General features: G+C 40.0%; 8 protein-coding genes and 1 pseudogene across 18 annotated transcripts in view; 5 read left to right on the top strand and 4 right to left on the bottom strand.

Annotated features, from left to right (window-relative positions):
- Window positions 1–7,810: 7,810 nt before the first annotated feature.
- Window positions 7,811–47,160, bottom strand: LOC127440394 (phospholipid phosphatase-related protein type 5-like). Its single transcript, XM_051696931.1, has 6 exons — window positions 46,805–47,160; window positions 33,994–34,126; window positions 31,563–31,813; window positions 19,402–19,578; window positions 11,676–11,810; window positions 7,811–8,080 (listed from the first exon to the last, which is right to left on the bottom strand). Exons 1-6 carry the CDS (start codon window positions 47,006–47,008, stop codon window positions 8,051–8,053), a joined length of 930 nt encoding a protein of 309 aa, XP_051552891.1. The 5' UTR covers window positions 47,009–47,160; the 3' UTR covers window positions 7,811–8,050.
- A 9,208-nt stretch (window positions 47,161–56,368) lies between these two features.
- On the top strand, window positions 56,369–114,464 carry LOC127440390 (phospholipid phosphatase-related protein type 4-like). The gene is made up of 9 exons (XM_051696919.1): window positions 56,369–56,483; window positions 70,019–70,204; window positions 76,332–76,461; window positions 79,224–79,419; window positions 86,503–86,560; window positions 86,720–86,893; window positions 88,700–88,756; window positions 88,844–90,355; window positions 114,338–114,464. The coding sequence occupies exons 1-8, from the start codon at window positions 56,406–56,408 to the stop codon at window positions 90,209–90,211; spliced, it is 2,247 nt and encodes a 748-aa protein (XP_051552879.1). The 5' UTR covers window positions 56,369–56,405; the 3' UTR covers window positions 90,212–90,355; window positions 114,338–114,464.
- Window positions 114,465–120,553: 6,089 nt separating this feature from the next.
- On the top strand, window positions 120,554–143,612 carry LOC127440393 (palmdelphin-like). 5 transcript variants are annotated; one of them, XM_051696927.1, is made up of 9 exons: window positions 120,618–120,654; window positions 120,782–120,859; window positions 124,130–125,572; window positions 126,396–126,447; window positions 128,240–128,358; window positions 131,650–131,764; window positions 137,370–137,394; window positions 139,349–140,233; window positions 142,260–143,612. In XM_051696927.1, exons 3-9 carry the CDS (start codon window positions 125,463–125,465, stop codon window positions 142,298–142,300), a joined length of 1,347 nt encoding a protein of 448 aa, XP_051552887.1. In that variant the 5' UTR covers window positions 120,618–120,654; window positions 120,782–120,859; window positions 124,130–125,462; the 3' UTR covers window positions 142,301–143,612. The 5 variants fall into 5 exon arrangements, with proteins under 5 accessions (XP_051552889.1, XP_051552888.1, XP_051552886.1 ...); XM_051696928.1 differs by lacking the exon at window positions 120,782–120,859 and having other exon boundaries at window positions 120,557–120,654; window positions 124,130–125,577; XM_051696926.1 differs by lacking the exon at window positions 120,782–120,859 and having other exon boundaries at window positions 120,557–120,654.
- A 149-nt stretch (window positions 143,613–143,761) lies between these two features.
- On the top strand, window positions 143,762–150,078 carry LOC127440391 (uncharacterized). Its single transcript, XM_051696920.1, has 4 exons — window positions 143,762–143,929; window positions 147,431–149,450; window positions 149,623–149,711; window positions 149,945–150,078. Exons 2-4 carry the CDS (start codon window positions 147,542–147,544, stop codon window positions 150,038–150,040), a joined length of 2,094 nt encoding a protein of 697 aa, XP_051552880.1. The 5' UTR covers window positions 143,762–143,929; window positions 147,431–147,541; the 3' UTR covers window positions 150,041–150,078.
- An 827-nt stretch (window positions 150,079–150,905) lies between these two features.
- Window positions 150,906–158,781, bottom strand: frrs1a (ferric-chelate reductase 1a). Its single transcript, XM_051698361.1, has 15 exons — window positions 158,586–158,781; window positions 158,316–158,455; window positions 157,942–158,036; window positions 157,680–157,827; window positions 156,949–157,131; window positions 155,321–155,419; window positions 154,920–155,067; window positions 153,774–153,887; window positions 152,975–153,090; window positions 152,690–152,776; window positions 152,348–152,445; window positions 152,119–152,177; window positions 151,834–151,977; window positions 151,461–151,522; window positions 150,906–151,045 (listed from the first exon to the last, which is right to left on the bottom strand). Exons 1-15 carry the CDS (start codon window positions 158,779–158,781, stop codon window positions 150,953–150,955), a joined length of 1,782 nt encoding a protein of 593 aa, XP_051554321.1. The 3' UTR covers window positions 150,906–150,952.
- A 1,565-nt stretch (window positions 158,782–160,346) lies between these two features.
- On the top strand, window positions 160,347–199,689 carry LOC127440386 (glycogen debranching enzyme-like). Of its 4 annotated transcripts, none has more exons than XM_051696913.1 (34): window positions 160,347–160,436; window positions 161,461–161,605; window positions 162,728–162,938; window positions 163,546–163,715; window positions 165,060–165,263; window positions 166,623–166,804; window positions 166,896–167,007; window positions 167,096–167,222; window positions 167,987–168,089; window positions 168,162–168,259; window positions 168,498–168,637; window positions 173,446–173,633; window positions 175,031–175,154; window positions 177,510–177,673; window positions 177,766–177,867; window positions 178,821–178,976; window positions 179,509–179,659; window positions 180,941–181,065; window positions 181,356–181,468; window positions 183,405–183,539; window positions 184,155–184,285; window positions 184,526–184,662; window positions 185,201–185,334; window positions 185,546–185,721; window positions 186,256–186,358; window positions 186,524–186,749; window positions 188,310–188,421; window positions 188,518–188,653; window positions 188,819–188,931; window positions 191,766–191,977; window positions 192,139–192,236; window positions 192,337–192,424; window positions 192,513–192,646; window positions 199,019–199,689. In XM_051696913.1, the coding sequence occupies exons 2-34, from the start codon at window positions 161,524–161,526 to the stop codon at window positions 199,134–199,136; spliced, it is 4,605 nt and encodes a 1,534-aa protein (XP_051552873.1). In that variant the 5' UTR covers window positions 160,347–160,436; window positions 161,461–161,523; the 3' UTR covers window positions 199,137–199,689. The 4 variants fall into 4 exon arrangements, with proteins under 4 accessions (XP_051552873.1, XP_051552874.1, XP_051552872.1 ...); XM_051696914.1 differs by lacking the exon at window positions 160,347–160,436 and adding an exon at window positions 160,444–160,891; XM_051696912.1 differs by lacking the exons at window positions 160,347–160,436; window positions 175,031–175,154 and adding an exon at window positions 174,584–174,707 and having other exon boundaries at window positions 161,004–161,605.
- A 107-nt stretch (window positions 199,690–199,796) lies between these two features.
- Window positions 199,797–225,049, bottom strand: LOC127440389 (ADAMTS-like protein 2). The gene is made up of 18 exons (XM_051696918.1): window positions 224,951–225,049; window positions 222,207–222,349; window positions 220,711–220,786; window positions 220,387–220,489; window positions 219,947–220,092; window positions 219,444–219,567; window positions 218,545–218,625; window positions 218,283–218,458; window positions 217,300–217,732; window positions 216,057–216,417; window positions 214,290–214,393; window positions 214,057–214,183; window positions 208,353–208,566; window positions 207,895–208,050; window positions 207,587–207,757; window positions 207,310–207,486; window positions 204,168–204,312; window positions 199,797–203,419 (listed from the first exon to the last, which is right to left on the bottom strand). Exons 1-18 carry the CDS (start codon window positions 225,047–225,049, stop codon window positions 203,298–203,300), a joined length of 2,958 nt encoding a protein of 985 aa, XP_051552878.1. The 3' UTR covers window positions 199,797–203,297.
- A 3,749-nt stretch (window positions 225,050–228,798) lies between these two features.
- Window positions 228,799–240,276, top strand: LOC127441151 (olfactomedin-like protein 2B; annotated as a pseudogene).
- Window positions 240,277–286,275: 45,999 nt separating this feature from the next.
- Window positions 286,276–288,358, bottom strand: part of LOC127441472 (dual specificity protein phosphatase 12-like) — a 4,382-nt gene continuing 2,299 nt past the window's right edge. For 2 of the 4 annotated variants that reach the window (XM_051698931.1, XM_051698932.1), the window contains exon 7: window positions 286,276–287,758. In XM_051698931.1, coding sequence (XP_051554891.1) covers window positions 287,609–287,758 — 150 coding nt within the window. In that variant the 3' untranslated portion in view covers window positions 286,276–287,608. Of the gene's footprint in view, window positions 288,227–288,358 lie in introns of all 4 variants that reach the window. The other 2 variants (XR_007897313.1, XM_051698933.1) reach the window with 2 other exon arrangements.

Raw genomic sequence — 288,358 nt, forward strand, 5'->3', positions numbered from 1 at the left:
CAGCTAGACTGTAAAGTGCGTGAGAAGTGTCTGACAAGACAGCCACATCTATGGCAAGTGCTACAGGAAGCGTGGGTGAAATGTCACCTGAGTATCTGGACAAAATGACAGCTAGAATGCCAGGGATCTGCAAAGCTGTCATTGCTGCACATGGAGGATTTGATGAGAACTCTTTGAAGTAGTTTAAGTTGTTCTGAAATTGTTTTTCAAATTGTAATAGTAATTTTTCACGTTATTAATGTCCTGACTACACATTGTGATCAGTTGAATGCCACTTTGGTGAATAAAGGTACCAATTTCTGTCCATAAGAGCAAAATCTGTGCATTATTCCAAACTTTTGGCCGCCAGTGTAAACTTTTCTTTCAATTTAGAAAACGCGGCTTCTGCCCGCGAGGACCAATAAAACTTGATACAGGTGGAGATGAGATCAGTCAGGGGCATGGCGAACTGACTGAAGTTTCAAATGAACGTCGGTAAAAATAAGTGATCCCCAGAATCCTCTGCAAAGATTTGCAGGAGTCTGGGGTTGGCCAATCAGAAACCACTTTGAATTTAACCGGGTCTTGGCGCACTCCCTCGGGCAAGATGATGAACCCCAAGAACGGAACCGATTGCATATGAATCCAAGTGGATTTGTTCCAAGTGGTTACCCACTCAGGGTGAGCGGCTCCATGGAATGGGTGTTGATGATCAGGGGTGTGCCGCTAATAGAATACGCTGTAATGGGTTAGGCCAACTTTACCACCAGAATCTGCCACCTGGAAGCCGTGGCAGCATCAAGGAAATTTCCCTCCACTCCGGAGTCCACCAGGGCAGAAACAGAATGACTGGTCATTCCGTGCTGCAACCGGGCTGGGAGAACAGCTCGTTTTGTGGGTTTTTTGCTCGGTGGAGTTACGCTCGCCAGTAACCTCTTGTCTACCGATGAGTGTGGGCTTTTACTGGGCAATTGGCGATGACGTGACCAGGACCAGCATAGCAGAGACAGAGCCCCTTGGACATGCAGCCCCGTCTCTCTCTTTTGGTGATAAGCATGTCCTCCCGATCTGCATGGGCTCCATTTCGGGTAGCTGCTCCGAAACCTTGGCCGTGGAAGTGGGAGGATGGTAACTGTCTGTCGGCTCGGGAGGTGAGGAACGACATCGGCTGCATCATTCCAGTCGCCAGATGCGGCAACTCAATAGCATAGTCTGCGACAGAGCGGTCAACTTGAGATAAACCGGACAGAATCCTAGTGGCTTCACGTCCATGTACAGATCCATTGAACACTTGAAGAATCTCCGCCAAAAACTCCTGGAACGACAAGCTGCAAGGGTGGCGATTCTCACATACTGTAGTTCCCCACTTGCTGGCCCTCCCGGTAAGGAGCGTGATGACCAAGGCGACCTTAACTGCCTCCGTGGAGTATGTTGAGGGCTTCAGCGAGAAACAGAGTGAACACTGTGTGATGAATGTGTGGCAGGACCCCACCTCACCAGAGTATGGAGGTGGAGGATTGACACGGGGCTCAGAATGTCTGGTGTTGGGGAGAATCGCCGGGGCTGGTGAAGAAACCTCAGCAGTGGAGTCGGAGTCAGGAGGCTGATGGAGTTGTGGGAGTCGTTGAACCAGTGATGGAGTTCCGCTAGCTGAGACGCAATCATTTTAATGGCGCGGTTGGAGGTGGATATCTGGTCCTGCTGAAGACCCAAAAACACTCCCTGTTGAGCGAGCATGGTCTGCAGGTTGGTCTCCTCCGCTGGATCCATTGTGGCTCGATTGTTCTGTCAGAAAAGGATGAGAGAAAAGACCCAAGTGTGGAGGCAATGATCAGTTTATTCAATAAACACAGCTAGGCTGGTAAAGCTTCAGGGGAACCCGGCACCGACTGCAGCGTGGAGATGGATAGTGTATTCGTAGGCTCGTTTGTGTAGTGGAAGTGTAGCGTAGATCATCAAGGAATCCTCTGTAGAGTAGTATGTTTGTAGGCTTGTGTGAGTAGTGGTCATGTGCAGAGCAGATCCAGTGCAGTGAGGTATCGCTGAAGGAAACTCAGGAGAAGTGTCAAGAGAGGCGAGGCAACAGGCTGGAAGGTAACCACAATGCCGGCACACACAGGGCAGACTGGCAACCAATACAGAGAACATGATACAGGATATACTAGGGCAGAGGGAGAAAGTGGTAACAGGACTCAAACAACAATCGAGTGACGAACACAAAACAGAGTGAGGTAGATATAGACTAAACTAATAGTGATCAGGTGCCGCTCGATCGCAACAAGTTGGAATGATCAGCGTTACCATGGAAACAATCAAGGATCCCATGGCAATGCTGATTACGTGAGCCAACGACACTTGAATCAATAGAGAGAACATGCAACCACAAACTGGAACAAACCAGCAGACTCACCGAGATCGTGACACCCACGGGAGTCCCGTACCTGGGGTGATATAATGGAGGTGGCCTCGTTGAGCTTTCCCCTCACTTTGATGTTCCTGTTGTGGGGATGGGAGATGAGGAAGACGAGGATGATGAGATGAGCGATCTTCTCTTGGAGGATGATTAAGAGGATGACGAGGAGGACGCCATTCTCCCACCTCAGCAGTCCAGACTCGCTAGTGCACAGAACGGGGGGACCCCCTCCCCAACACCTGTTAAATTAGATCTGTTGGAGATGTGCAGACAGGCAACGGCCGTCTCAGCAGATGGGGCAGGGGGCTTAGAGAGATCTTTATGATGATAAGAGAATGCTATTGCATCTCCCCTCTGTCAAACAACTCATCCCGACGGTCCCTGCATGTGTTGCGGAGATGAGGAGGTTTTGGGACAAACCATTCTTGCACAGAGTGCCCGTGTGGGGTTTTCCCATGCCTGGACGTGCATAACAAGGAGGAGTTAGGTATGTCGGATTGCCCGTGGAATCGTCGGTGGCAAACTACCTTTCTTCTCCTCGGAGCTTCTCTGCCAGGAAAGACTTTGCAGCATCCATATTTCAAAAGATATATTAATCATCTGCTCTTGCGGTGAGATTACTGGAGGAGATGGGCAATCAGATCAATGCTGGAACCCCAAATCCAGCTCTTTGAGAGGAAATCTGTGTGATCGCAGATTTAAATTTGTGCACTCCCAGAGAAGCGGTTCAGAGCTGCGGCCGTAGCATGGATCTCTCAGTGGTGGGAGAAAGGGTGCTGTGGCTTGGATTATCTGACCTCTAAGATAAAGAGAAGGTGGGATTTTTGGACAACCCGATGGAGTCAAAAGCTCTGTTCGGGGCCACGGTCACAGTGACGAGGGAACAATGTGACCTTTGAAAGAAGGGGAAGCTTTTGAAACCTGTCTTCCCCACAATACTGCCACGTGGCCCTTTCACCCAGCTACCGTAGGATTCATGCCCTCTCAGAGAGGGGGGCATGGAGGTGCACGGAACCTGAGACCTCTTCCTCCCCAGCAGTCAGTGATGGGAGAGGCACAGTCTAGACCAACCCAGAGCAAAAAGCCCTCATTTGCGACGACCACCGCTAAACATCACCTTGCCAGTCCCCAGGGGGGGGAGGAAAGAGGCGGGCAAACTAGTATTAGGGACTTTCATGGGCAAAAAGGAGAGCAATCAGCACTCAGGGGTCTTTGTTCGCATCCCTTCCTAATGAGGTGAGTGATCTCATACAGGGAATCCCCTGTATGGGGAGTGGAGGCTCCACCCACAGGTGGTGAGGCAGCTGTGGGAGTGATTCGGGCAGGCTGCTGTTGATCTCTTCACATCACACAAAAACACGTGAAGATGCAGCTATGGGTGTGGATGTGCTGGCACTGTTATACATGTTCACCCAATGAGCCTGATCGGCCCAACTTTGAAAAGAGTAAGGGAGCACGGTGACACAGTAATACTGATTGCCCCATACTGGCTGGGGAAACTTTGGTTAGCAGAGATAATTCAGCTCCTTTATGACCAGCCTTTGCCTCTTCCGCTGGGCAGGGATCTCCTATCTCAAGCGCACAAGGAGATTTTTCACCCACTCCCGGTCCGAGTAGCTCTTTGGGCCTGCTCCATGAGAGGATGAATTTAAATGCCACTGGGTTGCCTCCGAGGGTAATTGAAACAATTCAGAGCCTGAGAGTGGCCTCAATGTTTGAACACTGGTGTGCACACAGTCATATTGTACTGAGCTTTCTGCAAGACCTTTTGGATAAGGGTAGAACATTCTCTACTGTTAAGGTATATCTTGCAGCAATATCAGCATGCCATGTTGGAGTGGACTCCGGAACAATGAGTCAACACCCACAGGTGTGTATGTTTATGAAGGATGCGTGGAGATTACATCCGGTCTTAAAACCGCTGATTCCACTGTGGGATCTGTCCATGGTTCTGAGTGCACACTCTCAGCCCCCATTTGAACCCATAGAGAGTATTAGCATCAAGCATCTTTTGCTAAAGACGGCTTTATTGTTTGCTCTCGCTCCTGCAAAGCATGTAAGTGAACTTAATGCTTTGTCAGTTCATGAATCATGTATGTGCTTCGGGTATTCGAGAGTAATTCTCAAGACAAACCCAGCATTTGTACCAAAGGTGAGCGATTCACCGTTTAATAGTCAATCAGTGGACTAGTTGACTTTTCACCCGCTGCTATTTTCCTCGTCACAGCATGAAAAGCTTCACTGTTTGTGCCCAGTTTGCTCCCTGCGCGTGTACGTGGAAAGGACGCAGATGCTGAGAAAGAGTAATCAGCTCTTTATAGAGCTGGGCTGACTCTCATAAGGGCAAGCCTATATCACAACAGCATTTGTCTCACTGGGTGGTGGAGGCTATTATATTAAGTTATAATAGTGCCGGTATGCAGCCTCCGGAGGGCTTGAGAGCTCATTCCACAAGAGGCATTGCCACCTCATGGGTACTGTTTAAGGGCATTTCAGTCCAGGACATTTGTGCTGTGGCAAGCTGGGCATCACCTCACACATTTGTGAGATTTTACAGACTGGATATTACAGAGCCTTCACTGGTTCACACGGTCCTTATCGTGAATAGGTCTGATACTGATGTATAAGCACACTCATACAGGCTCAGTTTTAATATGTTAAATTATCTTATTCCATAACTATTCCTTTATGGCAATATAGTTTGGAGATGTTTCATATAATATTTGAGTCAGTCTGCATCGGACAGCATATCTGCAGTCCGGGAGTTCCCATAGTGAGATACCGAATTAATGTTTGAAAGAGAACGTAAGGTTACGTATGTAACCCCGGTTCTCTGATAACAGGAGTGAGGTATCACACTTCATTCTTTGCAGCAGCACGGGGAAGAGATATGCTGATAATGACGTAAAGGCAGGTGACAGCGGCTTATATCAGGAAGGTGGGGCTTCCTGGTCACTGCAGTGACTTGTCTGTCATTGGACAGACGTGGTGTTAAAAAATTGCTTCCATGGTTTTATTGGGCCTCATATATTCAGACAGAAGACAAAGGCAGGCCTAACAGTCATAAAACCTAACTCAGGCCCACATACAAAGTCATAAATCTTACTGATAAAAACCGTGCTAAAATCAAACAAAGGGAGTCCAAAACAGACCACAAATCCCATGAAGCCTTGCTCACTAAAGGATCGAACTCTCAACTCCTATTGGATGAGGCACACAACAGAATGCCCCTCAACCATGACGTCATCAGGAGTAGAAATACCTCTGAAATGCTTCCGGGATTTGCTTCCAGCAACTTTGTTCGCCGTGCGTAGACGCAGCTCATCGCTGCTCTAAGGTGTAGCCTCGTGGCACAAGGAAGTAACGTAAGACTTGAAACTGTGGCCATACAATCTCCATCTCGCTGGACGAGTTGAGATTACACTGTGTTCCACCGAACACTCTAACGGATCCGAAGGAGACCACTGAGCAATCCGCATCTTCATCCGTTTGCCTGCAGAAGTGAAGAGATAAAAGATTTCTCTTCCATCTTCAATCAAGTCGACGTCGCTAATTTCTCCGCCAGCCCGCCGAGAATCAGCAGCCGTACCGCCTGCCGACAGAGGGAGGAAACGGCCACCTGTCATCACCTGAGCCTTGAGTAACCGAGTCGGAGTTAAAAGGACGGATGAACACACATTCGTCTGTGTCCTCATGCGATTCAAGTAAGAAGTTTACGTCTGGGCAGAGATAGAATATTATAGTGTGTTATTCTTTTGTATCAAGGTTATTGCTTGTGCAGTTTACGGACCACCGAGTCCGCTCATTGCGGCTAATACTCAAGGTATTAATTATCACTAATGAGATCTGCTTTGTTGTAGTCCAACCACATTGGACAGTTGTGCATTTCCACCATCACGGGTGAGACCGGCACAGTTTATCCATTAAAGAATCAAAGACCATGGGATGGGTTACGAGCCATCCACCGCAACTCTGAGTGATAAACTAACAGCTGCTTTCTCTCCCACGATCGCGAAATCGGCTTTGGGGCCGTCACTTTATTCTCTCTCTCGTACTAATCACACACACACACGCGACCCCTCACAAACATACTCACACACATTTTTGACTAGTAGATAGCTTCGTGATAAAGCTCAGCTTTGTCCCTGAGCTATCGTACAAGCAGACGCCACTGACTGGTTTCTCTCTGCCCACATTCGCGGCCGGAATTCTCGTGACATACTTTCCACGAGAGTGACGTCCGCCATTTTGTGCGCGTCCCTCCTTACACACACACACACACACACACACACACTCTCTCTCACACACACACACCCTCATGTGTTATAGGATTATTTTGATTACCATATCTAATCATATCACTGTTTAGTTTGTAGTTGTAAGTCGGAAGTTTATTGACTGCATTGTATTAATTATTAATTGATATTACTGCATAAATAAACTTTGTTATAATTCAAAGAGAAGTGTTTTGGTTTGTTTTGCATACACCTGTGTCCAGTGCTGACGGGATGTCAGTGCTCGGATTCAAGCCTTCATTCATTGTTTTTTTTCGATGTTGATTTTCCTAAGAGAACAATCTAATATTGAGACTGTTATACTATCTGGTTATTAGTCCCTGATTCCAGGGTGGTGTCCCGGCGAAATTAATCCTAATTAATATTCTATTGATTTTTTTTGATAATTGACAATTATCTTTGATGATTGTTGAATTTGAGGGATCAATAAGCTAGTGTTAATTTTAATTAATGTTTCATCGATGTTAACAATTAACGATTACCTTTGATAATTGTTGATTCAAATTATTAAAAAATTGATTCACATTGATTCAAATCAATGTTCTAATGATTTTAATAATTAATAATTATCTTTGATAATTATTAATTATTGCTAATAACCAAACCCGCTCCTAAACGTAGCGCACTACATTTACTGGAGCCTCATATGAGGTTTTAATGAGTTAGATCCTATTATTTAATTGAAATATTAATTAATAACTAAAGAAATAATTACCAATTATTTCTGATAGTAACATTGATCTAAACAACCAGTAAAGCCCTACAGTTTCATGCATGAGGCATTTACACATAGTGAGCTACCTCAGTCCTGTTATCAGAGAACCAGGGTTACAAACATAACATTACGTTTTGTTGCTTTAAAAACTTGAGTGCATTAACATTAAAAACCTCACCTGTTCGGGAGAATATTTAATGTGATTTTAGCACCACACAGTGGACATTTAAACTCGGAACTGTTGTGATACATGTAATGAACCACGCACGGTAATATCATTTTGCAAAAATGTCACAATAGTCCGAATTTTCATGACATCAGGCTGGTTATAATTGTACATCAGGATATGTGAAACACATTTCAATGGACATCATATTTTTATTCCACATTCACTCTGTACCCTGCATATTCAACCACAAAAATGTTAAAAGTGAAATGTTTGTATAAAAATAGGGATGTGACCCAATCATAATAATTTTCAACAAAAAAAGTAACAAGGAGGACAAACAAGGAATCAACAATCTTTTCACACACTTGAAAATAGAAGTGTAAAAATAGCACATATCGACGTTGCTCTCGAAGTAAGATGTTGCATCAGATAGCAGCAACATTGTCCACAGCTTTTTTATGTTTGCCGTCTTTTCATTGTCATGTGATCTCAGCATAAGTGATGGGAGTCTGAAAATCAAACAAAATGCAGTTTAAAAATCTATCAAAAATACTTGCCATAGTCCAGCTGCACAGTCAAATATGTTATCCAAGGACCAAAAGAGTAATGGGGCTTTTCCACGGCACGGTATGGCTCGACTCGACTCTGCTCGCTTTTTGGGGGTTTTCCACTGTGGATAGTACCTGGTACCTGGTACTTTTTTTAGTACTACCTCAGTCGATGTTCCAAGCGAGCCGAGCCGATACTAAATATGACGTCAAAAACCTGCAGATCACTGATTGGTCAGAGAGAATCGTCACTACCAGCGTCACTGGATTTGCGACACGGGACATCAACCCGCTTGTTTTAAAGTTAGCAACAGCAATAGCAGTATCATTTGTTCATGCGACTTTTGAATTGTAAAAAGAAATGGCTGTGCGCACAACCACGATGTGGTCAATAAACGAGGTGCAGACGTTCCTCTCGTTAGCAACGATTGAAACAACGTGAAACGAAAAAGTCTTTCAGGAAGTGCCTCAGCTATTGACCGCACACGGCTACCACCGGATCTACCAACAGTGTAGGGAAAAGTTAAAAAAACGTAAAAGTGACTACAGAACCATCAAGGACCACAACAGCTGGAGTGGTTCAAACAGAAGAAAGTGGAAGTGGTTCGACCAAATGGACACTATCTATGGCAATAGATAGCAATGGGAGGGGGAGTGTCCTGGACTCGGCCACGGTGTTGTTGGAGTCCACGATGGAGGATGATACGTTTTGTTACGTTAACTCTATGTTCTGCTTGAAAGCTTCACTTTATTTAGTTGACCAGCTACTGGAAAGCTTGCTTCTAAAACAACCAGGCCAATTGAACTGTTACACTTGTGTAAAATTACCATGCAACACCTGCTTTATGCAGCACAATGAGCTAGTAGCTAACAGCTAGCGGTCGTGCTATTGTTTATGGTCAGTAATATTTGTGTCACGTTTAAGATGATGTCACAGCAGTAGAGGCGGCACAACTATGACGATCAGCCTATAATCCCACCCACGTTGAGGCTACACTAAACTGCAGTGGAAAAGCAAGCTCAGAAAAGTAAAGCGAGCAGAGTCAAGTCAAGTCGAACCGTAACGTGTAGTGGAAAAGTGCGATAAGACTTAGCTTGGGGTCTACTGGATTTTATTTTTTGTATTTATTTATTTATTTATTTTTTGCCGTATCTGTAGGAGAATTAACACAGGCAACTGAATATAAGTTGCTTTTATACCTCTCCATACCACTGCATCACAAGCTAAAGACCTGATGCACACTACTCTAAGCCTGTTGGAATAAGTAATAATTACCTTAAAGATAAATGGTGCAACCTTGAAATAGCCTAGTGTGGTGTGAGTGCTAGCCATGCATTGCAGGTGCATATGTCTTAGGCATATGGGTAATCTTGATGAACTGCTTCACAGAGCCCCTGGACTCACCCTTATATGAATTCAAAATGAATCCTGGAAAGTCATTTTAAACTATTAATCAAAGATGGGCAGAACTCCAGTTACTTGCTGATTGCAAGGCATAATAGAGTTTAAGGGTGACAATATCTGAAAGCAGACTATGGGGACACAACCTATAGGGAACTTGCTACCTGTTGAATATCGTATGGCAGTCCTGCTGAACAATGTTGCTGAACACTGAAATTATCTACCATGAATTGTTGATCTGTGGGTCACTAGGAGCAGTTTCCACACCTTTTGGCCAATGAATTTCCATGACTTTTTTAGATGTTTGTGATTACTGGATAAGGATTTTTATGTCATTTTATGGACATTGCACTCATGAAGAGCAATTTTTAGATGCCGAAATTTTCAGGGTTTACCATAGCTTTGGACCAATTATTTTGCTTGAATTTTTCCATGACTTTTTCAGTTGTTCATGATTACTGGGTAAGTTAGCTTAGCGTAACTAGAAAATATATATATTAACTGAAAAATAGGAACCTTGTAGGTAAAACAGCAGTTTCATAATTAGTTTTCTGAGGTGTCCAATCTTTGGCATTCAACTGTATGCTGATATTAAGGATGGCAAGTGAGAAGGACATACTTTTTTTTATAACACATTATGTCCAATACATTTAACAACAACAATGTTCTTGTTATTATTGCTCATGTCCAGTGATTTTGTTTGCTTTCAGCTCAATACTTACAGTATGGGAAACAACTATAATAGAATAATGATTATGACAAAATTTTCTGAAAACACCTAATCATAGTTTTAGATCAAAAGCAGGATTTAGATACACACTCCAGTGGCATCTATCTGCTTTCTCTGAAGACAAGCCCACTGACTAACTCTGATCTCTTGTGACACAGATACAAGAAATACTGGCCTGAGGCAGAAGCAGTCAAATGAACATACTGAAAAGAAATAATGGGATTTACAAGGGAAAGTCATATAACATTCTTCAGAACATAATATTCAGTGTCCAAAGGCTTTTCAATGTGATGTATGTCATCAAAAGTCTTTATTTTTTCTGGAAAGAACTGAAATGAAGGGGGAATTGAGTTTGTATTCAAAAGATAAACAAAAAGGAAAGCATTGTTTCCTAACAGCTGTTATTCATCATCAATTCTGACCTTCTGGATCTGGGCAATTATAATTTCTAAGCCCTGTTACCAACACACAGTTTCACATTCATGACCATATAAGTAAAAAATTTAATGCTTCAAAAACTGAAAACTGCCAAAGGCAATCTGAAAGTAAAATGCATACGATAACCCAAATAAGGCTGACAAATTGTTTTGCAAATCATTTAAGTGCAGATGAATGATCTTGTAGGAGACAAATGTAAGAAGCCCATCTAAATTATTCTAGTCTAGTACAGAATGTATTACTTTTTGTAGTGTGAAAACGTGTTAAGTAGGGCTAAATTCTCTAATCAAATTAATTATATAATATAATTTATTAATAAATTATAATTATATGATAATTATATGATAAAAAATTAAAAAATTACAATAATGTGGCAAAAGACTAAAGCATAGAATAGACATTACAAAAAGTACATTTAGAAGTCAATATATTGTTCAATTTAGTTTATAATAGTTTATCATTTTTTACAGTCCGTCTCCGCTATTCTTAATTGTTAGTCTAAGTGCACAGGCATTAGGCTCTGTCTTTGAGCATTGCATTTTAGGACTCTGTAAATGTGTCTCAAGCACCGTGCATTCTGTTACGTTCAGTTGCGCTCATGTGTGAACAGCCCCTTGCTCATTCTGTGCTCCCTACCATCTGTAAGTGTGGTTTGTGTGGTGCTTTGCCTGTAGTTGCAGCTGGAGTTAGACAGACTGTAGATCCGCAGAAACGTGCTTCATGCTTGAATTGCTCCAATGGTAGAACAATTAATTTTTATGAAATATACATATTATACGTACAATTATATTAAACATTTTTATCACATTATTTGTTTTATAACTAATTGCACTAAATTGACAGCCATAATTTCTTAATGCCAGTTGATTGTGAACTGGTAACTTACTAGAATAAGGCATTTTATTCTAAGGTTCTCACTGTGTCTATATGAAAAAAAAGCTCATAATGTAATAACTCTCATTTCCATGAAGGCTTGTGGTGAATACCTGGGAGGCTATGTACTTCTCCATAGTGTGTTCCATCCTCGGCTTAGTGATCATGGGACCACTGGACACACTCTCCTCTGGCGGTATCTCACCCAGTAAGGGCTTTCCTTTGAAATTTTTCACCACACACACCACCTAACACACCAGCACCCGCAGGACAAACAAAAGAGAAGAGGGAGGTTTTACACCTCTGAAAGGCTTTTTGTACAACACATTGAAATTTCAAGATTTTCTCAAGCTGTAAATGATGGTTTATATAAGTCTCAAAAGGGCAAAGATGCTCGCATGACTTGTTGCCCAAAATAAAAAGGCACTGTGCTCTTTCAGGAAAGAAGAAGCGTGTGAGGCCATGTCCTGGAGGAGATTCATCCATTATTGAAAAAAAAAACAAAACAAAAAACAACAGGATTTTCATTGAGACACTATGGGCAATACTCTGCACTATAGAGCAAAGGAGAATTGCAAAATATGGACATCTCAGGGCATATTCCAGCCCTGAAGTCCCCTGTTTAAATAACAGAAGTAGGAATTCATTTTTCTGTGCTGTGTATGCTGCCGTTACTATTTTTTCGATCATATAGCAGTGGTTATCAACTGGTGGCTTGCAATTCTGTTCTAACTGAATTGGAAAAATAAAATGAAACTAACCACATAATCAAGCATAATTAAGCAATATAAATAGGCACTTCTTTTTTCACAATATCAACTGTTAAAAGGGAGAAAACACTTCTGTGCATCCAATCCCACGACTCTACGGTATTTTGCAGCAAATACATCTGTCACTTTATAGAAACAAATTTGTTAATCTTGGTTAATATTAATTTATTAATATAATTTTGTTTAGGTTTTTAGACAGCATGGGTATGTTCAGTAACACCCCCTCAGGCTTTAAAACTGTGCAAGGTCAAATATTTTTTTGTTGTTGTTGTTGTTGACTTTTGCACGATAAACAACTTTGGTGCTACAGCAAATCCAGCAAAAGCACTGCTATATAGTTTATAGAACTATAGAAGGCCTAATGGACATTTGCAAGAGCACCACACCATGCATTCACCCAATCACACACTGCAATGTTCCTCTCTACTGTCCGTTTGCATTCAGCCTCCTTTCTGATAATGTGATGTTTCAGGAGACCGCATGATTTGATATGATCATGAGTTTAGTGTCTATATCAAACTTCCTCCCTACACCCCATCCCCCCTAACTGCAGAAATAGGTCAGTGCATACCGTATCTCTGCCTCATGAGTACAGCACCACAGAACATAAAACATCCAAGCTTCCACAAACCGATAGCTCTCACAAATGCTGTTCTCCTAATGTGAAGCAAACGAGCATGAACTCATCCTACCTGACCTTTTTCTATAACTCACAATGGGTTTCCTATCTTTGACTGTACACGTTCAACACAACAGCGTACACAGCACAGTAAAAACAATTGTGTTGCGTTACAGAGGAAGCCTCAGATATGTACTGTGCATGAAGGTTCCCCTTAGTTCAAATTAGTTTGCAAACCACCAATGCCCTGTGCTTCTGCTGTCAATGGTATGGATTGTTGTGATTCAGACTAACTCAGTGATAGGTGTTTAGTGGCAGGTCTGTCAGAGCAAAATGTAGGCTATAGACTGAGGGTTTTCAGTTGATTACCAGGGAGCTAATGCTAATCATTCAAGATTGCTTAGATAAACTGTTTGGAGTAACACATTAGAGTAATGTATGTTACATAATCTGATTACTTTCTGGAACTGACAGCATCTTTTAAAAGGAAGTTTAAAGGCATCTTTACACTTAAGGTGGCACCAAGGCAACAAAAAAAAAAAACTACTTGATTTTCACTAAGGCTAATGTAGTACTGCAGACGCTCCCAAAGATGCAATATTGTAATATGGTCATTCTTAGGGTGTGTTCACACTTGTAGCTCGGTTCTCTTGGTCCGGACCAAAAAAAGAAAATGATACATTTAGTCCTAGTTCACTTAGCGTTCACACTGGCATTTTTAACACCAAACCTAAACATACAAAACAAAAGGCACAAGGATAAGTTCACAACCTGATTGGACAGCTTTTATGATGTATATTTTGCGACGGAACTTGCCGAACATCCAAAACAATGCTGGCTGGATTTATGTATATATGGTGGTATTTTTACCAGCTGAGAACAAATGAAGAGCTAATATGTGTAAAGGAGTCAAAACAGCAACAGGAATTCCTCCGTTGCACACATAAACGAAGATATGCTGTAAGGAGACAGCGGTTCTGACGCCTGTACCGAACTGTAATGGGCAACATAGCTCCTTTGATGAGAAGAACCAGGTATGCTTGAGCATTCTGTCCTTTGAAAGTACAGTAAAGACATCACATCCTGTTATTGGTCCGTTCAGACGTCTTTGGTCCATGCTGCATTCATATATCAGTCGAACCACACCAGAGTTCGTTTGGAAGCGGACCGAGACCCACTATACAGGGGGTCTCGGTCCACTTGTTTGGTGTGCACCAAGGTTCGGATGGCAGCATTCACACTTGTTCAGATGAACAGAGCAATCACACCAGAGTTCATTTTAAGCGAACCAAACCTGCCAGGTGTGAACACACCCTTAAAGGAATATTCTGGGTTAAAGTCTTAAAGGAATATTTCACCCAAAAATGAAACTTTGCTGATAATTTACTCAACCTCAGGCCATCCAAGATGTATCTGAGTTTCTTTCTTCATCAAAACAGAATTTAAGATTTTTCCTCCTTCAAACAATGCAGGGGAATATACTCCATTTTTTTTGACGGTCCAAAATGCATATTTAGGGTGCATCAAAATAATCCACACATCTCCAGTTGACAAATACATTTCTTCTGAACCCAAAGGATTTATTATTTTTAGAAACAAAACAATATTTCCGTACATCTCTGTGACGTGCGCTCATGAGAGGGATGACTTCACACGTCACGTGGAGGAGGAGGCAGGAAGCGCGTCATTGTTTACAAGAGGAGCAGCGGTGTACAAAAGTTTAATTGTCTTTGCTGTAGATTTGTATTTGTGGAAAAATATGAACTTTTTATCGATTGCTTATACATGATCATGAGCGATTGAAGATTTGGCTTATCGTGCTGAACCTGGATATCAGTACACCCCTACATTCTCTCAAATATTGAGGGTGGGCAGTGAACATTTTACCCCTGAGGATTTCAGACCATCGAAAGAAACAAAGAGTCGATATCTGAATTAATCGGCTGTGCCCGTGCTGTTTTTCAAGCGAACTCAGGTATGTGTGAAAACGTTATCATTGTCACGCCTCCCTCGGGCTCTGCACCTCCCTCAGCGCTCCGCTCCTCATCACCCGATTTCTAATTCACCGCACCTGCACTCAATTCACTCGCTCATCACTGCCTGCATAAATATTCACTTTCACGCCACTTCACTGTCAAGTCTCACATAAAGGACTTGCAGTGTTTATTTACCTGTTTGTATTTGTACTTGATCTTCGTCGTTATCTGTTTAGTGTTTACCCTGTTGTTTTGCTTGTTACCTCTTCTTCAGTTTGTGAAGCTTCTCTTCTGTAATATCACCTGTACCTTTGATCTCACTGTGTAAACCCAGTAAATCCTTTGAATCTCAGTAAACGCTCTCGCACTTGGACCAATGTTAACTACAACTTGTGTGGCTTGAATTCCTGACAGTCATATAGCCTATATATTTCAGCTAAAGAAAAAGCACAAGTAGATGGTTATTTACTGCAATAATGTTTATTATTATTATTATTATTTGGAAGGGATTTTTTTTATTTTATTTTATATTGTTTTGAAATTGTTTTGGACTGTTTTGGTTTGTGAACGGGGCTTGGTCTGTGGTCTGTGCAAGTTTCTCTTGTAAACAATGATGCGCTTCCTGCCTCCTCCTCCCCGTGACGCATGACCTTACCAATGAGCTTACATAATCCCTCTCATGAGCGCGCGTCACAGAGATATACGGAAGCGAACATTTGTAGTTAAAAAAGTATACAAGTATTGTTTTGTTTCTAAAAATAATCAATCATTTGGGTTCAGAAGAACTTTATTTGTTGAAAATATGCATTTTGGACTGTCAGAAAATAGAGTACAGTCACTTGCATTGTTTAAATGAGGAGGCCTGAAATGAAATCCTAAAAATTTTTAATTCTGTTTTAATGAAGAATGAAACTCAGATTCATCTTGTATGGCCTGAGGGTGAGTAAATTATCAGCAAATTTTCATTTTTGGGTGAACTATTCCTTTAAGTGTGCTTTCACACTAGCACTTTTGGTGCGCACCCAGGGTCGAATGACATCAAAGTTTGGTCTTTTGGATAATGTGAATGCTGTTTTCCGAACTCAGATGTGCTCCCGAGAACCGCATCCGGGTCCACTTGAAAAGGTGGTCTGGGGTACGGTTAATTTGAACTCCAGTACAGTTCACTGCTGATATGAACGCAATCGTACTAAATCGCGGAAGTGAACCACTTGTGATGACATATAATTTGCGTAATTTTGCAGGCTCCCGATCGCAGTTATTATGGTATAATGCATTTCTCTTACCGGCTTGTGTCCAAATACACCGCCTTCAGAGAGCAGCTCACATTCTTCACATCTCTTCCAACAGACAAACGCTTATATTCATCACATCATTGCACATTCAATGCATCCGCGGGAGACAAACACAAGTGCTGTTCTGTGCATGGCAAGTTTTCATGGTAAATCCAAAGAGAAAAACTTTAATACTTCACTTAAAGGTGCAATATGTAACATTTTTCAAGTAATATTCTTGTCAATGTGTGAACGGCTTGTAACACAACTTAAAAAATGAGCCCTTCCCGGACTTCCTAGGTTGCCTATAAAGCCTGTAGACTGATTTTCATGCAAAGGGAGCAGGTCGCTTTTGCCGGGAAAATCCAAAGTATGTGACGTTTATGCGCACTCCTGAGAGCCTTGCCTCAGTGCTTCTCTTCCGCTATTCAACAGCGACAACAAACTGCAACACTAGGTAACATTATCTTAGAGATGGAATCCAGCAAACATCCAGCTCCCAGCACAACACCGACTCCTATACAAACTCAGAGTAAGCCAAAAAAAAAAAAAAACATTTATCTACTGAATCTCGTCTGGCTAAGTGGGAACATGATCGTGGTCGAGCAAAAACTAGAGTGAACATCGGCAGGACATTTGATTCCTGGAGGGACCTTCGTTCGGTTTTGGGGATCAAAACCGACCTTGAATTGGCATTCTTCTTATTGGACAGGTAAGCTTACATAACTGCAAAGCATGTGAAATATAGTGTCATAAGGATTGATCTGTGTAATTTTAGCTAACTTGATCTTGCCTGCTAACGATGACGAATTGCAAGCTACCTTGCTTCGTAACTTTCAAATAATTTCAACGATCTTCTCTTTATACTAAAAGTCAGGTTTGCTGATTCACAGTAACTGACATAATGTTCATCTGTAATTATTCAGCAACGTAAACTACAATAACACATGAAATGAATGTGTTCAAGATGATGCAAAAAGATCCATTCATTAGTGTAACGTAACTTGGTTATACAGAAAATATATTCAACCTATTATTATAAAAACAATAACTCATCGATATATCAAAATGACAGTTGTGGTGGAATCACATCAATACTGAATTGTGTCAGCATATTTATAATGTACAGTCTATTTTATAAACAGCTACTGTCATCATCCACCAAATTTAGATAACAGATAAAGCTGGCTAGTTAGCTAACGATGACATAGGCTATCGTATAAACGCAGTCAGTGTATCATGCAAAGAAAAGTGATTACTTCAAACTACAGTCTTGCATAGTCAGATCTATATCCACACTTTGTTTTAGCCCTGTTCCAGCGCTGGAGAGTCAAATATAATATACAGTCTCAAAGTTTGTAGTAAAACAATCATAACTGTGTAATTGTAATTATGCTACCTCATCTGTGATCATGATGCCGGTGAATCATGTTCAGTCTCGCTTCCCTATGGAGTCATGCTCGCTCGCGTCCCTATACAGTGTGTGCACGCAATCACGAGCAACAGGCAGCAGTTCATTTAATGTCCACAGGTGTCATTAATAACAAGGGTTTCTGAATCTTACATACTGCACCTTTAGCACAGTGATGTCTTCTCAAGTTGTTACATAGTTACAAGTGGCACGTTGATGATGTAATCAGACCATGGTTTGTACCCAAATAATATGATTGTGTGAACACAGACTAGCGTGGGTAGCGGGAGGGGGGAGGAAACAAACTCGGGTCCAATGGTACCAAGTGTGAAAGCACGCTCTGTTAACCTCCGCCACATAATGTATATTATTGATTATCCAGAAAAACTTTGTTCACCTTGGTGCAGAGTGATCCAGAAAATAGTTTTCAAAAACAAAGAAAAGACCAGATTAAGCAGGAGTTTTTATGAAATTCTTGATGTAATCTGTGTCAGTGTTACACATACAGTGTGGTACAAAAAGAGATGACTAGAGAAGATGCTTCTAGTTTTTTTTTTTTTTTTTTTTTCTGTGTATAAATTTGAGTGAAAAGTTTAATTGGAAAAACAAATATTAATTTTAAAATGTCTGGTTACACTTTACAATAAGGTTCCATTTGTTAACATAAGTTAATACAAATGAACTAAAAGTAGCAAAAAATAAATACAAATATTTTGATAAATTAACATTAACCAAGATGAATAAATGTTGTAAAAATACATTGTTAGTTCATGATACATAATGCATTAACTGTCAATGGAGAAAACATTATAATTAAGAATGACCAAAAATCTTTACACTAAGTAGGTAAAACTTTATTAATATATAGCACCAAACAAAGTGCTTTATAGAAAATTGACTATTTCTAAGTCACCAATCAAATGTAAGCAAATGTAAAGATAATTCCTTTGTACAAACAGATTTCCTTGCTTCGTTTGAATCAAATCTCAAATCATGTTGCGAGAACAAAGATCATCAGGAATTGCACATCTTGTGGAGTCCATGCCAGTTTGAGTTCATAATGTCATAAAATGGGGACATACCAAATATTAAGAAATCTGATAACATTTTACAATAATGTTCCATTCGTTAACATTAGAAAATGCATTAAGTATAATGAACAAATAATGGACAATATATTTTTTACAGCATTTATTAATCTTTGTAAATGTTAGTTAATAAAAATACAATTGTTCAATGTTAGTTCATGTTAGTTCATAGTGTGTTAACTAATTTAAGAAATACAACTTTAGATTTTAAAAATGTATTAGTATATGTTGAAATTAACATAAACTATGATTAATAAATGCTTAATAAGAATTGTTCATTGTTAGTTCGTGTTAACTAATGTTGTTAACTACTGTTGTTAACTTATGTTAGGATATATTAGCTTATGTAAAAATTAACATTAACCAAGATTAATAAATGCTGTAAAAGTATTGTTCATTGTTAGTTCATGTTAGCTATTGCTTTAACTAATGTTAATGAATACAAACTTACTGTAAATTGTTACCAGGTTTTTGTATTTCAATGTGTTATAGCTGACTTCACGGGGACTTAGGTTTGTGTATTTCATGTTTTAAAACCTTTAATTAACCTTGGGCCACATCTTTAATCAACCACAAAATAAAATGTGCACAAAACAGGCATAATCATATAAACTGATATCAACAAGTATATTAAATACATTTGCATTTGGAAATTGACTCTATTTGTGGGTTTAAGTCTGTGTTTTCAGATGTGACCTTACCATAAACACAGCAATGGCTCCTCCTATGATGAAGCCAGTGATGACATCAGACCAGTGGTTGCGGTACTCCACCACACGATTAATCCCTGTTAGGAAGGCCAGACACATGAGCCCCAGAGAAAGCACCGGCTTGGCCAGCCGTGTCCCTTTGGCCTTCACTGAGCATGTGATGTACATCTGAGGAAGCACAGACCACTTTGTAATACATCTTCATCCAAACCTCTGTGTAAACGCTTTTCATAACTCATTTATTCCCTGCTCACATGCGGGCATGTTTGACTGAGTACATGAGTTACATATATGTTGGCTGAAATGGGCTTATGTGTTTGTGTGTGTGTGTGTGTGTATGATTTAATTTGAAACATAAGAGGTTAATTATGCAAACATTGAATATGTCTAATACTGTTGATATACAGATGCATGTACAGTATATGCATGCATGACACATTAAATAAATCTGTAACACTTTACATTAAGTATATTCTGTATATTAACATTGATGCATTAGATATCATGAACTAAGAGTGAACAATAATTTTTTACATCATGCGTGTATCATGCTGGTTCATGTAATTTATAAATATTTAGTTCATATTGAAATTAACAGTAACCTTGATTTATTAATGCTGTAAAAGCATTGTTCATTGTTAGTTCATGCTAGCAACTATGACTAATATTAATGCATACAACATTATGTAAAGTGTTACCAGTACATTTATATGGTTCATCATCATCATTTCCTTTATCCAAGAGCTAAGTGACTGGAAGAGTGGCATTTAAGGACTATTCTGGTTTTGAAGAGAACCTCTGTTGTCATTGCTTCTGTCCTTTCTATTCCCCGCCACAGCTTGAGTCAAGCCTCAGGGTAAAGAGGGAAGGTGGAAGGGAAGATCAGCATCCCTTACAAAATCAGTCATTGCGCAAAGTGTTTTATAAACTTGGTTGCATGTGTCTTTAAAAGGAAATTACTGTCTGATCAAAAATCTGGAAGCATACACATACATACACTGACTTCAAATAATCTTAAATATACAGCATGCAGATTATTCACATTAGGACAAAAGTATCTGCTAAACGAATAAATGTAGATCATCACAGACAGCACAGACATCTTAAATTAACACAGTACAGCTGCTTGACTAAAATAAACGAGAATTCTGCTATGTGGAAACATTAAAATTCAAGTATTTCTCATGGCAACAGTGTGCTGACTTTTCTGTGTTTTTCTTTACTCTCTGTGCTTTATTAACATGCAGAGATGCAATGATGTCATATTGTATGCAGACCAGAATTAAAGATCCTAGGAGTGGTCACAGGAGACACATTTGAGATGCATATCAATTCCAGATGTACAGTAAATGCCACTTGTGATAGGATCACCCAAGATGGATGTTACAGTAATACCAATTACCAAGTGTAAAAAAAATAAAAAAATACTGTTCCATGTTATTGTTCCATTGTTTCATTTGACTGTTCCATAACATGAGGAAGTAATGCTGTAAACCCAAAAATGACAATAAAAACGCTGACTTAAACAACTTTACAGCTCAAATAAAACACAAATCTTAACAGAAGAATTAATGTAGATGCTTTTATAAAATTATAAGCTTCACATTTCTGCCTTTAAACCCCTCAAAAACTGCCACCATTCACTTCCATTGTAAGCGCCTCACTGTAACCTCGATTTTTGCTTCTTTTTTTTTTAAAGAAAAGGAGAGATAAGTCGAATTTATTTTTATGGTAATCAACATTATGTCACAAAAGTTGTCAGTTGAGCTTAACTTGTATTGAACATGGAATATTCCTTTAAGATTCAATCACAGGTGACAGAGTAGCCCTTTTTTGATCTATTGATTCTCCTCCAATTCTTATGAGTCTGTGGCATTTGGATAAGACAGATGAAAGTTATTCTGTCTATTGTGAAGTTATTAATTGGATTATTGTCAGAGGAACCATCAAATTTATCTCTTAGAAGGCTAATTTGTACCATCTACTTTCAATCTGTTGAAACGGGTCCTGTAGCTTTTTGGACTTCAAGAATAAATGGAAGAAGCTTTTTTATTTTTAGAGTGGTACCATTTAAAAAAAAAAAAAAAAAAAAATTATATATATATATTCATATGAAAGCAAGCCACCCCAGCGGCTCCCCACCTCGGTCCTTCTACCTATGGGTATGAGGCCAGTGCGGCTAGCACTGGGGATGATTTGGGAACCCCAATGGGAACACCTCCGCCGGGTATCCCCCCACGGACCTCCCATTCCCCAGCACGCTCGTCTGCCCCGATCGGGCTTCCGGATGAGTCCGCCGGCTCGTCTCACGGCGAGTTCGACCTCTTGTTCGTAGCCCGTGAAGCTGGCACGTCCAGTCGGATGCGGAAGCCTCAGCTGGGCTCCCCCCCCCTCGGGTACGGTCGCCCAGTCACAGGCTGACACGGAAATGACGCGTCAGCCTGTGTGACAACAGAAATGACAACAGATCAGCAAAAGAGTGGTTTCCTTGTTCCCCGGGTCACATATCCGGTGTGCACGGCCATCATCACGACCACCGTCCACCATTCCATTTTGGCAAGTTTCGTGCTGGCGGCGGTCTCCCCACCCCTGCACGCCCAGCTGTGGCACAAATCCGTCCCCGATGTGATATTCTCCACGGGTCACGAGGACAGGCCTCTTCCTCCCCCATCCCAGGCTGTTCTGTGGGTGGTCACAAGGAGCCAGGTAAGTGCTTTGATGTCCCTGAACTCAGCACGGCCACAACATGGCGTGGCACCTTGGGCTCCGCCCCGCCACGAGGCCCCACCCGCCAGTACGTCCAACGAGATTGTCCCCTTGGTCCTCCTCGCCTGGAACTTGGACATGTGGCTTGCACTTTCCAATCCGTTGTGATGGCTGATCCGGACCGTCCGACTCGGCTACGTGATTCAGTTCGCCAGGCATCCACCCAGGTTCAGCGGTATCCACTTCACCTCGGTGAAGGGCAAGAATGCTGCTACCTTGCGCGCAGAGATCGCTACCCTCCTACAGAAGGATGCGATAGAGCCTGTCTCTCCGGTCGAGATGAAGAAGGGGTTTTACAGCCCCTACTTCATTGTACTGAAAAAAGGCGGTGGGTTGTGGCCAATCTTGGACCTGCAAGTACTGAACCGGGCTTTACACAGATTCACTTTCAAGATGCTGATGCAAAAACACATTCTAGCGAGCGTCCGGCATCAAGATTGGTTCGCGGTGGTAGACCTGAAGGACACGTACTTTCACTTCTCGATTGTACCTCGACACAGACCCTTCCTGCGATTTGCGTTTGAGGGTCGGGCGGATCAGTACAAGGTCCTCCCTTTCGGCCTGTCCTTGTCCCCTCGCATATTCACGAAGGTCGCAGAGGCAGCCCTTGCCCCGCTAAGGGAAGTGGGCATTCGCATCCTCAACTATCTCGATGATTGGCTAATCCTAGCTCACTCTCGGGATGTGTTGTGTGCACACAGGGACCTGGTGCTCTCACAACTCAGCTGACTAGGGCTTCGGGTCAACTGGGAAAAGAGCAAGCTCCTCCCGGTTCAGAGCATCTCTTTTCTCGGCTTGGAGTTGGACTCAGTCTCATTGACGGTGCGCCTCACGAACGAGCATGCACAGTCGGTGCTGACCTGTTTGAAGGCGTTCAGACAGAAGACAGCAGTTCCACTGAAACTGTTTCAGAGGCTCCTGGGGCATATGGCATCCTCAGTGGTGCCCACTCCACTCGGGTTGATGCATATGAGACCGCTTCAGCACTGGCTTCAGACTCGAGTCCCGAGATGGGCATGGCGCCGCGGGACACATCGCATGGCCATCACGCCGATCTGTCACCGCCTCTTCAGCCCTTGGACCGACCTCATGTTTCTATGGGCAGGCGTTCCCCTATAGCAGGTCTCCAGGCGCGTCGTGGTTATGACAGATGCCTCCAAAACGGGCTGGGGCACTGTATGCAACGGGCACGCAGCTGCCAACTCATGGACAGGCTCGCGGCTGCATTGGCACATCAACTGCCTCGAGTTGCTGGCAGTTCTGCTCGCCCTGCGGAGGTTTCGGCCATTTATCCAGGGCAAGCATGTGTTAGTTCGGACAGACAACACGGCAACGGTAGCATATGTCAACCGTCAAGGCAGTCTGTGCTCCCGTTGTATGTCACAACTCGCCCGCCGTCTCCTCCTCTGGAGTCAGCAGCACCTCAAGTCGCTGCGAGTCACTCACATCCCGGGCGACCTCAACACTGCAGCGGACGCGTTGTCACGGCAGGTTACCCTCAGGGGAGAGTGGAGACTCCACCCTCAGGTGGTCCAGCTGATTTGGAGTCGATTCCGGCAGGCACAGGTAGACCTGTTCACCTCCCGAGAATCCTCCCACTGCCCGCTCTGGTACACCCTGACCGAGGCACCTCTCGGTATAGACACGCTGGCACACAGCTGACCCCCTGGATTTTGCAAATATGCGTTTCCCCCAGTGAGCTTACTTGCACAGACCCTGTGCAAGGTCAGGAAGGATGAGGAGCAGGTCATCCTGGTAGCACCCTACTGGCCCACCCAGACATGGTTCTCGGACCTCACGCTCCTTGCAACAGCCACCCCCTCCGGCAAATTCCCCTGAGGAAGGACTTTCTTTCTCAGGGATGGAGCACCATCTGGCACCTGCGACCAGACCTCTGGAATATCCATGTCTGGCCCCTGGATGGGACGCGGAAGACTTAAGTGGCCTACCACCCAGGGCGGTAGACACGATTACTCAGGCTAGGGCCCCCTCTACAAGGTGCCTGTATGCCTTTAAGTGGCGTCTGTTCGCTAAGTGCTGTTCTTCCCGACGCAAAGACCCCAGAGATGCAGAGTCAGATCAGTGCTTTCCTTCCTGCAGGAGAGGTTGGAAGGGCGGCTGTCCCCCTCCACCTTGAAGGTGTATGTAGCCGCTATAACAGCACACCACGACACAGTGGACCGTAAGTCCTTAGGGAAGCACAACCTGATCATCAGCTTCCTGAGAGGCACCAGGAGGTTGAATCCCTCCAGACCGTGCCTCGTTCCCTCATGGGACCTCTCTGTAGTTCTTCAGGGTCTACGGAGAGCCCCCTTTGAGCCCTTGCAGTCAGCTGAGCTTAAGGCACTCTCTTTGAAGACTGCCCTCCTGACTGCGCTCACTTCCATCAAGAGGGTAGGAGACCTGCAAGCGTTTTCTGTCAGCGAAACGTGCCTGGAGTTCAGTCCGGGCTACTCTCATGTGATCCTGAGACCCTGACCAGGCTATGTGCCCAAGGTTCCCACGACCCCTTTAAGGGACCAGGTGGTGAACCTGTAAGCGCTGCCCCAGGAGGAGGCAGACCCAGCCCTGACATTGCTGTGTCCGGTGCACGCTTTACGCATCTATTTGGATCGCACGCAGAGCTTTAGAGTCTCTGGGCAGTCTTTGTCTGCTTTGGTGGACAGCGGAAAGGAAGTGCTGTCTCCAAGCAGAGGATCGCCCACTGGCTCATTGACGCAATAACAATGGCATATCACGCCCAGGACGTGCTGCCCCTGGCAGGGCTATGAGCCCACTCTACCAGGGGTGTAGCGGCCTCCTGGGCCTTGACCGGTGGCACCTCTCTAACATACATTTGCAGAGCCACGGGCTGGGCAACACTCAACACCTTTGTGAGGCTCTACAATCTCCGGGTGGAACCGGTTTCATCCCATGTAGTGGCACGCACAAGCAGGTAAGTCCGGGACAGCTGGCTGGGTGTATCACTTGCACATAGCGCCTTTCACCTCTTCTGAGATGAAGATGTGCGCTGTTGACTCCCAGTAGTGTGCACAAACTGTGTTCCCTGGATGATTTCCTCCGAGCCCTGTGGCAGACAAGTTTGCGGAGAAACTCGCTGCTGGCTCAATACATGTGCTAACTAAGCCCTGTACTGGGGTAGGTGCTCTGCATGTGGTGGTTCCCCGTAGGTAACCCCATGCGAAGTATATCTTCCGCTAATTCGTTTCCCTGTTGGTAAACTGCATCTTCCTTGGGCAGAGGCCCCTCTGCCCCAGTCGCCATGCTTGCAGAAACTCCTCCCCCTTCTCCACATGACATACTTCCGACAAAGCTCGGCAAGACCATGTGATGTATTTCCACTCAAAATACCCCCCCCCCCTTTGGGTGGGATGTGGTCTCTGAGTGACACCCCCCCCCGACTAGACCTGGTGGCCGCTTAAAAAAAAAAGAGGATAAGAGGCCACGACTGGGCTAGCCTGTCTCTATCTTTTGGGCAGTCGACTTGTCCCCAAAGGGCCGTTCGACACTCATAACAGCGTTGGGGGAGGTTACGTGTCGGCCTGGTGCGCTGGCTACGAGGCACACAGTGGTCTGCCTGTCACACACCGCCAGTTCACGTAACACAGTTCAGCCAGTTGCGGCGTTTCGTATAGGGACCCTTAGTGTCACTACATCGACACAATGTCGAGTGAGTGACAGATAGGGAACGTCCTGGTTACTTGCGTAACCTCCGTTCCCTGATGGAGGGAACGAGACGTTGTGTCCCTCCTGCCACAACGCTGAACTACCCACTGAAATGGCCGGGACCTTGTCTCGGCTCCTCAGCACAAAACCTGAATGAGTGGTTGCATACCAGCTCCTTTTATAGCCGTATGTCCGGGGGAGTGGTATGCAAATACCACTCTCCAATTTTCATTGGCCTTTTATCAAAGACCAGAGGTGTCTCGAGCTCCCAAGAGTGACCCCTAGTGTCACTACATCGACACAATGTCTCATTCCCTCCATCAGGGAACAGAGGTTACGCAAGTAACCAGGACATTTTGGCAAGTCGTTTAGGACATCTACTTTGTGCATGACACAAGTAATTTTTCCAACAATTGTTTACAGACAGATTGTTTCACTTTTAATTGACTATATCACAGTTCCAGTGGGTCAGAATTTTGCATACACTAAGTTAACTGTGCCTTTAAGCAGCTTGGAAAATTACAGAAAATGATGTCAAGCCTTTAGACAATTAGCCAATTAGCTTCTGATAGGAGGTGTACTGAATTTTAAGGTGTACCTGTGGATGTATTTTAAGGCCTACCTTCAAACTCAGTGCCTCTTTGCTTGATATCATGGGAAAATCAAAAGAAATCAGCCAAGACCTCAGAAAAAAATTGTGGACCTCCATAAGTCTGGTTCATCCTTGGGAGCAATTTCCAAATACCTGAAGGTACCACATTCATCTGTACAAACAACAGTACGCGAGTATAACACCATGGGACTACGCAGCCATTATACCGCTCAAGAAGGAGACGCACTCTGTCTCCTAGAAATGAACATAGTTTGATGCGAAAAGTGCAAATCAATCCCAGAACAACAGCAAAGGACTTTGTGAAGATGCTGGAGGAAACAGGTAGACAAGTATCTATATCCACAGTAAAATGAGTCCTATATCAACATAACCTGATAAGGCTGCTCAGTATGGAAGAAGCCACTGCTCCAAAACCGCCATAAAAAGCCAGATTACAGTTTGCAAGTGCACATGGGGACAAAGATCTTTCTTTTTGGAGAAATGTTCTCTGGTCTAATGAAACAAAAATGTAACTGGTTGGCCATAATGACCATCATTATGTTTGGAGGAAAAAGGGTGAGGTTTGCAAGCCGAAGAACACCATCCCAACCATGAAGCATGGGGGTGGCAGCATCATGTTGATGGGGTGCTTTGCTGCAGGAGGGACTGGTGCACTTCACAAAATAGATGGCATCATGCAGAAGGAAAATTATGTGGATATATTGAAGCAACATCTCAAGACATCAGTCAGAAAGTTAAAGCTTGGTTGCAAATGGGTCTTCCAAATGGACAATTACCCCAAGCATACCTCCAAAGTTGTGGCACAATGGCTTAAGGACAACAAAGTCAAGGTATTGGAGTGGCCATCACAAAGCCCTGACCTCAATCTGATAGAAAATTTGTGGGCAGAACTGAAAAAGCGTGTGCGAGCAAGGAGGCCTACAAACCTGACTTATTGTGAGAAGCTTGTGGAAGGCTACCCAAAACGTTTGACCCAAGTTAAACAATTTAAAGCAATGCTGCCAAACACTAACAAAGTGTATGTAAACTTAATTCCCACTGGGAATGAAATGAAAGAAATAAAACCTGAAATAAATCATTCTCTCTACTATCATCCTGAGATTTCACATTCTTAAAATAAAGTAGTGATCCTAACTGACCTAAGACAGGAAATGTTTTCTATGATTAAATGTCAGGATTTATGAAAATCTGAGTTTAAATGTATCTGGCTAAGGTGTATGTAAACTTCTGACTTCAAATGTATATATACTGTATATATATATAATTACTATTATTATAATTATTATATTTGTATTTTTGTATTTTTTATGAACTTTTTTTTTACCTTAATTTGTAAGCATGTTATTCTGGTTTTGTTTGCTCTGTCTCCTGCGAAATGTCTTTTTTATTCCACCAGAAGGTCCCAGAGGTCGGAAGGGGGGCATACATTTTTTTCAAGGTTGAATTTTGGATTGACTTTAAATAGGTTTCAGTACTGAGTACCGAGCAAATATACATGAGCCTAATGTGAACTGTAAACATAATTAGAACATGTATCATCAATATGCTTCATCCCCTTTAGAAAATATGAATAAATGTCGTTCACAATTGCCTTCTGTCTCCATGATGTTAACCTTTGTATAAATGTAAAAAAAAAAATGCACTCTCTCTCTCTCTGCTTTTTCTTTTTGATAGGGAGAGGCAGAGTTTAGCCTGCCTTTTTAACTAGTGCAGCCACGGGTCAGATTGACAGTAACTACTAGCTGAAAGAACCCATGGTAAGTAGGCTATGGATAAGTTTATCACACGTGCCAACTCGTCAGCATCGATATCTACCCCTAAAAAGTGTAAAACACGAAAGTATGACGGTATCTTCAGTTTGGCTTTACGGTGGCTGGGACTCTACAGCTCTTGCTGTCTGCCCTCATTTTGGTTGACTGCGATGAGTGAATATTCTCAGTTGTCTGATACCGCCGTAAAATTACTCCTTCCATTCGCCTCAACTTATCTGTGCGAGGCTGGGTTTTCAAAATTGACATCCTTGAAAACAAAGTACCAAAGAAAACCCCTGCACTAATGTAAATGCCCTCTTCACATGTGAAATTAGTAAAAGCACTTTGCTGTTTACTCATGGGCTGCGGGTTTGCTGTCAGGTCCAATATAGTTTTCACTGCAAGTAAAATTTTTCATAATAAATGAAACTCTTTTAAACAAAATATGATTTCTCATGATACGATCCCTTTAATATTAAACTCTCATCAGTAAATGACTAGAAAGCATATAACCCTTACAACTACATTAATTCTACAAATTTAACCACAACTGATTTTGTATAAAGCTTCCACAAACACAGTGCAACTGGTGCTAAACAAAGCTCTACCTGTTTAGTCATAGAAAACGAGATCCATTTTGATCCATTTTGGACAACAGTTTTTGCTGACACCAGTTTAGCATTTATTAATTAAAATTCACATGTCTAGAACAACCTAAGAGAAGCTTGTTCATGTTTTCTGGTGAGAACTTGTGCTGTTTGTGAAGGTTAAGAGTGAGCATGACAGTTGCATTCTGAAAGTAAAAATCCCATTCATTTTTTACAAAGGAGAATTAATTTTGAACAATAACTTTTAAACCTTTAAAGACAGACATACCGTGAGCACAGAGCTTGTTAACCAAAAGTATATGCTTCTGTTGAAGTCATCGATCCATGTTACTTTATCTCAATTTAAAAGAAAATCCTATTTAATAGCGGAATTTCTGATGAAGAACTGTGCTACCCATGATCCTGAATGGAAACAACCCACTAATCAGAGAATCGCAGCAAACAAAGCATGCTAAAAACGTGCTGCAGCGTCTGCCCACTCGCATTAGGTAATGTTAATGATGCAATCCTGTCTGTCTCCCGACAATCTCAAACTAGTATGTTTGCAAATATCTAAATATATATAAAAGTATATTGATTCTATAAATACAATCAATACCTTTAAATCAGCAGTTTTATATTTTTCATGGGTTTTAATTTCATTCGCAATGCTTCGTGGGATTGAAGTTCATGCCCTCATGAAAGACAGTAAGTGCTTTCATGTGCCTTTGTCTTTCTTGTTATATATATATATATATATATTTAATTTTTTTTTTTATTCAAATCAAACTTTGTAATGCTGTGATTCACCTCGGAGCTGGCTGGTTTAGTCAGGTGGTGGCCCATGCATTTTAAGTCTAGGCCTTCAGTGCGATTCATGCCATTAAGAAAACACCATTTCACAATGAATAAGACACCCTATGCCTATAGACATCATGCATTATGTCGCAGCCAACTAATAATAACAATTGACATGTCCATGCACGAAAGCCAAAACTTGAAACGACACTGAATTCTAGTGAAGCCTAATTTTAACTGCAGCATGATTGTATTGTGAAATGAACGTCTCCCGAACTAACATTCAAAAATCTAATTTTTTCACATGAATCTACCAAGTATGAATCTATAATACCTGGAAAAAGCTGTCTAATTATATTTGTGAATGAAATGTTGTTTGCAATAAATTTGTTTATTCAGGATACACGATTACTTTTCAAAACTTGAAATGACACTGAATGCTCAAGCCAGCCTAATTTACACTTAGAAAACTCCTGATGTTGCTATAACAATGCAAAAAGCATTTACCAATTTACCTGAAGTGAAAAACATCCCTCCTTTCCTGTTTAATAAATTAAATAATCACATGGTCAAGCAGAACATCTCGGGTTTTTAAATCCATAAGGATCTCTTTCTCAATGGCGATAGCAGCAGTGACAGACGACTGGTCAGCTTAATCTCATGCTCTTCGATTTTGAATTACGTACATTACTTAAATTCGTGATTGCGGTGCCTGGGTAGCTCAGCAAGTAAAGGCGCTGACTACCACACCTGGAGTCACAAGTTCCAGTCCAGGGTCGTGCTGAGTGACTCCAGTCACACTTCCTAAACAACCAATTGGCCCGGATGCTGGGGTGGGTAGAGTCACGTGGAGGCAACTGAGATTCGTCCTCCACCACCTGGATTGAGGCGAGTCACTACGCCACCACGAGGACTTAGAGCGCATTGGGAATTGGGCATTCCAAATTGGGGAGAAAAGGGAAGAAAAAAAAACTTCTAGAAGGCCTTGACCGGGACATATCCCAAAGACCACACCCACCAAGAACAAATAAATCAATCTGATTGGCTGATGAATCTGACGATCTGACTTTAGATGCCTATTCACTGCATAGCTGCGGGATCTGTAGAAATTCTGAAGGCTTAACGTGGTGGAGCTCAGACTCACACGCTGCTTCGGCTAACGAGCTCGGCTTCGGGCAAGCGATTTGTGAAACAGCCATCAAGCTTTGCCTGTAAGCTTCAAGGAATAAATTCTGACTGGATAAACTTTTTTCCCTATTCGTTTGTAGATTATTTAGGAATGGAAAGCGATTGAAAATACATAGACAAAAAGATGAATTTTTTTTGTATTAGGCATGTTAGGCCAGCAGAGAAAGCTTTGTTGGCCCTGAGAATTCACCACTGGTTTAGCTTAGAACTCTTTAATGAAGGATTTTATGAAAAGCCTAAGGATAAAATTAATGAAAAAAATAATAATTTCCGGAACCCAGATGACTGAAAAAGTGGGCAGGCACTGTTACACTCTATTGTGCATGAGCTTCTCTCATGCTCTCATGAACGTACAAAGGAGAGCCATGATGGAAGTCAAGATTTCCACCGTAAAATAACTTCAATTTCAGGTTGTTACTCACCAAAATCGTAGAAGACTTGAAATATGAAGCATGTGTCACATAGACTACTTTTATGACACCTTTGGGTCCTTTTTTTAAGCTTTAAAGTGAGTCACTTTCAGCTGCCATTGTACTGAAATCAACAAATGGGACATCCAATAAAATTCTTCCTTTTGTGTTCAGCAAAAGAAATAAAGTCCTACAGGTTGGAATGACATGAGTGTGAGTAAAAGATGACAAAAAAATGTTTTGTGTGTGAACTATTCCTTTGATTGCAGAGATAGTCCTCATAAAGCAACCTGGTTCTAAGTGCATTACTCAATAGTAAAATGGTGACAGAGGAGCACAACAACTATCCATCCCTTATTAAGGGTTTACTTACAGCAACATACAGAGCAGCATAAACACTGATGGCTGCCTCTTTGGATGGGAAGGATTTGCGAGCACGCAGAATGTCATCCTCATTGCCTGTGCAGGCTTCCTGTTGGTTGATGAAGCGCACCACCTGTTGGCACCCCAGTGCAGTGTAGTTGGGCTTGCACACCGTCAGGAAGTATGGAGACAGATTTCCTGTTACCACCTGCCCAGCATTGACAAAGATGTCAGTGGCAAAGAGGCCAAAGGCGTACACACCTGGAGGAACACAAAGACATAAAGGAGGATTGCTGAGTAACGACAATGTTACAGGTTTAATCCAATCTCAAACTAGGTTTTATTTTATTTTTTTTATTTTTATTAGTAGGAACACATCTATATATGCTGTGTATCAAATAAACATTACATGGCCAAAAGTATGGGGACACCAGGACACCACACCCATATACAGTATGCTTGATTAACATTAACAGCTTCAAATCTTCTGAGAAGGCTTTCATCTAGATGCTAGAATATGGCTTTAGAAGATTGCTCCCATTCAAACAGAAGTGCAACAGTAAGGCCACTGATGTTGGCTCGCAGTCTGTGTTCCACTTCATCCCAAAGCTGTTTAACAGGGTTCAGGTCAGGGCTTTGTGCAGGCCAATCAAGTTTTTCCATACCAGACTCAGTAAATAATTTCTTTATGGACCTCACTTTGTGCACAGGGGCATTGTCATGCAGGAAAAGAAACGAGCCCTCCTCAAACTGTTACCACAATGTTGAAAGCACACATTTCTCTAGAATGTCATTGTGTGCCACTGCATTATGATTTGTCTTCACTGAAGTTACTGGCATAGCCAAACCAATTCATTAGAAGGGGATCTCCACATGCAGTACATTTGGCCATGTTGTGTATAAAATTCTCACAAAAGCAGTGATTTAAAATGTACTTTAGTGTTTTGTTTTGTTTTTTTGCTTCCAATGCCTATTCATTGAAACACTTAACAAATCCAGAAAACTTAAATCTCACTGATGCCAAAATGTAAACCCATAATACACCATTGCTCGAGGCAATTGGCAGCTCATCCAGTCTAGAGTATGTCTTTCTTAAAGCCACAGTATTGGGCAAGAAAGCACAGGAGCAGTACTGAAATCCTAATGTATGCATGGGAAGCTTTGTCACTTTGAATGTTCTCTATAAACAGAGTTAGGAGAAGCAGCAGACTGAAACTTGTTTACAATTAGTGCTAACGCTGTCCTTTTACTCACAACGCTCCTCCATCTGCCCCCATGTTAACATGCTTATTCATTCTGCTTCAGAGGAGTCCATTTTTCCCAGAAACGTAATGTGGCATAGCACTGAATCACTTTTGATATGTTTACCACTGGAAAAGAGTGTTCTCACGACAAACTTTGTAATATATGGCTCGTAAAACCACATGATTGCACACATAAATGAGCAGCGAGAGTAGCAACATCATAGTCAGCTAGTGAATTTACTGTGCTTGAATATTGTTTAATCTATGTAAAATTTCTTAACACCAACTGAATCAGTAAAATTACAGGGTTTCTTGAAGGGTACTGTTTCAGGCTGAATTCGTGAAGGATTCATGCTCAGGACATTGCAGCAAACAAGGCAGTACAGTAACTACATACATACAGCACTCAGTCTTGCCTTTATTTCAAACATTAAATGGAAAATGTATTTATTGTTTCCTGTTTTTTTAAAGATACTCTTTAGACTAATATATCACTTTTAAATTTCAATTACTTTTTTTATTAAGATATTCATCACAATATAAAAAAGTGCATGATGTGTGTAATTTTTTTTTTTGATGTTGCAGTAAAATACTTTCTCATCTTAATATGCAGAATCAACTATAAATAAGCCATTTATGGGTTGATTTCTCTGAAAAGTATAAACACTGTGGCTCTTTCGCTATCAAAACATTGCTTTGTTTGTTCAAGAATCCAGACAAGCCCTACAAAGTAACACTGGCTCAACCAATTGCAGTCAATTAGGGACGGGACTATCAGTTTGCCTGACCAATGGAAGACAGGGGGAGTGTTTGGGAAAACTGTTTAAAAGCAATCATTGCAATTCTGTTTGGTGACACTAGTGGTACAGAAATTTAGCTTTAAATTTTCGGCCATTAAAAAACCCATATTGCTCAACCTCTAATATGAATATTGGGCTGGGCATCCCTCTTGATGTTTTTGGGAGTTACAGCCCTGGGGGCTTATATCTAATCTCAGGGCAAGCCACAACATTAAAGATTCTCCTTCCACTGCACCATGAGTGTAATATCTGACCCACACAAAAATCTTGCAAGTATGCGTCTAAGACTGAGATGATGATCTGCCTTTCCTCTGCTCAGACATAAATGCACAAAGAAAAGAAAAGGTCTAAATCTACATCTGTCCCAATTAATGTGTTCCAGTCTGTAAAGACATACCAAGAAAGCGAAATGTCCTTCGGACCAGGGGGTTGAGGTAACAACAGTCCCCCATCACAATGATCTTCTCCCTGTTGTCTAGATCCTCAGAGACATACTGCAGCAAGAACAGCACTGACTCTGTCACTGTGATCTGAAGACAAAACAGCATCAAAAGTCAAACAAGAAACTTTTTGTGTTAATGAAATAGTTCACGAAAATTCTGACAGAGTTTATTCATCCTCAAATCTTTTGAAGTCAAAACACTGACTTTGTGTGAGGAACAGGCCAAAATTTAAATTGCTACTTCTCTCATGAACGCACCAAAGGGAGCTAAGGCAGATGTCAAGATTTTCAGTCTGTTCATAATACAACGCTACTGTATCGTATAGCTTCAGGAGGCTAATGCACAATATGGACCACTTTTATGGTGCTTTTTTGTCATTTTGGAGCTTGGCAGTCCACATTCACTTTCATTATATGTAAAAAAGTGGCCAGACTATTCCTAAAAATTTCACCTTTGTGTTCCATGGATCAAAGAAAATGAAACAGGATTTGAATGAGAGGGAGTTGATAATGAAAAAAAAAAATCTTTGTAATATGGGGGGTTGTAATATATTTGGGAAATTTTCCCTAGCGGCCACTAGAGGTCGCTAGGAGGTTTAAGACTTTAAGTTTGAAGTTTGGTTTTTGTTGTGCCTCTTTTCTCTGTGTTCACTTTGATTAATTCCAGCTGTGTCTTTTTACCCTTGTTAGTTTTTGTGTATATATAGCCCTTATGTTTTCTCTGTCGTTTGTCTTGCATTATTAGATGTCTTTGTAGTTTGGTGAGTTCTTGCTTGTTTTGCTTAGTTTTTATTTGCTTAGCTCAGCTCAGCTCAGCTCTTGTTCGTTTTGACTTTATGGCTTTTGGTTTTCATTTACTTAATAAACGTGCTGCATTTGGGTTCTAAACTCCTTCTTGCCAGACCCTCATCATTACAGAATGCAAGACCAAAAGATGAACCCAGCAGAACACATCATATTTTTAAATCAAGGATCAATGACGGTGGTGGATTAGTCTCACGCTATGGTGTGGGGGAGAGAACATAAAGGACTAGTTGTGGGTTGAATAGGACTGTTAAAGAACTGGTACTTTTTTTGTTACTAAAACCATTCTGGCAGATTATCATTCAAGGAGTGCTCTCTTGCCAGAGACGGTGGTCCCAACTTTGGTAATACAGGGGTCCATGCCTGCCACAGACCACGAGCCAGCATCCACGGTCAACAAGCCAGCGCCCACGGCTGCCACGGTCAACGAGCCAGCGCCATGCCTGCCAAGGTCAACGAGCCAGCGCCCACGCCTGCCACGGTCAACGAGCCCGCGCCCACGCCTGCCACGGTCAACGAGCCCGCGCCCACGTCTGCCACGGTCAACGAGCCAGTGCTTGAACCCTCGACCGTCCCAGAACCAGCACCTGAACCCTCGACCGTCCCAGAGCCAGCGCCTGAACCCTCGTCCAACCCAGAGCCAGCACCTGAACCCTCCACCATCCCAGAGCCAGCGCCTGAACCCTCTACCAACTCAGAGCCAGCACCTGAACCCTCGACCGTCCCAGAGCCAGCGCCTGAACCCTCGACCGTCCCAGAACCAGCGCCTGAACCCTCGACCGTCCCAGAACCAGCACCTGAACCCTCGACCGTCCCAGAACCAGCGCCTGAACCCTCGACCATCCCAGAGCCAGCGCCTGAACCCTCGACCGTCCCAGATCTAGCGCCTGAACCCTCGACCATCCCAGATCTAGCGCCTGAACCCTCGACCGTCCCAGAGCCAGCACCTGAACCCTCGACCGTCCCAGAGCCAGCACCTGAACCCTCGACCGTCCCAGAGCCAGTGTCCTTGGCCATAAAGGCTGCTCCCACAGTAGTGCTACCAGCCATCCGGAAGAGGAGGAGAAGGGCTCCTGCTCTCCAGTCGCTGCCTGCACTCACAACCACGGAGGTCATTCCCTTGCTGCTGCCTGCACTCACGGCCACGGAGGTCGTTCCCCTGCTGCTGCCTGCACTCATGGCAACAGAGGTCATTCACGTGCCACTGCTTGCACTCACGACCACAGAGGTCATTCCCCTGCCACGGAGGCCGTTCCCCAGTCGCAGATTGCGCTCCCAGCCATGGAGGCCGATCCCCAGTCACTACCAGCACTCCCGGCCACAGAGGCCGTCGACGAGCTTGTCCAGTTCCCGGAGGCCGACGACGAGCTTGTCCAGATCCCAGAGGCCGACGATGAGCTTGTCCAGATCCCGGAGGCCGTCGACGAGCCTGTCCAGTCCCCAGCAGCCGTAGACCAGTCTGTTGCTCAGTCCAGTGGCCAGCACCTGTCAGACACAAGCTACCAGTCTGTTCAGTGCCCAGCGGCTGCCAACTTCCAGTATGACACCTGTCGAGCGGTCGCCACCTAGTCTGCTGACCCCTGTACAGTGGCTCTGCCCCTCGAGTCTTCCATGGCTCTGCCCCTCGAATCTTCCATGGCTCTGCCCCTCGAGTCTTCCATGGCTCTGCCCCTCGAGTCTTCCATGGCTCTGCCCCTCGAGTCTTCCATGGCTCTGCCCCTCGAGTCTTCCATGGCTCTGCCCCTTGAATCCTCAGCTTCTCTGGCTTCTGAGCCCTCTGAGTCCCCCAGTGCCTTGCTCTCTGAGTCCCCAGCCACTCTGAACTTTGAAGCCTTTGAGTCCCATGTTGACTTGATCTCTGAGCCCTCTGAATCCCCAGATGCCATAACCTTTGAGCCCTTGCCTACCGTAGCTCTATCTCCTGAGCCCCCAGAGCTCTGCTTCCTGCGGCTCCTCCTCCTGGGCCTCCTGTGGCTCCGCCCCCTGGGACTCCATTCCCTGAGCCTCTGCCCCCTGGGCTTCTGCCTCCTGCACCTCCCATGAACTGTTTTTGTTTTTTGTGTTAAGGAGCTTCAGGAGCCGCTCCTGAGATGGGGGGCTCTGTAATATATTTGGGAAATTTTTTAGCGCCCACTAGAGGTCCCTAGGAGGTTTAAGACTTTTAGTTTGAAGTTTGTTTTTTGTTGTGCCTCCATTCTCTGTGTTCCCTTTGATTCATTCCAGCTGTCTTGTTACCCTTGTTAGTTCTTGTGTGTGTGTAGCCCTTATGTTTTCTCTGTTGTTTGTCTTGCATTATTTGATGTCTTTGTAGTTTGGTGAGTTCTTGCTTGTTTTGCTTAGTTTTTGTTTGCTTAGCTCAGCTCTCGTTCGTTTTGACCTTTATGGCTTTTGGTTTTCATTTCCTTAATAAACATGCTGCATTTGGGTTCTAAACTCCTACTCGCCAGACCCTCATCATTACAGGGTGAACTTTTCCTTTAATGTTAAGTTTAGGTTGAAGATTTTCTCTCTCCTCCCCCGTTTATCTTTGCTTTGATCTTTGCAAAGTATGACCTAGGATAAAGCTCAAATCTAATTGTATGGGCTTGGAGACTAAGGGGCCGTTTACACGACAACATTTTCAACTAAAAACGGAAAACTTTTTATGTGTTTTGGCTGTTCGTTTACACGACAACGCCGTTTTGGGGCCTGAAAACGCAAACTTTTGAAAACGGGTTTCAAAGTGCAAGTTTTTGAAAACGATGCCGTTACAATAAACATACAAAAACGTGAATTTGTGAAAATGATGACGTCATGCGCACGCGTATTACGTGTTCAGTCTATAGGCATGCGCGCAAGTACTTCAAAACAACGCGCGAGACATTCAAAACTACAATGGCGGACTACAGGACTGTGTTTGTGCTGCTGATTTTGTCCAGACAAAATTGCTCGATGCTTTCGCCATCTTCATTGTTTGTATTCACCACTCTGTGGAAGAATGCTTATGTGTGCAGGTGTGTAGTGTTTCTTTACAAAGTGACATCGCCAACTACTGGCCTGGCATGCATAATACAGTGCTTTTAGTCGTTTTCGTGGATCCGTGTTTACGGGGATCGTTTTGACAACGTTGTCGTCTGTATGCGAAACCTTTCAAAAACGCAAAGGAAAAACGTTTCCGTTTTTAGTACATCGTTGACGTGTAAACGTACCCTAAATCGAGAAATAGGCTGTTTTTCAGTTATTTGCAACATGGGAACAAGCATAAAGACTATTTCATGAACACAATGGAAATGATTAGAGGTCTGATTTTGTGCAGGTCAGATGCCAGCTCCCAGCAAGGTCCTGAAATTGATTTTGGAGTGCTATGCCAACTGGTAGGGGGCAGCAGGGTCAAAGGATGTATGAAAAAAAAAACCACACTCATAATTTGTGCTGGATGTGTTTCAAAGAATAAACTGTAGAAGGCTATGAAGGGGTTTGTGACAACTTGTATTGTGTTCATGTAGGCAAAAACAGAATATCTGTTATTTACAGCATTAATCTAAATCTCTGTGTCATATCTGGAGTTTAAAGGAATAGTTCACACACAAACAAATTCTCTCATAATTTACTCACCCTCATGCCATCCCAGATGTATGTGACTTTCATCTGCTGAACACAAATTAAGATTTTTAGAAGAATATCTCAGCTCTGTAGGTCCATACAATGCAAGTGAATGGGTGCCAAAATTTTGAAGCTTCAAAATCCACATAAGGGCAACATAAAAGTACTCCAGACAACTTCAGTGGTTAAATCAATGTCTTCTGAAGTGATATGATCAAAACAGGTCAATATTTAAAGAGCACCTATTATGGTTTTTAAACGTGCCTAATTTTGTTTTAAAGGTCTCATACAATAGATTTACATGCATCCAAGGTCAAAAAACACTTCAATTTTAAATTGCAGCATTACCTTTTTTTCCCAGCATCAAAAACGACTCGTTCAATGATCTGTTCTAAAGGATTCATTCTAAACTCCTCCTTTCAGAGAGCCTACTCTGCTCTGACTGGTCAGATGTCCCAGTCTGTTGTGATTGGTCTACCGCTTAGTGTAGTGTTTGAGGGCGGGTCAAAGCTGTTCGCGAGCAGCCAATGAAAACCAGAGGCAGGTTTTTTGTTACCAAATTACATAGGTTAGTACAGGAAGTAAGTCTGGAATTACTAACGACTCATTTCAGATGTTCAGAATCGGTTCTTTCTTTTGGGAGTCAATAACTCCATTTATCGTGCAGAATTTTTTACATTCACAAACAGCTATATAACACACTACATAATAGGTGCTCTTTAAGTCCTTTTTTTATAATCTATAAAATATCATCTTTAATCTATAAATTCTCCTCCCTGCTCAGTCAATCTCCACATCATTTTCACTTTCCATTCTTCTTCTGTTTTTTGTGATTCACAGTCTTAATGCATATCTCCTCCTACTGGGCAGAGAGGAGATTTTGTTAAAAATTACAGTACTTAAATATCACCCACACCTATCATATCATGTCTGAACACATGGATTTAACCACTGGAGTCTTATGGATTACTTTAATGATCCCTTTATGTGGATTTTGGAGCTTTAAAATTTTAGCACCTATTCACTTGCATTGGACCTACAGAGCTTAGATTTTCTTTTAAAAATCCCAAAGTGTGTTATGCAGAAGCAAGAAAGTCATACACATCTGGGATGCAGGAGGGTGAGTAAATCATGAGAGAATTTTCATTTTTGGGTGAACTATCCCTTTGATGCCTATTGTAGCAGATTTTGACACCCCTATCCAATACTTTTGCCAATATGAAGTAAACACAGGCAGTGACAGGTGAAATTGTGAACCCTTGCAATTCATTTAAAAGCTGCAACAAACTCATGGTTACAACAGTCTAATGATATATCACTTTGGCATCAATTGTAATATTACAGCATGAATCTCTACTCTGTACTGATTAAATCTGAAGTATATATATATATTATGGTTAAAAAGAAAAACTGCATTCATTAAATGTAGAAACATTTAAGAATTTGAAAGTTAGAAGCATCATTTAAATCATGTATGTTGCTTGATTCTTACTCTAAGATGTATAACACACACCGCCTAATGTCATTTTTGTTTACTTCACTTGCATGAAACATTCTTTTAGATCCTCATCAGAAAGCTTGCAAATTCTGAGATTTATGAATGTCAGTATTCGTAATTAACTATAAATCCTTTCATCCTTTCACGGTTGCTACAGAAGGAATTCATATTTCTTAACTGTGAACGTGGAACATTACGGAACTGTGAACGTGGATTGACAGCCGTCCTGGCCTATAAATGTCAAACAGCACAAGCGAGATGAGTGGAACAGTTTCACAAACTGTCATTTAAGCTGTATAATAATTCTTTAGTTTATATTGTATCTGTATTTATTTTCATATTTAATACGAATAATGCAAGATACAACCTAAAGCAAGCATTCTGTGAATCTGCCTTCTGCCTCCAACTCCAGATGGTACAGAGTCAAGAGGCCCCCTTTTAATCAGATGGTCAAACACACATCTACATATAAAATAAAATCATTGAGTTTTGATTTCTAAAACACACTTATGTTATGTTCACCATAACTGTACTTATTAACAAGTGTGACTCCCAAATTGTCTTGTTCATACAACAGTTTACTGAAGTCAAGCATCTTTTCTATTCTCGTGATTGCCATAAATAATGTCTGTAACCACAGAAACAGTGACTCAAGTAAATATTATAGATGGTGACTTCCATAACACCAGAAAATCTAACCACAATTGACACAACGTTATTTAATAGAAAAGACCAATCGAGGAGTAAGTTCAATCGTCAAATGTTAATTCACCGACAACAGCTTTGAACACTTTTTTACTTTATAAAATAAGTGTAGTGCATATTTTTTTTTTTTTTTATTTATTTATTTTGTGTGTGTGTGTGTGTAATATAGAGCACAGCGTTCGTGTTGCACCCAGACTACAACTGGATCTGAAAACACTGGATGACACAAAGCTTATTTCTCTGTCTCTGAGTTACTTCAGTTATAAATGCGGTTGTCACTCTTGATCAGAACCAAACTGTGAGTGAACATAACTACATTTAGCACTCTAACACTATGTCCTATAACCAGATGCGACATGACACCGCTACACACAACAAAAGTTTTTTTTATGTTTATCAGAGTTTTTGTCCTAACCAGAGTGACAGGACATTCTGTTGCTCACTTGGTTTCTGTTTCTGCTATGTCGGGCCGAGAGGCCTTATCCACTTCTAACACACACCTATTCAGAATGCAGGGTTGGGGAGTAACGGAATACATGTAACTGGATTACGTATTTAAAATACAAAATATAAGTAACTTTATTCCACTACAGTTACAATTTAAATCATTGGTAATAAGAATACAGTTACATTCAAAAAGTATTTTGATTACTGAAGAGATTACTTTGCATTTTATTGTCATTTGTTTCATTTAATATTTAGTCCTTTCAGAAAACATTTATCCATATAAATGATGCGGTCAAAAGTGCATTTGAACAGCAGTGAAACATTTTCTTATGATATGTTACATTCATACGAGCAGAAGTAAGTTTGAAGTAAGTTTGGAGCAGAAGAAATAGAATTAAACCTTGTGTAAATTGTCAGCTTTACACTAAGCTAAAATGCTATTTCTACCCATTTTACATGCACGTTACCAGGCACGATCATATTTTTTTATCAAGAAAATTCACGTTAGATCATAATTTCTTTTTTCTAGTGAGACCTTTGATATTAGGGCAAATATTGTATTCTTGATTATAATTTTTGTATTGTTTTTGTGTATCTAAAAATCCTTAAAACAAGATCAATTTGATCAATTTATCTTGTTTTAGAAATAACACTACATAAGATATTTAGGTTTTTCAGAGAATGTATTTTTAACGTGTATTTTGTCTTACTGTACTGGCAGAGTTTTTATAGTCAAAACAAGTGAAAAAATCTACCAGAGCTGAAGAAGTAATCCAAAGTATTTGGAATACGTTACTGACCTTGAGTAATCTAACAGAATATGTTAAAAATTACATTTTACAGCATATATTCTGTAATCTGTAGTGGAATACATTTAAAAAGTAACCCTCCCAACCCTGTCAGAATGGAGGAAAGACATACCAACTTCTCTCCAATTCCTACGTGGAGCTCACTGAAACCGCAACAGGAGTACAGCATGAACATGAACAGTTGTAATGAACAGAATTAGGATCCAGTTCATGGAGTAACTTTACCTGTGAATGAGAGTGATTGTGTATTTATCCCTTCAGGGTAAGGCTGTCAAGTTAAATTTGAAATTCAAATATTTTTGAATGCAAAACCTGTGCATTTTAATATTTTAATATGTGCCACTTTTTCACATAAGTTTTGAGAATATGAATTGGCTAAAAATCCTTTCAGCAGTTAGCAAAGGATAGTGTAAACGAGTTTGGCTCGCTGTCCCTGGAGGAGGGCTCGAGGCTCGAGACCTGATCCGAGCTTGAATACACCCCAAAAAAAGCCAAGACCAGGCAGCGAGTCACTAGTGTCGGAGCCTTGTGAAACACAGAAAGCAATGTGTTTGGGTAGGAATATTGAGATGCTGAATGACAGTCCCTACGATGCTTCCCCCCAGGGGCTGGCAGGTTGAAAATATAAATTGAATTCCCTTTTCTGGTTTGATCTGTTTTGCTCTGTTTAATATTGTATCTGATGGTATCTTTGTCATGGATGTGCCAATTGGAGAAAGTGGGATGAATACTGGAATCAAATTTTGCTGTGGTGGTGAATTCAGAGCAGTGGAGGAGACCAAAAAAAGGCACATGGCATTGAGGGTTTTGGTGGTGTTTTCTGAATTGGTTGAGATGTGAGATGAAGGATGAGACGAAAAGTAGAGACAAATCTGGGAATGGCAGTTTGTAGGTTTCATGGAAATATTTAAAATATTTCCAGGCTGTCCAGTATGTTTGGAGGGTTCGTGGAGAGATGGTTTGGAGAATGGAGTTCAGAGATGCTTTATGGAGGAGTTTGAGTGGGTGGTTTAGTGGAATTTCAGCTCTGAACAAGGAGGAACTTGGGTTGGAGTCGGGTTCACCTCTGGAGCCAAGGTTCTGAATCTCTGGAAGAGAAAGTGAGAGAGTCAGCTATCAGATTTGTTTAGCCTGGAATGTGCTCAGCCTTTATTATGAATTGGTTGTAAACGGAAATTCATATTAGGCATCTAAGAAAAGGTGCCAATTCTGGAGATCGGGATCTGCCTTTGTTAAAGCACTGGACGTGGTTTGGTTGTCGCAATGGGCTAAAATGCTTTTAGCTGTCCATTCAGGCCCCAGTAGGGAGGCCGCTACCACTATGGGGTAAAGTTCGAACAGGGTGGAGGAAGCAGAGTGAGGAGGTAAATTAATTAGATCGGGGGGCCAGCTAGATGCAAACCAGTGGCCCTGATAGAATTCTCCAAATCTGATGAACAGGGTTGCATACATGTACAAATGGATGTCGTCGGGGTAGGAAATGAAATCATCATAAAAGAAGGCAAGTACATTCCGGTGGTTGAGAAAATGTAGCCATAGTTGCAAGTCTGCACAGCATAATTTGCCTAGGGTTACGGGTCATTTAGTGAATTGACGGATGAGGCTAATGAAAGGAGATGAGAAATGAAAGGGCGGCCTTGTGGTATTACGCTCATGCCGAAATTTAGATGACCAAGGAGGGAGAGGAGATCGTGCTTGGTACAACTTGGATTAGACAGGAAGTTGGAGATTATTGAAATGATCCTATCAATCGTTCCTTTGGGAAGGGAAGCTTGAAATTCTGTCAAGCTGGATGCCTAGGAATTCGATAGACGTGGATGGACCAGCGTTTTTATCTTCTGAGATGGGAATCCCTAAATTGGAAAACACTTTCTGCACAGTGCTTAGGTGGAGAGCTGGAGGATAATTATGTGGCAAGACGGTGAGGAAATCATCGAGCAGGTGTATAAGCTGTGGTTGTTTGACACTATCCAGCAGACCGCTTCGGATAGCATGTCAAATATTTTGGGGCTGCTTTTGCATCCAAAATTAAGGCGAATGGCGAAATAGAACTTGTCATTCCAGCAGACGCTAAAGAGGTGCCAGACATCGGGGTGCATGGGCATGATTTTAAAAGCCGAAGTTATGTTGACCTTTGCAAGCCATACGCCTCTGCCTACTTTTTTGAACATTTGGATGGCTTGGTCAACATCATGGTAACGGAGAGAGCATTCGTTGATTGATATCAGACTGTTTATGCTCGGGTGTGGTCCGTTATGGTCTATAATGAGGCATTTTTTCCCTGAGAATTTTCTGGTGGCCACCCTGATAGGGCTGATGCAAAATTTCTCAAAGGGGCCTATCATGAAGCCGGATTTAACTTCCTTACTTAACAGATCGTCGACTAACTTGGGTTTAGCGAGTGCTGATTGCAAGTTATGACAGATGAGATTTGAGGTAGGAGGACTCTCTAACCCGGGGTTGAAGCCATGTTTTAGCCCAGTCAATAAAAACTGTGAGAAAGATGTATCAGGATAGTTGGACCGTTCTTTGGCTAGGACAGAAATAATGACAGGAGTACTGAGGTACTTTTTGAGATTTTTATTTTTTGAAGCTTTTTGAACAGGGCATATAGAGTGAGCATGAGCACCTCCACAGAAATTGCAGATATGCAGGAAACGGCACTGAGCTTTGGTGCAGCCATAGTCGGTCAAATTGTTACAAGTTTGTTTACCTGCAGAGTAGCTCACTGTTCTACCTTTGAAATCTTTGAAGGAGGAAGCCAAAGGACCGTTGCTGGGTTGAGGGACATAATTTGTTGGTTAGCTCCTAACCGGGATGTCGGAGCGAGGGGGCCGTAATTGTGGGGCTGGACTCAGTTTGGTGTTTGATAGACCTGCAGACTGCACACAAGATACTCCTGCATCCCAGGAACACCCTGTTGTGTAAATGTAGATCTCCCCAGTACTGACAGTGATTCCACTGCGCTACTTTCTCAGCACACTTTGCTGAAAAGAGCCTATGGTAAGTTTAAAAATGACTACCACCAAAAGAGAGTGAGAATTTGGTGATTATTGACAGGTAGTCATTGAGCTTGTGGCATCTATGTGGAAACACTGAGCAAATGATGTTGGTGTAGCTGAATGACGTCTGAATGCGATGAAGAATTCAGCGAGAGTGAGTGTGCGAGAAGAGCTGGGCGAGGGGTTTTTGGGTGTAACAGAAAACTCACCGCAGTCTATGGATCGGACTGCATTACTGTGAGGGACTGCTGAAAGGAGAGAAGAGAGATCTATGTCTGCACCTGCTTGGATTTGAGTGCAAAGGTGATTGGAGTCTGGCGGAGGCTCTGTAGCAGAAGCATTTGAGGGAATGGCGAAAGGTATGGCTGTTTGAAGTGTAAATGTGGGAGGACAGGCTGGAAGAGGAGTGTTAGTGGGGAAAGAATTCGGAAATGCAGTTGTTTGCGGAGGCAGCCTCACGCTAGTATTGGTTCCGAAGAGAGGAAAGTTGGCTTGGTAGTTAGAAGGGGGGGTATAGTGTAGAGGGGAATGGATCAGGAGTGGTAGTCTCCTGCGGAGGCAGCCCCATTGCGGGATTCTGCTCCAGAAGTCCATGAATAGGGAGGGATAGAAGGAACATTGGTAGAAAGAGCAGGTTGCACAGAATAAGCAGAGATATTTGGAGGAGCTGTCATAGCAGAGAGGGGAGGATGGCCGGTATGTGCAGTGGAAAATCTGATTGCGTATTGGGTGGTAAGTTTGCTGAAAGCTCTGCTGTTGAGCGAGGATTTGCGCTGGGAGGTTGAAGAGGGAGAGAGGAGGGAGGAGGGAGTTCGGTGGGGACAGGGATAGTGACACGTACTCCGCGACTGGAGAGTCTTTGCAGGTGCCGCACTTCCGTGTTTACATCGGGAGAAATATTATTTCCACTGGCGCTGGTTGGTTGAGACGGATGGATTGTGGGTGTTTTGGATATTTTTTGGCTGGAAGCAGCCGATTTGGAGCACTTGGATTGTTTAGGGGGGTTAGCGAATGAGTAGGTGTTGACGGGATGAGTTAATCACCACGTTTTGCTGAAATGTACAGATCATAGTGCTGTGTTTTGTTTGAATGGTGAAAGAACGGGATGTCTCAGCTGCTAAAGCATGTCGCAAGCCATTAACAGTCCATTTGGAAATGTTGGGAGTAGCTGGGTAATCGGATACGTTGGAGGCGGCAGTCATGGATGTTTTAGAAGATCTCGAGGGAGGAGGAGAATATGTGTTCCTGCGGCAGCGCTGGAGGGTGGATGATTCCAAGCTTGGTGACCCCGATTTACATCCCGTGGTTGAGAAATGGCGTTGGGGGAAAGAGCGATGATCCCGGACTCGTCAAGCTGTTGTGGAGAGTCAGGGACAGTTCCTCGTCGGAGGTGAAGAGTTTGAGTTCGAGAGACATCTTCGTGTTAGGGCGGGGCCGAATGCCGGAAGAATCGTCAGTGCCATGGAGGTAAGCAGCTGTTTATATATGCTTACTCTAGCAATGATATTGGTCGGATTAAATGAACATGCTGCTCCCGAACTTTATTATGAAACTCCATTTGATTTGTGTTTTGTTTTTGTATTATTTTTAGAAAATGTGTGCGTTAACGTGCCTTATATATATATATATATTATATATATGTATGTATAGAAAGTGTACCTATTTAACAATTGGGCCAAATTCTTTAATGTGTATATATTACTTTAATATGTTAACCTAAACTTTGCAGGCAACTGACTCATTAATTTGCAGACTCCTATCTAACCGCACGTTTTGAAAAGCATATCTGCAAAGCAAACTGATTAACAATACCTCAAGCTATTAAATAAATAAAGGAATCCCCTAGGACCACAAAACAATTACAGAAAATCTTAATGTTAATGTACCAAATACACTGCCCTTTCAAAACTCCTACTCACCACAAGTGCGGGGACCCCTGTGACCACCGCGTACAGGACAGCTGGTGAGATCGCACTGGACTCCTCTGGTCCAAGATAGGGCTTAGTGTAGGCATTATCATGACAGAAAAAGCCCTGGACGTGCACGTTGAACGTATCGGTGTACTCAAAGTAATATGCCAGCATGACAGTCCCTGCCATGATCACCAACTGAAAGTAAAGCATTGTCGTTCAGGGTAAAATTAGATAAAAGCATGAAAAAAATCCTGTGAAAAAGTAAAGGGTCCTCGGTCGGCTCCTACGACAACCCTTGCATGATTTCCTCTTATTCTACGTTCACCCCACATACAATCCGTTAAATGGAGTGCGTGAGCACATTGTGAGAGCGCGCGGATACTCTGTGGTCTATTTGAGAATGAATTGAGTTGGAGGTCATACAGCCACACGCGCTGTAGGCGTGCCTCACTTTTATAAGTGATGGAATGCCTGCAAATAACTATGCAGTTAAATAGTTTTATATTAAGCGTATTTAAATGCATTATAAAAGATATAATTATTTATGCTCCTTTAAAATACCAAATCCTTTGTGTACTTTTGTTTGACTTCGTGTCTCAACCTGCTGCAAATTCAGCATTTGTAGTAAACACTTTCAAACAAGTTTCTCTTCATTAAGTCCATTTAAAATGTCAAATTCTACAAGACCAACTTACAGTTATTCAGTTGAAGCTATTTTGTCCAGCTGGACTGAAATAATAAAATCATTCCAGGGAAAGGGGTAAAATCATTCTACTTTGGTTGGGAAATTAAAATGCACATTTTATTTGTCCTCGTCAGGCAATGTCATTTGCATCTAGAAAGACTAAAAATGTATGAAAGTAAATAGCTTCAATGTGTTTTGATAAAGGTTTATGAGGCAGGAACTGTGCGTTGCTGCTGCCATCTTGTGAGTGTAGGGCGCAGCAATTGAGTAGCCTGGACGAGCCTTGCAGCAATTTAGCAATTGTTTCAGGTGTTGAAAAAGATTGTGTAGTGTTACTTTTTGAAAAGTAAAGTACATTTTGAATAGAAATATAAATCTACATATTAAATAAAATACTACATATTAAACATAAATCTAAATGTTAAATGTAGCCAACTCTTAAAGGAATAGTTCACCCAAAAATGTATTTGGGTTCTCTCATCATTTACTCACATTCATGCCATCCAGGTGTATGACTTGTTTCTTCTGCTGAACACAAACAAAGATCTTTAGAAGAATATCTCAGTCCTTACAATGCAAGTGAATTGGTAACAACATTTTGAAGCTCCAAAAACACATAAAGCCAGCATAAAAGTAATCCACACAACTCCAGTGGTTAAATCCATGTCTTCAGAAGCGATATGACAAGTGTGGGTTAGAAAAAGGTCAATATGGAAGTCCTTTTATACTGTCAATCTTCAATGTCACTTTCACTTTAACATTCTTCTTTTGTTTTTGGCAATTTGTATTTTTGGTTCATATAACCACCTACTGGGCAGGGAGGAGAATTTTCAGACAGAGGGCTCATTTTCAGGTCAGGAGTGGGTACAGTCACAAAAATTCATAATTTTAATCATAAAATATATGATAAATTGATGTTGAGTGGGTTTACTTTGGTTAGAATTGAAATAGCCTAAACATTTTAATATTTTTATGTTTGTTGCTTCTCTCAAAAAACAATAGTCTTAACACTTTGAAAACAAACTCCAAAACTACATAGTCACAACAACTTTAGTCATAACAAAAAGGAAATATGTGACTGTGACCTAAGAACTTAAGCTTTCATTTGATTTTACATGTTTCTTCCACCAGAGATATTTAACAAAGAATGACATTTTTTACAACCAACCCCAGACTCCCTGACATTTTAAATCATTATAATGCATTACAACTTAAGGAATGGATGTGAGAATGAAAAATCATTCTAACTTTGAAATCAGATGCGTGTCTAACAGTAGCTAAATTATTACCTGTGCAAAAGCTACTATTCAGACCAACTGGTATTACACTATACCAAAGTCCCTTTCAAGGCAAGTCATTCCACTTGGCAGCCATCTTTGGAACGTTCCCGGGCAGCTATTTTCTTTGTAAACAAGCGGCATTACATTCATTTACATTTATTCATTTAGTAGACATTTTTATCCAAAGCCACATACAAATGAGGACTATAACAGAAGTGATTCATCATAAGGAGGCAGTAATAAGAGCAGTGTTATAATACTAAGTTGCAAATTGCTTAGAGAAGCACAAGCAGAGAGGAAGGTGTGAGACATTGGTGAAAGAATTATATTTTTGAAGAAAGACAGTTATTGTTTTTGTGGAATTTGGACAAGTACTCGTGAAGGAGATGTGTCTAGATGTTTCTTGAAGGTGGCTAGAGAATCAGCTGCTAGGGTAGGGGTTTGGCAGGTCATTCCAAAAGAAAGAAACAGTTGAAGTGAAGTTGATTTTATGCCTCTGTTGCACCACGAGGCTGTGCTCACTCACTATTCATAAGCTTCTGGAGGGCACTTAAACGAAGTATAGAGTGTAGATGGGGGGTGCAAAGCCAGTGGTTGTTCTGTAAGCAAGCATCAATTATTTGAACTTGATGTGAGCAACCATTGGCAACCAGTGCAGTTTGATGAAGAGAGGCATGATGTGCACTCTCTTGGACTCGTTGTGGAAAAATCATGCTGCTGCATTCTGGATCAATTGCAGAGGTTTGAATGTACATGCAGGTCCTTCAAGAAGAGCATTGCAGTAGTCCAATCTAGATATAACAAGAGCCTGGACAAGGAGTTGTGTAACATGCTCAGATAGGAAGGGTCTGATCTTCCTAATGTTATACAGAGCAAATATACATGAATGGGCTGTTATTGCGATGTGGTTTGTGAAGTTCAACTAATTGTCAAACATAACCCCAAGATTTCTGGCTGTCCTGGATGTTGTAATTGTTGACAAGTCTAGTTGAATGGTAAATTTATAATGAACTGCTGGGTTCGCTGGAACAATGAGAAGCTTAGTCTTTACTGGGTTGAGTGGGAGTTCTTCTTCCATCCAACACAAAATGTCTGCCATGCAGGCTGAGATCTGTGCAGCTACCATAGGATCGTCAGGCTGGAAAGAGAGGTAGAGTTGTGTCATCGGCATAGCAATGATAGGAAAAGCCATGTGCCTACAGATCCCAGTGATAAAAGTATAAATGTACAGCTCCTATCTATTTGAATAGGGAAAGATTAAAATCTCCAAAATGGTCAGTAAAGATTACGATCAAAGAACATATTTTAAATCAGCAATAAAATCGGACAATGGTATATAAATTGTGCTTCTTTAGCTCAGATCATGCTTAAAAAAAAAATAAAAAATAAAAAAAAAGCTATTTATCAGGCTGGCTCAGCTAATGCACATGTTTACAGTCAGCAAACAAATCCAAAACACACGGCAGAGATGTAATCGTTGAAGCAGGCAAAGTAGTTGTTAACAGGTAATCAGTCCAACCAAGCAAACAGAGCAAAACAGTAATCCAAAATCGGTAATCCAGTAAAGCAGGCACAATGGTCATAACAAGTAGGCAATGAAACAGACAATGAGAATAATGCTTGGTAAAGCAGTGAAACTGGCAAAACTTCGCAAAGTCACAATGGAAAAGCATGGCTATTTATATGGTTCAAACAGGAAGTCACTATTGAAGAAAACGTTTCAGTGTCAGTATTCAGGAGAGGGCTCCCTCTGGCAGTCAGCTGAAGAGATACCAGCCTCATTCGTTACAGAACCCCCCCCCACAAACAACTCCTGGTGTTCTTCTTGGTCATCCCCTTGGTCGAGGTGCAGGACGATTCGGGTGCACTTGGTGGAAGTCTCGGATCAGGGATGGGTCCAGTATGTCCTTGGGGGCTACCTATGATCCCTCCACTGGTTCATAACCTTCCTAGTCCACCAGGTACTGCATCTGGCCCCCTCGACGACATGAGTCTATGATCTCTCTGACCATGTAAGCAGGTGATCCGTCGATCTCCAATGGAGGAGGCGGCTCAGGATCCGTGGCCAGATGCTGGGTGGACAGGTTTCAACAATGACACATGAAAGGAAGGAGAGATGCAGTAGTTAGCAGGTCGCTCCAGTCGGTAAGTTACAGGATTGATTTGTCTGACAATTCTGAACGGACCAATTCTGGGGCTGAGTTTCCTGCAGGGTAGCCACAACTTGAGGTCCCGTGTTGATAGCCAGACTCTTTGGCCAGGTTGATAGTCGGGGTGGGGACACCTCTGTTGATCTGCTTGGATCTGTTGGGCCCAGACTGCCCGCTGCAATCTGACATGCGCACAGTCCCACACCTGCTCGCTCCGCCTGATTCAATCATCCACCGCTGGCACCGTAGAGGGTTCACCCGACCAAGGGAACATAGGAGGTTGGTAGCCCAGCACACATTGGAAGGGGGTGAGTCCCGTAGATGAGTGTGTGAGGGAGTTCTGGGAGTAATCAGCCCATGGGAGAAAGTCGCTCCACCTCTGTTGTTCTCCTCTGCAGTAAGACCTGAGATATCTGCCGATTTCCTGGTTTAGCCTCTCCACCTGTCTGTTTGCCTGAGGATGATAACCAGATGTGAGGCTGACGTTGATGTCTAGCTGTTTAAAGAAAGCCTGCCATACTCTGGAAGTGAACTGTGGTCCCCGGTCAGAAACTATGTCTTCTGGCAGACCATAGATCCTGAAAACTTGGTGGAAAAGAGCGTTAGCAGTTTCCATGGCAGTGGGTAGACCTTTCATGGGGATTAGTCTGCATGACTTAGAGAAACGATCAATGATAACAAAGATGGTGGTATACCCATTGGAGTTTAGCTGATCTGTGATGAAGTCAATGGACAGGTGGGACCAGGGTCTCTGAGGGATAGGCAGTGGCTGTAGCAGGCCAGCTGGCAGTTCTATGGGAGTTTTAGACTGTGCACACACTTGACATGCCTTAACATATGCAGTGATGTCGTTAATGATTGAGGGCCACCAAAATGAGTTATGTACCAGGCTTATAGTCCTCTGGATGCCAAGCTGTCCAGTGCTGAGGGAGGTATGATTCCATTGGATTGTTCTTTGGCGTAGAGTGTGCGGTACGTTCTGTTTTGTAGGAGGGCATTCTGGTGGTGCAGGGTCTGTTTGTTGGGCTCTTTGGATTTCTTCCATGATGTCCCAGCTTATGGGTGCAATGATAACAGAAGGTGGTAGTATGGATTCATTTTGAGGGGTGTTGTGAAGAGGATCATGATGACGGGAAAGAGCATCAGCTTTGCAGTTCTTATTGCCAGGGTGGTAGGTGACTGTGAAATAAAACCTTGTGAAGAAGAGTGACCATAGGGCTTGTCGTGGATTCAGACATTTTGCTCCCTTGATGTATTCGAGGTTCTTATGGTCAGTAATTACTTGGAATGGATGGACAGATCCTTCAAGCAAGTGGCGCCACACTTCTAGCGCAGCCTTCACGGAGAGTAGCTCCTTATTTCCAACATCATAGTTCCTTTCAGCTGTGTTCAGTTTACGGGAAAAGAAAGCACAAGGATAAAGTTTACCAGGGTTACCGTGGTGTTAAGAGTGAACTGCCCCTATGCCGCAGTCTGAGGCATCCACTTCCACAATGAACGGTTGGTTAGGATCTGGGTGCTTGAGAATGGGGGCGGTCATGAAACTTGTCTTGAGGGTGTCGAAGGCTTTTTGAGCAGAGTCATTCCATGGTAGCCTGGATGGATTTCCCTTGAGCAATGACGTTAAAGGGGCAGAGATGAGACTGTAGTTGAGGATAAACCTCCTGTAGAAGTTCGCAAAACCCAGGAAACGTTGTAGCTCCTTAATAGTGTTGGGTCTTGGCCACTCCGTGACTGCCTGGATCTTGGAGTCATCCATCTCAACACCTTTATGACTGATGATATACCCTAGGAATGTTGTATGGGTAGCGTGGAACTCACACTTTTCTGCTTTCACGTAGAATTGGTGTTTCAGAAGGTGGGAAAGGACCATTTTAACGTCTTTGTGTTGTGCTTTATCTTGGGAGTATATGAGGATGTCATCAATGTAGGCGATAACACATCTGTTGAGGAGGTCTATGAAGATCTCATTGATGAACGACTGGACGACAGCTGGTGCGTTGGCCAGGCCATAAGTCATCACCTGGTTTTCATAGTGCCTCCTAGTGGTGATAAATGTGGTTTTCCACTCGTCTCCCTCTCTAAAACGAATCAGGTTGTAAGCACTTCTCAAATCCAGTTTTGTGTAGATGCGTGCTTCACGTAGTTGTTCTAGGGCAGACGGCACAAGAGGGAGTGGGTACCTGTACTTGATTGTCACCGTGTTCAATCCTCGGTAGTCAATGCATGGATGGAGCCCTCCATCTTTCTTCTCAACGAAGAAGCCTGCTGCAGCTGGTGAGGAGGAAGGACGAATTAACCCTGAACCTAAAGCCTCCTTGACGTAAGTCTCCATAGCCATGGATTCAGGTCTTGACAGTGGATAGGCTTTGCTCCTAGGGGGTGCCATATTGGGAAGCAACACCTCAGCGCAGTCCCATGGACGATGAGGGGGTAGTTGGGTTGCCTTGATTTTGCTGAATACCTCGGCAAAATCAGAATATTCCCTGGGGACCTGGATTTGAGCTTGGTTCTCAGGACTTTCAATGCTAGTAGTTAAACATGGCATGGTGACAGTGACATGAAGACAGTTTGACTGATAATAATCTGACCATTGTTTTAACTCACCCTGGTTCCAGGAGATTATGGGATCATGGATAGCCAGCCATGGATGACCCAGGATGAGAAGATGACTTGATGACATAAAGAGATATGATCTCTGTGTGAAATAATCCAATCTGTAATATAACTGGAACAGTTTGGTGAGTGATGCCTGTGCCTATAGGTGCATCATTCACAGCAGCGATGTTAATGGTGGGTATACAAGGTACTGTAGGGATATGGAGTTCTTGTACTAGTTCTTGGTGAATCAAATTCACAGCAGCCCCTGAGTTAATGAGTTTTGAAACACATTTCAGCTTATCAAAGGAGAGTTCAATGAGAAGGGAGAATCTGTGGTGTGTGGGAGATGAAATGTTCTTGGTACTCACATTAGTTCTAATGTCTGGATATCTCTTGCCTTTGTGAGGGCATGCAGATTTTCGATGATTCCTCACCACAATAGTAACACAGTCGCTCCTTACGATGACGATTGCGTTCTTCATCAGAAACTCTGGCATAGGCGATCTGCATAGTTTCAGGGGCATTGGAGCATGCCTGGACTTGACTATGGACCAATGTTTGTGACTTGAAACTCATCTTTGAGTGTGGTGAGTTGCGTAGTAAATTATCAATCCTTACAGCCAATGAAATGAATTCAGTGAGTGTTGAATCCTCACCCTTGCATGTGAGTTCGGCCTGCAGATTGTAGTTCAGTCCTTCTCTGAACACAGTCTTGAGTGCGATCTCATTCCATCCACTTTGGGCCGCTAATGTCCTGAAGTGTATGGCAAAGTCAGCTGCAGAATGTAAACCCTGGCATACATGAAGCAGCTGAACAGAGACATCTTTATCTCCCTCTGGGTATTCAAACACTTCATGGATCTGGGAAACAAAGTAATCAAATGATGTTTGAAGCTGACTATCACTCTCCCAAACAGCTGAGGCCCAGTCTAGTGCTTTTCCGGTAAGTAACATCATCATAAATGCACATTTCTTGGATTCCTGACTGAATGACTCTTGTTGAGTGGAGAAATATATTTTGCATTGATGTAAAAACCCTTTACATTTCTCTGGTGAGCCATTAAATTTATCAGGAAGAGCGAATCTTAGGGGTGTAGCTTGTGGTGATGGAAGAGAACGGATATAGTGGGTGAGGTTCTCATTTGCAGCTCTTAGGTTGTTCAGTTGTTCCTGGTAACTCTTGAGAAGTTTGCTCTGGTAAGCGAATGCAGCCTGGAGCTGAGAAACTTGTGCTGGATTCATGGGTGGCTAAGTATTCTATGTGGGACTCGACATGGAGGCGAAGGTAGAATCCAAATGCAGGAAGAATATTTACAATCAGCATACAAATCCAAAACACAAGGCAATGGAACAGGCAATGGAACAGGCAATGGAACAGGCAATGGAACAGGCAATGGAACAGGCAATGGAACAGGCAATGAGAATAACACTGGTAAGTCAGTGAAACTAGCAATACTTCTCAAATTCACAATGGAAAAGCAAGGCTATTTATATGGTTCAAACAGGAAGTCATCATAGAAGAAAACGGTTCAGTGTCAGTATTCGGGAGAGGGCTCCCTCTGGCGGTCAGCTGAAGGGATACCAGCCTCATTTGTTACAATTATAAGCATGCGGACAATTAATAATACTATTTCTACTGCTTTAAAGCTTACTGATAAAACTGAAAATTGGAGGTACCTATGTGATAACTTATTAAATCCACTCAAAATATAAACTTGTTATAATCCACCACTTAAATCCATAAAACAAATTGTGATAACTGCTACATCACTGAGTGCTTCCAACCTCTCAACCATCAACACCAAGTCATATGGCATTGTCATGAAATATCCACTAGATGGTGTATGAGCCCACTGAAACAAAATAGTTTCAAGAAACTGGATTCATGTTGGATTGTAATTATTTCTGTTCATTGATTGTCACTCTGAATGAGTATAGGGAAAACATTTAACAAACTATAACCTCCTAGTTGCCATATGCTGAAAAATGATCAGTAAAGATCAGTCTTGAGTCTAAATAGTGATCTACTGTATAAACATAAACATAAAAATGAGAAAGTCAGAATTAATGTTGAACTTTTGTTATTCTTAATACATTATGTATTCATGAAACTATAGTTGATAGAACAAAAATATTTGTATCAAAATCTTAACATTTTTGGTCACTCTAGCAATAATTTGAGACTCCAACAATAGGCTACAAACTTTTTAATTTTTAATGTTCACTTAAAGCCTGTTTTAAAATAGCGGTGGATATGATCCATTTTACAATGCCTCTTCTTTTTAGTGGATTTGGCAAGTGGTTTAGCGACCTTATATATATATATATATATATATATATATATATATATATATATATATATATATATATATATATTAGTTATTATGAAGAGTTGTGTAAGCTATTTGACCTCTCTAAAAATATATTATCGACATATTTGAAATCATTTGATATTAATGATAGTGTGAAAAAGCGTGAGCCATCACCACCACCACCCATACATCCACACGTGTTCGTGCGCTTGGGGTGAAAATGGGGTTTTAGATCACCTCTGACGTCATTTGGTCAGCATATTGCCTTTAATCGGAAGGTTGAAGATTGATTTGAAACATTAATCAGTGTTGGAAAGACATTGTTAATATCTCCATCAGCAGCACATCCTCAGGGTATGGTGGCTGTGTTGTCATGGTTTCGGAATCTTGCTGGATTTGGCGATAAAAGAAGTCGCCAGGTTTGATACAGCATCGTTCCGTGTGCCTGTATCCGCAGTAAAAGCGCACTTGGGGATGGAGAGAGTAGTAGCCTGAAGGAGCGCAATTACTTTACACGGGAATAAATCACACCAGTCGGGCTTCAGCCGTTCACCGTTATAAAGGGACATACTGTTAATCATGTCTGCAAAGGAAAGACTCAAAGGCAAGATGACCAAAGACAGCGTTACGTTGCTGCCCTGCTTTTATTTTGTGGAGGTAAGTGCATAATGATTAAGAGCGTCAGTGTGGTCGTAGTCGACCTGGTTAAGTCAATTTCTGATGTCTTTTGTCTTATGACTCCTTAAATTAGACAGTAGATTAAATGGTCTTGGTTCACGCGATTGTCACGTTCAAAATCAAAGCAATAAAGCGGATGAGCACAGTATCCTCAGTCATTTGTTATTCTGCATTAGACTCCACATCCTTATGCATGACTGCACGTTAACTTTACATGCGGTGTTGGTAGTGAGATGGGTATAAAACATTGTATTTTTAGGGGGACATTTATTGTGGGAAACAATAATTACGCACAAAAATGTTTGCTGGCATAATCGTGTCTGCAATTTAAAAACACTCTTATTCTATCAATATAAGGTGAATAGACAAAAAGGCATAGACAACGTGGCCTTTCTAGACCTTACGCAAATATATGACTAGAAAAATAAGGAAATTATGAAAAACAATGATAATGACAAATAATGGAAAGATGATTCGGCAAAATAAAACCTAAAAAGAGCCATATAATGTTCTATATAAGTTCTTATTAGGTTGTCACACAAAAGCCTCCCTGCATTGTTGTGGAAAGGTTAGTTTATGGTAATAAAACATATAGCCTAACCTTATTAGAACGTTCGTAGAACGTTAGGAATTGGTTAACAAATAAATAACCAAATGGGGAATGTTCTGTGTTTGCTTGGATAAATATACTTTTATGTCAAGATGAAGGGAATCATGCACATACTTATGAAGTGGGACAGGTAATCTTCTGAAAATGGGGTTTGATGACAGTATCAAGGGCAAATGCTCTCTGTCACAGAATTAACAGGGCACCATCCAGTTTAATGGGGTTAAAATATAAAGAGAATCTGACGTGGCCTATATAAATTATATCACAAGGAATTGAACGCTGATCACTGGTGTAATGGAGATGATGGTGGCAGTCCTTAATCTGCCATGTGACTTGTTTACTCATAAAGCTACAAAGCTGAATTCCTTACTTTTTAAGTATTAAAGTGTATTAAATATGATATTTTATGTATTAAATATCATGTTCATGAACTAAAGATACCATCTTTCTTCTCTGTGTAAACAGTTAGTGCTCTCTAAAAAATGAGGGCATAAAGAGCTTATGGTAGATGTAAGTTATACATTAAAACTGCATTCCTTAGCACTTTTTTGACATGTGAGTCTGTTACCTGAGTGTGATTGTTGGACTGTAAAAATGTAATAATGACTGACACAAAGCTTTAATCAAATATGTTGTTGATAGAGCTATGAAATGTTTTCTTTGAGATTTACATATTACCTTTATGTCATTTGGGGACGGAAGAAGAGTACATGAGACATAATTGTCATATTTATACGTCGTGTTGAACAAGTCAGTTTATGTCAACAGCTGATCTATTTCAGTCCCTTTTTGTTCAGATCAGACACAGAATAAAATCTTACTGGCTGCACTCAAATAACAGTATGTGTCATGTTCCCAGGTGTGACCTGGTTGCCTTCTATAGAGTTGCCTTGCCACAGAGACCTTTATTCAGTCCGAAGCTGAGAATGAATTAAAATAAAGGAATGTTCTGGGTTCAACACAAGTTAAGCTCAATCGATTTGTGGCATAATGTTGATTACCACAAAAATAAATTTCGACTCATCCCTCCTTTTCTTTTAAAAAGGAAAAATTGAGGTTACAGTGAGATGCTTACAATAGAAGTGAATGGGGACAGTTTTTAACACAGAAATGTGAAGCTTATAATTTTATAAAAGCACTTTCCTTAATTCTTCTGTTAAAACTTGTGTATTATTTGAGCTTTAAAGTTGTTTAAATTGTCACTTTTACAGTCAATTTAGGGTTTTAGTGTTTGTTGACATCGTCATGGTAACGAAATTGTAAAATTGGCTATAACTTTACACAGAAAAGGTTAGTAAGTGATTTTATCACACTAAAATCATGTTTACACGCATTTCCTTTTTGTCTTGTGGCTATACTTTTGAAACTGTGAGTATTTTAACGTAAAAAAAAATTGGCCCCCATTCACTTCCATTGCAAGTGCCTCACTGGAACCAAGATTTTTGCTTTTTTTAAAGAAAAGGAGGGATGAGTCAGAATTAATTAGGCAATCAATATAATGGCACAAACGCTGTCAGTTGAGCTTAACTTGTATTGAACCCGGAATTTTCCTTTAACTTCACTGCTTCACTCATTTGTTTTTCTTGAAATGAGCTAACAAAATGGCCAAGTAATAATATGTTGTCCCACCAAAAAAATGCCATGTATGCTTTTGACAATTTTGGTTAAGCTGAAACAGGGTGTATTGTATGGGACAAAACTTGTTTTTCTTTGGGATCAGGTGTAATGTGCACTTTACTCTTTTTAGTTTTGTTGAAACAGTTTTTCTTAAAGATGTGGACCATTGCTGCATTATTGTCTGAAAACATGATTCTCAGGTTTTAATGACTTGCAATTTTGAAAAGGCTTAGGCTACTCATTGTTTTGTTCTGATTTTTTTAAATGAAGAATGTATTGCACATAAGTTGCATTTTAGTATCTTGTATGTTACAAATATGACAAATGTTTGAAGCTTAAGATACAACAATTTCAAATTACTGCTAAATAGAAAGTGATTGCTGAACTCTACAGAAAGTGATTGACTCCGAAAGTTATGGCTGGTCTGGGAAAATAACTAATATTCTATGTGACCTGTAAAATTATAGTAAATTTATTCTTAGAAGTGATCCAGTAAAATGCTTTAGATGTTATGAGTATATGTGCAGATACAGCATCAATGGAAGCAGTTCAGAGTGCAAATGTTTTTTGTTTTTGTTTTTTTTGGTGCAAATGCTCTCCCCATTTTAGAAGCAGGCTGATTACACACACACACACACACACACACACACACATGATCTTCATGCTGTCCATCCAAGTCTTGTAATAATTCACTACAATGGCCCTTTTTCACTTTGCATAGTACAACACATCACATTTCCTCCTGGGAGCTGCAGCACAGTGTAGACATCTCCAGCTTATCCTTGGTCATTGAGGGTACTATGAGGTGTTATGGGGTGAACCGTGTAAATCACAACAGCAGTTCTCTAAAGCACTTCCCTGCATATTCACCTGAGAATAACCTTCATTCTCATGTAAACACACATCTTCAGTGTAACCTTAGCATGAACCCAGCACAGTTGGAGAGTGTGAAAAGCCCCAGGGCTGTAACTCCAGCAAAGTTTCATGCAAACCCTCGTTATTTGTACCATTGATAGAGCTCATTCACCAAGATAACGATAATGCCATAATGTAGCAGTGTGCTCGACAAACTCCAATAACCAGCCATTGTAGATGGCTTGCTTAGTCAGGTTTTAGAAGCAAGGATGTCCCAGCTTCAGCTGTGGTTTTGACTGTGCACCATTGCATGTTTTAAATTTAAATGTTCCTGTAGCTCAGCTGGAAGAACATTGCACTAGTGATGCCAAGGTCATGGATTCAATTCTCAGGGAACATACATAGTATTTACTGAAAACATGCATACCTTGAATCAGGGCCGTAACCACAATATACTTTGAGGGGACAAGTCCCGCCCAATAATCAGATATGGCCCCAATAATTGATAACCTTGTTGCTGTTCTGCTGCAGTCCATTATGCACCGCTGTTTAATTGCCATTAAGCTGTTGCAGGAATAACATAATGGTTTAAAAAAGTTTCATGTTTACCACGCTCAGTAGTCTAACACCGCTCGTCAATGTCATATGAGATGTGAAAACATTAACAGAGCAGTTTCCAGCATGTCAGACAAAGAGCGAATGTGTGTATATTGTAAAGGAATTGAATGAATGTGGTAATCTGGCAGGCTTTTGAAGTAGCTTTTTAGAAAATTCTCTTGACATTGTCTAAGAAAATTATCTATAAAAAAACCAAAGTAGAGCGTTATCACCCAGATCAGAACTAGAACATGGGAAGACCTGTGACTTATGTGACCTATTGTGCTTTTAGGTTTTGGCAAGTACAGTGTCATATATTCTTAATGCAAATATTATTAGGTAATCATTTAAAATCAATTTAAGGTTTTGTAAATAATTTCTTTGTCTTTAATTAATTCTGAATTTTGTACAGTATCTCCTAAGAGTCCACTTTATTTTGAGTATGTCTCGTCAGGTTTGTGCTCAAAAAATGAGCCACCAGTTAAAGTAGTTCACCTAAAAATGGAAAATGTACTTTTACTTACTCATTTACTCACCCTTATGTTGTTCAAAACCCATATGCTGGGTTTTGTCTTGGAACATAAAAATAGATATGTTAAGAAGCTCTATTCCATAGAATAACAGTTTATAGTGAGCAGGAGCTATCAAGCTTCATGAAGAACAAATACTATAAAGCACTATTAAAGGTTCAGCATAAAGGCATCATAACAATAGTCCATATGACAAGTGCACTATGTTCCAAACCTTCTGGGGCCATACAACAGCTATGTGTTGTATGGACTACTTGTATGGTATTTTTATCATGTAGTTTTATTAACAAGGTTCGGGAGGAGCAAGTTAATTTAATCCGACCAATCACACAGCCAGAGTAAGAGTATATAAACAGCTGCTTACCTCTATGTAGTATTGAGAGTTTCCGGCATTCGGCCCTGCCCACGAACAGACCCGTGCAAATGACTCGGATCATTGGATGAAATTTCGCTGCAAAGCATTCGCCTTAATCAGAACAGCTCTTCTGTCTAAATCATCCCATTTTCAACAGAAGCTGCCGCAACAACTCATTCGTTTTACAGCATTGACGGCTACCCCTGTTAAGTGTTAATTCTACTCTCTCTATTCCCCAAAGCAGATTATTGCGTGAAGCTGCTTATGCAAACTGGCTGCTTCGGCGATGTATACATGTGAAACAGCTCCCTACGACTGCTCATATGTTCTTTTATCTAAACTTTGCTCCCGGAGCAGTTCATCACATGAGCTGCCTCCACAAACAGGCGCCGTTCCAGCCTCATGCCATTCGAGTTCCATTACAGCTTTATTTAAAAGCGAGAGAAACACCATTTTCAACTCCTGCTCCAGGCCCAAGTGGAAGACCAGCAGGCGTTTCGGAGCCTAATCACACACGAGGGGGCTGCGGCTGTGACCCTAGAGCCCACACCGAACATCTCACCGGTTACTCTTGTTAAAATGAGCCCTGCTGACGATCCGGAGGCCTACCTCGATCTGTTTGAGAAGACAGCCGAGGTGTGGAGATGGCCTCCGAAACAATGGGTGGCCCACTTACTGCCATTACTCTCGGGAAAGCACAACTATCGGCTCAACAACTCCCCACCGCTAACCTCCTTGTGTATGCCGATCTAAAGAGAACCATCATGCAATGGGTCGGTCGTAGTCCAGAACAGCGTCGCCAACACATCTGTTCCCTGAGGCTAGGAAGGCACTGCCACCCATTCGCCTTCGCGCAGAAGCTCCGAGACGCCTGTCGGAAATGGTTGCTTGCTGAGGGGACCCGCGGTGCCCAGTACATTTTAGATCTGGTGACACTGGAGCAGTTCATCTCCCAGCTTTCTCGTGGCATGTCCGAGTGGGTCCAGTGTCACCATCCTGCGTCGCTGAAGGATGCAGTCCAGTTGGCAGATGACTACATGATGGCGTTTCCTGGAACCACCGAAGCAGATTCTCTTTCTCTCTCTCCTCTCTCTCTCTCTCTCTCTCTCTCTCTCTCTCTCTCTCTCTTTCCCCCAAACCCCGCCCCCACCCGTCCTTTTTCTGTCCCATTCCTGCCCCCAGAAGACAGGGCAGTAACATGCCCAAATCTTTTCCCCCTGCTAACGCTCTCTCTCTCACCTATCCCTCCCCGGTTGGTGAGCCCAGTCCCATGGGTATGGTAGGGAAAACTAGGCTGGTCTGTTGGAGCTGCGGGGAGCCAGGGCACTTCCAGGACCGGTGTCCAGTAATGGAGGTGGGCACTCTGGTCCGGGTCCCCAATGCTCCACAGGCTGCCCCCGAATGAGCTGGGGCATATCAGATACCGGTGAGTACCCAGGGGGATACATATCAAGCTTTGGTGGATTCAGGCTGTTCCCAAACCTCCATCCACCAACAACTGGTACAAGACAGGGCATTGGGCACAAATAATCGGGTGAAGGTGCGGTGTGTGCATGGGGATATTCACACGTATCTGGTTACCATTGAGATACTATTCAGGGGGAGAAAACATGGAGTAGAAGCCACGGTTAATTCCCACCTCACCCATCTGCTGATTTTGGGGACAAATTTTGGGGTCTGATTTTATTGAGGGAAATTTGTGCGGATGGGTCCTGTGAAATAATGTCTCGGTGTGTAACGTGTGATGCTATGGCTGGAGAGTCTGTGCCAGGGCCATCTACGTCTGCTCTGCGTCAAGAGGATGCAAGGGAGGAGGTCCCCGCCCTCAGGGAATTCCCTGAAGGGGATTTCCCTCTAGAGCAGTCACGTGACAAGTCCCTCAAACACGCATTTGACCAAGTGAGAGTAATCGATGGTCAACAGCTCCAGCCTAACGTTGTGCTCGCATACCCATATTTTTCAATTATTAAAGATCAGTTGTATCAAGTGACGCAGGACACTCAAACAAAAGAGAATACAGCCAGTTATAAGTACCGAAGAGCTGTCGGGAAGCTCTCTTCTAGGTGGCTCATCGTAATCTGAGTGGTGGTGGTGTAGTGGACTAAAGCACTGAACTGGTAAGCGGAAGGTTGTTGGTTCAATCCCCACAGCCACCTCCATTGTGTCCTTGAGCAAGGCACTTAACTCCAGGTTGCTCCAGGGGGATTGTCCCTGTAATCAGGGCACTGTAATTTGCTTTGGATAAAAGCATCAGCTTGGATTACATGTAAATGTAATCCAATGGCTGGCCATTTAGGACACTTAAACACTTAACCAAATAATGGCCTGTTTTTTTTTTTTTTTTTTTTTGGCCAGGCATTCACGGGGACATTTGCAGGTTGTGTGTGGTGTGCCGTGAATGTCAGTTGGTGAATCCAACGTGTGCTTGATGTCATACGGGAAACCTGGGAGGAGGGACCTTCAAACAGTAAAAACAAAATTCAGTACATTCTTGATCTTAAAACAAAACTCCACACTTTGGGTCAATTAACACAGGGAAATTTGCTCCAAGCTCAGGAACGTCATAGCCGGCTGTATGACAGGGTCACTTGACTACAGGAATTCACACCGGGAGATAAAGAGCTTGTATTGCTGCCCACCTCAAGCTCTAAATTACTCGCCAAGTGGCAAGGGCCCTTTGAGGTCACACGGCAATTTGGTGATCTCGATTATGAGGTTAAGTGGATGGATAGGGGTGGGGCACGTCAAGTTTACCACCTCAATCTCTTAAAAGCTTGGAGGGAGGCAGTCCCTATGGCCTTGGCGACGGTAGTTACAAGTGGAATTCACAGACATGTTCTCGCCTCTCCCCCGTCACACAAACCTCATAGAGCACCACATCGAGACCACCACGGGGGTGGTGGTTCGTAGCAGCTCCTATCACCTTCCTGAACACAAAAAAGGTAGTTCAGGAAGAATTAGAGGCAATGCTCAAGATGGGCATAATAGAAGAGCGATTGGGACAGCCCGGTGGTTCTGGTACCTAAGAGTGACAGGATGGTCCGATTATGTGTGGACTATCGAAAAGTGAAAACGGTGTCTAAACTTGTTGAGTGCCCAATGCCGATTGACGAATTGCTCGATCGGTTGGGCGTGGCTCAATTTTATTCGACACTGGATTTAACAAAGGTTATTGGCAGATCCTCTTAACTCCAATCTCCCCATTCCATTTGGTTTGATCGGGGCCCCTGCCACGTTCCAGGGTCTCATGGACATGTGACATTTGCTGCCGCTTATCTAGAGAGAAATCATCATTTATAGTAATGATTGGCAGCAACAAATGCAACATCTAAGAGCCGTCCTGAGATCGCTGTGGTGGGCGGGGCTCTCGGCCTACCCGAAAAAAATGCAAAATTGGGCGTGGGCAGGTGCATCCCCAAATTAACAAAACCGCAGCGATCACGGTCTGCCCAGCGTCCAAGACCAAAAAGGAGGTGAGACAGTTTCAGGGGCTGGCTGGCTACTACCAAAGGTTTGTGCCTAGTTTCTTCTAGTCACCAGCCCGCTGACTGATCTCACAAGAAAGGGGGCTCCCAATCTGGTCCAGTGGACGGAGTCTTGCCAGCAGGCTTTTCTAAAAGTGAAATCTGCACTTTGTGGGGACCACTCTTACATGCTCCAAACTACACTCTCCCCTTTATTGTGCAGACAGATGCATCTGACAGAGGGCTGGGGGCAGTGCTCTCACAGGAGGTGGAGGAGCGACCAGTGCTGTACATTAGTCATAAACTCTCGCTGAGGGAAACTAAGTACAGCACCATTGAAAAGGAGTGTTTGCCAATCAAGTGGGTGATCCTCACCCTCCGCTACTACCTGCTGGGGCAGGCCTTCACCCTCTGTTCAAATCATGCCCCACTCCAGTGGCTCCACCGCATGATGGATACCAATGCGCAGATCACCCATTGATACCTGGCACTTCAGCCGTTCAAATTTGAAGTGATCCACAGACCGGGGGCACAGATGGCTGTGGCTGACTTTCTCTCCAGAAATGGGGGGAGTTCGCAGGCTAGATGTTGCCTCGGCCTGAATCGGGCGGTGGGGTTATGTGGTGATGGGGGCGTGGTCGTGTGTCTGTTTGTGGGAGAGGGGGAGTGGTGTGGCTCGTCAAGCTGGTTGACGTGATTTCTAACAGTTGTTTCTTGTTACAGTGATAGCGGGGAGAGACCTCAAAAGCAGCCAAAGCACGCCAGAGAGAGAGAGAGAGAACGACACCAGAGTGCAGTGACCGGCGTGCCTTATTGTGTTTAATTATTGTTGTGAAGCTGAAGTGTTCGAGAAGTTTGTAAACAGTGTTGTTACATTGAACTGACTGAAATAAGAAAACCCTGAGAAGGCTGCACTCAAATAGACTGAAGGCAGAAAATAAAAGCTTACCTGAAGCGCATCACTGCTCCCCATCACCTCCTTCCAAGCCCGAACCTTAAAACTGTGTTACAGCCTCGCCACGCAGCCTGATAACCATGAAGCAAGCGATTCGACAAACTTCTACTCATCTTTAGACTATAACACGACTTTCCTCCCGCCCTGGATAAACGCTTCACTCATATGACATTTATTTATAAACATCAGACTAAGGTATTTATTCAGATACGTTTTTTCAGGTTCCTTCTAATTTCAAGATAAACCAACCTTAAATGACATTGTATGTACGCACACGCAAGCATGTTTCCTGACATTGCTTCACATATGTTCCCGAAATTTAAACTAGCAACCAGTTGTGTTCAGGCATCTGCAGACGCTACGTTTACCACGTTACCATGTTTACCATTGGCACAATAAATCCCTAAGCAGCACAAATGTGCCATCCAAGTGCCGCAACTGCAGTGTCTTTCGGGCCGTGTGACTAAACCTCCCACTACATTGTAAACAGCACCGGAATACATTTTGGATTATTGTCTGTATCGCGGTTGAACTTTCGCGGCACATTTCTCTCCATGCTGTGAATTAAAACTGCCACCGCATGGCAAGAAATGTGCACCTCATTCTGTTCACGTAACACGTACCTGGTACACATTCTGTCGGAGAAGTGGAGGAGGAAGGCAGAGCGGCTTCAAGTGAGTCTGACAGAATTGAACAAACAGGATTTTTCAGGTACTGACTATTTTTTGCAGCCGTCCAAGCTAAATTTCGGCCCGGTGAAGCAAATTCAATGCAGTTAATCTTGCATTCCGAATATGCTTCTCTTCAGTCACATGCAGCTGTGTTTCATGTGATTTTCGCACCGCTATCTCTGAAGCATGAAGGTGCGCGTGAGTCTAGCAGGCTTCGGTTGGGCTCCACAGTAGTGATGGGTCGAATCTTTTATGTGACTCAGAAGAACAAGTAGTCTCAGAGAGTGATTCATTCATTTTGTGTTGGCCGCGCATGTGCATTGCGCAACCTTCGTTCGTTTGTTACGTGAAAACCGCATAGGTGCTGTACAGGAAACAGAAATGATTAGTTCACCTTTCAAATCTTTTGGTCCGAGTCGTTCGTTCTTTTGTTACGTGACAGCCTTATACGCTATGCATTGCTCACACAGGAAACAGAAATTATTAGTTCACCTCTCAAGTCTTCTGGTCCGAGTCGTTCGTTCTTTTGTCACATGACAGCCGTATACGCTATGCACATATAGCTGTCACATGACAAAATACGAACGACTCGGACAAGAAGATTTCAGAGGTGAACTAATCATTTCTGTTTCTGATAATTTGTCCTTGGCTGCATTATAAATTTTTCCTCATTGGGACTATAATCAAAGTTTGCGTAAGTAGACGTGTTGGGGGTATTTGGCTATTGAAAATGTAACATTTTAATTTAATTCTGCTCAAATTAACGAATTGAACGAAATGACTTGAATAAAGATTCAAGTCAGTAAAATGATCCGATCTTCCCATCACTACTCCACAGACACTTTCGCTACTCAACCCGGTTTCTCTCTATCGCGGCACAAACTTCAAAACTTACATGGCCCATTTAAATTCTTATGAGTTTTTTATCTTAAAGTGCTATGAAGTAATACATCTCAAACAGTGAGAGAGCCTGACATTCTAACCAAAACTGGCGAGGAAAACAGCTATGCGTCAACAATTATGTGTCATCTGTCATGGAGATTTCTTTAAACTACACATCATAACCCTTAATAAAATTCAGTTCAAATGATGTTCGATATTGGAAACAAAACCAGCTTTGCTTTCAGGTATTCAAATATTGTCTACAGAGATGACTTAAACCATTAAGATCCTAATGAAGTGTTTGTATAATAATGTATAGAATAATACTAGTCAACATCATCAGACTGAAATATGAAATTTAGCATTGTGGAAAGGCTGATTACCACTTTTTGAATACCAGCAATTGTTTTGTTTTTTTACTCTGACTATGTTTGTCAAGTTCCAAATAAAGAGAAAATTATATAAGAGGAAGTAGTTTTAATTTAGAAGTATTTAATTCAATGACTGGATTTTCAAAAATAGGCATTACAATATGGTTATTTAATATATAAAAATTGTCTTTCTTTTTTTTTTTTTTTTTTACTATATCGTGATATGTATCGTTATCGTGATATAAAACTAGTGATATTGTAATATAAGATTTTGGTCATATCGCCCACCCCTAGTGGTGCCCTTTTTATGCCGTATGAAGTGCTGTGTGTTCTTCCCAAACAATTCAACCTTAGTTGTCAGCCCACAAAACATTTTCCCAGCACCATTGTGGAGCGTCAGCTTGATCTTTGGTAAACTTCAGTCACACAGTTGGTAAGCAACGGTTTCCTTTGTGGTGTCCTGCCATAGACACCATGCCTGTTTAATGTTTTCCATATAGTTAACTCGTGAACAGAGATGTAAACCAGTTCCAATGATTCCTTCAAGTCTTTAGCTGTCACTCTAGGGTTCTTTTCTTTTCTTTTTTTTTTTTTTTTTACCTTTGGAGCATTCTGCAGTGTGCCCTTTGAGTCATCTTGGCTGGATGGCCACTTCTAGGGAGAGCAGCCACAGTACTAAATTATCTCCATTTATAGACAATTGTCTAACTGTGGACAGATGAATATCTAAGCTCTTCGAGATAACTTTGTAACCAGCTTTATTCAAAGCAACAATTCTTGATTGTAGGTCTTCTGAGATCTCTTTTTTTTTTTTTTTTTTTGCCAGGCATGGTCCATGTCAGCAGATGCTTCTTGTGAATAGCAAAACACTGTTTAGTGCTTTTTATATGTCAAAGTAGCTCTAACCCTCACCTCCAATCTTGTTTAATTAATTGGATGCCAGGTTTGCCAACTCCTGACTCTTTTGTTATTCCTTGACTCTTTTTATTTTTTTTAGCTTTTGTTGACTAGGGGTTCACAAACTTTTTCCAACCTACACTGTGAGTGTTTAAATTATGTATTCAATATGTACAAGGACAATGCAATAATTTGTGTGTTATAAGTTAAAACAGATTGTGTTTGTTAATTATTGTAACTTAGATGGATATCAAACCAGATTTTAAGACAAATTTATATATAAATGCGGGTAATTCCAAAGGGTTCACATATTTTTCTTACCACTGTAGCTAGTCAGATGCACTATCATATAGGTAGATAGATACATAGATACATGCACATATGTGTTGTTGCATTGTACTTACATTTAAAGGACCTGCTATTAATTATATTTGTAGTTACTGTGTTAACCTTACCCCAACCCAACACTCCTTAACCTATGCGAATGTCAATCTCAGTAGCATCGAATGTTGGTCTTGTATGACTTTTGCAGAACAACATGTAGTTACACAATAAGAACATTGTATTGTAGGTATTTTAATGTTAGTACCCAGTAGTTAAAGGGATAGTTCACCCAAAATTGAAAATTCTCTCATCATTTACTCCATTTCAGATGTGTATGTCTTTCTTTCTTCTGCAGAACTCAAACTAAGCAAGTGAATGGTGGCCAGACCTTTGAAGCTCTAAAAAGCAGATTAAGGCAACATTAAAATAATCCATTTAACTCCAGTAGTTTAATCAATGTCTTCTGAAGTTATCCAGTTGGTTTTGGGTGAGAAAAGACCAAAATATAACTCCTTTTTCACTGTATCATGCCATTGCAATCTCTTGGCACAATCATGATTTCAAACTCGATTACACTTCCTAGTGCTTGACGCATACGCAGAGCACTAGATGTCGCTATAGGACATGTGTAATCGAGCTTGAAATCATATTCGCAAAGGAGGCCGCTGTCAAGATTTATAGTGAAAAAGGAGTTACATTTTGATCTGTTCTCACCTAAAACTGATTCGATCGCTTCATATGACATTGATTAACCCACTTGTGTCGTATGGATTACTTTTATGCTATCTTTATATGCCTTTTTGAGTTGCAAAGGCCTGGCCACCATTCACTTGCATTGATGGGACCAACAGAGCAAAGATATTCTTTTAAAAGTCTTTGTTTGTGTTCTGAAGAAGAAAGAAAGTTATACACATCTGAGATGGCATGTGGGTGAGTCCAAAACTGTTCTCAACTGATAAGAGAATTTTCATTTTTGGGTGAACTAACCCTTTAAAGACACCTAATCTAAAGTGGGACAGATTAAAGTTTTTGACAGTTTTGGAGTTTGATTAGTCTTGACAGATTAGTTAGTTAGTTAGATTTTTTTGATCGTTCACTGTACCCAAACCGTCATTACGATCAGTTAGAAACATGCAACATGTCAAAACAGTCTGTAGAGAATTTTTGGGATGTAGCTGTAGTAATGTTAAAATTGACCTTTAAGAGTTATATTTTATTATTTGGATTTAGCATTGTTTTTTCCCCTGCTGTCTGTGTCCTATCTGAACACACTTGCTACCCATTTTGGGATGTGAGCCACTAACATTATTTCCTTTTTTTCCATAATCTTGCAGCTTTAGAAAACATGACCTAATATGTCATATCCCTACTGTTTTCTTTCTACAGCTCCCGATTCTGGTGTCCTCGGTGGTCAGCTTGTATTTCTTGGAGTTGACAGACATTTTTAAACCAGTGCGTTCAGGCTACAGCTGCAATGACCGCAGTCTCAGCATGCCTTACATTGAGCCCACAAAAGAGGTTATCCCCTTCCTCATGCTCTTTAGTCTGGCTTTCGCAGGGCCGGCGGCAATGGTAAGCACCAGAGTTGCACTCACACTTTATTTAGTCTAGAGGACACTCTTACTGAATCATTTAGGCATTGTGTTTGATCTCTGTTAGAGGGACAAGAATGAATATTGAAATGATTATATAATATTGTTAATTTTTTATGTTGTGCCTCCAATTTCTGTGTACTTACCTAAATTTGAAGGGGATGAATAAATCTTTGCTGTATTTTACTGTAAATTGCTGCTTGTTTAGTGCATATTCATTTTAAAATGCGGAGTGTGAAATTTCTGCGTCACTAAAATAATATAAAAATGTAAAATGTATGTGAAAATGTAAAAATTACCATTTTCAAAGAAGTTTTCATGAACACTTCTGTCTGCCATTGGTTGGCTCATGACATTGGTCAATGTTGCTGTGTTGTCAGGCTGGTCAGGATGCTCAAAGAAACAAAGCAATGTTTTTATAGCACCGCAGTGTTTAAACGTTTCAGAGAATCTATCTACCAATGTAAATTAGTGTATTTTATAGTGAAATATGTCTAACCAAAATTCTTCACTTTCACACGTTACTTTAAGTCTCTCAGATTAAACCCACAAGCCCTTATTTCACATGAAGAAAGACCTTATAAGATTCTGTTTTTCTTCCTTCTATCATCTCAGGCGTGACACAGGGCCCCTCTGTGACACACCATGTCATTAACATTGAGTGTAGGAACCCACACAACAAATAACATTTGCCGTTACACGATTGTTAAATGAAAGTGAAACCGGAGCACTTTGCATTCACTAAAATCCTTGTGTAAATTTTCACGAGAGTTTGGCATGAACCTGTGCAGACGGCGTGTGCATCATAGCGCTTGGAGTCTGGTTTAGAAGTGGTTAATCTTCACACACTCTTTAGGAGCTGCACTCAGTGCTCAGTGAGATGGAGTTCAACTTAATGAGACACTCATTCCCTTATTTGGACAGTAAATTGTGATTTGAAATTAAAGTGCACAATAATCACGGTTATCTCAAGTAAGATAAAATAACTGCGATTAGATGATTATTTAATCATCACGAAAGGTCAAGGCCTCTCACCTTATCTAAATTGTTAGCATTTATATATGTATTCTCTCTCTTTTTTCTCTTTCTTGCTCTTTGGCTGTCATGTTCTTTCTCTTTTGCATGTTTTCTTCTCCCCTCACTGCCAGGGCAGTTTTGACTGCCGCCGACCCAGCATGCATTTAAAGCATGAGCTGGGCGACAAGGCGCCAAGCCTCTCAGTTCATGTTGTGAGTGCATCGTCAAAACCCTGGGTGATAAACGCATGAGTCTAATAGATTGGCCTCAAATAGCCTTTTACCATCTGTATACATGTCTATATGTGAGGTTTACACAATCACTGCAAAGGCAGCTCAGATAATTGCCAATGGAAATTTCTCCAAGGCCTAGCTGTCACACCCCTTCTGAATTTCTAATATGCAAATTTTTGGATCTTTAAAATTTTTTGGATATTATAGCTTATATCGTGTATTAGCTGGATTTTAGAAAGTAGGTCACTGGTTCACAGCTGCTGTTATCTTATGTTCAAAATGGCTTCAAATAAATGCATTATTCCAGTGTCGATCTCATATCGTTATTGTGAATAAGTACCTGTATTCATAAGAGAGCAGATTCATTCAATGTTTAATGACAAATTTGTTTCAACTTCTCAGTACCTCACTTGGATACCAAGTACCTCATCATATTATGTGCTCCACCATACTGGCATAATTAGATTTGCAAGACAGTTATTCTCATTTAACTTACTCAAAAAAACACATCTTAAAACAGCCTAAGATGGGTTCCTAGTCTAAGCTGGTTTAAGCCAGTCTGGCTGGTCTCCCAGTCTGTCCAAGCTGGTCTTCATTTGGTCTAGCTGGTCTGGCCAAGCTGCTTGGTCTAGCTGGTCTGGCCAAGCTGCTGCTTGGCTGTTTTATCTGGTTGGCCTGCTGGTCTTCAAGTATGATTAGCTAAAAAGTGCCCAAAGCATGTATACTGAAATCAACCCCATTCAGCCAATTACTAACAAAAGCCATCCACCATCAGACAATTTTGCATCAATTTAAGCATAAACGCATTTCCATCTAGTGCAATTGATAGCATGTTGGGTGAGTAAACTCCAAGACATGGGTTCTGATCCTGTGAAAACCAGGGAGTAATTGTGTTAAATTGTGAGTGCGATTTCGGGGGTTGAATTTTCACTTTAAAATGATATTTTGACTGCACTGAGGGTAAAGTTTAGGTTTGAGGATTGGGTTAGGAGTAGGGCTGGGCGGTATATCTACTTTTTAAGGTACATCGATATATTTTCAAATGAGATATAGGATGAGACAATACTGTTTTTTCAGAGTTTTTGCTTTAATGTTATATTTTGGCCACTAGCGGTCCCTATGGTACTCATGTCTATCTTGTGCCTCTTGTAATCAGTGCCATTGTTTTCACATGTGCCTCGTTCTGGGCTGTGTATTTAAGCTGATCACTTCCTTTTGTTTCTTTGCTTGGTTATTGATGTTCCTAGCCAGTTGCTGCCGTAAGTCTGCTCTAGTTCTAAGTACTAAACTTTGAAAGCCTTTTGGATTGTTTTTTTTCCCTGTGTTTATTTTTGCTGTTTTTTGGTGTCTTTTTCCTGAGTTCTTTGGAGATTGTTTTTTTCCTCCTTTTGGATCCTTTTTGGACTAAAGATTTTTCTGTTTTGTGGTGGTCAGTAAGAAATTGCTTTTTGTACCCTTTTTGCTATTTTTGTTAATAAACTCTTCTGAGTTCATTTAAGAACGCGTCTGACTATTGGGTTCAACTCCCTTCTGTGGCTCAGTGGTGGAAATTAAGACTCTCGCGCCAGAGACCCAAGTTCGAATCACAGATATAGTTTGATGTTGCATTACATAACCTGTTTCTTCCGTAAAGCCGTGCCTGTGTTTGCATCTTTCCTCTCTCATAACTCTCTGCTTACTGCCAAAGAAGACCTGGTTAGTAAAAAGAAAAACAATGGTTCAATAATTTGGAGATGGTTCAGATTTAAAAGATCAGATGAGCAGCAAAACCATGTCATCTGTAGAGAATGCCATAAACAGGTTGCATCCAAAAATGGAAGCACTTCAAGTCTCTTCCACCATTTACAATTGCGCCATAAACTGCAGTACGAAGAGTGTGTTAAACTTTGTGGTGCTGCTGCAACCCTGGCCGCGAAGCCTTCGCAACCCAAAAAGTCTTCTGCCCCGAAACAAAGCACGTCGCAAGCTTCATTTACCATCTCAAATGTGGCTTTGTCTTACAACTAAACATTTAGCCCACTTCGTAGAAAATACCAAGATGGTATCGCCATTCAGCCTAAAAATACCGGGATATAATTTTTGTTTCATATCGCCCAGCCCTAGTTAGGAGGTAGAGTTAAATAAATATGCATTCCTGTTTACTGTATTACATCATTTACAACTAAAAATACAACTCGCTTGTGGCGCTACCCTGGGGACATTTCACCTGGAAACTTCCAGCTTTGGCCACCGGGGGAAAGTGTTCGAAATTTCAGTAAGCACAGACCCAGTTCAGCAGCAGAACTTTCGAACTACTTTTTGCCGAATTCACAGTGTAATCATTCTTGACCAACTGAAAAGTGCCCAAAGCCCCTCTAAAACCAGCAAACAGACCAGGCTTGTCTAAGACCAGCAAACAATCATCGGCAATGTAAGCTCTATCGCAAATGCTTTTCCATAACTTTATCCTGGGCATTATGAATTTGTTAGCTTTGCCACTGTTAATGCATGGAGACTTCTATTTTGATCTGCAGTGAAGCATGGGGAGAAATGGCCACCTCAGCCCAAATATTTGAGTCATAATTTTGTCTTTGGACTCGCATCTAATGACTCAACACACCTGCTTCAAATACCTTGGGATTTAATGTCCACCATTGTGCCTGTACCAAAGCAATCCAAAATCACTTGCTCAAATGACTGGTGTCCTGTTGCTCTGACCCCCATCATCAGCAAATGCTTTGAGAGACTAATCAGAGATTACATCTGCTCTGTGCTGCCTCCATCATTGGACCCATTGCAGTTTGCTTACTGCAACAACCGCTCCACTGATGATGCCATTGCATCTAAAATACACACTGCTCTCTCCCACCTGGAAAAAAGGAACACTTATGTGAGAATGCTGTTTGTAGACTACAGCTCAGCATTCAATACCATAGTGCCTTCCAAGCTTGATGTGAAACTCTGGGCTTAAACAGCTCGCTGTGCAGCTGGATCCTGGACTTCCTGTCAAGCAGATGCCAGGTGGTTAGAATGGGCAGCAACATCTCATCACTGACCCTCAACACTGGAGCCCCGCAGGGCTGTGTTCTCAGCCCACTCCTGTATTCCCTGTACACACATGACTGTGTGGCAACACATAGCTCCAATGCCATCATTAAGTTTGCTGATGATACTACGGTGGTAGGTCTGATCACTGACAGTGATGAGACGGCCTACAGAGAGGAGGTGCACACTCTGACATGCTGGTGTCAGGAGCACAACCTCTCCCTCAACGTCAGCAAGACAAAGGAGCTTGTGGTGGACTTCAGGAGAAAAGACAGAGAACACAGTCCCATCACCATCAATGGAGCACTGGTGGAGAGAGTCAGCAGCTTCAAGTTCCTTGGTGTCCACATCACTGAGGAACTCACATGGTCCGTCCACATTGAGGCCATTGTGAAGAAGGCTCATCAGCGCCTCTTCTTCCTGAGACGGCTGAGGACGTTTGGAATGAACCGCCACATCCTCACACGGTTCTACACCAGCACTGTAGAGAGCATCCTGACTGGCTGCATCACTGCCTCGTACGGCAATAGCACCGCCTACAACCGCAAAGCCCTGCAAAGGGTGGTGTGAACTGCCAGACACATCATCGGAGGTGAGCTTCCCTCCCTCCAGGACATATATACCAGGCGGTGTGTGAAAAAAGCTCGGAGGATCAGAGACTCCAGCCACCCAAGTCATGGGCTGCTCTCACTGCTACCATTAGGCAGGCGGTATCGCAGCAGCATTAGGACCCACACCAGCCAACTTCATGACAACTTCTTCCCCCAAGCAATCAGACTTCGGAACTCTTGATCTCTCATGATCAATATACATCAGCACCGCACTTTATTAATCTTATTATCTCACACTGGACTGTCTTAAATTATATTCTCTCTTAACAACACACTGGCAACTGACTATCAACCAACAGCCCGAATGTCAATACAGTACAATACAACCTACTGTATATTTTATATATACTATATATACTATTTTTATTGTATAATGTTTATTCTATATTGTATGTGTATTCTATATTGTGTGTATTGTATACTGTACAATATTCTATATTGTGTGTATTGTATAATGTATATTTTATATTATTATTTGTATATTGTGATGTGTGTAATTATGTGTATATTAGATATGTTAATTGTGATGTGTAAATCTGTTTATTGTAAACTGGTATATGTCTCATCTATGTCTCATCACTGTCATGACTGCTATGTTGCTCGGAACTGCACCCAAGACTTTCACCCCCTATTGCACTTGTGTATATGGTTGTGTGACAATAAAAGTGAAGTGAAGTGAACCTAAATCACTCATGTGTTTTGGGCTTAAGTATGGTCATTATGGCTGAGTCTGTGCTAGAGGGCGACGTGTGAATGTGTGTCCTGCTGGTAGCTCCAGCTGTTGTGGTAGCGCCTGCTTCAATAGAGTACTGCACTTGACTGAGGGTGGATGGCAAGTGTGATCTCAGGGGGGGTATGATCGCATGATGCTCTCTTTCACTCTCCATTTCTCTTGCTCTCATCATTCGCAGTAGATGCACCCTTGCAGAAGGATTTACATATACATCTGTGGGGATCTGCTTCCATTTGCATGGCATTAACTGTTTATTCATTGCCATAATGGAGGCCTGGATTACTTTCAACCCCCAATCCCCCAAATTTAAAATATTGGATGAATTCCCTCTCATATGGCTATGAATGAATGTCTGGATGGGACAGATTACTTTAATTACAGTAATGGATTTAACGTGTCTGTGATTGTATTAGAAGTGACCCCTGGAGGCTATTAGAAATAACAGGGTGCTGTATGTTTGGGTAAACACAGATGACCATCTTCCCACAGATTATGATTGGGGAAGGGATCCTGTACTGCTGTCTGGCCAGAAGAAATCTCGCCATCAAAACAGAGGCTAACATAAATGCTGCTGGCTGCAATTTCAACTCTTACATCCGACGTGCTGTGAGGTTTGTGGGTATGTGTATATTTTTCTGCCATCTGTAACTCTATAAAAAAAATTGTTGATTCACCTATTATTGGCATTACAACTAATATGGCAATGTATTGATATTCCTCAAACATTATGCTTAGGGGTTTTCTCTGCTAAAACCATGACCCTACATGTAAACTTCTGCAATTTATTCAGTCTGAAAAGCTTGTCAGACTGATTTTATTAAAATTTTGTCATGTAGATAATTTCATTCTTGGATGTGCTTTCTATATATGGTTTTTGTAAGCATAATTTTAAGAAATTTTTGGTATTTTGAGATTATTTACTGTGAGATTAAATGTTGAAAATATCCCACTGATGTACATTGACAGATTATACAGCATTCAAAATGTAAACACAATGTTGACAGAGGTCAACTGATATTGGACTTTGCAGATACCGATAACTCATGTGTTGGAAAAGGCAGGAAAACCTGTTTCAAATCAGATTTGTTGCATTACGTGGGACTGTTAACCCTAAACAAGGCCAAAACACACCAGGGACTTTATTTTGAAATGAAGACTGGGCTCCATTGCTCTATATTTAAGTGTTATCCAAATTAAGCTTTTTATAGCCTATATATACACTAGATCAGGGGTTTTCAGTGTTAAACAGTAAGCCCCCCCCCGACAAAATGTACAAGACCCGCCCCCCCTTTAGCTATAATTTTCATTTTTCTTCACAATACATTTTTTAGGTGTTTATTTATCTATTGATTTTGCTTGGTGAATTTTTCATCATTCTCCGCGCCTCACCTGACAACATCTGGCGCCTCCCAGTTTGAAAACCATGGCACTAGATGAAGGGTTATATATATATATATATATATATATATATACACTGTATATAACAGTAAAACAAAAATGTTGATTTTACTCAAACACATACCTATAAATAGTCAATCCAGAGTATCTGATAAATTTGCAGTGGTCTCTTTATTTTTTCCAGAGCTGTAAATGTGTGTATTTGTGTGGGTAAGTATGTGACATATATATTATATAAACTCAGCAAAAAAAAAAAAGAAATGTCCTCTCACTTTCAACTGCTTTTATTTTCAGCAAACTTAATGTGAAAATATTTTTATGAACATAAAAAGATTCAACAACTAAGGCATAAACTGAACAAGTTTCAGAGGCATGTGGCTAACAGAAATGGAATAATGTGTCCCTGAACAAAGGGGGGGTCAAAATCAAAAGTAACAGTATCTGGTGTGGCCACCAGCTGCATTAAGTACTGCAGTGCATCTCCTCCTCATGGACTGCACCAGATTTGCCAGTTCTTGCTGTGAGATGTTACCCCACTCTTCCACCAAGACACTTGCAAGTTCCTGGACATTTCTGGGGGTAATGGCCCTAGCCCTCACCCTTCATTCCAACAGGTCCCAGACGTGCTCAATGGGATTGAGATCCAGGCTCTTTGCTGGCCATGGCAGAACACTGACATTCCTGTCTTGCAGGAAATCACACACAGAACGAGCAGTATGGCTGGTGGCATTGTCATGCTGGAGGGTCATGTCAGGATGAGCCTGCAGGAAGGGTATCACATGAGGGAGGAGGATGTCTTCCCTGTAAAGCACAGTGTTGAGATTGCCTGCAATGACAACAAGCTCAGTCCGATGATGCTGTGACACACTGCCCCAGACCACGACGGACCATCCACCTCCAAATCAATCCCGCTCCAGAGTACAGGCCTCAGTAACGCTCATTCCTTCGATGATAAACGTGAGTCCGACCATCACCCCTGGTGAGACAAAACCGCGACTCATCAGTGAAGAGTACTTTTTGCCAGTCCTGTCTGGTCCAGAGAAGGTGGGTTTGTGCCCATAGGTGACATTGTTGCTGGTGATTTCTGGTAAGGACCTGCCTTACTACAGGCCTACAAGCCCTCAGTCCAGCCTCCCTCAGCCTATTGCGAACAGTCTGAGCACTGATGGAGGGACTGTGCATTCTTGGTGTAACTCGGGCAGTTGTTGTTGCCATCCTGTACCTGTGATATTCGGATGTACCGATCCTGTGCAGGTGTTGTTACATGTGGTCTGCCACTGCGAGGATGATCAGCTGTCCTTCTTGTCTCCCTGTAGCACTGTCTTAGGCGTCTCACAGTACGGATGTTGCAATTTATTGCCCTGGCCACATCTGCAGTCCTCATGCCTCCATGCAGCATGCCTAATGCATGTTCACGCAGATGAGCAGGGACCCTAGGCATCTTTTGGTGTTTTTCAGAGTCAGTAGAAAGGTCTCTTTAGTGTGCTAAGTTTTTATAACTGTGACCTTAATTGCCAACCGTCTGTAAGCTGTTAGTGTCTTAACGACCGTTCCACAGGTGCATGTTCATTAATTAATTATGGTTCATTGAACAAGCATGGAAAACATTGTTTAAACCCTTTAAAATAAAGATCTGTAAAGTTATTTGGATTTTTACAAAATTATCTTTAATATACAGTGTCCTGAAAAAGGGACGTTTCTTTTTTGCTGAGTTTATACACATATACATATATACTTTAACATTGTTCTTTTTCTGCAGTTCAAGCTATTTCTGTCAGGAAATGCAAATCTAGTTTTGTCCGTTTCATCTCTTTTCAGTAGTTTAAACTTCCGTCTTGTATATGATATCTGATATTAATAATGAAAACTCCATCTATTTTGTCACACACTTATGAAACCTACTTACTACTTATGAAATCTACTGAGTGCAATTGCTTTGAATTACTCTGTGTGTGTGTGTGTGTGTGTGTGTGTGGTTATCAGGGGTTCATGTTTTTGGCCTGTGCATCACAGCACTCATCACGGATATAATCCAGCTGTCCACAGGATACTATGCCCCCTACTTCCTCACTGTTTGCAAGCCCAACTACACCAGCCTAAACATGTCCTGTGATGAGAACTCTTTCATTGTGGATGACATCTGCTCTGGGCCTGATAAAGCGGCCATCGACGCTGGCAGGTGAAAGAACATTATCTGTATCATACTGTAGTTCTTGAACCCTAATGCATAGTTACATATAATAATGGTCTAAATTTGGACCTGTGTGGGTATGTGATTAGTCATGATGATTGCAAATATTTTACAAAATTTAATCAAAAAGTTTTTCTGACATATCAAATTACAGTTCACTTGCTCAGAGTTCAAAATGGCAACCCTGCTGAAAAAAAAATTAACATGCATGTAGATGGTCAACATCATATTTTGTGTTTTGGATGCTGGTGTTCCTACCAGGCTTCTTCACTAACTTAACCAGCAAGACTTCCTTTGTCAGTCAGCTTTACTAGAAAGGCCATGCTGGTCCAGATTGATCTCACAGTGAAATCAGAAACAGTAGGTTAACTTTTCTTTAGCTAAAATCAGTCTGAGCTTACAGAAATCGGAAACACTGTCCCGAGTGGCCAAAGAGGTTAGTGTTTTGGGCGAATGGGCACGTGTGAGCAAAATATTTTGTGAGTATTTTTTTGTGAGTTGTTTTTAGCCGTGCAGGCTGTACTGTGAAGGGGAATGCATATTTTATAAACTGATAAACTGTATCCCCAGCCCAAACCTAAACATCAGTGGAGTTAAAATGTAACGCTAGAAGGAACAATGCAACCTCTGAATAGCGCTCATCACTGACTATGCGAACGCAATTACCTCCTGGTTTCAATGTGGGATCTGAACCCGGGTCTCCCAACACTGATGCCGCAATACGCTTCAAGTCATGACACAAGGGAAGGTAAACACACTCAGGGCCGGTCAAATAATAGGCGACACAGACGAGCACTTAGGGCGGCATCGCTTTGGGGCGCCGATCTACCGAGCCAATTTTAGCATGTATCCAGTCTGTGTCTAACAAAATGCGCCCTGTTCATTCCGATAACGTGTTGTGGCGTCCCCCACGGAATATATAGACTGTGTACTAAATGCCTTACTACCATTACATCTTACTGTTTCTGTTATATCCGTGTTTGGCAAAATAGTGAGAGAAGTATGGATAGGATGCATTGTGAACACGGCCATAGACTCACGAGCGTGGGGCTCGTGCATCGGAGCAATACATGAAATAATCATGCTCAATCTTTTCTTCTTAATAAATTTGCCTAACTTGCAGGCTGAATCATTTGAAGTAAAACATATGCAGTAAAACAGTAACGGTATGCTTTAGAGGACAGAAGACAAAAACAACGCTGAATGAAGTGGATATTTACTTACATTTCACTGAAACAAAACCTGCAGCTGCATTCAGTCATTTGCCAGTGATGAAGAAGAGGTCATGTGCGAGTGCTGTGAGCAATTGTCTATTGCAGGTGAAGACATTTTCTAAATAAAAGTGTATCAAAATATTAACATTACATGAAAGTTTAAATCAAAAATTACAAAGCCAATACCATGTTTATTGGACATGTTCCTTGGAGTAGCCTACCATAAATACCATCAAATATTATAAAAAATACCAAGGTATTACCATATTGTACCATCACTGTACCATGATACTGCCACAGCAGGCTTTTGAGAAAAGTAACTTTGATAAACTTCATCTTGTGCTGTGTAATGTGAAAAGGTGTCAGTATGTTTTTAGTCCATAGTTTCATTAATGCTTCACAATATATGTAGGCTACTAAAGAAAATATTCATATGATGCTCCTAAAATTACCAGAAATTAATGCTTTGGTGCTGTTTTTGCAGACTGGAGGGTCTCACCTAGGGAGCCAAATGGGGTAGAACCGGCACTGAACACACTTGTGCCAATGCAAAAATATCTGATAGGAGATATCGCTTTCTGACCATATTATGGCCAATCATAGTGTACTGGAACTCACAAAAACAGCATGCTGACTTCCTGTTTGATTATGTTGGCTAGTTGACTAGAATTTTGGCTGGTAAATATCATGGCTATGCTGTTCCACCAGCTAGTTTAGCACTAAACCAGCATAAACCGGCCTGGACCAGCATGGAAATTTAAGCTGGTCTTTTCAGCAGGGTTGGTTTTAATTTTGTAGCTTTTCAAGATTTCTCCTCATTTTAAAGCTCACCCTAAAACTTAAACATCAGTGATGCACTAAAAGATCTAATTAGATCACTAGATTAGAATATAATCTGTTGTCTGCTGTAAACAGTTTGTAGAAATGTGAAGGCAGCAGAATGAATGTGGCACTGTCCTTTGGCACATGGCATTCCTGTAAAACTCACACAGAGTTCAGTCTGGGTGCTGTGCTCACAATCCTGGTCCCCATTCCAGCATACCCACACCATTTGCGCAGCTCAGCTTTTCAATCTTCCATTCATTTCATAAATTCTCATAAGCCCCAATTATAGCTATTTTAGCTATACATTTATTTTTTATAATGTAAAAATTATATGTAAAGAGGATCATTGTGGTGCATACCCGAAGGTACCTGAAGGCTTGCAATACCATTATACAGCTCTTTGATGTACATTGAAATGTGTGCTAGGAATATTGGTTTGAACAACCATCAACATTTATAGCAGACATTTCTAATGGTCAGGATGTCAACTGGCCAATTTATAAGGTCAACTAGTTTATCTAGATGGTTTTGTTTTATAATTTATTAGGGGTCCAAGCACAGAAGGTGCAGGAACCCTATTGTATTTGTTCCGATTCTCTTATTATATTTTTCTTATTATTATTTTTTTCTGCCATAAAAGTGTCTGGGCGTCAGAGACCGTAAGTTGTAGAGATTCCAAACTTGGCAGGATGGTTCCAAATCACCCCCACTACTCAGGCATACAGACACACATACTTTAGAGACTAGGTGGTGCTATTGCGAACAAAACAAACAAAAATCAAATTTGGGGCCATAAATCTTAAATCGTAAGGGCTAGAAACGAAATTTTCCTCTGATTGCTTGCGTCATGCTGAAGAATTTTAACTCCTGACAGAATTTTGCTCCATCCCTTCATTTTCCCGCTATTTTGGATTGTTTGAAAAAAAATTCAAAACAAATCCGTCCTAGGCCATTTGCCTGATCGGAACCAAACCTGTGCAGAATGATTCAGCAGAGTCCCAATATGAAAATGTATCAAAGGAATTTTGAAATTCTGATTTCTCGTCAAACGGTACGCAAAACGTCAAAGCGTTTTACTAAAACGGATATAACTTTTGAATGGATTGAGCTATTATCAACAAATTTGGTAAATATATGTATGGGCTCATGCTGAGGTCACACAAAATGCACACCTTTGCCTCTTGGTGGTGCTATAATAATTAAACTAAAAATGGCTCTAACTATGGAACTGTTGGTCCGATCGACTTGAAATTTTGCATGCACTGTCTTTGTCCAAGGTGCCATCAAGATCTATGAGCACAGTCGCATATCTTTAAAAACATGGCCACCAGCAGCCAGTCAAATTTCAGCAGCTAATAACATCAAATCTGAATGACCTGCCATTACGAAATTTGAGATATTCATACACAGTGTCAAAATGAGGCTGTGTACCAAGTTTTGTGAGAACCGGCCACAATGTGGCGCTATAACAAAAACATTTACGTTTTTTTTATTCGCATCTGAGCACATTAAAATCAAAATGCTTTTTACCTCTAAATCCTTGTGTCAAGTCATACAAAATGTATATCTCAGTTTTATTTCATTTTATAAAATGTTTCTGCCATTCCTATTTACTGAAAACCATATTTTTTCGAACTCCTCCTTGGGTGTTAATCAGATCTTCACCAAACTTGGCCCAGGTCAGCGCTAGACCATGCAGGCAAAAGGTTATCAAAAGAATTTTGATCTATTAAATCATCTAGAAGGTACAATCGATATATTTGACTAGTGTGGCCCATTATGACTAATATTCCTGTATCTTGTGTGCACAAATGCCAAACTTCACAAAACTGTGTAAATATGGAAAACGGGACATTCTGAGGAATCATGGATCAAATTTCATGGATTTATGATGAACAGGGGGCTAACAGCGAATTTTAAATAATCAGACATTTATCTGACCAATGAAAGCTGTAATATTATTTTTTGTCCAACAGAGGGAGCCACAGGATAAGAAATCATTAAGTCTAAGGCTTTCATAAGTGTATGAATGCATATAAATTTATTTGAAGAAACGTGGTACACTGACAATGTCTTCTGACTTTTATAATATTAGTTTGCAAATAAAGATGTGATTTCCAAAATGATTATAATCAAAATGTCACCTTAATTTTTACATATCCTAAAAATATTGAAAACATATTTGTCAAGTTGCCAGACATGATTAACTGTCACATTGTTTTAGGGATATGTTTGCATATGTCTGGAATTATATTAAGTGTTTATTTTTCCATTATCCAGTTTCTGTCACGCGTCATTTCTATATGGATGCGTCCGAAAACTGTAAATTGCTGCCTTAAAACCAGCCCAAAATTGCCCCATAGGCATACTATGGCAAGGCACTTGCCCATGAAAACAATTGTTTCCCACTATGACAAGACAATGAATTTTGTGGGATCATATCGCCCAATCAGAATGTCGTAGAGACATAGGGGCTGGCTCATTTCACTCGGGCTACCAATCAGTCTTTAAGTATCATCTTGGAAATGGCCCTAGCAACCACCCCTATAGACTTCCATTAAAAATGGCTCAGAAGGATATCTTAAGAACAGAATTTTGTAGACACTTGGCGATTGGATCTTTTGAGTCAGGTTAGTAATCAGCCAATAAGACTCCCTCTGGTCACTGGCTAGCCACACCCTAGCAATCATTTAGAGCACCCTAGCAACCAGCCCTATTGACTTCCTTTAAAAATGGCTGAGAGTGACATCTTTGGATCAGAATGTCCTAGAGCAGGGGTTTTCAAATTGGGTGAAAGTGAGCCTCCCCCTAGAGAACTTGAAGACAGCCGCCCCCCCCCCCCAACACCTCCACAACCACTAATTAGGCTATTATTATTGGTACTACTAGGCTACTGCTATTAGTAGTAGTAATACTATTATTAGTATTGCTTTTAGGCTATGTTCATCAATATACATTTTTTTTTAAGATAAACTTTTTTTATTAAGCTATCAAAACTACATTTTAAATTCAGATTCATTTTGAAATAGGTTATATTTTAAAACATGTGAAAATTTTTACCACATTCATGCAAATGGGAAACTGTTAAAATTAGCCTTCTGAACAGAATCATCCACAGTCAAAAAACTAAACGAAGTATTCTCAACAGCCCTATAACCAAAGAGCCAACAAAATCAGACATAGAACGAAATCAGCAAGATGGACAGCTCTATTTTCTGATCACTGAACAGATAACTCTCGACGGTCAAATAACTAAACTGGAAACATGTTCATAAACAGTCACAGGCTACTAATGTTATCTCAATTGAATAAGAGCTATTTTGGAGATTTTAGGCTAATTAAGGCAATTCAACTTTGAAAACATCAACATCATACATCAGACATCAGCAAGATGGACAGCGCTGTTTCGTCACCGTATCAAATGCGTAAAAATCACTTCCATATTAGGTCTACATTAAGCAAAAAAAATCTGATTGCGATTTTGCCTCTTCAATTTCATCGCCCCTACATCAGTGGGAACAATGAGTCTGACTTTTGATGTGCACAGGTGATCGATGTGGGGCTGCACGGTAGAAAGGAATAAATGTAAATCGTCCTCCACCTGCAGCCTTGATCAGTATTTGCTTTTAAGCAGGGTCAAAGCAGAAAACCCGCACTCACATAAGTGGAGATGAAGGGAATCTGCCTCCTCTCCTGTAGACTTTTGTATTGTAGACACTACAAAGCGATCCATTTTGCAACACGCATATGCATAACACGCACTTAAACACACAAGCTAGTAGGACAGATGTGTACAGACGTGAACCTTTATGTTTTTTTTTCCTCGTGCTGCGCCTCCCCTGGGGCTCTCTGGCACCCCCCAGGTGAGGCGCACCTCACCAATTAAAAACCTCTGTCCTAGAGAAATGACAGTTGGCTTGTTTTACTTGGGTGAGCAATCAGACTTCAGGTATCATCATAGAAACTATGTAGCCATGCCCTAGCAACCATTTAGAGCACCCTAGTAACCAAACCCCATTGACTTCCATTCAAAATGCTTAGATGGACATCTCAGGATCAGAATGTCCTAGAGACTTCTGGTTTCATTCATTGGACTCAGGGTAGCAAGGAGCCTTTTGAGTATCACCTTGGTAACTGCCAAGCAACCAGATGGGGTTACCCTGGCAACAAAGTAACAAATCACATATCTCTGCACCAGAACATCATAGCGACATCCGGTTTCATTAATTTGTCTCAGGGTAGCAAGGAGGCTTTTGAGTATCACCTTGGTAGCTTCCTAGCAACCAGATGCAGTTACCCCAGCAACCAAGTAACAAATCACATATCTCTTCACCAGAATATCAAAGATTTATGGTTTCTTTCATTTGACTCAGGGTAGCAAGGAGCCTTTGGAGTATCACCATGGTAACTGCCTAGCAACCAGATGGGGTTACCCTAGCAACCATGTAACAAATCACATTTTTAGTTTACAAATTTAGTTTAGGCAAGATCTATTCTGTCAATTTGTATTATTTGTCATCTACTGGATCATTTCTGTCAATTCTGATTATTTTGGTTATTTCTTCACATGTGCTTGGACCCCGATGATTGCCACTTGTGGCTATATTTTTGATATTGATATGACGGTGCTTCAATTAGCATTCTGAAAGCATGCTGTATTGGCTGTTAGACAGTTTACATGGCCAAACCCTTTAAGGAAATGTTGCGTCCTTAAATTCATCTCTTTAAAGCACTGCTAAAGCATACATGTGCAGATGGATGTTTTTGCCCAGGAGTGCTGCATTTTTATTTTACTTATATATTTATTAATTATACAGGACTGCCTAGTCGATTGTGAAAATATGTAGTTTTGAACCTTGCCCTGATCCAGTTTGGCACACTATAACAAATGTCACCAGTATCATAACACTATAGCTGCAGTCATCTGTGGCTTTCCTTCCCCGCCTGTCTTCTGACATGGTACTTAACCTCAAATATGTTCAGTGTAAAAAAGATCTAATGATCTGACAGGGCTGCCTGTCTCTCATTGCAGGAAGTCCTTCCCATCTCAGCATGCCACTCTGGCAGCCTTTGCGGCTGTGTACATCTCCGTAAGTAATCCACTGAACCCATGGCACGGTTGACTCATACAATATGTACGTGCATGCCAAAAAAACCTACTTTCTTTTCCTCTACTAAGCATTCACTGAAACTTTAGTCAAAAAGTTGGTCTCCTGTGTCATGAGCATCAAAGTGCTTCTCTTCCACAGATGTACTTCAATGCCACCCTGACTGACTCCTCCAAACTCCTGAAGCCGCTTCTGGTTTTCACATTCATCATCTGTGGCATTATCTGTGGCTTGACTCGCATTATTCAGTTCAAGAACCATGCCGTGGATGTTTACTGTGGCTTTCTCATCGGAGGGAGCATAGCCATCTACCTGGTGAGTCTTGCTGTCATAGAAGCTTTCAAAGCCACTGCAAGGCTGATAAATCCTTTCATTATACCATGACTGTGTTAACGCTAACTCTAGAGAAGAATAATGGAAAATTAGTAAGGAGCAATAATTCAATGCTCTTTTAATGGAGTTATAAATAGCTTACACATGCAAATCCCTTGAGGCTCCAGTTCTGCTCTGCACCCACACACATATTCCTCCCACTGTTTCTTTAGTTTTCTCTCACTCTCTCTCCTTCCTCTCTGCTTAATCTGCTCTGAGGGCTATGTACACCATGTGATTTCTAACTCTGACAATAATGCCAAAACTCTTTGGGAGAAATTAACATAGTTAAGGTAAATCAGTACATCAAGTCCTTGTTTTATTGTTTGCATAATGTATGTTAATCCGACCAAGGAATTAGCTATGTAATGCTATTTTACTTGCCGAGTGTGAAGTGCCACACTTGGTTTACAGCATCTCAACATGCTATTTGTGCACTAATATGAGGAAAGTTCTCAATACGTTGATTCATACTGGAATAGAATAGAATAGAATAGAATAGAGGGTTCCCATGGGCATGGATAACCTGAAAATATATATTTTTAAATAGGGATTTCCAGGGCTGGAAAAATCATGGAAATTGGGTAAATCTTAAATCATGGAAATTTGGTGAATAAAATGGGTATACATTTTTACAGATTAAAACATTTTATTGGCAGTAGTCCAAGTTACTTAATTTGTCAATAAGTGTGGGAAAACAGAATAGATTAGAATAGTTTGGGAAGGTGGAAATTGTTGTAGGTACAGTTTTCCATGTGACATAAGACATGACATGAGGCAGTGTGTGAATGTACAAATGTGCAGTATGTATTACTGTGTGCAGTGTACAATACAATAAAATATACATAAACAATATCCACTACACAAAACAAAATATGCTTTATATAAAATAATGTGCAATAGAGCACAACAGTCTGGTTCCGGAAGTCAAAATCCTATTAAGTGTTAACAATAATTTATAAACTTATAAAGACAGACCCATCTTGAGCTCCAAGGTTGTTAATCAATGGTATATGCGTCTGTTGAAGCCATTAGTTGCCGTTATTTCAACTTAATTTTATACAAATCGTGTTTAATAGTGGAATTCTGGTGACAAATCCATAATCCTAACACCATGTCTACACTGAAAAAAGCAATAGAACCCATTATAATAAAAGATACTGTCTACACCGGAAGTGTCTGTTGCGGCGCACTGTGTCGTGCTGACAGTAAACGGTCTTCCCGTTCCATTTTGCGCTGCACGCACCCACGCTACTACTGCCAACAACACTCTGAAACTTCATATATATTTTTATACATCTGAATATTTTGCAATATTTTTATTTATAATAATTCCATTATAATCAATAACTTTACATCAAGAGTTTTAGACTTTTTAAAATAATTTTAAACTGAATTACATCATTCGCAATACCATTCGTCACTGCTTCCTGGGATTGTAGTTCATTCCCTCATTAAAGACGGTAAGGACATAGTCTTGTACCTTTGTCTTTTTGTCTGATTTTCAAATATTTTTTTGCTTTAAATCAAAGTTTGTAATGTTATGATTCTCCTCTGAGCTTTTTAATGAAGTACTTTATGAAATGCCTACGGAAAAAATTCATGGGAAAAATATTTCCAGAACCTTCCAGGCTCAAAAAGTGGGTGGCCACTGTTGCGCTCTATACGCAATACAATACGGTACATAAACTTAAACTTATAGATTAAGGAGATTTCAGTACAGTAGTAAAATTCTGCCTTATTCTTCAGGGTCTGTATGCAGTCAGGAACTTTAAACCTAGTGAAGACAAATCTTTGAAGACACATCAACTCCAACTTCAACATCAGTATCAGCATCACCGGCAACCACAACCTCCACCACAGCCCCAGCCAGTGGTGCCTCCACCTACCATGCGGGAGCCGCTAAGACCTCTACCCAACCTGAACACAGATCCACCACGCTTACTACCACTTAAGAGCCTGAGCATGCGGGAACGTCCCACCTCGGCACGCTCGGAGAGTATCCTGCTACGTGGGCCCTCCCGAGAGAGCAGTTCCATGTCGAGCTTAAAGAGGTCAAGCACAGAGGTGGAGTGCATTACACCACCCAGCCCACTCTGCCAAGAGAGCTTTGTGACGTTCAGCAACACCCTGCCTCGTGTACACTCAACTGGAGTTGAAGAACCTGTGCCTCGCCGCCACGCTGCCATTCATGCCTCCATGGACTCCACACGTTCCAAGCAGCTGCTCTCACAATGGAAGACCAAGAACGAGAACCGTAAGATGTCACTGCAAATGATGGAGGCTGAGGCTCGCCAGTCTCCCCAATGCAACATGGAGCTCCGCTGCAGCTCTGAACCTTCTGCCATGGGCTTGGATGGTGAGCTCCGTGGTGGACCCCCTGGGCAGTACATGAAGCTTGCCGCTAGCGCTGTCCCACTAGCCAATCATAATAACACTGGTGGCCTGGCAGGTGGAGCCAGGGTATCCATTCAATCACGGCCAGGCTCCTCCCAACTGGTGCATATCCCTGAGGAGACACAAGAGAATATGAGCTCCTTACCACAGGAGGAAGGTGGGGAGGTGAATGATGGTGGGGGAGGGGGCGGGACTGCGCACTCTAAATGGCTGAAGGTGGCTGAGAAAAGCACAGTCTGCAGGACTAACAGCCAGCCACGGATCATGCAGGTCATTGCTATGTCCAAGCAGCAGGGTATGCTGCACGGTAGTCCTAAAAGTGAGGGCAGTACTGTGAGCTGTACTGGCTCCATCCGCTACAAAGCCCTAATGGATCAGGAACTCAGTACAGGCATTGTAAGAGTGGAGGCCCACCCTGAGAACAAGCCTATTGTGAAACCACCATCCACAGATGGCAGTGGATCCTGGAGGTGGAAACCACAGGAGCGTGACAGCATCCGGCAGTCCCTCGAGCTTAACGACCTAAACCGGGACTCTGAGAGCTGCGAGTCATTAAAAGATGGCTATGGCTCCATAGATGGCAACCGGAGCCTACCTGACATGAGCAACCCCCATCATCCCCATTTTCACCATCACCACCACCAACCGAGTATCACCACCATCCGAGTCACACCAGTAGAAGGGGGCAGTGAAGCCACCTCTGAAACTCTCTCTACCACCTCCAGTCGAGACTCCACCCTACGCAGGAAAGGCAATATCATCCTGCTGCCCGACAGAGGGCCTAGTCCAGAGAACACCAGGAACCTGCCTCACTTTTTCAAACCTTCCCCAACACCTCCCCCCATTTTGACTTACAAAAAGTAAAAAAAAAAAAACTTCTTGCCAACCATTCCCAAGTGTTGCCTTGTTCTCTGAACTCTGAGGCTTCATTGGGAGACTGAGTAGAGCCAGTCATTCTGGATATCTCCATTCCCTGACCACTAGACAAACCTGCTCTCTCCAGAACATGTAAGGCAACATTGTGCATTTTAAATCTACTTTGCGTAGGTCTCTTTTTACTAAAACATTTAATAAGCACAAAATATGAAATCTGAGGCTGTTTGGAAAAGGTAATTTTGTGATTTACCTATTTTGTTTTAAACAGCATTTGGATAAGCTTTTTTATTATCAGATCCCTGTTATCTGTTGTCTCATGGCAACATACCACAAATTTGTAAACATTATACACTGGCAGCCAAAAGTTTGGAAGAATGTACAGATTTTGCTCTTATGGAAATAAATTGGTACATTTATTCACCAAAGTGGCATTCAACTGATCACAATGTATAGTCAGGACATAAATTACGTGAAAAATTACTATTACAATTTGAAAAAAAATAAATTCAGAACTTCTTAAACTACTTCAGAGTTCTCATCAAAAAATCCTCCACATGCAGCAATGACAGCTTTGCAGATCCTTGGCATTCTAGCTGTCAGTTTGTCCAGATACTCAGGTGACATTTCATCCCACACTTCCTGTCGCACTTGCCATAGATGTAGCTGTCTTGTCGGGCACTTCTCACGCACCTTATAGTCTAGCTGATCCCACAAAAGCTCAATGGGGTTAAGATCCATAACACTCATTTCCAATTATCTGTTGTCCAAAGTCTGTGTTTCTTTGCCCACTCTAACTTTTCCTTTTTGTTTTTCTGTTTCAAAAGTGGCTTTTTCTTTGCAATTCTTCCCATAAGGCCTGCACCCTGAGACTTCTCTTTACTGTTGTACATGTAATTTATGTTGAGCTGGTAGAATTCAATGAAGCTGTCAGCTGAGGGCATGTGAGGCATCTATTTCTCAAACTAGAGACTCTGATGTACTTACCGTCTTGTTTAGTTGTACATCTGGCCTTCCACATCTCTTTCTGTCCTTGTTAGAGCCAGTTGTCCTTTGTCTTTGAAGACTGTAGTGTACACCTTTGTATGAAATCTTCAGTTTTTTCAAGCATTGCATAGCCTTCATTCCTCAAAACAGTGATTGACTGATGAGTTTATAGAGAAAGCTGTTTCTTTTTTGCCATTTTTGACCTAATATTGACCTTAAGTCATGACAGTCTATTGCATACTGTGGCAACTAAAAAACAAACACAAAGACAATGTTAAGCTTCATTTAACGAACCAAATAGCTTTCAGCTGTTTTTGATATAATGGCAAGTGATTTTCTATTACCAAATTAGCAATTAAGCTTGATTCCTCAAGGATAAGGTGTTGGAGTGATGTCTGCTGGAAATGGGGCCTGTCTACATTTGATCAAAAACTTTTTTCAAATAGCGATGGTGCTGTTTTTTACATCAGTAATGTCCTGACTACACTTTGTGATCAGATGAATGCCACTTTGGTGAATTAAAGTACCAATTTCCTTCCAAAACAGCAAAATCTGTACATTATTCCAAACTTTTGGCTGCCAGTGTATATATTTTCTCAACATAAATATTTGTGTGGACCATTCAGTGCATTTCATGGTGATTTCATTGCTTATGGCTGTTAATTGTTTTCACTATGTCGCTATGAAATAATTTAGCCAGGTGCTGAATCGCACTCATAGATTTTAGATGAAAAGGAGAATGTTATTGTGATGGATATTTACTGAGAGTTTTATCAATGGTGTATTAAACAAATGGATGTTTTGTGTAGAGGGGCTTGTTTAACCATATGCACTGTGTTTTGGTGACCATAAATGAGCTATTTTCAATCAAACAGCTGAAAGTGCTCTTTGCTGGCATAGAGACAATGAATTTAAAGAGACTTGCAGAGAACGTCTCCGGTTACACATGTAAGCTTGGTTCCCTGAGATGAAGGGAACAAGACATTGCTGTAAGCACTATGGGGAGTGTCCTTCACAAGACCTTGTTGAAACACTTATACAATCACGGCAATCTTCTGACTGGCAATGGTGTTTGAGCCCCGCCCCTTTAGGCAGGGGCTCAGTCACCATTTCTTAAGAATTTTCTGACTGAGGGATAAGAGTGAGTCACTCGCAATATAAAACTCTGAAGTAGTAGTGCGGCCAGCTTTTGCAATGTCTTGTTCCCTTCATCTCAGGGAACCTAGGTTACATGTGTATCCGGAGACATTCCTTTTCGATTCAGTTCATTCGACATTGCTGTAAGCACTATGGGGAACGATATCCCATCACTACATGACATTACATTCCCAGAGTTATAAAACTAAATAGATATTTTCATAAGGAGTCACAGGCTGATGACTTATAAGTCATATTAAAGTGTATATGAATATTTCCACGTGGCAGATGCCAGATGGAAACTAATGTTGTCTGGGATCTATATGAACCATATAGATATACACAGTATGGATTATTAACCCTCTCACAACAAGGTTGGGAAAGTAGGTTTTATTTCTTATGGGAGTGCTTATGACTTAAAAAGAAGCAGTTCAACAGCATATATCTAGGTGGCTGTGTTAATTATAGTCAGTAGCCTACCCATAATAAGGGCTTGAGCTCACCCGCTTAAAAGAAGCGCTATTATGCAGAGAGGACTTGTGAGGAGATGGATGCCACGTCCAGGTTATAAAACCTTGCGAACGTGTTTTGTGAGGACGATTCTGCTGCCAAACATATGTCCTGTAAGGACACACTGTTTGTCGACACCCATGAAGAGGCCATGTTTCTGGTTGAATGCGGTTTGTCACCAATAGGGCAATTTGCGCCCTGTGATTCGTAAGCAAGGGCAATCGCATCAACAATCCAGCAAGATAGCCTTTGTTTGGAGAAGAACATTCCTTTTGTGTGTCCTCCATAACAAATAAAGCGCTGATCCGACAGCCTAAACTGACGGGTGCACTCAACATATGTATGCAGTGCCCTCACCGGGCATAACTTATGCATAGATTGTTCTTCATCTGAATTAAATGACGAGGGAAAGAATTCTTGCAAACGTACCATCTGAGCACTGAAGTGCATTGATAAAACCTTAAGCACGTAGCCTTTTCTAGGTTTAATGGTGGCTTTTGACAGATCTGGACCAAACTCCAGGCATGAGCTGTCATTGTATTTAAATGACGCCAAAGCCAGTAGGAGAGTGGTCTTTAAGGAAAGTCCCCGCAACTCAACAGATTCCAGTGGCTCAAACAGGGAGTTTGTGAGTGCCTTCAGCACCAGATTCAAGTCCCAAGTCAGCACCATAGCAGGGCAAAAGGGGTTCAAACACCTCGCTCCCTTAAGGAACTTATGACTGAATTATGTTTGCCTATTGAAGAGCCAGTCTCCAGGGCGTGGTATGCTGAGATAGTCACTACATAAACCTTGAGCGTTGACGGGGTAAGACCAGCGTCCAGCCGCTCTTACCCCGTCAGCCATGAAATTCACCAGGTCTTTACCACACAAAAAGCACCAATTTGCAAACATGTGGCATTTTAGTGCATAGAGGCTTCACGTGGACAGGGCTCTTGACTGTAAAATGGTATTCATCACCGACTGAGCCAGTGCTGGCTCGTCCCATGTGTTCCATTCAGGGCCCGCACATGTAGGTTCCACAGCTCTGGCTGGGGATGCCATGTCATGCCTTATGCTTGAGAGAGAAGGTCTCTCCTCAGCGGTATTTCCCATGGAGGGCCATCTAGTATTTCTATCATCTCCAGAAACCAGGACTGATTGGGCCATTTCGGCGCAATTAACAGAATTGTTTCCATGTCCTCTCGGACTTTGCTGATGACAGAATGCAGGAGGCACACCGGGGGATATGCATACTTGCATTTCGCCAGCCATTTGCAAACCAGCGTGTCCACACCCAGAGTACACAGCCTGCGTAGTGCATCAACCCCAGTCGCAGAACACTTGCTGTGTCTGAAACTGCCCCCTATCCACTATATAGTGCACTATTTCAGGTGTCCGCCATTTTGTAGGAGTGTCTGAATTCTGAGTGAGCCACTTGTTCCCTACTTTTGTTCACTCATTCTTACCCACAATGCACTCTTATTTCGAGTGTACATTTGATGTACACTCGACAATGGTTAATTGCCCATAATCCAACATGGGGAGGACGTACGAGCTGGGAGTTTACTGCATCCTTCACTCCTGCACTGTTTTATTTCATGCTGAATGTATTAAATTACTTTTTGACAAATCATTACTTGATTAAAATAACATTTTATCCTCTTTGGCAGAAAATGTTTAATTGCTTGAGACTGCTTTTGCACCGCGATGAAGCACTCTAAAAAGCCTTACACGGCGTTGCCAAAGAGACTGTCAGACGACACCGGGGTGTCAAGGAGGGCGGCGTTCTCTGCGTCACACATCTCCGTGAGAGTTAACCAAATATGCCGGTCCAGAACCAGCAAGCTGCTCATCACTTTGCCGATGGCCTGAGTGGTAGCTTTCGTGGCTAAATCTGTAGCGGTGTGGAGCTCTTTGAACAGCTCTGGATCGGGGTCTTGCTCATCCATTTGTTTGAGGAGCTTAACTTGAAAAACCTGGAGCACCAACATGCTGTGGAGTACTGGACCAGCTTGGCATGCTGCTGTATAAGCTCTTCCAGCTAGTGCGGACGTCATTTGACACGGCTTGGAGGGATGGGCAGGGTGGGATTTCCATCCCATGGCAGTATTTTGGCATAGGTGAGTATTTGGACATCTTTAAATACACGTGTATCACGCAAGTAGCTCTTTAGTTAATAGTTTAATTGTATATATAAGCAGGTAGGAGTTTCGCCGAAGCTCCCCGTTGATCAACGATGAGTATCTGAAGTGAAGAACCCGTTCACCGAGAGCGCCTTCAACGACGATGTGGAGAACTCTTTACCAGAACATACATGGGAGCGGAAATATTCTCAGTGAAGTCGCTGAGCACAGACAACGAGTAGTCCTGTTCGCGTCTTGATGAGAAGTTCCATCGGCTGTAATATATAACGACGGCACAGTAGAAGGGTTCCAAGATAAAGACGAAGTTCGCAGTCTTGAATGAAGAAAATTCTGAAGAAATGGTGACACAGCGCCCGCTTATATAGGCTTACTGCATAACTAAAGGGGAGGGGCTCAGACACCATTGCCAATCAGAAGATTGGCATGATTCTATAAGGGTTTCAACAAGGTTGTGTCGTGTGAAGGACACTCCCCATAATGCTTACAGCAATGTCGAGTGAACTGAATCGAAAGGGAATGATACATTCTTAAGACATTAATGTAATATATCCTTTTGTAATGTAGAAATTGTCCTTGTTTTTACTCACAAGTAAGTACTGCTTTAGTCATAACTATTGATTTGCAAGTCCCTATAAGTTGTATTAAGTGTCCATTGAGCACAGTTATAATTGTGTGTAACAAGTTTACAGTTAGGGGAAAGGAGGAAGCGGGAGACGGCGAATCCAACTCAAACTGTATGTTTATTTTAAACTCAAATTCACGCATTTTAGTGGCAACAACTCAAAATCATGCTTTTCAGCGGAAACAATTCAGCACAGTCTCTGGGTGAGTGTGGTAACTATCTCTCTCCTCTCACTGGCATCTGGCTTGCTCCTAAATCTGTCTCCAACTCTCACTGCAATGGCAAACAGCTGTTAGAGAAAAATTATTGCCAGGTGATGATCCCTACCATTCTCATCTCCTGATCACGCTCTCCATTCACAAGCTGGCGCTCAACCATGCTCCTACCACAACATTGTGTTTTTTGGCTCATTGCTGTATGTTTACAGTGATGTATTGTGAATCGTATTCACTGTTTTTACCCCATTTTGTCTGACTGGTTAGGGTTATATAGCTACTGAGTTGCGCCCTCCTCCTCATTTTTAAGCATGTGGGCATAAACAAATGACTCACACTTCAAACCACTGCACATTGCAGAGAAGCACCTCTCAATATATGAGCAATAGGAGGCCCTTAAATGTATTAGTGGGAACTCATTGCTTATTTTTTTTTTAAACATTTTAAAAATACTTAGAATCACATTCTTAGAGTGCCTCAAAAATAGTTATTTGCTGAAAAGTTAATGATTACTTGTAGGTGGTGGTGGTGTAGTGGACTAAAGCACTGAACTGGTAAGTGGAAGGTTGTTGGTTCAATCCCTACCGCCACCACCATTGTGTCCTTGAGCAAGGCACTTAACTCCAGGTTGCTCCAGGGGGATTGTCCCTGTAATCAGGGCACGGTAAGTTGCTTTGGATAAAAGTGTCAGCCAAATGTAAATCTTGCAGTGACTGTAAAAAATATTACAGTTACTGTTGTAATGGTACTTAGTTAATTATTATGGCACACAATGAGCAGAAGTCTTAAATGGACAGATGTTTTTTTTGCTTTAAAAAAACACTATTTGTGCCATCAAATGGCACAGAACAATTGACAGTCATTGTGTGCTCATAAAATAAGAGGTTTTAATGAAATACACACAAAAATTGACAAACGATGTTAGGATTCGTCCTGTGTGAAGTGTCTTCTAAACTGTGTATTTGTATTTTTAGCACGTTGTTTACATCCTTCTTAGGACCATCTTGTAATATATACATAAATATTGCCAAATAAGAATGTCAAATTAACACGGTGATGGATAAATTTAGCTAATTTATGTACATGATCATTTAAATGATGTTGGTTATTTTTGTTTTGTTTTTATTAAACATAGATTCAGTTGAAATGCAGGAATACATATTTTGAAGTGTCTGTTCTACAAGAGTGAATCAGAACCAATACAATTAAAGATTTTATATATGCTTGTACAGTATAACTGTACCCCACATAATGGCTTTAACTTGTCGTTACAAATGCATGGTGATTTAATAATGTATTTACTGTAACTAAAGAATTTGTTTTGTTTTGCTTTTATTTTGTTTATAATGCCTTTAATAGTGATGGCTGATACCTTGATTTATACTCTAATCCATTCTGCGGAATCAACTGAATAATCATGAAATCTTTGTACACTTGTAAATAGGTATTTGTAACTTTGCCAGCATACCTGTGTGATAGTGTAAATTAGAGGAAAAGTAATCTGTTAAGATCCGAGAGAGATAGCTAGGTTATTATTTGGGTGAAAGACACTTGATTTATTAGTGCTCAAAACTAGATATGGTACAAAGACAAAAATGTCTTTTCTATGGAACATTTAGGACATGTTGACAGATATTTGGAAGTTTTGCCTTGTGGGATTTTGCTTAGCAATGTATTTTGACTGAAGCTCATATATCTTGATATATATTGAAATAAATGTTTGGTATCCAAAGCAAGCCAAAACACAATTTTTTTTTTCCACACTATGTTCTTGCCTGTCACCTATATCAAACTGTACCTAAATATATGTCTAGGTGAAATGTCTTTAGACACTCTCTGAAAACTTGAAGATAATGTGTGTTATTTCTGAAGCACCAAATACAATAATTATTGTTTCCATGCAGGTTTCCCAAACACTTCCCCTTTCTGCTATTGGTCGAGCCCCAAACTCACTCCATTGGTTGAGCCAGAAGTCGACATATCAGACTGCTCAAGCAGACATTAACAATTTTTTGGAATCACCATAGTTTTTACACTCTTCAGGGAAGTCATCCTACGAATGGCTGACTTATAGTTGCCTCTTTGCATTAAACTGGAATAGGAGAAATTATTCACTGAAAAATTATATCAACTTGGTCTTGTGTTTAAAAGTGTGCTGCTGTTGGGTCCAACAAAATAATGGCTCTGGTTCAGCCATCTGTTTTCAAAAGTTGCCTTTGTATATGTCCTCAGATTACATCAGCCTGTGTGTGCCAGAGCCAGAATTAAGTGTAATACCCATCTCGCGGTCCTGTATCCAAGAATTGTCTGTCCACCTTAGGGCATATCTCTAGTTTTAGCTTTAACAAATGACCCCACAGTATGTTCATAGAATCAAAGGTCTTCCCTTCACTCTCACTTTGTTTATATCCCATGTCAAGCTCAATGTTTGACAATAGCATCATGACATTTTGGATAAAACACTCCAGAAAGTGTCAAAAGCATGGAAAATGGGTCTGGTTAGCAATGCTGAATCCAACCAGTCAGAAAGCTGATCTAAATTGAGAAAGAGATTCTTAGTCTCCATCTTATGCAGCATCCTCTGAAGACCAAATGCATTGTGTTGAAAGTAGAGACTGAGAGGGTACTAGAGAGTGAACAGACCTGTAATGTATCAGAGACCAAAGCTACAAGGAAACAGCTAAGAACAAAACTGATTAACAATACTGAAGAAAGACACAAATCTACAGACCCCAAATCCATTACTTTCAAGCTTGTCATTGGGCCTCTCCACACCATGATATTGTCTTTACCGTGAAGCCAAGGGTCATTGCTCAGTAAAAATAGTGCAACATGAAAATGTATCTCATATCACCTGACTCATACAAACAACAGAATATTGTAGCATGTTAAAAGGATGGTGAGCAATGTTTTAGTCCTTTATCATTCCCACATACAGTCTATCATAGGGTTTCTTAGTTTTATTTCAACTCCCTTTATTTTTTCCATAAATCAGTCAAAGTAACCCACACATTGTGTTTATTATCCTTGTAATGTGTTATCTGCACGTCATTTGGCAGAGAACAGCATAGCATACATCCAAACCATCTGTCCCCTAGATTACTTGAAAAAGTGGGCAAGGAACCTGGATTTCAATTTAGCCCAGTATTACTTTGCTCTTCTGTTTACTTGGAACTGTAAGGCAAGTTTAGTTACACCCCTGCAAACACCCACAAAACCCTAGTGATCATATAGCAACACCCTAGCAACCATGCAGAACACCATATCTCTGCACCATAATATAACAGAGACATGGGGGTGGGCTCTTTGGACTTGGGGTATGTGGCAGCGGGGGCGTGGTCAAGCATCTCTCCGGAGAGAGAAAGCGGTAAGGGCGCTTACACCTGAGCTAAATTATGTTTTCGGCACCAGTGTAAAAGATGAAGCGAGGAGCAGTTTTTCCTTCTTAAGGTGAGGCTTTATTTTCCCCTCTTGGTGACACCACTTTACAGTTTACCTTTACACACTAAACTGACACTAACACACACTGCTGTCATAAGTAAACTTTCACTACTAGAAAATCCTTGCTCTGGCTCAGCTCTGTCGTATCCAGTCTCTCTCTCGACTGAGTCTTGTGTCGCTCTATTTATGCCGCTCTCCCCGTGCTCACTGAAATTAGAGACAGGTGTTAGACATAATTTAGCTCAGGTGTAAGCGTCCTTACCACTTTCTCTCTCCGGAGATATGCTTGACCACGCCCCCGCTGCCACAGGGTAGTAAGGCAAGTTAAGTGAAACCTTAACAACCACCCACAACACACTAGCTACCAAATAGCAATGCCCTAGCAACCATGCAGAATACCATATCTGACGGATATCTGATGCCATTGGGGGGCCCCTACAAAATCCCAGCTCTTGAATATTGTAGAGACATAGGGGTAGTCTCGTTTGACTTGTGGCAGTGTACTGAGGCCCTTGGTTGGCCCTGTGAGGCCCTTGAGTGCCCCAGCCATATCTCTGAACCAACATGTTGTAGAGGCATGGGGTGGGCTCTTCTGACTTGGGTCAGTGTACTGAGGCCCTTGGTAGGACATTGAGGCACCACAGCAAGCACCCCTCACATGTTCTTCAGAAAATGTAGCTATTTTTTTAAGACTTTCAAGGAACAGGTTGTTCTCTCTAAAAAAGAAGCCATTCATTTGAATAATTGTCAATGGCATCTAAAGGGTTGATTTATTCTGTACCTCAAGACCAGATTTGCAAATTGTTTTGAATTAGAATCTCTGCAGTGATGATACAATGAATTATCAATGGTAAACATTAATGTACAAGACAGGACTGAGAGCTACATATGACTGTGTTTCAAACTTGCATATTGTGAAGCAAACGGCAGAACTTGCTTGTCTTTCAGCAATTAATTTGATCAAAAGTGATTTGCAGTAAATAAATGGTGGGCCATTCCTAGTCTGTACCAATCTGTATATTTCTGTACCAATACTGTATATTTCTTCTGGTTCATTGTTACCTCTTATTAGTGGTGTCATAGCCTGAAAACATCTTTACAGATGGTACAAGCAATGCTTGTTTATTATAGAGGCCTTATGACTTGAGCCTGGTTTGATCAGAGGAATCTTCATGTTGGTTCATTTAAAGGAATAGTTAACCTAAAAATGAAAATTTGCTGATAATTTACTCACCCTCAGGCCATCCAAGATGTATCTGAGTTTCTTTCTTCTTCAAAACAGAATTTAAGGTTTTTAGGATTTCATTTCAGGCCTCCTCCTTCAAATAATGCAAGTGAATGAGATGTACGGAAGCAAACATTTGTAGTTAAAAATATATAAGTATTGTTTTGTTTCTAAAAATAATCAATCTGAATGACTGGAGTCATGTGGATTATTTTGATGCACCCTAAATGTGCATTTTGGACCGTCAAAAAATGGAGTACATTCACTTGCATTGTTTGAAGGAGGAGGCCTGAAATGAAATCCTAAAGATCTTAAATTCTGTTTTGATGAAGAAAGTAACTCAGATACATCTTGGATGGCCTGAGGGTGAGTAAATTATCAGCAAAGTTTCATTTTTGGGTGAACTATTCCTTTAAGGACAGACTGAAGACAGTCTTCTAAAGGAGACAGATGGTCTGGCAAAAACAATGCATCCACAAATCAGCAGCAGGGGAGAGAGACAATGTCAAGTTCATTTCATGGCTGTCAGGCATGACCTGTCAAGGTGATGTCAAGGTGGAAAACAATGGTTCCTCTTCTCTAACAGAGATGGACAGACATGACTATCAAAAAGTATCAACACACCAGGCCTCTCCAAAGCTGTACTAAATACAGAGATAGTGAGGGGGAGGAGACGGACTCCTCAAAGGAAAATGAACTGACAAAATTGTAGTGCTTTTTATGGGAACTGTAGGAATATAAGTCCCATCTTTCAGCTGAAAGAGCCAATATGCTTTTTGATAAAGGCATATGTTTACTCTCGAATGCAAATGTTCATTAGCTGGACCAGCCTTACAAATACTTTTTTTAATTGTGATTTGAGCTAAATAAGAAAAATGTATGATACTATTGTTAGATTTTATTGCAGATTTGAAATATACCATTGCATTGGTATATTTAGTGTATTTAATGGCATTAGTCTTGACAAACAGTTTTAGAGATTTCAGTCTTTCCCCATGCAAGTAGAAGCTGTAATTGTATGCCCATTTCCTACATAAAAAATAGCTGCCCGTATATGTGGCCAAAATGGTCACAGAGCGAACTGACTAAATATACTCAAATTTTTCTTGAAAATATGGCTCATGTTGCATTTACTGTAAATTAAATGTATTCTCAGGTAAAAATGTCAGTATGTAAAAATTCCTTGTTTGACTTTAATACTGATCACTAAGCCATGGCACTGACTAACTACTAACCCACTAACAGTATTTCACTGCATGCCATAAAACATAGAATATACCATGTAATCACATAGGCCTATGGATCTTTCATGAATAACAGACAGAGACAGTTAGCACATGCACCTAACACCATTACCTACGTCCATCACACACATGCTAACAGGAAATGATTGTACATGTGAACATTTACTGAAAACAATGCATGCTCTGTCCTATTTAACGATCACCAGACACTGAATCTGCAAGGCAAAGAACTGCAAGTTTGTCATCTCTGTGAGGTTGCCATGGCAACTCTGCAGCAGACTCTGGACAGAATGAGAGTGTTTCCAATCAAAGCTTTTTTTCCCTCTAAGGTTAATGTGAGTACATTGTGTAGCCGGTGGCCTTGGTGGTGCTGCTTATGAATCTAAAAATAACATGTACTGTAGTTTAGGCACTATTCATGCCTTCATGCTTGATGGGACAGAGGTGCAAAAAGCTTGTTCAGACATCTTGAGGTTACCAGAAGGACAGAACATGTACGCTATTCTCGGACAAAGGATCTTTTTTACACATTGTAGCTCAAGCCACTGAAAATTTACATGTCTCTAGTACTTCTGTTACAACACCACATTATGGTACAAGTTAACAACTGAGGCAGGCAAATAAAACTGAACTTTTAATGGAAGTCAGCCCATTATCGCGAGCCTGGGGTTTAACTGCAAAATGAAAACTCCCTCACTAACTCAATGAGGAAATTGTATTTCTGTTTCCTGCAGAGTTTTTCCTAATTTAATCGTATCGCCTTGGGAGGTGCAAAGAGCTACTTGGGAATAATGATGCGTAAATAAGTTGTAAAACTCAACTCATGCGAATTTGAAGAGAAGCACAACCTGACATGTAAATGAAGTTGTTCGGCTATTATGATATCATTCATTCCTGTGAGAATCTAGTCTTTGCACTATAATGTTTAATGTAGAAAAATGAGCAGTTAGTCTGGATTTGTTCCCTGGGATGCTGCACTAATTTATCCCTACCATTTATTTTCAATCTTTATGTCCCTCACAGAAAATTACAGTACTTTTTTTAGGTGAATTACTTTGCTAATGATAACAATATTCTTTGTGCACAGAATACTTTGTAAGGCAATGGGCTCTTGTCCAGAGATAATCAGCTGTGCACAGAATTCTGTAATTATTGATTATATTGTATGCATTCACCTTCATGTTGTTCCAAACACGTTTGACTTTCTTTCCTCTGAGGAACACAAAAGGAGATGTTTGGGAGAATGTCAGCCTGAGTCATCATTTACTTTCATTGCATTTTAATGTACAATGAAAGAAAACTGTAAAATGTATCAGTAATGAAGCAGTTGTCATCATCATTCAAGCTCATTCATTCAGCAGCTGTTTTTTTCCTCCCCTCCCTCAGTGAGTAGATCACTTGCTGTTTTTATATGCTTCTCACCTTAGTGTGCAGCGTGCAGTGTGCACCATGTCCTCAGACAGTGCAGACAAGTGTTATTTCATGTCTCTCAGTTTTTGTCTGGCTTTTACCTTTGTGTAGGATAAAACATTTATTTATGCTTTTCATTCCAGTCATCTGTTTTATGTTTGTTGTTGTCACATCAGTTTCCTAATTTTCAGTTATTCATATTTAACTTTGTCCTTTTAGACTGATCTCACAAAAAAATCTGTGGCAGGAGGTTGAATGTTTTGTCTGCTAAATTCGGGGTATGTATTCCATATATCCAAACTTCCCCTCCCAGTGGCCAAAGCTGGAACTACGGTCACAACATACTCAGACCAAAACAAAATCCTTTCACTTTCTTCTTTGTAAATCTGGGATGTACTGTCAAAGGCACAGGATGGGTGTTTTTGGGGCACGAATATTCACCGCATGGTGGCTCTTGTCCAGAATTCGGAACACTGAATACAAATATGGGTGGCAAAACATTCATAACTAACATGTTGATTTCACGTGTGATCCTGTTGCTCCTTTAGCTGCAACATCTGAAAATGGCGAGTTTGGAAAATGTAGGTCAAAACAAGTGAGACCCCAAAATCCTGTTTCTGTAAAAGGATGCACAGACAGTCTTTGGGAATGCAAGATATTGTTGATGTAACAGCAACTGCAAATCTTTGGTGTTTACTAAAATACATTGAATTTACGCCAATGAAATCTGGGTTATCAGTTCACAGCAACATCTTTTTCTTTTTTTTTTCTCTCTTTTCAATATTATATATTATATAATAAATAATAATTAATCACTATAATAAAAAATAGAGATACCAAAATTGTGCTATGTTTGCAATGTGAACATTCAGATTCGTCCTTGCAAACTTACTGCAATGGTGTCCCTCATGTATAATGGACAGGAAGTGAATGAGGTGGCACTGATACGCTGAGACTGTGTTGGACTGATTAGAAAGGACATGTCCTGCTGAGACCCTCAATCATCTTTAGCTCATCCATGAATGACACTCATTAAGAATAGCCTTGACAGGCACAAACTCTTAACAGAACTCAGGATGTGTGTAATGGCTGTGTATAGTCAGCATATCTGCATGCCAACATGGCTGTGAGTTTGAAATCACTGTAAACATTTATCTCTCAACACTTGTATGTATATCATTGTGTGTCATCCAGTATAGCAGACTCTCGAATGGATTTCTGTTGCTGCAGGGCTTAATTACAGTAATAAAAAAATATAATCAGATTACCAAAGGAAATCTAAAACTGACATTGACTCAAGAAAGATGCTAGTAAGTGTGCAATAACTGTTACTATACAGATGTGACATTTCACAGGTGACTGCTCACCTGTCTTCAAACAATATTTCTCAGCAGTTAGTGACATACTGCATATGCTGTAACATCCATATACTGCAATTTCCCTTCTTTCATTAACATATATCAATTAAATTCCCTTTTGCAATGACATTTCTCCTATTTTGATTATGAATAGTTAATACAACCTAAGAAATGCTTGTGATTACAGCAAAACTATAATCACTTTTCTTTTCAGCCCTTTTTTTCAAAGTTAGCAGCATGACATTCTATGTAGGGCACTCGAGAACATGCAATCCACCATTGCCCATGTGAAAATTCGCCATAGCAACCATGCCACTGAAGCAAGTGGAGCATCATTCACTGCAATAGACAACTCAGCTTGACACAGCACAGCCCAAATACACTCAAATCCCTGCATATTGCCGATCAAGCTTTCTACGAGTACAGTATTCACCTCTGCATTATTAATTAAGCAATCAATTATGCATTCAGAATCAGCTTTATTGCCAGGTATGCTTACACATACAAGGAATTTGTTTTGGTGACAGGAGCTTCCAGTGCACAACAATACAATACAGCAACAAGACATAGATAATAGTAAAATATAATAAAAAAAAAAAAAAAATGAATAGAAAATAAAGGTATATATATATATATATATATACACACAGTGCATCCGGAACGTATTCACAGCGCTTCACTTTTTCCACATATTGTTATGTTACAGCCTTATTCCAAAATGGATTAAATTCATTATTTTCCTCAATTCTACAAACAATACCCCATAATGACAAAGTGAAAGTTTGTTTGAAATATTTGCAAATGTATTAAAAAAAAAAAACGGGGGGGGGGGGGCGGGGGGAACAAGTACATAAGTATTCACAGCCTTTGCTCAATACTTTGTTGAAGCACCTTTGGCACCAATTACAGCCTCAAGTCTTTTTGAGTATGATGCTACAAGCTTGGCACACCTATTTTTGGGCAGTTTCTCCCATTCTTCTTTGCAGGACCTCTCAAGCTCCATCAGGTTGGATGGGGAGCGTCAGTGCACAGCCATTTTCAGATCTCTCCAGAGATGTTCAATCGGGTTCAAGTCTGGGCTCTGGCTAGGCCACTCAAGGACATTAACAGAGTTGTCCCGTAGCCACTCCTTTGTTATCTTGGCTGTGTGCTTAGGGTCGTTGTCCTGTTGGAAGATGAACCATCGCCCCAGTCTGAGGTCCAGAGCGCTCTGGAGCAGGTTTTCATCAAAGATGTCTCTGAACATTGCTGCATTCATCTTTCCCTCGATCCTGACTAGTCTCCCAGTTCCTACCGCTGAAAAACATCCCCACAGCATGATGCTGCCACCACCATGCTTCACTGTGGGGATGGTATTGGCTAGGTGATGAGCGGTGCCTGGTTTCCTCCAGACATAACATTTGCCATTGAGGCCAAAGAGTTCAATCTTTGCTTCTCATGGTCTGAGAGTCCTTCAGGTGCCTTTTGGCAAACTCCAGGGGGGCTGTCATGTGCCTTTTACTGAGGAGTGGCTTCCGTCTGGCCACTCTACCATACAGGCCTGATTGGTGGAGTGCTGCAGAGATGGTTGTTCTTCTGGAAGGTTCTCCTCTCTCCACAGAGAAACGCTGGAGCTCTGTCAGAGTGACCATCAGGTTCCTGGTCACCTCCCTGACTAAGGCCCTTCTCCCCCGATCGCTCAGTTTGGCCGGGCGGCCAGCTCTAGGAAGAGTCCTGGTGGTTCCAAACTTCTTCCATTTACAGATGATGGAGGCCACTGTGCTCATTGGGACCTTCAATGCTGCAGAAATTTCTCTGTACCCTTCCCCAGATCTGTGCCTCGATACAATCCTGTCTTGGAGGTCTACAGGCAATTCCTTGGACTTCATGGCTTGGTTTGTGCTCTGACATGCACTGTTAACTGTGGGACCTTATATAGACAGGTGTGTGCCTTTCCAAATCATGTCCAATCAACTGAATTTAGCACAGGTGGACTCCAATCAAGTTGTAGAAACATCTCAAGGATGATCAGTGGAAACAGGATGCACCTGAGCTCAATTTTGAGTGTCATGGCAAAGGCTGTGAATACTTATGTACATGTGATTTTTTTCTTTTTTTTATATAAATTTGCAAAGATTTCAAACAAACTTCTTTCACGTTGTCATTATGGGGTATTGTTTGTAGAATTTTAGGAAAATCATGAATTTAATCCATTTTGGAATAAGGCTGTAACATAACTAAATGTGGAAAAAGTGAAGCGCTGTGAATACTTTCCGGATGCACTGTATATATATATATATATATATATATATATATATATATATATATATATATATATATATATATATACTATAAATATATATACTATAAATGAACATGTTCATTTCTGCATATTGTTTCTGTTTCCTAATGTGCTGATGTTACATTGTTTTGTTTGTGTCTGGGTGTGCTGGGATGTCAAGTGCATATGTAAAGGTAGGCATAGGTGTGTCACAACCTCTGTCAAAGAACATCGAAGTGTTATTTGACGCTGCCACAAAACCTTTGTTAAAGCAAATTGAAGTGTGTGATTAAGGCTACATTAAAGGCATTAGCATAATAAAACAGCCTGTTCCGATGGTGCAGCGAATCCATTGTTATTTTTAAGCCCAAATGAGTCTGGACAGAATCAGAGACAAGATCTGCTTTTGAAGGTTCCACAATAATTCACATTGTTGTATTGTAGACCTGCCAATAGACTTTTCTCAATCCATCACATGTACGTGTTTCAGAGAGTAGTTCTTGATACATCATTGGAGTGCAGCAGCAACTTAAAAAAACAAGCTCTCATTTCAAGTTTTTCATGGTCAACCCACTTACATTATGAGGGCATAAGAGGGATCATATTTTGCACAGTTGAGTTATAGTGTTTTCAAGAATAACACTGTCAGAGTTAAGTAACTGTATATTAGATATTTTTTTCATGAGGAGTTTGCAACCACCTGGTGTGAAAATCCTTTCATGAGGAGCAATGCCATCTGCTGGTATATTGAATATAGCACAATTTCTAAATTATACATTTTTGAATATCATGTTTTTTAAACAGTTATTTGGAAGAATGTGTATGGAAATGTGTAAAGAATAGTTACATTAGAAATGTTTCTTCAAAAATATCATGAACCTGTCAAAACAAACTAAATAATAAATATTTGAAAGACCACAAATAAATATATTTAAATATATTAGAATCATCCGCAACTTCATTTGAGACTGGTAGACAGAACAAAACTGCTATAAACAGGAATCTATTCATGTGCAAGCTTTAGATTTACATTTACTTTCCACTTAAGGTAGTACTAAAGCTAATTTGCCTGAATCAATCTGTCAATGACCAGGCCCCTTAGAACAACTAGTTAATGACAGGCTGCTAGAATGTGTTGTCCATGGCAATAGCACCAACACTGAACAACATAAGTTGAGGTTTCGGGAGTTTTGCCTACTCTTTTGCAGTTGAACAGGGGCTATATACCTCAGAGTAATCTTAGATTATTATTTTTGTCATACAAAGACCTTATTTGAAATATACAATATTTTTGATGTGGCTCATCAAGAAATCAACCAGGGGTGTAAAATACATGTGTAATTGTACTAAAGCATTTTTGGGGGGGAATTTGTACTCAGGCACTTTTGAAATCTAATACATTTAAACTCAATTGCATTTCTAAGAGACATTTTACTCCTTACAATTTCATTTAGACCTTCAAATTACATGTTCCGGAGAGCCACATGATGCCATGCAAAAGGCAGACGTGTAAGAGACAGCTCTGTGCACTTTGCTAATTTTTTTAATTATTTTCATGATATAATCCGGTGAAACTCAATACACCCAGTTACACATTTACTGTTTGAGGTAAACATGGCAAGGAAGTCAAAATCCTCAGGCTCTGGAGACATTAAAAGTCACTTATGGGTTCAAGATGAAAGCCCAGACAGGCCTGTGGGCCTGGGACTCAATTTGGATGGCGCAGCGGGAGAAGAAATCCAGCGTCAACTGTCCAACATGTCGGTGATGTTGACGAAGGTACTTGAGGACTTGGAGGATCTCGCTGTAATACGTCGATCGATTACGGCGATGGGAAAAAAATTCTCTGAACTAGTCACAAGAGTGACAGCTGTTGAAAAACAACTTGATTATTTGGAGTCATCAGAGAGGGAATTAGCCGCTAATCTGCCCGCGACCAAAGTTGATTTGGAACGTCTTCTTGAAAAGCTTGAATATCTTGAGAATAGAAGCCGCAGGAATAACATTCAAATTGTTGGAATTCCTGAGCATGAGGAGGGCAAAGATATGGTGAAATTCCTAGAGGAGCTTTTCCCGAGTCTGCTCGACATAACAGGCCACAAGCTGGAAATCGAGCGAGCTCACAGAGTCCCGGCTCGCAGATCTGCTGAGGGAGACAGGCCCGATCGATTCTGGCCACATTTTTGAAATCATCCGATGAAGATCTCGTGTTGCGCCAGGCGAGGAGCAAAGGAAAACTTTCTTGGAAGAATTACAATATTTTCTTGTTCCCGGACTTTGCAAACTCGACAAGAAAGAAACGTGATCGGTTTAAAGAATGCAAGAAACTCTTACATCAGCGGAAGATCACTTTTGCTCTGATGTTTCCGGCCAGACTGAGAATAAACACCAAGGACAGCAGCAAAGTATTTACATGTCCCAATCAGGCAATGTCTTTTATTGAAAAAATGGGTGAGTAACCATTGGGTGTTTTTCTTGTGAGTTGATTGACTCACTGTATACAGTGCATCTGGAAAGTATTCACAGCGCTTCACTTTTTCCACATTTTGTTATGTTACAGCCTTATTCCAAAATAAATTAAATTCATTATTTTCCTCAAAATTCTACAAACAATACCCCATAATGACAATGTGAAAGAAGTTTGTTTGAAATCTTAGCAAATTTATTAAAAATAAAAAACGAAAAAAAATCACATGTACATAAGTATTCACAGCCTTTGCCATGACATTCAAAATTGAGCTCAGGTGCATCTTGTTTCCACTGATCATCCTTGAGATGTTTCTACAACTTGATTGGAGTCCACCTGTGGTAAATTCAGTTGATTGGACATGATTTGGAAAGGCACACACCTGTCTATATAAGGTCCCACAGTTAACAGTGCATGTCAGAGCACAAACCAAGCCATGGAATTGCCTTTAGACCTCCGAGACAGGATTGTATCGAGGCACAGATCTGGGGAAGGGTACAGAAACATTTCTGCAGCATTGAAGGTCCCAGTGAGCACAGTGGCCTCCATCATCCATAAATGGAAGAAGTTTGGAACCACCAGGACTCTTCCTAGAGCTGGCCGCCTGGCCAAACTGAGCGATCGGGGGAGAAGGGCCTTAGTCAGGGAGGTGACCAAGAACCCGATGGTCACTCTGACAGTGCTCCAGCATTTCTCTGTGGAGAGAGGAGAACCTTCCAGAAGAACAACCATCTCTGCAGCACTCCACCAATCAGGCCTGTATGGTAGAGTGGCCAGACGGAAGCCACTCCTCAGTAAAAGGCACATGACAGCCCGCCTGGAGTTTGCGAAAAGGCACCTGAAGGACTCTCAGACCATGAGAAACAAAATTCTCTGGTCTGATGAAACAAAGATTGAACTCTTTGGCCTGAATGGCAAGCGTCATGTCTGGGGGAAACCAGGTACCGCTCATCACCTGGCCAATACCATCCCTACAGTGAAGCATGGTGGTGGCAGCATCATGCTGTGGGGATGTTTTTCAGTGGCAGGAACTGGGAAACTAGTCAGGATCGAGGGAAAGATGAATGCAGCAATGTACAGAGACATCCTTGATGAAAACCTGCTCTAGAGCGCTCTGGACCTCAGACTGGGGCGATGGTTCATCTTCCAACAGGACAATGACCCTAAGCACACAGCCAAGATAACAAAGGAGTAGCTACGGGACAACTCTGTGAATGTCCTTGAGTGGCCCAGCCAGAGCCCAGACTTGAACCCGATTGAACATCTCTGGAGAGATCTGAAAATGGCTGTTCACCGACGCTCCCCATCCAACCTGATGGAGCTTGAGAGGTCCTGCAAAGAAGAATGGGAGAAACTGCCCAAAAATAGGTGTGCCAAGCTTGTAGCATCATACTCAACTTGCAAGACAAGACTTGAGGCTGTAATTGGTGCCAAAGGTGCTTCAACAAAGTATTGAGCAAAGGCTGTGAATACTTATGTACATGTGATTTTTTTTTCTTTTCGTTTTTTATTTTTAATAAATTTGCAAAGATTTCAAACAAACTTCTTTCACGTTGTCATTATGGGTATTGTTTGTAGAATTTTGAGGAAAATAATGAATTTAATCCATTTTGGAATAAGGCTGTAACATAGCAAAATGTGGAAAAAGTGAAGCACTGTGAATGCTTTCTGGATGCACTGTATACTCTGGCTTTCGGAGGAAGCTGGGCGCCATTTTTGTTTCTTTTTGTGTTGGCTCCGCCGAGTGGTTGGAGTTTGTTTTGTTTTGTGGATTAACACTTTTCCTTAAAGAAACTTTTGCATTGACTGAAGATCACATTTACAATGAAGTTCCCGGGTAGATTGAGAATAGACACTATGGATGACCGCAAAATATCTACATGCCCACACAAAGGATGTCTTTTGTAAAGTTGGCGGACTGTGTAAATCATGGGATATACTTTTATGTGGCCTCCAAGTGAATTGACTCTTGACCATCCGAGGAACCGTGATGCGTGTTTCGTTTCCTTTTGTGCTGGTCCCACCTAGCGGTTGGAGCTTGTTTTGTTAAATAACACTACTTCGGGACAGTTATGGATGAATCTGTCAGTTCCTTGTGATTATGCCTCCTGTTGGCTGGAGTATGATTTGTGGAGTATTTTCGTGGGACATTGGAATGATTATGTCATCTGCTGCACTCATCAGCTGGCTCACTGAACACTTGAATCACTTGTTTGTTTGACCGAGGAAACTGAGCAGCTTTATATTGGCTGGAATTTGTTTTGTGAAGGGACAGACCTTCGAGACAGTCCTGTGAATGAGTCTACATGTTCTTTGTGTTTATTCTGCCTATTGGCTGGGGTTTGTTTTACAAAATATTTGATGTTATTTCATTTTGCCTTACATATTTGTGAGGCAAAATTGAGCAATCCGATGACAAAGTTGTCGCGGGGGCTCTCGTAGGCATACATGGACTCTTTGAGTTTAAAGGGATTGGCGCCGGTTGGCACTTTCGTGCATGGGGTTAATGCGCACGTTTTTCTTTTTCTGTTTGTTTTGTTCGGGGGGAAGTTCGGGGTTTTATTGTTGCATTAATGTTGAAATGTGGTCTTCATAATTTTGTCTTTGGCACACAATTTATTTTTTCTATTATATCAAAATGTCAAATGTTAATATGAGTGTACTATCTCTCTCCACATGGAATGTGAATGGGTTGGGGCACCCCATAAAAAGAAGAAAGGTTATTTCTTTTCTTAAACTGATATAGTGTTTCTTCAAGAAATACATCTTTCCCCGCAGGAAGCTGAAAAATTTGGGAAGATATGGGGTGGACATGTTTTTTTTAGTGTTTGCTCAAGTAAGAGCAAGGGAGTCATTATATTGGTAAATAAACATTTACAATTCAAATGTCTCAAACAGATTAATGATACATTAGGAAGAGTCATTGTTTTAGCAGAAATTCAGGGGCAAAGTCTGATTTTGGCTAATATTTATGCACCTAACGCTGATGATCAGAGCTTTTTTATAGATCTTGAAGGGAGGTTGCAAGCCACTGGCACCCCTCATGATATAATTTTGGGAGGAGACTTTAAACTTTTGATGGACTCAGTCCTTGATCATAGTGAAGCAAAAGTGTGTAAGCCCCCTAGAGCAACATTGACACTTCACAGGATGTGTAAAAATCTTGGTCTTACAGATATTTGGAGACTTTTGAACCCATCTGGTAGAGACTATAAATTTTTTTCATCAGTCCATAAGATTTATTCTAGAATAGATTTTTTTAAAATATCCAAATCCCTCATTTCATCTGTTGTTGATTGCTCAATTGGAAATATCTTAGTCTAAGATCATGCCCTGGTGAGTTTAGAGGTGCTGCCACATATAGAGAAAAATAAATCATATAGTTGGCGCCTTAATGTATCCCTTTAGCAAAATCCTGATTTCCAACAAATGTTAAAGACTGAAATCAATATTTATATGGAGACCAACTGGTCCTTAGTATCCTCTGTGGGCGTGGCTTGGGAGGCACTTAAGGCGGTTCTTAGGGGCCGGATCATACAGTATGCCTCATTCATCAAAAAATCCAAAGCACGAGAACTCGTGGAGCTGGAAGGAAATATTAAAAGTGCAGAGGCAGAGTTGAAGCGCCGTATGTCATCTGATGGCCTCAGAGAATTGACCCAATTGAAATATAGATATAATACTGTTTTGTCTCAGAAAGTGGAGTTTTGGTTATTCAGGGCAAGACAGTCATACCTTGAGTTGGGTGACAAAGCAGAGAAGCTTTTGGCTAGATATATAAAGCAGAGAGAGTCTCTTTCTATCATTCCCTCAGTGAAATCTGCTGGTGGTGAAATTTTTACCTCAGCCATTGATATTAATAATGCCTTCAAAGAGTTCTATAATGATCTTTATAGTTCCTCGTTTTCGTCTACTGATGAAGAAATTAGAAACTTTGTGGAACCATTAGATCTTCCTAAACTGAAGACTGAGCAAAAAAAACTCTCTTGATTCTATCTAGATAAACTTGGAGGAGCTTGACGAGGTAATTAAGTCCCTACCTACTGGCAAGGCTCTGGGGCCTGATGGCTCCACTTTTGTTAGAAGTTTATACTGAATCATTAAAGAATGGAAAGCTTCCTCCAACCATGACACAAGCCCGGATAAGTCTGATTCTTAAAAAGGACAAAGATCCATGTGAGTGTAAAAGTTACCATCCAATCTCCCTGATCCAACTAGATGTAAAAATGTTGTCAAAAATTTTGACTAACCGATTAAGTAAGGTTATGACATCTCTTATACATATAGATCAGGTGGGGTTTATTCGGGACCGCAGATCTTCTGATAACATCAGGCGTCTCATAAATATCATGTGGTCAGTAGCGAATGATCAGTCTCTGGTCGCTGCCATCTCACTTGACGGCAAAAATACGTTTGGTCACACTATCTTAGTTCTCTTTGTGCAGCTGAAGTGCATATATGCATTTCTGTGAAGAATTATTTAATAACTGACCTAGAATCAGTTATCATCTTTATTTGAGCTGTGCTGTTGTTTGATCTAAAATTTAATCAATTCAATTTAAATGTACAACAGTAGAAACAACAATATTTAAATTCAAATCTGAGTTAAGTCTACTTGCATGTAGTTAACTCAACTTAAATATTTAAGTTCATTCTACATTCTTTTGGGAGACCCCATTACTCAGTGGAATTGAGGCAATGAGTTTACTCAATCAAATGAGTGCAATGAACTATAGGGTTTTCAGTGTACAATATCACTGCTCAAATAAAGACAATCACAAACGATTCTAGATCAATCATAAAATAAATTTAATTCTTCGCTAAAATGCATATAAACCTATTTCATTTGCACATGCACAATGTGATCTGAAATAGAGTTAACAGGGTCCAACTTGACCAAAGGGGACACAAATTACCTTGTGTGGTGAGTATCCCGTGTGCGTCAGAATTGCCCTGGAATTGGAGCATATTATCCAATCAGCCCTGGAACGCAGATGCTGATTGGCCTCACCTGTGATCAATCAGCTGGATTTAAATGCCGGAGGAAGAGGAAGACGGTGAGCAACAACTCCTGAGAATGACACTAATCTTCTTTTCTGTCTCTTTTAATTCCAGGCTCCAGCGACGAGTGAGCGCCGATCACAGCACAGACTTTGTGAAAGCTTCACTGCACACAAGACTCACGAGCACGCTCACCCCGCCCCTGCACTGAAGACACCATGCACTATTAAGTCTCTTCCTCTCACTATTGCTACTGACACAATAAAACACCCCATTGTGGGACCGTGCACTTGAGAATTGTTTGTCTGTGCCTCATTTATCTTGCCACAGTGGTGGAGAATGCTGGCTAAAATGAAGAGTATGAGGTCATACGATGAAACTCATCCCAATTGTCCATCTGGTTTTTCCACAGGTCTCTCTCCAAAGACAATGGAAGATCTGATGTGCCAGCTCATGAACATATCCCTCCGCCAGCAACAGTTCACAGAACAACTGACAGCATGTCAAGAGCGGGCAGAACAGGAAATCATGCAGCTGCGATTGGAAGCCGCTGCCCACATACCGATCCCCGAACCCCGTGCCCGAGCCAATCAGCTGATCACCAAGCTAACAGTGCATGATCACGTGGAAGCGTACCTGCACACGTTCGAGGTGATAGCTGAAAGGGAGGGGTGGGATGAGAGTGAGTGGGTGAGAACATTTGCACCCTTCCTGACGGGGGAAGCACAGCGCGCCTATTACACACTCAGCCCAGCCTCCGTTGACATTTATAAGGAGCTAAAAAATGAGATCTTGGCACGGGTGGGGCTTTCAGTGATATGTGCGGCGCAGCACTCCATGAATGGGTGTATGATGTTCAGGTTCCCACCCGCGTACAGGCTTCGCAATTGTCCCGTCTGGCCCATCTCTGGCTGTTAACTGGGCAACCGACACCAGTGCAGGTAGCGGAATGAGTGGTGGTGGATAAGTTTCTCTGGGCCCTCCCCCGCATGCAATGGCGGGCCGTAGGAATGCGGAACCCCGAGACCCTCGCCGCCCTGGTGGAGGCCGTAGAACTGGCAGAGGCGACGCAAGCCTGTGACGGCGGAGAGAGAGCTGGCACCTATCCTCGGAGGACACACCAGGAAAAGCAACCACTGGAGGGCACCTTGTGGCCGATAAGTGGACCAGCGACACCGTCCATTAGGGACGAACCCATGCCCACGGACCCAAACCCCCGAACGCCCGGGCCTGACTGGCAGGATGCATTGTACACTGAGCATTGCCACGGAAAGTCGAAGTGAAGGTCGAGGGCCGCTGTGTGAAAGTCCCCCCCGCCCCCCGACCACACAGCAAAGCCTCAATTCCAATCACCTTCCAATCAAGTTCCATTGGCCCGGGTTGGATGCAGAAGTAAGGTGCTATTGCCAGATCTGTGTGGTCTGCCAAAGAACGACTCCACGACGACCTCCCTCCAGCCCCCTCATTCTCCTGCCCATCATTGAGGTGCCCTTTGAGCACGTCGTGATGGACTTGGTGGGACTACTGCCGAAGTCTGCCCAGGGACATGAGCACATCCTAGTCATAGTGGATTATGCAACTCAGTACCCTGAAGCAATGCCACTGAGGAAAGCCACCTCCAAGAACATCGCTCGAGAGCTATTCCTGCTGTTCAGCCGAGTCGGCATCCCAAAGGAGATCCTCACCGACCAGGGCACTCCGTTTATGTCCCGGCTCATGGCAGACGTATGCAAGGTGCTGCAAGTAAAATAACTCCGCACCTTGGTTTACCACCCCCAGATGGACGGATTAGTGGATTGTTTCAACCAGACTCTAAAATGAATGCTGAAGCGGGTGGTAACCGATGATGGGCGCGATTGGGACCTCATGATACCCCATGTGCTGTTCGGCATCAGGGAGGTGCCCCAGGCATCCACTGGGTTCACGCCCTTCGAGTTACTGTTTGGACGCCAACCCCGGGGCCTGCAAGACATCGCCCGGGAGGCCTGGGACCGACAGCCCTCGCCACACCAAATAGTGATTGAGCATGTGCATGAAATGAGAGAGAGGATCAACAAAGTGATGCCCATGGTGCGCGAACATCTGGTGGAGGACCAACAGGCCCAGAAGCGCACGTACAACCGCCCTGCCCAAGCCTGTGAATTTCACCCCGGAGACCAGTCCTAGTGCTGATCCTCTGTGCCACGTTCAAGTTCCTAGCCACCTGGCAGGGACCCTACACCATGGTGGAAAGGGCAGGGCCGGTAACGTATTGAATTCGGCAACCAGGCCAAAGACTAGTGGAGCAGATCTACCATATTAACCTCCTCAAATTCTGGACAGACCCCGAGAGACAGGTCCCCTGGTGGTAGATCTGGGGAACCAACTCTCCGCGAATCAGAAGAAGGAATTGGAAGCCCTGGTTGGACAGTTCAGCAACATGTTTTCAAGTTGCCCCGGGCGGACCAACATGATCCATCATGAAATTGCACCTCCTGGCACCATTGTATGGCAGCATCCCTACCGGGTCCCGGAGGCTCACCGACAGGCTATAGAGGAGGAAGTACAATGGATGCTACAACTTGGGGTCATCGAAGAATCCAGAAGCCCGTGGTCCAGCCCGATCATGATGGTGAAGGGTGACGGCACCCTCCGCTTCTGTAACGACTTCCGGAAATTGAATGATATCTCCAGCTTTGACGGATACCCCATGCCCCAAGTGGATGAGCTCATCGAACGGCTGGGCCAAGCACGATATATATCCACCCTGGATCTTACCAAAGGATACTGGCAAGTGCCCCTAGCCCCATCGTCCAGGGAAAAGACGGCATTCAGCACACCTAGTGGCCACTGGCAGTACCAGGTGCTACCCTTCGGACTACATGGGGCACCTGCCACCTTCCAGTGGATGATGGATATCCTCCTGAGGCCCCACCAGGCATACGCAGTGGCTTACCTGGACAATGTAGTGATTCACTCGGAACAGTGGGAGGACCACCTAGACCGTTTGCGGAGGGTGTTGACCGAACTGAGGAAAGCTGGACTCACCGCCAACCCAAAGAAGTACCACCTAGGAGTATCGGTGGCACGCTACCTGGGCTATCAGATCGGAAGGGGCCTGATCATGACCCAGGAATAGAAAGTGGAGGCAGTACGCTCCTTCGGCCGACCAACCACTAAAACCCAGGTACGTGCATTCCTTGGTTTGGCAGGGTATTACCGATGCTTCATACCTAACTTCTCCACCATAGCCTGTCCCCTAACAGACCTGACCAAGAAGGGGCAGCCTGAGAAGGTGCACTGGAGCCGCACTGCAGAGGAAGCCTTCCAGAAGCTGAAGAACACCCTGGCCTCAGCTCCGGTCATGCCCCAGACTTCAGCAGTGGAGAAGGAAGCATTGGCCATAAAGTGGGCCGTTCTGGAGCTACGGTACTACCTACTGGGCTGGAGCTTCACTCTGGTGACTGACCATGCCCCGTTGCAATGGATGGCACGAGCAAAGGACTCAAACACCATGGTGACCCGCTGGTTCCTCGTTCTCCAGGATATCCATTTCAACAGATGGCCTGTCCAGGATGTTCAAAGGATGGTCAGGTCTTTGTAAAAGTTCACTCCCCCCTCCCATACCCTCTGTATGCCTCCAGGTCCAGGACGTCACTTGTGGGGGGGGGGGGGGTATGTGGCGAGTATCCCGTGCGCGTCAGCGTTGCCTGGAATTGGAGCACATTATACAATCAACCCTGGAATGCAGACGCTGATCGGCCTCACCTGCAATCAGTCAGCTGGAGAGGATTTAGATGCCGAGGAAGAGGAAGACAGTGAGTGACAACTCCAGAGAATGGCACTAATCCTCTTCTCTGTATCTTTTAATTCCAGGCTCCAGCGACGAGTGAGCACCGATCACAGCACAGTCTTTGTGAAACACTCACCCCGCCCCTGCACCGAAGACACCATGCACTATTAAGTCTCTTCCTCTCACTATTGCTACTGACACAATAAAACACCCCATTGTGGGACCGTCCACTTGAGAATTGTTTGTCTGTGCTCATTCATCCTGCCACACTTGATGTTGTTGAAACAACTATTTGCAACAAAACAACACAAATAATACTACAAAAGAGCTAAAACCTCTATCATTTATTTATAAAAACGATTGAAATGTCCCCATAAGTTCCCTTTGACCAAGGAAACATAATTAAATAACTCAAGAACAAACGAATATGGATGTTGCTCATTTCCTCAATTTTGTACTCAGACATTTGAGTTATTAACACTTAAAATAGTATGAACATAGATATTTAAGCCCTAAACTTAACATTTCAAGTGATGTTTAATTAGGACAACTTGATTTTCTCAGTAATGACAACATTAGGTTAAGGGTTTACAGTGTAAAAACAACTTTTTACTTTTTAAGAGACTGATATGATCGTCTTGACTTTTAAATCCTTGAAAACTTTTATACTTTCACTCAAGTCTGTTTTTGTCGAAATACTTTGACTTTTAATTGAGTAAATCTTGAAACCATACCCATGCATTAAGTAATAGTATAATTTCTCAGTACTATTCACACCAATTAATTCAATCCCACAATATCCACTACATTCTAAAAGACAAATAAAATGATTGCCATTCAAAGACAACATCTTTTTGTCGCTGCAGGTTTTCCTCACTTCTCATTATTACATTCCCATAATTGTTTTGTCTTCTAAGTGCTACAGCAGTAAAGGTTATTTAGGAGGAAGTGACATCATAGAAGTCACTTTATATGACTTGACAACAGAGCTAAAAAAAAAAAATTCTCAGATTTCTCATTTTTATGGGGATGACCAGACACTGTGGTTGTCTCACAAGAACCCCACAAATGCCTTTCTCCTATGCAACATGTGGCAACCAAAGATTAGTTAAGAGTTAAGAATGACAGGTTGTGAGAAAATAAGATAATTCTGTCATGAAAAAAGAATAAGAAACACTATTTTCTGATTTGACAAGGGGCACAGAAACTAAATTATAGTTAAGACGAGCAATAAAGGACTCTCTGCAACTAAAAATACAAATTGTGTCATCATTTACTCACCCTTATGTTGTACCAAACCTGTATGACTTTCTTTCTTCAGTGGAGTAGAAAAGGAGATATTAGGCAGTATGGTAGTCACTTTTCACTTTAATAGCATTTTTTATTTTTTTTTAACTTTTTTTTACATACAATGAAATATATATATATATATATATATATATATATATATATATATATATATATATATATATATCATTGTATGTAAAAAGTATGTATATATATATATATATATATATATATATATATATATATATATATATATATATATATATATATATATATACTGTTGTTGAGTAATGGAATACATGTAACGGGATTACGTATTTAAAATACAAAATATAAGTAACTGTATTCCACTACAGTTACTGTTTAATAATTGGTAATTACAATACAGTTACATTCAAAAAGTGTTTTGATTACTGAAGAGATTATTTTGCATTTTATTGTCATTTGTTTCATTTAATATTTAGTCCTTTCAGATGGAAAACATTTATACATATAAATGATGCGATCCAAAGTGCATTTGAACACCGGTGAAACACTTTCTTATGATGTGTTACACTCATACGAGCAGACAGAGAAGTAAGTTTGAAGTAAGTTTGGAGCAGAAGAAATAGAAATAAACCTTGTGTAAATTGTCAGCTTTGTGCTAAGCTAAAATGCTATCTCTAGCGATTTTACATGCACGTTACCAAGCACGATCATATTTTTTAACAAGAAAATTAACGATTGGATCATAATTTCTTTTTTCTAGTAAGACCTTTGATATTAGGGCAAAAATCATATTCTTGATAATAATTTTTGTATCGTTTTCCTGTAAAAATATAAAAAATCTTTAAAACAAGATCAATTAGATTAATCTTGTTTTAGAAATGACACTGCATAAGATATTTAGGTTTTTCAGAGAATGTATTTTTAATGTGTATTTTGTCTTACTGTACTGGCAGAGTTTTTATAGTCAGAACAAGTAAAAAAATCTACCAGTGCTGAAGAAGTAATCCAAAGTATGTATTCTGTAATCTGTAGTGGAATACATTTCAAAGGTAACCATCCTTCCATAAATATATATATATGTATAAATATATATATGTGTATATATATATATATATATATATATATATATATGTATATATATATATACATATATACACACACACACACACACACACACACACACACACAGGGTTGGGAGGGTTATATAATAGATATTGCATAAGAAGCTCGTGCAAGCTTACTGGCATCTCATTGGTTCAGTGGAGGACTGTCAATCATGCCTGCAGCACCTGCGCGCGCCGTAACTATTAAAGTAGCGCGTGAAGGCTGCGGGAGTGAACTTACTGTAAACACTCCAGAATATCAGTTCCTCTTCAGCAACAAGGTAAGTGTTTTACTTTTCTTATTGATTATGCACAATGTAGTGTGAACGTCAATTAAATGCCCACATAACCTGCTGAAGCGTTAAGTTCTGTAGAGTTTTATCATTAAGTTGAATCACTCATCTTCAGAAGTCTCGTGGTGGGAATTCTCATCTGCAGCTCCACAAACCTGGCGTCCTGTAGACTGTGACATTTAGTTTAGCAAAAGTGAGTTTAAACTCTAATACATTATTTTAACCAATCAGATATTTACTATTTTACAGATGTATTTTTATTGTAAACGCAAGAATAACTGATAAGTCATTAAAATATTCTATCGCATATTTTTGAAAAATAATTTAATTGCAACCCAGGCCAAATTGTCTATATTGTTTAAACTATTGTACTAACACACACACACACAAAAATATCTATTTATCTTTAATTTATTGATGAGTTTTGGAATTTATTTGAGGTATTTAAATAGTTTTTAAAGTTGGAATTATTTGAATGTGATACATATAAAGCACAATTACAGCATGTTTGTCCAGTCAGGATATTGTTATGGGAGAAGACGCCACAAGAGATTTACATTTTAACACACTGGTGATCAGATTAGTGGAGATTAGAGAAAAACTTCCTCTCAGATAGAACTGACAGAGAAACTGACTATGTGTTTTAGCGGCCGTCAAAGAAAATCCAGATTTACTGTATTATACAGTGGCATGCAAATGTTTGGGCACCCCTGGCAAAAATGATTGTTGCTGTGAATAGTTAAGTGAGTAGAAGATTAATTGATATCCAAAAGGCATGAAGTTAAAGATGAAACAATCTTTTCAACATTTTAAGCAAGATTAGTGTATTATTTTTGTTTTGCTCAATTTTAGAGTGAAAAAAAGGAAAGGAGCACCATGCAAAAGTTTGGGCACCCCAAGAGATTTGAGCTCTCAGATAACTTTTACCAAGATCTCAGACCTTAATTAGCTTGTTAGGGCTATGGCTTATTCACAATCATCGTTTGGAAAGGCCAGGTGATGCAAATTTCAAAGCTTTACAAATACTCTGACTCCTCATACCTTGTCCCAACAATCAGCAGCCATGGGCTCCTCTAAGCAGCTGCCTAGCACTCTGAAAATTAAAATAACTGATGCCCACAAAGCAGGAGAAGGCTATAAGAAGATAGCAAAGTGTTTTCAGGTAGCCATTTCCTCAGTTCGTAATGTAATTAAGAAATGGTAGTTAACAGGAATGGTGGAGGTCAAGTTGAGGTCTGGAAGACCAAGAAAACTTTCAGAGAGAACTCCTCATAGGATTGCTAGAAAGGCAAATCAAAATCCCTGTTTGACTGCAACAGACCTTAAGGAAGATTTAGCAGACTCTGGAGTAGTGGTGCACTGTTCTACTGTGCAGCGACACCTGCACAAATATGACCTTCATGGAAGAGTCATTAGAAGAAAACCTTTCCTGTGTCCTCACCACAAATTTCAGTGTCAGAAGTTTGCAAATGAACATCTAAACAAGCCTGATGCATTTTGGAAAAAGTCCTGCAGACTGATGAAGTTAAAATATAACTTTTTTCCGCAATGAGCAAAGGTATGCTTGGAGAAAAAAGGGTGCAGAATTTCATGAAAAGAACACCTTTCCAACTGTTAAGCACGGGGGTGGATCGATCAGGCTTTGGGCTTGTGTTGATGCCAGTGGCACATGGGAACATTTCACTGGTAGAGGAAAGAATGGATTAAATTAAATACCAGCAAATTCTGGAAGCAAACATCACACCATCTGTAAAAAATCTGAAGATGAAAAGAGGATGGCTTCTACAACAGGATAATGATCCGAAACACACCTCAAAATCCACAATGGACGACCTCAAGAGGCGCAAGCTGAAGGTTTTGCCATGGCCCTCACAGTCCTCCGACCTAAACATCATCGAAAATCTGTGGATAGACCTCAAAAGAGCAGTGCATGCAAGACGGCCCAAGAATCTCACAGAACTAGAAGCCTTTTGCAAGGAAGAATGGGTGAAATTCCCCCAAACAAGAATTGAAAGACACTTAGCTGGCCACGAAAAGCATTTACAAGCTGTGATACTTGCCAAAGGGGGTGTTAATAAATACTGACCATGCAGGATGCCCAAATTTTGCTTCAGGTCCTTTTCCTTTTTTTTTTTTTTTCTTTTTTTTTGAAACTGTAAAAGATGGAAATAAAAAAAAGTAAAATATTAAAGAAATGTGTCATCTTTAACTTTATGCCTTTTGGAAATCAGGCCATCTTTTGCTCGCTTAGCTATTCAAAACAACACAAACTTTTGCATGCCACTGTATTCGTAAGACTGTATGTGCCTACAAGCTTACTCTGTTCAATTTGGATCTGAGCTATTACAATGTACCATTGGGTGGTCTTGCTATTATTAGCCCGTGCCTGAGTCAAGTGGAATTCTGGGGTTACCTAACTCATCTTCTGGTCTGTAGGGCTACATTAGCTTCACTAAAACAATACATTTGCAAAAATTGGAAATTGGAGTTATATGCAGACAGTTACAGTTTGAATTGGTCAAAACTTGTGGAACATTTGCAGTACACTGAAAAAAGTACAGCTTTATGCTTCATGTCAATATCTAAATTAACTTGTTTGATTTAAGCCAAAACTATTATTTAACATGTCTGAATCAGCTTGATTATATTAGGTTACACCAACAAAACACATTTGTCAAGTTGTCGAGTTATGTCAAGTACTATAGAAATACCTCCCATGACCCTTTAAAGGAATATTCCAGGTTCAGTACAAGTTAAGCTCAGTCGACAGCATTTGTTGCATAATGTTAATAACCACAAAAAATTATTTTCTTAAAAAAAAAAAAGCAAAAATCGAGGTTACAGTGAAGCACTTACAATGGAAGTGAATGGGGCCAATTTATGGAGGATTTAAAGGCGGAAATGTGAAGCTTATAATTTTATTAACGCACTTACATTAATTCTTCTGTTTAAACTCATGTATTATTTGAGCTGTTACGTTTTTTTAAATTGTCATTTTTACAGATGTTTAAGGGTTTTTTGACATTATATCATCATGGCAATGAAGTTGTAAAATTGGCAATAACTTTACACAGAAAAGGTGAGTAAGTGATTTTATCACACTTAAATCATGTTAACACGCATATTGCATATGTCTTGTGGCTATACTTTTGAAAAAGTTCTTTCCAAAAATTCACTTCTATTGTAAGTGCCTCACTGTCACCAGATTTTTGCTTTTATTAAGAAAATGAGAGGCAAGTCAAAATGAATTTTTGCGGTTATCAATATTATGCCTTAGGTTTAAGTTTCATGACGATATGAAAATAAAAGTTTTTTTATGGGTCTATACTGTTTGAGGCATGTTGTTTTACAGGGTGTTTATTCATAGTATTTTGAAAATATGTTTTCTCTTTTGATCCATAGACAGCTGCTTTTAAAATAGATGTTACGACTGTTACTGAAATGAACATTTCACTTTTGGTAGAACTGTGCAGATCGAGATCAGGACAGTGAACAGTGTTAAATCTGGAGCAGAAGAGCAGGGTTGGACTGAGTCAGCAGCATACTATCTATGTATGAAACATGGGCAGAGACAGGAAGTCTGGAGTCGGTGTCACATTTCCTGGAAGAAGAAAAAGCAGCCTGGGCACCCACAAGACTCAGGCCTTGCTGACACTAACATAAAAATGCTAAATTTTAAAGATTAAATGACTGTACTTGGATTTGTCAGAAAAAAAAATTATGAGAGAGTATTTTGAGATATGATTTAAATATGATGTTAAGTAGTAACTGTTGAGGTGTAATGTGTAATTTTTGCACTGCTAGTGTCATGGAATTGCAAAAATAACAGCTGTTTAAATAGTGTTCCCTAAAGGGGCGGTCACACTAGGCTTTGAGCATGCAATTTTTTTCGTACAGTGCAATGAACCTGGATATGATGTCTCATGGGAGGGCTTCTGGTGTAAATAAATAATACATCACAAATAACAAATAATATTATATTCAAAATATTAAAATATATTGTCTCACTTTCCTGCAACAATAAATATCACAGCTTTGAAATATGTATCCTTTGAATTGAGCCAAGTGGTCAGCGTGTGACGTTTTGGTCTCCTACTGGTCAAGCGTCCTTTTGTCATACGAATTCACGGTTCAGAGTTCACCAAGCTTGAAATTTGGTCGCAATGGAAGAAAGGTGCCATGTGTCGTTCCTGGCAGGCTACTCTCTGTTTAGGATTAGTGTAGGTTGGGGGGCGGGGCTAGGCTATCTTCTGCCTGCCAGGAACAAACCGTGGCCCCTATGTACAATGGGCATCTCTGGTATGCAGCTTAGAACAAAATTGGTTTGCATGAGCTTGCATTTCCGCTCTGCTGCATTTGGATGTGTTTGAATGGGAGTGAAAGGAGCGCAAAGTGTAGTGTGACCACCCCTTAACACTCCCTGTTATTCATTGGTCAACAAACAGATAGTCCTGCCGAAAACTCATTCCATTTAGCCAGAAGTTTACATGTCAGGCTGGTCTGGATACTCAAACAAACAGAGAAAATTTGAAAGCCCCACAGATTCACAGTGTTTACCCTTTTCGGGGAAATCAGTCTACAAATGTCTTATTTCTAATTGTCTCTGCATATAAAGTTGGGATAGGAGAAATTATTTTAACACTGAAAAAATGATATACATCACCTTTTTACTTTGTAATTCCAGACATTGTGATACTACTATTGCTTGCCCATGTGTTACATTGATTTGACAGTCTCATGAGGTCACAGCTGGCATTTTGTAACAGATCTTTGACTGGAAATTGGGTGAATGAAGGATGATGCCACTTCAAGGGGCAAGTTTTTGCCTCAGGCCTTACTTGGATGTCTATGAAAGCCGGCAGTGTCTTCAAGAGGCCCGCCACCCAGACACTGGCAACGAAATCCTGTCAGGCAGATTATTTATGATGCATCACAGTTTTACCATTGCTGCAATTCATGGGACTTCTGTGATCTTTAGAAAGCAAGCATTGTGATGATGAATGGACATTAACTCATTAGCTACTGTAAATATTAGTGTCACTGTACATAGTTTGACCTACATATCGGCCAACACATTTTTGAGAAGTCCTAAATAAAGACATTAAAGGGACTATTCACCCAGAAATGAAAATTCTGTCATGATTTACTCATTCTCCTGGCATCCCAGATGTGTATGACATTCTTTCTTCTGCAGAACACAAATTAAGATTTTTAGAAGAATATCTCACCTCTGTAGGTCCTTACGGGTGCCAAAATTTTGAAGCTCCAAAATCCAAATAAAGGGAGCATAAAAGTACTCCATATGACTCTAGTGGTTACATCCATGTATTCAGAGGTGTGGTTGAGAAACAAGTCAATATTTAAGTCATTTTTTATCATAAATTCTCCTCCTTGCCCAGTAGGGGGCGATATGCACGAAGAATGTGAATCACCAAAAACAGAAATATTGATCAGTTTCTCACACACCTATCAGAGATATTCTTCTAAAAATCTTTGTTTGTGTTCAGCAGATGAAAGAAAGTCATACACATCTTAGATGGCATGAGGGTGAGTGAATGATAAGAGAATTTTCATTTTTGGGTGAACTATACCTTATATAAGGACTTATATCTAACAGGGGTAAAAATTCAGCTGATTATTTCCTCACCAGTGTGGGAGGTAGAAGCTAGTTTTAATTGCAATGATTTTATAGTGTCATATTAAGGTAAATGTTTCTTTTTATTCTCTAGAGGCAGTATGGAGGAAGCAGAACTGTTAAAGGAGCGCCTTCAAGCCATTACGGTAATAATCTATCTATTACAAAACTCTCTTAAAAACTTAAAGGGATAATTCACCGAAAATGAAAAGGAATAGGCTATTTGCACTAAGTGTAAACACTGTAGCTATAGCCTAGATGCTAGTGATAGATAGTATTATTTAATTTGGGGTGCAAATTATATCTGCCACTATTTGCACTAAATGTAAATAGCAACAAAAATCATCTTCTTTGCAGTATGTGCAAATAGTGGCTGATATAATTTGCACTCCAAATTAAATACTTACATACTGTATAGGGGCATCACTGCAGTGTGTTTATTGTGTTTATTTAAAGTCCCACAGACATCCCACACATAACACCTACCCCTAAACCTAATTCTAACCTTCCCTTTCAAAAATTAACCATTGTTTTACTACAGTACCATAGTATCACCATGGTATTTTATAATAAAATCACAGTAACCACAAAATTAGACATAGTTACTATATTAACACCATATTACTGTAGTAACACCATGGTTAATTGCATTTAAACTATGGCTTCTGCCAAAAACCATAGTTGCTACAATATTGCTATTGTAAAACCATGGTTAATTTTACCCGCATGCATCTATCTTTCTCTCAACTCACCGACCATCCCTGTGACCTAATCACTGCAAGAAAATCAACCTTTATATGAATATATATTATTATAAGTAGTATTAAAGGAAAGATTAAGAGTGTTGACAGAAAACAGGATGGGAAAAGTGGTATAAAAGAAGGATTTGGACCCTGGTCGCTGCCACTAAAAAAACACATCCACACCACTGCAGCGACACTGGGGGTGCAGTTTGTCTTGGGAGTGCAAATAGTCACTCAAAAATGAAAATTATGTTGTTATTTACTCACCCTCATGTGATTTCAAAACCATTATACAGCCTTTCCTCAAAGGAGCACAAATGGAAGGCAGAATGTTATGCACTTGACAGCCTCTGTCATCATTCACTTTCAATGCATTTGCTTTCCATACAATGAAAGTGAATGGTGATACTATATTCACTATACCTTTCCTGTCTGGAAAAAAAACAACTTTTTAGGTGAGCAGATCAGTGAAAGATTTAGTTCTTTGTGAACTAAAAAACAAGGGGTGTTTCAAGTAAATTGTAACTGATCAAAAACTGTAAAGTCAAACATTGTACTATTTGTCCTATTTCTCCAACGAATAAGCGAAAAATCCAAGAGGAAATTGCCCAGAAACAGCTTGAGATTGACAGGGAGAAACTAAAGCTTCAACACGTCAAGGTACATTTATTATGATTGCAGTACAGTATGTCATACTTACTGTATCTAATGGACACTTTTAAACTTAAAAGGGTAAACTTCTAAAGAGGTACATGGGAGATCATTGCAAATATTATTTTTGTGTTCCCATTTGCACCAACAGCAAAAGATAAATAAAAAAATCATTATTATTTTTTACATGACTTACCAAAAGATATAAATAGAGAGAGAGATGGATTACTGCAGTCAGAAGAGTGAAAAATTATACAGTTAACTCTTGATTAACAGTTCTGAATTAATTCCAAGTTATATAACTCATAATGATATAATTGCACTTTAAATTATTTATAATTTGAAAATAAAAAGTTTGCTCAATTTTTGCTACTTCATTAAGGAAAAGCGTGATCACAGTATGTGAAAAGGGTCCATTTGCTGTTCATAAAGTACAAATATTTCCGAATGGTCTGGTTTTATCTGAAAGTCAGCAATATTGTTGAATAGTTTGTTTGATATGTAAGTGTCTGGCATATTAAGTATGTCTTTGTGTCTTATAAAGAAAAGGTCCATGAGAGATATGTGGCTCATGGATGGGATGAACAACAATAATGCACAGGAAACACAAAAAACTCTTGAAGATGCACAGCAAACCAAACTCCTCAAGAGCACCATACACCGGTAAGATGTCTTCTGTGAAGATTAATTATATCTAATTCATTACTGCATTTTTTTCATTTTAATGGCTTGATTAGTAAAGTATTATTTTTAAAGTTACTGACTGTTTGTCCAAATGCTTTTGTTAAATCTTGTTATTTAAGTTTTTTGGTATATAATGTCAGTTTGTTTATTGCAATTATCATGGCAAACAAAATAAGGCATATTGATTTTACAGTTTCAATCTGAAGTTTGTGTTAAGCATGCAATTTCTTTAAGCATTTAGATGCATATTTGCTGCACTTCAGGGGTTGGGTAACGTTACTTTTAAAGGTAACTCATTAGAATATTGTGTTATTCCTTAAAAAAGTAACTTAATTAATTAAAAAGTTAATTTTTATGGAAAGTAAAGCATTATGTTACTTTTGCGTTATTTTTGCATTACTTTTTTCTCACAGACACTTCCTCTTCTGCTATGCTATTCATTCCATACAAATAAGCCATGCATTGCATACAAGAGACATTACAGGTCATGCTAGCTACTGTACAACACTCATGTCAAAACAACATAGTTAACAAACAGATATTTAGAAAGTAGGTCTTCACATCATATTTATAATAAAGAATCAATAACATGAATATGCATGATTTGTTTTACCATCAACATGGTATATACCATGTATAACCACTGTCTACCTAAAGCAACAAAGTCCAACATTTGAACCTGCATCATATATGTCAACATATGCGGTGCCCATCGACAATGCCAGAGTCAACTTAAGATGTTTTTCAAAAGTCAGGATAAAATTCATTGGGGATGCCAGCCTAACATGTTCAAGGAATAAGTCTGATGAATAAATGAAAATGTTTCACTTAAGTCATCTCAGTGCACACTTGTTTTGAGTTGATCCACGGTGAGTAGACGCCACAACTTCAAAGGCGCATGTTAATACAACTTGAATGGAATCGTTTTTAATGCTACTAAAATGTCATAAAAACGGGTTGTTTCATGAATCAAACAACTTGTTTATTATAAAACAAAAATGTAGAATCTTTTTAGAAACTAAGACATTTTCTCTGGTACACAATTGATGTAGAACGTTGCTCGGAGCCACAGATCCAGAGTCTTTTCTCAGCCCATTCTCCCAGTTACAGGAGAGCTGTGACATGGAGCAGTTAGGCTGCATAAGTTAGTGAACTGTGATGAGGAGGAGGGCGGGGCCAGGCCGTAAGGACACACAGCCAGTCCTGAATCGGGCTAATTAGCCGGGAGGGGGATAAAGACGAGCCAGAGGCGCCAGTTCGAGAGAGAGAGACGCACCTGGCCGCGCTGCATGTGTGTCTGTTCGTTTATGTTTTATGTTGTTTTAAGTTAATTTATATCATAATATTTTACATTGACTGTTCAGCCGGCTCCTGCCTCCTCCTTTGCCCGTCCTTATACTGTTACAGTGGTGCCAAAACCCGGGAGGGAGGAGGGATGTGCTTTCGCAGAGTCCTTGCAGCTGCGTCTGCCAAAGGAGCAGCCGCTCGGCAGCCGGCAGCGACCCCTCCATCCCCAGGCAGAAGGCCGCCGAGAGCCAGAGGAACCACTGCCGTCCGCCAAAGAAGGGGAGGACCGGTTCCGTCCGCCAGGGGCCAGAGGACTCACTGCCGCCTGCCAGGGGAGGAGCGAGCTGTCTTCTGCCAGAGGGCGGAGGAGCGGTTTAAGACCAGGCGACAGCGTGTCCAGGAACCGGCGGGCAAGTTTTTCTCTCTCCTCACTTTTTCTCTCTGTCACTCCACCTCACTCTTTCCCTCTCCCCTTTCCCTCCCCTCGTCACTCCCAGGGCTCCAGAAAGGCGGGGAAGACCTGCCGGCAAGCACGGCCAGAAGGGCAATGCCCCCCTCCAGGAAGGGACGGAAGGGGAGTGCATCATGCCGGGGATTTCCCCGGCCTGAGTCAGGCGATGGAGGAGTGTGACGAGGAGGAGGGCCGGGCTGCATGTGTGTTTGAAAGAGAGAGAGACGCATGCGGCCGTGCTGCATGTGTGTCTGTTCATTTATGTTTTATGTTGTTTTAAGTTCATTTATATCATTAAATATTATGTTGACTGTTCCGCTGGTTCCCGCCTACTCCTTGCCCTTCCTTATACTGTTACATGAATTGAGCGAGTATTTCACCCTGTGTATCATGTTGTGGCCAGTGGAAGACTGGTCTTATAATCCCTCTGCCTAAACACGTTTACCAATTTTTTGATGCAGAGTGTATTAACACATGAATCAATCGCGTTTATTTCAACCGAATGTTGACCTCATATTACGCTAAAACACAAAATGTGCATGCGCGTTAGTTGATTGACAGGCGATGTCTGTATCTAAAAGGTGATTGGTTCTTTACCTGCAAGGCGGGACTTCCTTTCTACATCTATTGACTGTTGGGTGCTAGAGCTTCTTGGCTGGGCGTTCCAATTTCTCCCATTCATTTAAATAGAGGTGACTCGTCTCTGCTAAATAGTCTCTGGCCTCACACTATATAGAACTACAATGCCCATCATGCACTACATCTCATCCCCGCAGTTTGCACACTTTTACTCCTAATTTCTCGTAATACAGGGACAGTAGAGGTGTACAAAAGCAACAAGTTACTTTATTTAAAAAGTAACTCTGATATTTGGTCTAAAATAAAAAATATTGTGTTACTTGTTACTCGAAAAAAGTAATCTGATTACATAACACGTTACTTTTATCGTGTTACCCCCAACACTGGTAGGATGTTTATCAGCTAATATCATTCACGCTGTGGTGCTTTCATTAACCAATAAGAGGAAAGTACGAGGCAAGAAGGGTGCAATGCTTTGTAACTGCATAGCATTGTAGTAACAATGAAGTCAGAGAAGGCTTCTAAATAAAGCAATTCCCTTGTCCTTGAAAGGCTGCTCCATGATTGCTGACTGTTTCATTAATCACAAATGTTAAATACTTCAAACTGATGATATAATTCAAGTCTTCTTTGTAGGACAACGATCAGTCATATGAGAGTCAAATCTTTTCAAAGGCCTATTATCAAATATTTATTTATATTTCTTGATAACCTCATTGCGACTGTTGGCAATTAGGTGTAGATAGTCTGTTGGGAGTGGCAGGTCTATTGGCACTGTCTGAGGTTGTGTCATTCAAAAGCTTTGTCAGGGATGGCACTCTTGTGTGACTTGTGTGTGTGTGCCTAGGAAACTCTGGAGGAATTAGTGGATGCATTACATGCAACAAAAGATTTAGAGAGTCAGTATTTAAACTTTTTTTTTATTTGTATCTCATATTCTCTGTGTTCTCTAGGATAGAGAAAGAGATTGAAGCGTTGGAGAGAGAAGAAATGAATATATCAACAAATGAGGGCTTGATTCTAAAGAGGCTCAAAGCCATTGAAAAGTATCCAGAGGAAATTATAAAGGTACAGTGCTTTTGTTATTCCTAAGAAAGAATGTAATAAGAAACTGTTATTCTTTTATAAATGTGAATAAGTAAGTATTATAGATATTTTATTTTATTTTATATATATATATATATATATACAGTATACACTCACCGGCCACTTTATGAGGTACACCTGTACCTCTACTTATTTATGTGATTATCTAATCAGCCAATCATGTGGCAGCAGTGTAATCTCAGTAAAAATTTGATCTCAGTAATTTAGACCGTGGCATGATTGTTGGTGCCAGATGGGCTGATTTGAGTATTTCTGTAACTGCTGATCTCCTGGGATTTTCACACACAATGGTCTCTAGAGTGTATAGAGAATGGTGCGAAAAACAAAAAACAACCAATGAGCGGCAGTTCTGTGGACGTAAATGAGCAATACTGTAGTGAGCAGATCATGTCAAATCTTGAGGTGGTTGGGCTACAACAGCAGAAGACCACATTGGGTTCCACTACTGTCAGCCAAGAACAAGAAACTGAGGCTGCGGTGGGCTTACCATTTGTGCATCTCAGCAGAAATCCAGATTTGTCAGACCAGGCTATGTTTTTCCAATCGTCTACTGTCCAGTTTTGGTGAGCCTGTGCCCACTGCAGCCTCAGTTTCCTGTTCGAAGCTGACAGTAGTGATACCCAGAGGGGTCTTCTGCTGTTGTAGCCCATTCGCCTCAATGTTCAATGTGTTGTATGCTTTTCTGCATAGCACTGTTGTAACATGGTTATTTGGTTACTGTAACCTTCCTGTCAGCTTGGACCAGTCTGGCCATTCTCCTCTGACCTCTGTCATTAACAAGCCGTTTTCGCCCACAGAACTGCCGCTCGGTGTATGTTTTTCGCACCATTCTCTTTACACTCTAGAGACTGTTGCGCGTGAAAATCCTAGGAGATCAGCAGTTACAGAAATACTCAAACCAGCCCGTCTGGCACCTACAATCATGCCACGGTCTAAATCACTGAAATTTTTCCCCATTCTGATGGTTGATGTGAACATTAACTGAAGCTCCTGAACCATATATGCATGATTTTAAATATTACATTGCTGCCACGCTGTAACGCAGCAGGCGAGGATGGAGGATCTAAGTACAGCTTTTAATGGAAACAAAAGATGAACCAAGTAACTCAGAATAAAAATGAAAACAAAACACAGGGAACCCAGTACAGAACATGACAATACATGTGAAGATTGACAAAGGAAACAGAGAAAACAAGGGCTTAATACACAGGGGCAAAACAAGGGAACTAGGAAGACATGTGGAAACAATCAGGGGAAAACCAATCATAAAATGAAACTACAAAGGACTACAAACTAACAGGAAACAGGAACATTGGAACTAAACAAGAATTTCAACATAAGTCAATGCAAAAAACAGGTAATATGTGACAGAGCCCCCCCCCTTTTTAAGGAGCGGACTCCAGACACTCAAAAAAAAAATTTGTCCATGGGGTGTGGGGGAAACAGGTAGTTCAAGGGGGGGCAAAAGGGTTAAACAGGCAGTTCAAGGGAGCACAAGGGGCAAGGGGAGCAGAGGAACAAGGCAAAGTTAGGGAGGCTTGAGACCAAAGCGGAGCTGGAGGGATGGAGAGCCAGAGCGACACTGCAGGCTCGGAGGACCAAGCTGGAACCAGAGGTTCAGAGGGCTGAGGTGGAGCTGGGGGCTCGGAAGACCAAGGCAGAGCCGGTGGGAGTGAGGACCAAGGAGACCAGAGCAGATCAGGCGGATGGCCAGGAGACCAAGGAGACCAGAGCAGATCAGGCGGATGGCCAGGAGACCAAGGAGACCAGGGCAGATCAGGCGGATGGCCAGGAGACCAAGGAGACCAGAGCAGATCAGGCGGACAGCAAGGAAACCAAGGAGACCAGAGCAGATCAGGCGAGCGGCTAGGAGACCAGAGCAGATCAGGTGGACGGCCTGGAGACCAAATCAAATCAAATCAAAATCAAATCACTTTTATTGTCGCACAACCATATACACAAGTGCAATAGTGTGTGAAATTCTTGGGTGCAGTTCCGAGCAACATATTAGTCGTGACAGTGATGAGACTTACACCAATTTACAATAAACATCAGATTTACAACACAATTTAAAATCTAATATACACATAATTACACACAACACAATATACAAATAATAACATACAATGTACAGTATACAATACACACAATATAGAATACACATTATACAATAAAAAAGTATATATAGTATATATAGAATGTACAGTAGGTTGTATTGTACTGTATTAACATTAAGGCTGTCGGTTGATAGTAAGTTGCCAGTGTGTTGTTAAGAGAGAATATAATATAATAATAACATAATTTATGACAGTCCGGTGTGAGATATAAGAGTAAGAGTAATAAAGTGCAGTGCTGATGTATTTTGATCGTGGGAGATCAAGAGTTCAAAAGTCTGATTGCTTGGGGGAAGAAGCAATCATGAAGTCAGCTGGTGCGGGTCCTGATGCTGTGATACCGCCTGCCTGATGGTAGCAGTGAAAACAGCCCATGGCTCGGGTGGCTGGAGTCTCTGATTATCCTCCGAGCTTTTTTCACACACCGCCTGGTATATATGTCCTGGAGGGAGGGAAGCTCACCTCAGATGATGTGTCTGGCAGTTCGCACCACCCTTTGCAGTGCTTTGCGGTTGTGGGCGGTGCTATTGCCGTACCAGGCGGAGATGCAGCCAGTCAGGATGCTCTCTACAGTGCAGTGTAGAACCGTGTGAGGATGTGGCGGTTCATTCCAAACTTCCTCAGCCATCTCAGGAAGAAGAGGCGCTGATGAGCCTTCTTCACAACGGTGTGGATGGACCATGTTAGTTCCTCAGTGATGTGGACACCCAGGAACTTGAAGCTGCTGACTCTCTCCACTGGTGCTCCATTAATGGTGATTAATGGTTCTCTATCTCTTCTCCTGAAGTCCACCACAAGCTCCTTTGTCTTACTGATGTTGAGGGAGAGGTTGTGCTCCTGCCACCAGTGTGTCAGAGTGTGCACCTCCTCTCTGTAGGCTGTTTCATCATTGTCAGTGATCAGACCTACCACCGTCATATCATCAGCAAACTTAATGATGGCATTGGAGCTGTGTGTTCCCACACAGTCATGTGTGTACAGGGAATACAGGAGTGGGCTGAGAACACAGCCCTGCGGGGCTCCAGTGTTGAGGGTCAGTGATGAGGAGATGTTGCTACCCATTCTAACCACCTGGCATCTGCTTGACAGGAAGTCCAGGATCCAGCTGCACAGCGAGCTGTTTAAGCCCAGAGCCCGGAGTTTCTCATCAAGCTTGGAGGGCACTATGGTGTTGAATGCTGAGCTGTAGTGTACAAACAACATTCTCACATAAGTGTTCTTTTTTCCAGGTGGGAGAGAGCAGTGTGTATTGTAGATGCAATGGCATCATCAGTGGAGCGGTTGTTGCGGTAAGCAAACTGCAATGGGTCTAGTGAGGGAGGCAGCACAGAGCAGATGTAATCTCTGATTAGTCTCTCAAAGCATTTGCTGATGATGGGGGTCAGAGCAAAATGACGCCAGTCATTTAAGCAAGTTGTTTTTGATTGCTTTGGAACAGGCATAATGGTGGATGTTTTAAAGCATGTGGGGACTACAGACAAAGAGAGGGAAAGGTTGAAAATGTCCGTAAAAACACCAGCCAGTTGGTTCGCGCACGCTCTGATGACGCGGTCCGGAATGCCGTCTGGACCCGTGGCTTTGCGGATATTCACCCGTCGGAAGGATCAGCATGGGAACTGGCTCGTTGACCATGGCAGGCGTGGGCGCGGACAATTGAAGTAGGGTCTTCATGGACCTACGCACCGACATCATTGGCAGATCATACAAGGAGACCAGAGCAGATCAGGTGGACAGCCAGGAGACCAAGGAGATGACCTCAAGGTGGGGACTGGGTCAGGAGTCCTGGGAGGCAGCCGCAGGGCCGAGACAGGGTCAGGAGGCCTGGGAGGCGGCTGCAGGGAGCCGCTGTAGGAGGAATAGTCTCTGGGGGAGTGGGCGGAGCCGCTGGAGGAATAGTCTGGAGGAGCGGGCAGAGCCGCTGGAGGAATAGTCTCTGGGGGAGCGGGAAGAGCCAGGAGAGGCTCGAGGGGCGAAGCCATGGAAAGCGGAGCCGTGGGAGGCTCGAGGGGCGAAGCCATGGAAGGCGGAGCCGTGGCAGGCTCGAGACAAAGAGTCTTGGATGAATGGGAAATGACCTCCATGGTCTCGAACATGGGAAGAGACTCGGGAACGACCTCTGTGGTCGCGGGCATGGGAGGAGACTCGGGAATGACCTCTGTGGTCGCGGGCATGGGAGGAGACTCGGGAATGACCTCCGTGGTTGTGTACATGGGAAGGGACTTGGGAACCGAAACCTTTTTTCTCTTCCTCCTCCTCCTCTGGATGGCCAAAGTCGGCAACGCTGGCTCTGGGAGGGGCGAGGCTGGCAACGCTGGCTCTGGGACGGACGAGGCTGGCAACTCGTTGACCATGGCAGGCAACTCATTGACCGTGGCAGGTGTGGGTGCTGGCTCGTTGACCGTGGCAGGCGTGGGCGCTGGCTCTAGCTCGTTGACCGTGGCAGGCGTGGGTGCTGGCTCGTTGACCGTGGCAGGCGTGGGCGCTGGCTCGTTGACCGTGGCAGGCGTGGGCGTGGACAATTGAAGTAGGGTCTTCATGGACCTATGCACCGACAACAGTGGCAGATCATACAACTTGGAGACACGGGCCGTGGAAGGCTTCGACGCAGGTTTTGGCCCGGGGTTCCCGCCATAATCCACTGTATAAAGGGAACCGCAAAGTTCCAGAGCCTTCTCCACATATTCGCCGAACGTCCAGTGAGGATCAGCCGGAGGCATCAGTTCCCTTAGTGCACTATTCAGACCGGCCCGGTAGAAAACCACCAGAGAGCAGTCTGGACAGTGCACTACATTTGCCAGCTCTAAAAACTCACAGACGTGATCCTCAACTGGATGGTCCCCTTGTTGAAGGAGCAGAATTCTGACGGCCGCTAGATACATTTTTTGGGTCAGTCTTTCTGTAACGCAGCAAGCGAGGATGGAGGATTTAAGTCCAGCTTTTAATGGAAACAAAAGATGAACAAAGTAACTCAGAATAAAAATGAAAACAAAACACGGAACCTGGTACAGAACATGACAATACATGTGAAGACTGACAAAGGAAACAGGGAAAACAAGGGCATAAATACACAGGGACAAACAAGGGAACGAGGAACACCTGTGGAAACAATCAGGGGAAAACCAATCATAAAATGAAACTACAAAGGACTACAAACTAACAGGAAACAGGAACATGGGAACTAAACAAGAATTTCAACATAAAAGTCAATGTAAAAAACAGGGAATATGTGACACACACGATTAGCTGATTAGATAATCGCATGAATAAGTAGATGTACAGGTGTACCTAATACAGAGGCCAGTGAGTGTGTATATATATATATATATATATATATATATATATATATATATATATATATATATATATATATATATATATATATACTGTATATTATGTTACAGAATTGAAGACAAACTTTACTTTAGGACTTGATTATCTTTGTATGTTTACAGGCAGCAAATGCAGATTTCATATCAGGTAACAAAACAGCATCACCACAAAACAATCAAGCAAATTGACATTTTTTTGTGAAATTGTGAAATGCTGCATTATTTATGGGAAATATTCATTCAACAACTCCAAATATGCCTAAGCCCAACACACCTTTATTGAATCAGAGGAAGAAACAAGACCTGAAAACAGAAGCCAAAAATTACCAAGCCACACCTGGTAAATTGAAAGCAATCAGTTTCCATATTTTTCAGTAAGGGATGTGCAATTCTACCAATTTTCATAATCAACAAGTCTGTCTGTTGTTTGAACAATTAGTGGACTTGTCAGTGTTAAGGATAATAATGGATAATTAGGCTATGTTATGTTCACGTGACCCCGATCAAATGGGTACAGTATATGGACACTAAGCGCAGCACTTCAACATGGTAACTAACACATATTCAACAAATAAATAGGCTAAATATATAATACATATTGTTGCACAAAACTATCAAAGTAAGAAAAGTAAGAAATAGGCAAGGCTGTAATACAGAATGGCACATAACCGCTTGTGCGCATCCTGAATGCAGAATGACGTGCTTCAATGTAACCGCATTGCTTCCGGGCCATCCTCGCTGAACATTCAAAAGCGCATAACTGCAAGATAATATAGCGGGTACACTACTAGTTCACAACATCAAGTAGTTAAAACCTTTTTTACTGCAACTATTCGTTTAAACCAGGGGTTTAAAAATGCTGACTACCACCCCTGGAGTCGCGAGTTCGAATCCAGGGCATGCTGAGTGACTCCAGCCAGGTCTCCTAAGCAACCAAATTGGCCCGGTTGCTAGGGAGGGTAGAGTCACATGGGGTAACCTCCTCATGGTCACTATAATGTGGTTCTTGCTCTCGGTGGGGTGCGTGGTGGGTTGTGCGTGGATGCTTTGGAGAATAACGTGAAGCCTCCGCACCCGCTAAATCTCCGCGGTAATGCACTCAACAAGCCATGTGATAAGATGTGTGGATTGACTGTTTCAGATGCGGAGGCAACTGAGATTTATCCTCTGCCACCCGGATTGAGGTCACTATGCCACCACGAGGACTTAGAGCGCATTGGGAATTGGGCATTCCAATTTGGGGAGAAAAGGGGAGCCAGCCTTTTTCTCATTAAGGACCATTGGAGTATTTACGAAATTATCCACGTGCCATACAATTGCTTGCTATTTCTGATTGTGGGTTAACGCGAAATTATCGTACGCTTTCCGTTACATGCTCACGCACCAAGAAAATAACACTAAAATTTGTCTATTGTACAATATTTTGCGTTATTATTGTTTAAAATAATTTTTAATCATTATTTTCATTGTATTTATTTATTTTTTATTTTTTTATTTTTTTACATTTAATTGAATCAAGGCCATTCTTTTGCTTTTCAAATTATTTCTCAAATGGCCTTGCGGACCGGGTAAAATAGTCTCGCGGGCCTTAAACAGGCCTGACGTTCCCCACCCCTGATTATACAGTGTCAGACAGAATCAAAAGACTTTAATCTCTCCACAACACATCACAAATAAGGGAACATTACTCACAGCAGAGGATTTAATGTCCGACAGCGATTGTCTTGAAATGTATTGTTGAACCAATGCTTTGCTTTTAAACAGCACATTAAAAGACTAAAGTATTAAAGAGATTAAACTTCTTGCAGAGGGTTTTATCATGATAACTGACTTACACTGCTTAGAACAGAAAGCAATCATCACGCGAAAACGCTCTCCATGAAGTTGTATCTCTTATTTAATTTGAGAATCGCGTCTCCCATTAAAACCACCTCTACTAAAAATAAACATATTGGTAGTCGACCCCACTAATCAACTAGTCGGTTGTTGGGCAACTAGTCAATTAGTCGAACACCCTGGCACATCCCTAATTTCAATATTTGTAAAAGAGCAAAGTAAAGTCTCTTTTCTTAAATTGCAAATATTTATTTTGTCCCTCACAGCATTGTTTGCCATGGAGATTAATGTTCAGAAGGACTTGCGCACGGGTGAGAGCCAAGTCATCTCCACCTCTACCATTTCTCAACAAGAGCTTCAACAGAGAGGCATCAAAGTCTACGATGATGGCCGGAAGTCTGTCTACGACCTGCGCACAGTTAGGCACCAGCCTGGTGCTAATGGAGTGGATGAACTAAGTCCCGTAGAGGTCGAGGAGCTTCTACGACAGGCTTCTGAGAAAAAGAAGAGGTCCAGTCTGGTGCAGACAGACACATTATATCCCTACAGCCCTTCTCATGGCATACAATCAGCTCCCAGCAAGCCCCATAGAGACAATGGATACCAGGATCCCTACAGTGTAGACTTGTCTGCATGGCCTGAACTAGTGTACAGTGATTGCGCTCATTATCAAGAGGATGCGGGTCATAGACTTCCTCTCCTGCCCATACCCAATTACAATGACAGACAAGACGACTACTATCTCAACAGCAAAGGGAACAGCTACGGCCATGAGTTAATTAGAGGAGATTATGACAATCCAAGTGAGAAGCTCAGAGGAACTCTGCACATAGATTCTGACATCAACAACCACAGACCACTCTCACCCTACTCAGAGGACTCCAAACTCAGCGTCCTGAACACCATGCCATCGGACGAGCCCGTCACCATGATCTTCATGGGCTATCAGAATGCAGAGGAGGACAACCAAAGCACTGAGGGCTCTGTTCGGGCAGAATTGGTGATCATTGGAGATGGTGGGGATGACACCAGGAGAAGCTTCCACCCTCATCTGAACTCCAATGCCAACAATGCCGCACATTACCGGGCCATAGGCCAGGGGGCCAGATGGAAGGGCAAGGGAGATGGCATGGAGAACCCGTCAGCTACAGGTACACGAAAGATCAGAAAGATCAAAGGGAGGCACAAGCACTGCTGTGTACTAATGTAGCATGTGGCACATCGTTTGTTTCACTAACACTCTTCTATCAGCTCTTCAGTGATGCAGCTTCTCACCAGACTGGCTTGCATCACTCTGCATGCTGGACATTGCTGTCTTACACCACAGCTTTCAGTTCCTCTGTGTCTTAAACTGCTTATACTGTCCTTCCATATTTTCGTCTCATTCTGATTAATACTGTGTCATAGAAATACATCAGTGTTAGCAGTTCTCATTAGAAATAAAACAAGCTGGTCTGACAATATATGCCCAAAGTAAGCCTAAGGGGATGGAGGGGAGGTTGATTTCATATTTTAATTGATTTAACTTATCTAAATCAATCTCCCTCCCTCCATTTATCTAAATGGCTGAGAAAGACTAAAACACTGGAGGAAATGGGAAACAAACTACAGCAGTTAATAATGAAATTATAAATTATGTTATGTCTTTGACATTACATTTAAAACTGCTATTAATGGTCTGTGATACTTTATTTTGCACTGGGGGCCAAGCACTAGGAAGCCCAAATATGTGTCTGTATTCTGGAAATGAGCTCACAAATTATAATTCTAAGCGACTTTATGAAAAGTCCAAAATCGCTTATAGTGAACATGGCAACACTGAAAAACACTTTGCTTTACAGCTTTACCTCCCTCTAGTGGTGAAAGGGCAGAAATTCACAGCTCTTGCAAGAAAATGTATGCAGTCGTTCTCCTTTATATTATCACCTGCCAAAACATGATAATTTCTATGCATATTTTTTCACATTTTGCCTGTTTTTTTTCATATAATTCTTTTGCTACTTCTTTTGCAGTAATTAGCATGACAGCATGCCATCTGCTGTGACATAATGAACCGTAATCCTTGCTGTCATGTATTGAGCTTTTCTTTTCCTACTTTTCTGTCATGCACCTCTTTCTAATGTGACTTTGTGCTTTGACACACTCACTATTTATGTGAGTGTGTTTTGGCAGTAAAGTGGATGAGAGATGACCCTTTGTAATAAACCTGACTGAATGAGTCTTGATTTCTTTCCTGTATTCTCTATTGAAACAGGAAATATCGGAGTCGTCCTCATTTCATATCCTAAAATGCTTTAGTTGCGTCACAGCCTATGATTTGTTACTTAATTGATTTCAAGTGTTATTAAGGGAAGGAACAGTCTAATTCTAGAGTGAATTTGATTGGACAAAACCACCATATTGCAGGATGAGTCATCAGTTTTCACAGAAGAGAGAATGCATATATTTGCTAAATGTGAATTTTGTAAGCATTTAGGGGAAGACTAGATGGATGGATGGATGGATGGATGGGTAGATAGATAGTGTTCACTGCATTTTTACGACATCACCATCCCCAAAAAGTGTTGCATAAAAAGATAATGGCTGAATGACAACTTCTGAGACCACCTTAACTTAAAGTTATTAAGACACAACATGTTACTGCTAGAGTGAATATGAATGTTGTAGTTTAACAGTGTAATTTATCTAGAGAATAGGGAACACACTTTTACACATGACCCCCCTATTTTGATTCTGTCATCTCTGTCGCAGAATACGCAATTCAGCCCTATCAATCTCCCTCAGCCTTAGAAAACACACACACACACCAACACACTAGGAGAGAGAGACGTCCTGATAGTGGGTAGATAATTTGCCACGCATGTCTTCCAACATTAAGAGGCTTTTAAGAAGGCACAGTGGTGTGCTTGAAGCACTCTTATATCATCAATGTTGAGGATTATATAAAAGGGGATAGCTTGTTTCTGAGGACAAATGACTTTACCTTATGATTACCCTTTTTTTTAACCTGCTCAGGCATAAACAGATTATCAGTGAGGAGGTAGAGCAGTACAGAGATGTATCGGGCAAAAGGGTACTGGCCATCAGCATGTCTGTTGTATTGCTCATTAACTTCTGTTATTCAGAGAATAGAAGTGAGCAGCTAAATCGATTGCTTTTCTCTCATGCTCCCTACAGCATTACAGATACAGATGGAGAAATTGGGACAAACCGCATAGTGCCCAAAGCATGCAACATTCTGGGACAATCTCGCACCATCGTCCAAGCGGGCTGTGAAACGGAGAACTTAAATCAGCATGTTGGTCTTCTGAAAGTGAAATGAGGATGCACAAACACACACAAACACACTTGCACATGTAAATGTAAACGTAAATGTAGAATGAAAGATACGTGTTAGCAGTTTTATGGTGACTCAATTCAGTATTAGAAGAAATGAATTAACTATTTTTAATAAATAAGATATTCAATAAAAAGGTTTTGTCATGTGTAAATTTAGTGTAATCCAGATGCCCGTGAAATATACAGTAGTCGCTTTATATATTATTTGGACACTCTTGACACACTTAAAAATGTATGAATGTAATTTCATTAGATAACAAAATATCAAACCAAGTGGCATTTGTTACAATGAAAGTTAGCACATGCACTCTTTTCAAGCACATTTCACAAAAAGAGGTTTAAGTTTTAAATGATTAAAACATAAAATATAACATTAGAAATACTGTTCAAATTAACACTTTCTGGTTGTCAAACTTTCATACATCCACTAAAAATCAATTCATAGTAATTAAAAGTAATTGCAGAAATGGCTAAGAAAATAGAAGATCTTGCATCAGTTGTGTGCACATCATTCATTTGGCTTGATTTTTTCTCATCTAACATGCAGTTAATTCATAACTATGTATTCAAATACTTTTGAGGTCCTGTAACATTTCATGGTGCTGTCAGTTTCCTTTATACACATCATTTGAGGACAATTTCAATAGTGCTTGAAAAAAATTACACACACACACACACCTTCTGTTTATGTTATAAGACTCATGTTTTAAATGGCATTAAAAGCAGAGATTAATGAAGACAAAAAAGGAAGATATTAATGTGTCACAATCACAAATAGCCAAAGATACCAGCTGAAGTTTACTGTGGTCTTCTAGCAAGTCTAACCACATGACACTTGTGTGTATATGGCTTTGACAGCTGTTTTAGACACAGCTATTATCTATACTAATGGAGAATGTATCTGTCTTTCTTGTGTGTGTTGTGTTCTTTCCATGTCCTTTTTTTTTTATATCAGATTTCCATATCAGTGTCCTCTTTCACAGCCCTTATTCTCCATATATATGTATGCCTTTCTCTATTCTCTGTTTATTTAGGGAATAGTTGTTTCCTTTATTAAAACAATTAACAAAATGTCAGACAAAGAAATATTTGTTGTTTTTGGTCTCTCTACAGGTTTGGGAAAGTGATGGAAGAGCGATGTGGACAGTACATATCAAAATACTAAATCAGATTAAATCAAATCTATTAATACCCTGTGCCTCTGTATTTTCTGTGCACCAGTGACTTACAGCAACCTCTCTCAAAACAGACCTCTAGCGTGGGATTTTATGTGCATATGTATTTTTAGGTGTATTCCATATTTCCTATGTGCTTGTGTGAGTGAGAGAATAAGCATGTCATGTCTGTCAGTGGAGTTACTGTGCAGCCATTGGTGGATTCCCACGCATTCAATCAGAGATTTGGCTTCTGTCACACATTCACACACACTAACACACACACATGCACTCAGAAAAAGAAAAGAGACCTCCATCGCTGAGCCAGCCAAACTCAAAGCTTCATCGGTGAAAGTAAGTATTCCCATTCAAAACTTCTCTGTTGATGCTCTTGTTTTGTGACACATCTGGCAGTTTCCGTATTAGTCCTTGTGCACCTCTGAGAGCAGTTTAACATTTCTAGACATTTTTAATAGAGTTTAAAAAGGGCTAGATGTCCATTTTTACATGTATTATTGTTGGGAAGGTCTTAAGAAGAAAAGAAGAGAAACTTGACTTGTTTTTGTTGATGTTCAATGTTCAGTTTCTTGGTGTGTGTGTGGGATGGGAGCTTGAAGAGGGAAAATAGAGCTGCAGAGCTTGAGCTAGTAACAGGCAACAGAAAGACAGAATACCCTCCAAACAAACTTACTGTCATTATATTAACCATGTTTTGTTGCGAGCTTTGTAGTGCATATGTGGGTTATAATGCAAAAAAAATAAAAAAATTACACAAATAAAAAATACATAAATTTTAGAACAAAATGACATTTGAATGTGTTTCGTGCAGTTACAAAACAAACAGAGATTGCATCACTGTAATGGAACAGATGTGGCAGGGGAGTGTTACCGAATGACCTCAGAGGTCCCATCTGGGTTATTCCTGGAAAACATATCAGTTAAAAGGTCACAGCATGATTCATGAGGAATTATTTTGACTGAGAAGGGAGGATGAGTTATGTCCACAGAAACCGGTATTTTAAAAGTAAATAATAATACTATTATAATATTTATTATATTGGCATCTGCAACATCCCTACAATCTCCCCCCTTCAATGCCAGTGGTTTGTCTGTGCCAGCACTAAGGATTCAGAGTTGGAAAAAAAAACCCTCACAGGATTTATAAGCGGATTTTCTCAGGGGGGTTGTCCTTATATTTTGCCTGAAAAGAGCACCAAAAAACATTAGGGGTCACTGAATGATACCCAACAAACTATGGGGTTTTGCTGCCATTCAGTGCTAAAAAAAAATACATTTAAAAAAATTCCATCAAACCCCTTGTCAAATGGTCCATATCATAAAAGGCATGTGAGAATAACGTCCCACAGTGAGACTGACCTTGCTCAGAATATGGGCTGCATGTTTAAAATTGCGTGGGCAAAGCCAAATGTTCAATAGTTGGTTCAGAAAGTGTGGGCGCCCAGAGGGAAAGAGAGGCTCTGCAGCTCAGTGCAACAACTAGCCTGCTGGCGGGGCTGAAACACGAATCGCTGTCGTTTATGCCAATATCTGTTCTTTCTGCTCTATTTCACCATCGACAATTGCAGACGGATCGATTGGTCTGCGCAGGGATTTGTCGCGATTTTCCTCCTTCGCGTTCAACCATATGAATTACTCGCGACGCGTCGCCTCTTGGTTACTCGCGTTATCTGTAAAAAATATTCAGGCATGTGCGTTTTGCGGTAGATTGGAGATGATATCCGTTTGGCTGCTGTTTTTGAGGTTGCTGGTAGGTATACCGAAGCTTTATGCATCTGTTGCATCCTTTTCTGCTTTGGCGAGCAACTGCATGCGCAAGCACGAAGACGGAATGATGCAGATTCACTGTGCGGCATTTGGGAAGAAGTCGTGTTTGGCTAATTGTCCAGTGTACAGTATTTACAAGCGTTATGCTGCATTGTCTGCATCCGACATTTGTTACGTTTGCATCCTTAACACTGCAATGATCACTCAGACAAGATTAAAATTATGAACTAGCATCAGACACTGTCTGTAGGCTAGATCACAATTTTTCCACATGAAATTAACTTAAGAATTTTTCGAGTTCAAAAGTTATGCTCAATCGACATAATCTGTGACATTATGTTGATTACTACTACTACTACTACTACTACAAAAAAAAGGTTCATCTCTATAGCCACAAGTTGTAGCCTAAACATTATGTTAACATGATGTTAGTGTGATAAAACGGCTTACTATTTTTATCTGTGTATAGTTATATCAAATATTAGGCTGACAACTTCGTTGTCATTACTACGTAATGCCAGTAAACATAATGAAGTAAATGCCATAATGCTGGCAAATCTGTAATAACACAAATAGTCACAAATAGCTCCACTTTCTTCCATTGTACAGTACAGTAAGTGCCTGTAACCACAATTCTTGTTTTTGAATTCAAATAAAAAATGTTTGCTGCTTTGTCCAATTTAGAATCCAGAGTGAAAAGATAAGCAATTTTGCATTTCAAGGAAGATGCCATGACCATTAAAAGTATTAAATATTTCCAGTTTCCAGAGGGAAGTTTGGCTTAATGCAACGGTCTCTTTCATTGGATAATGGCTCATGACATCAATTTAGTCTCTGCAGAATTCCACCTCTGGCTAAGTGGATGTGCTGTTCAGACATCAGGAACATATATTCCAAAACAGGGTGGATTTAGGGTGACTGGTGGCAACGGCAACAGCACCAGCAGGCATGCATTAAAGGACGTCACTCAATATGAACAATAGATTTGTTTCTCTCTCTTACTTAACAAACTCACTGGGCTCATGGCCCTAATAAACCTACTACACAACACTTTGGTGAAGGTTTCTCTGCAAAGCAAAAAAAATATTTACGAGCATACTAACTACACAGCTCTTACTGTACCAAAAGCAAGACATTCTCTTCAGGCAGAGCATGTTGCCAGGCAACCAGTACTTTTCAAAAAACATAAAATACAAAGCCTCTGAAATCATATCTTGCCAATAAATTATGACTGCTATGACAGTGTCATAGAGCTTGTAATTGGGTCAGCATAACAAAAGCTATAAAATAAATCAATAAGGCTGTGAGGAGCTGTGCAAAGTTGTGATGTAAAACCACTTAAGTTAAGATTTGCCTCATGCAGTTTTCCAAAAGTACTTTCAAAAGCAAATTGAATGACTGAAGAACCAACTGCATAATTTTATCCTCCTTTAAATTTTCCTTTGTATGCGCTTTAATATCTAGGCTGATTAAATTCCTGTCTCCTCATTTATCACTTAGTAGTTTGTCATTCCCTTCTCTCTGTGCTCTTTCAGTGCAAAGACTGTCTAGCTCCCACCTCTGAAAAATAATAAACTCAGAGGAGCTTATACTGTATGTGGGTAAGCATTATGTCAGTTAGGGGTAAAAATTATTGCCTAAATTGGCATTATGCTCATTCACATATAAGCTTCTCTAAAGTTTATTATATTTTAGAGTGGGAGCAAGAAAGTCTTAGCGTTGAAAAAGGAATTCTGTGTTCTCTTGAAGTCACATATTTTGCAGCATCCTATAATGTAGATTTTCAACCCACTTTGAGAGATGCTCCACATCTCATGGTGATTTGTTACCAAAGACATCCACCCACCTTCTATGTCTCACAGCCTGAATACTAGAATAGCTTGATGAAACTAAAGTGACAGCAAAGCAGCATAAAGCGGCTTCTTTTAGTTCAGTGTTTTCTTTTTGAATTGTGAGCCATGAAAAAGAACCAGGCTAGGTTGACTCGTTGGTGTTTGTGATGTTTTCAGTGTTTCTCAAATTGGTGCTCCTTTAATTCTAAACAAGTCTTTTTCAATCTAACTTTCATAGAGAGCTACAGCTGGTGTGAGAAGGTCAAATGGCAGTGAACTAAATGAAGGCAAAAGCACCTCAGTAAATCAGCAACAAAAAGAGCAGGAATACCACTCTGAGGCAGTCACCATGGAGACCAGCCTGCTTTCAGAAATGGCTGATCTAACAGACTGTAAAATGGATCCTGGGTATACAGAGGACCAGAAATGCCAGTTCAGGGAGGAGGAGAAAGAATCTTTTGCCACATATTTCTCAGAGTGCCTAGATACCACAAAGAGCAACCCACAGGAAGACAAGGATGGGCAAGATAGCAAAGATGCAATCAATAAATGTGAGAGCTCAGGTGAATCTGATGGCAGCACAGACTCTCAAGAGGGCATTTTTGGCAAGGTCAAAGAACAAGAGGAGTCAAATCCTAGAGAACATTTTACCTCTGAGCTTCAAAAAGACTCTCACATGAATGACCAACTACAAGAGGAAGAGGAAATCAACATTTCTAATGATGCCAAGGTGGAAGAACACATTGAGCCCCAGGTGGATGAACAAGAGAAATCTGAGCTAGAGCAGCAAATCCTGGAGTTAGCAATTTCTGAATTCCCAACTGAATCAAAGGATATGGATAAAGATGACTTAAGTGATTGTCTACATGTGGAGATGGCCATTATTTCATCAGACAGCGATGCTGAGGAGCAATGGAGGTCCATAGTTTCATCAACTGTTGAAGAAAATGTTGATCTCTTGGGTATGGATGAACCAGAGGACAACTCTGAAGACCAAGCAAGGCATGAAGACCATACAGTGACTGACAGCAATGCTGAAAATGAAGATGGAACCCTGGCAATGAACATAAGTGAAAGTGATATTCTAGAACAACCAGAATGTCCCACAGAGTGTGAGCTGCAGGACATTGCTTCAGATTCCTCTGTCCATTATTGTAACAAGATTCCAGAGGATGAGGATGAGAAAGAGCTTGTGCAAAGCTCAAAGCACAACATGCAGCGCCTGTCCTGCTCAACTTCGGAGCTCGACAAGAAGGTGCCCCAAGACTTCTGTGTGGTTCAGGACATAAAGAGCGAGAATGTCAGTACAGAGCACTTGGATTTCAGCGTGACACGCAAGCAATGGCAGAAGATGGAAGAGCAAACCAAGGGTCAGGTGCACCGGCCCGTGGTGAGGCTGGGGTCTTGCCAGGTTGGTCACAGCTTCATGTATACACCTGTGCGCAACATTGATCGCCCCAGGAAAGACCCTGACATAGACAGTCTTGGTCTGGGAGATTACCAGTACACACAGTTCAGTCCCTGTTCAGAGGACTCTGGTCTAGAGGACACAAGCTACAGGTCCCCTTATGATGAGCCAGAGACTCCTGTGGAGAGGGAGATACGTGAAGCTCTGGAGCGAGAGGAGAATTTCAGGCGAGAGAGGGCAATGGCGAAGGCCTTTGCTGGTGAGGCTACGCAAGTTAAGCCCAAGCCTGGTACTCTTCAACAGAGCAGATCGGAGCCTGGTGAGCGAGGAAGGATGTTTGACACACCAGAGGACAGATGCAGGTCTCAAAGATCTATTAGTGCAAGAACTCCAACTTTCTCCATCACTGCTTCATCTGGAAGAGGTCCCACATACCACGAAATGACAGCCAATAATGTCATCATACTCAAGCCGGATTTGTACCCCACCAGCCCACGGAATCTAGGGAAAGGAGGCCTGCTCCCTCCAGGGACAAGCAATTGCCAAGAATGGCCATCAGACATGAACAATGTCATTATCCTAGAGACTTCCAATCTCATCATCCGAAGTGCATCGGAATTCTGCCTAAGCACCGCATGCCAAGACACCCAAGAGAGCACGTTTCCCAACAATCCCTTCTTCAAACTGCGCTCCCATAGCACCCAGTCTCTGGTGGACCTGGAGATCAAGATGGTGAGGCAAAGAGAAGAGGAGCTCAGGAGGCAGAGAGCACAACTATATGTAAAGGAGAGATATGACACGGTGCTAGTGTCCCCCAGCCAACTGCAGAATTTCACTTATGAGAGACCAGGTAGCATTTATTTAAATAATGATATAGATATTGATTAATTAAGTCATTCAATGTTGTTTATTTTTTTTTTTTTTGGAAGTAGTTACTTCCAAAACTGTTATGACATAATGATGTTGTTAAAGGGATAGACCTATTCCTATAAGCAGATGACATTTCTTTTATTTGGATACAGGAGAAATACCAACAAAATCAAAGTCATCCCCCTCGTCTCCTTCGAAGACACGCAAAATGGATCGCTTCACTTTGTCCTGTGATCACAAGGTACTCTAAATTTAGGGATGTATGTTATGTTCAAAAGTTGTGTTTTTAAACTGCATATTTTTCTGTTTGTTTGTGCTTTCATTCTGTACATCATATTTAACTGTCTGGAATTCCATTTCAATGCATTCTTCTCTTTTTCATTTACATGTCTTTGACATCTCATTGTTCTGTGCTCATTTCACCTTGAAACTGGAAACTGCATGCAGTTTTACAGGTGAAACTTTCTCCTTTAGTTCCCCGTGGCACCTTACCCTCGAGTCAGACGGAAAAGTGCCCTGGCCCAGAGGTGGGAGGCAGGTATATTTGCCAATCATCAGCAACAAGACTGAATTATTTGACTAAATTAAGTAAATAAGCACAAATCAAGACTATTACAGTGTAAGCATGTAAAACTAGTTTTAGAGAGTAATACATTCAGTACAATGACAAACCTGGAACTTATAAGATAAGTATTAAATATATACTTGCAGCACAGTAAACTGACCTTTTTACAAATTTTGAAGTGAATAGTATTTTCATTCTGAATTTTATCCTGGATAAACTTTTATATAATTGCAGATGAAGCACAGTTTATAATGTATTCCTATATTGCACTATGTACAAAATGTCAAACACTGAGATCTTTATTATTTTAATTTCACAATACATGCATGATTTTAAAAAAGTGACACTAATTTTGAGTCTTAGATTAAAAATACATTTTGTTACAAAGACATTTTGTCACTTTAAGCATAAAACCGTGATACAGTGGAGAAAATAGATTGACAGAAATACTTATCTTTGATTTAATGTGATCAAAAGTTCAATTTTAGACAGAGAATACCATTGCTTGGACTGTCTACAGAATGGTGTCTGATGATCGATAGTTACAGTATTTTAATATGTTTTGGATGTATCTCCGAGAGGTTTTTACAAGATAAGTAGTTGAATTCTGCACCATAATTAGATTGTGATTGTGATTATTTTAATAATTTTCAGCTTTGATCGCCTGCTAATAATGCAAACATTTATTCTTGTGTGTAAATATTTGTGTGTAATAAATATTTAAAACAATGTACTCCATAATTCATGTTGCATCTTAATAGATATGTTTCTTCCTTGCAGTTTTCAGTGCAAATATGTTTAAACCTAGAAATAAAATGGAAATTAACTTTGATAATGGTTTCTCATGTGATATAAATAATTCTAGGCATTCCTCCCACTTTCTGTCCTGAAAAGTTTCTGCATGATTCATATGCTGGTTATATGTCACCTATGGAGACGAGAAGTGAGATACAGAATGCTGAGTTTCCAAGCACAAAAAGAGCAAGGACAGCCACTCTAAACTTTGTATCCTGTGGAAGCAAGAAGAAAAGAACTTGATATGCACAGTACATTAGATTAACTCAGATAAATATTGTTTCATATATCTTTTGGGGATTTTTAATTTGACAAAATGAGATATGAGGCAGAATGTAAGCCTCAGTCACCATTCACTTTCATGGCATCTGTTTTTCATACAATTTCATACAATGAAAGTAAATTGGTGACTGATGCTAACATTCTGGCTAACATCTCCTTTAGTCATATGCATTTGGAACAACATTAGAGTAAGTGATAGCAGAATTTTCAATTGAACTATCAATTTAAGAATTTCATTGAGCATATTGTGATACACGCTGCTTTCTTTTATAATTAATATGGCAGAGTGTTTGCTTTCATCCCCACCTTTATGGATGGAAAATTAGTTTGAGTAAAGTTTGGCCTTACCCAGTTTTCATTCCCAGAAAAGTTTGGAAGAACTGGAAGCTCATCTTCATTGTCACTCCCTGCTGAGACACAAAAAATTACTAAAAACAGACTGATACATCATTTTGGAAAACATATTTTGCCTCATTTCAGTTTCAGCTGGAATTATCTTACAATTTCTGTCTGAACCACAGGCAGAATGATTGAATTGACACTGTGTACTCCCAAAAGAATTAGTTGTGTACTTGTCATTTATGGAACAATATCTTTGGCATTTTAAATGAGCAGAAGTCCATTTAGATGTTTAAAACAAGACTTCACTTTGGTCATGAGGTTAAATATTTTCACAGCATTTTCCAAAGGCCTTTCATGTCTGAAAATTAGCTATACAAACCTTTTCTAATAAGACCTTGCTTGTGAAGTCGTAAAACTAGCTTTATAACAATGGTCCAAACCACAAACCCAGAGAGCACCCCTGTGGTCCATGGGAAAGGGAGCAAAAGAGACTGTTGCTGTATTCCAACAAACATGGAAGCCACTGGAATAAAAAATAAAAATAAATAATAAAAAGTCATTTGGCATTTGTTGATGTTTTCCCAGTTATATTGTATTACTAAAAGGAAGATATTTATTTGAGATAAACTTTCAAATCACTACAATTCCAAAGAGCAAAATTCACCAGCAATAATTTCAGCAGCATTTCCTACACCCCAGTGCAACCAATTGAATATCCACCTCCTGAGAAAATGAAATGATTATACAGGGAGCTATTCTTTAACTGACATTTTGCTACAGGCTACAGAGTTAATAAAAGCCAAAAATGATTTATATCTTAATATAAAGTTTAGTACTCCCAAGCTGTAAAATCAAGCTAATTTGTTTGAAACTAAAAATGTGTTAAAGAATACCTTGCGGAGTCCGGGGCTGGTCTGAAAGCAGCGATTATAGGCTGACAGAGAGCGAGAATCATAACAGTGCAGCCTAGGTATGGATGAGCACCTGCTTTCTACAGAGAATCAATACACACATTATAAAGACTATAACCTATTACAACATACCACACAACATAAAAAAAAAAAAAACTCTGATTCTGATATGGTTCTGAAATGAAATGGTGTCTCCTACTGGCAAGGAGTGAAACTGTGGCATTGAATAAATAGAATAGATTCAATTTTGTCACTTTAATTAAGATTTAAGCATTTTTATTGCAAATCAATGTGTTACCGACAGAGAGCACAGACTCTACTCACTGTGCTCCATTTTTGTCTGTAGATGAAGGGAAAGATGAAGCCAACAGCTGTGAGCAACAATGTAAATGACATCAATCCACGATGCACCTACAACCAGAAAGGAATTTATGCGATTGTGGAGAATTAATTACAAGTGAAATGTGCAGAAATGTATGAATACTTGTAAAAACCATGCAGATGCAGAACATGCAGCAACCACAAGAAAAAGGCATGGTATGAGAGATTTTATGGCAATAGAAGCATTGGTGTATAGTATAAAAACATGTTGGAGTTAAATCCTCATACCTGAAACCATATCTTTTGTCCAAACAGTGTTTGTTCCGGCCAATCAGGTTTAAAATAACTGGCCATTAATGTTCCAGTGCTTTCTGCTAGCATCCAGGCAATCAGCATGAGCACTCCTACATTTACAGAAGCAGTTGTTGATGAGGTTCATTATATTTGGAAATCTGAAGTCCTTTGCATGTTACACCCCTAATAGCACACATACATCACCCAGACGTCTATTTGATGCATGTGTTTACAACTGGAAGATGTATTTTTTTAGGTTGTTTGCTCATCTGCAATAACATCTAAAAGACATTTCTTCTCAGATGTCAATAAGACATTCAGCAGATGTCTTTGAGATGTTTATGATTTAGAATGTTTGTTAATCTGATCTTTTTATGATGTTTAGCAGATGTTAATTAGAATGTGATGCTTTCCAGATGAAACGCTCTTAAAAAGGCATCTCAGAGATTTACGTGTGCTGTTTGGGATCTCTACTAATGGTTATAGTTTATTCATAATGGATGACTTAAAATGTCAATTAATCTAATCTAATTGCCAATTTAACAAATGATGCTTTCATCCAAAGTGAATCACAGTACACTTATAACATCTGGATTATCCCTCTGGAGTAACCAGGGGTTACGTGTATTGCTAAATGGCAAAATGGTGATATTTTGTAAACCCCTTGCAATGATGGTACCTACAATCTTTTAGTAACCCGTCTTGATCTTTAATCACTACGCTACATCACAATGCTAATTACAGTGGCATTGTAAGTAGTCTGCAGTAAGGTTTATTACAAGAAAACACCTACCATGCCATTTCATGAGCTGTGGGGAACGAGAGCCTGTCAGTTTTTCAGGAGGGCCGGTAATGACCTGACAATGGGTTGATATCAGTGGCTGCCGATTATGTCTATGGATCATACCTACAGCACAACACAACAATAAAACTGATGAGATAACAAGAATAAATCATAATCTACCCATAATCTTTACGATTATACCATAAAGATAGGATATGAAAAACTCTAGCCCTAGTATTCCTATCAAGTGCATGACAATTGCTGTAAACCTGTACTATCTTGCAGTACATCACCAGTTGTTACTGGTCAAAGTTTTTTAGGAAATGAACTTGTCCTTGTTTCCTTGTAAAAATTTACTTCAGACTTCAGCTGAACCAAGCTAGTGGTTGCTATTTCACCACCTGTGCACCCATTGACCCTTCACTGCTATCGTAAAATAAACGACAGGAAACGAATACAGATTGTCAAAGCCATCACAGACACTAAATTAATCAGTAAGGTCAGAATTCCGGATCTGTGGAGTAACACAAGCTGCAAGACAATCTGCTGCACAGAGGTCATAGAACAAAGCTACATGTGGCACTGTACCACATGAACACCATAATCATTTGTCAATCAAAAACAGTTTCCAAGAATAAGAGAGACAGTCCTTGTGGAAAACACAGAAGGACATGATATGCTTACAACCGGAAAGACAATTGCTAATTCATCACGCTGTAAATTTTGCAGTTAAAAAAAGAGCTGGACCTCATTTCACACAAATGAGACTAATCAGAGCACTTGAAGTGAAGTGTATATTTTTTTAATGTTAAAATACTGTACTTTCTCCAGTCCCAGCATTATATGCAGAGAATATGCTACAATAAGCCATTCAAAGGTTGAATCCTCTGAAAAGTGTCAACACTGCTCTGTCTATTTGAGCATTCTGACCAACCAGACAACTTTTGTTCAACCAAGAGTGTGAGTTTGTGGCTGTACTATCTGTGTGTCAACCAATGGAAGACGGGGGTAGAGTTCTGGAAACCATTTTGAAAATAGTCTATATTTTCCCAATTTCATTTGGTGGCGCAGAAATTACACACTTCACCTATAATCTATGCTTGAATCTATATGATCAATACTGTCAGATGTCATTGAAGCAGTTGAAAAGCTCACCATATTCAGCAGTGCCATGTGCGATGAACAAATAATAACTGTGATTGAGGATGAACCGGACTGGGTCCTGAGGGGTGTGAATGGCCCTAGAGAACCTGCACTGAATCACCCCATCTGAAACTCTCCAGCCTACATCAGTCAGCACAGACTGAGGGGAAGTTCAAAACCAATTTGATTACAACATTATGACTGACACTGCATAAAATTTAGAGGTTTTCTGAGAACACATGCTATAATCTATATTAAAAAAACTGACAAACCAAACGCCACACTTTTTGGATGTTTTTATGGTTTTAAATTGATGTTGTTACATATTGACATTTATGATGTTAGTTGATTTTGTGACCAAATACTGAAAACTGACACAAAATCAGCATTACATCCCTAAAGTGGTCTCTTACCTTGGATGCCACTTGTGGATACCTTCTCCCTGTTGTGTATGCTGCATCCACACTAACACGACCACCGTCATTTACGCACAAGTATGTATCGTCATCTCCCTAGTACACATCATTACAGGTTCATTAGGTTGACATGAATCTGACACATATAATGTCAATTTATTATAATGCACACTAAACAAATGTAAGCCTTAAAGGTGCTGTAGGTGCCAACATTTTGACTTCGGTATGATACCAGCCCTGGTACCTCGGTATCGATACTAACTCAATACTTAGGCAACAAATAAAATAAATAAAAAAACTCAAGTTTTGATGAAACTACACAGAAAATTATTGACAAAAAAAACTGCATAAAGTCTTATAAATAAAATTATGCCTTTTTTGTTTTAATTGTTCTGGATTCCATGTTATATGTTTTAATTAAATGTTATAATCAAATTGTTTTTATTCAAATACATACTGTACAGCTTTGATCAAATGAAAATATAATCATTTTTAAATAATTATAAAAATATATATTTAATTATATATAATATAACCATTTAATATTATATTATTGTTACTATGAGTATTATTGCTACAAATTTGAATATTACACTTTTATACAGTAAGAATATTTTTCTGTCATGATGTCTTCAATTTCACATATCCAGTTAAATAAAGCTCTCATTTCAGCTGACTTTTATTTTGAAAGACCTTTGAAGTTCTTCCTGTTTCTGAAGGGTTTGTTTTATCAAACTTCCTGCGACTCGTTAGCTGAAATCTCCTGTGAAAAAGTCATTTGAGAGTTCACAGCCATTTGTACACTAAACACACTACTCTGCTGCTCTGCAGATGGATACTATTGGACACACTGCATGAAAATCAAGCATTAGTAGTGTGTGTTGCGTGTGCGTGTGTGCGTACCACACCTGCGTGTCTGTGTGTGTAAAGGAGATGACAGAGCAGAGTGGAGCCTCTCATTCATTCTGTGGCACGCAGCGCATGTGACTGTATATTATTTAATTAAATGACATCCTTCTGCTGTTTAAGGATCACACTTGGCCATATCGAGACTTTGTTTTTATTATTTTCAAATAGTATTTGATTTCACCTTAAAACTCTCACATTACATTACATTTTGGTAATGGCAGCTTACTTTAATATGATACCAAAAATTAACAACAAGATGATATCGTACTGTTTTACATTTTTTGGTATCTCAATATTTTGTTAGTACCAGTATACCGCGCAACCCTAAGGTGCTGTAAATGGTATTAGCCATTATGGAAACTTTTGCTAGTTGTAGCCACTGAATAAGTCCACCCCCATCCCTGCAACCCCAGGCTCTCTCTTCAAAAACCCCACCATCCAAACACCTGTCAGCCAACCCGAGTGCAGTAAACCAGAATATGTAAAAGTAAGAAAGGTAGAGAGCATTTTCTAATTAGCTCAAAAGGTGTGGGCTCTTCATCCTGTCATAGAGACACAAGGTAGTATGACTTCTTAGGACTATTTCACCTACCTGTTTTCAACTAACTATATCTTTTAAGTACAAGGGATATGCATGGTATTCGTAAAATCCCTTACAGCACTTTAAACGTGAAATAGCTTCATCATCAGCACAGTCAACCTTTCGTCATGCTTACCATCCATTTATCCTTGGACAGAGCAAAGGATATGTATCCCTGTGCCGGGCCGCTGAGCTCAAACTGAACTGACTGGCCTACAGTGGAATAGGAAAGGAAGAAGCAGTTTGTGTCCACAGTAGGGTTGCAGCCAACAGGATCAATGAGACAAGATTTCCACCTGCCACAATCCTCTGAGGTGAACTGTAAGAGAGACATGGGCACCATTACAAAAATGTGTCAGACATAGGCAAGCATAGCCTAGGACTCCCAGACTTGGCTTAAAGGGATAGTTGCCCCAGAATAATAATTCTGTCTGAATTTAGTCACGTTCATGTTGTTCAAAACCTATATACAGTGAAAGTAGATGGGAACCAGGGGCTGTCAAGCTCCAAAAAGGACTAAAATGGTCCATATAACTCCTGCCCTATATTTCAAGTCTTCTAAAACCCTATGATAGCTTTGTGTGAGGCACTGACTGAAATTTAAGCTGTTATTTATTGAAAACCTTGCTTGAGAGCCGTATACCATTTACGTTCATGAATGGAGAAAAACAGCTTGGACACTGCTACAAATGATTCCTTTTGTGCTTGACGGAAGAAGGAAAGTCATACAGGTTTCCGAAGACATGATGACGAGTGATTACAGAATTTTCCTTTTTTGTGTGAACTATTCTTGTAAGCTATGTCCAGAAATCACGATCCTTTATGATTATGAGCAAGTAAGATTATCTCCAGTGTTTTGGCACCTACGGGCTGAGGCAGTATACAGGTGGTTCCAGAGATTGTAGACATGTCAGTGGTGGTAGATTGAGATGGAGCCAAAGTCACACCGCTTTGAGATATGATTGGACCAGGAAGTTTGACCCAGAAATTCTTGTAGTGGGCAACCACTGTGGCACTTGATTTGAAAAAGAACAAATATTAACATCACGAACAATGGGTAATAAGAACCAATATGTCTCCAATGATGCTGTTCGTGAGTATTTCTAATATTAAAAGAGAACACACTTACAGAAACTGTACAGTGGGAGGAGCGTTGGATGGGGCAATCCAGATCACCTGAATTTCTGTCTGTTTGGCATTACTGGTGTGACTAACAGCAGAGCCCTTCCAAACACATATAATATTGCATCATATTATTTAAAGGGATAGTTCAACCAAAAATGAAAATTCTGTCATAATTTACTCACTCTCACATTGATGACAGAATTTTCGTTTGTAGGTGAACTATCCCTTTAACATCAAAAGCAGATTTTGAGACAAACTAATATCTGCAAATGTTTTCCATGCAAGATACTTTGTAATGCAGAGCAATCCACTGGTAATTCTGTTTTAAACATTACAAAACAAACAAAAAGTATCCCCCTCAAGTGTCCTCCACTGTACCTCTATGCTGTTGCACATTAAAAGCTGAGAAATCTTGGGGTTGACCAATGTGAAGGAGCCAACAGCAGATCCACTAGAGTTTGTGGCATCTCGGGCCTGAAGCAGAAAGCCCTCAAAGTGCTTTTCTCCAGAGAGAGTGACTACAGCCAATAAAAAAACCAGCAAAAGAAAGCAACATCATTGACTGTTATTCAAGCAGAATTCAAGACAGCTAAATTGTCAAAAATGACAATCATTTGCTGAGTCATATGGGTTTTGCATCCAATGTACCTTTGATGTGATCCCCTAAATTGAATTTACTGACATTCACAGTCAGTGTGTATGGACTGACAGTAGTGTTGGGATGGCCATGATGCTCCGGGATCATGCTCTCACAAGCTTTCTCCACTTTTCCATTTTTGTATCCACTGACGGCAGCCAAGCACAACGTTCCAAGGATTGCCAGAGCAGTTTGTAGTTTGCTCATTTCCAGTGGAGATGAGGTGATCCTCTGTGAATGTAACCTGAGAGGAATAAAGCATATGGTGTAAAATTATGAGCACTGGACCTGATGTTACAGATTACAGAGTACTGGAAAAGGATTTATTCATCTAGGTTGCTTTGGTGGATTTTAAATTGTATGTCAGGTACCAAACCTTGGAATTAATGGATTTAAATGATTTTAGTGCACAAATGTATCCAATATGACAAAAAATGTCCAGAGATTAGAATGTGGGCCAATCAGCTTTCTGGGCACCCACAGTCCCTTTGTTTCCTAAAAGAAAAAGATGTAAGATAGCAACATATTCTGCCCAAAACTAGAAAATGAATTAGCCTATTCTCTATAGTGGTTCTCAGCCAGGGGGACTGGGTCTGATAGGGGTCCCCAGCAAACTTCTAAGAGGGCCACAAGACTTAAAATTATTTAATAATTTATAGAGAAAAATAATCTAACTTATCTAAAATGGAAACAAACAAAAAAATCAAAAAGGCCTATAACAAATAACCTGACATTTCCTGAAACGTTTGGAATCACAAAATTAACGATAAATTATTTTAATCTGTTAACACTCTAGTTTCTGGGGCAAGGGGGGCTTGGAGTCAAAAAAGTTGAGAACCAAAACTCTGTAGAATTTTCTATCTTTATATTTAATAATTTCCATTACTTTTCCAGGAATGGAGAAAAACATTCCCTGGTATTCCAGGTTTTCCGAGTTCCAAAGCTGTGGCTATCCACAATAAATTCAAATTATAAAGAAGCATTTCTTTGCTTATGTATTTCTTTTAGCCAGCATTTTTTAAATAAATAATCATACATTTCTTAGTCCAACAAAACTGTAATTTCATAATAGCACTATAATTATTCAAATATTTGTTAATACATGAAAGATTTTCATAAATTGTTGTACTATGATAATACACTTCAAATGATGATAACAGAAAATGTTTATGTCAAAGTCTTTTGTAAAAGAGCGTCAACAGTAAATGCTGCACTTACCTTGTCAGCAGCCTGTCTGCTCAGGTAATGTTAGCAGGTAATAGTTTTATGGTTTTATCATGAATATTGAGAAACAAATGTGCAGGTCATGTTTCATTTCGAGATTCTTTCCCGCCACAAGATGGAGACAAAATCTGAAGGCAGGTTGTTTATTTGTTTATTGATTTATACATTAATTTATTCGTGAATGTGATGCAAATACATAACTATTACAGTAGTAAATTGTTTATTTTCCTATCTTAGATATAATAATTTTTCATTTTTAAACATACAGTGTGTCTAAAACATTTTCAGCTCAGTTCAGTGGTTTCTTATATTAGTAGTGATACGGTAGTAGTTCGGATGCGTCAATGTTGTTTGTTTGTTTACATATTTTTTATTCATTCATTCTATTATGCAACAAGTGAATTTGATGCGAATAAATGACTAGTGAAATAGTGCACTGTTAATTTTACTCTTCTCCATCTAATTATTTTTCATTTTTAAACAGTCAATGTGTGCTCAAAACGTTAAATTGAACGGTCAGAGCATTTTATATTTGTGTCGTTACGGTAGCGGGAAGCAGAGGATAACTGCCTACTGTACACGCCTCCCTCTACTACAGCAACTGCAACGTCCTTAAACCAATCCAGGAAAACACACTGGTGTGTCTTTTAATCCTTCTTGTCATTAACACTGCATCAGTGTCGTGAAAATATTATCGCAACTTTTGTGTCAGTTTTGATGATGCCAGGCTGTCGTCATGCATTATGTGATTTGAACTGTTGACCGTGTCATCATCAGAAGGACAGTAAATAATCGTGTGTGTGTACTGTCTTGGCAAATGTCACTGTTGCTCTAACACATTTAAAATAGACTTGCTTGGCCTTTGTCAGCTAGATTCTTAACCTCGACCATGATACATTTTGGCAGTGACTTTAAATACCGGTGATGTTAAGCTACCAGAAGTGATGATGATGATGATGGTGCATTGAACGTGCAGTAGATTGTCCTACATGCGGATATGAAACATGACATTTCGAGCTATATATGCATGCATTTCTTGCGGAGTTATTTGGAAATTTTGGGTTGTGATAGTGATCACCTTGTGTCATGTTAGGTAACTCTTACATTAAGTCACATGGTTTTTAAAATGATGCAATAAGTTGTCTTTATAAAGGAAACAGTTGCAATTTTGTGGCAGACGCTGTGTGAGTACATGGAAATAATCTACCTGTTTTGTTAGAAAATAAGTGTACTGTATTTTCTAAGCAAATTTTACATTAATAAATGTAATACAACTTTTTTTGCAATGTGGATAATAACATAAATTAAACACTATTTTAATATTATGTCACTCTGTTAATAGAAAAGCACTATGAACAATTACAATTTGCCCTGCTTTTAAACTCTTTACCCAAGTTGATGATTAAACTACTATATTTGTTCTGTATTTCAAGTTTTCTTTTTTACTTTTAATGATATTCAGTGTTACTCATCTGGTATCTGTTGTTTCTTTAATTATTCTTTCTACCATATGCAGTGTGACCATTTCATTGTTTTATGCTGATTGTTATTGTACTGTTTTTCTATGTTAACATATACAGTTACCGGACTTCTCTTAAGTCCAATTAAATGTCAACTATTGGAACATCTCACGATTTGCATATCTTATGATTCCCTTTTCAGTGAAGTGGGTCCTGTTGCATCATCTCCTGTATATTAAGGACACTGTAAATAAGGAGTGCAAACATGACTCACAGTAAACAGATAAGAGTGATGGTCCTCAATGACATGGAGAAACTCCACAGGACTGTCTTCCGTCTGGACCAAGGCAAGTTTTAACGAATGATTATTAATGCTTTGCATCGTCCTCCTGATGCATGACTGTATTGTAGTGTGATAATGATAATAAGATACGTGCAGAACGCTTGACGTTGTTTATAGATGGTCTACTGTTCAAAGGAGCCAACTTTATGGGCAATACCTCCTCATTAAATAACTAAACTGTGGATGCAGCAAAAGAGTTTTGGCACCGACCTGTAATGAGGTTAGCTTTGCTTGCTTCCACTGGTGGGGGGGGTCTTGTTATCTTGGTCAAATGCTGGCAAGACAGTGGGACAGCTGATAAACATTTTAGTTTTTTTATTTATTTTCTCCCCAATTTGGCATGCCCAATTCCCACTACTTATAGGTCCTCGTGGTGGCGCGGTTACTCACCTCAATCCGGGTGGTGGAGGACAAGTCTCAGTTGCCTCCGCTTCTGAGACCGTCAATCCGCGCATCTTATCACGTGGCTCGCTGTGCATGACACCGCGGAGACTCACAGCATGTAGAGGCTCATGCTATTCTCCGCGATCCACGCTCAACTTACCACATGTCCCATTGAGAGCGAGAACCACTGATCATGACCACGAGGAGGTTACCCCATGTGACTCTACCCTCCCTAGCAACTGGGCCAATTTGGTTGCTTAGGAGACCTGGCTGGAGTCACTCAGTACGAACTCGCGACTCCAGGGTTGGTAGTCAGCGTCAATACTCGCTGAGCTACCCATGCGGGGCAAATAAAAGCAAGGCTACAAAAGACAGAATATTGTACAATTTATTAGAAAATACACTTAGAAACCCAAGACAATAAAAACATGACATATATCAACAAAGTTCAGCAGTTGCAAATATCATTAAATGCATCCTCATTATCAGATAATGTTAATGAATACCATCAAAATTGATGAAGATAATTTTTTAACTTAAGATTCCAAATCATCCCAGAGAGGGTTTTCATTATATGAAAGCTTAATGTGAAGCAATAGTAACGCCTCAGTCTATGTAGAAACACTTATATTATCATCTTTACAGAACAGTAAAGATAAACCTTGTTTATTGTGACTTGTGAACAGCAAAATGTAACTGAATGAAGTTTTGTGGCATGTGCCTGTGTTCTGTATCTTCTCAGGGTTTGAGCTCCAGTTTCGTCTGGGTCCCACTCTTCAAGGGAAACACGTGCGTGTTCACACTAACTACCCTGCGGATGGGGAACGCTTCGAGCGCCACAAATTCCACGCCTTAGAGTGGATAAACCCCACTGCAAGAGAAGATGATTCTGACAAGTTCTGCACCCTTGACCTCCAGGTTTCAGGCTCATACCAGTATTATTTTGGCCATGGGTGAGTTAGGCTGCAAAGAAGATTTTAAAGGATTGCATACTACCAGTTAGGGCTGCAATATTATGAAAAAAATCGAAATGGTTGATTATTTCCTCTTGATATTGTAATTGCAATTATTAATTTTGATTAATAGAATTTACAGTGGTGCGACATCTAGAAAATCCAAAATAATTAGCTTTGGTTCAAAAGCTTATTGTCAGGTGATGTCTAAACTGTAAACAGAAGTGAAACATGAAATATGCATCTGTGGATCAGACTACTTAAAAAGCACTTATTAGGACCAGTTGTCATTACTGATAGACCTATAGACTAGTTTAAACACTTCTGATTTGCCTCTGCTTTCATGCATACAACAAACATGTCTGTGATTGTTTTCAATGCTCAAGCGCTACAAAAAAACATGTTGTCAATAGAAAACTTTAGTAGATATAAATTAAATGCTGTTGACACTATTTACATTAAGTTAATTACTGCAGCTGTAATTGAAATTTCAAATGATTTTTTTTATTAATTGTGTATTGTCAGTCTCTGATTGGTGAGTTTGTTTATTATAAAAAAATTAATGTTATTGCCCAAATGTTCTTCTTCAATTATTGTTGCCCATCAGAGATGAGGAACAGTCTGGTGGTGGATATGTTGTGGTGGACCCAGTGCTCCGGGTAGGAGCAGATAACCATGTATTGCCCCTAGACTGCATTAGCATCCAGACATACCTGTCCAAATGCCTTGGACCCCTGGATGAGTGGCTGGACAGGCTTAGAGTTGCCAGAGAAGCAGGCAAGAATACAGCTGATGCTTTTTTATGTCGAGGAACCCATAAATGAATATTCTCTCAATATTTCCCTCATGATATCCCAGGTGCATATGACTTTCTTTCTTTGGCAGATTTGAAGAAAAATTAAAAAATATTTTAGCTCAGTAGGTCCTTAAAATGCAACTGAATGGCGATTTCTCATTTGAAGCTCCAAAAATCACAGACAGTCAGCATAAACATCATCCATACAACACCAGCAGTTAAATTAATGTCTTCTAAGGTGACACGATCACTTTTGGTGTGAAAAATATAAATATTTATGTCCTTTTTGTAACTCTAAATCATGCTTCCAGTCAACAGCGGTACGCGCGGCGTAATCGCATTAGCACTTGAAACACGCGAGAACTGAGGCACGTGCATCACAGCCAAAAGAGCAGTGCTGTTTACAGGTGTGAAGGAGGAACGCTGTACAATAGCTTGGTTGGTTCTGGATTATATCTGTATTGATCTGTTTCTTTACTCACAATGGTGCGTTTGTGTGCTCATCCTGGATGTCTCAACCAAGAGGAGAACGTGAGATTACGACAGTATCATGGCAACGCAAATGCGTCACACGAGAGACCGCTTGGACTCCACCCTCTTGTGAAGCCTAACGGTAGCGCTGTATTATAGTTAAAAAGTACTTGAATATTGATCTTTTTTTACACCAAAGTGATCATATCGCTTTACAAGATATTAATTTAACCGCTGGAGTTGTATCGATAATGTTTAATTTGACTGTCTGTGATTTATGGAGCTTCAAAATTGAAATCACTATTCACTTGCATTTTAAAGACCTACCTACAATTGAAGTACCTTCTTCAAATGTGTTCTGGTGAAGAAAGAAAGTCATACACACCTGGGAAATCATTTATGGGTGAACTATCCCTTTAAACTAAAGATAACACTACTGCAATTGAATGTTTGTTTAAATTGTTATAAATGATTGCACCTAAATGAACATTACTTACACTTACATTTTACCCGTTTTCAGCTTCAACTTCATTTGGACTTCTCTTATCTCCTTCTCTCCACTCTGTTTGATTACATGCCATAATCAATAACTACCCCAAAGACATGAGTAAATCCACCAAATAGATTTAACAAGGTTAACCCATTTCACAGCCGTCAAAATGTCCATCATTTCAAATAGAACCATTTCCATCTACAGTATTTTACTAGTTCAGAATAATGCCAGTTTGAATAAAACAAAATGTACGTTTGCAACAATGAGGCCTACGTTTGAAATGTATACACTCATAATTCTCATATGGCTGTAACATTGGCTAGTAACTAATTGTAGTCCAATTTTACATGCATCTTTTTAGGATACAATATGATTCACTTCACGCCGTTGCAGACGCTGGGTGAGTCTCGCTCCTGTTACTCTCTGGCCGATCAGCTGGAGCTCAACACAGACTTCTCCCCTCCTGGACAAATTTACACCTGGACGGACATCGGTAACCTGGTGGAGAAGATGAAGAACGAGTGGAATATGTTGTGCATCACTGATGTGGTTTACAATCATACGGGTGTGTGTTTTTCTATGTGTACAACTCAGTGTTGTTGCTGTATTTGCCACATTGCAGCTGTTGTTTTGTGCATTCACTCTTAAAATGTGGTGCTTATTATTTGGTGTTATTTTGTGGGTTACTGTGGTTGCATCATTGCTTAAAAGGAACCACAATAGTAGTTTTTTTTCACAGAAACACAGCCATTAACAACATCTATTTCCATTGGTTTGCTAAGTTGCATTCATTTTTAGGTGTAAAAAACATATTACATATATAATTTTGCACTACCAGTCAACAGTTTGTAATATAAGATTTTCTATACATTTTAACTATATACTTTATACTGTTTCATGCATTTATGAATCCAGCAGAAGTGCTCTCTTATTCCAGTGGAGAAGGCTGCAGTGCCAGTATGATTGACTGTAATCTTCCATAAGCCCCCTTTTAAAGCCTTTGCATTGACTTCATCTCTAAAAATAGTTTATTTACAGAGGACAGGAGCTGTTGGTGAAACATTTACCCTCTCTGATATAGTCCTCTGCTGCAGTTCAGCTGTTGTATGCTGGTACTAGTGTGATTCCCCTATGTGAGCAGAATATTAAAGAGAAACATTTAAAGCTTTCATTCAGAAACACTTACTGACTGTGGGGTTTAGATAACTGCTTGCATGGATGTGGTAGAGTAGTCAGGTTTCATAGTAAGCAAAGTTCATAGTTCATCATTCCTGCCAGAGCTCAGCACAGCTAAATGTCAGGGAGTGTATGATACTTTATCTAGAGCTGTGTGTAAATGCCACACTTAAACAGGTGAAAATCCAGTGTGGTGGTTTTTTATTTGCATTTATGTAGGTTAGGTACAGTGGGGTCCAAAAGTCTGAGACCTCATTGAAAATCTGGGATTTAAGATCTCAAGTAAACCTGCAAATAAGTTTTAGGATTTTAGAAAATTCAAAACAGAGAAATGTTATGATGTAAAAAGAATGAGATTTTGCACTATTTTTAGGTCTCTAATGAAATATAAGTAAGTTTGTGACATTGACCATATTAACTCCTTCGTACAAAAGGTCATATTTCCCTTCTGGGATAACCAGAAAACTCGAAATCAGATGTGTTTTCACTAGTGGTCTCAGACTTTTGGACCCCATTTTATACGGTTTATATAATATACACTCTTTATCCATTTTGTCCCTTGCAGGTGCAGCCATTCACTGTAAAAATGAATCAAGCCTTTATCATAGTACAAATCCAAAAAGTCCCAAGAAAGATCTGTCACTAATTTATCCACATTCCTGATGTTCATTTCACTTTACACATCCAAAATATTGTAAATGTGCAGCAGTTCTATAATTGCCACTGTGTGTTTTCCTGCTTTGCTCAGCTGCTAACAGCAAGTGGATTAAGAAACATCCAGAATGTGGTTATAACCTGGTGAACTCCCCTCATCTGAAGCCTGCCTGGGTGCTGGACAGAGCCCTGTGGCACGTCACGTGTGATTTAGCTGATGGCAAGTATGCAGACAAAGGCCTGCCAGCTCTCATCCAGAATGACAAGCACCTCAATGTGAGTGAACATGTATCTGTTGATGCATTAGAATTGAATTGAATTAGTGTATGACATGTCCTTATTTCCTTTCCTGTGTTGTTTCTATAAGGCCATTCGTGGGATTCTCTGGCAAGATGTGTATCCCAAGATTAAACTGTGGGAGTTCTTCCAAGTCAAAGTGGAATCGGTGGTGGAGCAATTTAGAACTTTACTCCAAAACGGTGAATTCCTTGAAGGTTCTCAGAGACTTGCATTAAGAGAAATTAAAATGTTAGTTTGTCTTGATTTTGTTTTAAATTGTCTATACAGGAGCCAAACCTGATAGGAGTAAGACTGATGGTAAACAGCAACTGAAGATCATTCAGGACCCTCAGTACAGACGCTTCGGGAATACAGTGGACATGAACTCTGCACTGGAGATCTTTGTGCCCCAGGGGTTAGTATGTTGTTGCACGTTATAAGTACATGTTCTGTAGGGCTGGGAAATATAGCTAAAAAAAAATTGTGGGTTCTATTCTCGTGATTGCGCTACAGTCTTATCCAATTTTCTTGAGAGTGGCAATTCTAAGTGCAGTTTTTGTGTCAGCGCAATGTTGTATGTTAATTAAGTGGTGCAAATCGCAATTTGCTATTTTCCTGAGAAATGGATCATCCCGCCAGGACGTCCAACCACTTCTATTCTCGGCGCAAAGTCTAAATTCAGTTCTTGCGTTTGCAGTTTGGGGATTCAATCAGCACATAATATCAAATGGTTATCGATCACTTTTAATACTAGCCATGATTTGTCAGTAGATCAATGTGATTAATTATACTTAAATTCTTTATAACTTAATGCAGCCTACATCCAGTTAGTCCTGATGAGCACCACATTTTCTATGTATATAAGGAGCATGTTACTGTCATAGAAGAATGCCTGACATTCAGCAAGGACATGCGCAAAAGAACATAAGACACAAATGGCCATTTACCTATTATTCAAATGTGCTGTAATGATTTTACAGCACATTTGAAGTACCAAATTCTTATGAATAGACTACTACTTCTTTTTCTTTTATGTGTATTTTAGACCTGCAGTATGAATGCCACTTATTCATGAACTGTATGCCAAGACACTTAATATCTGCCAACCCAGAACTGCATTTAACTGTTTAAGTTAACGCCCTTCACATTAAAAACATCATGTGAATTGTGTTATTTTAGGAACAGTCCTGGTGCCATTGAAGAATGCTGTAACTGGCTGAAGAAGAGACTGGAGGAACTGAATGGTGAACAGTACAGAGAAATTCAGCACCATCAGGAGCAGGTGAGTCTATCTGCACCTTTACCTCTTATATCATTGTAGACCAGTGCAGTAATGTAAGTTCTATATCATCAGGCTGCTAACTGCATTAATGGAACTGTGACATATGAGCGACTGGCTGACCATGGACCCAAGCAGGGCCCCGTCACCAGGAAACATCCTCTAGTCACAAGGTAGCACAGTTCATACAGTCAGCCTCTATCTGTCTGTCTGTCTAGTATATATATAAAATGTAATATAATATATATATATATATATATATATAAAATATAATATAATATATATATATATATATATATATATATATATTTCTTTTTTTTTTTTGCTGGCTACTGTTTATAATATATTACAGTAATTTTAAACACCTTTATAGAATAATACTTATGTTTCTAAAATCATTTGTCTGTGCAGATATTTCACTTTCCCATTTGAGGAATCGACTTTGGAGCAGGATCTGGAGCTACTGAATAAGCCAGAAAAGGCCTGTCACTTCCTGGCCCACAATGGCTGGGTCATGGGGGACGATCCCCTGAGGAACTTTGCAGAGCCAGGTCCACCATTCTGTCTTTTTGTTATATTTTTTACACCCACACACACCCACACACACACACACACACACACACATTCACACATTAATGTAGTTTATGCAAGTATTCATGCATTTTTTAAGCTAGGAATACATTTAGGGATGCATCATTGAAGACATTTTGGCTAATCCCAAAGAGGTCTATAACACCTGGAGAAAGCTACCCTTTAGCATTCCCATTCATCTTAATGGCAGTTGCTTGGCTAGTGCAAAATGCCCCAAAAAGATGTGATTTAAAATCTGCCAAAAAACTTGGTCACTGGCAAAACACCTGCTATAATATCTACAGTGTGTATATATATATATATATATATATATATATATATATATATATATACTTAATTTTAAGAATGTGAAATGTCAGAATAATAGTATTGTGAGAAGCTTGTGGAAGGCTACCCAAAACCTTTGACCCAAGTTAAACAATTTAAAGGCAATGCTACCAAATACTAACAAAGTGTGTGTAAACTTCTGACTCGCTGGGAATGTGATGAAAGAAATAAAAGCTGAAATAAATAATTCTCTCTACTATTATTCTGACATTTCACATTCTTAAAATAAAGTAGTGATCCTAACTGACATAAGACAGGGAATGTTTTCTATGATTAAATGTCAGGAATTGTGAAAAACTGAGTTTAAATGTATTTGGCTAAGGTGTATGTAAACTTCTAACTTCAACTGATATAACTGATATATATATATATATATATATATATATATATACTGTAGATATTATAGCAGATGTTTTGCCAGTGACCAAGTTTTTTGGCAGATTTTAAATCACATCTTTTTGGGGCATTTTGCCCTAGCCAAGCAACTGCGTTTAAATGTATTTGGCTAAGGTATATGTAAACTTCTGACTTCAACTGTAAGTGATAAATATATATATATACACAGGTGCATCTCAATAAATTAGAATGTCGTGGAAAAGTTAATTTATTTCAGTAATTCAACTCAAATTGTGAAACTCGTGTATTAAATAAATTCAATGCACACAGACTGAAGTAGTTTAAGTCTTTGGTTCTTTTAATTGTGATGATTTTGGCTCACATTTAACAAAAACCCACCAATTCACTATCTCAAAAAATTAGAATACATCATAAGACCAATAAAAAAAACATTTTTAGTGAATTGTTGGCCTTCTGGAAAGTATGTTCATTTACTGTATATGTACTCAATACTTGGTAGGGGCTCCTTTTGCTTTAATTACTGCCTCAATTCGGTGTGGCATGGAGGTGATCAGTTTGTGGCACTGCTGAGGTGGTATGGAAGCCCAGGTTTTTTGACAGTGGCCTTCAGCTCATCTGCATTTTTTGGTCTCTTGTTTCTCATTTTCCTCTTGACAATACCCCATAGATTCTCTATGGGGTTCAGGTCTGGTGAGTTTATTGGCCAGTCAAGCACACCAACACCATGGTCATTTAACCAACTTTTGGTGCTTTTGGCAGTGTGAGCAGGTGCCAAATCCTGCTGGAAAATGAAATCAGCATCTTTAAAAAGCTGGTCAGCAGAAGGAAGCATGAAGTGCTCCAAAATTTCTTGGTAAACGGGTGCAGTGACTTTGGTTTTCAAAAAACACAATGGACCTACACCAGCAGATGACATTGCACCCCAAATCATCACAGACTGTGGAAACTTAACACTGGACTTCAAGCAACTTGGGCTATGAGCTTCTCCACCCTCCCTCCAGACTCTAGGACCTTGGTTTCCAAATGAAATACAAAACTTGCTCTCATCTGAAAAGAGGACTTTGGACCACTGGGCAACAGTCCAGTTCTTCTTCTCCTTAGCCCAGGTAAGACGCCTTTGACGTTGTCTGTGGTTCAGGAGTGGCTTAACAAGAGGAATACGACAACTGTAACCAAATTCCTTGACATGTCTGTGTGTGGTGGCTCTTGATGCCTTGACCCCAGCCTCAGTCCATTCCTTGTGAAGTTCATCCAAATTCTTGAATCGATTTTGCTTGACAATCATAAGGCTGCGGTTTTCTCGGTTGGTTGTGCATCTTTTTCTTCCACACTTTTTCCTTCCACTCAACTTTCTGTTAACATGCTTGGATACAGCACTCTGTGCACAGCCAGCTTCTTTGGCAATTAATGTTTGTGGCTTACCCTCCTTGTGAAGGGCGTCAATGATTGTCTTCTGGACAACTGTCAGATCAGCAGTCTTCCCCATGATTGTGTAGCCTAGTGAACCAAACTGAGAGACCATTTTGAAGGCTCAGGAAACCTTTGCAGGTGTTTTGAGTTGATTAGCTGATTGGCATGTCACCATATTCTAATTTTTTGAGATAGTGAATTGGTGGGTTTTTGTTAAATGTGAGCCAAAATCATCACAATTAAAAGAACCAAAGACTTAAACTACTTCAGTCTGTGTGCATTGAATTTATTTAATACACGAGTTTCACAATTTGAGTTTAATTACTGAAATAAATGAACTTTTCCACGACATTCTAATTTATTGAGATGCACCTGTGTATATATATATATATATATATATATATATATATATATATATATATATATATATATATTTGAAATAGTAGAATACACTTTAACGTCTTAAGTCTTAATGGCTGTCAATGGAGAACAATGTTTTTTGGCCCCAGATGTAACCGGCCAATGCTAAATAGCCTGCCCTGACCTCTTGACCAATAATGATGACCAATAATTATACAAATTTTTCTAAATATAATATCTGATTTTATATATATATATATATATATATATATATATATATATATATATATATATATATATATATATATATATTATACACACACACACACACTGGCGGCCAAAAGTTTGGAATAATGTACAGATAATGTACAGATATTGCTCTTATGGAAAGAAATTGGTACTTTTATTCACCAAAGTGTCATTCAACTGATCACAATGTATTGTCAGGACATTAATAACGTGAAAAATTACTATTAAAATGTTCAGAACTTCTTAAACTACTTCAAAGAGTTCTCATCAAAAAATCCTCCACGTGCAGCAATGACAGCTTTGCAGATCACTTGTCATTATATCAAACACAGTTGAAAGCTGCTTTGTTCGTTAAATGAAGCTTAACATTGTCTTTGTGTTTGTTTTTGAGTTGCCACAGTATGCAATAGACTGGCATGTCTTAAGGTCAATATTAGGCCAAAAACGGCAAAAAAGAAACAGCTTTCTCTAGAAACTCATCAGTCAATCATTGTTTTGAGGAATTAAGGCTATACAATGCTTGAAATTGCCAAAAAACTGAAGAATTCATACAAAGGTGTACACTATAGTCTTCAAAGACAAAGGAGAACTGGTTCCAACAAGGACAGAAAGAGATGTGGAAGGCCAGATGTACAACTAAAGAAGAGGATAAGTACATCAGAGTCTCTAGTTTGAGAAATGTCCTCAGCTGAGAGCTTCATTGAATTCTACCTGCTCAACACCAGATTCATGTACAACAGTAAAGAAAAGACTCAGGGGTTCAGGCCTTATGGGAAGAATTGCAAAGAAAAAGCCACTTTTGAAACAGAAAAACAAAAAGAAAAGGTTAGAGTGGGCAAAGAAACACAGACATTGGACAACAGATAATTGGAAATGAGTGTTATGGATCTTAACCCCATTGAGCTTTTGTGGGATCAGCTAGACTGTAAGGTGCATGAGAAGTGCCCGACAAGACAGCCACACATATGGCAAGTGCTGCAGGAAGCGTGGGGTGAAATGTCATCTGAGTATCTGGACAAACTGATCTACAAAGCTGTCAGTGCTGCATGTGGAGGATTTTTATTAATTTTTTTCTCCCCTTTTCTCCCCAATTTGGAATGCCCAATTCCCACTACTTAGTAGGTCCTCGTGGTGGCGCGGTTACTCACCTCAATCCGGGTGGTGGAGGACAAGTCTCAGTTGCCTCCACTTCTGAAACAGTCATTCAGCGCATCTTATCACGTGGCTCGTTGTGCATGACACTGCGGAGACTCCCAGCATGTAGAGGCTCATGCTGCTGTCCGCGATCCACGCACAACTTACCACGTGCCCCATTGAGAGCAAGAACCACTAATCGCGACCATGAGGAGGTTACCCCATGTGACTCTACCCTCCTTAGTAACCGGGCCAATTTGCTTCTTTAGGAGACCTGGCTGGAGTCACTCAGCACACCCTGGATTCGAACTCACTACTCCAGGGGTGGTAGTCAGCGTCAATACTCGCTGAGCTACCCAGGCCCCCCACATGGAAGATTTTTTGATGGGAACTCTTTGAAGTAGTAATAGTAATTGTTTATGTTATTAATGTCCTAACTATACATTGTGATCAGATGAATGCCACTTTGGTGAATAAAAGTACCAATTTCTTTCCATAAGAACAAAATCTGTATATTATTCCAAACTTTTGGCCACCAGTGTATATTTTATCTATTTTCTTTGCCTGTTTTTAAAATCTGCTATAGAAAAAGAATATGTTGTTTGAATTGCGAAAAAAATCTTAATTGATATGTATTATTTGCTTCCAGTCATCCTAATCACACTAATATTTAAATACATTAATATTCACAGAGACTGATATGGCCACTGATATATTGTGCATCTCTAGATAATAATATTAATAATGTTCAGTAGTGTGTATGTAAATGAAGTCATGTCACTTAGTGCAGATAACTGATGTCATCCTTGTTTGAACCAAAAGGTGGCGATATCAACACAGTTTCAAAAACCTAAGCATTGGCTGCACTTGCCAAGCCTTTTTGGCAGCAAGGTGAACCAAAGTTGCTTTTTCTTATTATTATTTTGGTCAGGCTCCAATGTTTACATCAGGAGGGAGCTGATCTGCTGGGGCGACAGCGTTAAACTGCGGTATGGCAACGGTCCCGAGGACTGCCCCTACCTGTGGGCCCACATGCAGAAATATACCGAGATCACAGCCAAGCACTTTGTGGGAGTGCGTCTGGACAACTGCCACTCAACTCCACTGCATGTGGCTGAGGTACCGCACTAATGTCAAAAGAAAGATTATTACTGTTGGCTAGATCAAGGATAAATAACGTGTTTAAGATTAACTATGTGTAAAAGATGAATATTAGACATGGGGGGCAGGATTGATACTTCTCCCTACACATTTTATATGATGAGCTCATTAGTTACTCTCATGGTTAGTACATTTTGGCTGGTGGTTTTTCCCCCAGCCACCGATTGCTCCATCATTTATTGCAGTTCAAGTTAATAAATATTACGTGTGGCTTATTATCTGTCTCATGCTTATTGACAACAAGGTGTTGGAATATGAAAGTCAACATAAAATCAAACTTGACCCTGTTTACTTTCTAAATACAAGTTCCTGGTCTTATTCTGAATTATTCAGAATATGTATTCCAAGTATTATTATTTTTTTTATCTTTAATCAAAATTTAATAACCTGTTCTTCCTCTGAAATTACTTTCCTTTTTTGTTGACATCAGTTATTTTCCAAATAGCTATTTAAGCACTGGTTTGGCTCTTTTCCTTTTATTAGTGAATTAGAGGGGGGTTTTTTTATTCATCCCATTGAATAAAACTCTTTTTGAATCTGTTCGGCAAAAAGATTTGTTCAGATTCATTCACTGATTTGTTGATTGACCTTTTTTGTTTTTTTGAATTATTGACTCTGTTGATTCAGCAATGAGCTGTTAACAGCTAAAACAGTGGAAGTGAATGAGAGCGATGAATCTTTCACTTAAAAGATTAAAAAAATGTAAAACACCACTTTCTGGTATGGAAAGCCCACCTTTCATGATCCAATCAGCTTCCAGTGGATAAAATCAAGTCCTTCATTTCTCACACTGAATATCCTGTTTCACTCAGAAATATGTCACATTAATAGAAATTCACATCTAGCATTAACAGACAGTTTTCTATTCAGCAAACCCTTTCGCTGTTAACACCTGTTGTGCCCTGCAGGCCATGCTGGCAGCAGCCAGAGCAGTCAGACCCAATCTCTATGTGATAGCCGAGCTCTTTACAGGCAGCGAGCTCATTGACAATGTGTTTGTAAACCGGCTGGGAATAACCAGTCTCATCAGAGGTACAGGAGACACATTATTTAAGCATGACACTAATTAAGTCTTATCTGTGTGTCTCTCTCCTCCTGCTTTCCATCCTTATCTGTTTCTGTCAATCCCCATTCATTACCCCTCTATCTCTTCTGAATCTCCCATTCATATAATACCATCCCAAAACTCTCTATTGGCCTTTGAAAATCTTGTTTTCTACTTTTTGGCTCATATTGGTTTGATGTGAGGCATGACTCTTCCCTCTCTGAACCCATTTCTCGCACCCCTCAAACACACTAATGTTTGGTGGTTTCACTCTTGGGTGTGTGTCTCGCTCTAACCCTGCTTGCTGCAGTTCATGCTGGATGCTGCCCGCACTCTCAGGCCTGACCTGTATGTGGTGGCCGAGCTCTTCACAGGCAGCGAGGAGCTGGATAATATCTTTGTGACTAGATTAGGAATCTCGTCGCTTATCAGAGGTATGACGTTCATTAACACAAAAATATGAAATGACACTAATGTTGAATTGTATGGTAACACTTTACAATAAGGTTGTATTTGTTAACAATAGGGGATAGTTCACCCAAAAATGAAAATTATTTCATCATTACTCACCCTCATGCCATCACATATGTGTATGACTTTGTTTCTTCTGCTGAAAACAAATTATGATATTTAGAAGAATATTTCAGCTCTGTAGGTCCATACAAAGCAAGTGAATGGGTGCCAAAATATTGATGCTCCAAAAAGCACATGAAGGCATCATAAAAGTAATCCATACAACTCCAGTGTTTTAATCCATATCTTCAGAAGTCATACGATAGGTGTGTGTGAGTAACAGATCAATATTTAAAAAAATTTTTGCTAGAAATTCTTCTCCCTGCCCAGTAGGGGGTGATATGCATGAAGAATGTAAACACCAAAAACACAAGAGGAAGAATGTGAAAGTGATCTGTTTCTCACCCACACCTATCATATCGCTTCTGAAGACATTGATTTAACCACTGGAGTCTTATGGATTAATTTTATGCTGATTTATGGGATTTTTTTTGAGCCTCAAAATTGTTGTATGGACCGCAAGAGCTGAGAAATTCTTCTAAAAATCTTCATTTGAGTTCAGCAGATGAAAGAAAGTCATACACATCTGGGATGGCATAAGGGGGAGTAAATGTTGAGAGAATTTGTCAGAAGAGCGAGACAGAGGGACCCAAAAGCAGAGGAACAGTTCAAAGGATTTATTTACAATAAATTATAATGTTAACTGTGCTGGCGAAGACTGGAGATCCCGGCACCAGCTACAGTAGAGGGAAGGAGTCTTGTGAATGAGTGTGCACCATAATCACACTATGGGCAGATCTGTGAAGAGTGTGTTCCTAGACAACTGTGTGCATTGTGGAAGTCAGGAGCAGATCTGTAGGAATCCTCCACAGAAGCATAGTGAGGTGCAGAGAATAACGCCCAGCAGATTTGAAGGTAATCACATTCCTGACACATGGGCAGAGACGAAGAATCCTCTGTTGAAGATTCGTGAGCACAGAGAACAAGCATACAGCAAGCTGGAATGTAACTACACTCCTGACACACGGGCAGAGACGGGCAACCAAACAGGTACACAAGACAGGACCAACTTGGCAGAGAGAGTGAAGTAAGTTACTTCACATCAAACACAATTCAACACTAAACTCATTCAACAATCCAGCAAAGGACATGACACACGAGGGGATTAAAATAAGCAGGAGCAAACAAGGGACAGGTGCTGCTCGGCAGCTGAAAGTTGGCATGATCAGCATTCCCATGGAAACAATAAGGGTTCCCATGGAAATGCTGATTCCGCGTGCCAGCGGCACCTGAAACACATGAGGGAAATCGTTAACACAATTAGACCAAATCAAACAGAACATGGAGCATGAGTGTCCGGATCCCAACACAGACCGAAACCGAACCAGACAGGAAGTCGGGATCAAGGCACCATGCTTCGGACACAAACAAGACCAACTGAAGAGTGCACGGCGGTAACTCACACCCGGACCTGTGCGCTAAACACAAAGACAGGACATGAAACACAAGACAGAACATGGGGCGATGATGCCATGGTCCCGTCAGACAAAAACCCAACCTGACAAATTGACAGGACTGTGACAGAATTTACATTTTTGGGTGATCTATTCCTTTAAGTACATTGGTTAACATAAACTAACAATGAAAAACACTTGTTAATTTCAACCTACTGTATACATTTTTTCAATTAAAAGTTATATATATGAACACTAATGCATTATGAACTAACAATAAACAATTGTATCTTTATAAATGAACATTAACCAAGATTAAAAAATGCTGTAAAAGTATATTGTTCACAGTTCGTAATACCTTATGCATTTACTAATGTTAACAAATAGAACCTTTACCGTTATCGTTGAATTTGATCTGGCTTGCATTGTGGTTGTGATTGAAAGAGTGATGCAGATCTTAAATAATAATAATAAGGTAAATAGAAGAATAATTTCCACTGTCACAGTTGGATTCAAAAATCCTGCAAAATATATGGTACACAGATATAAATGAGGACTACAGAGTTTAGGGTACATAGTACACAGTACTTTTGAAATCTGCAGTTGGATTGAATTTAATTTGAATTGACACACATTTGTGCATGTAAATATAGTCATTGTTATTAAACACCTCAAATTGTTAACTTGGCAAATATATCACTGATTATACACATCATGACATATTAACAGCAAAGTGATATCAATGATTAGATTAGTTTGTGATGTTAATAGTAAGTCACTAAAATGCAGCATTCATAATTTGCATTTGGTATGTTGTTGTAGAGGCGATGAGTGCAGGGGATAGTCACGAGGAGGGTAGGCTGGTGTACCGGTATGGAGGGGAGCCGGTGGGGGCTTTTCTGCAGCCCAGTCTCAGGCCTCTGGTGCCCAGCATCGCTCATGCCATGTTCCTGGATGTCACACATGATAATGAGTGCCCTATTCAAGTATGCCATTTCAAACACTGCATGATAAATAACCTTGATTATAATGGTGGGCTCTTTTGAATGAGCTTTTATTTGGATGTTCTGTGTTGTAGGTCCGCTCTGTGTATGATTCATTGCCCAGCTCTGCAATTGTGTCTATGGCCTGCTGTGCCACTGGAAGCACTCGAGGCTACGATGAGTTAGTACCCCACCAGGCAAGAAATCATCTTCATAGACACTCACAAAACATTCTGTTGCTTAAAGGTAGGATTAACAAAAAAAAAAAAAGAAAATTCTGTCATCATTTAGCCACTCTCATGTTATTCTAAAGTCATTTAACTTTATCTCTAAAGGAGATGTTATATAGAATGTTGGTCTCAGTCACCATTCACTTTCATTGCATCTTTTTTAGATGCACCAGACACTTTCATTGCATCTTTTTGTGTTCCACAGAAGAAAGAAAGTCATACGGGGATAACAGAATTTTAATTTTGGGGGGAATGATCCATTTAATATATGAGGCACTTAAAGGGATATTCCGGATTCAATAAAGTTAATCTCAATTGACAGCATTTGTGGCATAATGTTGACTACCACAAATATTTACTTTGACTCATCCCTCCTTTTTTTTAAAAAAAGCAAAAATCTTGTTTTTCTAGTGAAGCACTTACAATGGAAGTGAATGGGGGCCAATTTCTGAACGTTAAAATACTCACTTTTTCAAAAGTTTAGCCACAAGACGTAAACAGTATGCATGTAAACATGGTTTTAGTGTGATAAAATCCCTTACTAACCTTTTCTGTGTAAAGTTATAGCAAATTTGACAACTTTGTTACCATGATGATGTAATATCAACAAACCCAAAAAACATGTTTAACAGAAGAATTAATGTAAGTGCTTTTATAAAATTCTAAGCTTCACATTTCTGTTTAAACCCTCCAAAAATTGGCCACATTCACTTTTGTTGTCCCCATTCACTTCCATTGTAAGTGCATCACTGTAACCTCGATTTTTGCTTTTTTAAAGAAAAGGTGGGACGAGTCAAAATTTATTTTTGTGGTAATCAACATTATGCCACAAATGCTGTCGATTGAGCTAAACTTGTATTGAACCTGGAACGTTCCTTTAAGTTCATTTTTGGGTCCATTATTTTCTTTACTGCTGTCAGATCTCAGTTGTGTCAGAAGAGCGATTCTATACCAAATGGAATCCTAAGGCTGAACCCTCTTCTCCTGATGAGGTCAACCTACAGTCAGGAATCATCGCTGGAAAGCTGGCCCTCAATCGGCTACACCAGGAACTGGCATCAAAAGGCTTCAGCCAGGTTAACCCAGTTTATTGAACTAAAGCCCTGTCCCAAATGATGCCCTCAGCCCTTGCGGTCCTCTTCCGGGTCCACAGTGACCGTAATACACTGTAATACACATACACTGTTGGCTAGTATTCCACTATGAAATCTGCACCAGTGCAGGCTTCGCAAAAGGGCACATCATGGCAGCATTGTGTCCGCAAAGGGCACACTCGTGAGTAGTGGTAGACTGAAATGGGTTGTTCAGTGGCCGATGGTTAATATAATGCAAATCTCAAAATGTCCAAATAGCAGCCAATTAATTGACCTGGCTGAAATAATGATCTGTCACTAGTCATGAGACCCTTTCTGAATGAAATGACAAATGGGACAACCTACGGTCTTGTGGATTTTACAGACCCATGAAATTGAAGGCCACAAGACCAAAAGTCCACATTAAATGATCCATTTGGGACAGGGCACTATATGTATTAGTGTTTACATGCTTTTGTGTGAATCTACATCTGTTCATCAAGTCTAATCAATCTGTGTTTGGATGTTTTCTCAGGTGTTTGTGGACCAAGTGGATGAGGACATTGTAGCGGTCACCCGTCATAGTCCCAGCACGCATCAGTCTGTGGTTGCTGTGTGTCGCACTGCTTTCAAGAACCCCAAACACCATCGCTACACAGATGAGGTTCCACCAATGTGCATCCCAGGTGCATCATTGGTTCTCTACTCCTCAACAGAGATACTGAAGCTTCTTTTAGTGGATCAGATATTCTCTCTAGCTCTCTCTAATTTAGATTATGTTAGAGTCAACATGAATCTCCTTTTACAACCTGTAATGTGAGGTTTTTCAGAATGAAACAGAATATTCAACGAGAAAATTTAGGGTGGAACCTGGAATCTATTGAATCTTGAAAAGTAGGTGTTTTATTCCAGAATGGAGCCACACCTGAATGCAGGTTTGCTAAAACAATGCCTAAATAGCTATTTGGCTATTGGTCAAAGGGATAGTGTTCCCAAAATTAAGTCTTTCATCGTTTACTCACCCTCATGCCATCCCAGATATGTATGACTTTCTTTCTTCTGCTGATCACAAACTAAGGTTTTTAAAGAATATCTCAGCTCTGTAGGTCCATTCAATGCAAGTGAATGATGGCCAGAACTTTGAAGGTCCAAAAAGCATATAAAGGCAGCATAGAAGTAATCCATACAACTCCAGTGGTTTAATCCATGTCTTCAGAAGCGATATGATAGGCATGGGTGGAAAACAGATCAATATTTAATCCTGTTTTTACTGTCAGTCTCCACTTTTACTTTCACATTCTTTTTTTTGTTTTTGGCCATTCGCATTATTCGTGCAGATCACCACCTACTGGGCAGGGAGGAGAATTTATAGTAAAATAAATTCTTAAATATTAATCTATTTCTCACCCACACCTATCTTATCAGATCTGAAGATATGGATTAAACCACTAGAGTCATATGGATTACTTTTATGCTGCCTTTATATCCTTTTTGGAGCTTCAAAGTTCTGGCCACCATTCACTTGCATTGAATAGACCAACAGAGCTAAGATATTTTTTTTTTTTTTTTTTTTTTTATCGTAATTTGTGTTCTGCAGAAGAAAGAAACCAATCATGCCATCATACACGTGGGATGGCATGAGGGTGAGTAAATGATGAGAATTTTTATTTTTGGGTGAACTATCCTTTTAACCTTATTCAGTGAACTTGTGCAGATAAGGAAAGTTGTTCTTTTTATCATTTTGGTTAAAGATTAGAAAGACTTTTCTTTTTTCTTTTTTATTCTTTTTTTTTATTTTTTATAATGTGCACCAATAAATCATTCGCAATAAGAACCATGAGAAAAAAGTAAATAGGGTCAATTTTGAATTCCTGTTTACATAGTTTTGCATATATGGTTTAATATTCTGTCTCTATTATAAGTTGAACCCAAACCCAGAACAAATCCTCTTTTTCCTTTTCTCACAGGTAAGATTGAAGAGGTAGTGCTGGAGGCACGCACAATAGAGAGGCAGGCGGGGTCCTACAGAAAAGATGAGAGGAGCATTAATGGAATGCCTGAGTACACAGTGGAGATTAAAGAGCACATCCAGGTAACCCAAGTGATGTGAGACTGCTCTAATTATAGTCTTCAGCTGACACAATGGCCTCAATTGAGTACACATTCACACTACAGCAAAAAGCTCAAACCCTATTCTGCAGTTTAAGCACCAACACTCAGAAAGCTCTGGTTTCATCTCCTCCACTCAACCACCTCCCTTTTCCTGCCTGGTTGTAAAATTTCACCGCCTGGACTTGCTTAGCCTTTTGATTGACTGTACTGTCAACACTCCATGAGTCAGTCTTATCTCTTAGTCTCAGAGGTTTCTTTGTCTCTGCTCAGCTGAAGGACAGTACAGTGGTGAGGCAGGCTGGGGTGACGTCTCGAGGGCGCAGTGAATATGTGCAGGAGATCGTGTTCGAGCAGCTCACACCTGGAAGCGTCATTGTTTTCAGGTTAGACTTCAAAAGCATTACTGTCCCCAAATTGACGCAGAATTATTGTCCTTTAGGTAAAGATGGCATTGTTGTCCCCTATGGCAGTGATTCTCAACTTGTTTTGCCTCAGGACCCAGATTTAAGGTAGCGACCCAACACAGTACCAAAATTGTTTATTATACAAAAGTAACAAATATATCCTTATATTCAAACATGAATTGTATTAATATTACAATGAACTGCATAGGCCTCACAACATGCAAAATTATGACTGTGACATAGGCTGAATAGGAACATTTTGTGAATGCTTAACAGCAGAATGTGATTTACTATCTTAAAATTTGGAACAAACACTGGACTATTGGAAGTGTTGTACTATGATTAGCAATACTACCAAGTGACAGATTAACTTTGTCAATGCTAATTAACAAAAAATGCAAATTCTCTCATCATTTACTCACCCTTATGCTGTCTCAAACTCCTATGACTTGCTTTTTTCTGCGGAGCTCAAACAAAGATATTTTCAGGGATATATAATGTGTTGCGTCAAGCACAAGGAAGTATAATTAAGTTTCTCTCATGAATGCACCAAGAAGACTGCTGATGTTAAAGGGGTCATGACATGCCTTTTTGTTATTTCATTATGTTCCTGGAAGTGCACTTTTAATATCAGTACATTTTAAAAAAACAGTCATATATTTGTAAAACATGATCATTTTTCACCCTCATTCTGACTCTCTGTCAGAAACGCACGGTTTTGTTGCTACTTCTTTAAGACTTGACGGTAAACATCCACTGTTATGATTGGCTCTCTGCTCTTGATTGACCTGCTCTCTGCATGCCATCTCACTTCTCACTGCTACAGGATGGGCTACGAAAGTGATCAGTTAAATTAGGCTTTGATGTATTGTTGTGGATTCTGTCAGATGCAAATGTCTGAGCAAGTGGAGTGAGTTGTTTTGGCAGCTTGGTTTCAACAAATGCTCTTTTTGCAGTGAGGAGGACGTTTTGAGTTCTGAAACTTACAGTATGTATTTAATGTACAGTGACCTCTTATGTGTCAAAAGATCAAGGAACTTTTGATTCCTGGGGGCCTGGGTAGCTCAGCGAGTATTAACGCTGACTATCACCCCTGAAGGCACGAGTTAGAATCCAGGGTGTGCTGAGTGACTCCAGCCAGGTCTCATAAGCAACCAAATTGGCCCGGTTGCTAGGGAGGGTAGAGTCACATGGGGTAACCTCCTTGTGGTCATGATTAAGTGGTTCTCGCTCTCAATGGAGCACGTGGTAAGTTATGCGTGGATTGCGGAGAGTAGCATGAGCCTCCACACGCTGTGAGTCTCCGCGGTGTCATGCACAGCAAGCCACACGATAAGATGCGCGGATTGACTATCTCAGAAGCGGAGGCAATTGAGACTTGTCCTCCGCCACCCGGATTGAGGTGAGTAACCGTGCCACCATGAGGACCTAGTAAGTAGTGGGAATTGGGCATTCCAAATTGGGGAGAAAATGGGATTAAAAAAAAAAAAGTTTGATTCTTTATGTCATGACACTTTAAGATTTATAGTGAATAAGGAGTTACATTTTGGTTTATTTTTCACCCAGAACTGATCGTATTGCTTCAGAAGACATGGATCAAGTTATATGAATTATCATTATATCCTTTTTGGAGCTTGAAAGTTTTGGACCCCATTGACTTGCATTGTATGGAAATAAACATATCATATATCCTTGAAAATATCTTCGTTTGTGTTGCATAGAAGAAATAAACTTGTATGAGTTAATTTTGGGATAACTATTCCTTCAAGTTTGATTGAACTTTTTTTTTTTTTTGGCGACCCATCAGTTGAGAACCACTGCCCTATGGTAACCTTTTGACTTTTCATAAAGTTACATTATTATAAGACATGACCTGTTTAAGATTAGAGTGGGGTTTTTTTTTTCTTTTTTTCAGGGTGAGTCTTGACCCCAAATCCCAGGAGCTGGTGGGTGTGTTGAGGAATCATCTCATTCAATTCAACCCCCTCTATAAAGCAGGCAGTCTGCCTGATCAAAACATACCTACCATACTGAAGAACCCACTTACACAGTGAGTTGACATTAGCATTTTGTAACTTTTGAGGAGTCTTTATTGTGCCATATAACTACATTTAAATACATTAAAAAAGAACGTCATAATTTCCCCCTTTTCCATGGACATGGAACTTGTCCTTGTGCTGAAGACCAATATAGAACTGTTCCGCTCATTTACAACAAAGGCCAGAAATATGGGTGCCACACCGGCCCACAAATAAATGTGTGAACTGATTACTAATAATTTCATTATCCATTTAAATTGTTATGCCTAAGCCAGCTCGTGATGGCATAGAGATGCTCAGTTAAATTACTTTTGATATTAAAATAAGTTCTCAACTAGGAGTAAGTCTTGTAAACAAAGACTGCAACGTGATATGTTTATTTGTGGCCAGGTTATGTAATAACATAGTTGACTTGATTTCAGTCATAGTCATCGAGTCTCAGCTTTCCCGGCTGAGCACCAGCACCATTTGGGTGGACAAAGGGTAAATGAGTAGCCCTGATATGATACTCACAGATTGCAAAACCATATAGGAGAGCAAAGCTCATAGTGCTTTCCCATATGGTATTGCTGTCTGTGTACTCATTGTTGAGCAGTTCTGAAGAAGCTTTTTCTTTTCAACAATAGGATCATGTCTAAGCTGACTCTGGCTGATATGAATATCCTGCTGTTTCGCTGTGATGCTGAGGAGAAGGAGGACGGAGGAGGCTGTTACAACATCCCTGGCTGGATGTCACTCAAATATGGTGGTCTGCAAGGTACGGTTTTGTAATTTAGAGTAAATGTAACATATAATTATCTTTGTTTGATTGATTTATTTGTATTTTTTTTAGTTTTATTCACTAGATGACTTAAATGACTTCTAAAACCCTTCAGCAGGAAAAAAAATCTTTTGAAATGACTTTTATTTTAGGTTAATCCAAGTAATGCTGCTGCGTTTTATAAAAGCTCCACTCATTTGTACTTTTCTTAGTCCTGTTGTCATGTCACCCACACAGGTCTGTTGTCAGTGATGGCAGATATTCGACCCAAAAATGATCTGGGCCACCCATTTTGTGACAACCTGAGGCAAGGGGATTGGATGATTGACTACGTGAGCAATAGGCTGATGTCACGCGGGGGCACACTGGCAGAGGTGAAAAAGAGATCAGAACTCCAAATATACACTGTGTAGCAGCTAATCTCATGGGTTTATTTGAGTTTAAGAGCTTTGGGAATATATCAAGTTAACAACATGAGTACCTTCTACATAAAGTCAAAACAAACCATGTCATTTCTGCAGAGACTGCTACCCTTATCCATTACTAACTCTTTAATCCATTAGATAAGTGTGTAGCTATGCAAAGGTTTAGGGTTAGTTCACTCAAAAATGAGGAGTCTGTCATCATGCATTTCAAACACATATGACTTTTTGTCTTCTGTGAAACACAAAAGGAGATGTTTGGCAGAATGTTAAGGACTGACAGTCTCAGTCACCATTTACTTTCATTGCATTTTCCAGTGAATGGTGACTGCGACTGTTTTATGTGGTTTTGTTCTCATTTTGGGTTCCATGGAAGAAAGAGTGTCATGAGTTTGAAACAACATGAGGGTGAGTAAATGATGCCAGAATTTTCAGTTTTGGGTGAATTACCCCTTTGAGGTTAAAGGTTTTGGGTTTCTGTTGTCCTTAGGTGGGTCAGTGGTTCCAGGCTATGTTTGCTTACTTGAAACACATCCCTCGCTACCTCATCCCTTGTTACTTTGATGCCATCCTGGTTGGGGCTTACACAACTGCCCTTGACGTGACCTTCAAACAGATGTCAAGGTCAGTGTCTAAAGAACAACAGACAAATTATCCTTCATCCTCTAGATTATGTCTGTCCTACCATATATTTACTTTTACATTGTGAAAGTTTTATTGATTAAACAAACAAATCAAGAAAATTCAAGCTCAGGTTTTTCATAATTCAAAAGGTGTTTCACTCTTAGGGCTCTTACAAGATTAGCCTTATTGTGTGCATTTGTCTGTGTGTTAGTTTTGTGCAGAATGGCTCATCTTTCGTGAAGCTGCTGGCTCTGGGATCGGTTCAGATGTGTGGTGTTGGACGATTACCAGCTCTTCCGCCTCTCTCACCAACCCTGCCCGATGTGCCTTACCGTATCAATGAGATCACTAAGCAGAAGGAGCAGTGCTGTGTCTCCATGGCTGCCGGTGATCCCACAAAAACCCTTCAGTTTATGTTATCACAATGAAGTTGCTCTTGTCACCTGAGTACATTATTTAACTAGTGCTGGCAGCCCAGTGGTTACAGGGATATTTCAAATATGAAAATTCTGTCTTTATTTACCTACCCTCATATTGTTCCAAACCTGGATAAGTTTCTTCCATGAAATACAAAAGGAGTTGTTCGGCAGAATGACTCAGTCACCATTCCCTTTCATTGAATCTTTTTTCCATACAATGAAAGTGAACGGTGACTGGTGCTGTCATTCTGCCGAACATCTCCTTTTGTGTTCCAAAGAATAAAGAAAGTCATACAGCTTTGGAACAACATGAGGGTGAGTAAATGATGACAGAATTTAAATTTTTGGGTGAACTATTCCTTTAAGGATCCAGGATACTAACATATGGATGTAGGTTCAAAACTTAATTGTGAGCCAGCATGTTAGTGTCACAGGTTCTTGCTCTTCAATCTTGTTTAAATTGTAAGATGGTATTTTTCTTGATGATTTCTTCATTCTGTAGGCTTACCTCATTTCTCTGCTGGAATCTTCCGCTGCTGGGGCAGAGACACGTTCATCGCCCTGCGTGGACTCATGCTGGTCACCGGCCGTCACCTGGAGGCCAGGTATTAATCCAACAAGCATCCTATGAGTGAACTCCATTCATTATTCCAAAAATCTACAGAGAAGCATATGGATGACCTCAGACTGATTTGAAAACTTACTCTTGTGGATGTCAGTCAGTAGAGATGAGTTTTCTCCATCTCAGTTGTTCCTGCTTCCTCACACAGGAACATTATCCTGGCCTTTGCTGGCACTCTGAGACACGGCCTGATCCCAAACCTGCTGGGAGAGGGTGTGGGAGCGCGCTTTAACTGTCGTGATGCGGTGTGGTGGTGGCTGCAGTGCATTCAGGACTACTGCACTATGGTGCCCAATGGCACTGACATCCTCCAATGCCCCGTGTCCAGGATGTACCCCACAGATGACTCTAAGCCCCTGGCACCTGGCACTGTGGTAAGCCACTGACATACATATTTCAATAGAACTCATAATAGACCATTGTTTCTTACATTTTGTCTGTGCAGCAGGGTATACTGACCCCCCCATCCCCATATATGTTTATGTTGGGAAATATGTTTTTATATAAGGACTGTCAATTGAATATAATTTGTAATCAAATCAATTACAAGGTGTAAGGGGGTTCAGTGGAAAGGAGGAGGCGAGAACCGGCTTGACAACTTAATAATTTAATGAACAATTTAAACAAAACACACAACCAAAAAATATACAGCACAGCTGTCTGTAATTCTCTCTCTCCCGAACTGTCGTCCCCGGCCGCCTTTATCCCTCGCGCGCCCCATCAGGCTGATTGGGGACCGGGTGTGTCTCATTCCAGCCCGGCCCCGCCCTCCTCGGCTCTACACATGGCATATAGATTAATTAATAACGATTAAACTCAATATAATTTGTTTATATAATTGCTGAGAAAGCCTCCCCCCAATAACGGACACTTTTGGAGCATCTCACTTTGGTTGCGTCATGATAAAAAAAGTTAAACTAAGTTTAAAATTTAGAAAAACACATTTAGAGATCCCTGCATCTGGAATTGCGCTCCTTCCCACTGTTTTTGAATGCAAGAACACATTCTCATTGTGATGTTGCTTTTGTCAGGCAAACCTGAGTGTAGTTTGTTGTCTGTACAGCTGTGCGTTGCTTAAACAGCTGGAGTTTAGCTTACTGCCCCCTGCTGAAAACAGGTACTTCAAGCTTAAATTGCTCCGATTGGTCCAGGGACATGATTGATTGCATTCATTTTTTTATAATTAATCACACTGAATTCCACACATTAAATTAAAACCCAGAGTTTTTATGTTTTTTTATTTATTTATTAATTATTTTTTTATGAAAATGCCATTTATAACAAAACTTTGAAACCAATTTGGGGATAATTAAGTGTCACTGAAACTCATTTAAGGATAATTATGTGACACTGATTTAAGTGTCACTCCATTCAATTTTTATCATTGGTTTGAAAAGGTATGCATAACACTATAACAGTTCTCGGTTCATTTTGAGTCGGTCGTGGTAATTTGCTGTTCAGTGAGTGAGTGAGTCATCCGAGCTGATTCAGTTGTGGTTGATTCAGTCCATGATGTTTTCAATTGAGACAAATTTGCTATTTATTCAATCAGTCAGTTGATTCATTAAAAAGAACAACACTAATCAAGTGATTCTTATCAAATTGGACAGCAGGTTACAGGCTCATTTTGAGTCAGATGTGGTAATTTGCTGTTGAGTTAGCGAGTGAGTCTTCTGAGCTGATTAATTTGTGTCTGATATACAGTATCTATATACTGTGTGTTTGTGTGAGTGTGTGTGTGTATGTATGTATGTGTGTATATATATATATATATATATATATATATATATATATATATATATATATATAATATAATATATAATATTTTTTTTTTCTTGATTTTTGATTCAATAGAATGCATTTTTATAAAGATCAGTTGCTTCACTTTTACTCAGATGTAATCCATTAAATGTGCTGTTTTGGTTTTGTCACAGGAGCAGCTGTTGTATGAGGTAATACATGAGGCCATGGAGCGCCACATGCAGGGTATGGAGTTCAGAGAGAGGAACGCTGGACCACAGATTGACCGCAACATGAGAGATGAAGGTAATGCCATTGACACAAGTATTTTTTTCCTTTCTTTTGGAATGCACACTCTAATGTTCCTTTGAGAATAACCTGTTGTGTTCTAAACTCTCTCAGGCTTTAATATTGTGGCCAAGGTGAACCCCGACACCGGCTTTGTTTATGGTGGAAATCGGTTCAACTGTGGAACCTGGATGGACAAAATGGGAGAGAGTGAGAGAGCCCGCAACAAAGGCATGCCGGCTACACCCAGGTATGCCCTGAAACCTCTTAAAGCCAAATATATTCTATTTATGAGACTATATATAAGTGAATAATTTCTCTCTCTTGCACGCTTACACTCTCTCTCTCTCTCTCTCTCTCTCTCTCTCTCTCTCTGTTGTGATCATTCCATATGATTCTTTTGTTGCTAATGCAGAGATGGCTCAGCAGTGGAAATAGTGGGTCTTTGCAAGTCTACATTACGCTGGCTGGTGGAGTTAAACAAACAAGGGCTCTTTCCTTACAATACCATAACCATTCAGAGAGACGGTGAGCTCAGATTGCCCTCATATCCGTACAAACACCCAAAGCTCTGTTCCAATACCTACTGAGCTGCCTTCCTTGACTGCATAGTAAGGCCAGATACATACTTCACGCTAGTACGCTCCCGCTGATGCGAGCGCTTGACCAATGTATTACCAACACAAGGTCCTTGCATTACTGTGGTGGTATCAAACCTCAGTACTCCAGGGGGCAACAGAGTTGCCTTCAAAACTCTGGGCCATTAAAGTGGATGTGTTATAATTCAGGTAAACTGCTATTAATATTTTTCTTTTTACTGTAATTCACTTCAAACGGTCGTTTCGCCATTACAGTAGTTGACTAAAAGAGAAAATTCACAGTATAAGTGGACAGTTTACACTAATGTCAACTATAGCGCCCCTTGTGGCAACTTGAGAATGTGTTGTATTATGAATTGTGGTCTGACACATTTTGGAACGCAACAATGCATGATTTTGAGCTTGATTAGCTGGAAGCCTCTGAGTTCACATACTTGCATTGAGTTTGGTCGGGCTTAAGAAAATGAAGCGCTTTTCCACCCATAGCCATGGGAAGTGGGGGTGCTGTTAAGTGCTGTCAAACCGTCATATTCTGTGTTAATCTTGTTAACCAAAGTAATGATGGAAAAGTTAAGGGGTATTTTTGTTATTTCCGCAGCAGCGGCCAGCACCAACCCTTTTGCTGAGGAGACTTTCAATTAAAAATTCTTTCAAGATGGCAGACAGTTTGAGAGAATTGCCAACTGCAATTATGTACAGTATGTTTCATTCAATACTGAAAAGTATCAATAAAAATAGTTCCATTTTATTAAAAAATTAACATTTCACCCAAACATTTTTGTGTGCCATGTATTGTTTGTGCTTATCGGCAGGTTTGGGGAGTAACGGAATACATGTAACGGCGTTACATAATCAGAATACAAAAATGTGTAACTGTAATCCGTTACAGTTACATGAAAACTCAACGTATTCAGATTACAGATACATTTGGTAAAAATTGGGATTACTAGCAGGATTACAATTTTCAATATATAAAAAAATAATCAAAAGATTGCTTTATAGTGGTACAGATATGATCAGATGCGCGCTCAAGATCTCTTCTGATTCTCTCATGACTCACATAAATCTGGCGCCACTTACTGTCGCTTGCACAAATAACATCTGTCTCACATCAACACTGTGCTCTCCAGGCAAACGTGGTCAAACCTTTAAAAGTGCTGTTTTATCGCAATGGCCACTGGAGGACTATTATAATTATTGTGGAAATTTCGACATTCTTGTCTCTTCACTAGAGAAAAGGGAAACAAAATTACAGTACAGTTGCAATTTACCTTCCAGCTGTGAAGATGCAGTGATTTTTCAAGGACCCGACATATAATTTAAAGAACCATTTATAGGTAAGGCCCACACGAAAATCACGTTGGCAAGGATAGCTAAAATATAGTCGTATGTGTTCCCTAATTTCGCCGTCCGACTGTCTTTCGATCATTTTTGCTGGAGCAGGAATAGAAGCAACCACTCCCCCCGGAGAACAGCCAGTATTCTGATATACGGGACGCGTACTGTCGAAACTTTAGTGTCTTCACATTTCCATCTTAACTTCTGTTGAAAAATTGTTCTCTGAAATGCTTTCATGTTGTAATGACAACTGTAATTAGGACAGCATTTCTTTTTTTCTTTGTTAAAAAAAAATCCAGATTGTACACATGAATACCAAATGAATTGAAAATGTTATTAAGTTCTTAGGGGAAAAGTGCAATGGATCATTTATCTGATTTTGAAACTTATTATAAATGTATTGTTATGAACAGTTCAAAAGTATGGGTGAGGGAGAAATACTGGCAAATGTAACATTTTAAAACTCATAGAAAGTAGGGATAAGTAAATCAAGACACATTAAAAGGTTTCAATCTATTTTGGTCTATTCTTTAAAACAAGATGACAGGCACTGGAGGCATTAATAATAATAATGATGATGATGAAGATTGCATGTGATCTACATATTGCAGTCGGAAGGTAATGAATGGTTAGTGCTAATTAGTCTACATGCTAACCGCAATACATGGCAGAATTCAACTTTGTAGCGTTTTTGAATCTGAGGTATATCCTTTCAGATTTTTTCATGTTAACCAAGACATAATTCAGTGCATCTGTTCTAACTGTATTTACTTGATGAGAAAATAAACTATTTTCTGTAACAAATAGAGGACTCACCCGATTTGGTAAAAAATGCAGCATTGTTCTACATTTAAACATATTCTGTTTTCCTATTAAGGAGGCGCTGTCCCTGTTTTTCATGCTTTTTTCTTTTATATAATAATAGCTACTTCACTCATAACATTATTCAAACACGGTTTGTTTGCATTAAGAAGGTATGATTAAAAGTCATCAAGGACATATTGCTTTTCTCTTGACTTTATTCACAAATGTGATCTTGAGGTAATCAAACAAGCAATCTGATTACATTATTTTCATATCAAGGTAACGTTACTGATTACATTTGACTAAGTAATCAGTATTTGTAATGGGTTACATTTAAAAAGTAACCCTCCCAACCCTACTTATCGCTTTACCTATTGGAATCAGCTGTGAGTGTCGAGCCACGCAAGATATGCTGTACCCATGTAGGCATTTCAAATCTGTCACTGAGATTCCATTTCAATTAGGATGCTGCCTAATAAGACAGCAGCCTATGTAGGAAGTAGACAGCAAGGCAGCTCAATCAGTATTGGGCCACAGCTAATATTTATGACCCCTTGCATTCTCTCCCTAGTGTTCCAGCACTACAGAGTTACTAACTTCCTGTTTTAATCATACCTGCAGGCCAGCCGCTCTCTGTGTCCTATGAAGATTGGGACAGAAACATCCAAAAGAACTTTGAGAAGATGTTCTATGTGTCTGGTGACCCAAATGACCCCAGTGAGAAGCATCCTGAGCTTGTCCATAAGCGGGGCATTTATAAAGACAGCTATGGAGCCTCCAGCCCATGGTGTGACTACCAGCTCAGACCCAACTTTACTATTACCATGGTGGTGGTAAGGACTCTTTCTAAGGCAACGTCTACCCTATTTTGTTTTTTGCTTGAAAACGCACTGATTTTGCAACGTCTTAAGTGTTAAGTTGCTTTGGATAAATGTGTCAGCCACTGTAAATGACAATAGCAGCTAGTGAATGTCCAGTGGTTTCCCTTCCTTAGGCTCCAGAGTTGTTTACTGTGGAGAAAGCATGGGAAGCTCTGAACATTGCAGAAGAGAAACTGCTTGGTCCTCTTGGCATGAAGACGTTGGACCCAGAGTGAGAATCCTTTTTCTCCTACCTAACATGAATGTCTGTGGTATTGTTCATGATCTTCTGTACAGTATGTGACTCCCTGATCATCTGATTATTTGGACAGTGACATGATATACTGTGGAGATTATGACAATTCCCTCGACAGTGACAACTATAACCTCGCTAGAGGCTTCAACTACCACCAAGGCCCTGTAAGATCCATATTCAGTGCTTCATCAGCTCAATTTAACTTTACAGTTTTAAGGATTTCTTAACGTTTTCTTTGTTTACTGTCTTCAGGAGTGGCTCTGGCCTATCGGTTACTTCCTCCGTGCCAAGATCTATTTTGCAAAGAAGCTTGACAAAGACATTTACGAGAGAACGGTGTATTTAGTGAAGAATGTTCTCTCTCGCCATTATGTCCACATGGAAAGGTAAACTTTGCTTGAGAAATTATTGGCCTCATAAACGTGTGATCATCTGTATCGGCAGATGCCGCAGCCGATATAATACAGATATAATTGTGTTATATAAATATATTTATGTAATACAATTATTAATGTTAACAAATGAGACACAACTTTGTAAAAAAATATATATATATTTTACCCAGTATTTACTCTGCATTTACTAAAAGTATTTCAAAATAATGAATATTTAGATATACTTCTGTTTACTTCAGATAACTTCATGTCTGTTGGACAAACAGGAATGGCTATCGACTGATACAGATCATCTCAAAATTTAAATAGTCTGTATATTTATTTTTTAAGTAACCTTGAAAGTACCCACCTGCGGTAGATAGAGCTATGTCATTAATCAGTTTAACCAAATGTTTCACTACCATATTATATACCACAGAGCTGCTTCGTATTAATAGCAGTATTATACTCTCATACATTATACATTATAATCTCATGATTGCATCTCATCCATAGTGACCACTTCTAAGTCTAAGTTTAAAATCTTACCCTAAAACTCATTAAAATATCCTATTAGAAATTACTCATTTTAATCTATGTTATCTAATGATTCTGCATTTTTGGTGTGATACCATTGGGAATTTTTTGAAAATCTTACTGAGCCAGTGTGTGCATCTGAAGAAATATCTCAGTCCGAACGGAGTGTCAACCCAAGCTTTTGCGTACCGCTGCTTTTTTTTTTTTTTTTTTTGCAGCCCGAGGTACATGTTTCCCCCTTATAGAGAAACTGTCATTTCTCCCCTGCATTATATGAGTAAACAGCAGCCGAGTGCCAATGCATTGACACTGTCAAATACATAATATATTTAATGATAGTAGAAAGTAGTCGAAAGAATTGTGCTGAGAAAGAGCATGAAGCAACAGTGAGACTATTTCCTGCATTGGGCATTTCCAGCATGAAAGTTCAGCTGAATCAACCAAACGATGTCTGTGATGTCAGGTAAACATGAGGTGACCTGTCATTTTGTTAGAGAAACTCTAAAAGTGTGATGAAGAAACTGACAGTAAATCAACCTGTTCCTAAAGTAAAAAGTGCCTATGCCCACTAGATTGGTGGTTTAAAATTTAGCTTTATTTAGTAAAATGCAGCCTTTCAGAATAAATAGCATTTGTGAAATTTCCTTAAGAATTTCAGTAAATATCAAATTTATTTTGTTTTGTTTTTTTGTACTGGGGCCTATATGTTTCTAGTTACGCCAGTGACCGTTCTAACAGTGTTTCCTGCACTACCACCCCAGAGGCACTGCAACACCGCTACTGCTGTAAATCTAGCCTGATCTCATGAAATTTACGTGAACATGACAACATTTTTGGAATTCAAAATGTACGTGCTGTATAACACGTTTGGCTGCAGGTTGCCAGTGAAATGTCCAGCCAGGGGTGCCAAAAGCGAGTAAAATGGTGTCATATTCAGACCAGGTTTTAAGGTGAATTTTAGATGGATGTTTTTAAAACATACCTCCCTAACCTTAAACTTTTGCCTGATCCTAACCAAAGGATGTTTTAAAATATAAATGAGACATTAAAAAAGACCTTACATTATCAATGCCTAAACCTAACCATTAGTGTTTTAAAAAGTAGAAGCAAAATGAGAAATCACATTATCTGAATCAACCACATCATTTTAATGCCGCTTCTATGACTCTGTAATGTCACATGTCAGCTTGAGTTCATGGCTGGACTTGAACCGTAGTTCCCCGACTCAAAGTCCAACGCCCTATCAGGTAAGCTACCACACAAGCTAATTGTGTTGGAATAAGTGTATAGATGTAGGTGGGTCTGAAATACATACATTAAAATTTATCATTTTTCAAAAGATGTGTTAGAGTAAAAGTGTGTCGATATCATAAAATAGCTGAGTAATAGAGAGAAAAATAAGTATTTATAAAGTCTATAAATTTATAAAATGTATTATCAGCCATTAAAGTCATGATTTGTGTGAAAGTGAATTAAACACACAGTTGTTGTAGCGCCTCTAGTGTTCATTTCACCTGGAAACTGCAGGGAATTGTACCTGGAGACATGTTTAACAAGTTCTTCAAAAATGTATATAGAGTCACGTTTTCACTATGAGACCAGGGGCCTGTTGCACAAACACAGCCATTAACTTAAGACTGCATCTAACAATTAGTTTGACTAGCTAAAGACGCCATAGAAAGCCTGTTTCATGAAACAAGCTCACAGTTGTCTTTAGTAAGACAGTCTAATTTGCATTGCATTGTGGGAAAATTAAGACACTGAACAGCTTTAAAAAAAAAAAAGAAAGGCTGACAGTGGATGCTCAATACAGTTTTCATTCGCTGAAAATATTTGCTTATTAGAGGACTACAGTGCTTCAAAATTAATTCTAATGAACAAATTTAGTGATTTTAACCCAAATAATAAAAAACACATGACATTTTGTTACCATCGTTGAAGTCAAAGTCTTCTTCAAAGTCTCAGCTCAAGCCCCTTTCAGCCCTCAACTGAAGCCCCCACTGACTCAGTTGACAGTTGTTTTCCATGGCAACATGGAATGTAAGCAAAAGTTAGCCTAGGGGTGTGCTGTCTTACATTTTGGTCTTAAATTAGACTGATCTAAGTTTTTATGCAACTGACTGAAAACATAAAGACCAACAATTTAGATGACTAATTAGTAAGACTAGTTGTGGAGAGCGGGGAGGGCCGAGCGGCGACTGTGCGGAGCGAGGCCAGGACGGATACCTGCAACAGATTATCTCGCCCAGCTGTGGATGATTACAGCATTAACGGACAAGAGATAAAGCCGCAATGAGAGCTGCAGTCGGGGAGAGACCCAGAGAGAGCTACAGCGAAGCTGTGTGTGTCTGGGGAGCTGAAAAGTACCCCGTTGATGTGTGTTCGTGCTGCTGAAAAGCAGCGGTTTTGAATGTTTTGTTATACTGAAAAGTGCTGACAATAAAGAGTCTGATATTGGATGTTTGCACGGCTCCCACTTCCTTCAGAGAGTCAAAAAACTTCCTTACACTGGTGCCGAAACCCGGGATTGAACTGAAGAAAGTACGCCTGATGGAGTCCTCGCCATTTGCTGAATTCCTCAAGTCCCTTGCCGGCCTGCACCACTCCCACCAACAGGCCCTGCTTGATCTTCGTCAGGACCAAGATCGCCACTTCCATGAGATCCTCAGAGCTCAAGCAGAGGACCGGCAGGCGATCTTGAGCCTCCTCAGCCAGGAGAAAGCCCCGGTCGCGACCCTGGTCAACAGCAGCCCCATGCCCCCGCCCTCACTCATGAAGATGGGGACGGAAGATGACCCAGAAGCCTTCCTCGACATATTCGAGCAAACCACTGAGATCTGGGGATGGCCGCGTGCTCAGTGGGTGGCCCAGCTCATCCCTTTGTTGTCTGGGGAAGCCCAACTCGCAGCTCAACAATTGCCGATGGCTAGTCTCCTGGTCTACAGCGACTTGAAGAAGACCATCCTGCAGCGGGTTTGCCAGAGTCTAGAACAGCACCGTTGGAAAAAAAACACTTGTCGACTCCCAGACACGCCGCCCACTCGGTCCTCAGCCAGCTGTTCCACCTCCATCCGCGATGCCAGGCGATGGCACTGGTCTCGCTCAGCCGTCCCTTTCGATAGCCTGCTGACGAACCCGTTTTCTCTCACCAGATTGTGTGTCCTTAGCACCACGTTTTTGAGCCAGCAGCGAGGACTCCAGGACAGCGTGATCTTCCTCCAATTTTATCCCGGGTTTCGACACCAGTGTAAGGAAGCTCTTTGACTCTCTGAAGGAAGCGGGAGCCAAGCAAACATCCAACATCAGACTCTTTATTATCAGCACTTTTCAGTGTAACAAAACATTCAACACCGCTGCTTTTCAGCAGCACGAACACACATCAACGGGGTGCTTTTCAGCTCCCTAGACACACACAGCTTCGTTGTAGCTCTCTCTCTCTCTGGGTCTCTCCCCGACTGTAGCTCTCATCGTGGCTTTATCTCTCGCCCGTTAACACTGTAATCACCCACAGCTGGGCGAGATAATCCGTTGCAGGTGTCCATCCAGGCCTCGCTCCGCACATTCGCTGCTCGGCCCACCCCGCTCTCCACACTAGTCTAAAACAGTTTTATGCATCCAGCCCCAGGTTGCGTAAATCAGCAGTGCGAATCATACAGCACGACTTGTGTACTGTAGTCAGATTCTTCACTCAAAAAAATGAAATGTTGGGAGCCTGGGTAGCTCAGTGAGTATTGACGCTGACTGCCACCCCTGGAGTTGCAAGTTCGAATCAAGGGTGTGCTGAGTGACTCCAGCCAGGTCTCCTAAGCAACCAAATTGGCCCAGTTGCTAGGGAGGGTAGAGTCACATGGGGTAACCTCCTCATGGTCACAAGTAGTGGTTTTCGCTCTCAATGTGGCATGTGGTAAGTTGTGCGTGGATTGCGGAGGACAGCATGAGCCTCCACATTCTGGGAGTCTCCGCGGTGTCATGCACAGCAAGCCACGTGATAAGATGCGCGGATTGACAGTCTCAGAAGTGGAGGCAACTGAGACTTGTCCTCTGCCACCTGGATTGAGGTGAGTAACCGCGCCACCACGAGGACCTACTAAATAGTTGGAATTGGGCATTCCAAATTGGGGATATCGATCCTCACATAAAAATATTGATTCTGAATGTATTTATTTTTAACAAGTGATCTTATTATTTAGATTACATGAATATTAATGCATCTCATAAGCTTCGAAGTGGAAAAAAATAATTATATTAGCGAATTTATGCATATGACTGGAACTATTTTTTCTTCCAGAAATGCTAAAATACACTAGCAGTCAGACAGCACTCACCCTTTCAGTCATAGCGCTCGTTCAAAGAGAGAGCAGTAATCCTGAGGTAATGACAGAAAAACAGCATCTGGAGTTATTCACACTAAGTAATGACAAACCTAGACATGACATGTATTATAATGGGCTTGTGTGACAATTTTTACAGGTTTATTTAAATTCAGAGTTGTTAAAACATTGATAATGATATGTAATCCTCGTTAATAAATGATACCCTTATGAAAACATACCATGGATTTACTGTAGTAATATTGTATTAACCACGACTGTAGTAACCATGTTTTTTCTTTCTTTTTGGCAGTAACCAAGGTTTTGATACAATTAACCATAGTTTTACTACAGCATTAACTACAGCATTAACTTGGTTAACATATGGTAACCATATCATAATATCTATAGTTAATTTTAAGGTTTTATATGTGGCTTACACTAACACATTTTTAAAGGGTAAACAAAGCAGCTTTATAATTTTCTGTTTAGGCCCATAAATATAAAAAACATTTTTAAGTAATAATAAAGTTACTAATTTTATCCAAAAAATTCATACAAATTCAATTCAATAGAGGTATTGGTATCGATATCGGCGATATTGGCATAAAAGTACTTGGTATCGGATTGAAAAGAAAATAAGTGGTATCGCCCATCCCTTCTGTGCTAATTAGTTGAATCAAGTTAAAACATCTACTTTCACCCAAAATTATTGAACTTTATCATAAAATCAAGATTCTCACTCTCAACCAAAGAAAAAATTATGATTTTTATTATTTATTCAATTATTTATGCCTTAAGTTTAATTTTATGTAGTCTTGACCTACACGCTAAACAATGAGGTTCCTAAAATTACCATGTATCCCTCTATGTTTTGATTGCATAGTAAGCAAACTCAAGCTGAAGCCTTTCCTCAACTTCAAACTCCACTCATCACTGTAATGGTAACCCCCAAAACTCAGACAACTTTTTTAAATCGCAACATAACAAAACATTAAACAATAACACTATCCTGAATATTATTTTTGAATAAAAACACATAAGTCCCTATCAAGTCCTATGCAAAGCATGCTGGGAACTAGAAATGATTTGCAAATGGCAAATTTATTGCCACCTGTCGAGCAGTGTGCAGTATTACAGAAGCAACATAACTGTTTCATTCACCCAACTGAAGATAGCTGTGTAAATACAACAACTAACTTTTCCAATTTTTCTCAACACAATCGTTTCACTTTTAATGTACATACATAACTGCATTATTTAGTTTCAACTAAATTTACATGCTTTGGGCCAACAACAGCCCCGTTTCATTATTATTTTTTTATTTTTTGAGTGTTGAATCAGAATGACTCTTACAGTATGAGCTGTTTCTATTAAATCTACACTGCAAAGCAAACAGCACAACCTCCCGAAAGAATGACTCTTATCATTCGGTTCTTTTTAGTGAATCAAAGTTCCTTATAGTTCCCATCTCCACTGCAGTAACATGTCATTAGCATCTGGAATATCGAAGATCTTTCATGTTTTTTTTTCTCAGGTCACCCTGGAAGGGTCTGCCAGAGCTTACTAATGAGAATGGCCAGTATTGCCCCTTCAGCTGTGAAACTCAGGCCTGGTCCATTGCCACTGTGCTTGAGGTTCTTCATGATCTGTGAGCAGAGACTCTCCCTCGTCTTCCACATTTGTCACTGTGTGATCTTGTTTGTGTGCTCCTTACCGAAACAGCTTGGAGGGCGCGTTACCGCCTAGAGCTAACAGAGGAAGATTACTCTTTGTCCAGTGTAGAGTACAAGATATATCAGCACAGCATCCTGTGCTTCTAGTATTTTTAAGACATCTCCTTGTTCCCGATGTCCCCTTGCCTTTGTATTATTCAAAGCTAGAGCACTGTAGCAGATTCTGTCGACTACTAGATACTGTGAGGTTGCCCTTAAGGTAACTAAATTGAGGTGCGTAGTCATAATGCTGTGTAAGACTCTTATCCCATGTTTAAGATGTGTAGTATAAATTATGCATCATCAGTGTTAATGTAATGGCTTTGTCCTAATGCTTTGCACACAACTGCACCTTTCACACTGTTGTACGGTTAGGATGCACCTTTTGATGTTTGAAACTCACAAAGTTATTTTTGTTTGCATGTAAGATACCTGAATAGTTAGGAAAACTGATAATAGGAATAAATGTGAAATAAAAAGTGTTTAAAAATGATTGGTTTCACTTTTGTTAAAACGTAGTTTTTTTTTATTAATTAAGAAAGCGTGCATATTTACATTTTTTGCATTTCCCAGATTTATTGTGCGGCAATAAATACCTAACAATAAATACCTTTTTTTATTATCAGGAAGTTTTATTACCTTTGATCTATAAACATCAGAAAGCATTTTTCAATAGAACTATTTATACTTCAACATGTATCTACAAAAACCAACATCATTATAGGTTGCAAATATTTTCCGTACAAGGATTGAGCAAAAAAAAAAAATTCATCTGTTAGAGCATGGAGGTTTAGACTGAGCTGTGTCATACTCAAAATTCTGCTTTTGTGGCAGAAATTCTGTTGGAGAAAAAAAAAAAAAACTTCAATATGGCAACTGTATTAGAGAAATATTTCGGCTTCAATGCAAGTTAAGCTTAATCAACAGCATTTGTGGCATAATGTTGATTACCACAAAAAAATAACTTTGAGTTGTCCCTCCTTTTCTAAAAAAAAAAAAAAAGAAAAAGGTTACGGCGTGGCACTTACAGTGGAAGTGAATGGGGCCAATTTTTGGAGGGTTTAAAGGCAGAAAGAAGAAGCTTAATCTTGTTGGCCCCAATCACTTCCATTGTAAGTTCCTCACTGTAACCCAGATTTTTTTGCTTTTTTTAAAGAATAGAAGGAACAAGTCAAAATTATTGTGGTAATCAACATTATGCCACAAATGCTCAATTGAGCTTAACTTGTATTGAACCCAGAATATTGGTGGCTTTAACGTGAAGCGAGTCAGGTTAGGATTTTATAGACATCAATGTATTCGGCAATGCTGATGCGAATCATTTGAAAGCCCCTTTAAAGAAGTTGAGTAGCATTTCTATCAGAATACACACTGGTAAAGAACTGACTAGTAGAGAACCAGCTGGCGGTGGAATTTTTGTTGGTGTAGGATTGTTAGATGACTTACTGTCAAATGACCGATTTGTAGGGCTACTTGACATGGTCTAGAAAGTTGTATTGTCACTCAGAAAAGTCACACAACAAGAGCATGAAACCCAGAATTGGGATTCAAAGAATGTTTCTTTTAATCTACGAGGTTGGATATTTATAACTTGTCACTTCAACCAAACGTAAAAGAAATACTAGAACTGAATATCACCTAAGGAGAAGTTTGCTGGTGCTTCACTGTAGCCTCAAACTGGGATTTTTGTGTGCAGATGCTTGGCTGAGAGTGGAGTTCTGAGGGCCAAGCTCACTTTCCATGACTCATGCCTCATTTTAGCATTAAAGCAAATATTACAGCTAATATTTAAATGTCTACAGTGAATACAAATGAGAAATGTGATGTATTAACTCCATCTTAAAATAACAATAAAGCAGTTGCTGAAGCAGTTCAGGGGCCGGGATTGGACAGTATTTATTGATGTGAAATGTCCCACGGCAGTTTTTTCGCCCACCTTCTGAGACTGTAACATGAAGCCCTGGAATTCTGAGGCATTCTCCACCGCCTGCAGGATTACTGAGAGTTAAACACAGAGATGTGTGTTGACCTCCCCCGGCCTGCCAGTGTAACTCGATTTGACCTCTGCTTCTTACATAATCATGAGCTTTTCATCACTGAGGAAACAACAATGGTAATAATATGGAGAAATGTGAGACTATGTAATTACTCTAATAATGCACAATCATCCCTGCTGGGGGGAAAAAACAGCCTAAACCAGCTTAAGCTGGTTTGATGGTCTTAGTTGGTTGAAGCTGGTCTAGTTGGTGATTAGCTGGTTGGACAGCTGATGTCCCAGCCTGACCAGCAGACAAGTGCCCAAACCCTCTCGAAAACTCGCAAATCAGACCAGCTAAGACCACCGAAACAGCTAAGGCCAGTTTAATCTGTTTTTCTTTTCAGCAGGGATTTCAAGGTGTTAAGGTAGAATGACATATGACATTTGCATAACACTAAATATCACATTTATTAGTTATTTTAAAATGGATGGTCATCAATTAACCATCACCTAAAATCCAACCACAACAAGACAAGATCTTGTTCTCTGCTGCACTTTTCAGGATTACTTTTGCAAAGTGGATAGCCACATCATGTGTGCCTCATCCAGTGGAGGATGTGGGTTTAAGATTTTAGTTCTTTGAATTTGTTAACCTCCCACTTATATGTTTAATGTTACTTGAACTGGTGCTATTTTAGTGCATTTCTATGTTTATACTGTGAAATGCTTTGGAAATATTAATAAGACATTATTGTTACATACTGTTTTTTTTTTTTTTTCTAAGAAGGAACATTATCAAGAATACAACACAATAATCACGTGATTAAATATTTCAATCGACTGACAACACTACAACTAAATTAAAAACTTTGTCAAATGAATATCTCTGAAGTATTAGCTGCAGTTCTCTCCCTCGATAATGCTTTGTCCTGGTCTGATCGTGGGGTTGTTTACAGAGACTCTGTAAGGAGAGCTTTGACAAGAATCCTCCACAGTACCATTAGGGTAGACCATGACTCTTCTCATCAATTCAATGTGCAATCACTAATTTTAAACTGACTTGCAACTTTTAGTTGCATGTTAATAATGTTTTATGGTTGTATGGTCATTTTTACTGTGTATAATGTGCTTTTTGTGTGAGTTTAAAATGTATTATTTATTTTTTTTAACTTATTTTTATCTGCTGTACTCTTGATGTTGACCTGCTGTGTTTTGGAACATGGTAACTGGCCTAACCCTATCCCAACCCCGTAGACCATATATTGGACCAGCAACAAACCAGCTACCAGCTGGTCATACCAGCCTAAAGCTGATGTATTTTTTTATATTAAAATTTCCTCTCATATCCCAGGCTAATGTGCAGTTAGCTATAAGTAAGCCATTTGTAGACTGTTTTCACCTAAAAGTGTCCAACCAATGGAAGACGGGGGGAGTTTTGTAGAATCGGTTTGAAAACACTAAATGCTTTTGCTAAAATAATTCCCCAAAATCCTGTTGGTGATACTAGTGGTGCAGAAATTATACACTTTAGCTTTCAAGCTGGTTTTTGGAACATAGTGATAAGTCAAGCATGATCAAATTATGAGTATAGTGTTTTTGTGGGAATTTGAGAGTCTGTATGTTGTATTAAAAGATCAACACCATGTAACCCTGATGTCAAAAACACTTGTTTTATTTCACTATTGTATTTATTTCTATACCAAAAGTGGACACCAATGCAATGAATTCAAACAAGACAACAAAAAAACAGAATAAACTTTGAACATATAAGGTTTGTGTGTGTGTATTCATTTATAGTTTCATGTGTAAGAGCAGAATCAAGGCTTTTACAGTACAGAGGAGGAGCCTGCACAGTTGTTTGATCAGAGGACTGCGTGTTGAACTGATGGCTACTGTATGCAGTCTTGATCACCAGTAGATCCAGGGCTCCTCTGCAGTCCAGTTACAAGAGCTGCCTTTAGTGGGTCCCTGCAGGAGGGAACCACGTTAGGGCCAATGCCCTTATTATTATAGCACCTTTCTTTATGGAGGAGGAATTGACAGTGTTGGGTTGAAGATACTGGTCTGGGGTCAGTGCATCCAGTATGTTGAGGAGTGCCCCAGTGAGGAGCCAGTGAAAGCCTTTACTGGCTCTTGTTCCTGCAGGACAAACAGCAGGCCTTCCTGTAGTACCAGTGAGTGCACAATTTCACCCGCAGGACAAGAGCACAGTTAGCTGTTGCTTTATCTTGACAAGCATCCTCAGCTGGTGGGAACAACAAAAAAAAAAAAGACACTTTTAACAGACATAAAAGATAGGAAAATGGCAGACAGGGGTGGGCTGAAGTGAAAGTTGGAGACTTTAGGAAACCTGTTTGGAAACAATTATTATTTTTTCAATTCCGTTCGGTACTGCTACTATGTGCAAAAATGACACACTTTATTTAAGGCAGTTCTTTGCAGAGATGTTGGGAAAAGTGCTGTAAGCTCAACTCTCGGAACATTAATGACTGCAGCTCTGTACCATGTTCCCCACACTAAATCATCAACTGAGAACAAGGAATGTCATTGCTGTCCAAAACACAAAAGTGGTTGCCAAATTGACGAAATGCATGATGCACTTGCCCTGTGAAGTTTAGAAACAACAAAACATTAGTCTGGTCTAAATTTCACAGGGATTAGCTTGTGTTGTGCCAAGATAGATGCACATGTGCTTTTAATCGAGCCAGCATGCACTCATTGCTGTGTTTCATTAAAAGGTACAGCGTAAACTACTTACAACTGGCATGATCAAATAACACCCATGCCAGGGTGCGTCCTACAGCATCGTTCCAAATATAAGATAGATTGGATTTCTTTAAATTCACTCAAAGCCTACAGTGTGTTGTTGAAAATCTGCTAGGCATATCCGCTCAAGCCAATCTGGTGAGCTAAGTGTGGTTCCATTGTCTGTATCCATCTATAATGGTCTGTAGTGCTATGGTTTACTAGAATAGCGGAGTATGGTGGTGTACCTGGTGCCTCAGTGGTGCAAGGTTGCACCTCACAGCTCTGCCTGGCCTCAGGTCTCAGTGTGGAGTCACAGCTATGGCCCAGCTCCTCTCCTTGATAACACTTCACTTCTCGCACCCGTACTCCAATCCCACATGTCTTACTGCACTGCAGGGCACACAAACACACATGCACATGTGTGAGTGCCAAACATCACAAATGCTAAATGCTTTAATGAACCATTATGTAGAACAGAAAACAGAAAAAAAATATCAGAGACTTTGGAATTGCACCCTATTTGAAGAAGAAGAGAGAAGAAAGCCTTTATCATTGTCACACATTATACATTTTTCATATATACAGTGAAATTTGTTGTTTTCACATATCCCAGCTAAACTGGGGTCAGAGTGCAGGGTCACTGATGACTCGGAAAGTGGTCTTCATGGATGCTTTTCATAGACTGTGATGATGCATTTCCGTCTTTATTAAGCAGCATAAATCTAGTATTTTAATTATTTAAATTCAGAACTGTATTATTTTTTTGTTATATTACCCTAGCATTAGTAAAAAATAATAATAATCTGCACTGCTGAAGGAGTGACAGTAAATTGTGCATCTTTATCTCTTCTGACGTAATCCATCTCTGTATCTTTTTTTTTTTCTTCTTTTGGAAAGTTGTGGAAACGTAATAGTAAATTTTTTCTTGTGCTGTTGCAGCACATGGGTAAAAATAATACAAAAATAGTATCTGCTATGGTTTCCCATGTCCCTCTATAGAAGTTTACCCTATAGAAATGTGCAAAGGGTCTATTAGGTTTGTGCAAAATTTCATATTTTCAAAATCAACTATTTGGTCTTAAAGGAATATTCCTGGTTAAATACAAGTTTAGCGCAATTGACAGCATTTGTGGCATAATGTTGATTGCCACAAAAATTAATTTGGAATAATCCCTCCTTTTCTTTAAAAAAGCAAAAATCACAGTTACAGTGAGACACTTACAATGCAAGTGAATGTGGCCAATTTTTGGAGGGTTTAAAGGTAAAAATGTGAAGCTTATTCAAAAGCACTCACATGAACAGTGTAAAGTTGTTTAAATTGTCATTTTTACAGTCCTTTAAGGGTTTGTTGACATTACATTGTCTTTAAGGGTTTGTTGACATTACATTGTCATGGCAACGAAGTTGTAAAATTGGCTAAAACTTGAAACAGAAAAGTTTAGTAAGTGATTTTATTATACTAAAATCATGTTAACACGCATGATGGTTATGTCTTATGGCTATACTTTTGAAAAAGTGAGTATTTTAATGTTCAAAAATTGGCCCCTATTATGTCCTTGGACGTATTTTAAGTGTATTTTTTATTTGTGATCATTTGTTTGTATCTTTTCGTTGGGGAGGTGTTTCGTCGTAAGGCGTATTCAATGTGGTAATATTCTATCTGTTTTGGTTGTGTATTTTGGGGTGGGAATGTTTAGTTTTGCATGTCTGTTTTTCCCCTGGCTTTTCTCCTCTCTCTCTCTCTCTCTCTCTCTCTCTCTCTCTCTCTCTCACTCTCTCACTCTCACTCTAATCACTACCAGGTGAGAGCACTAATGAGGAGTTCTCCTGATTGGTCTGGCTGTGAGCTGATGGAGGATAAAAGCTGCTGGAAAGCTTCATTCTCTGTCTTCTCTCTCCTGGCTCAGATGTGTTGTTATACTCCCTTGTGAATTTGTTGTATATGGGTTGAGATTGCGTTTGTGCCTATTGAGTGAACTGATGTTGAAAGGTATTTTCTTAAGTCAAGTGTGCCTTGGACTGATTACTCCGGGAGCATTTGTAGGGAGGTGGGTTCCGTTTTGTTTAATATCAGTTTTCTCTCGTTTTTGGGTAGAAAGGAGTTAGTATGTTTGTGTTTTTCAATTTTCTTTTCTAGGAAATTTAGTTGACTCCCCCCTTTAGGAATTAGTTTATTTTGTTTGTTATTTTGGCCTTCACCCCCTTCCTTTCTCATTATCAAATGCTTTTTGCTTTCCAAAAACTTTATTTTGGAGTGCTGGGACAGAAGAGGGAAACGAAAACCTTATGGTTTTCCCAACCTAGACTGGGACGAATCATAACAGCCCACATTCACTTCCATTGTCACCTCAATTTTTTATATATATATATATATATATATATATATATATATATATATATATATATATATATATATATGAAAAGTGCTGTCGAATGAGCTTAACTTGTATTGAACCTGGCATATTCCTTTTATGGAAGACCAGCAGTAGGCTGGGTTAAGGGTTATGTCCATCAGGCATGTTTCTTGGGGGATGTTCACATAGAATACATTCTTGCATTCAAAAACAGTTGGATCGAGAGCAATGGATTGGAACAGTATGCAAAGACACTTTTTTGTAAAAATGAAAAAAAACTGTTTGACATCTTAAAGGTGCACTCAGTAGCTTTGAGTCATCTTGGACTTACAGTGACACCTAGTGGTGTGGATGCAGCATCATTCAAAATCAACAGTTTTCAGTAACAGATGCCATTGTAAAAATTCACTATTCAGCCATGACTGATTTAATCCAATAGTGAAAGTGTCCAATAACAAGATGGTTACTGAGATTAAGCAAGTAGTATTCAGATGGTCATGTGATTTTAAAATGGCAGCCCCCATGAGGGGACCCCTGCCCCAAGTAGAATAAAACAGCTTTTGTAAGGTTACTGATATGACTACAGTCCTCATCTCATGTGAGTGCTCATGATTTATACATGTTTCAAAATTACAATTCATTTGTTTAGGAGTAAAGAAAAAACATTTTATGGGGAAAAAATTACTGAGTGCACCTTTAAAAAAATACATCGTTTATGGTGCAAGACATTGAATAAATGGCAAGATTTGATGCAATGGCCAGATACATCCATATTAATGATGACAGCAGACTGTTCAATATAACTGACAGATATTCAACAAAAATAGACTACAAATGGTAACTATATGTTTTACCTATAACTGTGTCATAATTTCATATTGTATTTTGCACTGTACTATAAGTCACTGCATGAGCCTAATGTAAACATTCCAAAGAACAAACCACATAAAACCAATAAGACTGTGAATTTAAAAAGTTTAAGGAGAAGACTTGTGTGCATCAAACCAGTTAAACTATAATAACCACTCCTAACCTGAGACCAGGATGTTGTAAACCACTTGGAGCAGGGTCTCTCAAAACAGGCCGTGCTGTCTGCAGGTTTGAGGGATCTGTCACATATCCGGTCGGGGAACTCCTTAAACACGCCCCCCTCCAGCCCTGCACAAACCACCTGTCGCGTCTTCACCCCACGACCACATGTGGCATTACACTGGGAAGGGAAAAAAAAAAAAAAATAATAGAGTAAAAGGCTCATTAAACACGTAGGAGATGGAGAGTTAAACCTGAAATTAGCACAGTGAAGTTCCCACCTGTTCCCACTCTTGCTCCACCCAGTGGGCGGGACAGTTTTTGTCTCCGCATGGATGCACTGCCAGCGGCTTCAGCTCTGAATCACACTGTCCATCAGAGATCACCTTCCCATTGCTGTTCTTACACACCACATAGCGCCTCATCCTGCCCTCCCCACATGGCCCTGAGCACTTAGAGAGAGACAAAGAGACAAAGATAATATAATACTTAATGGACATTTTGGAGAAAACTTAATAGAAGATTTCAAGGTTTTATGTGATATTTTACAGGATGGTGCCATAATTTGATCTATAATCCTGAAACCCACCGGCCCCCAGTCAGAGACAGTCCACCTGCGGTCACAGGGTGGGCCTTCACACTCTCTCTGGCTGACTGGCCTATTAGACTCATTACAGAGCCTGGCCTCCATGGAGCAGCGCACCTCACGGCTCTTCACCCCACGACCACCACACCGTGCAGAACACTATCAGAACATAACACACAACCTATTACCTGACTGTGAGACTGATTCAAGACTACATGGTCCACACCCTTAAAATGAAAGACCTCATATTTAATCAAAACAAATAATCAGGGTATTCTACTACATTAATGTCTCTTGTGTTCTTACATGAGATTAGTACAGTGTAAAAATCCAATTTTTCTTTAATCCATTAATACAGTATACTGTATATGTTGTTTGTAAGATAGCAAGCTGTAGGGTGTTGCAATTATGGATACACTGGACAACTGGAAATTATTTCATGGTGTCTTCCACACACTGACCTCAGACCAGTCTGAGATCTCCCACTGAGGACCGCAGCTTTTACTCTTGCAGGCTTTGCGTGTCATGGGCTTCTGCAACTCTGTGGCCTGGCACAACTCATCATACACAGAGCTGTCAAATCCTGGTGCCATCATCTTCCAACAGCGCACCGTCCGGAATTGAAACCCTTCCCCACACGTCCGGGAACACTCGCTCCAACGACTGGTTTCCCATCTGCCTCAGAATACAAGAAGTTGAAGGAATATTCATGGTTAAACACTACTTAAGATCAATCGATAGCATCAGTATGGCATGTTGACGATTACCAGAGCAAATAATTTCGAAATAATCTTGAATATGAATATGTTTAAGAGTTACAGTTACACATTTAAACTAGTGTGACAGTTGCATATTTTCACTGATTCTTGAGATAAGGGACAAAACAGGTTTTAAATCTTAGTTTTTATTTTTTAATACTAAATTAATTTGAAATGGATATATTTGTAGACAAAGGTCTCAGCTAACGAACTGTGTAAGGGAACAGGTTTTTATAAAAACACTTTTTCCTGAAAATTGACATTTATTCACTTTATAACTTACATATTACTGTGAATTGTGTCAACTCTGTCAGACACACTAAAAAGCATGCTATTTTAATTTGATCCATCCAACAAGAGTCTTAAGTCTTTAATTATCTAATAATAGTGTTCAGTAAAGGAGTTAAGTGATAAAGTTCAGAGTTGACGAAATGTTATATTTTTACATTTTAATCAGTTGTTGTAGACTGGAGCCATTTTGTTTTTCCTCAGTTGAAGCTGCCTCTATTACCTAAACTAAAATGCCAAAATTATTCCACAACTCTTAACAGAAATGATTAATGAAAAATGAGAGACTTAAACATTGTTTTTTTTTTAAAAAATATACATATATATATATATATATATATATATATATATATATATATATATATATATATATATATATATATATATATATGTGTGTGTGTGTGTGTGTGTGTGTGTGTGTGTACACACTGGTGGCCAAAAGTTTGGAAAATGTACAGATTTTGCTCTTATGGAAAGAAATTGGTACTTTTCTTCACCAGTGGCATTCAGCTGAACACAATGTATAGTCAGGACATTAATAACGTGAAAAATGACTATTACAATTTGAAAAAATAAAATAAAATTCAGAACTTCTTAAACTGCTTCAAAGAGTTCTCATAAAAAAATCCTTCACGCGCAGCAATGACAGCTTTGCAGATCCTTGGCGTTCCAGCTGTCAGTTTGTCCAGATACTCAGGTGACATTTCACCCCACGCCTCCTGTAGCACTTGCCATAGGTGTGGCTGTCTTGTCGGGCACTTCTCACACACCTTACAGTCTAGCTGATCCCACAAAAACTCAATGTGGTTAAGATCCATAACACTCTTTTCCAATTATCTGTTGTCCAATGTCTGTGTTTCTTTGCCCACTCCAACCTTTTCTTTTTGTTTTTCTGTTTTAAAAGTGGCTTTTTCTTTGCAATTCTTCTCATAAGGCCTGTACCCTTGAGTCTTCTCTTTACTGTTGTACATGAAACTGGTGTTGAGCAGGTAGAATTCAATGAAGCTGTCAGCTGAGGACATGTGAGGCATCTATTTCTCAAACTAGAGACTCTGATGTACGTAACCTCTTGTTTAGTTGTACATCTGGCCTTCCACATCTCTTTCTGTCCTTGTTAGAGCCAGTTGTCCTTTGTCTTTGAAGACTGTAGTGTACACCTTTGTATGAAATCTTCAGTTTTTTGGAAATTTCAAGCATTGTATAGCCTTCATTCCTCAAAACAATGATTGACTGACGAGTTTCTAGAGAAAGCTGTTTCTTTTCTGCCATTTTTGACCTAATATTGACCTTAAGACATGCCAGTCTATTGCATACTGTGGTAATTCAAAAACAAACACAAAGACAATGTTAAGCTTCATTTAACGAACCAAATAGCTTTCAACTGTGTTTGATATAATGGTAAGTAATTTTCTAGTACCAAATTAGCAATTTAGCATGATTAATCAAGGATAAGGTGTTAGAGTGATGGCTGCTGTAAATGGGGCCTGTCTAGATTTGATCAAATAGTGATGGTGTTGTTTTTTACATCAGTAATGTCCTGACTATACTTTGTGATCAGTTGAATGCCACTTTGGTGATTTGAAATACCAAGTTCCTTCCAAAACAGCAAAATCTGTACATTATTCCAAACTTTTGGCCACCAGTGTATATATATATATATATATATATATATATATATATATATATATATATATATATATATATATATATATATATATCAGAATCAGAATGAGCTTTATTGCCAAGTATGCTTACACATACAAGGAATTTGTCTTGGTGACAGGAGCTTCCAGTACACAACTATACAAAAAACAGCAACAAGACTTTTAAACAAATGATTAAAATTGAATAAAAAATAGATCAATATTGAAAAGAAAAAAGTATATATAGAATACACAATAAACAATATATATATATATATATATATATATATATATATACATACATACATACATATACACACATACATATACACATATATACACATACACATATATGAATATATATACATACATACACACACACATACGTAGTGCAAATCTAAATACAAATCGGTTATGAACAGTGCAAGGGAATGTAATGGTAGAAGAGTAAGGATGTGTTGGATAATATAAAAAGACTAAGCTGTGTATTGCACATTAATTATTGCTTAAAGGGGCAGTTTTAACTGTTCATGAGATGGATAGCCTGGGGGAACAAACTGTTCCTGTGCCTGACAGTTCTGGTGCTCAGAGCTCTTAAGCGTCGGCCAGAAGGCAACAGTTCAAAAAGGTAGTGGGCAGATTGAGTGGGGTCCAGAGTGATTTTTCCAGCCTTTTTCCTCACTCTGGAAGTGTATAGTTCTTGAAGGGGGGGCAGGGGGCAACCAATAATCCTCTCAGCAGTCCGAACTGTCCTTTGTAGTCTTCTGATGTCTGATTTCGTAGCTGAACCAAACCAGCCAGTTATTGAAGTGCAGAGGACAGACTCAATGACTGCTGAGCAGAACTGTATCAGCAGCGCCTGTGGCAAGTTGAACTTCCTCAGCTGGCGAAGGAAGTACAACCTCTGCTGGGCCTTTTTCGCAATGGAGTCAATGTGGGTCTCCCACTTCAGGTCCTGTAAGATGGTAGTGCCCAGGAACCTGAATGACTCCACTGCTGCCACAGTGCTGTTTAGAATGGTGAGGGGGGACAGTGTTGGGGGGCTCCTCCTAAAGTCCACAATCATTTCCACCGTTTTGAGCATGTTCAGCTCAAGGTTGTTTTGACTGCACCAAACAGCCAGCTCCCTTCTATATGCAGACTCATCGTTATCTCGGATGAGGCCGATGACAGTGGTGTCGTCTGCAAACTTCAGGAGCTTGACAGAGGGGTCCTTGGCGATGCAGTCGTTGGTGTAGAGGGAGAAGAGTAGTGGGGAGAGCACACATCCCTGGGGGGCACCAGTGCTGATTGTACAGGTGCTGGAAGTGAATTTCCCATGTCTCACAAGCTGCTGCCTGTCTGTCAGAAAGCTGGTAATCCACTGACAGATAGACGTGGGAACAGAGAGTTGGTGTAATTTAGTCCGGAGAATAGCTGGGACGATGGTGTTGAAAGCTGAACTGAAGTCCACAAAACGGATCCTTGCATATGTCCCTGGTCTGTCCAGATGTTGCAGGATATGATGCAATCCCATGTTGACTGCATCATCCACAGACCTGTTTGCTTGATAGCAAATTGAAGGGGATCTAGAAAGGGTCCAGTGATGTCTTTCAGGTGGGCCAACACCAGTATCTCAAATTACTTCATGACACAGACGTCAGGGCGACAGGTCTGTAGACATTAAGTCCTGTGATTTTTGGTTTCTTTGGGATGGGGATGATAGTGGAACGTTTGAAGCAGCATGGGACTTCACACTGCTCCAGTGATCTATTGATGATCTGTGTGAAGATGGGGGCCAGCTGGTTAGCACAGGATCTAAGACATGCAGGTGAAACGCCATCTGGGCCCTGTGCTTTCCTTACCCTTTGTTTTTGAAAGCCGCGGCTCACATCATCTTCACAGATCTTAATTGCAGGTTGAGTAGCAGGAGGGGGGAGGAGGGGGGTTGCAGGAGGTGTTGGTGTTTGTGTGAAGTGAAGGTCAGAGTGGGTGTGGGGTGTGAGATTGGGCCTTTCAAATCTACAGTAGAACACATTCAGGTCATTAGCCAGGGTTGGGCGTAGGTGTCCTGTAATTCATAAGTTGATTCATGCCACTCCACACTGATGCAGGGTCGTATATTATTTTAGCCACTCTGATTCCCTTATTCAGTGTGTTCCTGGCCTGATTGTACAAGACTTTATCCCCACCCCTGTAAGCATCCTCTTTGGCCTGACGAAGCTGCCTGAGTTCCACTGTAAACCATGGTTTGTCGTTGTTAAATGTTAAATAAGTCCTAGTAGGAATGCACATATCCTCACAGAAACATATATGATGTAACAGTATCTGTGAGCTCATCCAGGTCTGTGGCTGCAGCCTCAAAAACACTCCAATCCGTGCAATCGAAGCAGGCTTGTAGTTCCCGCTCTGCTTCGTTGGTCCATCTCTTTAAAGTCCTTACTACAGGCTTAGCAGATTTTAATTTCTGTCTGTAGGTTGGAAGAAGATGAACCAGACAGTGATCAGAGAGTCCCAAAGCTACTCTAGGAACAGAGCGATATGCATCCTTTATTGTTGTGTAGCAATGATCCAGTATGTTTCTGTCTCTGGTTGGGCATGTAATGTGCTGTTTGTATTTGGGCAGTTCACGTGTGAGGTTTGCTTTGTTAAAATCCCCAAGAATAATAATAACTGAGTCCGGGTATTGTTGTTCTGTGTCTGTGATCTGATCAGTCAGCTGTTGCAGCGCTGTGTTCAAACACGCGTTTGGCACGATATACACACTCACCAGAATAAACGAGGAAAACACCTGCGGCGAGTAGAAAGGCTTACAGTTAATAAAGAGCGCTTCCAAATTAGGACAGCACATCTTTAACGTTGTTACATATATATATATATATATACTGTATATATATAAATGTATTTTATTTTGTATTTACCAGACCATGTGTGAAAGGGGTACTCAGAGTTATAGCTGACAATGACATTGTCTGATTTATTCAGGATTATAAAAAAAACTGATGCGAGTTGATGCAAAGTTAGGACACAACTTTGATAGGCAGTTTTGTATGGAAAATATAATTTAAATTGCCTCTTGCTGAGGACATTAAGTTACATGTGCTTTCAAGTATAAGTACATGCATTTTAAAAAATGTCATTAAATTATTTAAAAATATAAGTAATGAATGCATTGGGTATACACATTTCCTTTAGATTTTACATTTCCAGTATTTATATTATTGTGAATTTCTTGATTTTTAACATTAAAAATTACTTTTTTATGTAGGACATGGTTTGTCCCATATCTCAAGAATCAGTGTTTTAAATGTGTTTTCACAGTAGAGTATACGTGCCCGATACAGTACGTTCAACAGCATGTCACAGATGTTGTCAATAAAGCTTAAGTTGTATTTTACCCTGAATATTCCTTTGAGCTCAGTGGACTACAAGTAGATTTATATCTATGTCAATTATTGTAAAGCTCTAATAATCACATAATGTGCCCTGTATCGAACCTGGGCAGACACTCTTTCCCTGTGCAGAACTCATGTGTGGGCTCTGGCCTGGTCAAAGCATCACAGTAGCTCTCATCCACCTCTGACCCATCAAACTTCACACATAAAGCATAAGATGTGCTTATACCTACAGAGATAGAATATAATGTCAAGCTTGTATGTGTGCAGCTGTATTACACTGGAACATGTGTGTGTGTGTTCTGTCTTTGTGTATATTGTGCTCGTAATTGCACCTGTGGTACATGTTGAGCTGCAGGGTGCATACACAGATACCTTCCATCTGTACATGTCGGCCATGCTGATGTCAGGATCCAGAGATTCCACCTCAAACTCATTACTGTTGGAGTACGATGAGAGAGAGTGAGAGAAAAGGAGAGAGGAAGAAGGTGAGCAGCGTTAATGCAAGTTTCCAATGTCTGTTTCATTTTTTCTCAACTTTTGAATTACCTCACCCAATTTAAGGTATTGTTCACCAAAAAAGGCTAAATCTGTCATTATTTACTCACCCTAATATCAATCCAACCCCGACTTTCTCTCCTCCATGGAGCACAAAAGGAGAAACTTCAAAAAGTCTACACACGAAATTTAAGACAATATTCACTGTCAAATCAAATCATTAATAAAGTGCAGAAATCAAATGTGGAGGCAACATTAATAAGATCAAACCTTACGAGACACAATAAGAACCAAGAGGTTTGATGTTATTGAAGTAGCCGCCAAATTTAATTTCAATGCTTTATCAATAAATTAATTTAACAGTGAATAAAAACTTACATTTCATTCTGTTACATTTACATTTATTCATTTGGCAGACTCTTTTATCCAAAGCGACTAATAAATGAGGAGTACAACAGACACGATTCATCTAAGGAGGCAGTAATAAGAGAAGTGCAGTAATACAAAGTTGCAAGTTGCAAGTAGAGAGGAAGGTGAGAGACAGCGGCAAAAGAATGGATTGAGAATTTTTTTAAGAGGAAGAAAGAAGACAGTTATTAGTAAGATTGGGTCGAGTGGTCGGGAAAGAGATGCCATTCATCACAAAAATTGATTGAATGGCTTCAGAGGACTTGAAATATTGAGCATGGCTCGATATTGGTTATTTTTACTATGTGTTTTTCTTTTCAGATCAGAGTCACTATTCATGTTAATTTTATGGCTTTGGAGTGACATTAGAGTGAGTAAATGATGATGGAATTTTCATTTTTTGATGAACTATCCATTTCAGATTTTTAATTTATATAATGATTAAAAAATGTCATTAGTAATCTAAAAATCAGCTAATCAATTACAGTGAAAAACAATATTATTTTATTTCTAACAAGACAATAGACACTTATACTGTATGAAACTCTGTAGATAAAATTATCAGATTTTTTATATGTGTGCACCTACTAATGGTATTCACTTCCTGTGTATCTTGGAGGATCATGGAAAATTTACCGGAATTAGCCATTTAATCATGGTAAAAGCAATGTAATTGTTGGTCAGAAAATGCAGACCTATGAAATTTTTCGTTTTAATTGAATAAGGTAAAACTGGCATTATTCTTTTTTTTTTTCAGTGCATAAGCTAAAAATAAATGCATTTACAGTAATACTCATCAGACATGACCTTGAATTTACCCAAGAAAGTTCTGAAACTTACATACTTTCTATGTTTACTTGAGTCTGACCCTGAATTCAAATAATTGAACTACAATACCATCAGTACAGTTGCCACAGCAGTAACTTTAAATCCCCTAAGTTCCTGAATATCCATATTTTTAAGAAAAGTTTCACCTATTTTTCATAATTTCATGTTAACTTTCCCTCCGGGAATTCTTTAGCTGAAGGCTGGGGAAGAAAAAGTTGCAAATCTTTGTCTACTCTAACTAGCACATCTGCGGAATGGATGTAGTGAAATTTTGAATGATCAGTGCACGTTTCCATTCATAACAAACCAGGCTAGACTACGGCAATAAATATGTCAGAACATTCATCGTCTTATGCCCTCCCTCTGACCTCTCGCTGTGGGGGGTCTGCACTGACTCCACCTGGTGGAGCTGAAGAAGGCCGGGCTGGTGATTTGTTGAGTCATTAGTCCTAGGCACAGAATGAGGCCCAAATACAGGTTCCCCATCCGGACCATGCATGTCCAGATTGCCTGGGTAGATCTCCAGTGTCAGGCTGTTTTCCAGAGAGGAGTTGGAGTTAAGCTTGAGAATGGCACAGCCCGAGACTGCTGAATCTTCTTTACAGGGCTGTCTGGAGTCTGAGGGCCATGGAGCCCCATCATAGAAGAGACTCTTTAAAGCAGGTGTAGATGTGTGATTGGAGTCACTTGAAATAGACGAGTCACCATCGATCAAGTTGGTATCAGGGCCTGGACAACAGAAAAGCACATTAAGATTTAATCAATCAAGACCTAATCGATAAATGGTGACGTTGATTGATGACACTGAATTTAAGATTAATGTTTTCTCAAATAATATTAGATAAGGCTATTAGATTAGCTTTTCTGAAAAATACATACATGAATTTAATGTTAAACGTGTAAAAATATGTCAAAGTTAATTTTGATAATAGTGTATAACCTCATGATTCATGGTAATTATACTGTTAAAACATTTTAAACATACCAATCAACTAATTATTTATTGTAACAAACAAACACTAGTTTAGTGTAATCAAAACAATAGACCCTTATATGCAAGCTTACAGTATAGCCAAAAATAGCTGATACTTGAGTAGCTGATCTATATCTGCATCTATACATGCTATTAATAACACTTCCTGTATAGCTTGGAGTATTGTAGGAAATTGTAATACAATTATCCGGAATTAGCTATTTAATTACTGCATAAGAAATATAGTTATTTGTCAGAAAATATAGAAAACCCTACTGTAGCCCTTTCTGAGCTAAAAGGCTTTTGTTTTGGGCATAGCCAGTTATGACTTGTAGAGCTACAAGTCATAACTAGCTATGCCCAAAACAAAGCCTTTTATTTCACAGTGTATAGGCTAAAAACGTATGCACTTATTATTGACCTGAACTTCAACTAAGCAAGTTTTGACACTGAATTTATTTTCACATTTGGTACAATAGCTTTAATTTTTAATTGTAATGGTTTCTTTTTACAGAAATCAAACAAATCAGACTTTATGGTGAATCGATCCATGTCAAAAGGTCTAGTGTGAAAGCGACATGAAAGGTCAGTTATCCATTGAACAAAAAAGGTCTCCCCCCAAAGATTACAGTACTTACCGAAACTGCCTTGTGTCTCAAGATGGTGCATTTCACCATCTAGCTCATTCTGAAGGACCTCACTCACGGGTCTAAATAATACCAGGCCAGGCAGATCGCTGAGGTTAACAGAGGCCTGAAGTTCCCACAGCAGCTCCTTATGGCCCACATGCATCTCCACATTTTCTCGAGGAACCAATGAAGCACTCTGATTGCCTTTCTTTCCAAACTCCTTACGAGCTTCGATTTCATTATGAGTGGAAAAGAGCTCTGTAGAAGAGGTGTTCACCTGCTGGTCTGCCAGTGATGGGTCTTTGGAAGTCTTTGACATCAGGTTGCTGATTTTAGGCTGCTCAGGGGTAGAGGGCATGGGTGGTGCCATTCTCGGCTCTGGAGCTCGAGGAACTGTGTACTCATATGTGATGTGAGGCATCTTTCCATTGAAGTTGTAATACTTTGAATAAAGAAAACAGCCTATGATGTACATGAAACAGGCATAACTTCAAACTGTAGTAATTAGTAGTGATTAAGCTACTACTGTACACTACATGGCCAAACGTATGTGGACAGCCATGTAGTCTTCTTAGACAAACATTTTTAGTAGAATGGGGCGAACTGTGCAGAAAGATAGGACCATAAACAAATGGTTTACTGAGTCTTGTGTGGATGAACTTAGACCTGAATCTCGCTGAAGACCTGTGGGATAAATTAGAACACAGACTGCAAGCAAGTCCCCATTGCTATCCCCACTGAGCTAGTACCAGACCTCACTGATGCTCTTGTGTCTCTATGGGAGTAAATTACCACAGCCATGTTCCAACATCTAGTGGAAAGCCTTCCCAAAAGTGATAGCTATTATAACAGATTTTTTGGGTGTTCACATACTTTTAGCCATTTAGTGTGTAGCCAAGGACTGCTGGCAGAGTTTGAATTATCAGACAATCACATATGAGGACACATAAAAATGTGGTTGTGATGCATGTAGTACATACCTATATACCTACCATGACATTCAGGGCCTGCTGGGTGGGACCCTGAGCCATGATGTACTCAAAGCCATCAGAGAAGAGGTTAGCTGGCCTCCTATACTTGAACACTGTCCCAGCAACATGGAAGTTTCGTGGATTGTCGATCACACTGTTTCCATTGAAGAAGAAGTGACCAGCTTCATCAGACAGAGCTAGATAGAATGATGAAATTAAGATAGGACTCTCTCTCTCTCTTTCCACACCAAAATAATGATTGATCCACCAATTAAACTCTTACCCAAGATATTTTCAGTTTTCCGCCGCTCAACGATTTGGATATCTGTGGCACCAACTGGTATATTGGTTATAAAGACATAACCTAAAGACACAAAGACAAATTAACATTACAATTAAAATAAAAAATTATGAAGTATTTCTATAAATAAAACTTGTCATATTAAATGTGTTGTAAGCGATTTCAGCTGTTTCGCTAAATTCCATTTTTCGAACAACCGCAAAATTAACAACAGGTCTTTCTCCAACACCCTACAAGACATGTCAACAAAAGACATGTCTCGCTTCTCAACTCATTTTTGGCGCCCCTGCATGGATATTTCACCCGGAAAAAGGAGCTCACACATAACCTTACGCCCAACAGCTGGGGGCTGTGTTTCAAATTTCGGTAATCACAGACCGATTTTGGCAGAAGAAAACTCAGCCTACTCTTTCCAATTTCACTGTGAGATCAGTCTGGATATAATGGCCCTGACCTCAATGAGCCACTTTCAGAGCGTTATGACAGTAAATCACTGTTTGTGCATATTATAAAAATGAATGTAGAATTCATAAAATGTATCCTACCTGTCGCTAAATTATCTCTGACTTTTAAAACAGCAATTTCATTCGTAGTACATTCGTAGTGGCTATTTTTCTAATTGGCTAAAAATAAAGTGGCTTTTAGGCTGTTTTCAGGATGATATTAACCTGGCAAGAGACCCCCTTCCTAAACTGTAAAGGTAGATTTAAGGTAGCTTTATATTTTCATGTAAAACGTCCCAATTTTATTGTGTAAGAAAAATAGTAAGTGTGCCCATATATCATCACAAAGTTATAAAATACAAACTAATCATAACAAATCTGACAAAATGATGATCAGCTGGTGGTCTAAGCAACCCTTAATGCTAACATAAGGTATACCTAACTGTGTGATCCCTTTCCGGTAAGATCCTGACACACGATAACAAGAACCTCCATTTCCACCACAGACTCCACATTTGTCTATGGTTTTACTGGAATACAATTTCCCATCGCACCCTACCACCTGCAATCAAGACAACAGAAGATTTAGCACTAAGCATGATCTCACAAACACAATTTTATGTAAATGGAGAAAAAAAAAACTAAGAGGGCAAAAGATTCAGTCCAGTCAATAGGTTGTACAAACAAAATAATAGTTCACCCAAAAACAAAAATCTTGTCATCTTTTACTCACCATCATATTTCTACAAACTGTATGACTTTCTTTCTTATGTGGAACACACAAAAAAAGATGTTAGAGAAAATGTTAGCCTCAGTGACCATTCATTGTATTGAAAAAAGATGCAATGGAAGTGAATGCTGACTGAGGCTAACATTCTGTCTAAAATCTCCTTTTGTGTTCAGTGGAAAAACGAAAGCTATAAGTGTTTTTTCTGACACACCTGACACTGGCCCTCAATGCAAACTCCCTGATAGATGCCGTCCCTGCAGAATGTCCCATCATGGGCGGGCACTAACAGCTGCCTTTCTCCTGTGGTTGTGGTGCACTGGAGGTCACATGGCTTGTTGGAGATGCTGATGTAATCATCTGAACAGGAGGTGACATCAGCAAAAACATCATGACAATCTAGGCTTTAGAGAATTCCTCTAGAGATAATAAGTCTTTATGGCATGGAGAGGCCTCTTTTGCACATGGGGGACTATGGACTGTAGAAATAATCCTAAAGGGGCATCTGTGAGTTATAATAGAGCTGGCCAGAGGCCAAGACAAGAAATTCAGTAGAGCTCTAAGCCTAGAACACTGAAATGCCAGGAAGGAGAGCAAATTAACTAAGGCAATCAGAGAAAGGTGGAAAAGGAGAACACTGAAGGACTTTTTTACCCGGATAAAGTGGAACCCACTCATAGTGCTTCCTGCCGAAGGCTTTGGCATTGAATTGAGAGCACTGGTGCTGTTTGAAGCTGATTCTGCTGTTTGGGCATGGCTAGGCAAACATCCAGACAACAATAAAGACAGAGCTCGTGAGCCAGGCAGCAGGTCAAAAAGCCTGCAGATATTGGAGCTTAAAGCCAACATGTGTAAGAATGCATAGTTATGCCAGTTTGCTTGGGTGGAATATTCCACCCAGTAACACAAACATGATATTGCAGTCACATTACAATCCCTTAATTATAAACAAAAATATTTATAAACGTTAGGACATACCTGATTTGTACACAGCTGATATTGCTTGGATGGTCCAAAGCAGAAGGAACTGTTGATGTTTTGGGTAGATGTCAGTCTGAAAATGTAAGTCCATTTAAATTGGCCTTGATTTGACTTTTTAACATTTAGTTGTTCATGAGAGGATCACTTGAACGTCATTGCAACAGCAGCTACAGTAATACACTCTTGTGAATCTCACTAAGATCTACCTTTTCTGCATATGTTGGAAATTCCCATGCTTTTTCACAGCTTTTTTTTGTTTTGTTTTTGTTTTTTTATTTGGTACCATCCCTCTAAACTCCTCCATACATGACTCTGCTCATCTTTCTAGCTCTCCCTGTACCCTCCCCCATGCACACACCTTTCAATGCCTCCACCATACTGAGAAGTGCTAATGGGAGCCAGCTGGACTAGCTCAGCTCAGGCTCTTATCTCCTGTGAAATCTCCTCAAAATGTTTGACCATTTGCACTAAAAGCCATTTTATAAATATGTTTGTCATTTTGAGCAGGATTCCCTGTGTCGTGTGGGCCATTGGAATGATGCTCATCCCATATGACATTCCTTAGTCTATCTGTGTGCTCTGGAGGACATTAGTCAAGGGGGAATTCTCTCCCACTTTCCCCCTTTTCTCAAGCGAGGGTTCACTTGGGTTAGTCCATGCTTTAGTAGAGTCTGAAGGGGAAATGTTGATTTATCCACAGCTTATCTTTAATGAAAGCAAGAACTACGTTTACATCCATTTTCAGAAGGTCCTCCATGGAATGATTACTTCAGGGTTGCTACATCCTTTGACCAATAAGTTTCCATGACTTTCCCATAACTTTGCCAGTCATTTATGTTTATTGGATAAATATATATGTATATATATAATTTTATAGGGATTGCGCACACAAAGAGTAATTTTTGCTGAATAAATATTTTAGAGCAGAGCATAACTTAAAAAAAAAAAGTTATACTCACTTTAGAAATTTTTATGACTTTACTAGACCTGTAAGTCACAATTTAAAAATGACTAGGGTTGTCAATCTATTAATTTAAAAAAAAAAAAAATTACTTGAGATTCTGATTAATTAATCGAATCACGGCCCCCCAAATAAAGATAATTCAAGTGTATTTTCAAATTGTCATTTTCTCTATATCCTGCTCAAATACTTGGAGAAAATAAAGCTTTCAGAACAAAATTTTATGTGAACCAGTTATGTAAAAAGCAAAAATGTGAAAGAGAGACACTCAACAGGATTGAGCATTCAGGGTCACATTAAATGCATTTTTAATCTACAAGTTGATCATGAGTGACATTACCCGGTGTGAAATGTGAGTTCAGACCAGGGTCAAACTGACAGCTCTCAACCCATGGTGGAGAACCTTGCTCAAAGTATCAGGCCTGTCACTTCTAATTAGTACAAAATAGGGGGTCCTTTTTCCTTGGTTGACCTGGATCTGAGTGAGTTTGTGTGAGCCCTCAAGCTGTAGTGGTAGTTGAGAGTGGTTTACCTCTGATACAAACAGTGACGCTCTTGAGAGCGCACTCCTCCTTCGCAGGTACGGGAACAGGTGGACCAACTGCTCCATTCACCCCACCACTGAGCTACCTCGTCTGGCTGCCTCTGGAAATCCTCCCTCCCCTCACTGCTGTCCTGGCAAAGATATAGACAGAGTGCTTCACTGCTGCACACTTAGTACATGATAACATGGAAAATCTGTAAACAATGGCAATTATTGTGAGCCACAAGCGCTTCTCTGTCTAACTTGTGGGCAAAAGCTGTTATGACCTTCAAGGCAGGCACTAATTTTAGTTAAATATTGTGATGTGAAAATAGGAGAGTAGAATAAAGATGAATAGAAATAGAAGACTAGAGACAACCAAAGACACTTTAGCTAAAATTAAAAACAGAGCCCATGGCCAGCTATGAATTGCTCCTGTAGGCAAATTAAGCAGACTCCTGTTGTCTAGACGGCAGGTTAATCGCTCCTCTTCAAGCCTTGCATCAGTGAACTTTAACACAACACAGGCACGGCTCCATGGAAAGTCTTGTGAACCTCTCAAAGAGAAGCGCTGCCCAGCATGGCTGATCTCAAACCAGCTTTAATGGGCAACGTTTGGATTTAGGTAAAAGGAGATGGATTTACACAAAGGTCATTTTCTTCCTGGAGCTCTATGCACCCATTGACCCTTCCTGTATAGTGCACTGTTCAGTCGATAAATGACATTTGGAAAGTTATGGTATATTCAAGCATGAAATCCACTTTCTCTGCAAGGGACATTTTCATATACAGTAGGTGTGTTCTGGTGTCTTTTTCAGAGCCCTTCTACAAAAGTGAGCCTAGAAGGTTAGCAACAACATACACAACATGGAGATCCCATAGACATTCTATGGGTGGTACACTGGCAAGGAGACCAAATGCCATTTTTTTTTATGGATGTCTATGGAGGAGATGCGTCAGTACGCTGAATTAACTACTTTTGTGAGGAAACAACCCTAAACAATCCTTTTGGAATGAACTATGTGTGGAATTTACTACGATAAAATTACTATTTTATAAGGAAGACACTGACAGTTTTGCAACAGGTACTGTAGGTGTCAGTTTACGGCTCTCCTCATTCATTAGTATGTTATATACAAACAGTGACGTAATTTTGTAACACTTTAGTTCACCGTTATGCTCTCTCCTATGGTAAAAACGCAGAGGTAGTTATCTTGGTATACAACATCTCTGTGTTTTTCCACCATTAAGTCCCTTTAAAGGCACAAATAGGACTACAGTCAAATGTATGCCTACAGTGGAATACGGCCCTCCAAGCAAGAACACTGACAATTACTGCTGGCTTACAGAAATGGATAATGGAATGCATAGTATTATGGGGGATTGGCAGCCCCCTTCTACAAATCCAAACAGCTTTGCAAGAGCCACTCCAGTGTCCCCCGCCCCAAACGCAGGGGATCTTATGATTGTCCAAACAAGAGTCTGCATGCCCATATGTTTTTTTTTTTTTTCTGAATGCCCTTTGGATGTTTAGATTCTAAACAGACAATAGACTTTTCCCCAATTTTTAATGCAGTACTAAACCGGAGACCCCCTTAGAAGACCACATGGGCCCTGTTTCGAAATGTCACTTCAGCTGAGTTTAGTCTGCCAATGCTCATTAACACGCCAAATCAAACATAAAAACATCTTCTGCAGAATAACAGTGGTGATATTGCTCTCAAACATTATGTATTATGTGACTAAAACAACCAATGCGTTATGGCATACGCCCGCGCTGTTTTTCAATCGTGTTTCTATGAAAACATGTGCTAGGCAGACGTCTTTGACGATTCGGCGTCCCGCTTTTTTTCAGCGTCTCGCGCAGGAACGCCACGTTTGTTTACGCCACGTCGGGTTAAAAAGAACGGTACATTTTCAAAACGCGTTTAGAGACGCCCGCGTTCTGTTCTATTCGTTGCGCTGCGTCTAGCTTTTAGCGCAAGAACACGTTCGGTTTGAACTGCCCCCAAAACCAGCTGATGCGCCTCGACTCAACTCACTCCACTGTACTCGAACAAAAAAAGTCGAGTGAAAAAAGAGCTTCGTGAATTTTCAGAAAAGTCATTCGTGAATATCAAAACGGTCTCAAGATCTTTCAAAATATCAAATCGTGTTCACGGTAGGCAAAATCGCGGTCATAAATTTTAAAAAACAGACATAAAGACTCCAATGGAGCTTTGATCTTAGAACCGAAATCAGCGCACAAAGCGGTGTAAAAAAGCAATGCTGTGCCCGTGGAGCTGGTAGAAACCGAATTTTGGCGTGAAAGTTTGACGTTCCTCCTGCCACAGAGGCTCTTCTCGTTTCCCGCTTTGTAACCGGCATTTGTAACTGAGCGCTTATTTAAACCGGTGTTAGGGGTCGTTCAGACCGCACGCGTTCTTGCGCTGGAAAAATAAAGCTAGACTCAACAAAAAGAACAGAACGCAGGGGTCTCGAGACGCGTTTTAAAAACGGATGTTCTTTTTAACCTGACGCGGCGCCTCTGTGCGAGACGCTAAAAAACAGCGGGGCGCGGCGCAACGGTCGAAGACGTCCGTCTAGCGTGTGTACACATAGGAAAACTGTCGTAGAACTGCAAAGACTGCCTCTAAAACGTGTTCAGTGTGAACGGCCCCTTAGTAGATCAAGGCTACAACTTTTTTACCAAAGCCAAATGTATACTAAAATACTGTTTCATTGCAAACTATACAACAATTAATGCGATTTACCTTCAAATTTGCACCTGTTGCTGTATTAATAATCCATAAGTGTAAGACAATGTAGTGAAGAAGAATATGTCCGAATCTTGCAGTCCAGAGACAGTACATGGTTCATTTGAGAACAAGGAGACCTCGCCCCCCTGATCTTAACCAAAGACTAAAGAGAGAGAGAGCGAGAGAGAGAGAGAGAGAGAGAGAGAGAGAGAGAGGGAGAGGGGCTCGCATGCACTTTGAGGTCTAACAGAGAACAAAACCCTTGATGCATTAATGGTTTTACAACCTGCTGGAAGAGAAGAAATGGGGGGCTGGTCAGCCCGGCTGTGATTGACCTTGTAGATTTCAAAGGACTCCACAGCATCCATCTCTGCGAGGATGAATGAATGGGATGTCCAGAAACAGAGATTAGCTCACATTTGTCATGTAAACGGCCTGAGTGAACTACACAAGTAATAACAGAGGACAACTTTTTACACAAAAACATATGCTGCTTGCTCTGAAGTAGGCCTACTTGGTTTTCAAGATGACCATAGCATGCCTGTTTTATTTTATTACTGAATAAAACACATTCCACTATAGTGAATATATATTTGAGCCCCGTTTTTATGTTAAAACACATTTAATTATAGCCCACCCAATGGCTACTTTTCCCCCTAAATGAACACAATGTTAGTCATATTGAGAGATTTCTGTAGATTTTCTGTAGATGCAAACTGATCAAATGTATACATTTAATATGTTGGAAGTCGCTTTGAATAAATACCAAATAGCATGCAATTGTTATTTGGCAGATTTAATTAATATCTTAATGGATAGATAAATCTAATCTCCCATTTTATTAATGGTGAATTGATACAAATTAATATTGTGCAACATTAACCTATAATGTCAATGTTTAACATCAACTCTACAATACTGAACATACAAAAAAATAAACTTTCAAAACATAACATTAGTCCTCAAAAAAACGTATTTTCTTGTCTTATTTACTTCATTTGTTAAACTCAAGGCATTGCATATTGGTTTCTGCCACACTACAGTTTATGCTGAAATATTGTGGATATAGCAGCCTTTCTTTTGAAGTCAGAAAAGCAGAAATTTCTAAGGTGAAGCAGCAAACAGACTCAAAAAGTAAGAGGAAAAGTGCCCATTTTTGCAACTCGAAAAGTGTATGTTACTTTAAACAATGCAACTGTTCTTGTGCCACAATAAATTTAGACATGATCAGACACCCCACCAAAGAGCTTTGTGTCCTACCACTGTTCCTCTGACTATACATACCACTTGAAAATGACAATTGAATAACAATACCCACCACTTACATTCTGTTGTCATTTCTTTCTATATAAATGTATTATTGTTTATACTGGATAAGAGAATATCAAAGCAATAGTTTATAGCATAATAATGACTAATTTGTAGTCAAAATAAACTGACATTAAAACAACCATTTGAGTGTATTTTTGTATTATTATTATTTTTTTCATCTCAATCATTAACATCTGGAACATTGCCAGGCTGTTGTAGATACTTGATCTATGAAACAATAGACACCTGTGAGGAAAAGCATGGGTTTTGATTAAAGACCTGTAACCGCATACTTGTAGTTGTGAGTCAATGACAAGAACAGCTTCAGTGCTGGTTCACACTGCTGAAGGGCACTGTACCTACACAATAAACTTTTGTGTTCATGGAGCTGCCAAACTAAAGGGATCTTTCTTTGACACTGACAAACAGTGTGGATATTCCCACAAAAAAAATGTAAAAGTAATGATCAAGCATTACTAAAGACAAAGAGCTATCTGTTGGCATATTTAAGACATCCCTAAAATGCATGACACTATCATTATACTGATTTAATGTTTGACATTTACAGTATATATGAATTGGACTAGCATTTATACATGCATTCCTTTGCAGTAGTCTGGGCACAATAAAAAATAATCATGATGCGATCATGTTTAGCCTGGAGTTGGAATATGTGGCATGCTTTTTAATAAAAACAGTATCAAAAATTATACATAAAGCCTGCTATATCAGTTAAGAAGGAAATGTGTGTTTCTTTACAAATCCAACCGTTTAGTGTTAAAAAAAAATGCTGTCTACTAAAACGTTTTTAACTTCCCACCATTATTTCTCAGGAAAGAAAGATACAGTTCAGTAAACACAGTTTGACCTTTTGTGACAACATGCCCCAATAGTGGGACATGTTGTCACAATATGAGGTCAGGGAAAACAGTCTACTATAGGTTTTTCAGCTAAATGTAAACAATTAAACAATTATAAAGCAAAACAATTCATGAAACAGCAAAAATGTAAAAGGAGACCTATAAAAATATAGAACCATTGTTTTGGCCAACAAAACTTGTAATGAATAAATTGTATAAAACACATGAGGTAACTTGTCTCGAGCTGACATTTATGAAAAATACCCTTGCCCTGAGAACACCGTTAAAATCCGTTAAAATCTACCTTTATTAATATACACTCACTGTGCACTTTATTATGAACACCTGTACACCTACTTAGTCATGCGATTATCTAATCAGCCAATCGTGTGGCTGCAGTGCAATGCATAAAATCATTCAGATACGGGTCAGGAGCTTCCGTTAATGTGCACATCAACTATCAGAATGGGGAAAAACGTGATCTCAGTGATTTAGACCGTGGCATGATTGTTGGTGCCAGACGTCTCTAGAATTTACACTGAATGGTGCAAAAAAAAAAAAAAAAAAAAAAAAAAAAAAACATCCAATAAGCAGAAGTTCTGTGGACGGAAAGGCATTGTTTTCAAGCTAACAGAAAGGCTACGGTAACTCAGATAACCACTCTGCAGAATAGCATCTCAGAATGCACAGCACAGCAAACCTTGAGGCGGTTGTGTTACAACAGCAGAAGACCACGTCAGGCACTTTATTAGGACCATAGTGTTCCTAATAAAGTGCTCAGTGAGAGTATATTTGACCCTTGCCTGCAGTATCCCAGTTCTGTTTTTATTGTGTTCACTTGTTTCCTCAAGAGCTGTTCCAAAAATATAATGATATTGGCATTTTAGTTTGGAGCATACTTCACAAAAATATTCTAATATAAGAGGTTTTTCAAGTAGGTGTTTGAAACCAATACAAAACCTCTGCTAGAGAAAACAAGCATTTGAGTAATTGGACTTTTGACTCAAATACCTTAAAGCTACTGAGCTATAGCCCTTGTGACTACTAGCCCTGGTCTCCCATACGAAATTCTCATGAAATGGCGATTTCATAAATAATCGTTAAACAATTATCGATTGTTAAACAGTCGTTAGCCAATTTAGCAGCTGTTTTAGGCCCTACACAACTAATTCTACAGTGGTGTCATCTCAGCACTTAACTCGTGTTAGTTGTTTTTGCACTGCCAATATATTGACATTGCCTTCTTACTGACACTTCCTAGGTTTTGTATGCTAATCTGCCAGTTCAGGTTGTCATTACAAACAAATTGTATTTGTTGAAGAAGGGTTCGAATGAATCTGGGACGAAAGTTTTTATTTATTTTTTTATTTGACTTTTTCAATTTACCGAGATGTCACTCACTATTTCAGACCAACAATTTTCTCTCTGCAATTTTTAAGATGTTTTCTTGCCTTTTACTGTAAAAAGAGATATCCTGCCCTACATATACAGTATATACACACATCATTTGTGCTTTGTGCCAACGTTTTCGTAATTCGGAACAGTTCACTATGAAAGTCAGGACACTAATTTAGAGAAGTCTTATTTAATAGTCTCACAGGTAGATGTCGCACATAGCCTTCAGAGTTCACTTTTTCCCGCTTGCTTGGGGGGAAATTTGCAATTACCTCTTAATCGCTGTAGATGGCGTAAATGTCCTACATCAGCTTCAGCTGCTTTGGCGTAGGAGCGTTTCATTCAGCAATCAGGTCTTGCCACTGTAAATGTGTTTTTGCTAATAATAATAATAATAATAATAATAATAATAATAATAATAAATAGATGGATTCATTTATCACATACATTTAGAATGTTATCTCATAACTGGGATATATTGTAATATTTCCCAAAGATAAATATAAAAATAGTTCATATAACAGTTCCATATAATAGTTCTGTTATATAGAAAGTTTGTTGTTTTGTATTTATGGCTATGTATGGCTATGTGTGTGTGTGTGTTTTTTAATATTTTTATTATTATTATTATTATTTCAACTTATTTGGGTACATTTATTTTTGTGAAGTAAAAGGCGTGGGTTTTGGTCATTTGTCTAATTGCAGAACTCCCTGTCTTCAAACAGTGGTTTAGGGTTCTCTCCACCGACTTCTGCTCATATAGCAAACCTTTCAAATATCCATTCATCAGCAGCTATCCCAAAAACTGCAGACCCTCTTTCTGTCTGTAGAAACCATAAACAACTGCTTTCATTCAGGGCTTTTACGTCATCAGGGACATCTTTTAAATATCAAGAATTAATAGACTATTGATTGAAATAGGGGAGTACATATAGCCAGGGTTGATCACAACAGCGGTGAAACACTTCCTTATGATGTGTTACATTCATACGAGCAGGCAGAGAAGTAAGTTTGAAGTAAGTTTGGAGCAGAAGAAATAGAAATAAACCTTGTGTAAACTGTCAGCTTTACGCTAAGCTAAAATGCTATTTCTAGCCATTTTACATGCACGTCACCAGGCACGATCATATTTTTTTATCAAGGAAATTCACATTAGATCATAATTTCTTTTTTTCTAGTAAGACCTTTGATATTAGGGCAAAAATCATATTCTTGATAATCATTTTTGTATTGTTTTCCTGTAAAAATATCTAAAAATCTTTAAAACAAGATCAATTTGATTCATCTTGTTTTAGAAACAACACTGCATAAGATATTTAGGATTTTCAGCGAATGTATTTTTAATGTGTGTATTTTGTCTTACTGTACTGGCAGAGTTTTTATTGTCAAAACAAGTGAAAAAATCTACCAGTGCTGAAGAAGTAATCCAAAGTATTTAGAATACGTTACTGACCTTGAGTAATCTAACGAAATACGTCACAAATTACATTTTACAGCATGTATTCCGTAACCTGTAGTGAAATACATTTCAAAAGTAACCCTCCCAACCCTGCATATAGCCTTGTCATATAAAGAATAATTGCAAAAGTTTTTGTTGCGCCTTAGAATCTTACTAAAGTTGTTGTCTGAAGAATTTGCATAATGGGATATTTGAGGCTGTTTTTCATTGTTTGCTGTCACATTGTGTTTGGCACGGGCAAATGTGATGGACCAACAGACTTCTGACAATTTAGACAACTGTGCAACCCTAGAAGATGAAATGGACAATCAAGGAAATATCTTAACACAGGTAACTACTTTTGTTATCTATATTTAAAAACAATGAAAAAATTAATTATTATTATTATTAATAATATAATAAAAATTATATATATATATATATATATATAGTCATAGTCGAAGAGACGGTGATGTGTGATGAACCCAAGTGCAGTTCTATTTACAAACGTGGCAATGATAACCAATGACAAGACAGAACTGATAACAAGGTAACAAGACAATAAACCAATGAAAGCAAGACACATGAACATGGAGGGAAACATGAAATTACATGACCAGGGGACCACATGACATGAAACAGGGAATCACATGACATATAAAACAGGAACTTAACTTCCAAAATAAAAGACATTAACACAATACATGAACAAAAACACATAAAACCATGACATATCCCCCCCCAAAACAAAAACATAGAGTTCAAGAGGGAGCTGGGGGTGGGGGGGGTGGCGTGGTGACTTGACGTAGTTACATGGCATGACATGGTAACATGGTACGGCAGGATCCTGACTTGGCCGTGGTAGGCGTGGAAGCTGACTTGTTGGCCGTGGCAGGCGTGAGCGCTGGACCATGGAGCAGAGGCAGGCCTGGACCATGGAGCAGAGGCGGGCCAGGACAGTGGAGCAGAGGCAGGCCAGGACAGTGGAGCAGAGGCGGGCCTGGACCTTGGAGCAAAGCCTTGCTTGTGACATGGCATGGAGCAGTCTGGGGCTTGCTTTTGACATGGAATGGAGCAGACTGAAGCTTGGCTGTGACATGGCATGGAGCAGGCTGAGGAGTTGCTGTGACATGGCATGTAGCAGGTCGAGGCGTGACATGGCGTGGAGCAGACTCAGGTGTGGCTGTGACATGGCATGGAGCAGGCCGAGGCGTGACATGGCATGGAGCAGACTCAGGCATGGCGGTGACATGGCGCAGACTCAGGCGTGGCAGTGACATGGCATGGAGCAGACTCAGGCGTGGCGGTGACGTGGCATGGAGCAGACTCAGGCGTGGCGGTGACGTGGCATGGAGCAGACTCAGGCGTGGCTGTGACCTGGCATGGAGCAGACTCAGGCGTGGTGGTGACATGGCATGGAGAAGACTCAGGTGTGGCTGTGACATGGCATGGAGCAGACTCAGGCATGGCTGTGATGTGGCGCAGACTCAGGCGTGGCAGTGACATGGCATGGAGCAGACTCAGGCGTGGCGGTGACGTGGCATGGAGCAGACTCAGGCGTGGCGGTGACGTGGCATGGAGCAGACTCAGGCGTGGCGGTGACGTGGCATGGAGCTGACTCTGGCGTGGCGGTGACGTGGCATGGAGCAGACTCAGGCGTGGCGGTGACGTGGCATGGAGCTGACTCTGGCGTGACTGTGACATGGCACAGAGCTGACTCTGGTGTGGCTGTGACATGGCACGGAGCTGACTCTGACGTGGCTGTGGCATGGCACGGAGCTGACTCTGGCATGGCTGTGACATGGCATGGAGCTGACACTGGCGTGGCTGTGACATGGCATGGAGCAGGCCGAGGCGTGGCTGTGACATGGCATGGAGCAGACTCAGGATCCGGGGCAGAAGGTGGCGCAAGCTCGGCGACCGTGACGTGGGACCCTGGCTCGGCGACCACGACATGGGACCCTGGCTCTGCAACCATGACGTGGGACCCTGGCTCGTCGGCCATGACGTGGGACCCTGGCTTGTCGGCCATGACGTGGGACCCTGGCTCGTTGGCCATAACGTGGGACCCTGGCTCATATATTTAAATATTGTAGTACAGTATATGTTCATAAACAATTATTTAAAAACATTAAAATACTTTAAATAAAAATCCCATTAAAATGTTTTTAATTTAAATAATACATATTACTTAATATCTTTTAAATGCTAAACTATTGCTTTTTCTGAAATTAACGGATATACTTTTAACATTTTTTTACAATGTTCAGCAGTATTAGTTAGTGCTTTGTTGTCATCCAACTGGTCATCCATCCACCCATCTATTCTGTCCTATAGCTCAATGGGGACTATGACAAAGTGAAGACTGTCTGAGGGGTCAAACTGCCACTGTAAGTGTGTAGTGAAGCCTCTGAGCAGAAGCACATGCAAGCGCATTGAGGAGGACCATGCCAAAGCCGAGGACTTCTACACAGTGGAGACAGTCACTGCAGGACCCAGCTGAAAGAAGTGTGCCTGCGTCGCTCCGCCCTCTGCCCTGAGCCCTTGTGAAGGAGATTTCAGGTTTAAGAAGCTGCAAGAGGCGGGACAGGATGATGTTCAGATCCTCATAATTGGGGGGACCATGTGTAAATATCTAACAATCGTAACCATATTCAGTATGGCTGTTGATGCTATTTGAGATGCTAGCTGATATTAGAGATTAATTATATTATGCAGCTCAAATGAGATGACATTTTCTGTAAACTTTGGAAGTATAAGCAAAATTGCAGATGAATAAGCACGTAGAGGGTTCTTTTGGTACCATTTCTCACAATCTATTGAGAGTTTTTTTTTTTTTTTATCTTTCAGCTCTCAACCATAATGGACCTGCTGGAGGGAGCATTCTACAGGATGGAACTGTTACAGCTTCACTCCATCACAACAAAACTATCAACAACGAGTTGATAATATAGAGAGGGTGAGTGCAATTGTGTTTTCACTCAGTAGTATTTCATAGCAAATCCAAAAAAATTTAGGTTCTGGTTCTGGCATTAATACAGATTCAGAATGACCCAGTGCTGTGAGCTGCTTTGCGTCAGTACATGACCTGGTTTACAGTAAAAAGGTACACTTCATCTTCTTTTATCAGTCATGGCCACTGATCAGTGGTCATGGCACATTAACTGAAAAAACAGGCTGTTATAATATTTATTTAGATTAAACATATCTGTTTTGATTAAAACAACAATGTTGTTTCCATTGCACTGTTCTACATCACCATGGCAAAAGAAATCACTGTCTACACTCAAATGTTGCCATTGGACAAAGAGGGAATTCAGTTCAGGTGGTTTGGCGGAACTGCCACCCATGGACCTCTATTCTATTTAAATTCTCCCTACAGTTGTTTTCCGGAAACCAAACAATGGAGAGAGCGAGTGTGAAAGGTGAAAAAGCTCAGGGGAAGGGGCCTCGCTCCCACCATCGACAAGAGAAGAAGATCCGTCTCAGCATACTGGAGTCCTCACTGCAGAAGAATGTAGCAGCTGCTTTTGCTCACACCGAGATACAGCTACAGTACATCAAAACACATTCAAACAAGAACACATTATGAAGAATCCATTAGAAATGGCTTATTAGTCTCATATTAGACTCACTTTACAATAAAGTCAGCTGCTAACACAAACAGTGGCCCCCAAAACTATTTGGACACTTAAGTCACAATTAATAATGCCATGAATTATATTGCATTATAAGGCATAAATATCAAACCAAGTGGCATCTGAAATCAAATTATGTAAGAGCTTTTCTCAGAACTAGAAAACTTTTGACTTTTCTGAGTCAATGTGATTTTTAGTGGATGTAAAAAGTCAATTCCCTACATGTTTACACATATGCTCAAGTAGATATTACTTAATAAAAGTTAAGTTCAGTCGACAGCATTTGTGGCATAGTCTTGAGTATTACTTCCACTGTAAGTGCCTCACTGTAACCTCAATTTTTGCTTTTTTCAAGAAAAGGAGGGACAAATAGAATTTTATTTTTGTGGTAATCAACATTATGCCACACATGCTTTTGATTGAGCTTTACTTGTATTGAACCCGGAATATTCCTTTAACTATAGACATTTTCCACAAAGCTTAACATCCAAGCGTCCTAACACATTGTCTTAATTTTTAAGCAAAAATCGTTTGTTTTATAATTTGAAACCTAACAAACCTTTCTTTGCTTGATGTCCTTTGCTTGATATATTAATATAAAATAAATGGCAGTTGCTTTTATATTTTCTTATATAATGCAAAGGCATTTATACATTTTTAAGTGTGGCTTATGTGTCCAAATAAGCTTTGGAGCCTCTGTAAATACACAAAAAACCCTATGCGCAAGTTCACACACGCAACATCATGAAAGAATTTTAAATGCACATTCACTTCATTTACTTGCAAAGGGCACTGCCATAGTCCTACCATTGGAAAACATTGGTGAAATTTACTGTTCCAGTCAGCCTGGAAGACATCTCAGAAGAGAAATACACAATCAAAGGCGTACAACTTTCCCACAGCATGTTCAAGTCATTAATACACCACAAATTCCCCCTCATCTCATGCAGCAAAAGATGTATGCAGCCACAAAGTGGGCGGCCTGGAAAGAGACAGTTAATGCTGCTTATTTGGTGCAGTGATCAGATTAATCATATACACTCCTGGGCAATAAATAAATAAATAAAAAATGGGCCAAGCTCAAAATGGCAAAACATTAAGCCAAAACAAATCATTGGTCAGGAAATTAGTATTCAGTAGTTCACAAGTTAATGTAATCCTGCTTAGAGGATAGTGTAAACGTTTGTGGCTCACTGTCCTGGGCGAAGGGCTTGAGGCTCGAGGCTTGATCCCCCGACTTGGAGTAGTTATTAAGAATAGGTATGAGGAGAAAGGGGAGATGGAGGGATGCCGGAAGACTTGATGCCATGTAGAGGTAAGCGGCTGTTTATATATGCTCACTCAGGCGATGTGATTGGTCGAATTACCTTGCTCCTCCTGAACCTTGTTTATAAAACTCCATATAATTAAACAAATGAACTCCTGGTGCACTTCTGTGCCACCATTTGCTCATTCACTTTTGCTGCAGTGAACTGTTTGGGGAAAAGCTGGAAACTTCACTTATATAGTCTTCTTGTATGCAAATGTCAAATCATGATAATGATTAAAATGTTTGATATAAAATTGAAACTAACACATGTCTGGGTGTACAAACTTTTCCCAAAATGTCTTCTGATATGTTTTTTTTGTTGTTGTTGTTGTTTTTTTAAAGATTAGTCATTGTATGCAGCCCACCGAAGGTCTGATAACAAGCTCATAAAAGGAACCAGGAGTGATAGAACAGAGAGAGATCTACAGTATGCAGTGTTGTGAGCCCAAGGTAAAGGAGTGAGAAAATCTGCTCCAAAAAAAGCACAAGATCATGCAGGGGTTGCTGTCAGAAACCGCATAGCTGGTCTGTGTCAGGCCAACTGTAGCTATTCTGAAGTTTACATGACTCTAAAGGCAGAGAAAATCCCTATTTCTCTATCAGCTATTAAGAGAATAGGTTAACGATTTGAAATAACAGGTGTGTGACTAGGAGGAGGGCGTGGCCGGGCTGTAACGATGGACGCCTGGCGTTGAATCAGCCCAATCAGCCGGGAGAGGGATGAAGAGAAGCTGGGGACGCCAGTTCAGTTCTGTGTGTGTTTTATGTTATGTTTAAGTTCCTTTGTACAATTAAAGTTTACGTTGACTGCTCAGCCGTCTCCTGCTTCCTACTTTCCTTGACGAACAGAGATCCTTTACAGTGGTGCCGAAACCTGAGAGGGAGGAGGGATGCGCTGTCGGAGAGCCCTCACCACTGATGGAGGGTTGCGACGCCGAGGAGGTATGGTCCGGTGGTACTGGAGTGGTTCTCCAGAAGGCGGAGGAGCCCACTGCCGTCTGCCAGGAGGCGAGGTCCAGTGCCATTGCCCGGCGTTGCGGAGGACTGCTGCACAGCTGGCTGAGGACCAGTCGACAGCGTGTTCGGGGACCAGCGAGCCAGTTTTTCTCTCTGTCTCTCCCGCTTGCTCTTTTCCTCTCCCCTCTCCCTCCCCCTCATCCTACTCAGATTCCCAGGAGGCGGGGAAGACCAGCCAGCGGAAGGATGGCTGAAAGGGCAACACCTCCCCTCCAGTAAGGGAGGGGGGAGTAAGTCAGGCTGGAGGTTTCCCCAGCCTGAATCGGGGTTTGGGGGTATGTGACGATGAGGAGGGCATTGCTGGGCCATAACGATGGATGCCCGGCACTGAATCAGCTCAATCAGCAGGGAGAGGGATGAAGAGGAGCCGGGAATGCCAGTTTGAGAGGGATAGAGAGACGCACATGGATGCTTTTTTGTGTGTTTTATGTTATGTTTAAGTTCCTTTCTACGATGAAAGTTTACGTTGACTGCTCAGCCGGCTCCCGCTTCCTCCTTTCCCTGATGAACAGAGATCCTTTACAAGGTGATGTTGCTGGATAGAAAGGATCTAGAAGGCCCAAAGCTTCTTCATGAAGGGATGACCACCTGCTGAAATTTACAGTTCTCAGAGACAGGAAAAAAGCCTACAAAAACTGTCAGCAGGATTCAAGACCTCAGAAAACAAGACTCTTTCGAAAAAAACAATAACCTGAAGGTTATCTAATGCAGGTTTTCTTTCTAGAAGATGTGTTAAAAGCCATTGCTGTCTCAGAAAATCAGAATATGGCTTTTGATTCAGAGTAGTTCAGCTGAGTTGTGTGGAGCGATGAATCACGATTTGAGTTGCATGGTGATGCTCCAGAGAGGTGTCTTCGAAGATTTGGTGAGAAATACAGTAGTGAATTCATCTCTGCCACAGTGAAGCATGAAGAGGTGTCATGGTGTGGGGAGCCTTTTCAGTTGCTGGTACTGGTGAGCTGCTTCACTGTGAAAAGTCAATTAATGCTTTGGAGTACAGGAGAATATTGCAGAAAGGCTTGCTTTCCACAATTGAAAAGTTGTTTTCTAAAGAGGAACGATCAGATGTTATTTTTCAACAAGACAATGCTCCTGCCCACACTGCAAAGACCACCAAGAAGTGGCTTGAGAACAAGTTGATCAGGCTCATGTTTTGGCCTGGACAGTGTCCAGATTTGAACCCTATAGAGAATATTTGGTCTCATCCAGGGCCATACCTAGCATTTTAGGGGCCCCAAGCAGATTCACAAAATGGGGCTTTGTTGGTGTAACCTAATATTGTCACATTGATTCAGTCATATTAAATCATATTTTTGACTTTAATTAAACCAGTTAATTAAGATGTCACATGATGCCATGTTTTTTAGTTTGAAAAATGAAAGAGCACCAACAGCTTTTGTGTTTAAGGAAAATAAAAGTTTGTGCTCAGTGTGAAAAACATTGAGATGTAGTTCAGCATAACTGAAAAAGCTAAGCATCGATAAGCACTAATTATCCATAGTCCACAGCGTTTTCAGACCACAGGTGTAGTTTTATAAACTAGAGTAGGCTGAAGTTAAACTTAAGGTGCGTCCCAAACTGCATACTTCTGCACTATTTTACGTCATTTTGAAGTATAAGTAGTGCAAGTAGTATGTTTACACTTAAAATGCAACAAAAAGAAGTGTACCAAGAGTACCCGGATGATGCACTTTTTCAACCGTCAAAATGGAATGTGGAATGTTGGACTCTACGTAAAACAATTGTAAATAATGGAGAATATGACAACTAGCGAAACTTTTGTAAAGACAGCACCTTACAAAAGTGAGTTAAACACTTTACCATCATACCATGCTGTGTGAATATGTATATTATTAAGATATAAGAGTTGAACTGTGGCTGGATAGCATGCTAAAGCTAGCGGCAACACAACACTTGGGTTTGAAACGTCACTTCTGTCAGCTGTTAAACGGCGAATGCTTCCGTGTAGTAAAAAAACGTTATGTGTTCCATTTGGAATGATACTGCACTTTGAAAATTCATACACTACATTGCTGAGTGCATAGTATATTTTAAAAGTGCATAGTGTATAGTGTGTCGTTTGGGACACAGCTTTAGACTTTTGTGTTCCCTCTCTCAACAGTAGCCACAGCAGCACATGAGGTTCTGAGTGGTGATGGCTTTGTATTTCTAATACTTGATGACCAGCTCCATACGCAGGAGCTGCCTACACCTGTTACAAGACCTGGAACCACTGTGACAGTGACCCAGTCTCCCACAATTGACCTAAACCTTCAGAAGCTCTACCAATCAGCTAATTCAGAAGAAGACGCTACTACTGCAAACATGTCAAAGCAAACAGAAGGAAAGCCTGCAAAAGATAAGAAACTGAATGCATTTGCAACCACAACAAGGGCGATCTTGCCGACCTCAATACCTTCAACTATTAGTACCAATACAGCAAACTTCGCAACTCCTCTCACAGTGCCAAAACAGCTGGCCAGTGTTATGACACCCGCAAAAAAGTCAAAACATCTTAGCTGGGATGAAGCCACCACTGAAACAAGCACACCACCTCCAAAAACTTCCAAAGAACATTGTAAGCAAATGTGATCTCACTATTATTCATAAGTATTCTTAATTGTCTCATAGATATACATTTGTATGTTTGAATAGACATGGAAACATACAATATCAACATATTGACCGCATATAAAATGTGAAGGATTTTACAGTTGAACAACTTTAGAGTTGAATCCTTTGAGGTTCAAAGAATCTGAAGTTTCGGAATAATTGCAACACGCACAAATTAGGAAGGAGTGAAACATATGTTAATTTACACCGTGAAATCAATGGTGTTTCACTTATTCTTTTTGAGATTTGAAGATAATTAATTTCAGCCATGCAAAGGGTGGAAATTATTATAGTTTTATTAGTCCCATCTGGATGTCATTTATACCAAAATATGCCATTAAAAGGTTTCTCTGACAAAGTTTCTTATCATTTCCCTGCTGTGGGATTGTGTCTTTTGAACTCATTCATCTGCAGCAGTCTCCTCGTAAAGGTTCCAGGACTTTCTGTTCCGACAAGTTGTCAAAGGATTCAAGAAACTTTGTAATTCTTGAATGTTTCTACAATTGTACATATGTAAAAGCGCTTAGATACTGTGAATATGTTGATATTGTACTCCTCACTGTTCATCCAAACATACAAAAATGTATGAGTAAATGTTACGTGCAAATATCTACGTATACTAATGAGAGCTTGATTAGAGATATAGCAAGCATATTTTGGTAAGACCTGTGATTTGTTGATTCTTCCCTTCTGGTGTTGTTCATTATAGGGATCTGCAACGACATGCTAGCAAGCATTGCTGATCCTGTTACACATAACACCTATGGTGATGAAATGAAGAGGCTTGGATGAAGGACCCAGTGGGCAATGGAAAAGTCATTTATGATACAGACTACTACTATGGGAACAATCTTCTGGAATTCCGTGATATGGACACCTTTAAGCAGGGTACATCTAATTTTATACAAGAAATTGCTGCATTTGGTTGGTGTATTGTCATTCCAAGCACACCAGACATTTGTTTCTCCTCTTTATCTCTCAGGGCACTTTAGCAACACTTACAAACACCCTAACAATTGGATTGGCACTGGCCATGTCGTCTACATTGGCTCTTTCTTTTACAATCGAGCCTTTTCTCATGATATAATCAGATTTGATCTTCGTCTCCGATATGTAGCTGCTTGGACCACCCTTCATGATGCAGTACTGGAGGAGGAGGAGACCCCCTGGAGTTGGGGAGGACATTCGGACACTGACTTTGCAGTAGACGAGAGCGGGTTATGGTTGGTGTACCCAGCTTTGGATGAAGAAGGTTTTCACCAGGGAGTGATCATCCTGAGCATGCTACGCCCATCTAACTTGCAGAAAGAGAAGACCTGGAAGACCAGCCTGAGGAGTTACTTTAGAAACTGCTTCGCCATCTGTGGCGTTCAGTATGCCGTTGACAGTTTCGAGCGCACGCATGCCAATATTTCCTATGCTTTTGACACACATACACATACCCAAATGATCCCCTGCCTCCCTTTTATAAACAACTACACCTACACCACACAAATCGACTACAACGCTAAGGACCATATGCTTTATGCATGGGACAATGGCCATCAAGTGACCTACAATGTAATATTTGCTTATTAACAATTATTTAAACTGAAAATGTTATCAAGGTACTGCGTGTAGCACTTTTTTGTATAAAATAGCAAAATGACTATGTGTCTAAGTGGGTTGTAGATCAGTCTACATGACAAATATTTTTATGGATATTTCATTATGCCTTTATTTTGGTCAGTCATTGTCTGCCGCATGTGTTCTTGTTGTCTTTTTAGTGGATGTTTGTCAGTCTTGAAAGGGGCTGAAAAATTACACTGAGCTATTCATGACAAGGTTCTCACTGCTTACTTGAAATGTATATGTACTGTATGCTGTATATAATGTAATTTAAAATAAACCTTACTGCAATGTCTTTTTGTGAATTTGTGGTCAGCCCTGTAGGCTTCAAATCACATGGCATTTTCTTGCCTTAATATCAAGTTCCTGAAAATACATCTGTATGTTTTCAGAGTTAGAAAACTGTACCATAATTACCACTTCTTTGGCTCTCCACAGAGAAATTATTTGGAATATCTGGATAAGAAAAAGGAAGGCCTGTGAGCTTGATTGCACATTTAGGAATTGACAAACAAAGGAATATACAGTCACTTTTAAAAAGCACATTGTGAAGTAAATGCTTATGGGAATTTTTTTTTTTTTTTAGCATTTTTTAGTTTACGTGTTCATTATATTACCTAATTTGGACTAAGTATATTATTATATGTAAGTAATTAGATTACTGAACTCATTATTAATATATATATATATTTTTTTTTAAAATAAAAAAAACATGGACAGAACTGTGATCTCAATGCCGATAATAATAGCAGCCTATGTTAAAAAAAAGCTACATCATAGCTAGAATAGTTTTTTTTTTTTTTTTGCATTACTGGATAGCCTGCAGCTTGGTTTAAATGACCTCTGAATGAAAACTGCATGCTGCTCAGAATTTTTCTTATTGAACATGTGCACTCAGTTTCCACTTTGGAAACCAAATCTCTGGATTTAATTAGTCAACTCCATAAATTCATTTTTTATTATTATTATTGTTTGGGAAAGGTTTTTTTTTTTCATTCATGAAAACCCACTAACGTGACAGAATCGTATTGAAATGACAGCTTTGATATGCCTGTGAAAGTCAATTTGCACATGATGACAAAACACAAATGCCTTTGGTGGTTCACATGGCCTTGGACCATTACAAGAATGTGAATGTGTGCTGTGCCTCAGGATTGTGGGAAATCACTCAGACAATTGCACATTAACAGGACTCTAAATGGTGACCACATCTGCAGAGCTTCTGAGAAGTACAGCTGGCAACCCCAGAGTCTCTGCAGCATACTTGCTCAGCAAAGCGACACCACTCTCCTCTTCCTGATAGGGTTTCCAATCGATTTTCCCCACTCAGTGATGCACCCACTGAGAATCATTTTGAAAGAGCCTTGGTCACAGGTGATTCTATTGTAAGGAACGTGGAAATAGAGACTCCAGGCACCATTGTTAAATGCATTTCCGGGGCTTGAGCATCTGACATCAGATCAAATTTACAAGTGCTGGTTAATGCTAAACGTAGATTTTCTAAAATTGTTATTCATGTTAGCACTAACGATGTCTGGCTTCGCCAATCGAAGATCACTAAAGATAATGTTAAAGAGGTGTGTGAACTTGCAAAAACTATGTCAGACACTGTAATATGCTCTGGCCCCCTCCCTGCTCATCGTGGTGACTAGGTTTATAGTAGATTAGTGTCACTGAACAGCTGGATGTCTGAGTGGTGTCCGGAGAATTGCATAGGATTTATAGACTATTGGAGGAGTTTTTGGGGTAGACCTGACCTGCTAAATATAGACGGACTCCATCCCTCAAGGGAAGGTGCCACTCTCCTCTTTAGTAATTTGGCTCATAGTCTTAATAGTGATAGTATTTGACTAACTGGGGCCCAGGTCAAGAAGCAGACAAACTGGTTAATCCGAACGTCTGCTAGCTGCCTTGAGATGTCACACAGGTCACATGAACTACAACACATAGAGACTGTATCACCTAGATATCATATAGAGACTGTGTCTGTTCCTCGAACTACAAAACACAAACCCCTCACTAAATCATTTTGAAAATTTTTTATTACGGTCAAAAATGTAAGATAAACATATAAATGTAGGGCTACTAAACATAAGATCTCTTTCAACCAAATCACTAATTGTGAATTAAATTATTACAGATCATTGTTTGGATGCATTCTGCTTGACTGAAACCTGGCTTAAACTGGATGAATATATTAGATTAAATGAATCTACTCCCCCAGGTTATTGTTATAAACATGAGCCTCATCTAAAAGGTCAAGGAGGTGTTGCTCAGAGGACAGGATATAAGTTTAAGTCTTTTGAACTAATAATGCTTAATGTGACACCGTCAGATATAAAAAAAAATCTCTGTTGTCTTTTACCCTTGCTACAGTGTATACTTCACCCGGGCCGAACTCAGATTTCCTTGGTGAATTTGCAAATTTTCTATCAGATCTTGTAGTTACTGTAAATAGAGCTTTAATTGTTGGTGACTTCAACATATATAATGAATATGACACATTGGGATTAATATTTATTGATATTTTCAACTCTCTTGGAGTCAGACAAATGTGACAGGACCAACTCATCGCCATAATCATATGCTAGATTTAATTCTGTCATATGGAGTTGATGTTGATAATATAGAAATTCTACCGCAGAGCGATGACGTCTCAGATCATTACCTCGTCTCTTGTTTGCTGCGATCAGCTAATGTCACTTAATCTACACCATGCTATCGTTTAGGTAGAACTATTCTTTCGACCATTAAAGATACTCAGTAAGTCAAAAAGTCTAGAAGAACTTGATGTAATAACAGAACATATAAATACAGTCTTCTTTAGCACTCTTGATAGTGTTGCCCCCCTTCGATTAAAACAAATTAAAGAAAAAAGCCTCGCACCATGGTACGATGATCACACTCATGCTCTCAGTAGAGCAGCTCGGAAAATGGAGCGCAAGTGGAAAAATACATAATTAGAGGTATTTCACGGTGCATGGAAGGATAGTGTCTGTAGCTACAGACAGGCACTAAAAGCTGCCAAGTCATCATATTCTAGCAAACTCATAGAAAATAACCACAACAATCCTAAGTGTTTATTCGGTACTGTGACTAAATTAGTAAGGACTAAAGCATCAACTGAACCAGATATTCTGTCACAGCACAATAGTAATGACTTCATGAATTTCTTTTCTGATAAAATAGAAATCATCAGAAATAAAATGCACCTGTGCCAAGGGCTGGCAGGGGATGTCAGTGCTTGGATTCAAGCCTTCATTGTTTCCTTTTGAATGTCAATGATCAACTGTCACTGCACCTCAGAAAACAGTGTCTCAAAAATGTCCTCACGAGAAAATTAAATCCTTCAGTTGGGGTTTCATTCAGGAGCGGGTTTGGTTATTAGCAATAATTAATAATTATCAAAGATAATTATTCAAATCAATAGAACATTGATTAGAATCAACATTAGCTTATCAGTCCTTCAAATCAACAATCATCAAAGATAACTATCAATTATCAAAATCAATAGAATATTAATAAGAATTAATATTGTCAGGGCACCACCCTGGAATCAGGGACTAATAACCAGACAGTATAGCAGTCTCAACATTGGATTGTTCTCTTAGGAAAGTCGATGTCCGGAGATCATCGACATTCAAAAGGGAAACAATGAAGGCTTGAATCCGAGCACTGACATCCCCTGCCAGCCCTTGGCACAGGTGCATGCAGAGGTTTCTGGCCAGAGAATGTGGCCATAAATGTGGGCAGAGAGACTGGTTAATGGCATCTGCCCATTTAACACGTGTCGCCGCTAGTATGATAACTTAGGGACAAAGCTGGGGTCTATCGCCAAGTTATCTGTTCACCAAATGTGTGAGCTGGTATGTTTGTGAGGGGTCATGTGTGTGTGTGGTTAGTACAAGAGAGAGAGAACAGGGTGATGGTCAGGCACATGCACACATAAACATCAAAGGGGGCTTGAGCACCTGCCCTTTTTCTTCTTCGAGAGAAAGTGACCTTTTTTCTGGGATTCTTCTTTTTTTTAATTTTTTTAATTTTTTTATAAATGAATATATATTTTCCTGTTTCCTGTTTGCGCACAGCTTCCCTGTCAAACAAATATATTCATTGAATAAAAAATCAAAATATCAGGTCAGGAGATGAGACTTTGTCGAGTTCCGATGCCCTCCCTCCTTCCCTCTCTCTCTCCCCCCTCCCTCCCTCTCTCCCTCCTTCCCTCTCTCTCTCCCCCCTCCCTCCCTCTCTCCCTCCTTCCCTCTCTCTCTCCCCCCTCCCTCCCTCTCTCCCTCCCTCCCTCTCTCTCTCCCCCTCCCTCCCTCCGCATCTCCACGCAGCAGTGCAGCACACATTGGCACATCAGACACACAGACAGGCAGACAGGCAGACAGGCAGGCAGCAGCCCCTCCCAGCTCCTATCCCAGTTGTGTTTTTCTTGGCTTGTGTGGAGGTGAGTGGTGATGAACAAAAGACTGAGCTACCAGTGCCTTGAATTTACAGCTAATTAGCCAAAAGACAAATATAGTTATCTTGTGTGTTGCTAACATGCATGACTCATGAGCTACTAGCTATTGTAATAAGGTAGCTAAAGTTTAGCTAAGGCAATATATCATGGCCATACAGGCTAATGTACTGTACTTAAAGGAGACACTACAGGTGAATACAGTAAAATTTGTGTCTAATAACGTTATTACAATTGCCACATTGATATGCAAATTAGGCATTAACAATTAAAATGCGCTAATTTGCATACATTTGACAAGGCACTGCAAGTGAATAGGATAAACAAAATAACTAAATCATATCACCACAGAACTTCCCCAGTTAATGACTTACTTCAAGAGTCTTATCCCCTGAAATGTTATGTTTAAATATGCAGATTAGCTTGTTTTGGTTCATTTAGAACAAATCTACAGATACAAACACCATCTAAATGTGTATTTTGGAAGTTTTCTTTCCATTAGAGTAAAAGAAGACATGGAAGCAAAATAGACCAACATCTCAAAATTGACCACTACATGAAAAAAGTGTCCTGCCTTAAACAGTAACTTCATAATTTTGATCGTAGGCTCCTTATCTAAAACGATTTATTGCCTTGTGCAAAATAAACAAATTATTAGTGAAACTATGTCCCTCTCCTTGGTGCAGTCATTTATTCTAAATATATACTTGAAACTAGTAGCATAGAAAACATTGTGGCATAGTTTCCTTTGCTGTTGCCTGCTCTTGTGATAAACCTAGTGAATACTAAAGAAGACCATGGTCTCTGTGTGAACTGATTATTTTGTAGACATCTGTTGAGTATGAAACAATTGCGTGAGTGTGAGTGAATTAAAATAAATTGGTAAGGAAGTCAGAGTTGTGTTAATATATGTAACGTTTTGTTCAAAAAAGTTTTTAAATAAATAATTATGAGAAGTGCCCTTTTTTCCCACTTGAGCCCCTGCCCCCCAAAATGTCTGTGCACGTCCCTGGTGACGGTACCGAAGCCGGTTTAGCGATTGTAGGAGAGACAGCAACTATTAGTTTTATCACTCAGAGACACGGTGAATGGCTTGTAATTGTAATTGAGTTACAAATGACTTTCTCTTATCATCTGATTGTGCTGCATCTATTGCTATTGACTCATCTATTTAGCCAGGAATACACCTAACTTATCCATCAACTCAAAATTAGTCTGCTTTAGTTAGGTCTGCCGGAACCAGAAATATTTATCATAATCTACAACTCTGCAATAAATTGAATGGCATCTACGCTAATATTATTCTATTTGTTTCCCGGTCTCAACCTCATCCCGAGGTTACCAGAGCTGGCCAGATCCAGCTCCATTCCTGCTTGGTGTCGGACTCAACTGCTATGTGTCGCTGAGTGATGACGACAAACTACATCCGGTGCTAGCCAGACATCACTTCGGTTTTTTACGATGGACTTCAGAGGATGAACTGATGCCAACTCCAACTGTAAGACATCAGATACTTCATATGCCACTGCCTGAAACTTAGGATGGACCCCACCGAACCTCACCTAAATGACCTGCCGGATGAACTGCGATGCAACTCATTGATCTCTGCCTGCATAATCTTTGTCTATTGATGGACTACACTCTTGAAATCGAATACATAGACTATCAATTAACTGCCAACAAAAGCCTTCATCAGCCAACTAACAAAGGACAATGCATCTATCTGAACTTCTTCAGTTAATCCAGGATGAACTTCAAAGACATTAGTCATTAATCTTACAGTTCATACAAAATCTTTGTTAAACACTGGACCTTAACATTTATTTAGTTTACATTTAAACCATGACTTGCACTGCACACAAATAACTAATATTGGCATTATATTCATGCTGTTTATCCAGAGTGGAACTGGCCCACACAGTGAGCCTGTTTTCTCCCAAGTTTATTTTTCTCCATTGATCAACATTTTATGGAGTTTTTGTTCCTTGCCACAGCCTTCGGCGTGCTCACTGGGGTTTTAAATACAATTGTTATTTAATTATTTTTATACACAATTTACAATCATATTTAATCAAATTACACAATGATGACTCTAAGACTTTATAGATACAGTGTTACAGTTTCATTGTCTGTTAAAACATGATTTTCTGTAAAGCTGCTTTGAAACGATGTGTGGTGTGAAAAGCGCTATACAAATAAAAATGACTTGACTTGACTTTCTACACAGGCTTTACTTTGGTAAGGCCCACCATCTGTCTAGGAGAGCTGAGAGCATCACGCTATAGTCAACACTTTTCATATGCTCATTCTAATGAGAAAATGTCTTCCAACTCATTAGTCCCAACTCCCAAGCAGGGATGGACTCTAAAAAAACAACCAGAGACCTATCCTGGCCCATCACAACCGATAGCCGATTATCCCCCACTATGTGTAGGCTACCACATGCAGTACATACTGCATATAATACAAACTGCCAGAATGCCAGCTGTACTATCTAGTTGTTCATTGTCTGTACTATCTGGTTGTTCATCAACTCTCTAGTTGATGTTCATCGTATTTCGATACGTTGCGTGTTGGTAAGCGCTTTGCAATGACATCACAGAGACTCAAATCAATAACTCAATACCTCAAATTTAATAGCTCAAATCAATTTGAGCAATTAAATAATTTCAGTAAAGTATCTCATTAATTCGACTTTAGAGATGAAGAGCTGAATGAAACGTTATAAACTTTGTTAAACCCCGGTTATACACGTGGATGGAAATCATGAGCTGCTCAGTGTCCAAAATGTAAGTAGACGATTTAATTAGGTAATGTTTAATAGCGTAAACATTAATTCGACACGATAATGGTGTTTGATATAAAAAATAAGCAAAATCACTATGGCTATTATTATCAGAGCTGTTCAGCTGCACGGTAAAGATGACTATTTAAAACAGTCTACTTCATATCATCCTCATACTGTAACACACGTGTTACATTTCTCATTTCTGGAATGTAGAGGGATTTCTTATTTTCTGTGCTTTGTGTATCAGCCAGTGTTATATAAATGTAAAATAGTGCCTAAATGTTTTGCATGTGTAGAGTAAGATTTGTGAAAGCGTAAATCAAATTATAAGCATGTAAATAAATTGCATGCACACAGAACATTTTGTAAAGGTGTAAATCAAGTTGCAAGCATAAGAACAAAATATTAGCAATACTTTAATGCTTTGCATAAGTGTAATTCATGTGTTGTGAATCTGTAATTTCGTATTAATACAAAGTAAATTTGGTGTGTATTCTTCTGACTTCCTTTATTTCACGCTTACACTTTTGGCACTGTTTTTGCGCTTAAACATGGCCAAAAACATTGCAAACCTGCAATCAGCGATACGCAAGCAAAGACAGGGTGTCATGAACAGCAAAACGGATTAACCACGTAGAGTCAGTCTGTATGTGTAAAATAAACTACTGCAAACGTGTAAATGACTTGTGCTTGTAGCATAAATGTTTTCCAGAAATAATCCGATATACACTGTTTCGTCTTCCCTTTGTTGTGCTCACACTTTTGGCACAAATTTCTCACTGAAAAGAGTTTTGCAAGTGCGTGGGGGAAGGCAGGTCCACCTGCTTCTAGTAACCAATCAAAATAGGTTTTCCTTAACCAGTTAACTCTGACCTGATTGGTTTATTAACGTGACAGACAGCTTCTTCATATGGCTCAGCGTTGTTCTTCTGGGTATCTTTCCTCTCTTAAATATTAAACTGAAATATTAATACATACACAATGTAATTATATTTACTATTAATGATAATGGCAAGGCATTTTGGTGAATAGATGGAATTAGCTGGTATCACAGAACTCATGCTAGAAAACAATAAAGTAAGCCATATAAAACAAAACTCTGTGAACAGATAGATAGATAGTTTACTTTTATCATTTTGTTTTTTAGAATGAGTTTAATGATACTAGCAAGTTCCATCCATCCATCTGCCATGCCAATGATAATTGAAAGTAATTAAAATATAATTAAAATAATGAACAGCAACAAGAAACATTTGAACACCATATTGAGAATCATATTTATATCAATAAATGGTGTCAGCTCAACTTTACACTCGCAATAAAAGAACGTGTATGTATTAATATTTAAGTTTAATATTTAAGAGAGGAGAGATACCCAGAGGAACGACGCTTAGCCATATGAAGAAGAAGCTGTCTGTCACGTTGTTAAACCAATCAGGTCAGAGTAAACTGGTCAAGGAAGACCTCATTAGATTGGTTACTAGAAGCAGGTAAACCCACCTTCCCTCTCACGCTTGCAAAACTCGTTTCAGTGAGAAATTTGTGCCAAAAATGTGAGCTCAACAAAGGGAAGATGAAACAGTGTATATCAGATTATTTCTGGAAAATATTTATGCCACAAATACAAGTCATTTACACATTTGGATTAGTTTATTTTACACATAGGTCAAAGCCATGATTTGCTACTTGCCTTTGCTAGTCAAAGGCAGGTTGAATGATGGGGAGGGGAAATTCTCATACTACAGAGCATTTTAATAAATTAACTGCTGAAGTTAATTTAGTCAGCATTTACAGTTGAAGACAGAAGTTAACATACACTCAGGTTGAAGTCATTAAAACTAATTTTTTAACCACTCCACAGATATCATATTAGCAAACTATAGTTTTGGCAAGTCATTTAGGACAACTATTTTGTGCATGACATGAGTAATGTTTCCAATAATTGTTTACAGACAGATTGTTTCACTTTTAATTGACTTAAAACTTAAAAACTTAAAAACAGATTGATTCCAGTGGGTCAGAAGTTTACATACACTAAGTTAACTGTGCCTTTAAGCAGCTTGGAAAATTCCAGAAAATGATGTCAAGCTTTTAGACAATTAGCCCGTTAGCTTCTGATAGGAGGTGTACTGAATTGGAGGGGTACCTATGGATGTATTTTAAGGCCTACCTTCAAACTCAGTGCCTCTTTTCTTGACATCATGGGAAAATCAAAAGAAATCAGCCATGACCTCAGAAAAAAAAAAACTGTGGACCTGCACAAGTTAGGTTCATCCTCAGGAGCAATTTCCAAATGCCTGAAGGTACCACATTCATCTGTACAAACAATAGTACGCAAGTATAAACACCATGAGACCACGCAGCCATCATACCGCTCAGGAAGGAGACACATTCTGTCTCCTAGAGATGAACATAGTTTGGTGCGAAAAGTGCAAATCAATCCCAGAACAACAGCAAAGGACCTCATGAAGATGCTGGAGGAAACAGGTAGACAAGTATCTATATCCACAGTAAAACGAGTCCTATATCGACATAACCTGAAAGGCTGCTCAGCAAGGAAGAAGCCGCTGCCCCAAAACCACCATAAAAAAAAGCCAGACTACAGTTTGCAAGAGCACATGGGGACAAAGATCTTATTTTTTGTAGAAATGTCCTCTGGTCTAATGAAACAAAAATTGAACTGTTTGGCCATAATGACCATTGTTATGTTTGGAGGAAAAAGGGTGAGGCTTACAAACCTGACTCAGTTACACCAGTTCTGTCTGGAGGAATGGGCCAAAATTCCAGCAACTTATTGTGAGAAGCTTGTGGAAGGCTACCCAAAACATTTGACCCAAGTTAAACAATTTAAAGGCAATGCTACCAAATACTAACACAGTGTATGTAAACTTCTTACCCACTGGGAATGTGATGAAAGAAATAAAAGCTGAAATAAATCATTCTCTCTACTATTATTCTGACATTTCACATTCTTAAAATAAAGTAGTGATCCTAACAGGCCAAAGACAGGGAATGTTTTCTACGATTAAATGTCAGGAATTGGGAAAAACTGAGTTTCAATGAATTTGGTTAAGGTGTATGTAAACTTCTGACTTCAAATTTAAGAGTACACTTGCATATATAAAATATGACTTCAGAGATGATGGACTAAAAGCCACAAAACTTTTATTTTGATTTCATGGGGTCTTTAAGGCTTTAAGAAAGGGTGACTAGGCTGAAGGGGGTCGCACACCGGACACGTCTCATCCGGAGTACGACCGCCTGGAGACTTTGTTAGCTTATTGTTAAATTGACATAAAATCATGTCTCACAAAGAACAATCTAAAACCAAAAAAGCTGTTTATCTTTTATGGAAAATAACAAAACAATTTACTCCTTGCTAAGTCTATGTGTCAATGATTAAGAAGTTACAAGAAGACAAGCAAATGCAATCACCAAGGCAAAGACATAGTCCTTAATTATGCTTTGTAGTATGCTTTTGTTAATCCTCAATTTAGCAGATTACTATTAATTTGCAATGGGTTATTTGCCTTGAAAGAAAGTAATACAAGAAATCTCCATTCTGTCATATTTTTACAAATGCTTTCCAACAAAGTCTTTAGGTCCAGCTAGTCTTTCCTACTGCTGCTAGGTTATTCCCAAACCAGTGCAGTCCCCGTCTGTGCTTTCTATCACTGCATCAATGGTATATGTATATATGAATGTGTTCTGGCCATTTAATCAGCCAGTAAATGTTTTGGGAGCAGAGATTGTTTTACCCTTACCACAGCATCAGTTAGCTTTGACCCAAAAAAGAGGAACAATATCTTGTCTGCTAGCACTCTGACTCACAGATAAAACAGCTGGTCAGCCAGCCCTGGAAACGTTGATTTAATTTAGACTTTGGTTTATTGTTGTAGGTAATCTTGTTCTAGAGTTGTGTCGTTAGTTTGGAAATAGAGTAATTTTTCTGAATAATTTCTGAGCAAAAGGATTTATTAAAGGGGTCATGACATGCCTTTATATTATTATATATTATATTATTTTAATATGTTCCTTGAGGTTCACTTGAGGTCATATATTTGTAAAACATTATGATTTTCCACCCTCATTCTGACCCTCTGTCAGAAATGCTCTATTTTGCTGCTTCTCCTTTAAGACTTGATAGTAAACTCCCACTGTTATGACTGGCTCGCTCTTCTTGACTGACCTGCTCTCTCGTTGCCATCTCACTGCCCACCGCTGCGGGGCAAAGGAAGTAATAAGGTAAAGTAGGAGTTGATGTGTTGTTGTGGAGGTGGTCAGATGCAAATGTCTACTACAGTATGACATCACAATGTGGAGGAAGTAGAAAACGAGTTGTTTTGGCAGCTTTATTTTAACAAATGCTCTTTTTTTAAGTGAGGAAGAAGTTTGGGGTTCTGAAACTTACAGAATATTTTTACTGTACAATGACCTCTTATATGTCAAAAGATCAATGAAAATTGGATTCCTCATGTCATGACCCCATTAAAGCTAATGTGTCATTTTTCAGTGTTTAAATACTTTCTCCTTTCCCAGTTTAAGATGCAGAGACAGCTATTAGTAAGCCATTTGTAGGTTGATTCCTCCGAAATGGTAAATGCTGTGGCTCTATCAAAACATTGTTGACACAGCAACATTTGCACAACCAATGGAGTGAGTTTGGGGTTGGACTATATTTTTGTCTGACCAATGGAAGATGAGGGAGTGTTCGGTAAAACCTGTTTGAAAAAAGTGATTCTTTTTTGCAAATCTGTTTGGTAGAGCAGAAATTACACACTGTAAGAAATACATCTCGAAAATAATCATGGAGTGTTGTAATGCCGAATGCGATAATTTAGTTAATTTAGAACTATGAATGCAAAACTAAAATCAAACAGAAAACATTAAGATTTAGCGTAATGCTTAAATTCAGCCTTAGGTCCAAACCTTTACCAACAACTGAGCATAAAAGGATAAAAAGTAGTACGCACACATGTACATATACAGCTCATAGAGAAAGTGCCTTCTTTGGAGACTTACAAAGTTATGAGATTAAAATCAGGCATCAGGCTTTTCTCTAAGGTTCCCATGAGCCCTATTCTGGCGTATCATCAGACAGAAACACATTCGTCTGCTCATCTAGTCGTCATCAGGTTGAAATAACGCTGAAAATCGGGTCTGAAACTTCAGAGCAGCTGTCTGAATAGGGCTAATTGTGTGAGTGTTATCCCAGCACGGCATTAGGACTCCTTTCAATGTGAGACTGAGAGCAGACTGAATGGTGATTTATCAGATTTGCATCACAAGAATGCTTTTACCAAACCTCCTCAGACTGTTTATGCAGCCATCAAACACACGGTACTCCTGGAGACCTTTCAGAGGGGAACTCAACACACTGTATCTGTATTAGATCAGGCATTACAGATCATTCTTTGAAGTAAAGGCCATTACGCTCATTTGGGGTAAAAGGAAGGCATGCTTTTACTAGCACTAAGCACTGCAAGTTATAAATGCCAAAAAAGCCAGCCAACAAGTTGTTTTTGTTTGTTTTTAAACCTTAATGTATGGAATTTAAGCTGTTCAGTGGCATATTTGAGATCCATTTTTTTTTTTTTTTACTTTGATTAAAAAGCAAACTGGCAACCAAAAACATTTTTATTCATGTGTCCAAGGGAATAAAAACATACATTTCTAGTCATTAAAACCAACCAAGTCACATACTAAACCAGAGCCCAAAGTTACTAAAACATAACACAACTACAGTGCACTGAGTTTAGTAGATACATTCAACTCATGTTGTAGAAAAGTATTAAATAAAAAAAGGAAAAGAGAGAAAAAGTAGTAAATATGGCTTAATGCATTACAAGGATAGTTCACCCAAAAATAAAAGTCATCATTTACTCACCCTCATGCTGTTCCAAACTCGTATTACTTTCTTCCGTGGAACACAAAATCAGATGTATTGTATATTGCCGGTAAAACAATGATATCTTTCTAATTTTACAAGGAATTAGTTTTCTTGTTGCAAAAAATGCACATTCTGCAGGGGAAAGTGATTTGATATAAACTGCAACAGCAGTGATAAATGCATCATATTATTATCAAGATGAACAATCTATTCATGAACGAATCAAATTCACTCAGACAGCTGACAATTAATTTTTACATGCGTAATTTTTTATTATCTCCATGTACAGAACATTGAAATTGCTCACAGAAACTTTAAATTCTCCTCCATCTTGTCTGCACTCTGCGCCATTATCTCACTGGAAACGGATGACATGAGCTCCACTGATACTGTCTTCACTACTATTGGTAGTCGCTCCTCATTTGCATGAACTTTTTTCAACTTTCTAAAGTTGCTGGACATGCCCACATCTAGTCACCAAGAGTCGCTAACGCTCAAGTAGCCAGCTCTCTTTCAAAATGTATGAGATTATGTCGTTTTGTCACTGCATGTGTGAACGGCTGAATGTTCAGTCTCAGTCACCATGTTTGTATAGACATAAGATGCAATGAAAGTGAATAATTTTTCATTGAAACTGGAAATGAGTTTGCGCTGTACAGAAGTTTGCAAGGGAATGTAGAAGAAAAATTCTAGTCAATAAGCAGTATTTAAAAAAAAATACTGTATATATTTATGCATATATAAATACATTTAAAAGAGTGCTATTTTGAGCTTATTTGTGCATCTTAATAAGTAACATCCTACATGTGTTTTATGATTCTAATCCCATATAAATTTAAATTAGCTTTCATCTGTGTTTTGTTGCCAAGTATATTCATGGAGATTTCTTCTAAACATGCTATTTGGTACAGAATGACATAAACCTCACAGAGTTCATACTTCCTCTAATTGTGTAGGTGCAGCTGAATCAACACATGGTCACTGATGCACAGAAATCACTCCTCACCATGGCCAGGATTTTCTACTGACATACCAAGACCCTCTCAGGACTCTCCTGTTACACAGAGGAGGGAGATTCTTCCGCCTGCAGCCAGAGGAGAATGATGTAGGGTGATGACTAGAGTGCGTCTGAATGACATGAGGAAGATTAATGAAGTAACAGCAGGTGGAGCCAAGGACACCCATTTGGAGATTTCACCAATCTGTGTGATCCCTGACTCTAAACGGAGATAACTTTACTAACTCATCATTCTGATACTGAGAGAGCTGATTGAGGATGTTGCCTGGCATAGAAAGCTCTAACAGAAGTGAGGCACCATCCTTGATAGTAGGAAAAACATTTGATGATTAAGTTATTGCGACACAATGCAATACACAGAGCTACTTTGGTCAAAATAAGAGTTCTGCTAGCCAGCTGTATGATGTCGACAGTACCTACTAGTGATGGGTCGTTCTTGAACGATTCGTTCATTTTGAATGAATCTTGTATGTGACTCATCAGAACGAGTAGTCTCAGAGAGTGATTCGTTCATTTTATGTTGGCAGCTCAAAACCGCATAGGTGCTGTACAGGAAACAGAAGTGATTAGTTCACCTCTCGAGTCATCTGGTCCGAGAACGACTCTAGAGGTGAACTAATCTTTCTGTTTCTCATAATTTGTCCTTGGCTGCATTATAATTTTTTCCTTATTGGGACTATAATCAAAGTTTGCGTAAGTAGATGTGTTGGGGTGGATTTGGCTATTGAAAATGTTAAAATGTAATTTAATTCTGCTCAAATGAACGAAATGACTTGAATAAGGTTTGTTCATTTGGCTGAACGAGACTCAAAGATCCAAGTCAGTAAAATTATCTGGTCTTCCCATCACTAGTACCTACTGCCTGAATGCATGATTTTGGTCTGTGAGGGGGGGGGGTTCAGCCCCCCCTCTAGAACCCACTGCTGTGGGGATCGAACAGGCAACCTGCTACTTAACAGATCTGTGCTTTAGCTCACTACACCATCGCCACTATTTTGGCTATATTTAAATATATTTGGCCATTTCTTTGGCTATTTTGGGGTGATTCATTATTGAACACACACACACCAATTATCAGCCATGGCACCTCTGCCATGTCTCACGCTCACCCTCAATTATTAGATTCAGGTGTCACAGAGTAGAAGGTCTCGCTAGTTGCTATACTGGATTTCGACAGCATTAAGTTGGCAGAGAAAAAGTAGGAGCAACTATTTAGAGATGGCTGGTTGAGAGAACTTGCATTTAAAGACTGGCTTCAGAACATTATGGAAAATACTACAAAGGCATTTTGCAAATAGCCTACTGCAAAGTCATACTGTGTGCTACAAAATTGGATAACCAAACATGCATTAAACAACAAGCACATGGCGAGTGCAAAACCCTTTTCTGATCAGAAGCAGGTGTGTCATTTGCTTCACCTAGGAATTTGTCTGTTGATGAAAATGAACGTAGTCCTTTAATCTGCCTTTTCAGTGCATCCGACAAACGACAGACCGGAAGTCATTTATTTCCAATGGAGAGTCACACGGGGGCTACATAACCGTCACCGGATGCACCATTTTTGGATCCTATTTGAGCCTCGGCTGCATTAAAGAGCCCATATTATGCTAGTTTACAGGTTCATGATCTTATTTTGGGGGTCTACTAGAATAGGTTTACATGTTTTAATGTTCAAAAAATACATTATTTTTCTCATACTGTACATTTCTGCTGAACCTATTTTCATCCTCTGGCTCAAACGCTCTGATTTAATTTAAGATTTAATTATATAGGAGTGGTGGCGTAGTGGACTAAAGCACTGAACTGGTAAGTAGAAGGTTGTTAGTTCAATCCCCACAGCCACCACCATTGTGTCCTTGAGCAAGGCACTTAACTCCAGGTTGCTCCAGGGGGATTGTCCCTGAAATATGGGCACTGTAAGTTGCTTTGGATAAAAGCATCTGCCAAATGCATAAATGTAAATATCATAGCCCTGCACACCATGGCTCTCCTGCAGGTCCACTGAAAAAAAGCTCCTGTCTTTTTAAAGGCCCCCTTTTCGAAAAGCCCAGTCTGCTCTGTTTGGTCAGCTAGCCTAGCCTGTTGTGATTGGTCAACTGCATAGAGCGTGTGTCGGAAATGTAATGCCCCTTACCATAATTGAGTTTCAGACTTCCTTAACAGCTTTAAACACTATTGTAACTACGGTAACAATGGCGTTGGTTTTTGCCAGCTCTAGTCCGAGTCCAGTAATGAAAGTTTGGAAGAACAAGCTGATCGACCCGAACCACCTTCGCAAGCACGACTTGAGCAGGACGTTTCACAGTGGTAAGTTTAAATTTTTTAGCTTTCTTACAAGTACACTGTTGATTATTGTGAACCTAACAAAGCTTCAAGTAAAAGACACATAGTGCTTCTAAGTTAGTCATCTTTTGCTTGAATGAGTGTAGCCGAACATTTTTCACCCGAGATATGAATGGAGAATAGAGGCTTACTCCCGGTTAGTGAGCAAGTGGACTACCATGGATAGCGGCCGTAACATTACAGCTTGTAATTATATAAGACTCTTGAGATTGACCATTTTGTTACACAGTTTTAGGTAAAAGCTAGCCCACAGCTGAATAGGAAACCGTTACCAAAACAATAACATTACATAGCAAGTTAGCCGAGCACTACCGTGGATTACAGACGTAAAATGATCGTTCGTAAAAATAAATCCATCTCCACACTTGATCATTATTCATGATAGTAAGAATGACAAACAATCAGCATAATTCTACACAATTGTAGGTAAAAGTGGGCCCACAGCTGATTTTGATAAACTATTTCAACACAGTAACATTAGCTAGCAGGTTAGCAGAGGTCTACAGCTGTGCACTGGGTGTACACCGTAGCTACAACACAAAACTCTGCATTTTAACTCTCGGTAACAGATAAATCCACAAATAATCAAGCATAAATACAGGTTGTGATCCTGAAGCACCAGATTGTCCCAACAAAGTGGGAACTGCACCATCTTTCAGAAGTAACCATCTTGAAAATCCGGCATTTGTTTTGGTTGTACTGCTAAATAATTAAAATACATTTTAACTACTGATTCTTCAATTCGTCTGCCTTTGGAAGTCCAAACAATGAGGTTTTGATTTTGCAGTGATGAAAACAGCGTCTTCTCGACATGGTGACAACACTAACCCAACTCATCCTGGCCTTGGCTATATCTACCTTTGTTTGAGGGTGGGCCAAAGTAGCCCTTAGGCGGGCATTATGCAAATGTGTTACATAGTGACGTAGATACTTTATGGAAGAAAATGCTGGACTACAATCCAGCTGTTTCGTGTAGTTCTTGAGCAGTGCTGTCTGTGGGAGAGAATAACTCCCTTTTGCATGGACTTTGTGCTTTGTAACTTTGTAGACCTTTTACATGCACAAACAGCTATATTACACACTAAAGGAATGGTAAAATCCCAAAAAGCATAACAGGGCCTCTTTAAAATATTTCAACTCGTGCGACTAGACCGTATGTGACCGCCCGACCGGAAGTGATGTATTCACGCAAAACTATCAGCACGAAGTGAGAAATATCAATAGATTCTGTCATAAACTTTTATAAGCTAAGCGCTTGAACCCCTAATAATAATAATAATAATAAAAATCTTAACAATTACAATAGGGTTTCAGCGCTAAGAGCTTGAACCCCTAATAATAAAAATCATAACAATTACAATAGGGTTTCAGCGCTAAACGCTTGAACCCCTAATAATAAAAATCATAACAATTACAATAGGGTTTCAGCGCTAAACGCTTGAACCCCTAATAATAAAAATCTTAACAATTACAATAGGGTTTCGGCGCTAAGCGCTTGAACCCCTAATAAAAATCTTAATAATTACAATAGGGTTTCAGCGCTAAGCGCTTGAACCCCTAAAAATCATAACAATTACAATAGGGTTTCAGCGCTAAGCGCTTGAACCCCTAATAAAAATCTTAACAATTACAATAGGGTTTCAGCACTAAGCGCTTGAACCCCTAAAAATCATAACAATTACAATAGGGTTTCAGCGCTAAGCGCTTGAACCCCTACTAATAAAAATCTTAACAATTACAATAGGATTTCAGCGCTAAGTGCTTGAACCCCTAAAAATCTTAACAATTACAATAGGGTTTCAGCACTAAGTGCTTGAACCCCTAAAAATCTTAACAATTACAATAGGGTTTCAGCGCTAAGTGCTTGAACCCCTACTAATAAAAATCTTAACAATTACAATAGGGTTTCAGCGCTAAGCGCTTGAACCCCTAAAAATAAACAGGCTAGGGCTGGAAATCGATTCGAGGCGTTGGGAATCGAGAATCGACTCGAAACGATGGAATCGACTCCAAAGCTGGAGTCGATTCCTTTCGGGGAAACCGGTTGATATTTTTAGACTGTGTTTATTTCCTCGACCACTGAACTACTACGTTTCAGAAACCTAACAGCACTAAAACAATTTACAAACGAATTATAAAATGGCTGCATCTTAACGAATTCATTCACCTCCACTGTTGAGACTGTCATCAACCTGACTCTGAATCTTTTTGTAGTCTGTCAGCATCTGTAATTCCGCTCCGTTTGTTCACCTGTATGAAGAAATCACACAAGCCCTTCAACACATCTGCTTTCTAGACCTGTATTGCTTGTCGGTATTTTAACTGTGGATTAAAATCAAGTAACGTCAAATTTATGACAGTAAATTGGCAAACAATAACAACTTCCCCAATGTTACAACACAAGTCTGTAACAAGGATATGGCAGAGTTGAGTTAGCTTCCCAGATCACTTCAATAAATTGGTTTGTTAAAGTTTAAATGATCAATGTGAAAAGTGAGAATGTAACACTTCTCTATTCGTTCTGGACATTTTTACAGTGTTTTAAAACCTTTTACACACATATTTTTTTATTAGCCTACATTTTACACAATTTTACATGAAAATGTTTTATGAAATCAAATTAAAAAACAAAATTTTAAATACACGTTATAAAATATATATATTTTTTAAATTGTAAGAAATAAACCAGTACAACAACCTGGATTTTTAACTGAAGTATTTTGTTTGGACATTTTATTCAGTGTACAAAAGGTAGTGGACAATTACTGTACATTCAAATATAAACCTATTTCTAATCAGGAATTGATCCAAATTTTTGGAATCGAACAGCCCTAAGGCTTACTGAACTTGTTTCGCGCACATGCTTTCACTCACAGCCACGCGAATTGACGAGTTCACACCGAACATGTTTTTGCGCTTGTCTGTTCTGTTCCCTTACGATTCAGTACACTTGACATTGCGTTTATTAATGCATAAGGGAGAGTGCCTTCCACATGACCTAGTTGAAACCTCTCTACAATAACGGCAATGTTCTAATATCGGCTATGGTGTTTGAGCCCCGCTCGTTTTGGCGCAAAGCTGTCTGCTATAAAAGCAGGTGCACAAACACCATTTCCTCAGAAGAGCACGCTCTAACCCAGCCAACAAATCTCCTTTTTGGGAGTCCGAGTGGGCGGGCGTGCGCACCTCACGAGCGAGTGTGTTCAGGTCATTCTACAGTGTCTGTCTCAGTTCAAACTGGGGAGAACACTTTCACTGAAGCTGTTTCAGAAAGCATTGGGATTTATGGCAGCGGCCTCTTACACATGAGACCTCTTCAGTGCTGGCTGAAGTGCTTGGCACCAAGGGTGCATGCACATCTCTATATCCTGCCGCTGTATAGCTGCTTTAGAACCATGGGCAGCTCCTGCATTTTACCAGCGAGGTGTCACGGGAAGCAGTGTGCGATGGACGCCTGACTTTCGGCACCTGGACAGGGACGAAGAAAGCATGGCACATCAACCGCCTAGAGCTATCGGCTGTATTTCTAGCCTTAAAGGCTTTTCAGTCAGAAATAGCGAACTGTCATGTCCTGGTTCGCTCAGATAACATGACAGTTGTGGCATATATGAACCGGCATGGCAGAATTCATTCACCTCCACTGTTGAGACTGACGCGTCGCCGCCTCCTATGGAGTGAGCGTCATCTCATCTCCCTGAGAGCGACATATGCCCAGGTTGCCTGAATTACGGCTCGGACCTACTGTCACTCCAAGGGGAGATACCGGGCGAATGGAGACTTCATCCTCAAACTGTATTGAGGATTTGGGAAATATTCAGCAAAGCAGAAATCAATCTATTTGCCTCAGTGGGGAATACCCACTGTCCCCTCTGATACTCGAAGTCACAAGCCCCGCTGGGAACGGACGCAGTGGCACACAAATGGCCAGAAAAATGTGCACTCTGTCATGTGCAAAGTCCAAGAGGTCAAGAAAAGAATTCTGTTGGTTGCGCCGAAATGGCCCAACCAGCCATAGTTTCCAGAAATTATAGAGATGCTGTACAGCTCATCATGAGAAATATCGCTGAAGAGGGATCTCCTCTCTCAGGCGCAAGGCACAATCTGGCATCCTCAGCCCCAGCTGTGGAACCTGCATATGTGGCCCCTGAACGGAGCACGCTAAACGTGCCAGAACTGACACATTCAGTCATGAACACCATTTTACAGGCCAGAGCACCGTCCACGAGACGCCTCTACGCGCTAAAATGGAAGGTGTTCACTGATTGGTGTCTCTCACATGGCAAAGACCCAGTAAACTGCCCCATACATTAAATTCTCATATTTTTCAATAACGATTAGATGCAGAACTCACTCCGTCAACGCTCAAAGTGTATGTGGCATCTATATCTGCATATCACACATATGAAGCCGGTGCCTCTGTAGGCAAGCATGATTTAATCATAAAGTTCCTTAAAGGAGCAAGACGACTAAACCCACCTCGGCCGGCTACAGTCCTGACTTGGGACTTAACTTTAGTCCTAAAAGCTCTCGCAGGGCCCCCCTTCGAGCCTTTGGACTCTGATGATTTTCACATGCTCTCTGTTAAGACCGCACTACTGCCGACTCTGACCTCAGTAAAATGGGTTGGTGACTTACATGCACTATCAATCGACAATTCATGTCTGGAGTTTGGCCCCAGTCTTTCAAGAGCCACTGTCAAACCCAGAAAAGGCTATGTCCCTAAGGTCCTAACCATAGCCTTCAGAGTGCAGGTGGTTCACCTTCAGGCCTTCTTCCCTCCTCCATTTAATTCGGATGAGGAACAGTCATTGCATTTGTTATGCCCTGTGCGGGCACTACATGCATACGTTGAGCGTACTTGCCAGTTCAGACTGTCTGAACAGCTCTTTGTATGTTATGGAGGACACAAAAAAGAAATGTCCATCTCCAAGCAAAGACTTTCTCACTGGATTGTCGATGCAATTGCCCTGGCTTATGAGTTGCAGGATAAGACTTGCCCAGTTGGTGTTAAAGCACACTCAACTAGAGGCATGGCCTCCTCATGGGCATGGACGAATGGCGTCAGAAGGTCGGGCCACATGGTCTCAGGTACGGGTCGGGTTCGGGTTTCATTTTAAGGCCCGTGCAGACCTCTACCTCCAGTAGCTTCTCCAATGTACAAAATTTATTGCGAGAAAAATGACAATTCATCACGACTGCCACAAGGGGGAGAAATACGACAGTGTGTGAATGTTGGAGACAGTGAAAAGGCGGCTTAATAGATTTATGTAAAGCTCATTTTGAAGATGCTGCTGCCATGAAATTACACCGGACCAAATGCACTGCCTTGATAAAAAATGTGATTGACCCACACTTTATCAGGGAACTTGTTGCTGATGTTGTAGCGGGACCCTTCAGTCTTTTTTTTTCTCCCCAATTTGGAATGCCCAATTCCCAATGCGCTCTAAGTCCTCGTGGTGGCATTGTGACTCACCTCAATCCAGGTGGCGGAGGACGAATCTCGGTGGCCTCCTCGTCTGAGACCATCAATCCGCGCATCTTATCACGTGGCTTGTTGAGCGTGTTACTATCTAGCCATCACCAATACCCTACTCACTTTGAAGGTCAGATCTCTTTATGTGGGCACTCTGGAGGGAGCATGTAAGTACTGTATGTAGGCAGGGCTGGCCATCCTTCAGGTGACATAGTCACTGTCTTGGGCCCCAATGTGCCTGTGGGCTACAGGTGACACAGACACTGCCTTGGGCCCCATCGTGTCTGTGGGGGTCTTGTGAACACATGCATTATAAACGAGCAAGTCATAAATGTTGATGACTTTTATTTTGTAATTCTCCACACTTTGATGGTTTCTTTTGCGCAATATGCATGGACCTCATGATTTAACATACAAACCACAGTGACAGTGAAAACTAAAAACAACAAATTAAGTGTAAAATTAGCTCTGAATAACCACAAAATGAAAAATAACTGAAAGTTACAACAAATAAAATAACAGCCTTGTATCTAAAATCGGTAAGAAGTCAAGCTAAGCAGTACACACTAATCTGCATAATTTTATTCATAACGCAAAGCATTGCTGGGAACTGAGCATGGCTTCTTTTCACAGTATTATTAGACACAGATCACACACCTTGCTGAATAATACTCACATCTGACAGAAACACAGGAAATAAGTTATGAAAAATATTCCTTTGTGGCTATTTGAGTCTTTGAGGCTTATTTTGTGTAAAGGATAGCAGAAACAGCCCTCGTCAAATCATTAGGGCTTTTCACATTTTCTCAAAAATAATCTGCTGGGGAAGGAATTAAAACACTGCATGTATAAAGATGCAAAAAACTCAAATAGAGTGAACATATGAGCAATTAATTTGGAAAATAACCAAACTATCTGCAAAGATCTCTGCTCTCTAAGAGGTATGTGTTTATTCTTTACATTTGTTTTCAAATATATATTTGTGTTTATAGGTCCTATTTAAAATATGTAATTTGATTTATACATAATACTGTTACCCAGTAATTATCATACTTGCAGTTTCCATGACCTCATATTAATTGAGACATTGGTGTATTTGTACTTCTAGAAAAAAGTTGAAAGGTGATCAAAATAAGGCGATTAAATGATGACTTGTCACAGCACCTAAAATACACAAATTCCATTATGCATGCATGTACATTTTAGCTAAACATCGTCATGTTGGGGAAAAAGCTATTGGACATGTTATTTGTCTACTGAGCTATACAGTATAGTGCTTTTTTTTTTAGTACTTTCTATTTTAAAATATCTGCTCGTCACATTTGCAGTGGTTCTTTGCTGTTTTAAAGTTATGTCAATTTTCACACCGGGGGGCCCATTTTCATAATTTCCCACGGGCCCACGGGCCGACCCTGTATGCAGGGCTCGACAATAAAGACTGCCCGATGGCCCGAGGCCAGTTTTAGAGAGATTCGGGCCAGTTGCTAGAACAGTCACTTGCTCAATCGGGCCAGTGCTGCAATTATAACATTAGTGCAAGCAAACAACAAGCAAGAGAGCACAAAATTACATGGAGTTATGTATCAATAAGTCCCCTTTCTGTTGGTCAGAGTGGATTGTGAGGGCGATTAGTACGCTCGGTGACTTGTATGAGAGTGGAGTGTTGAGATCTTTTGAAAAATTGGTTCAACATTTTAGGATTCCCAGATCTCAGTTCTTTAGGTAATTACAGCTGCGCCATCTGCTCTGTACTATTTTTGGGAGTAGTATACACCCCCCTAAAGTGGCAGATACTCTGGAAGTGGTGATTACTGCTTTTGGAAAAGGTCATGAGGCATCAGTGTGTTACTCCCTGTTAATTTAGAGTCTGGGGGATGGAGCTTCAACTTCTCTCAAGAGATAATGGGAGAAAGATTTAAACTTCTAAAAAACATCAAGTCTACATCTAGAGATGCAAGGGTGCGTCTGATGAGATTTAAGATTTTACATCGATTCTATTGGACCCCCTCTAGATTGTATAGACTTGGTCTCAAAGACACACCCACCTGCTGGCGATGCCAATCAGAAGACGGGAACACAACCCATGTTTTTTGTTGGTGTATTAAGATTCAAGAATTTTGGTTGAGGGTTCAGAATTTTATTTATGATGTGTTGGGTGCTCGGGATTCATTTTGCCCAAGGCTCTGTGTTCTAGGCGATGGGATGGTTATTGATGTAGGGGATGGGTTCATGAAGAGCTAGGTCCTGGCTGGTGTCATGATCGGAAAGCAGGTCATCCTTAGTGGATGGAAGTCAGCTGGAGCGCCCTCGTTTCTGGAGTGGTGCACGGAGTTGGGCGGGGTGGTGGCTTTTGAGGGGATGGTATATAGAAGGCTGGGCAACATGTGTTTATTTAATAAAAAATGGGGTCGATATTTTAATTTTTTGGAGGGCTCTCGGGGGGAGACGGTGGAAGGAGATGGGCAATGTTGAATGTGTGTGTGTGCATTTTTTTTTCTGAATACTTTCTGTTGATTTATTGTTTATTTGTGTGTCATTGTTGGTTTGCTGTCGGGCCACTGGGGAGTGTGTTTGTGTCGGGTGGGGGGGGGGGTTGGTTTTCAGAGGGAAGGGTTTAGGTTCATGTAGTTTGATTCCGTGTTTCGTTATGTTTGTTTGATCTGTCATTGGAATCGATAAAAATTGTTAATAACAACATCAACAAAAAAAACTGCCAACAACTCACTGATTTGATCTTTTGGTCCATCAAAACCGGTGAGTAATAATTTAACATTATAAATGCATTTAAAGTATGTAAAACATCACAATATCGGACGTCTGAAGAGGTAATGACATAAAATTACTCATGAACCAGTTTAAAGAAACAGGTTCACAGATTAATTTGAATGAACTGTTCAAACCAGTGGATTCCCGGAAATGAGTCGGACTAAAACCCGATTTTTTTTTACAGGAAAACAATACAAAAATTATTATCAAGAATACGATTTTTGCCTTGATATCAAAGGTCTTACTAGAAAAAATAAATTATGATCCAACATGAATTTTCTTGATAAAAAATACAATCGTGCCTGCATTGTAAAAAATTGCTGTCAATTTATGACCAAATTCCTACAGCAATCTACTGTGATTCTTAAATACAATAGTTTGCTGTTAAAAATGTTGCATTCTAGGAGATCAAGAGTAGGCTCACTGTGAAGTGACTAGATTTACATTAAATAGCTGTTCTATGCAAGGCATTAGGGGAAAATGAACATTCAAAATCATGATATCATCTTGGTGAAAGCTAGTGGCATTTTGAAACTTATATTTTAAAAACCCCCCATGAAAAATGTTTGTGGCACATGGCTAGTGTTCATGATGTTTCTGACAGCTCCTCCAGCTGTCTCACATCAGCCTTCATTTGTCTGTCTAATGAGAAGTGAAATAAATAAAAAAATGCATATATCAACCTTTGAAGCAATGTACATATTACATGTAAAATGTTGCCAGGATTGAACAGTATATTGTTTATGAAAAAAAAAAAAAAAAATGTACGCAGTAAAAAAACAGTATAGCACTGCATTGTGGGTTATAATGGTGAAATACCCATAAGCCATTGCGCTTGAATAAGTATGTATGCTTTGGCAATGTATTTGGGCTACAAAAATTGTAAAAACATTGTTAAAAAAAAAAGTTTGAAGTCGTAATAGAAGTCTTAGTTTTCTTTAGAGTTGTTGTTTTGTTATGAATAGTTGTGTTTTGTTTGAAGTCACCATTATGGTGATTAGTGTACTCTTGAGCTGCCACCTTGGACCTTCCTTATTATTACATTATGTTCTTCTTAACATAAGTTGTTGTACTGTGTTATTTGGAAAAACAAACCTAAAGTCAGCCTGAATGTCTCTAAACCTACCTTGCAAATGGCATTATATGTGGCAATAGTGATGCAATACACATAAAAGCAAAAACAGTAAATAATATTTCAGCAAAATTATATTAGCAAAATGAGTTTTTGATGAACTTAAAGCATTACACGAGTTGACAAGACACACACAGAAATTAACTCTCGGCATACAAAACGCAACAATAGTGACAATTAACAAATATATTTTTATGTAAAAAAGTAAAATCTGAACATTAAAATACAAGTAACTTAGACTGCAACAAAAACAACGACAAAATAAACCAGTAAATAGTAAAAAATCGAAGTAATTTCTTCATGCCGCAGTGCATGCTTGGAGCTGTTCATTTCAACAACCGTAGATAGTATGTAATTTGACAGCTATATGCTGCTAAATTACAGTTGTAGGCCTATACTGTAGCTGTAAAAACAGTATCTAGCTGTTAATTTCAGCAACAGCAAGACACCGTTAATTTTACAGTAACTTGCTGGCAACCCTGCTGCCAGTTCTTTACTGTTTTTTGACGGGAAAATCTTTAACAGTGTGGTAACGTGCATGTAAAATGGCTAGAAATAGCATTTTAGCTTAGCGTAAAGCTGACAATTTACACAAGGTTTATTTCTATTTCTTCTGCTCCAAACTTACTTCAAACTTACTTCTCTGTCTGCTCATATGAATGTAACACATCATTAGAAAGTGTTTCACCGCTGTTCAAATGCACTTTGGATCGCATCATTTATATATATAAATGTTTTCCATCTGAAAGGACTAAATATTAAATGAAACTAATAACAATAAAATGCAAAGTAATCTCATCAGTAATCAAAATACTTTTTGAATGTAACTGTTTTCTAATTACCAATGATTTAAATTGTAACTGTAGTGGAATACAGTTACTTATATTTTGTTTTTTAAATACGTATTCCTGTTACATGTATTCCATTACTCAACAACCCTGAAAACACATATAACTGTCTTCTGTGGAGCACACAAGAGCTTTTGCAGAATAGTCACACTACCCTTTTCCACATGATGAAAACTTACTGTAAAAGCATTACAATGAAACCTGAGTTAAATTTCAGTTCTTAAAGGGATATTGCAGGTTCAATACAAGTTAAGCACAATCAGCAGCATTTGTGGCAAAATGTTGATTTTTTTTTTTAATTATTTGCATCATCCTTAAAAAAAAAAAAAAAAAAAAAAAAAAAAAAGGCACTTACATTGGAAGTGAACGGGGGCCAATCCATAAACTTTAAAATACTCACTATTTCAAAAGTATAGCCACAAGACAAACAATATATATGTAAACATGATTTTAGTGTGATAAAATCACTTACTAACCTTTTCTGTTTAAAGTTACATCCAAATTTACAACTTTGTTGCCATGACACTGACATCGTTAGCTTGACAACAAACTCTAAAAACCAAAGATTTTTTTTGTCTTTCTGTGCATACAGAAGTTCATGTATAATTTCAAGGGTTCAAGGGTTTGAATGTGTGAAATTATTTTGGAACCTGCAGCAAATATCAGCAACAGAATATAATTTCACACTCTAGGGCTTCTGTTTTTAATTAATATTGAATCATAAATAACAAATAATAATATATACTAATAAAATAATAAAGGTTTTCAGTGTTGCAGAAAAGTGGAATAAATAGTATATTTAAAGGTGTAGTTCACCCCATTGCCTTTGTCATAATTTACTCTCCCTCATGTCATTCCAAACGTCTTGGTTACTGTTGTAACCTCTGTTCCCTGACGGAGGGAACGAAACGTTGTGTCGATGTAGTGACACTAGGGGTTGAACTTGGGAGCCCCAAACACCTCTGATATTTTTTAGAAAAGGCCAATGAGAATTGGCGAGTGGAATTTGCATGCCACTCCCCCAGACATACGGGTATAAAAGGAGACGCTTGCAACCACTCATTCAGGTTTGTGCTGAGGAGCCGAGACAGGGTCCCGGCCATTTCAGCAGGTAGTTTAGTGTTGTGGCAGGAGGGACACAACGTCTCGTTCCCTTCATCAGGGAACGGAGGTTACAACAGTAACCAAGATGTTCCCTATCTGTCACTCACTCGATGTTGTGTCGATGTAGTGACACTAGGGGTCCCTGTACAAAATGCCACAACCAGCTGAACTGTGTTACATTGATCGGCGGTGCAGGTGCAGGCAGTCTGTCGCATGCCTAATAACAAGTGCACACAGCCCCATCGTAACCTTCCCAATGCCCCACATAAGTAGCATAGTCCCTCATACCCAAGGGGGAGGACAAGATGTACTTACAATGGGAATAGGCCGCACCAGCTGTTTTTAACTTTTCTCTCTTTTTAAAAAAAAAAAATGAAAAATCCACTTAGCTGGGGCCAAGATACATACACGTCGGGGAAGGTGTTCTTTTTCCCCACTGAGAAAAGACACCGTGGAGAACACATCCTGCCCGAAGGGGAGGTTAACATGTGGAGAATACATCACATGGACTTACCAACTGGGAAGTACCACACATGGAAAGGAGTCCCCGCAGTAGGTCCTACCTGGAAGGGAGGAGCTCTTCAATCCAGCAACCGGTGGCAGAGCAGAACTCTGCCCAAGGGAAGACTTGACATTTTGAGCAGATGATTAGAGTAGATGAATAAGCATTTTTATGTAAACCATCCTTGTTAATGTATATTTTTTCTATTTTCATTTGCAGATGAGGAAATAGACGAGGAAAGGTTAATATTTCTTGATGAGCCTGCAATTGCAGACCTCATACCAAAAATTGGTGTTTGCCTGAAATTTATGAATACCACCAAGATCTTGTGAACAAATATGGGGTACACATGTTTTAAATGTGATTTGTTCATACCGGGTGATTTAAAAAGTCTTTTCACACATCTAAGGGCAGTGCATAACATCAGCGAGTACACATTTTAAGTGTTGTGAACACGGCTGTAGGAGGACATTTTATTACATGAGGTCCTATAAACGGCACCTTCTACAGCATGAGCAGTGTAATGAGAGAGATGGGCCTAGTGCTCCTGAAATGGAACAGCCCAGAACTGTTGCTGCTGTTCTGGAACCAGATGAGGAGGGTTCAGATGATGATTGGGATGAACTTGGGCCTGAGGGGGTCACCAACAGGGTTGCCCTATTCTTGGCCTGTTTGAGAGCCAGGTCATCTCAGACCTTTAGTGGTCAATTATGTGATTCAGGAAGCATCATCTTTAATTCATGATGTCACTGATTTACAAAACAATGTCTATTTTTCAGTAATTAGGGCAGGAGGAAATACCTGAGTAAAAATTCTCAGAGAGGAATTTAATACTGCATCTGAACCATTTAAAGGTCTTGAGTCTCATACAAAACAGATAACAAACTTCACTCAGTCAGGCAATTTCACTGAGCCAATTGAAGAAGCGTTTCCTGCCAGGCTGTAACTGTGTCTTGAACACTGGGGGGTTCCAAATCATTTTGGGGGTGGGGGATCACAGGTGTTGAGGTCACAAATATAGTGGTCCTCTTTGGTCTTTTAAGATAGAAAAGGCACTGAATGCAATAATTTTCTGAATAAAGGCTTTAAATGCGATAAAGGCTCAAAATGTGATAATATTTGGTTTCAAAAGATATATATACACTCAGCAAAAAAAAAGAAATGTCCCTTTTTCAGGACACTGTATTTTAAAGATAATTTTTTAAAAATCCAAATAACTTTACAGATCTTTATTGTAAAAGGTTTAAACAAAGTTTTTCATGCTTGTTCAATGAACCATAAACAATTAATGAACATGCACCTGTGGAACAGTCGTTAAGACACTAACAGCTTACAGACGGTTGGCAATTAAGGTCACAGTTTTAAAAACTTAGCACACTAAAGAGACCTTACTACTTACTATGAAAAACACCAAAAGAAAGATGCCCAGGGTCCCTGCTCATCTGCGTGAACATGCCTTAGGCATGCTGCATGGAGGCATGAGGACTGCAGATGTGGCCAGGGCAATAAATTGCAATGTCCGTACTGTGAGACGCCTAAGACAGCACTACAGGGAGACAGGAAGGACAGCTGATCATCCTCGCAGTGGCAGACCATGTGTAACAACACCTGCACAGGATCGGTACATCCGAATATCACAACGCACAATCCTTCCATCAGTGCTCAGACTGTCTGCAATAGGCTGAGAGAGGCTGGACTGAGGGCTTGTAGGCCTGCTGTAAGGCAGGTCCTTACCAGACATCACCGGTAACAATGTCGCCTATGGGCACAAACCCACCTTCGCTGGACCAGACAGGACTGGCAAAAAGTGCTCTTCACTGACGAGTCACGGTTTTGTCTCACCAGGGGTGATGGTTGGACTCGCGTTTATTGTCGAAGGAATGAGCGTTACACCGTGTGGGGTAACATCTCACAGCAAGAACTGGCAAATCTGGTGCAGTCCATGAGGAGGAGATGCACTGCAGTACTTAATGCAGCTGGTGGCCACACCAGATACTAACTGTTACTTTTGATTTTGAAAAAGCTACTTCAAAAGCCTGCCAGATTACCACATTCATTCAATTCCTTTACAATATACACACATTCGCTCTTTGTCTTAAACCTGATACGCTGAAAACTACTCCATTAATGTTTTTACATTCACAATTATGAATGACATACGAATCACATACTGTAAATGACATATTGTCAATTCAAAACGGTGAATTTATCTAAATGGATTTGCACCCTTGGAATTTTCTGTCGGTCAGTACAACATTTAAGTCATAAAATAGTGGGAAAATATGGCATGTTTAGTTAGTTACATCTCGCATGACACTAACCTGAACTGCTTGCAGATGTGTGGCACTGGATTAATCCTCAAGGTTCCTGATTAGCTTCTGACATTTGAGTACCGGCTTCATCGATTTGATCTCAAATGACATTGACGAGCAGTGTTAGACTACTCATCACACTAAAAATTTTACTTTTTTTAAACCATCATGTTATTCCTGCAACAACTTAATGACAATTAGTGGTGCATAATGAAGTGCTGCAGAACAGCACAAGGATATCAGTTATTGGGGGAACAATCTGACCATATCTGATTATTGGGGGGGACTTGTGCCCCTCAAAGTATATTGTGGTTACGGCCCTGGCTTCCTAGTGTGTCGTATATACAGCAAAGGGTTTCAAACACCGGCACAGTATGAAAGGTTGCAGTGCAGGATACATTTCAAAGAGTGCCCCTCAGGCCACTTTTGATAAAAATCCTTGAATGTCCAGGCGTACTACAAGCAGCACTGGCAGTGGCAGCAAAGGTACAACACAGATGTCCTACAGGATTTTTATGATGTGGAGTTTTGCCATGTACATTTACTATTCTCCAAAGAGTTTACCATTCCCTTGGTATTGTACAATGATGATTGTGAGACAGTCAATCCTTTAGGATCCAAAACTGTAGTTCACTAACTTGGATTCCTTTACTTCACAATCAAGAGCTTGCCTCCAGAGTTGTTGTCGAGTTTAAATTCTCATTTTCTGTTGGCAGTTTATAAGGTTGATGATGCCAGGACTTACAGTCTTGGTGCAGTGCTGAAGCCCATTATTGATGAGTTAAAGTCCCTTGAGACAGATGGCATATATATAGACATGCCTCATTTCCAGGGCACATTAAAGTTTGGAGTTACCAGTCACTTTGTGATGCAGAAAGTTACAAAGCTGATCTCTGTGAATGTAATCCTTAAGGTACAGGAAAGTGCACTAAACTCCTTGTACTTCTTTCATGTCACTGATAATGTTACCCCTGACATCATGCATGACATCTTGGAAGGAGTAGGGCCACTTGAGGTTAAGGTAGTTCTAAATTCTCTTATTGAGGACAAGCATCTCTCCCTTGATACCTTGAACTACAGGATCACCAGCTTTGATTGCGGCTTTTGCGATAAGCGCAATCAACCTACCCCCATCAGCAAAAGTGAGCTCCGTAACCCTGATGGGGGTATGCACCAGTCTGTTTCTCAAATGAGGTGCTTGTTAAGATTGCTGCATATAATGATTGGTGATCTTATTCTGCTTGGCAACAGGAACTGGGATCTACTGCTCCTGCTTTTATTTTGTATGGAGTTAATCTTTTCTCCATCTATTACACCAGGAGCCACAATTCTTCTTACCTATATAATCCAAGAGCATCATAGTTTGTTTTTGGACCTCTACCCACATCTCCACCTACGCCCGAACCATCACTTCATGCTGCACTATCCCAGATCAGTCATGAAGTTGGGACCACTGGATCACTTCTGGGCAATGCGTTTTGAATCAAAACATGTTTTTCAAATGTGTTAGCCATGTTACTTGCAACTTCAAGAACATATGCAAGACAATGGCATTTCGCAACCCAATGATGCAGTGCTACACATTTCTGTCAGGTTCTGCATTTGCACAAAACACTGAAGTGGGACCCGGACATTGTGCTTTTTGTTGTACCTTAGATGGTTTTGTAGACATTCAAAGTGGTCTTGAGGCTGTTCCAGCTTGTACTGAAGTGTATTTACCTGCCTGGGTCAAGGTCAGAGACACTGAATATAGACCTGGAATGACAGTGTTTTTGGCCTATAACCAAGATTGTGAGCCTGAGTTTGGACATGTGCAAAGCATCTTGGCTATTAATACAGTGGTCAAGCTTATTATTCAGAAGTAGGACACAGTTGGATTCGACAGGCATTTTTTTTTTTTTTTTTTTTTTTGCATATGGAGTTCAGCCTACACACTGTGTTGAAGCTGTGGATGTTGATAATCTTCTAGATTACCATCCCCTCCATGCGGTACATTCATTTAAAGAGAATGATGACAACTTGTATGTTCCTTGAGTGTTTTAAACACTCTGAGACAGTTTTTTTGTTGTAAATATGTTTATTACTTTTTATTTAGCCTCAAAAAGGCATTTAGAGCAATTTAAATAATTTTTAAAAAGTTTAAATACACAAGCATGCCCCTTTGTCCAACATGCAACAGAAGAACATCTCTTTTTAGTAGTATGTAGTATGCCTACAAACATACAATGGCATTAAAAATGATTTGCCCCATTCATGATATTCTCTTTTAATGCCTATTAACAAAACTAAATGTTTGCAAAATTTAGTATTGCACAAAAAGAACCTGAGAAAAGACAATGCAGTATTTTTTTATTTGAACTCATTCTTTTATTGAGAATAGTTAATAGAAACTCAAATAACCCATGTGAAAATGGTTGGACAACACTTATACAAAAGAATACTGCAACTAAACCACTTGTAATTAGATATGAACCTTGTTCATCTCTGTGATGGAATCTTAGCCCACTCTTCTTTGCAGAAATCTGATAGACCAGTAGATTTTCAAGCATGAACTGCTTTCTTTCTTCTTTATAGAATTCAAGTCAGTACTTTGTCCATGCCACTCCTCAATGTTTATTTATTTATTTCAGCCATTCAAACATGGAAGGGGGCAAATACTTTTTCATAGCACTGTGCATTCTGCATACCCTAATGCACTTTTTTCTTTTTTTTTCTTTTTTTACCTTTTCTTACTACCTCTATATACCTTAGTCAGCATACATATTTAATTTTTCATATCTAATTAACACAACCTGTGTGTTCTGGATTTTTGGGATTTCTTTTGGCATGATGTATTTTGAATGTTTCATAAGCTGAAGGATTGACACAATATTTTACAGTACAACCCAGTGAATAGACTGTTTTCTATCTACCCTGACTAAGGTCCATTCAAAATTTATTAACGCTAACTTTCCTTTTGTCAATAGGTTGGAATTGCTACTCCCCCAGCCGTTAATGTAACTGAAACTGAAGAAATCAATATGCCAGCAGGAGACGTACAACAGTCAGCAGCCACGCCACTGCAATTCATTCAAATAATACCCATATTTGTAATTTTGAAAATAATTCTGCTTTTAAAATGTTATATGGCTTTTAAAAAAGTTTGTTTGTATCAGTATTTGGCAGCGGGGGCGTGGTCAAGAGTCCGTCCAGAGAGAGAGGAAGCGGGAAAGGCGCTTGCACCTGAGCTAGGTTATGTTTAACAACCTGTTTCTAATTCTAGTGATCATGGGGAGAGAGCATATAAGCAGCCACGCCACCAGCAGAAAAGACAGAGAGAGTCTGGTGCAAGGAGGGCCATGGTGCCCCTGAAGCTGTTACAGTTATGTTTGTGAAGCTAAAGAGTTGAAGTTACTATGTGCCTGTGAAGCTGATGAGTTTGTGAAGTTGTAAAGCACTGAAGTGGCTGATTAAAAGTCTTACCTGAGCCTGGAAAACCTGCTTCCCTGTGTTCTCCTTGCACTCTAACCCCCTTACACAGTATATCATAGCAAACCAATTTCTTCTATGCTTCACTGTTTCATGTTTTCAGAATATTAAAGGGATTCTCATGTCCTCCACTGAGGGAAAAGGGATTGTGTGAAGTTTAGAGAAGGACAAATGCATTACCATTAAACAAAGATGTGCAATGGTGCGAATCCTGGTGTCCTTTCTAATTGAAAAGTTTGGTGAAACATGAGTGACCATTTTACTTTACACCCAGAGATAATCTTGAATTTATTGATTTATTGACTTTTTATTTATTGTGTAGGCCAACTTCTGACACAAAGAAAGCAATGGCATTGGCTTTAACTGAGGATTTTCCATGCCTCAAAGACACCAAAGGCAATGGCTATGTAAGAACCTAATAATATTTGTCTCTGTTCATTTGCATATTTTTAATTTGGATCAATATTTGGAATTAGTAAAAATTGCACTGTATGTAAGACTGTATGTTTTTTGTTATACTTTTTAAGGAGGCATTTTACACACCAGGTCAGAACCACCGACCAGTCACAGGCTTCACTGAGGAACATCTATGGAACAGCCGAAAAAGAATGAGGAACCTTAGAAGACACCAAAGTCAAGAAGAAGATAGGCCTGCAATAATAATTCCAGGTAAGGCTTGTAAAAATGAAAACCTTTTCAGAACAATTGCTACCTATGATTATATAACAGTTAGTTTATGTCCTTGAATCTGATTGGCTAAGCTGTTTTCCAAGAGTGCTGTTAAGTAAAACAGCATTTAAAAGATTCATTTGTATCACTCCACTTGTCATTGCTGCTTTCCAAATAGTGATTTTGATTTCATGCACTGATCTGTTCAGTGACTATTTCTTCAGATTACATCTTTGTGCTATTAGATGGCAACAATTGAGCCACTTTTATATTATGAGTGAGTCGTTGATTGTATTTACTGTACATTCACAACCTTGTGAATATGCTTAACACCCTGTCTACATCAAATGTGAGCGTCCCGTCAAAAGCAAACAATAACTATTATAATCAGTGAAGCTCTCTGCACTGGAATGCAGCGTCTCATTGCGCAGCACTGACAGTAAACTGATGTCCGGTTCCGTTTTGCGCTGCATGCACTGCCGCTACTCCTGCAAACACACAAAAATGTTTCAACGTGTCCAGTGTAGACGGCCTCAAGCCGCGCCCGGTGTAGACAGGGTGTTAGCAGACAATGTGCGTAGTCATGTAAATGCCTTAAATAGCTTTCTTTTATTGAGGGTAAGGTTATAAACAGTTTAATGAAAACCCATTTGTACATTTTTGCTAATTACACTGATTTCACTCTGCATATAAACCAGAGACTGTTTAGCCAGAGATGGTCCTCTTTTATTAAAATGAGTGTGAGAAAAGGAAGCCCTGCCTTACAGATACAGACAGTATTTTTCACTTGTCAGTTAACTTGAGAATGTACATGCACATTAGCTGGACCAGTTTTTTTTCTCCCCAATTGGAATGCCCAGTTCCCAATGCACTCTAAGTCCTTGTGGTGGCGTAGTGACTCGCCTCAATCCGGGTGGCGGAGGATGAATCTCAGTTGCCTCCATGTCTGAGTCCATCAATCCGAACATCTTATCAAGTGGCTTGTTGAGCGTGTTACCGTGGAGACATAGCGCATGTGGAGTCTTCACGCTATTCTCTGCGGCATCCACGCACAACTCACAACGCGCCCCACCGAGAGCGAGAACCACATTATAGCGACCACGAGGAGGTTACCCATGTGACTCTACCCTCCCTAGCAACCGGGCTATTTTGGTTGCTTAGGAGACCTGGCTGGAGTCACTCACCACGCCCTGGATTCGAACTCGTGACTCAAGGGGTGGTGGTCAGCATCTTTACTCGCTGAGCTACCCAGGCCACCCAGCTGGACCAGTCTTAAAAATAGTGTTTTTAAGAGCATTGCAGACCAGAGTTGTGCTTGATGGTCTTGCTTCTTTTGAAACTATGTTTGCTAAAATAACTAGCTAAACTAACTGTGGCCTTGTGCCTATTGTCGAAGTTCTGCTGATATTCAGAACAACAGCACTAATGGTTGTGTGATATTGCATAATTGTCAAACTACATCTCTCCAAAAACTGATCCAACTATACCAATGGAGAGAGCCCAAAGTCTTGTGAACTGGCTAAATATAATCATGCACCCTTTAACCAAGTGGTACAGAATATGAAGGAAACAGCATTATACAGGGCTAAGTGGATCTGACATAATGGGATAAAGAACATCGCAGAGGTTGTCCATGAGTTCCCTCATCTCTTGAACACAGCTGGCATGGTATGGGTTTAATGAAATATTTAAAAGTGTCCATTTCATATTTAAAATTTATTTTAATAACACCTCATTCCCATTATTAGATTTCACAAGACTTTATCAGGTTCATGGAGAAACTGGGCTGAACCTGTTTGAGTCATGGGTCACTTTTTTTGCTGTCAAAAATTTTAAGGATTGTGATAAGGGAAGAAAAGCTGAATCAGTCTCTAGAGGACATTCCACAAGGTGAGGTGGTTTTAGGTGTTAAAAGGCAATTTAAAATAGTATTTAGCATCATGGTTGTGCTGTTATTTTTGTTGTGGCTGAGGTCATCGCAATAATGTCAGTGTATGTGCATAGTGGCTGGTCCTGTTCCTAACATTTTTATGCCTCTTTCCTGAAGAGAGTAGAGGTGATGTAGCTCTTTTGCGTTTTCCTCTTCTCCTTCCACCAACGGTCTACAGAATTGGTCGAAAGGTCTTCCGTCCATCCATTGATGAGGCTAGAAATGCCTTCATTGATCTGCAGTTCAACAAGCAACTAAATAACATTTAGTAACTTATATTTTAGTTAAAAAATTGCTTAGTTTCTGTATTTGTTTCCTCCACCAATGAAAATGGTTCCAAAAGAAGCTAAAGCATCAAACTTGTTCATCGACAGTCATACACAGACTAAAAGCCTTTATGTGCGGAATCAAGTGACAGATTTCTTCTCCCATTTCAAGACGTCCTCTAATCAATCATTTCTCTGAGTTTTCCATGTCCTGGTCTGTGCTTACTAGTGAGAAAAACTCAGACTTTCTTGATGTAAGCAAGTGATTGTGGAGCATCAGAAAATGTCAGATTTTGCGACTTACAAAAACTCGCTCCTAGCTGCAGGTAAAAGCACATAACTCTGTTCCCTGCTCCTCTTCCACTAGCGTGAGAACTCAGATGCTCTAATGTTCCAAAATATCTGCTGTCCACCCACATTCACTCTACATCCGATTTCATACCATGGGTTACCACCATGACGTGGAGTGATACAAACAGGAAAGCATTCCAGTATTGTTATACTAAATATTCACTCCTGCAATGCTACTTGGCAAATCAAATTTAAGGACTGAAATGCAGATTATAGGATCTGTTAATATAATAATTTATATTTCATGTTGTTTAGCACTCACACTAATATAATTTCTTGTATATAGTTTCTTTCTGTTATACTGTGGGTAGGAACAAACATGGTGAAATTTCTTCACAGGGCAGAATCCACAAACCCTACACATTTGTTCTGGCCATGGGCAATATCCAGCAGATCTCCAAATCATTTGTAATTATCAATGGCAGGGCTCCAAACTGCGACTAAAATATTCGCAAATGCGACCAAAAATAATTGATTGCGACAAAAATTTAAAATCTACCACCTGGCCACCTTTTACACCCGCTGTCTTCAGGAGCTCCCGAAAATAAATATAGTTGATGTTCATCGTATCTGCAAAAAGACCAGCAAAGTCCTATCAAATTGTATGCCGCTTCATATGTACATAGCTACGAAGGTAAGAAAACTAGGGTATTAGGTTTAACTCTGTTCATCATGTTCAGATCTTCACGTTCAGATTGTTCAACATGTTCAGGCAGATTGTTTTTTGTTCTAACACTAATACAACTAACATGAACTTAGGGGTTTTGCAGAGTAACTTTCAATTTAACCACCTGCCTAATATTGTCTAGGTCCCCCTTGTGCCGCCAAAACAGCACCAACCCACATCCACAGAACTGCCCCTTCAGTGGGTGTTTTTGTTTATGGCACCATTTGGAGTAAATTCTAGAGAATGTTGTGTGTGAAAATACCAGGAGATCAATAGTTACCGAAATACTCAAACCAGCCCATCTGGCGCCAACAGTCATCCATGCGATTATCTAATCAGCCAATCGTGTGGCAGCAGTGCAGTGTATAAAATCATGCAGATACGGGTGAGGAGCTTCAGTTAACGTTCACCACAGCCATCAGTATGGGGAAAAATGTGATCTCAGTGATTTCGACCATGACATGATTGTTGGTGCCAGATGGGCTGGTTAGAGTATTTCTGTAACTGTTAATCTCCTGGGATTTTCACGCACAACATTCTCTAGAATTTACTCCACATGGTGCCATAAACAAAAACATCCACTAAGCGGCAGTTCTGCAGATGGAAATGCCTTGTTGATGAGAGAGGTCAACAGAGAATGGCCAGACTGGTTCAAACTGACAAAGTCTACGGTAACTCAGAAAACCACTCTGTACAATTGTGGTGAGAAGAATATCATCTCAGAATGCTATTTTGAGATGCGGGTTAGCGCTGTTTTGGTGGTACGAGGGGGACCTACACAATATCAGGCAGGTGATTTTAATGTTTTATATACACTACCAGTAAAAAGTTTTGAAACACTTATTCTTTATTATAAAAAAATTTTCTTCACATTTTAGAATAATAGTAAAGTCATCAAAACTATGGAATAACATAAATGGAACTATGGGAATTATGTTGTGACTAAACAAAATCCAAAATAAATCAAAACTGTGTTATATTTTAGCATCTTCAAAGTAGTCACCCTTCGCCTAGAATTTGCAGACATGTCTCAACCAACTTCTTGAGGTATCACCCTGGGATGCTTTTTAAACAGTATTGAAGGAGTTCCCATCTATGTTGGGCACTTATTGGCTGCTTTTTTTTTCTCCCAATTTGGAATGCCCAACTCCCAATGTGCTTTTAAGTCCTCGTGGTTGCGTAGTGATTCGCCTCAGTCCGGGTGGTGGAGGACAAATCCCGGTTGCCTCCGTGTCTGAGACCATCAACTCGCATCTTATCACGTGGCTTGTTGAGCGCATTGCCACGGAGACATAGCGCGTGTGCAGGCTTCACGCCATCCACCGCAGCATCCACGCTCAAATCACCGTGACTCACCACGCGCCCCACCGAGAACGAACCACATTATAGCGATCACAAGGAGGTTACCCCATGTGAATCTACCCTCCCTAACAATCGGGCCAATTTGGTTGCTTAGGAGACCTGGCTGGAGTCACTCAGCACACCTTGGGATTCGAACTAGCGAACAGGGATTGGCTGCTTTTCTTTATTATTTGGTCCAAGTCATCAATTTCAAAAAGGTTTTTTTTTTTTTTTTTTTTTAAATACAATTTTAGTTTTATAATTAAATAAATGGTGGCACAATTATATTTTTGTCTACAAAACTAATTTCAAACATTTAAAAATACGCCTTCAGATCAACAGATTTTTAAGATCATGAGAAACATTTCAGTCAAGTGTTTCAAAACTTTTGACCGGTAGTGTACATATATAATTTATATACAGTACTGTGCAAAAGTCTTAGGCACATAAGATGTTTCACAAAAACTTTTATCTTAAGATAGTTATGAATATCTTCAGCTTTAGTGTGTCAATAGGAAATATAAATTTTAGACTCCCAAACATTACTTTTGCAAATAGAAAATATTAGAAGAACAGGGAGCCCTACAACAGATAGCATGGCCCCCACAGACCCCCTACTGAACATAGAGTCAGTCTGGGATTAAATGAAGAGACAGAAGCAACTGAGACAGCCTAAACAGATAGAAGAACTGTGGCAAATTCTCCAAGAAGCTTGGAACATCCTATCTGCCAACAACCAAGAAAAACTGTGTCCAGGAGTACCTAAGAGAATTGGTGCTGTTTTGAAGGCAAAGGTGGTAACATCAAATATTGATTTAGCTTTTTTTTTTATGTTTACGGGACTTTGCATGACATTAATTGATAAATGAAAACTATTATTTTTGAAGACATCCTTACTATACAACATTTTTCACCAGTGCCTAAAACTTTGCACAGTACTGTGTGTGTATGTATATATATATATATATATATATATATATATATATATATATATATATTGCAATGAAATTCATACTTTTTAAGTGTGACTCAAGTGTCCAAACCTTGGCGTCTAAGGTTTGGACACTTGAGTCACACTTAAAAAAAGTATGAATTTCATTGCAATAGATAACATATCAAATCAAGTGGCATCCGCAAACAAATGATCATTTTCTCAGAATTTACCTATTTCAATTTTTCTTTGCCATGTCAGTAATATTTTGTTTCAATAAACTTCTTTTTATGAAATGTTTTGGAAATGTGCTGTATTTAAGATAAATGCCACTTGGTTTGCTATTTTGATATATGCAAAGGCATTCATATGTTAAGTGTGGCTTAAAGTGTCCAAATATGTTTTAGCCCACTGCATATACAGTACAGAAAGAGAAAAATGACATTTACACAATATGTTGTTTGACTGCAGATTATGGATTATAGTACTGTTGTAGTATAGTACTATTATAGTACTAATTATACTATTTTTTTTTTTTTTTTTATGGAAGTGAGAGACCAGAGTTTGTTTAAGCTGAAAGGTATTAGATGGTGTAAGGTGTCTGCAAATGTGTACCATAATTCAGGCTCTGTCGGGTGTTTCCTGCTCTGAGTGTGAGGCCCAGCAGATGTCTGCAGTTATTCAGACTGTCTGTGTCCAGAGAGTTGGAGAAATCGTTGCTCACCAATGTACTGAGTGTGACTGCACAAAGAAAACCCACCAGGGAAATGCACAGAAAAACAAACACTAAACTTAGCTCCAATTTATTCAAGTAAAAAAATAAATAAATAAAACATTCTCATAATCTGTGGGAAAATAAAGTTTGAGTCTCTAGCCTGGTAGACAAGAAAATTAGCAAATAGTTGTTTGATTTCATTTTTACTAATGTTTAATGAAAATGTTTAAAGGAAAGTAAATAAGGTACTACATGTGCTTAATACACTTAAATTAAGACTTTCATTAAAATGTGCAAATAGCAATCGAAAAGTAATCTAAAAGTAGGTAATCTGATTTGATGACCAAAAAACATTTAATCTAAAAAAAATTATATAACCGATTACAATTTTCGTTGTGTAATTTGTAATCAGTCCCAGATTACATTTCAGAAGTAATCTAACCACAGTTAATTATGAGTGTCAATATTTAAAGGAATATTCCGGGTTCAATACAAGTCAAACTCAATCAACAGCATTTGTGGCATGATGTTAATTAGCACAAAAAAATCATTTTGTCTTGTCCCAGCTTTTCTTTATTAAAAAAAAAAACAATCAAGGTTACAATGAGGCACTTACAATGGAAGTGAATGGGGCCAATTTTTCAAGGGTTTAAAGGCAGAAATGTGAAGCTTATAATTTTATAAAATTTATAATTTTTATATAATTATATAATTCTTCTTTTAAAACTCTGTATTATGTATCATTTTAACTGTAAAGTTGTTTAAATCGTCATTTTAGTGTTTGTCATCATGGCAACAAAGTTGTAAAATAAGATATAACTTTACACAGAAAAGGTTAGCAAGAGATTTTATCACACTAAAATCATGTTAACACATGCATATTGTTTATGTCTTGTGCCTGTACTTTTAAAAAAGTGAGTATTTTAATGTTTATGGATTGGCCTCATTCACTTCTATTGTAAGTGCCTCACTGTAACCTAGATTGTTGCTTTTTTTTTTTTAAAGAAAAAGGAGGGGCGAGTCTAAATAAATTTAATAGCATTAAACATTTAATTAATCTCAAAAGTTAACAAGGCAGCCTACAGTTTATGTAATCTGTAAAACTAGACTACTGTAACCTTTCAATACTTTGCAAGACTAAGACTTGAAAGACAAGATTACATTGCACAACATCAGAGACTATTTGCAACCAGGAAAACGTTCACAACATCTGCTGTAGATGTGTATATAGACAGGCACACTGACTCACGCATACACACAAGCCCAAAAAGTCAAACTACTGACCCTTGGCTTTGAAGTAACCATAAACACTCTTCTATTTGACTGGAATACTCAACAAAATGGTAAAATTTGCACGGTTTTGTTAATAAGCATGGACATGACCACTTGCGTCTGATTGAGAACCTTAGTTCTAAATGTAAATGCATTTGTCTCATTGAGTCGGGCCTCAGTTGACATCTTGTAGCATTTCTGGTTCCAAGAAGCCTGAGCGTATGGAAAGTCAGAGCGTCCCAGAGCGCAAGTGGGCCAACTTTCCAGTGCATCCATCAAAACCTGTGCTGCTTCAAAGGCTGCTTTTCCACACATTTGCGAGGAGAACGAAATGAAAATGTGGACTTAATGCAAGCGGTCTGTTCATGGAACAGTGGACTGTATGCTGCATTAAGCAATCTCTCATTCAGTCATGTCAGGACTTGAGGACAAGTTGGACTTTCTTAAAGGAATATTCCACCCAAAAATGAAAATTCTGTCATCATTTATTGACCATCATCTCATCGAAACCTGTATGACTTTCTTCCGTGGAACACAAAAGGAGTTGTTTTTAGCAGGATGTCCAAGCTGCTTTTCAATACAATGAAAGTTAATGGTGACCATGGCAAGCAATGTTTTCAATGAGTAAAGACTTAAATGTCTGTTCCCCACAAAAAGCTATTATATGGCTTCAGAAGACTTGGAAAACAGTGCACTAATAGTATAAATTGCTTTTATGGTGCTTTCTTTGTCCTTTTTGGCGCTTAGCCACCCCTGATCCTCATACACTTTCACTGAATGCTGCTTGGACATTCTGCGAAACTTCTACTTTGGGGTGTTTCACTGGAAGAAAAAAAAGAAAAAGAAAGTAATACAGGTTTGAAACGACACGAGGAGGAATAAACAAATGACAGAATATTCATTTTTGGGTGAGCTATGTCTTCAAGAATAAAGGTTGTACTTGCACAGGATTCTCTGTGGTGGTTAGCTTACTGGGTTGTGAAACGGTAGGAGGAGAAAATTCAGTTTTTTTTACTATGAATATTGCAATGGTGACAGAATCTTTATTAAAAAAATTTTTTGACTATGGTTCTTTTTATGTGGTCAATATTTTCAGTGTTTGATGCCAAAGACTCCTGGTGACTGGGGTTTACAAGAGATGTGAGACAGAAGAAAAAAGGCATGCGCACAAATCAAATTTAATGCTAGTACAACAAAATCAGTCAAAGGCAAGTATGACTGACAACATTTTTTACCAATTTCACCGATTACATAATCTGAGCCTCATGTACATTTTGATATGTTGTAAGGGGGTGGATTAGCAACACTCCAATGCAATCACATATACAGAAATCAGCCCTCTTTAAAACCTGAGACTATTCGTCATAACATCATAAGGTGAATTATTGTGAGAGATTAAAAGTAATTTTCATGTAATTTTTTGCATTTAAACCGTGAGGATTTTGCGAGACAAACTTCAGACAAAAGGTCGATACACAGAAGGGAGTCTGTAAAAAAATAAAAACAAAACCAGTTTCACCCCCTGTACAGTAGGTGGCGCTGTTGTTGTTTTACCAGTCTCCTGCCCTGCCCAGCTGTCAATGCTAGAGAATATATTGAACCAGAGATTCTTTTTATTACTTGAACGCTGTTAAATTCGGGATTAATGACTGGATAATATAACACAAGTTACTGTGATACAAATACATGTTATAGTCCACATTACAAATAACATGTATAGTACAGTATAAAATATGATGCATAATATTAAAAAATATATACAAGAAAACACTGGCTTACTGTCTTTTCTTTATTGAAATTATTGCAATATTGTGTTATATTATCCTTAAGAACAATAACAATAGGCTATTAATGTTAATAGGTTTAATATATTGAATCTGCAGTTAGGGAAAGTGCAGGGAGAAGATCTCATTTGGAGATGAGCAGGAACAGTTGACTCCACTGAGAGAGATAGAGATAGATAGATAGATAGACAGATGACGCAACGTTAAACTGCCAGCAGGAAGTGAAGCCACCAAAAGTGTTTGAGCAGCCATCTTGGAATGCCCAAACTCTCATAGAGCATTAATGACTGACAGGCGAAAACACCCACGTTTCACTGTGTCCAACCTCCGGATTGCCCTCTAGTGACAATCATGTTTAATTTGCTCATTATGGATAATATTCGTTAGGAGGGAGAAGATATCCAACTTTTTCCTGAACGCGGAAGTGTTCCACGATTTGACTGTTTTCAATTTCCGGTCTCCAGTGTTTACACTCGCATCGGCGTATATTCTTGGCGGGTAATGTAACGTTTAAGGTATTATATTTGTCAAATTTGTCAAAAAACTTGCCGATACTTCACTGAGATGAGATGACCGTTTTTTTATAGACAGTGCCACACCTGAGAGTGTAGATGACATAAAGCGATGGTCCAAGGTTAGTTACGTTGATATTATTAATTATTCTGAGTTATGACAGCCAACAACGGCACAAGTTGAGCCTGAAATTCATTTTTACACTAAGTAACACTTTAATGGTTGTTGTTCTTATCTGGATTGCTTGTTTTGGATGTTTTTACATGCCCTCATCATGGCACCGCCAAGTGGATGCTCAGGAAAACTGTGGATACGCGGATCGCGATGTCACAGCATTCACCTGCCCTGGTGTTGTTCAGTCTATCAGTGCAGCACAATGATCACCAAAGGAAGCACCAAACATGTCAACAAGTTGTAATGTAAGTATGAAAAGCTGTAATATTTGCTTGTTTTTGGGTGACGTGTCAGTTAGCCTCAGAAAGTCCTTAAAAATGTAAAACCGTGATTTTTAATTCGCCTAAATGCCCAGGATTGCCTGTTTTCATATTGAAGCGCTCGCTGTAATCATACATGGATACATGTCATAAATTACATGTTCGTTTGCCATTTAAACCTAGCCTATCAGTTTAATTTTAACCAGCTTTGCTTTGCGTCGCCCTCTCTGCGCGTGATAGAGGGAGAGAGAGCGCGCGCTCAAGTGACCGTGAAAGGCATTTTTGATGAAAACATAAAACTAACTCTGAACAAACACTTCGATGTTCACAGTAAATAAGTCTGAAGATGTCTGTTTGTATCTTACCTCAGTTTCAGTGAACTTATTTACATTCAGCTGATCTGTTCGCAGATGAAGTTTGTTAGGGATTCTGTTGATATAGATACACATAACTCGCTCGGACTTTCAAGAAACAGGAACAAATCTCGACTTTAAATAAATAAATAATTACATGTGTAGGACGTTTGGTTGTAGGGATCTACATGCTGATTTCAGATATAAAATCGGTGATTGAATGATTAATGTTTACTCGCCGAAATGAGATGATTGCCTATTAAGTCAATAGGGACACCGGAATGTTTGGCCACAGCAATATGGCGGTGCAGTGGCTTCACTGATATGACGTCACGACTCACGAGCAATCGAGTTCTATATTATAGGTCAATACTGTCTTTTCCATTTGTAAGAACAACAGCTTTCCCAGATGTATGGCATGTCTGTAAAGGACAGAATCAACAAAAAGTTTATTGCACCCAAACTGCTACAGTTGAAAAGGTCAGGACTGTTACACTTTTGAGTGGTCTCTAAACCAACTAGATGTCTTGATTTTCCACACCTGTCATCTGAACCAACCAATCACAAATGTTGTGTTAGGGACAATCTATCATTTTTGGGCATTACATTTAGTAAACCCTTTTTGCTTTCAACTTCAATATTGGGCTCCTTAAATCCTGCTCTTCTCTCAACTGGCGGCATTTCTTTTGAATGCACGTGCGCAGTGGGCAGCTCTTTACTCCTTCACAAAGAGGGTTCAGGTCATTACATAGTGGATATGACCCTCATAAACACAACAGGATCTCAGAACTCAATGCCTTAACACTGTCACTCAAGACTCTCTCAATAAACACACCACTATACCAGCTGGGAGTCAAAAGGAAACTATGGTACATATTTATTTTTATTGGTGATAAAATGAATACAAATGCACAGGGCATGCCCTTTTCAAAGTTTTATTGTCAAAAACACAGATACTGGCTCTTAACTGAATTCTGTATGAGACTGCTCTTAAAATGATTGCACCAAAAAGGCATTATGCCCAGAGCTTTCAATGCATGTGATGGCTACTTGAGTTCCAACACAGCAAATATCATACCCTGTTATTTGTTGTAGAGAGCCTGCTGCAATTGTACAGTACAGGTTATATGGCGCCACCTACAGGAACGAAAATCTAATGTTGTGGTGCATGCAAGGTCTTTGAGACAAATTACAAAATGTTTTATCTAAATATTAACGTTCATTCGTATAAAAATTAAGCCTGCTGGTTAAAGGAATTTTCCGGGTTCAACACAAGTTAAGCTCAATTGACAGCATTTGTGGCATAATGTTGATTCCCACAAAAATTAATTTCGACTCATGCCTCGTTTTCGTAAAAAAAAAAAAAAATCAAGGTTACAGTGAGGTGTTTACAACGGAAGTGAATGGGGCCAGTTTTTTTAGGGTTTAAACACAAATGTGAATCTTATAATTTCATAAAAGCACTTACATTAATTCTTCTGTTAAAACGTGTATTATTTGAGCTGTAACATTGTTTAAATTGATATTTTTACAGTCGTTTTAGGGTTTGTTGACATTACATCGTCATGGCTATGAAGTTGTAAAATAAGATATAACTTCACATAGAAAAGTAAGTGATTTTATCACACTAAAATCATGTTTGCACGTATATCCTTTTTGTCTTGTGGCTATACTTTTGAAACAGTGAGTATTTTAACGTTCATTAATTGGCCCCATTCACTTTCATAGTAAGTGCCTCACTGCAACACAGATTTTTGCTTTTTTTAAAGAAAAGGAGGGGCGAGTCAAAATTCATTTTTGTGATAATCAATGTTATGCCACAAACGCTGTCGACTGAGCTTAACTTGTATTGAACCCGGAATATTCCTTTAAGTCAACTGTCCACATTCATTAATGCAAAGAAACAATCATTAATTAAACAAACATGCATAACTGGATAAAGATAAAGTGCCAAAAGGGTCACTTTTCTGTCCAGAGTAAAGCAATGGGCCCTGTACTCTGTTTATCACATAACAAATATGAAATTATTAAATAATTAATATAAAATAATAATGCCTCACCATATATATTTTTTCAATGTACAATGCTAATAAAAAAAAAAAAAAAAACAACAAATCCTGAATATGGCACACAAATTTTTATTTGTGCATCATTTTAGTGCAGATACATTGATGTGTTTGATTTCATCCAATCTGTTCTTGTGCATCTGGAAGGCTGGTGTCACCCAGCGCCCACACGAACATTGCTCACCATACCAGTTAAAGGAGCCCAGTTTTGAGCTGCATTTGGGGCACAACAGCTACAAGAGAGATTTTACAAAAACATTTACTTTGGAATATATGAAAACATCTATTAAGAAACAATATCAGCCACTACAATCTATTAAGAGTATAGAACACCAGATCCCTCGCAAACAGTGGAAGAGGAGAGTTTTCCCTGCATTTTGTGTAGATTATGCATATGCATTGTTGGGACAGTAAGGAAAATGCTAATAAAAACAAAAAGAAGTACTGACCTGTCTTCAGTTGAGAATGTGTAGCGCATTATGAAGCGCAAAATACGGCAATGAAGGCCCCGTACATTTGTGCAGCTCATGACCTGCATAATAGATGAATGGGGGAAATTCTGCTTGCGCATCTTAATCTTGTGTCTTCAGTGTCCAAACACCCAAAAGTGTTATTAGAAGAAATGGTGATGTTACACAGTGGTAAACAAACGACTGTCTTTTGAAGCGTGTTGCAATCATCTGATATGAAATAAGTGTATACTGAAAAATAATAATAATTAAATTCACAAGATAAACATCAAATAATGTGTTGTTTTAGTGCTTTCATTATGGCACAAGGTGAATCAAATTTACAAGTCACTCCTTTTTGTTATTTGCATTTTCTATACTGTC

This window comes from Myxocyprinus asiaticus, chromosome 5, assembly GCF_019703515.2.
Source record: "Myxocyprinus asiaticus isolate MX2 ecotype Aquarium Trade chromosome 5, UBuf_Myxa_2, whole genome shotgun sequence".
In the NCBI taxonomy this organism is placed as follows: domain Eukaryota; kingdom Metazoa; phylum Chordata; class Actinopteri; order Cypriniformes; family Catostomidae; genus Myxocyprinus; species Myxocyprinus asiaticus.

Bases quoted from the DNA above. Each gene is read 5' to 3' on its own strand.
- LOC127440393 (XM_051696926.1), top strand. From the start codon at position 125,463: ATGATGCCACTTCAAGGGGCAAGTTTTTGCCTCAGGCCTTACTTGGAT. The intron at 125,573-126,395 runs GTCAGGCAGATT...TTTATTCTCTAG, and splicing joins GACACTGGCAACGAAATCCT to AGGCAGTATGGAGGAAGCAG. The intron at 137,395-139,348 runs GTAACAAAACAG...TGTCCCTCACAG, and splicing joins AAATGCAGATTTCATATCAG to CATTGTTTGCCATGGAGATT.
- frrs1a (XM_051698361.1), bottom strand. From the start codon at position 158,781: ATGAGCAAACTACAAACTGCTCTGGCAATCCTTGGAACGTTGTGCTTG. The intron at 152,178-152,347 runs GTATTCTTTAAC...TCATTTTCTCAG, and splicing joins CCAGCCCCGGACTCCGCAAG to GAGGTGGATATTCAATTGGT. The intron at 151,978-152,118 runs GTGAATTTTGCT...TTTTTATTCCAG, and splicing joins TGCTGCTGAAATTATTGCTG to TGGCTTCCATGTTTGTTGGA.
- LOC127440394 (XM_051696931.1), bottom strand. From the start codon at position 47,008: ATGCTTTACTTTCAGTTGGTGATCATGGCAGGGACTGTCATGCTGGCA. The intron at 31,814-33,993 runs GTATGTCTTTAC...GTGTTCCTCCAG, and splicing joins AAGGACATTTCGCTTTCTTG to GTGTGTACGCCTTTGGCCTC. The intron at 19,579-31,562 runs GTAAGTAAACCC...GTGCTTCCTCAG, and splicing joins ATGCTGCTCTGTATGTTGCT to ATGTACATCACATGCTCAGT.
- LOC127440390 (XM_051696919.1), top strand. From the start codon at position 56,406: ATGTCTGCAAAGGAAAGACTCAAAGGCAAGATGACCAAAGACAGCGTT. The intron at 56,484-70,018 runs GTAAGTGCATAA...TTCTTTCTACAG, and splicing joins CCTGCTTTTATTTTGTGGAG to CTCCCGATTCTGGTGTCCTC. The intron at 86,894-88,699 runs GTGAGTCTTGCT...CTTATTCTTCAG, and splicing joins GGAGCATAGCCATCTACCTG to GGTCTGTATGCAGTCAGGAA.
- LOC127440391 (XM_051696920.1), top strand. From the start codon at position 147,542: ATGGAGACCAGCCTGCTTTCAGAAATGGCTGATCTAACAGACTGTAAA. The intron at 149,451-149,622 runs GTAGCATTTATT...ATTTGGATACAG, and splicing joins TTTCACTTATGAGAGACCAG to GAGAAATACCAACAAAATCA. The intron at 149,712-149,944 runs GTACTCTAAATT...TTTCTCCTTTAG, and splicing joins CTTTGTCCTGTGATCACAAG to TTCCCCGTGGCACCTTACCC.
- LOC127440386 (XM_051696913.1), top strand. From the start codon at position 161,524: ATGACTCACAGTAAACAGATAAGAGTGATGGTCCTCAATGACATGGAG. The intron at 173,634-175,030 runs GTACCGCACTAA...TGCTTGCTGCAG, and splicing joins CTCCACTGCATGTGGCTGAG to TTCATGCTGGATGCTGCCCG. The intron at 185,335-185,545 runs GTCAGTGTCTAA...TCTGTGTGTTAG, and splicing joins ACCTTCAAACAGATGTCAAG to TTTTGTGCAGAATGGCTCAT.
- LOC127440389 (XM_051696918.1), bottom strand. From the start codon at position 225,049: ATGTACTGTCTCTGGACTGCAAGATTCGGACATATTCTTCTTCACTAC. The intron at 219,568-219,946 runs GTGTGTCAGAAA...TCTTGATTGCAG, and splicing joins GCATTGAGGGCCAGTGTCAG to GTGGTAGGGTGCGATGGGAA. The intron at 208,567-214,056 runs GTTCGATACAGG...ATTCTGAGGCAG, and splicing joins GGGAAAGAGTGTCTGCCCAG to ATGGGAAACCAGTCGTTGGA.